This window comes from Labrus bergylta, chromosome 13, assembly GCF_963930695.1.
Source record: "Labrus bergylta chromosome 13, fLabBer1.1, whole genome shotgun sequence".
In the NCBI taxonomy this organism is placed as follows: Eukaryota; Metazoa; Chordata; class Actinopteri; order Labriformes; family Labridae; genus Labrus; species Labrus bergylta.
The window spans coordinates 10096864-10307952 of record NC_089207.1 but is presented as its reverse complement, the minus strand read 5'-3'; the positions used below and the strand labels follow the sequence as shown (position 1 = coordinate 10307952).

At 41.0% G+C, this 211089-nt stretch overlaps 11 protein-coding genes across 12 annotated transcripts; 9 read left to right on the top strand and 2 right to left on the bottom strand.

Moving 5' to 3' along the window:
• The first annotated feature begins 1691 nt into the window (after positions 1 to 1691).
• Positions 1692 to 10630, top strand: hcn5 (hyperpolarization activated cyclic nucleotide-gated potassium channel 5). The gene is made up of 10 exons (XM_020631932.2): positions 1692 to 2100; positions 3371 to 3557; positions 4195 to 4299; positions 4581 to 4718; positions 6371 to 6532; positions 7297 to 7390; positions 7519 to 7646; positions 8852 to 8998; positions 9126 to 9363; positions 10224 to 10630. Exons 1-10 carry the CDS (start codon positions 1916 to 1918, stop codon positions 10394 to 10396), a joined length of 1557 nt encoding a protein of 518 aa, XP_020487588.1. The 5' UTR covers positions 1692 to 1915; the 3' UTR covers positions 10397 to 10630.
• Positions 10631 to 20937: 10307 nt separating this feature from the next.
• ska3 (spindle and kinetochore associated complex subunit 3) lies at positions 20938 to 27481 on the top strand. Its single transcript, XM_020632027.3, has 11 exons — positions 20938 to 21170; positions 21254 to 21315; positions 22776 to 22947; positions 23150 to 23600; positions 23741 to 23802; positions 24878 to 25077; positions 25182 to 25364; positions 25564 to 25755; positions 25930 to 26003; positions 26813 to 26952; positions 27059 to 27481. Exons 1-11 carry the CDS (start codon positions 21053 to 21055, stop codon positions 27214 to 27216), a joined length of 1812 nt encoding a protein of 603 aa, XP_020487683.2. The 5' UTR covers positions 20938 to 21052; the 3' UTR covers positions 27217 to 27481.
• Positions 27482 to 28604: 1123 nt separating this feature from the next.
• Positions 28605 to 40924, top strand: LOC109982683 (uncharacterized). Its single transcript, XM_020632010.3, has 2 exons — positions 28605 to 28957; positions 34296 to 40924. The coding sequence occupies exons 1-2, from the start codon at positions 28651 to 28653 to the stop codon at positions 35612 to 35614; spliced, it is 1626 nt and encodes a 541-aa protein (XP_020487666.2). The 5' UTR covers positions 28605 to 28650; the 3' UTR covers positions 35615 to 40924.
• Positions 40925 to 42877: 1953 nt separating this feature from the next.
• Positions 42878 to 72376, top strand: lats2 (large tumor suppressor kinase 2). The gene is made up of 9 exons (XM_020631989.3): positions 42878 to 43062; positions 50695 to 51395; positions 61395 to 61527; positions 61627 to 63227; positions 64930 to 65157; positions 65286 to 65640; positions 66289 to 66471; positions 67010 to 67116; positions 67745 to 72376. The coding sequence occupies exons 2-9, from the start codon at positions 51030 to 51032 to the stop codon at positions 68300 to 68302; spliced, it is 3531 nt and encodes a 1176-aa protein (XP_020487645.1). The 5' UTR covers positions 42878 to 43062; positions 50695 to 51029; the 3' UTR covers positions 68303 to 72376.
• Positions 72377 to 74085: 1709 nt separating this feature from the next.
• Positions 74086 to 127789, top strand: xpo4 (exportin 4). Its single transcript, XM_020632029.3, has 24 exons — positions 74086 to 74214; positions 78660 to 78765; positions 79657 to 79798; positions 81141 to 81279; positions 82785 to 82901; positions 83064 to 83217; positions 95343 to 95455; positions 107934 to 108091; positions 115153 to 115327; positions 115777 to 115953; positions 116178 to 116320; positions 116465 to 116610; positions 117472 to 117649; positions 119255 to 119414; positions 119504 to 119673; positions 121203 to 121377; positions 122681 to 122887; positions 123164 to 123250; positions 123707 to 123887; positions 123979 to 124100; positions 124247 to 124377; positions 125048 to 125165; positions 125377 to 125469; positions 126659 to 127789. The coding sequence occupies exons 1-24, from the start codon at positions 74125 to 74127 to the stop codon at positions 126854 to 126856; spliced, it is 3480 nt and encodes a 1159-aa protein (XP_020487685.2). The 5' UTR covers positions 74086 to 74124; the 3' UTR covers positions 126857 to 127789.
• A 1921-nt stretch (positions 127790 to 129710) lies between these two features.
• Positions 129711 to 133835, top strand: eef1akmt1 (EEF1A lysine methyltransferase 1). Its single transcript, XM_020631928.2, has 5 exons — positions 129711 to 129786; positions 131719 to 131940; positions 132056 to 132138; positions 132262 to 132551; positions 132724 to 133835. Exons 2-5 carry the CDS (start codon positions 131791 to 131793, stop codon positions 132876 to 132878), a joined length of 678 nt encoding a protein of 225 aa, XP_020487584.1. The 5' UTR covers positions 129711 to 129786; positions 131719 to 131790; the 3' UTR covers positions 132879 to 133835.
• Positions 133489 to 137059, bottom strand: il17d (interleukin 17d). The gene is made up of 2 exons (XM_020631929.3): positions 136182 to 137059; positions 133489 to 134846 (listed from the first exon to the last, which is right to left on the bottom strand). The coding sequence occupies exons 1-2, from the start codon at positions 136496 to 136498 to the stop codon at positions 134519 to 134521; spliced, it is 645 nt and encodes a 214-aa protein (XP_020487585.1). The 5' UTR covers positions 136499 to 137059; the 3' UTR covers positions 133489 to 134518.
• Positions 137060 to 137720: 661 nt separating this feature from the next.
• Positions 137721 to 160881, bottom strand: ift88 (intraflagellar transport 88 homolog). The gene is made up of 27 exons (XM_065962152.1): positions 160660 to 160881; positions 159557 to 159619; positions 159387 to 159446; positions 159245 to 159298; positions 158877 to 158940; positions 158291 to 158360; positions 157929 to 158019; positions 157439 to 157543; positions 156374 to 156476; positions 155678 to 156024; positions 154650 to 154720; positions 154388 to 154474; positions 154138 to 154237; positions 150719 to 150805; positions 150263 to 150449; positions 149985 to 150100; positions 149696 to 149839; positions 149460 to 149575; positions 148640 to 148692; positions 147647 to 147712; positions 147442 to 147548; positions 146020 to 146092; positions 144611 to 144658; positions 143831 to 143848; positions 143566 to 143616; positions 139724 to 139831; positions 137721 to 138639 (listed from the first exon to the last, which is right to left on the bottom strand). Exons 1-27 carry the CDS (start codon positions 160738 to 160740, stop codon positions 138518 to 138520), a joined length of 2592 nt encoding a protein of 863 aa, XP_065818224.1. The 5' UTR covers positions 160741 to 160881; the 3' UTR covers positions 137721 to 138517.
• A 301-nt stretch (positions 160882 to 161182) lies between these two features.
• cryl1 (crystallin, lambda 1) lies at positions 161183 to 183717 on the top strand. The gene is made up of 9 exons (XM_020631987.3): positions 161183 to 161340; positions 162053 to 162160; positions 163872 to 163998; positions 167679 to 167840; positions 169212 to 169307; positions 170162 to 170260; positions 177281 to 177389; positions 181776 to 181882; positions 183026 to 183717. The coding sequence occupies exons 1-9, from the start codon at positions 161300 to 161302 to the stop codon at positions 183128 to 183130; spliced, it is 954 nt and encodes a 317-aa protein (XP_020487643.1). The 5' UTR covers positions 161183 to 161299; the 3' UTR covers positions 183131 to 183717.
• A 1725-nt stretch (positions 183718 to 185442) lies between these two features.
• Positions 185443 to 190774, top strand: gjb8 (gap junction protein beta 8). Its single transcript, XM_065962294.1, has 2 exons — positions 185443 to 185604; positions 187700 to 190774. The coding sequence occupies exon 2, from the start codon at positions 187733 to 187735 to the stop codon at positions 188531 to 188533; it is 801 nt and encodes a 266-aa protein (XP_065818366.1). The 5' UTR covers positions 185443 to 185604; positions 187700 to 187732; the 3' UTR covers positions 188534 to 190774.
• Positions 190775 to 195491: 4717 nt separating this feature from the next.
• On the top strand, positions 195492 to 202501 carry gja3 (gap junction protein, alpha 3). 2 transcript variants are annotated; one of them, XM_065962572.1, is made up of 3 exons: positions 195492 to 195863; positions 196518 to 196579; positions 197964 to 202501. In XM_065962572.1, exon 3 carries the CDS (start codon positions 197999 to 198001, stop codon positions 199415 to 199417), a length of 1419 nt encoding a protein of 472 aa, XP_065818644.1. In that variant the 5' UTR covers positions 195492 to 195863; positions 196518 to 196579; positions 197964 to 197998; the 3' UTR covers positions 199418 to 202501. The 2 variants fall into 2 exon arrangements, with proteins under 2 accessions (XP_065818644.1, XP_065818645.1); XM_065962573.1 differs by lacking the exon at positions 195492 to 195863 and having other exon boundaries at positions 195873 to 196579.
• The last annotated feature ends 8588 nt before the right edge of the window (positions 202502 to 211089 follow it).

Here is a 211089-nt window from a genome sequence, read left to right as displayed (position 1 = left end):
ATTGGCCAGCTCTGTTTGCGGTAGCAGGGCGTTATCTGAACAAACAGTTCTGGGGACTTTTTGAAGTGTGCACTAGGGAGTTCCCTGAGAACTACACAGACGGTAGACGGTGTGAAGGGATGACAGGTCAGGTGTTTATAGGTCACAGGTCAAAAGGAGGTTAGTTGACATAGATGGCGGGAATGCACTGTTCGTACTGCAAATGGTAACTCATTACTTCTAACATGCGTGCTCGGCAACAGCAGTTTAAGATCTGCACAGCTCACAGTTTTCATCTCATCATTACAGCAATCCGTCTGTCTCATCATTTTATAAGATTTATTTTTGGGTCTTTTTTTGGAAAGATAGGACAGTGGATAGAGTCGGAAATCAGGGAGAGAGAGAGTGGGGAATGACATACGGGAAAGGAGGCACAGGTCGGATTTGAACCTGGACCGCCCACCTGGAGGACTTTAGCCTCCGTACACGGGGCATGCTCACTATCCACTGCACCACCTTCATAATTTAGCGATAAATGGGAACGTCACCCACAGTTATTTCATTTGGGACGTTTGTTTTCCTCTGATACACGTCATGACTATTCCTTACACCTATGCAAGTGACTAAAAGTTTGCACATTGGGACATTAGATAGTCGCTATAATTATATCATTCTGAAGTGTTTCTTAGATTTCACTTTGAACAGTTGCAAAGAAAATAGCAGAAAAGACGTGACACCCAACTATTATATAAACTGCTTTATTCTGATAAGTCTGAGTCCCGGGGGGGATCGCACATTGAGCGAGAGAGTTTGCACCTGGAAAGGACTCACACGAAACACATAAACACGTCTTTGCCAAAAGCGAATCATTCGACCTCAATACATCATCCTGCTGGTGAAAATGAGCCAGAAATAAGTGGGGGGGGAGAAGTCGCTCCGAGCTGCATAATGTCTACCATGTAAACAATAACAATAATCTCATGAAATGTGCCTGACATTAGTAGACACATTGCATGCACTAAGCTGATGGTAATTCACCGTGCTCACTGACATGACCCCCCCTCAGTTAAGCCCAGAGAGCTGCTGCATCCTGTGATATCGTTTCTCTTGTTACGCATTATAAACTTTGTTGCAAACCCTAAGAAAAAAAAAGAAAAAGAAAAAAAACTAAATAGGCCAGTTGGATAAATCTCAATCTTCCACTCTGAAGCCTGTGAAGACAAATATTTCAGCTCCTGTGTTGTTTTGTTTTTGATGTTAAAATAGCAAAGAAATAGCACAGGAGCTGCCTCGGAGCTGAGAGCATACGTACAGCATCAGGTAACACGGCGCAGTGTTTAATTACATCCCTGATAGAAACAGCCCGGACTGAACTCATCGCTGCACACGCTGCCAGATGTCTGCTTCACAGGACAGTTATTGTGTTCCCCTTAACACGCACACACACGCACACACACACGCACACACACACACACACACACACACACACGCACACATGCCATTGTCTTCAGTATTAATGTGAGCCAGACCTTACCCTCTTTGACATGGCTTGATTCATGTGGGGATGAGACACAGATACTGAATAGTTGATGAGCTGCGAGAAAAAGAAAAGAAGTGAAGGGTTGGGGTGGGGGCAGAAATAGAGAGAGGCAGCCGGGGAGGAAGGGGAGGGGAGGGGAGGGGAGGAGAGGAGAGGAGAGGGGAGGGAGCAGGAAGGCGGGTATCCGCTCGCCTCGCTCCACTCAGCCTCAATAAGCCCTGAGGTTGGGAGCCTTGATGGAAAATTACCTTGTGACCACAAGGGGAGGTCAGGACGGGTAGAGTCAGCCTTCACTTGTCCTGGGAAGATAAAGCAGCAGCAGCAGCAGCAGCAGCAGCAGCAGCAGAGGGAGGATGGCTCGCGCGTTCGGCTGATCACTGGGGACGAGGTCGGGACATGGAGAAACTAAAAGGTCCCGTCGTGGGATGCAGCAAAGCCACCTGTGGATGGAGAGCCCTGCTTCTCCCGCAGCTGAACCGCCAGTCGCTGTACGTGTACGGCAGCGAGATGGCCGTGGAGAAGGAGTGCCTCCGACAGCTCCAGAGCGGAGTATTTGTCATCCACCCGTTCAGCCTCATGAGGTATTTTTAATATATCTGATAGATTCAGGCCAGTCCTGTGCCGCACCTTCACGTTGAGTCTGTGAATGTTTCTTCAAAAGTTTCTGTAAATTCTCTCAGGTGAGGATGTGCTCCAGGGATTCTCATCTTATTTTATATTCCACATTATACCTGACACGAGGAATGCTTCACTAGTACAGAAAAAGTAGAGTTACCTGCATCCCTTTCAATATCAGTGAATGAAAGGCTGAACATGTGCATATTTAAGCTTCTAAATCTTACAGAGTTGCACGTGTTATGTGTCGACCTGAGGTGTAGGAGTGAGCACTTCTTCTCGTTTTATTGACTAATCAATTAATGTAGCGGATACTCCAGAGATTCATTTAGTGTAGTTGTAAGGGTACAGTGCAATTAGTGTAAACACACGGTGAAAAATGCCAGAAATAACCAAAAAGCCTAATTTCCATGAGTAGTCCCTGGCCAAGGTGTTAAAAAAGGCTCCTTAAAATACTTCAAAGGAAAAAGCAGGTCATGAAGTTTAAAGACACAGGACGCACAAGTTATAACAGCATATTGTACAGAAGCAGGAAAGATAGAGAGGAAACTAACAATTAGCTGCAGCCCTCCTTCTTATTGGTTGCATATTGTATTGCTTTAGCATTAGTCAGCAAAAAACGTAATTGTGCATCGTTTGCATTTTTGTTGCAAACAAGAACAGAAGAATACATTATAAACACGTGTTTACATGCTAAATTCAAGAAACATTCAAGCAGAGAAGTGACCCCAAATGATAATATGATGTCGACAGTCAATTAAGGAGAGTGAATAAATATTGTGCAGCCTTGTGATGGGTTTTTTCTTTTTAGGATGCCACCGTGGGATTATGGGGATAAACGGGGATAACGTGACTGCCTCAAAGTAATGTTTCTGAGGATGGGCTGCTTGTCATCATCCATGCAGCGTCGATATTTATAGCCTGTAAGGTAATCACATGGAGTGAAAACGGAGAGGAGATGAAACAATCGGGAGCAGAGAGTTATTTGAGCCTGGCAATCGAAGCCTGTGCTGCGAACATGTGCCGTTACAGTAGCAGAGTATTTAGTGTGCATAAATAATCTTGCATTACTGGCTGCAGCATGACGGTCTAATGAGAGCTTCTGGCAAATAATCTGACACTTTGCTCTACATGGGAAACAAGATCTGAAGACAGTCGCACATGCTCACATATGTTTTTTTTTTGTCCCCCCCCCCCCCCCCCCCCCCCCTTCTTTTTCTCTCTCTCTTGCTGCAGGAGTTACTACATCATGTGCATGATGGCAATCACATTTCTGAACCTCATCGGGATTCCCATGGAAATAGCGTTTCTGGACGGGCACAGTGGGCTGGCATGGGAAGGCTTTAACGTGTTTTCAGACACTCTGTTCCTCATAGACGTGGCTTTGAATTTCCGCATGGGCATCATTACAGAGGACAGCGAGGTGAGAGTGGCTGCGCTCTATTTTCAGACACAATCTGATGGACTATAATCCCCGCACAGACAAGCACACACAATCCATCTCTGCCTCATCTGTAATCTACCAAATACACGAAAGGCTAGATTATCAAACTCCCCTCCTGCAGCGCCTGGACATGGTCATATTGGCACCTGCTGTTTGATTTTATAACAGGGATTATGCTGTATTAGATGAGTGAGGGGTATAACATTCCTGATAAAGTATTACGCAAAATATACCCTCTTTGTTTTCATCTGCTCATGCTTTGTGACTTCTATCTTGCCAATCACAAATAGCCCATCTGTGGTGTGCTTTCTGTTTCTGGTGTTTACTCTGGACTGCATCTGGTTTTGCCAGATTTATTTTCAGTCTGTTTTTGTGCTGCTCTGTTTGAAAAATTCATGCATGTGCTTTTGGCAACACTGTCAAATGAATTTGGAACTCCTTTGAAGGCACTGCTTATCTCATCTTAACAACACTGTCTCCCCCTAATTTCTGAACAAACTCCCGAAATATTGGTTCAGTTCAAGAGTTAAATTATACATGTGGTGGTGGTGGTGGCACGTGCAGCACTGCATCCTCATCCGTCTGCTAATTCTGCTTCTCTCCCTCTCTTTCGCAGGAAGCTATTCTGGACATCAAGCGGATCCGGGTCTGCTACCTGAGGACGTGGTTCATACCGGACGTTATTGCTGCTTTCCCAATCGGCTACATCCTGCTGTTTGCGGTAATAATTAGGAGGGAGTGTTGAAGCAGCAAAGAGCCACCAGTGCGCTGCGGAGTTTGCCAAAACAAATTATGCACTAAATTTGTTTTCGGGGGTTATTTTTAGAAACTTCTCCAACAGCTGCAGGGATTTGTTTTTAAGACAATTGCTTCTAGGGAAAAGGCAATGGAATCAATGCATACTGTTTTTAAAGGGTGAATTAAGTCATGATAAGATACACACTAATTGAATAAACCACATTTAGGCTGATAATTGAGCCTAAATGTCTTTTATTATTCCAGGACTTACACTACAACAACGATGACAACCCCTCCAAGACCAACAAGATGATGAGGATCCTGATGTTTGTGCGAATCCTCAGCCTGATCAGGCTCGCTCGGGTGTCCAGACTCGTCAGGTTCTTCAATGAGGTGGAGAAAGTACGTTCAACTGCCCGCGTAATTTAACCAAGCTTTCTCCTCCATGCAGATATTTTCTACAAGACCTGGCTCAGATGATGGAACTGATTTCCCCAGCGCACCTCATGAAGTGTTTTTAGGGTTACAAGGTTGTTGTTAAGTAAATCAGAAATTGATGACTCAGCACAGTATTTTACAAAGAATTCAATAAAACACTCTTTTAGCTTTGCACGTCACCAACCAATTACAGCGACCTTGAACGGGAAAAGCAGTACAGATAATGGATGGATGGATGCATGATAATGATTTGGTGGGCAGGGCTTACCGGAATAATAAGGGGTAGCAGATGGAGAGGGAGATTTATTGTATAGATTTGTTCATGTTGCTTACTGCCTCTTAAAAAAGAGGTTTTAGACACAGATCAAAAAGATGAAGAACAAAACACAAACTTTACTGTAAATGTGAACACAGAACTCAACCATAATCATTTAGTATAATACAAGACTCCATCTTTCAAACAATAAAACGACTTGAAACAAGAATCACAGCAGTATTCATGACTGAACCTTCTTTAAAAATTATTTTAATCTAAGTTTAAATAATCCCAGTCGGGATCCAGTTTAAAGTGGGAAGGCTTATTTTCCACATATTTATCTTTGTCCAAAGAAGGATTAACACAAGGTCACCTTTGCAATTCCAGTTAGATGCTCAGCGTGTTACTGAACTCGTTCCTGAACTCGTTCCTGTAATGGGTATCACAAGGTCATGGAATACCTGAGGGGCCTGATTATACACACGTTTTGCTGAAGTCGTCATTTCCTGCTGCCCTACCTTGTTTCAATTATGACATTATTTCTTTTGCTTTTCACAGAAATCATATTTCATTTTAAACTCTACTTTGCCCTTAGTTGACAGATTTGCATTTTCAAGGTCAATTTCTTCCTACTAGGAGAAATTATGACAAACTACATCTGTAGCCATGGAGAAAATATTTACTTTTTATCCGTTAGTATCTTGGAAGCAGTAATTCATGCATTTATTTCATCATGGTTAGAGTTCTGCAATTCACTTTACTCAGGTCTCACACAACATAACCTAAACAAACTCTAGCTGATCCAAAATGCCGCAGCCTGATTCATAACCAGGTCCAACAAGAGACAACACATCCCACCAGTTTTAAAATCCTGTCACTGGCTCCCAGTATGTTTAAAGTTTATAGACTGTCTGATCCAGATTACGTTGCTGACCTCCTGACCCCCCTATGAACCCCCATGCAACCTTAATACCTCTGGTGGGTCATTACTTACTATTCCAAGGACAAACATTAAAGCTGAAGGTGAGCGAGCCTTCTCTGTTCGGGCCCTTAGGCTGTGGAATAACAGAGATCAGAGAAGCAAACACACTGTCTTCTATTAAGTCACTTTTTTTTTTTTTAAAACTCACATTTTTAGACTTGCTTTTATTTGATTTTATGGTTTTATTGTTGTTTAATAACGATGTGTTATGATCTATCCTATGTTGCCTATTGGCTTTGAATTGTATTACAAAAGAGATACCTTGATTTCTTTGACATACGCTCCATGTCAGTAAAATAAATGACAAGGGAATGACTGGTTTTAATCCTTTAAGTATTTGTCATTAAGCATCTGTTTCCTTGTCTTTTCCTCTGACAGGTGTCTAATGCAAACTTGGAGGTGGTCCGCCTCTTCTTCCGCATCTTGTCTCTGTTCATGATGATTTTCCTGCTGTGTCATTGGAACGGCTGCATCCAGTACTTCGTCCCCATGCTGGAGGAGTTTCCGACCGACTGCTGGGTCCGGAAAGAAAACCTGATGGTGAGACCAACCTCTCAAAATCTTCCATCTCTAGCGCTGGACAATCATTCTAAATGATGTATTTTCATTATTTTAAAGGTTACATATTATGCAAAATACACTTCACTATGTTTTTCCAACACTAATATTTGTCCCTAGTCTGTCTACAAACCCCCCCAAGTATGAGAAAAGTAAATCCTCTACGTCTTTTGCCTGCTCCACTTTTTTAGAAAATGTGTGCTCAAACAGCCTGTCTGGAATTTTTCCCTTTGTGACATCACAATGGGCAGTAACCCCTCCCCCAGGTGGGTGACACTCCAACAGCTAGATGTTTGTTCTGCCCTCTGAGTCTGCCTTCTCACCGTAAACAATAGGACATGGAGCAAGAAAGCCCGAGTACACCCAAGCCCTTCCAGAGAGGGGGCGTGGTCAGACACAGCTCATTTACATTTAAAGGTACAGACACAGAAACATCCTGTTCGGAGCAGGGCTGATATAGAGGGGTTTGTAGGTATGTTTAAATACAGGATCAGAGTGGATTTAGAACAAGAAACTTTACAGACATGTTGTGGGGAGCTGTGTGGCTTATTTAAACGTATTGAAAAGGAGGATAATATGTGACCTTTAATTTAATACATTTCTCAAGCAAAATGACAGACTAGCTCCAGCTTCTACCACAGACTGTAAGCTGTTTTAAAATTGCCACTTAAGAAATCTGAAATTTTTGTTTTCAAGCTCCAGATCTACAAATAAAGTATTTCTAAAGATAACATAATCTCTTCCAGAATGCCACAGTGATCGTGAAGTACTCATGGGGAGTTTTCAGAGCTCTATCTCAGATGATCGCCCTCTCCTATGGCTCCATGGACGCTCCAACAAGTGAGACTTATAGATTTCCTTTATCCTTGGTTAAAAAAAAGCTCAGGCGTCTCGTGTTCTGTTTCAGATATAAATATACACATCCATCCACACTGGAGGAGGCACTGAGTCTGTGTATTATTCTACAGATTACGTCGAAATGTGGATCGTCATGGTCAGCATGGTGTCTGGGTGTCTGATGTACACCGTCCTCGTGGCAAATGCTACAACCATGATCGCTAACACCGACCCAGCTGCCAAGGAGTACAAGAGCAAGGTCATTATGACTGATGTTTTCCTTGATCCCCAAATATGCCTCAGTAGAAAACAAGTAACAGTCCTTAGAGAATCCGGAATAAGCGTTTCAGTTTTATTGTTTAAGCGTAAACTTTAATCGGATCTAGGTATAAAATTCTAAACTTATCAAATTAAATTGTATGCAAAACAAATTATCAATTATCTCTTTAAAGAAGTACATTGATGTTAAAACAATCAGAACAAAATGAGTCCCTTAGTGGCCTCTTAATCTCAGGAAACACATGGAAAGCAACATTTGACACAGTTGCCGTAACAATACATTTTATATATATATATTTTTTTTTACCCATGTTTCTGGCCTTAGACTTTATAAGAAGACGGACAGCCTAACATCTACCTCAAAGTGAAAACAAAAGATTTAGAGCCCCCCCCCTCTTTATTGACTGGCCGCAGTAGAGGTCATAGCTCCGCCCTCCTCTATGGTAGCAGATGGTACATGGGTCAAGCAGGAAAATCAAAATAAATCTCAATACATTTTTGTCAAACCCCATTTCTGTTGTGATGGGTTGTTATGATCAAGCTGATTTGTATTCAAGTCCTCTTCTTTCTGTTTTCTATTTGATGTTTTAAAAAGATGCCTGTAGCAGAGATATTTTGGCTTTGCTTCTTTACAACAGGAAGAGGTGGTGACGCCTGTCCATCTTCATATACGCTCAATGTAACTGACCCTTAAAGATCAGTTTTAACCCTTGTCAAAAAAAGGTGGTTCTCTTCAGCACAATGTCTCAGTTACACCATAATACATGTTTTTATAAATGTCCTATTATGGGAGCAATAAGTAACTCTGATACCAAGTGTTTAAAATTGGTACTGCAGTCAAATTCACAACATTAGAGAGAGCTTGGAAACACTAAGGGGCGTCCAAACTGCCATGTGGGGGTGCCTTAAAACCTTCTCTGGTCCAAAGAAATGCAGACCATTACCGCCGTTACTATCTAATGTATATACCTAATAAAACAAATGTATAAAAGGACTAAATTAAGACATTTTTTACACAAATAGTCAAGGATAAACTGCACTGTATTTCACTGTTAGATAAACACACATCTTTCCTTCATACCTAGTATTACCAGTTGCAGCTGAGCAGGTCCAGTCAGTGTAAGGCTGGGTGTCATGTATCAGGCAACGAGAGGTGGTTCATGAAGACATTGTGACTCTCCACAGATGAGTCGTTTGGAGCACTACATGGCCTTCATGAAGCTGCCACCTGAGCTGTGCCTTCGTATCAACAACTACTACCAGGCTCGCTACGGAGGGAAGTGGTTTCAAGAGAGGGATGTCATAGATACGGTGTCCTCAGCGCTCAAAGAGGTAAAGCTGTGCTTCATCATTCTTTACGGTTTATCTTGTTTTCTGGTTAATGATGATGAGTGGTGATCTCATTTGTTCTTCTTTCTAGTCACTTATTGTCACATATTTATTTTACTTTTATTTTCAGCAAATCCTGGTGGTGATGTGCAGCCGACTGCTAAGAAACGTGCCGATATTTCAGAGCAGAGATGAAAACTTTATCAACTCCGTCCTCACCAAGCTGGAGTACGAGGTTTTCCTGGAGGGAGACGTGATCGTACGACAGCACGTCCCGGGTGATCGCATGTTCTTCATCGACCACGGCCAGGTCCTCCTGGAGACGGATTCCGACGACAGGGAGCTGTGTGATGGAGACTACTTTGGTGGTGAGTTGGATTCACTTTTTGTTACTGAGTGCCTGAGTGGTGCGGCAGAAGCGTTATGTAGCAGGGCTTCTTGTTTGAAGAGTGAAAATCCTGCCAAACTCCATTTAATAAACTGTCTTTCTTTCCGTCTCACTAAAACCATTAACATTAACAAGCTGTGCTGTAACATGGAAGTGCTTTAGAAAAAAAGGGAGCAGCCTGTTCTGTGGATTATCTACAGTAACAGGGATCATGCTTCTAGGAAAAATGCTGCGGCTGTCATTCTTTTGGAGCTGTGAGCATCACTGAAACATACCACTGAAGTGAGATAAATTGGGTATTAAAAAGTTTACACAGTTTGTGTTAATGAGAGCAGTTTTTACAAGAGGAAGGGGCAGACAGAGCAGCAGAAAATACATGTTTAAGCCTCTGCCATTTGGACATAAAGTATAATAAGGAGTTACATGTTTGATTTACTGCTGTGAAATCAAAGAAACTGATCCATTGTGTTAGTTTGGATTTTCTTGGCAGGTCTGAAAGTTTCCAAAAGCTTTTTCTTCACTCAGCATTCAGTGCTTTTCCACGTAAAATGGACTGGGCTCATCAATTTCTTAGCATTTCAGAGCGAGAACCTTTTTTTTTTTTTTTTAAAGTGAAGGAGTTCCTCTGTTCTGTTTTGGGGGGGATTTATTTAATTCTCTGACTTTAAGTAAGAACAGGTCCTAATCTTTTTGGCAGCGAAACCCAGAAGCGTTAAGAGCTAAGCAGGCTTCCCGAAACAACTCAGCTGGGTCTGGTAAATTAATTTAGGATTAATTGTCAGAACTCATCCCCGTCGCTCATTAACCACGCCTTTGTGGTTCCCTCTGTGTGTACAACAGAGACATGCGTGCTGACCAAAGGCAAACATCTGGCCACTGCGAAGGCCCTGACGGACTGCCAGTGCTTCTCTCTGTCCTGGGCCGACCTTCGGGAGACGCTGGAGAGCTTCCCAGATGTCAGGAAGGACTTAGACAAGATGATTCAGCTCAACCCTGACGTTGGGCTTGTGTAAGACTGAAAACAGTACTTGGACCCTTTTTTTTTTATAGTGAAACGAAAAGAAGATGTGGACATGTCATGTGACGGACAGTAAAGCTGTGGCTGAATCCTCACGAGGACACGGATTGGACACCTCTCCTCGGATGAGATGTATAGTTTTGAAGAAATATTACTATATATATTTTACAGGCATAATTCTGTACTCTTATCCTTCATATATCCGCAATAAACAAAGACCTCAACTGAATCCAATTTGCATTTAGTCTTGGTGTTTCAGAAGTCAAACCTTGCATATCTTAATGACATAAAAAAACGCTTTGCGTCCTTAAAAATGACCCTCGTTTTTCTGCAATTTGTAATTCACTTGGAAGTAAAATAACACACTACATGTTACCTCCACTGTGAGAGTTACAAATAACTGAGCTTTAGTCTTGGTGTGTCAGAAGTCAAACCATGCATCTGAAGGTTTTTTTAACATATGCTGCATGCACTCCTGATTATTCCAAGAACATTTTGAGACAACCTGCCCCTGACATCTTCTTGAGTTGCTCTTTCACACATGTCCCTCAGAGTGGGACATTTTCCATGCTAGATGGGGGTGCAATGGGGGGGTCTGTGTAGTATTTACAATATATTCAAGATGGTGGACGAAGCAAAAGAGTCAGACGCTATGATGACATTTTTTGCCTTCATGTCAATCGTATGTGTAATTTGACAGAAAGTTGAAAGGAAATAGTGTAAAATACACAATGGTAGGCAGAAAATAGTATGAAGGAGCTATGAAGACCAAACCAGTTGCAGGATATAAAAAGTCATCACCCCCACCCGCTTGCTTGTCGCAAATTTTCCTGAATATTCACTGCTGCACTCACCCTGACTTCTTGCTTTACTACTAGGGTGAAAAATACATCTGTCTTCCTTCACACATGCAACTCACTCTGAAAATATGACCTTTTTCGTTTTAACAAAGAGAACATTTATTTAGACGATGATGATGTGTTTATTCCACCGTGAAAGCTAAAAAAAATCAAAGCTGATCCTCTAATATGCTTACGAAACAGCTGTGTGAGAGAACAGCAGGTTGTTTCCTTTCCCTTGCTCTCTCATCCAAGCACACACATGGTGCCAGCCGTTTTTTTTTTTTGCACTCATAGAGATAGTAGGAGGTTATGGGGGATGTTGCACTTCACTTCCATCCCGCCCATTATCACATGGACAACCTCACCTGCTCCCAGACCCTCTTGCAGCTTCCTCAGAAACACTTGAGGCCAGGTAGTGTCGCACCCTGACCCGAGTCTGGAAGCAAATAACTCAAGTGGCCGTTTTTTGCATCTTCTACTACAGGTCCACGATGTAAACTTCGTCCAGCCAAATTGGTAAGTCACCGTAGTGCCATTACGCTGGGGAATATAGCCCCTGATTCCTGTTCTTCCATTGTCTATTCATCCTTCTTGTACTCTAGAAGTGCCTGATTACAGGGAGAAGTATCAACAAACATTATAGTTCTTCTCCAGGGTCTAAATGCTCCTCGCCCAAGCCTCCTGTAAGCTGTAATCCTTTACAGCCTCATTAAGCTGCTGCCATAAATCCTCCTCTACAACAATAATTGTTGTTGCAAGATACAAATCAAACAAGTGTTCAAAGCACTGACTGCTTAAAGAGTAGGTTTAGCCACCTTGATATCCATTAGTCTTTTGGATTGCCACTATAAAACCCCAGCTGCCCCATGTTGGTGTTTTTGGTGACCACACTGGGAAGTGGTGGAGTTGAAGTTATGATCCTTTTTCCTTTCCAGACCTTATGGCTTAATCTACATTTTGTAGTCACTCTGTGGTACAATGCAGCAACTATCTGTTGAGTGTTTTTGCCTTGTTATGTTTTGCTTTACTCGTTAACAATGTTGAAACAATTGGCTATTCAACTTTTGTTAATTTCTACTTTTGCTCAGGCTTTTGTCTACAAATGGCGGTTTTGGACTGGCAGTGCTGTTTAGTGTTTTCAGCGCTAAGCGTCATTAGCTTAAAAACTTGGCGATGCAAACAGAAAATGCTCTTTCTAGACCTGAATGCCTCATTCCAGTTTTGCCTGAGCGGAATACGCAGCTTACAAAGGCTGGGTCTTTCGTAGGCTTGGTCCTTCAAAGGAAATTACCCCTATATTGGAGTAAAGCTTATCGTCACACGGGAACGCCAAAAAGCCAACGGGAGAGGAAACCCAAAATAAAAACAGGAAAGATGAGACAGAACCGTTGTGAGGGAGCGAAGACTGAGGCAATTTCCAAAAATTTGAAGAGGCTAAAGGGTCAAAACCAAGTAGGGTCAGCATCAGGTCGAGAATCAGTGTTGAAGAAGAGTGAGCATAAGAGGCTTATGTACTGGCTTGATTGGATATGTAGCAGTTGAGTACACAGGTGAGCAAGGTTAGCTGTCGAGAAGGGGTTGGGGGGGGTCAGGTAAAGTGGAAGTGATGCAGGGTAAGTGGAAAATTACAAAGAGAGAGAGAGAGAGCAGGTGGGCAGTGAAGCCAAACGGTGACACCGTTCTAAAAAACGAAATGGTGAAGTTTGTTGGAGAGACAGGAACAACCACCACTTCACCAGAACTGATGTGCAAGATCATTTCTGGGGTTGGCTTTCAGGTTTGAGTGCCTGAAAAAGTTCTTGAGGACAAATAGTGCCATCATGAATTTTGACTCAGGCAAGCAGCACGGTATTTAGCAACTAAACTTGTCTGATATGTAATTTGAAAAGCAAGGAGATAAAATCAGAAAAGTGCAGTTCTCTCTGGTCTGAACAACGATTCACTATTCTTCAAGAAAATTGTGCAAAATGTTTTGTATGTTTGTGTTACTAATCAGAATTTAACTGACAAAATACATGTATTTTATATTAATTTCACGTGTGTCTGCAGCTTTAATGAGTCACGGACAGTATCACATTGTATTGTCTCTAACAGCACAATCACCATTCTAGGATTATTGCAGGCCACACTGAACAAATGACTGTTTACAAACTCATCATTCCAGCAGAACAGAGGCTGGCTAAGACTGTTTTGGCTCATTCACTTAAACTGAAGTGAACACTTGGCCCTGTGGGACTGTCCGATTTCCTCTCTTTCCTCAAAATAAACCTCGCAGATGTCACAAACTCTCTGTAATGAAAAACAGCCATCGAAGGTTGTCCAAGGTTCTGCACACAGAGAGCCTGTGTGCTGTCTCTGTCTGCAGAACATTAGGTGACAATTTTCAGGAGATTCAGAAGTATGAAAATAATTGGATGCACTTCAGTTTTTCGTGTGTTTGTTGAATTTGTCAGATAAAAAACAAACAAAGGTTTGCACATGTTCGTGTGCCTAGTGGAGTAAGATAGTTTGTTTTGGTTTTTTGCATGTGCCTAAAATGGTCAGAACCTCCAGTCTGGACTATATAATGTTTAAAATTGTAGATGTAGACATTATTTAATCACACATATGTTTGTGAGACCCCCTCTTTGAAGTCTCAAGTTTGGCATTTTGGATCCAGCTTTTTTGTTTTGTTTTGATTTGTTTTCCTCAACCAGAAGTGACCATATTTGGATGACAGATTGGATGAACATTGTTATGTCTGCTGTCGTAGTGACTTGTTAATCTCAGATAGAAGTTTACTAATTGAAATCTAATTTTAGCAAACAAAAAAAAGAGGTATCACCAAAACATACACGGTAAACCATTAGTTTAGGATCCCCCTTTTTGAAGCCTCAAGCAGTTTGGGGCCATTTTGGTTTTTTTTGGTTTTCGCCGAATGCTAAAAGATACCTGGTGCTATCGTCGATTTTAGTTTCAATTTGACCAGCGTTAACGAATTGAACATCTTGCTGTATTGATGAAGACTTTTAATTAGCCATTTAGACCAAATACTCAAAATAAAAAAATTTATATGGTGATACATTGCGAGAGAAGTAGGATCATTTTAGCACAAGGTTTTAAAATCTGACATCTTTTTGCAACCAGTAGAGTTGCCCTCTTAGAGTTGCCATTAGAAAGAACGAAGGTTTAGAGCACTTTTGCATGGCCCATATTGACCAGGTGACCACCCTCAAACGCTGTCATAATGTACTACGTTTCCTGGGTTGGTAGCTGTATAGATTAGGGTTACTGACAATAGTTATCAGACCACTGCCTCCAGATTGATCAACACATTGGTTAACCCAATAGCTACGGTTAGCCAACAGGTAATGTCAGCATCCAGCCACTTATCAATCAAATTACTGGTACCTTAGTTGCTGAAAATAATGTTACCATTTGTAGGATTTGCACAATACAATAGGGCTGGCTTCAATTCCTCGCTAACTTGGTCTAAATCTCAAGTTTATGTACAAACTAGGAAAGGCATTGTTAGCTAACGTAATGTTATCTTGAAATTTCTTGAATGGTAGCATTAGCTGTTTTACAAAATACAGTGAGATTGGCTTGAATCCTGCAAATTCAAATGGGTTAGCTATCGGGATATTAGAGTAGGTAATGTTATACAGAAATGTCTTGAATGCTAGCACTAGCTGTTGTCCTTATGTAGCTAATGGGTTAACAAATCTGTCCTTTTACTTTAAGATATATGGACAGATTTCCCTGCGGATTTTCTCGATCAGTTTTATTTTCATTTTTGGAGAAGTACTGAGATGATAGACTGTTAGGTACACTTTATTTTTTATCATCACCCTGGAACTTGGTGGCACATTGTAACAGCATTTGCACTGCCAAATTTAAATTGTGAAACTGTTTATAGGATAATTTAATGATGGTTGGCTTTGACTTCACAGTAAGGGCAAATTAAGTAATTCCTTGTGCCTCAGTGGAAGCATTCAGCTTTTATACCTCTCAGTGCATTTATGCAAATCAGGTCGATGCAGGGCAAACAAGTCCTTGAAAGGAGCATTACACAAACAAACCACTCATTCAGCACCAATTTCAAGCTGAAATGGCTTCAGTATTAAGGCTAATCTACTGCGACTGGCTCCCTCACACCATAAAGCCCCTTTGAGAAGTAAACTCTCTGCATGATAACTCGGTCTGCACAGCAGCTGTGTTGCCATTTTTTTAAAATAATTGACACTGCCCCTAAGAGGACCCTATACATTTTAATAAGGGGTCAACCAAAGTTCATGTGCTGAAATATGTTTAAACGATAACTACACAATTTCTTCTTGGTCCATTTATCTTGGCAGTGGACGGTCATTATGGGTGTCTTGCTCAAGGACAACAGATGGACTACTTGACACATGACTTATCTTCTTTTTTTTTTTTTTTTTTTTTTGCTTCGGAAACAGGAAAGGCAGCTCTTTTGACCCCATGCATGAAGGGGAAATGTGCACTTATGCTGGCTTTTGTGTCACTAAAACTAATACTTAATACATAATTCCTTTCATAGAGAACAAAGCGCCATACCATACAACACAGTGCGGTATGATACGATATAATTGATTGTCCAATTAGGGACATTTGTCTTGGAGTTACAGGCTGTACACATTTGGCTGCATCAGTAAAAAAAAAACAAAAAAACAATCAACCATGCACATGTAAACAGAGAAGAACGTACAAATGAAAAGCACAAACACGGTATTTAATGCACATTAACTATTTTTCACATGTACCACAAACAACATAAATAAAGTATTCTGTTTAAGCACTCTTTTGCTGCTGCTTCTAGTGGATAAAAAGACGATTGTTCCCGTTTACCAACACTGTAGGCGAGAGGGAATTCGCCAACTCAGCTCACAAGGAAAAGACAGGAGAAGGTCACAGCTCTGCCAAATTAAATATTCAGTTTATTTTCGTAGCAGAAAGAGAGATGCAGCATGCATCAACCCCCCACGGGATCTCAGTGTTTTTCTGTATCTTTTTGGACTGGAAACTGAATTTTTAATCCCGTACAGCTGTGTTGCTCGGTTAGGAGATAAACTATTTTTGCATTATTTTAATGAATGGACTTCTTAATTAATTCCTCTTCATTCTTTTCTGTGGTGTAATGAACGAAGAATGCATAATGACACAGCAGCTGCACATCAATTTCAATTTTAAAAATGTTGCAAAAACGACATTTTCCTTTGTCATATTGTCTTCCTCTCACTGTGTATTTGTGTGTGTGTCTGTATGTTTGTGCGGAGGATACAGATCGCTGTGTCACCTCAGACCTCCTCCGGCTGCAGTTAAGTGCGTCTGTATAATGACTTGTAAAATAAGAGAGAATAAAACTTTAATGACGCCCTCGGGGAGTCGAGTTAAACACAAAGACCCGTCCTGCACCTTCTCCAACCTTGACACAAAACTCCTTCACCCCCCCTATGTTCGAGTAGCAGACGGTTGTAGAGATCTGTCAGCTTCCTCCTGTTCGTTCTTTTGCAACTTTTAGTTTGATGGGGCCCCTTTACCTTAAGCAGACAGGCTTGAGAGAATTTCCTCTGAAGTTAAAGGCGGCATGGGACGCTTAATGTGTCAGGCTCAAATTTAAAGTCCTAGTGTCTGCAACTGAACTTTTAAATGGTGACATTACTCATTCAGTGAGAAAAGTCTTCAATGCAATAATATCGATTAAAAGCTCATTTTTGTAAATTGCCTGCAGCTGTAAATATAATAATTTATATTTATATTATATTTATAATTTATATAATACAAAGAAGGACATCAAAACAAAAAGAGGCACCAACAATAATTAATATTTGACTCCTTCTTCACTCATTTTTGTATTTTTTTGTTGCTGTTTTTGTCTCTTTCTGACAGTTTTTTGTCTCCGTATTTTTGCCTCTTTCTGGTTATTTACTGCCACTCAGTTGTTGTTTTGTGTCTTTCCATTTTATGTACCATTTAAAGGTTTTTTATGTCTTCATATAGAGATAGGACAGTGGATAGAGTCAGGAATCCAGGAGAGAGAGAGAATGGGGAACAACATTCGGGAAAGGAGCCACAGGTCGGATTTGAACCCTTGCCGGCCACTTAGAGGACTAGAGCCTCTGTACATGGCGTGGTCGCACTTACCACTGGGCTACCGGTGTGGTAGTCTGTTTATGTTTTTTGATATTTCTGAGTTATCATTTTGTATCTCTCTCTAGACATTGTGTAACTCTTTGGAGTCATTAGGGCTCTTTGTTGTTTGTTATGCGTCACTTTCTGCTCATATTTTCTGTCTCTGTGTCTTCTCTTGGTGTTTTTTTTTTTTCATCTCAATTTTGTGTATCTGGTTCTTATAAAAGGACCTGAGATGTGGAACTAATGTGTTACATCAGTTCTGAAAAAAAGAGAAAACTTACAAATTACCCTTAACTGCCTAAATGTCCTGAACCAAAGCCAACACCCCATCCTGCTGTTCCACTTCTCCTCCGGAGTTCAGCTTTTTTTGTGCTTGAATGAAGCCATTTTATGCAGATAGAGAAAAAAAATCACATTTAACACTTGAATCAGCTTATCTACTCCAGTAAGGTTTTTTGTTTAATGAAAATGCCTGAAAACGGTACAGACGTTCATTCAGGATATCAGTTGCTACTTTAGCAAATTATAAAACAGCAAATAAAAGTTCATCATGCTAAGTCTGGTAGAAAAACACAGCTGCTCCAGTCACCCATTTGTTCATATCTAAATTTACGTAACATGCTTAGCATCGCGAGTTGAGCCACAGTCACGCATCCGTTTATGAAACCTGTGCAGAGCGCCTGTTATCAAGGTCGGCTCTGCCTCAAGAGCCCCAGACTGTGTTTATAAAAGTACCAAATGTAGTTCTGCGGTTAAATGTGATGCATTTCCTGTTAAGAAAATGTGTTAAATGTAGAGTTTTCCACTCACACTTGATGCTCCAAACAAACTAGCCTGGCATTAATTTTTAATCCAAACAGAATTCCTGCATCAGGAGAATGAATAAAAGATTCGACTGTTTGTAATCTTTGAGGCAAATGTAGTTAGAATAAGAGTAACAATATTATCACTGATATGTCTGAGCTTGGTTTTTCTAACTAAAACATTTCAATGAACATATGCAAGTCCATAAAATAATGTCCAAAAGCAAAATGTTAGATATGTTTTATAATTGAATATACCAGACAAAATGGTATAGGTGGTAAGATATATAAACAATCCCTGGTTGTCATCACTTTTACCTGTACTCTTTTCTCTTTATGGATAAGTTTCCAAACAAGTGTCAATGAACTTTATCTGTTTAAGCATTGGACTTCCTGAACATTATAAGACATGATAGTTTAAAACAAAAGGCATCAAACGTGATTCAGCAGAAACCAAGATGTTATTTTGCTTTATCCAAACATTCTCCTTCCTTTCTAAAAACCTGTCAACCACAAGAAATGCAAACCGACCACAGACAGTTTTGTTTGCTACAGGGTAAAATTTAAGCTGAGGTCACTATAAACTGACCTCTGCAGAATTGACAACAGCTCCATCTTCTGGCAAAGTGTCATTATTCGACATCCAACAGTTTCCTTGTCACTCTCTGGAGAAGAGAAGAATTATTTGAAAATGCAGGCAAAATTCTACCATGACTTGAGCATCTTGAGTCAGTTAAATAACATTTTTAGTAAACATAATTTTGAGCAGAATTCATCCAGATACATAAGTGGAGACAAAGTACTTTTTCTATTTATATCTGTAGAGCAATATTTCCCAGTAATGCAGTCCATTAAATCTCAGGCCCCATTAAACTCCACAAACACAGTAATTCTAATCCACTTTGAAGTTTTAATAGATAAATAATATTTAAAAAAACATCCAGAGTTTGAAATCTAGAGCAGACAATGTGGCTGTTGCCCACAAAGTATTATTAAAATTAATAATCACATAAAGGTCATGAGGTTAAATGTTAGAAAAAAAACCTTTTACATTTTACATGTTTTGTAGGGGAAAACTCCCAAGTGTTAAGATAGCGTGCGCAGATGTTTCCTGCTGCTATCTCCCCTGTGATAGGTGTGTTCCTTGGTAGCACATGTTTTGGGATTGCCTGCATTGTTACTTACTGGACTAAGATGCACACTTTATTTTACAGAAAAATGTATAAAGCAGACCCACTTCTAACTGTAAATATTGGGTGAGGCCAGTTGTTGTGGATCTCTCCATCATTTAAAATAATATGGTATGCTTTATGACACAGGTTCACATAGCTGAAATAAAACAGAAAAACCTGCCTGCTCACTTAACTTTATTCAGAGATGTAAAAGGGTACCTACAGAGAGGGACAGTTAATGTTTTTCACTTCATATGGCAACCTTTAATTGACAGTTTAAGCACAATAACATGGATAACAACAGAAACATCCTCCCTTTTCTTTTCTATTTTTATATAATTGTTTTCTTTCTCCTCTTTTGGTAATTACAACAGAATGTATTCATTTCATTCATTCATTTCATTTATTTTTTATTTCGAACATGTTTTTAAAATAAAATAAAATATACATTACAAACAAAGCAAACAGCAATCAAAGCATACTTTCTGTAGTGGCTCGATTATTTTTCCTTAACCAGTCCATGTTCGAAAAGGGTGTAGGATGAAGTTAAATAACTTATCCAGTCCTACCCCTTTTATCTTTTTAGCTTAATAAATGAATCCAAGGCTAAGCTTTCAAAAATAAAGTCGAATAGTACAGATAACGAAGTAACAAAAGCAACAGATATAATGTATTACACACATTAATTGGTAGACGGTACAGACCTTACAAATGATAGTGATTCAATTTTCCCCATTGACTGCTCAATTTTATATTTGTTAAATACGTTATTCTTGAAAATGTGTTTAAACTGTCCTAATGTTTTACATGTTTTCATTTCATCACTGCAGCTGTTCCATAAATTAACACCCTTCATTGTAATACAGTGTAGTTTCATGTTGGTCCTTACTGCTGTTTTTTTTAACATAAATATTCCTCTGAGATTGTGTTTACTGTCCCTCTGCTGAAAAAACTTTTGGCTACTGTTCGGTATCTGATCATTTTTAACTTTGTACACGATTTGAATGGTTTTGAAGTCGACCAAGTCCTTAAGTTGGAGTGTTTTCAGTTTGATGAAAAGTGGGTTGGTTGGTTCTCTGTAGTTGGCGTTAGTTATAATTCTTATGGCTCTTTTCTGGAGAATGAAGACATAATCATATGTATCTGTAGGGAAAATGATATCAAAATGTATATTATGGGGCACTGGTGGCGCAGTGGTTAGTGCGCGCGCCCCATGTATGGAGGCTGTAGTCTCAAGCGGGCGGCCCGGGTCCACATCCCACCTGTGGCTCCTTTCCCGCATGTCATTCCCCACTCTTTCTCCCTGATTTCTGACTCTATCCTCTGTCCTATCTCTCCATTAAAGGCATGAAAAGCCCCCCCCCCCCAAAAAAATGATATTATTATTATTATTATTATTATTATTAATAATAATAATAATAATAATAATAATAATAATAATAATAATGATTATATAAAATTATTACTCTAGAAAAGAAAAAAGAAAACTTAAAAAGAGAGGGGGCGCAAAACAAACATTTTTTTATGCCGAGCGCATTAATCCCATGTAGAAGAAGAAGACACTTTCCGGTTAAAGCCGGAAGAGGCGCCAAAATTGAAAAGTTTTGCCTACAGCGGATCAGAGGTAAACAAACCGCCTGTGTGGTGATTCAAGGTTTACTCATTGTACAGTTTCACAACGTGGACGTCGTACCTGAGAATGGACCCGACGGCTCGGTTCTTTACAAAGCTGAGGAAGCTGACGGTGACTCTGGAAACAGAAACTACGAAGCTCCAAGAGGACTTTGAAAACCGAAACAACGACGATGACGACAGAGGTGAGAGAATAAATACTTCTGTTCAGCGAACTTTACGTCTTGTGTTTAAACATTCAAGTGTTTAACTTTGTGTTTGATTGCAGAAAGCTCAGCCAGAGCGATGAGAGCTTATCACGGTCTGAACTGTGACGTCGGAAACCTGAAGGTACGAGATGAAAACTGTAAACCAAACTCCCGGTTCATGTTTCTGACGCGTTAAGGCAACTGGCGGCCCGCGGGCCACATGCGGCCCCCGTCAACCCCCAACGTGGCCCCTCAGGTCAATTTTTACATGTCAGTTAATTAAAAACAAGACAAAATCTGCCATGAAAACCAGAAATATGTCCATAATAATATTTGATCACTTGTTTATGTTGAGTTAAATTTGAGACATAATCGACTAATCATTTTTGGAAACTACAATTTGGCCCCTCTGGCAGTGAGAGTTAAATGAATGTGGCCCTTGCTTTGACCAAAGTTGCCCCATCCCTGCTTTAAGGTAACGTCTCTTAACAAAGAAAATGGGTCACATTTGACTTTTTTTGCAGTCCTCGTGAACTCAGTCAACACTGTGGCGTTCATAATGTTTAAGTTAGCTAAATTGTTTTGTTAGTTTAGTTAGTGTACGTTAAAATGAGGTGGGCTGGTGGATTCAAACCACACTTGACGCTAAAGCCGACATCTTTTATTACAATAATCTGGATAACCAGACTTTACCAGAATTCAATTGAACGCACCCCCAACCCCAAGGTCTCCAGCAGGATACTTTCTTTACTGTCGCCTCACAGTAGAAAAATATCAACAGAAAAATGTCATGTTTCTTAAATGGGGTTTGGGACAAGAAAGAACCACTATCAAAATTACTTCACACATCTGTGATTATCAAAGTGTCCACAAATACGCCATATTAGAGCTTCTTTCAGGAGCTTCAGCTGACACTGAAACCGACTGAAATGTATACTCCAGTCTTTGTATGATATGACCTTGATAAGAAAACCAGATCGTCATGGAGAAGATTTTTATTTTATTGACACAACCTGGAAGTTCCTAACAGTGTTAAATACTAAATAACAAAATTATTTTCTCATAAAAAAATTAGGATGTGATGGATATGCGATTTTTGTGGCCGATATCAATATTGGGAAGAGAAAAAAATCTGATACTGATATATTGGCCAATATCTTTCTTAGGTGTATCGTCAATCTGTAGAGATATTTAGATATAGATATACAAATGTGTATTGCATCGATCCCTCAAATGTAGTTATCAAACACTTGGATAAACATTTACAGTATAACGGTGGTGACAACCAGATAGAGAACTGCTAGTGTGATACGATAACAGTCGAATTAAATGCTATTTGACTGGTGAATAAATCCGGTAATATCTGTGATAAAATTAGCCGATACCGATAGTCACTTGATGAGCTTATATAGGCCGATATTATCGGCTGGTATAATCAGTCGGACTCTATTAAAAATTAACAAGAAATGTTGAAAAGTTTCTCTCTCTGTTCACAACACACTGCACTACGCTTATAATGCTTCACTTAAAGTAGATGGTGTCTTCAGATTTGAAAACCTGAGAGGACAGCGTGCTGATTTGATCCGCTCTGTCCTCGTACAGGGGCAGATCCAGGGACAGTTAGCTCAGCAGAAAGCTCGGGGGAACGAGGTGAGCAGCTTCATTAAGGCCTGCCGAGTGATGGAGCAGAGAGTCACTCAGGACATGCAGACGCTGAGGGGACACTGGGAAAAATACGGTTACCAAGCTCCACCAGACACCCAGAAACTAACCAGTAAGTACAGCAATGACTGCAGCTGTAACTGTGTGGGTCAAACAAAGTGAAACGGTTTGTGGAAGTAATAACGTCTGTAAAGTTAATGTACATTTTTATGATTACTGAAGAAGTACAGCGGTGCAAGAAAAGTTATTGAGTGTCGTGTTCTTAAATAATTAATAAATAGGTAACAAGATGCACTAAAATATCTCCTCCACAGAGGCTCAAAGTCAGGAATCAGAGGCTGAAGATGAAGACGCAAATGAGGACGAAGCTACCCCAGAAGGAGGAGAAGAGGACAGCCAGAGCGAGGCTGAAGGTTATCCCTCCACATCGCCTCCAAACCCAGGACCTCCTCCGTTCACTGATGTGTTGCGAACCCCTCAGCTCTCTGACTTCGGCCTGTCCGAGATGCAGCTGAAGAGAGCTATGGCTGGGGCGGAGTGGTGCTCTGAGGTGCCCCCTATGCCTGAGATGAGCCTCCCCCACCTTGCGCTCAGCACTCCCGCACTCCCACCCATGCCCTTGACTCCCAAATGTGCCCTGCGGATGGATGATGATGAGCTTCAGACGCCACAGATGCATGACTTTGGGATCTCAGAGCACACCATGTGTCTGAACAATGACTTCACCATGGATCTGTTCAAGAAGAATGTTACAAAGCCCCAAAGGTAGAGAGAGATAATGAACCTCATAAAATGAAACAGTGTTGACCTTTATTAACCTCTACTGGCAAAGTGCGTGATTTGCAGCGCCACTGCACTGTAATCTCTGCTTCTAACTGCTTTATGAATATCCTTCTCTCTAATAGACCATCAGCAGACATGCCTGCTCACCCAGGGGACTCTTTTATGAAGAGTTTTCAGACACAAGGTATTCAACTTTTACATCTTGCTTCTTCTGAACCACCTTACCAGACCTACATCTTAAACTCAGCTTTGCCTTTAAATTGCTCCTCCAGGACAAATAAAGTTTTTATTTTTATTTTTATTTTTTAATTGAATTTACCTCTCTGTATTTCCCTGTTGAGGGTGTCAGGGTAATATGATACGCTGAAATATATTCTCACTGTTATAAAAGAAGTATCTTGAGTTCTGATGAAATGATTCTTCAGTTTCACATTGTCCTTTACTTTGGTTTCTCTCTTCTGATTTGATCTATACATTTATTAACTAGTGCCAACAAATTAACTTCGGCTTCTGTTCCACAAATGCATACTGTACATATTTGTTTAAAGTTCTTAACATTGAAGACACAAGCAGGTCTGCAGGAACTTTTCATGTGTAAAATAGTTGCAATTACAAAATGATATTGAAATTTGGAACTTTAATTCATGGAAAATAAGTTCAGTGGGCATTTTATTATTAGACATTTGACACCAGCTTTCAGCAAATAGCACTTTTTCTGTATTAATTAATTGTATTTAGGTTAAAGCAACAATATCAGAATCAGAAATACTTTAGTAACCCCAGAGGGAAATTTGGTCGTTACAGTTTCTCTGAAACACAATAAAGCAGTCGCAATATAGTTATATACAATCAAATATTAATAAAGCAGGAATGTAGGTTGAATATCAAGCAATAAGTACAATAAATATAATCTTAATAATATCAGTTTGTGCTGTACAAAAGTGCAGAGAGTGAGGACAATATGGAATATATGTACACACTTTCAAGATTATTGCAGTTTGTTTCAATGGACAGATTTGTAACTTTCCCACCTCAAAATAGTCGATCCATGAGTACAACAACTTACAACAGAGGGAATGGTGTCCGTCCAATGTCCACAGATCGGCCGGGTTGTCTTCTAAGAGCGCTTTGAAAGTTTGGCCCTGTTGCCAAACTTACAAAGAGATACTGAAAATGTCCAGTTGCCTTTGGATTCAAAATTACTGTGACCTGGATGACTGAGAACTTACCTTTGTATCACACTGTTCTTATACTTACAGTCAATAAGTTTGAGTCTCCAGAGCCGCCTGTGTTTTGCACTCCGGGGCTGAAGATAAAAAAGGCAAACGGTACCTGTGCCACACCTGCACAAGGCAATAGAGACCAAGAATCCCCCATTCATCCTAATATTCTGCCTACAACCCCGGAGGTTCCTGCATTTCAAACCCCATACATGAACCACATTGTCAGCACCAAAAAGGTATAAAACCATGATTTAAAAATGATTCTTTGTTTTTGGCCCGTCATCTGTGGAGCTCAAGCTTGTTACGCATGTCCTCTTTGCGTCTTTCTTCGTCCTCTCAGAGTGCACGGCAGACGGAGCCCATCAAAATGCAAACTGATGACGACAACCCCAGCTTTGAACTCCTAACATCTCCTCAGAACGGAACAACCGGCTCAAAACGTACCTGGGAGTACAATGTGCCAGAGATGTCCATCATGGAGATGCCAGATCTGGAGTCTCTTCTGGGAAATACTTTGCAAAGTGTAAGACCAATTGAGATGTTTCATTTTAGCCACACATCAAACTTTATTTTACTAACATGTTTTCACAAACCTGGATAGTCATGGGTTCATGAATCAACTTGAACGTGTTGTATTTCTCTGACTTCTCTGCATTAAAACGAGTCTCTTTGTTTACATATGAATGGCCTTCTTATTTCACATGTCTCATCATTACATCCAGAGAAGTGCAAAAATGCTAAAGAAGACCAGTGAGCGTAATGAGGTGACCAAGGAGCCAACTGTCAAGAGTCTGGAGCTGGACGGACCCACCCAGGAGTTCAACCTGGGGACACCCCGCATCAGGATGGACTACCAAGAGCCCTGCACCCCAGAGATGCCGGACCTGAGCTCTGTGACACAGGACATCTGTAAGGTGAGTTAATTCCAAAATATGGAACATCTGTTTGCCAAACCTCTTTCTCTGTTAAGCTCATTATTGAGAGACGCTGTTTTTTTACTCTGACACCTAGTGTTTCAAGTACTGCAGTCCAAATTACAAACATTGGAGGGAGCTGTTCGACTGATGATTTCTTTTTGAATTTTGTAGCTGTTGTCAGAGGCTCAGAAGAAGAAGACTGTCATGGCGATTGTGAACCCAAATGTCAGGCCAGATAAAAACAGGTAACTCACAAAACCAGATGTTTGCATTGATGCACGGTGGAGACATACTTTTGTTTACAGGGTCAAAATAGTTTTTTTAAAAACCTCAAGACGAGGTAAGAGTATCTATATTTTTATTCTATAAGTGTCTTTTTGTATAAATATTTCTATAGATTATGAAGTTTCCTGTGGTACATTTGATTACATTTCCATTTACCTGTTTTAGGTGTATTTGTTGTTGCCCATCTAGAGACAGGTTTTACAAATCAGCTTAGGATACAAATGCTGTAGTGAGTGGCACCTGAGTGGTTACAAATAGACATGAATAAATAATTACCGCAATTATTTTTTTTTAAGGATCTTTTCATTTGTATTGTTTTAAGTGTGTACTTAATACTAGACTTATATAGATGATGAACAAAGGTGAAACAAAACAGTTTTGTATAATAAAGTTTCAAGTTTTTTAACAAAGTGTTGTAGGTGCGTAGGACGACAAACCATGCTAAGTATCACCAATTTAGAAAAAATCACAACTGTTCTGTCCGGAGTAGTTTTCAGGATTTTTTTTATAATATGATATAAAGACTAAGGATAACAAGGAAAAGCGATAGCGAGAAAGGAAAGAGGAGGAGTAAAGATAAGCATTGTTCGGCGGCCTGAGAGGGAGGAGAGGATTGAGAATGGTGTTTATGTGTGTGCATCTTCTTCCATGAATGTACTGATGTGTGTATTCATGTTGTGTGAAAGGTGAGGGTTTGAGTAGTGCTTAGATTGTGGGCTGAGGCAGTTCAATTAGGATTGTAACCCTAACATTTGTTTTCTGTATCCAGTCCTCTGCGCAGAGCTGCTAAGATATCCGCGGTGTCAGAGAGCGAGTTCCAGAGTTTACCCAGCTACCTGAGGCAGATGACTCTGAACAACCTCAACCAGGCCGTTCACAACATCAACAAATACTCAGAGGAGTATCAAGGTCTGTGATGTGATGTGCTACGCCCCTTTAATCAAAGTTAAAACATTTGACTAAGCCGCTGTCTGATGCATATTAAACATTCGCTGTGGTGTGGCGCCCTCTGCAGGTGAAAATACCGAGTTTCAGATGGAGGAGCTGAGGAGGATTACCAATGTTGGAACCAGGACCCCCGTGTACATCCTCTGTCTCACTGAGCTCAAGAGGCTGTCGCATGTCGGAGGTGCAAGGAACACATCTGTGTACAAACTGAGCACGCACAACTAAAGGTCGCTTTGATGCTCTCTTCCTGACTCACAGAAAAACCTGTAACAGAGATGATGGTCTCTGGTCCGGTGCTTTCATCCATATTCATCACAAAAAGAGGCGACACTTCAGAAGGGGAATCCTAACGTAGTGACTTACCCGGAGAGAGCAGCGTGGTCAGTTTGTTGTCTTTATATCTATGTTTGTAAATATGTCTATTATTAGTACCTCTGTGGATTTCTTCCTTAACTCACCTGTATATAATAAAACATTACTGTTCAAAGTATTGGGAAAACATCTCTTTAAAGACTTCTAACGTGTAGCATATTGAAACTTTAGATGTTACTGATGAAGGATAAAGGATGAAGTGCTGTGTGTTAGCTTTCAAGCTGAAATCCAGTTGACATCATGAATAAGGAAAGACAGTTTTTTTTTTTTTGTTTTGTTTTTTTTGTTTTTTTTTAATACACAGAATGAAATCCCTGAAACCGTTCCAAATTTTGTCTCAAATATGCACACAAGATTTGAATGCTGAGACATTTTTTCCTCTTAACTCACGCTCGATTAAGGGCGATTCCAGGCTTCCAAATCAGTCGACACACATCGCGTTCACTCCCAAGTGTAATGTAGTGTGTTTACAAAATGGAAATGTGTAGTTCATGACAAAAGGTGGAAATGCAAAAATTCAAAGGAAGATGAATGAATGACTCTTCATTTTCATGTCTGGCCCGCTCAACACTTACGGGATTATTCAGACACATTTAAAGACAACATTTCTTAATGCCATCCACACTCACACAAAACTAAACAAGTTCAAAAATTAAACATGGATACAGTTAACAATTCACCACTGGTATAGCACTAAAACCAGCTACCGTAAAACTTAAATTAATAATCCTGGCCTTTATTTACTTCAGTCTATGAAACGACCCTGCCTTATTTTGGGACAGGCGTTGATACGAGGAGAGCCTTTAATGATTTTTAAACAAAACGAATGCACAGCAAAGATGGAAAAGACTATGAAATATTACATTTACAACAAAGAATATTTAAATGTGCACAAAATCAAGATAAACAAATTCAATTATAAATCACTGACTTTGTAAGTTCATACCAATATGCTGCACTGTGTGGGAGAGGGGCAGACATTTTCGTTATTATATTATTGATCTGCAAACTAATAAACACAATGCAGAGGGGCCTCTCATTAAGACCTGCCTTTAGTTGTCAAAACGTAAAGTAACATCGGGTAAGTAAAAGAGACTGATGAGCGTTTATTTGAAGTTTTACGGTAAATTGTGTTTTTTTTTTTTTTTTTTTATGTTTAACTGAAAATATTTGGCTTGATTTGTTTTCATTTGGGACCATTAGCTCTGTCGAGGACCCACTTGCTCTGCAGCATCAAGGATCACATTTCAGTGACGTAGAGCACACATTGTCCAATCAGATCAGCGCATGCAAACGACAGTTGATGACATCGCAAACATTTTTTTTTTTTTTCATCCTCTGGTCGGCCACCATTTTGGGAGTCAAAACACCCAGCAAATAGTAGCGCACACCTCCACGCTTCTCCGTGGCCTTACTATGGTTCACACATGTGTGGTGGCAGGCTGTAGGAACAGAAGGACACCGGGCACCACGTTATCTTTCTACCGGTTTCCCCGGGACCCCGAGAGGAAGCAGCGCTGGATAGCTGCTGTGAACCGAGAGGGCTGGGTGCCTAACGACGGCAGTCGGCTGTGTAGTACTCACTTCATCTCAGGTACGACTGTACTCACTTCATCTCAGGTATGACTGTTCTCACTTCATCTCAGACTGTACTCACTTCATCTCAGGTACGACTGTTCTCACTTCATCTCAGGTACGACTGTACTCACTTCATCTCAGGTACGACTGTACTCACTTCATCTCAGGTACGACTGTACTCACTTCATCTCAGGTACGACTGTACTCACTTCATCTCAGGTACGACTGTTCTCACTTCATCTCAGGTACGACTGTTCTCACTTCATCTCAGGTACGACTGTACTCACTTCATCTCAGGTACGACTGTACTCACTTCATCTCAGGTACGACTGTTCTCACTTCATCTCAGGTACGACTGTACTCACTTCACTTCATCTCAGACTGTTCTCACTTCATCTCAGACTGTACTCACTTCATCTCAGACTGTACTCACTTCATCTCAGACTGTACTCACTTCATCTCAGGTACGACTGTTATCACTTCATCTCAGGTATGACTGTTCTCACTTCATCTCAGACTGTACTCACTTCATCTCAGGTATGACTGTTCTCACTTCGTCTCAGACTGTACTCACTTCATCTCAGGTATGACTGTTCTCACTTCATCTCAGGTATGACTGTTCTCACTTCATCTCAGACTGTACTCACTTCATCTCAGGTATGACTGTACTCACTTCATCTCAGGTATAACTGTTCTCACTTCATCTCAGGTACGACTGTTCTCACTTCATCTCAGACTGTACTCACTTCATCTCAGGTATGACTGTTCTCACTTCATCTCAGACTGTTCTCACTTCATCTCAGACTGTACTCACTTCATCTCAGACTGTACTCACTTCATCTCAGGTATGACTGTTCTCACTTCGTCTCAGACTGTACTCACTTCATCTCAGGTATGACTGTTCTCACTTCATCTCAGACTGTACTCACTTCATCTCAGGTATGACTGTTCTCACTTCATCTCAGACTGTACTCACTTCATCTCAGGTATGACTGTTCTCACTTCATCTCAGACTGTTCTCACTTCATCTCAGACTGTACTCACTTCATCTCAGACTGTACTCACTTCATCTCAGGTATGACTGTTCTCACTTCGTCTCAGACTGTACTCACTTCATCTCAGGTATGACTGTTCTCACTTCATCTCAGGTATGACTGTTCTCACTTCATCTCAGACTGTACTCACTTCATCTCAGGTATGACTGTACTCACTTCATCTCAGGTATAACTGTTCTCACTTCATCTCAGGTACGACTGTTCTCACTTCATCTCAGACTGTACTCACTTCATCTCAGGTATGACTGTTCTCACTTCATCTCAGACTGTTCTCACTTCATCTCAGACTGTACTCACTTCATCTCAGACTGTACTCACTTCATCTCAGACTGTACTCACTTCATCTCAGACTGTACTCACTTCATCTCAGGTATGACTGTTCTCACTTCATCTCAGACTGTACTCACTTCATCTCAGGTATGACTGTTCTCACTTCATCTCAGACTGTTCTCACTTCATCTCAGACTGTACTCACTTCATCTCAGACTGTACTCACTTCATCTCAGGTATGACTGTTCTCACTTCATCTCAGACTGTACTCACTTCATCTCAGGTATGACTGTTCTCACTTCGTCTCAGACTGTACTCACTTCATCTCAGGTATGACTGTTCTCACTTCATCTCAGGTATGACTGTTCTCACTTCATCTCAGGTATGACTGTACTCACTTCATCTCAGGTATAACTGTTCTCACTTCGTCTCAGACTGTACTCACTTCATCTCAGGTATGACTGTTCTCACTTCATCTCAGACTGTACTCACTTCATCTCAGACTGTACTCACTTCATCTCAGACTGTTCTCACTTCATCTCAGACTGTACTCACTTCATCTCAGGTACGACTGTTATCACTTCATCTCAGGTATGACTGTTCTCACTTCATCTCAGACTGTACTCACTTCATCTCAGACTGTACTCACTTCATCTCAGGTATGACTGTTCTCACTTCATCTCAGACTGTACTCACTTCATCTCAGGTACGACTGTACTCACTTCATCTCAGACTGTACTCACTTCATCTCAGGTACGACTGTTCTCACTTCATCTCAGACTGTACTCACTTCATCTCAGGTACGACTGTACTCACTTCATCTCAGACTGTACTCACTTCATCTCAGGTATGACTGTTCTCACTTCATCTCAGACTGTACTCACTTCATCTCAGGTACGACTGTACTCACTTCATCTCAGACTGTACTCACTTCATCTCAGGTACGACTGTACTCACTTCATCTCAGGTACCACTGTACTCACTTCATCTCAGACTGTTCTCACTTCATCTCAGACTGTACTCACTTCATCTCAGGTACGACTGTACTCACTTCATCTCAGGTATGACTGTTCTCACTTCATCTCAGGTATGACTGTACTCACTTCATCTCAGGTATGACTGTTCTCACTTCATCTCATCTCAGGTATGACTGTTCTCACTTCATCTCAGGTACGACTGTACTCACTTCATCTCAGGTATGACTGTTCTCACTTAATCTCATCTCAGGTATGACTGTTCTCACTTCATCTCATCTGAGGTACGACTGTTCTCACTTCATCTCAGGTATGACTGTTCTCACTTCATCTCAGGTACGACTGTACTCACTTCATCTCAGGTACGACTGTACTCACTTCATCTCAGGTATGACTGTACTCACTTCATCTCAGGTACGACGGTACTCACTTCATCTCAGGTATGACTGTACTCACTTCATCTCAGGTACGACGGTACTCACTTCATCTCAGGTACGACTGTACTCACTTCATCTCAGGTATGACTGTTCTCACTTCATCTCATCTCAGGTACGACTGTACTCACTTCATCTCAGGTATGACTGTACTCACTTCATCTCAGGTACGACGGTACTCACTTCATCTCAGGTACGACTGTACTCACTTCATCTCAGGTACGACGGTACTCACTTCATCTCAGGTACGACTGTACTCACTTCATCTCAGGTATGACTGTTCTCACTTCATCTCATCTCAGGTACGACTGTACTCACTTCATCTCAGGTACGACTGTACTCACTTCATCTCAGGTATGACTGTACTCACTTCATCTCAGGTATGACTGTTCTCACTTCATCTCATCTCAGGTATGACTGTTCTCACTTCATCTCAGACTATACTCACTTCATCTCAGGTACGACTGTTATCACTTCATCTCAGGTATGACTGTACTCACTTCATCTCAGGTATGACTGTACTCACTTCATCTCAGGTATGACTGTTCTCACTTCATCTCATCTCAGGTATGACTGTTCTCACTTTATCTCAGACTGTACTCACTTCATCTCAGGTACAACTGTTTTCACTTAATCTTAGGTATGACTGTACTCACTTCATCTCAGGTATGACTGTTCTCACTTCATCTCATCTCAGGTACGACTGTACTCACTTCATCTCAGGTATGACTGTACTCACTTCATCTCAGGTAAGACTGTACTCACTTCATCTCAGGTACGACTGTTCTCACTTCATCTCAGGTACGACTGTACTCACTTCATCTCATGTACGACTGTTCTCACTTCATCTCAGGTACGACTGTACTCACTTCATCTCAGGTATGACTGTTCTCACTTCATGACTGTTCTCACTTCATCTCAGGTACGACTGTATTCACTTCATCTCAGGTACGACTGTACTCACTTCATGACTGTTCTCACTTCATCTCAGGTACGACTGTTCTCACTTCATCTCAGGTACGACTGTTCTCACTTCATCTCAGGTACGACTGTTCTCACTTCATCTCAGGTACGACTGTTCTCACTTCATCTCAGGTACGACTGTACTCACTTCATCTCAGGTACGACTGTACTCACTTCATGACTGTTCTCACTTCATCTCAGGTATGACTGTATTTACTTCATCTCAGGTACGACTGTTCTCACTTCATCTCAGGTACGACTGTACTCACTTCATCTCAGGTACGACTGTTCTAACTTCATCTCAGGTACGACTGTTCTAACTTCATCTCAGGTACGACTGTTCTCACTTCATCTCAGGTACGACTGTTCTCACTTCATCTCAGGTACGACTGTTCTCACTTCATCTCAGGTACGACTGTTCTCACTCCATCTCAGGTACGACTGTACTCACTTCATCTCAGGTACGACTGTTCTCACTTCATCTCAGGTATGACTGTACTCACTTCATCTCAGGTACGACTGTTCTCACTTCATCTCAGGTATGACTGTTATCACTTCATCTCAGGTATGACTGCAGGACACGGACTGTACTTTCTGTTTTATATCGTATTGTTTTGTTTGATTTACAGACCGGTGGATATTTTAAGAGTAGGTATTTTTGATTATTGCTCTCTCTAAATACGGTTTGATTAAATGTATGAGCAAGTGTCGTAATTAACCAGGGTAACGTATGTAATGTTACAACAGTTTAATAAAATTGCCTGCACACAATGATAATCTAAATCATCAAGTTATAGTCATAATCGACATTAATTCAATATATTTAACTTGTAGTTATCAAAGTCACAGTGTACGTGAAGTTATTAGAAGTCACTTTTTTATATGCCAAAAGCTAAAAACCTGAAATTACAGCAGATTAATTCAAATCAAGACATCGAAACCCGGTACCAATAAATCTGCGTGTAGCTGCTAGCTAGCTGCTAGCTGACTATAAAAATAGCGTTAAAGAATGGTTAGTAAACCCTGGCTCCCACCTGGTGGGTAGAACCAAACTGTGGTAGAATGTTTCACTTGTTTCTGTAAAATAAATTATTTTGATTATCACACTAAATTCAGATTTTTGCGATGTGTTTTTTGCAAATTCTCATACTGCGATAATGATGAATTTGCGATTAATTGTGCAGCACTGAAGCCTGCTATTCATTAAGATGCACAAACTTGCATCCCAGTGACAGTTTAGTTTTTAATACATTTTAAAAATAGATACACATTTTAATGTAAACATATTGTTGGACAACAGTTCATGTCTTTGTTTTATTATTTAGCTTACTGGCTCTTGTGTTTTTCATGTCGTAATTTTCCATGGTGGTTTTTAATGGATGCATTAACTCAGTTGAGGAGAAGGATACAACTTTTTGTCTCAAACACAAGTGCCACACAAAGCTGCAATCATAATGGTAGAACAATGAAAAAATGAGACGTAGCCTACAGAGAAAAACAAGGCAGCCTTCACTGACACAAAAAGAGATAAATATAACCTTTATTAATCACTTGGGAAGGTTCCCTCAGTTATCTGGGGATATACAGTAATAAGCAATTCAAATTCTTAAAATGTTCACCACCTCCCCGCCAACCACATCTTCTTTCCCCACATGCAGGTAAACAGGTGAAGAATCCCCGTTCACCAGATTATGTTCCTTCTGTGTTCACATCAGTTCCCTTATCCCCAGAGATGAAGGAGCCGGGTGCCTTGGAGGTGCTGGACAAGCAGGAAGCTCGTGTAGAGGCGGCAAACGCTTTGTTGTTCCTGCAGGGTCAGGGCAGCTCTGTGTCAGGAGAGCAGGGCCAGGACAAGCATCCTGAAGAGAGGGAGCAACAGAGACATGTGGAGGAGAGTGCTTCCTCTTCTATCAGCACAGATGAAGACGATGAGGATTATGATGAGTCTATGAGTGACAGCAAGAAAGGAAAGTTTGCTCAGACGTCTGATGCACAAGGGAACTTTGACGACCTCCTGAAAGCCCTGAAGAAGGAGAACCAGGCCCTCAGGGAGTCTGTGGAGAGAATGTCGCTCTCTGAGAGCTCTTTAAGGAACGATGCAGAGAAAGTGAAGTTTTACACCGGTCTACCAAACTTCTTTGTCCTAGAGACAGTCATGTGGCTGCTGGCTCCTCATATGGATGGGATGAAGAACATGAAGCTCTCCAAGTTCCAGCAGCTGCTGCTTACCCTGATGCGACTCCGCCTGGACCTTCGCAACCAAGACCTGGCCTATCGCTTCGGTATTAAAGTCAGCATGGTAACCAGAACTGTTCACCAGATGGTGAACATCATGTCCTCCACTTTGGTGCCGACGGCTGTCTTTTGGCCCTCCAGAGCTGAGCTCAGGAAGAACCTCCCTGCGGCTCTCTGTGCCTCTCACCCCGACTGCGCTGTCATCATAGACTGTTTCACGGTACCCTTTGAGGAGCCAGTTTCCCGGGGAAACCAGCAGCAACTACAGCATGGGATGGGGATGAGCTATAATGTGTTAAAGTATCTAATTGGTGTGGCTCCTCAAGGCGTTGTCACCTTCGTCTCCAGGGGCGTTCTGGGAAACGTCAGTGATAAAGGCCTGGCTGAAGGCTGTGGCTTCTTGTGCAAGCTTCTTCCAGGAGATGTTGTGCTGGCAAACCGTGATCTTGACATTGCAGATTCTGTTGCCGCCAGGGGAGCAATATTTAAAATTGCCAGGAGCTACGGGAGCTCAGAGGGCTCAACCCTCACTGATTCTTCCTCTGGGACGCTGAGTGTGCAGAGGCACGTGGAGAGGGTGATCTCCATTGTGAAGCAGAGGTACGCCATGCTCACAGGCCCCGTCGAGAGCCCCTTCACCACGACCTCTGAGCGCACGTCAAACCTCTCAACCTTTGATAAGATTGTGCAAGTTGCCTGTGCCTTAAACAACCTGTGCATCTCTGCTGCTCCGCTAGAGTGACTTATTTAAAAAATCCTTAGTGCTGTCCGGGCACTGAGTTCCCTATACTGCTTTGGACCTTAACTCATGTTCTCACACTTCATCTTCCTTACTACAGAAATGAACGACATACTTATCTGCTCTTATTTTCACTCTCAGTGTATGTGACTTCCTGTTATGTTGGCTGGTCTGATATGAGATATGATGTCCTTACATTATGCAACGCAACTGAGAGAGAATGACAGGCTTGCAGAAGGTGTTATTTTTATTGAAGTGTGGAACAACAACAGTGTGGAAAATGTGCCCTTTAAATGCATTTTTGATTCCCCTTGACAGAGGTATATAAAGTGCCGTTTGTATCATGAAGGTCAGAAGGGACAACACTTTTAAAAAGAGTGGGATACACATTGCCACATCTCCAATCTCAGAACCCATCAGCTAGTGTGGTAGTATCTTGAGGCCACTTTTTGAAGGTCTCGTTTCGGAATCAAAAGCATTTTTACACTGTCTTATCTCGGTCTCGGACTGGGTGGACTCCAGATTTTAAATCAAGACCACCACTGATTGGCTATTCTTCAACGCCATTACTGTGATTGGAAGGAAAACACCCCAAACTAAGTGGATGATTTTTCATTGATATTTATTGTCTTGGTCTTGCCTCGGTCTCGCCCTGCCTTGGTCTCGGTCTCGGTCTTGACTTAGTCTGAGTCCCTAAATGTCTCGGTCTCGGAGCACTCTGGTCTCTGGTATGTCTTGGTCTCGGTTAGTGTGGCCTTGACTACAACACTACTATCAGCTGTCGTCTGAAGATAATATAACCATGACCAACTTAATGGGGTTTTCAGTTAGCTACAAAGGATTTCCGTCAAAACCTTTTGCAAGCATTGCAAGTCAAACTAGCCACTTGAGGATTTAGGAAACAGCATTTAAGAGAGAGTTGCTAGCTGCACTTGCATGAAGATATCTTAAAAAAAAATAACTTAATGAAAGCTAAATTGTCTTCAGATGGGTTTTAGGATTGCATTACAGCAGATTGGATTGGCTTCTGCCTCTTTTGTTCTTCACACAGACTGTTTTCCTGCAAGAAGTAGAATAACTTCCTTCACACTTCTTTTTGCATCCAGCAGAGTCGCCCCCCTGGTGGCCAAAAGGAATAATGTACTGTTAGTTAAGGTGTTTTCTTACTGGCCTCATGTTTAAAACAAAGCGGCTCCTTTAACTTCTCAAAGGTTCTAAAAGCGTACACTAACCTCTTCTGACATTTTCTCACATTCATACCGGTCATACAGACTTCAGAAGAACAGAATACAAACACTGCAGGAAGACTGGCTACCTGATAGCACAAACAAATGTACCACTTTTACTACTTGATTGTCAGAGGCTTGTGTGACTTAACTTCTGTACTTCCTGGCTTAGTAGAAACGCAGCTCATTTCCAGGAATTTTTAGTCATAGCTTCCTGAAGAACAAAAATCTTGGAATGGCAGATATTTTACTTTATCACGTCTTTCCTGGTATTGATGAATTTGTACAATTCTTAAACTCCCAGGTGACAGCTGTTAGGATTAACTACAATACAGCACTGTTGGAGAGTCAGAACTGGGGTCCACTCAGAGGTTTAAAGGATGTCAATATTTACAACACAACAAGTGTTAATAATCACGTGTTGGTTGGATTTTTTAAGTATTCCTACTCAGTGTTTCCCATTTAAATTGAAATGTATATGAAGCATGTTGGGAAGGAAATATTTGGGTTAATTCCCATGTTTACGTGTTCGCTTTCCATAGCGTAGCTTGAAATCCCACTGCAGGGAAGAGGACAAACTCATAACATTTTGCTGCTGGCAGTTCCCAAAGTACAACTCCTCATAAGTAGGCGTTTGTGTACTAAATTAAGCGCCTTTCTCCGCAACATGCTTCTGCGATTCTCTGTAGTCACACCAAATCAAAGTGTCATTACAAATGAGTGAAACACATGCTGTTCATAAACAGGAACGAATCCCCAAAGGCAACCAGCATGTTGGCGACTGTTTAATTAAAGCTTTGTGTAGTTTAGCACGTGTGCTTTGGCACTTGAAAAATGAACATCTCATCAGTCATAGTTTAAACTCTCATCGGCTTTGTTCACTGTTTTCTGTTCTAATTGATTGTAACTGTTTTGGAGCACGATTAGGCATCACAGAGATGTTTCTGTTGGTTCAAGAACAAACCTAAAGGCTGTTTTCAAAAAAATATACGCAACCATTTAAAGGTCACATATATTGCAAAATACATTTCCTGTTTTACTTCCACTAATTTGTGTCCCTAGTCTGTCTACAAAACCCCCAATGATGAGAAAAGTCCATCCTCTCCATCTTTTTCCTGCTCCACTTTTCAGAAAATGTGTGCTCAAACAGGCCGTTTGGAGATTTTCTCTTCCTGACATCACAAAGGGCAGTAACCCCTCCCCCAGGTGGGTGACACTCCCACAGCTAGGTGTTTGTTCTGCCCTCTTAGTCTGCTTTCTCACTGTAAACAATAGGACATGGTGCGAGAAAGCCAGAGTACACCCAAGCCCTTCCAAAGAGGGGGCGTGGTCAGTCACAGCTCATTTACATTTAAAGCTACAGACACAGAAACAGCCTGTTCTGAGCAGGGCTGAAATAGAGGGGTTTATAGGCATGATCAAGTACAGGATCAGAGTGGATTTAGAACAAGACAATATGTGGCCTTTAAATACATTTTTGTATGTTTTTGATAATTTGTCAAATGTAAGCTAAAGAATTGGCTGAGGTTGGGGTTCCCATTTTTAAAAGGGGGACCGGAGGGTGTGCTCTAACTATCTGGGCTATTCGGCCCTGGACCATTGGACAGTGGACCAGCTCTTTACCCTTGCAGGGCTTCTCTGGGGCAATGGGATTAGACTCATCCGGTCTACTTGTAGTTTGTAGCCCTGGAGAAGGCTTATGATTGTGTCCCTCGGGTGGGTCATGTGGGGTGTCCTGCAGGAGTATGGGGTCCTGGGGGCGTGGCTTCTAGCCATCATGTCCCTGTATGACCAAAGTGATAGTTGTGTCTGCATTCTCAGCACAAAACCAGTAAGCTTCCCTGAGCGTGTCGACCTCCACCAGGGCTGTCCTCTCGTCTCCGATTCTGTTTGTGGATTTATCGACATTAACTGGAAAATCGGCTACATCTTTAAGAAATCATCTCATTGAAATGAGTCTTTAGTTGTCCGGCTGGTGCCTTAGTTTGTAAAGCTTGTTCTGCTTTTACAAATCCGCCTGTGTTTTAAACTACTTCTGGCTTGGTGTCTAAGCTAAACATGCATAAACAGTCTGCGCTCAAATGTTAACAAAGCATCTCTTATGATTATTCACTTAGCGCGTGTGTACGGCGAGAAAAGTTCCCATCTTTCGTCATCTTTCCTAATATCCATCCTTTTACCATTTAATGCGTATAAACTCCAAATGATGTCAAGTAGTTATGGAAAATAACCTTCAGGGGTTCAAGTGTTACAAAAGTGGTTCAGTTAAGGGACGGGAGTCAACTGAGGAGAATATTTGAATATTTGATCAATACATGATGGGAAGGGTTAGGGTCTAGACTAGAGGCTGAAGTAGCTCAGTGCAGTTAAGGGCTTTAAAAGGTGTTGCTTAATAAGCAGTTGGTGTGCGGTTAGCGTAAGCATGCTATGGTAGCTCAAAGTGGAATGTGCCTTCTGTTTTCCACTCGATGTTCCTTTCCATGGGTGGCTGTGTATCTTTCCTGTTCTGTTATATGTTTCATGTGCTCATAACTTAAATCTTCAAGGCTCCTTTTACCAAACCAATCCTATGTGATGTCCTCTTTTTGTTGTTGTTTAGCTGGTACTGTTGTTGTTTTTTTTAACTCCATGATGGTTATGGATTGTGTGACACCTTGTCCACCTGTCTGTCTAAAAAAGGTTTATAGTTGGAAAATGCCTTTACATGTTGCCAGTGTTGGAGCCCTTCTGAAAAATGAGTTCACTGGACACTGGTTTCATCCTTTGACATAGTTGGAGGCCTGGAAAGCCATTGTTTATTCGGCCTACGTTTTAATTTCCACCTTTACTTTTATTGCAACCTTCCAGAAGCCCTAATCAGAGTTGATGGTTTTCAGTTGGAAGAGAATGTTTTGTAGGTAGTTTGTACAAAGCCGGACGTGCATACATACATTTTATTCAACTCTGTCTCCCTTGTAATGGCTTCGCTTTCTCAAGAATCTCAAGATCTAGGTTTCTTTATTAGTTCATAAAAAGGTCAATTTGCTGTGCAGACCGGACATTCAGCATGCCAAAGGTGAAACAACACATCACAGCAAAAAAAGATTCACAGTTCAAGGGACATCTCTGGAAATTAAAGGTACAGTACGTGAAATTTTCACAGTAAAATATCTTAAATAAAATGGACTAAACCTGTTATTATTTTTTTTAATACTTCCATTACCTCAAATATTTCCAACAGTTATTATGACAGACACGACATGTTTATCGTTGCCATGGAAATGCTACATCCCAGACCGCTGCATAAGGAAGCGTGAGCTGCTACTGAAAGCTGCTGTTGCTGTGTGTGCTGCTGTGATAAAAGCGTGATGTAAATTATACTCGGATACATTAGCTCTTCTGTAAACATATTCTCTTCCTCAGGTCGGTTTTGCCCGTTTTTCTTGACTACGATCGACTCAGTTTGTTTTCATTGGGGATGGGGAGGGGAGAGAGAATCAGCATGATTCCTTGCCAGCCTCTATTTCATCTTTTGTATTGTTTTGATTGAGAACTCCCCTGGCGGCGGAGTAAAGGTACTGTGTTTAACTCATTTTCTCGGGAAAATCAGCGTTGTTATCCAGAGATAATGAGATAAATAAATTGAGATCTCAAGAAAACAACCAAAATGCACCTTGTAGCACGGGAAAACTGTGTAAATTACAGTGTATGGATGTTTGTCCGCTCCAGGCTTCCATACAAAGTAGCTATAGAACTGTAATAAAACATTTTCCTTAATTCACCGTCAGAACTTATTATAAATCAGAATTAAACTTTTGCAGATACCTACATCTGCTGATCCTCCCGTTTCCTCCAAACAAAGCAGAAATAATTCAGCACTTACTCTGTAAAAATGTTGTGAAATGTTTGAGAATTTAGAAATATAATATCCTTAACACATTTGTACCTTCAGACATGCTTCCTTTCTAAAGATATTGAATTTACTCAGCACATGGTTGTCTGTAATCTGGTGAACTGAAGTGCTTGTTGTTTGGAGCAGCTAGATTCTTACTTAATTTATTTACTTCTGTGCCTGCTTTTCAAAGAATAAACTACACCACTGAAGGCATACAGGGCGTTGTCTTATGAGTTGAGAATTTGGAAATACAAGTTTTTAGAAATGTACATTCTTGTGAAAGGAATGATTGTAGGGTTTCCATTAATTTGGTTGATGGTTTACTATTTTTTTTTTTTACTTTTACATACTTTATTAATCTCCAAGGGGAAATTCTGATTTTACACTCTGTTATTGAGAGACATGCTTCTCACACACACAGGCCCGAATACACATTCACAAACATGACCTGTGGTCATGCATTAAAGGAGAGATGTCAGATTAGGGCTGCTACACACTGCTGTATGCAGGGAACGAACCAGAGCTGTTGGCGGTTCAGTGCCTTGCTCAAGGGCACCTCGGCAGTTCTCGGGATGTGACCTGCCACCTCTCCATATAGCCTACCTGACCAACTTCTATTTTTGATCCACACTGGGATTTGAACCAACAACCCTCTGGTTCCTAAGTCCCAGAGCTACTGCCGATTACTCCTTTAAAATAATCACAGAGCTTTTAGATCGATGCGATAAGAAAATCTGTTTTTCCTCTCATGTCAACAATTACTGCAGTTACTTTTATGGGTTCCAGACGTTTAACAATCTTTATTGTTCATTAATATTTATTTTCTACTCCTGTGATCAGAAAATTAAAGTTTGGGGAAATGCAGCAGCCTTTTGAATCTTGCTTAACTCGGGATTGCGTGTTTTTCTTTCCTTTTTAAAAAAAAAATCCTCCTCAATGATGAATAAGTTTCATATTGAATGGGCTGTCTGCTCGTTCGTTGGTTTGTTTTAGTCTTGTATTTGCGTTCATACAGCTTTACTCATCGGTAAAGACTCATTCCAAGGCCAGAGGGGAGTGACTGAGTAATGTCCTGATATTTTTTTTTTTTTTTTTTTGATGTATCAAAGGGAGAAATGTATTGGAGGAAGCCCCGCCTAGAATATGTGCGGTCAGAGACGAGCGAAAAAGAAAGACGTCTCACACTGTTACTTTTTACAGTCACTACGGGTAAGACTTAAGATTTTGGACACCCGATGGTCAGCAGACAGCAAAGCAAGAAGCGACATAAAAAATGTTCTCTCCAGATAGAGACTTATGCCATAGGAGTTATTTCAAATTCTATATATATAATATATATATAAATTTCTCTTCACAATTTGCACTTCGGATTATGTTATTATTTTCTTCTTTATCCACATGATATAATTACATGGGACACTTGTTGCTGATCTCTAGTAGGCCCACTGAGACCTTATTAACTGCAGTTTAAGAAGTTGCTGTCAGTGGTGTAGTCCAGGGTATTAGCAGGTATATGGGAGTATACCCACTTCTAAAAAAAAATAACAGATTACTTGTCTCACAAAAGCACTGCCTTATGTAACTTTTTTACAACAAAAAGCAACCAGCGTGTACACTACTGCAATGCTGTGTAACCCCAAAACACACAATAAGGAATGGTTCACTCAAAAAGCATAACTATGTAGTTGTTTCTCAGCCTTTAGTGTAGTGGCCACTTACAAAAAAAAAGTTAATTTCACAACAATCACTACTCCCTTAAGACAAGCTGCGGAAATTGAGTGTCCATGTACAAATATAGAAGAATAATGAACTAAATATGCACATGTCACTGTTTCTAATCCAATTCACTTCATCCAGAGAGATCACGCTTACATCAGAGAGTAATAGTAATAGAGGCCGTTTAACCTCTGCTGGACCGGCCACTTTTGGGGTAACATTTATAGTGCAGTAGGACCATCTTCGTGAAGCACAACTACACCACTGGCCGCTGCAACAACAACAACAACAACAACAACAACAACAAACAACCAGCTACTCCTCGCCGAAACAGAACAGAAAACCACTGAGCGAGTCTCGCCCTCAGTAGACGATCTTTGTAACGGTGCTGACGTGCGTCGGTCCGTCACGTGACCTGTGGAATGTTAACAATGCAGCGAGTGTCCAACTTTGTGCTGCATTTCTGATCCAGGCTGCAGTTTGGGGAGAAAATGGAGGCTCATTTCATCATATTTACCTCGCTCCTCCGTCTACAACGAGCCTTTCGACCGACGAACGGACTTTAAACGTTGCTATTTGACGGGATTTTACTCTCCAATCTGAAGTTATATTCTCGCTAGGTCTTCTATCACATGGTAAGTTGAGAGTTACTTTTTTTTTTTGGGGAGGGGAGTGGTGGTATAAAACTTATTTCCACGACTTTGTTTCTTGAGGGGGAAAAGTTCCGTCACGGGTATGCTGAAGTTATGGATACAGAAGTACATGCTTTTTTTTTTTTTTGTATTCTTCCCCTTTAACTTGAAGACTAGTTAGGGTTAACGGGACTCCCCCAGGGTTGCTTCTGCAGAGGACTGATCTGGTGTTGCGCCTCTCTCAGCCTCCCCCCCCCCCTCTCTCTCTCTCTCTCCAGCCGGGGATACAGTGGGGAAGGCCACGGGATGGTAAAACTGGGGTTTCCGTTGCGTTTAATGTCCAGGGGCCCCCCAGGCAAAGACTGTAAACTACTCAAAGACACCATTTTGTAACGGTATTTAAAGCTTTGGCACAAATATGCAGATTGAAAACCCGAAACAGGAGGGTATGGTTTGTGCTGGATCCTCTCGGGCTATTTAAAAAAATAAGCAAATCTTGTTTTGTTTAACCTCTAAGGGGCCCAGAACTTCATGTTGGGGGCCCTAGTGTGTATATATATAAGAAAAGGGCCCAAGAGTGACTGAGGTAGATTTGCTCCTTAAGATTTTCTATTTTAAATACCCTGTTGTTGTCATCATGTAAGTGATTTAGTTCATGCAAACCTCCTGTAATATGCTTCCCCATGTGGGCAAAACAATTTAAAGGCAAAGTGTGTCCAAATTAACATCAAGAAGATTGAGTTTCTTTTATTTGTCAGTTATGACACAGTGATGAGAAATTACCATAACCTGTTTGGATAATGTAATAGGGTGAAAAAAGTCCAGACAATTTGTTTTGAATTTCCTATTTTACACTCCCAAGCCTGAAGGCCTGCATAGTTTGGCACTGATGCAGCCATGTGTTTCATTCAGGTGTGCTACTACTACTACTACTACTACTACTATGCACTCACCTCACACACCTTTCTCCCTGTCTGTTTGACAAACTTTGATCACCAGTTGTTTTTGCTGCCTGTCAATTCAGGTGTTTGATTTGTTGTCAATTCACCTGAAGGAAGGTGCCTCCAATTCCAAGTCGAGTCCTCCGCATGCTGAGTTATGCAAACCAAGGATTAATTTAGAAATGTCACGCTCCTGATAGTGTTTCCTGAGGCGAGAGGTCACATTTTAGAAACAATCGGGCCTTTTGTAAACATGCAGTGATCGTGCAACAGTGTGGTCAAGTATCTAGACTGCACAGCTGGATTTAATCCTGCCTGGCCGTGCAGAGAAATCTGTCAGGGAAGAACCACAGGGATGACTGCAAGCCTATTGGACAGATGCAGGCAGATGTTGGCTGTGGCTATTTAAGCGTTGTTGTTTGTTCTATTGTCAACCAGCAGGTTAGAGAGAAACAAATCAGGTGACAAACTAGCAAAGATATTTGGGATGAGGCAGCTATTTTGGCTGCTACATGTAAACTCTGGCTCTGGTGTCTGTGCTGCTGCTGTGCCAGGGGAAGGCCTGGGTTTAATTCCATGTGCATGTGTGTCTGTTTCTGGAGATTATTGAGCTCCACAAACTGTAGAACAATGCTGGTATAGTGTCTGTGACGTCACCTGAAGATTTCACAAGAGATGTTTTGAATGCCTAATGGACTGTCTTTGCGGATTTCTCAGCTCATATTGCAGAGATTCTCAATTCCTCTTTCAAAATGTGATGAGTCAGGATGAGGAAAAATGTCACTTAATACATTTAGGAAATTAAAACATAATGTGTAACTATTATTAGGGCCGACCCATATGGGATTTTTTTTGGGCCGATACTGATATCAGAAAATCAGATTCCGATATATCAGTCGATATCTGAATTTGATCTATGAAATCTTTAGAGATAGATGGATACAGATAAACACATTCATTTTGATGCCTCAGATACACTTACCAAACACTTCTGGAAAACATTTAATGATGGAAAGTAAATGCGCGTACGTGCATCACTGCTTGACACTGACTCTGAAGAGTTATGATGCTAGTTATTATCCAGTTAGCGCCCTCTGCTGGTGAAAGATAACCACTGGTGTAATACAGTGAAACTCAAATGAAATGCTATTTGACTGGTGAATAAATCTAGTCATATTGGCGCATATCTGAGATAAAATTAGCCGATACTGATAGTCACTGGATATGCTAATATCGGCCGATATTATCTGCTGGCTGAATAATCGGTCGGGCTCTTTCTATTATATGATAACACAATCAAAGCATTCCCTTTTCCCCCACGTGCTAATCTTTTTCTGTCTTTATCAAACACAAAAACATGCAAACTCTCTCAACTTGGTTTGTAAACATAAGATATGGATTGGAAGATATGTAAGCAGAGCGAGTCGATCAGCCAACAAACCTACCGAGGGCTACACAAGCTTCAGAGTTGCTATTGAGGAAGTTTTAGTTTCCATAATATCTGCAAAGAGCAAAAACATTACCATCCAGATTCTCTAAAAAAGATCAAACAAGCTAGATATTATCAGGGCCGTAACCTGGAAGACTTGAACATAACTTTGAGGTTCTCATGAACTAAATCCTCTGCTGACGTTAGGTTCAGATGAAGATCTCTGGGCATATTTCATCTCTTTGAAACTTATTGCAAGACATGGAAAAATTTGGTCATTTTGGGGGAAAAGCAAACTTCAGAGTATTTTGGAAAATGTGAGGAAGCCTGAATGGAACTGAGGCAACAAGAGACCAAAAACTGCATCCCAAACAACTCTTAATAAGATTTCAAAAGCAAAAAACACAAGGGAACTGGATTTTTGTTTCTTTGAAAGATATATCTGGGGGGAGGGGGTTTAATTCTTTCCACTTAGTGCAGTTTTTTTATGAAGAAGGGCTTTTGTTGGACAGTCTGTTGAATGTTTTTTTTTTAATCTGAAAATCTATAAAAAATCTGTTAATGATGATTTTATTTTGCAAGACCACTTCATTTTTGAATTGAGTTTTGGAAGAAACTCCTTTGGGATATATGTTATTTGTTAAAACCACCTTTTCAGGAAAATATCAAGAAAGGTGGCCATATGTTGTAGATTTTTTTTTTTAATGAACTGATCCAACATAAAACAAGATTTGAAGACTGTGGGTGAGAATGCTTTCAGATGAGATTATTGTCCTAAAGGGCACATTTTCAAAATGGTTTTTTTTTTAACTTCCCACCTCAGCCCATTTTCACCGTGTGTGTGGTCTGATTATAAGTCAGAGGTCAGGTTTAGAGCCAGATAAAACAAGAGATAATCTGAGGTATGTATTGATGAAGGGCTAGGGTTAAGTATGGAAGTACGCCGCCGGGTGTTTGTAGCTCCTTGTTTCACAGTTTAAAATTTGAACAGAGCAGCGTCTCCTCACATTTTTTTTTCTGCTGGTAATTATTATTTTTAGGTTTGACCTGCTCCAACACCCTGTCCCAAGCCAGTTTCCAGACAGCCATCTTCAATAATTCTTGTTTTTTGGTTTATTTTGGTCAGCATAGACTGTCCCATGATTCAACGGTGGTATGAGCTTACTTGTAGTTACTTGTGGAATGGAATGCTCATCGGTCGGACGCGGCGCCTAAAGCATCGCAGGAATGGAGGCTAGAGATCCCAGAGATGTGGCAACATTTATGAAGCTTGGCAACCATCGCCCCGCCCACCCACCGGACCGACCTCAAACGTAAAAAAATAAATTATTTTAGGCATACAAACTTTCATGTGTACACACAGTGAGGGCTGTGTCCTTCTTAGAAATGGCCCAAAGGGATGAAATCTGCCAGGAAGGAGGCGGGTGGGGAGGTAGTTCAAGGCCTTCTTGTGTTTGGCTACTTCAGTGTGACCGCCTCGATCCCAGTGCTGCTCTGCATTTATAATGGACAGTCACTCCTGGGCAAATGGTTGAAGTCTTTGCCACCGTCTTAATAAAAGGACACATTAATTGGACATATTTATTTATCATTTTTAACCTGTATGATATATCTAAAATTGAAAAACAATAATGATAATTTTCAATGTAGTTAACTCTTTTTTCCCAATCCATTGTGTTATTTATCCCCACTTTAAATTCCAATTTAAAAGTGTTGTTTAAATCAGTGTTTCTCTGTGCGCTTGTGGCCTAGTGGTGAGTTTGAGTACCCTTGTACAGAAGATAAAGTCCTGGAAAGCAGATGGCCGGGGTTCAAATCTGACCTGTTGCTCCCATCCTGCATGTCATTCCCCACTCTCCCTCTCCCCGATTTCTGACTCCATATTCCTATCTCTCCAATAAAGTGTTTAAGTGTATAAAAAGCCCCCCGAACAAATAAAAAAATGTTAAACGTGATTGATATTTAAATTTTTAAATCGGGAAGCTTCTGACTCGATCGGGAGCCGCAAAATAATCGTATTGACAGCACTAACTTTTAGTACTATTTGGACAAATAATCGGTTACTACAAGCCTGAAATTGGGCCTTGTTTGGGGGGAGGGGCCTAAAATCGTTGAAAGTGTAGCCAGCTTAAGCTAACTTTTAGTGGGAAGACAATGCCATAGATTTAAGTGTCTTCAAGCAAGTTTAAAAACACTTCAACACAGTGTATAAAAAGTGTGAATAATGTTGCGTTTCTTCATGCCAGAGCTTCGTGGGCATGCGGAAATATGCCCTGACAGATAAAAATAACAGATTTGCAAACTCCTTCAATTTATAAATTATTTCCACGTGTGTCAGGGTTCTTGTGGCTGAAATGATTGGACGTTCTGAGTTTCTTTAACTTAATCTAGCTGCCTATCTCACTGTATGAAATAAAACCAAATCAATAAAAGGTTGATTGCTTAACAAATGGTTGGAATAGTAGACAAGATTGTAAAACCCCAGCCATGTCAGAACCTGCCAGAATGTGAGTGTGTCTGGCATTTAGTCAGTGTAGGAAACAAACCAGGTAGGTATGTGGAGCTCAGACATCACCTGCCAGACAAACAGAATCCGCTCGGCCTGAGAAAGATAATTGGACCGAAGAACAACCTGCTTTTCAATTCCTCAGGCTTCTGTCAAGGCCTTTGCCATGATAATAGAGATAGGCTCTAAATGTCATGTATAAAATGTAGGTTGAACAACAGCCAAACGATACATGTTGCACAATCTATGAAAAATGAAAATGTTCCTGGTTCTTTATTATGTGTGATGTTTCCCCACTTTGAGTTATGTCCTTCTCTTCATTACAACACAATGATAAAAGCTGGTGTAGGCAAGTTTTTAGATTATTTAGTTGTTTAATTTGTTTTAACGTTTTACATCCCAACAACAATATAAAAAAACCAAAATGCTCTGGCTCAAATAAAACTGTCTGTGACTATCCTAGATCTGTGTGAGCCTGTCCAAATCATTAGATGGCTAACCTGTACAAGAGCGGCAGACTGAACTAAACTGTTTGAGTTTGGATATGGTTAGCTTCAACAACAATACATCAAGAAGTAGTGCACGGCACGCACACTCATTTGAAGGACGTGGCGTTCACATGCTTTTAATTGGATCCTGTTAAAATCTTGCTTACCGTTGCTGGATCATCCTACCTTTCTGATTCCTGCTTTATTTACAACTTTGAAGTTTATATGGGCTATCATGATGACATGTAAGACTTTTTTAGAAAATGCAAAAATTAGCAGCTAATTCCATCAATTAGCTCCACTGAGCTGCTGGCATAACTTTTCATCTTCTAGACCCCCCGACTGAAGTGTGTCATCTGGGGCTTTATAGTCTCAGACCAGCGGATATTCTCTGTCAGAGACTTTTCAAGTTAGACTGAAGTGAATTCTTCGGGGACACAGCAAAGCGTTTCTTAGATTGTGAAGATAATACACTTTTGATGCTAAATATAGATGATCAGCAGCTCCTGCATTGGAACACTGGTGAACACATACGCTTTGTATTCACAGTTGTGATGAAATACTTTTTTTTTTCCATGTCCTCCCTCGAAGCGCCTCATATCTCATTGTGTCACCTTAAGATGCTAGTATTTGACATTGGACTGTGAGCGCTCACGTGAGGCTCCTGACAGAAACATGTGCATCGATTTCACACGTCATCCCATCTGCCCTGCAGGAGTAACACCAATGTGGCGTATGTTACTCCAAGATAAGGCGGTTAAACTGTGTTAAATGTCTGATCCCAGGGGAGCATCATAGGCAGAGAGGCTGAGGTATGGTTGGAGGCCCGCTGCTCTGTTTTGACCCCAAGTTTGAGCTCTGCGCTCTCACAGGGGTGTTTACCAATGACCACGTAGTTCAAGTATGCAGTGACAGGGGCTGATTTTGCAACCACAGCTATGAATTGGGGGGGCAGTTGGTGTGTAGTGACCCTAAGCATTCTTGAATGAGGCATTAGGTATGCATTAGTGCTACAAATGCTCTACTAATCTCTGGAATCTGACCTCCAGGTCATACCGGCCTCATTCTCGTTCCATGTGAAGTCTGGCTTATTTAGTTACAATTTCTAAAATCCATTTTGTAAGTTAAGCTTGAATTTATGATGTTTTTCCTCCAGTCTTGTTTGAGCCGCTATTGAATAAAGTGGGTGTCTTCTGTGTGGAAAAAAACTAAGTGAAAAATGGTTGTCAGTAGGTGCACATGAGTAAAAAATCTCCTAATTTTTCAAACATTAGAAAACTGTTCACTTCAAATACAGTATGTGGCTGTCAGTGGTAGCTCAGCTGGCAGTCCCTACCTGATCTCCTTTGTTTACTACATTGCATCCAAGAAACACTGATTTTTGAACTGCCTTTGAAGCCATTTTACTGCATTAGATTACTGGTTTTGGTTATTTCAAGGAGTGGGAGGAGACCTTTTTGGATAATTCAGCAGGTGAAAAGAAAACTGAAAGAAATCCTTACTTAAAAAATCAAGCTAATGCTGCAGCTCGATTTGCAGCCGCTGATATTTGCTGTTTGCGGTAGAAGATAGATCTTTTTTTTTATGTGCACCTTGTGAATTAAGATAATTCAGAAAAATGACTGAAATGCACTCATCTTCTAGACCCCCTGACTGAAATGCCGGATAGCCTGGGGGCTGTCATGCTCCATGTGCGAAGACTCTGGCCCTCTTCGGGGTGGCTGTGGGTTCGGGTCTGGCCTCGACACTTCATGCCCCGCTCTCTCCTTCCAGTGTTTCCTGTCTCTCCTCAGCTGTCCTGTCTAGTGAAGGCAAAAAAGCCCCAAAAAATAATTTACAAAAGAAGTTTTGAAAGTATATTTCAAAACGATCTATTTTTAATGAGTCTTTGTATGTCTGGAGGCATCCTTCATTATCATGATACTGGCAGCGTTCTCAGATTGTATGAAGTCATATCCATTTTAGTCATTATATTAACTAACATATTAATTCCATAAATAAGAGTGTCCTCTAATTAAAAACCTGTTTGACATGTTTTATGGGTCGTGTTTATAAATACTCTGATGCGATGCACTAGTAGACTTTGTGTGTGTTGCAGCTTATTGCTGTGTCACTTCTGCATATTTGGTATTTTTTCATTAAAGGCAGGTCTTTCTTGCTCTCAGGATGTAAGCCGCCCAGTGCTTGCTTTTAATTTTAGAAAATAAGAAAAACATGCGCACTATGCATGACCACAGTCTCCACGCTCTAACTCCATCCCTTCCTCCACAGGCGGAGATTGGCAGCATCATGGTTTGGCTCCGCGGTGCCCTCGTGACCGGTTGCATTTCCTGGAATAAGCTGGAACCTGAGCCTTGAAAGCCACACCATGGAATGAGTGTAGTACCACACCTCAGCTTCATCTGGCCCACCAGCATCAGCAGGAATCACAGACACAAAGAGAGACACAAACAAATACGGGACACGGAGGAGGAGGACTCTCTGCTCCTGCCCGCTTTTTTTTATCTATTTAGGTCAGCTAGCCAGAAAGAGATCATTTGGAGGGAGTGAGCGTCAGTGTGTGTGTTTCTCTTTTAGAGTAGGTGCCTGCCCTGGGCACTGAGGACATGAGGCCAAAAACTTTCCCAGCTGCCCCCTATGTGGGGAACACGCGCCAGAGGCTTCAGGAGATCAAGGAGGGTCTGAAGCAGCCGGCCAAGCTTGTGAGCCAGGCCCTGCACGGGGGCAGCTCCCGGACCGAGGGCGGCAGAGGGGCCGACTGCAAGAGCGGGAAAGACACGGCCAGCCGCCAGCAGCAGCTTCGACCGCCACAGAAGTTTAACAACTACCAGAATGCCCTTCGAGAAATCAGAAAGTCCCTCATGCCCTTTGCCAACGAGTCAGGCCCGTCTTCAGGGTCAGGACACCCTGCAGGAGCCGGGGAGGTGAACCGGCAGATGCTGCAGGATTTGGTCAATGCCGGCTGTGACCAGGTGAGTCTCACAGAGTGTTTGAGCATGCATGTGTGTGTGCGTTTATGTGCTTGGAATTGTTCACTTTTGTATAGCTATTCATCCCTTTTGATTTGGGTGGTTGTGCTCTTGGCTTCCAGGACGTGTTGTAAATCAGTGAGTGGTGTAATATTAGAAGATTTTTTTTAACCAGATTAGCCACAATTACAAAATCCAAAATAAACACTTTCTCAATAGTATTTCCAGAAATGTAATAATTAATTTGAAATTCACATTATGAAATCTTCAACAGTACGCCCCAGCTGTTCACCAGACATTTAAACATTTCCCGCTGAATCTTTTCTGGTTTCACATCAGTGTTGTTTTTCACTATATCATTTGACAGGATGAAAGATTTTTATACATTGGACGTCTTGGCCTTAATTTGTCAGAGGAACAAGCGCCGCAAACACAAGCAACAGCTCAGCCGGAAGCTCTGCAGAAAAGTGTTACAGAGACTATTGCACTTCATATTGTTCCTGTAATTCTGAACTATGTTATCGCACATTGAAGAGACTCTGAAGATGTTTTGTAGTTGGTATTAACACAGTGCATGGACATGTTGGTTGTCTTGGCAAGTGTTGCTCTGTTTCTGTAAACTTCACTGAGATGTCTGAAGTCGCTCTGCCTCCTTCAGTCAGGAATTCTTAATGAAAGCAGTCAGGAGTGCCACAGGCTCTTAGATGCAAAACAATACAAGCTTTCCCTGCACAGTGCACTTGGCTGTGGTTATGTAACGCAGGCCTGAGCCTAGGTCATGTTGAAATATCAGGTGGGTTTCCAGAGTGGACCGTTTGGAGTTTACTCCCTCCGTCCAGCTTGAGGAATGTGAGAGCGTCATCAGACGTCTCTGTAGAGAGTTGGGAGAGTGAGGGCCTCCTTCACATGTTAACCTTCAGCCTCAGAAATCACAGATTCACAGTGTCACATGGATGCTGTTAACCAGGGATCACTTCACTTTTATTTTTGAGTTGGAGGACAGTTAACGGAGCAATATGTAAGATATCTACTGAATAAAATGATAAGTGACCTTACTATATGATCAGACATTAAGGAAACATGCTATGTTGACGAGCTGGCTGCTTTGACAACAATGCAGCAGCCAGTATGTCCTCCTTCTAAGATTAGATTCTGGTCCTGTATGGTCTGTTTTTGTTTGGACCAGAGAAGGTAGGCAGTTTTAAGGCACCCCCACACGGCCGTTTTGGACGCCCCTCGGTTTGCCAGGCAAACAGCAAACCAACAGGTGAACTGATTCTACCCGTTTTAGTAAACTCCACGATCAGAAATGTGGTAAAAAATAGGATTAATATTGGAGATGCTTTTAAAACTGGAGAAAGGCTAGAATGCAGAAAGGTTTCAAGACCGATTCAGAGCTGGTTAAATACTGAAGCGACCTGGAAACCTGCGTGAGCATCAACTCTAGGAAGGACGGGGTGGAGGGAGACAACTCTCTCCATTGTTTTGAAATTGTGAACATAAAATTATTAGAACATTTAATAGGTTACTACCTTCACATTGCATAGCTGCATGGAGATCTATAGATAATAGGATGGATATTGTGGATAAATTGTTAGAATTGATACAGAGCGATATAGAAATAGAGCTATACAGGTATAGATATGGTTTTATATAGAGACACGTTTTAAGATAATTTGACAAATGAATTTGGATAGATAAAGAGAGATAGAATAAAAGTGTAGTGTTTAGAATCAACCAAGGCAAATAACTTAATCACAGCATGTCATCACAAAATGCAGCTGTTCCAGTGTAGATTTGGTAAATCGGTGGTTAAAGGTCTGGAGGACGGGCCCTGTGATGGAGCTCGGCATGTGAAGAATGCTCAACTCAAGCCCGTGCACAGATCTCTGAAGAAATCCTCCCACAGACACCGGAGTTATGAGGCTGCCGAGCCAAAGTTCTGACAACCAATAATATGAAGTTTGTTGGTGCTTCTTTTATACTAGGGCCATCGCTCTGTTAAGTGAAGCAATGAGAGCACTGCGACCTCGGCCACAATATTCCACCTGTGACTTTAGCAGTTTCACCAGGCAGCTGTTATTTGTATCTGTTATTTGCTGTTTTTGTAAATAGTCTTGAGATGCCACCTGTTATGAATTGCTGCTTTACAAATAATTAAATAAATAGTGATGAATCGATTGATTTTCATTCAACATACTATATTAAACTGCTCTTTAAAGTAGTCTGTAGCCAATTAGAGAAAAGCAAATATTAGCCCTGAGTCACGTTTCCAGTTCCTTGGTTTGTTTCCTAATTGCACGTCTGACATTTATCAACACTGGTTGCAAATAATGATATGCAGGTATTTTTTGACATTTGATAGTTTAAGAAGAAAGGGGTGGAATAAGACAGGTGAAAGAAAACACCTTTTCTGAACTCATTAAATGGATATTTGTTAGGTCAGTAACCCTAACCCTCATAATATTTGGTGTATAAGACGCTCATTTGAAAGTAGTACATTGGTATCAGGATGATGATATTTGATTGTTTTAATATTTGACCAATTATATTCCGGTCATGCTACCCTCATTCATGTGTGCACATCATTGCCACCGTTAGGGGCGAGGAAGTGTTGATATACGGTGAGTAAAATTGGCAGGGAAATCTGTGAAGAGCGCTGTATCATTTTTTCAAAATCCACATTTTCCACCAGCGATTCAATAACTGAATCCAATGAGTCTGGTCGATGATACATGATGATGCTGCGTCGATATTTTGGCCGACAACTTATTATTAAATATGTGAGTAGGAAACAAGCTGTCAACATGCTCAAATCATACATTACTTTTATACAGGCCTGCATGTATTTAAAGTCAAAATGAACTTTGGAAACTATCATATTGGTCGCCTCCAATCTTTATCTTCTGGGTTCTTACGCGTTCATTCAGTGTTTGTGTGAAGCCTTTACTCTTCCTTGGTTTCCGTGCCGGCTAGTCGACCTCCATTGCGGCCGCCATTGTGAGTGGACCAGAGCAGTGCGGGTCCTGTCAATACAAACAGGAAGAGAACATTCAATGGCAGCAGGGTGGACCAGTTCCTTCAGCTACAGTCAGGTCGCCACCAAGCATGTCGCCTCTCCTCCCCCCTCTGCGTCTGCTATCAGGGTGTTTGTCCCTCTTTGTCTCTGTCGATATGTGTTTATGTTTGCAAAGCTCATTTTGAGAGACTGTTTTATTCACTGACTTTAATTACAGTGAATGAATGAGTGGTCGATTTGAATGACGTCGTTGCAGGAAAGTAGTTAAAGCCGACCCGTGTGATTCCTGTCAATTGAGGCAGATGAGGAAGACTCATCCATGACTGAAGTTAAACAGCTAAAACTTTTTATACAGAGCACTTAATGCTTGTATATTGTGAGAGATGTGAGAGCGCTTCTGCCTCCCATAATCTCACGCTGTGAGGTGCATATGTAAAGGAATGTTTCTGAAAATATGAGGTCCTGATTGTCCTGAATGTATCCATAAAATGTTTGGATTTCATGTGTGAAAAATACTTGAACTGTTAACACATCTGCCAAAGAACTGCAGATGAAAATCAGCTTCAAGCTAACTCTGGTGCAATGCATCAAATGGTGACAATAATGTTAAACTTTGTAGACGGTCCCTTCACAAACAAGATATAAAAAAAAGCCTTGACTATTCAATGTCTGTTTGTCATCCACAACCCATTTGTGTTGTTGCTCTGGATGTCTTTCAGCTCTTGCTGAATTTGGACTCAAATTGTCAGCCTCCATTTTTAGGCTGCCAGTTTGGAGTATCCTTTGTTTCTATTCTAAAGTGGGTTAGGGGTTATCCTTAAACACCCCTCACATATGTTCTTTGTCCTCTTCTTCTGTTGTTGAGACAGCCCCAACTCTTATCAGCTAACTTCATCTCTCTGCTCCATTTAGTCTCTCCCATCTTTTCCAGCTGCAAATTACAGAGCAATGTGGCTTGTTACATAACTTTTCTTTTTCTTTTTTTAAAGGAGGAAATGTTTTTGAGGGGGAGCGAGGGTGGGGGTACATGCCACGCATGGAGATGACGGGGGAAGAAAGGAAATGAAGTGAAGGAGGGGTGTTTTCCTTCCCTGAGAATCTCAGCCATCTTCACAGGCCCCTTACTGTATATGTATGTATGTACAGTACAAACTGTGGCCAGTAAGGAATCTGATGCACGCTAAGCATATTAAAGCCTTTGACGTGTGAGCAGGAAAACACTGTGGTGTTTATGTAACGATAAAGCTAACAGGACGTGACTTTGAAGCAATGTGTGCATGTTTGCATTCCTGGTTTGTGTGTTGGGGTGGAGGACGTGGCTTTCCCCAGCTCACACTGTAAGAATTTGCAAGTTTTCGCCTTGAATGAGTAAAATAAGGAAGAGAGATATGTCTTATGGCCTCGCTCTTGGATGAACATCCCGCTCGGCCTGTTCATCCATCTGCACCCTGCTCCGAACATCCTCCATATGGCTTTGATTTTCAGAGTCCCACACTGGAATTTGTTTCCATCAGAATTGGGTCAGAATTTAAGAGACATTTCATATAAAAAAGACAGTGATGATAAAGTTGTTGACATCGTTGTGAAAAGAGAGTTTTTGTAAGGGTAACTCAGTTTGTGATTGTGTTTGTTATGTCAGTCTATCAGAGCACGTTTGGTGTTTGTGAGTTGGTGATTATGCATTATGGGATAACCCGGTTAGCGGCACGAAACCATCATGACAAGGGTGCCAATGTGGTGGAGACGAAAGAGAGTTTGGAGGGAAATTATCCAGAAATGCAAATAGCTTGAATTCCTGCTTCCTGGGCTGAGGAATTCGAGGGAAGAACATCTGTCGCCATGACAGCCGGGGTCACCAGACCAGCCTCCACCCAGCACATAAACACACACTGAGACACCAAACCATTTGTGGGACTATGCATGAACATCATGTCAGTAATTCTGATTTAATTCCATTGAAATATAACTTCAAAATACAAGAAGAAGAAAATGTTTTAGTCCAAAAAACAAGGAAGAGGAGTGGCGCATGGGAAGTTAAAACCCTGAGAGAGAGAGAGAGAGAGAGAGAGAGAGAGAGAGAGAGAGAGAGAGAGAGAGAGAGATCACAGATAGCCAGATCTCTCTCTCTCTCTCTCTCTCTCTCTTTCTCTCTACTGGTTACGCAGGAATGCAACAGACGCACACATATGCGTACACACAGGAAGCAGAGTATAAACAGTGGTGTGTTTGTGTGTGTGTGCCTGGTCTGTCCTAGGCTCAGGAACATAGTTATGTACGTGTACGTAAACATCCATGTGCAGCGGCAGGGGGTGAAGCAGTCCTGTGCACGCTGCATGCAGTTTTCTATTTACACCTTCAGACACACTGATTGATGCAACACACACGAACACACAATAGGGGACATCGAAAAGTGTGTGGCCTTGGCATTTCCTGGCTTTCAGAGTTGACTGTGCCCATGGTTTCTGTGTTCCTACTTTAAAACCATTAATGTTTGATTTGGTTCCCTCCCAGAAAACAAAGACTGTCGGCCTGTCTGACAATCTGCAGACAGAAGGGCCGAAAATGGCTGCTCAGGGATTTCAATTCTCTATATAAGGCTCATATTACTCACATCATGATGCTTACCAAACACATTCATGATATATTCCACTTTAAGGCCATAAATAAAGTTTGTAAATTCCCATTATACGAGGGGTTTCGTCCCTGATCCTGATCTAAGTAAATGGACTTGAGCTTGTATAGCACGTTTTTTTAAGTCTTCTGACTACTCAAAGTGCTTTTCCACCGCAGGTCACACCTACACATTCACACACTGATGGCAGAGGTTTTTATGTAAACTGACCATCAGTATTAGCTAATCCCATTCATACACATTTATACACTGCAGACGAAGCTGCAGGAGCAACTTGGTGTTAAGTGTCTTGCCAAAGGACACATCGGACATGTGGCCGCAAGAGCTGGGGATCAAACCTCCGACCTTTCGGTTGAGAGACGACCAACTGTACCAACAAAGAAAGTTGCCTTCCCCTTAAAAAGTTAAATTAGCACATGTCAGTGTTGCCCAACAAATTTTATTCAATAGACCCAGACAGGACATATTTAGCGTATATTTAGCACAGTTCCTGCTCGGTTAACCTCATAAACTGGCAGATAATGTGAATAGTTTCAGAGCAGTCCCTGTCACGTTTAAAGGTGGCCAAAACATAACAGATAAAAGTGCAACAGATGTGATAAATGGCAGAAAAACTGTAGAACAGGAGGAGCTGGGTTTTCAAACTGGAAAGCTACTTTGCAGAAAATCAGAGAATTGGTTCCGTCTGTAAGAGGAATATTTGTTAAATCCTTTTTTTTCTTCTGGTTTGAGGCCCCTCTATCTGACTTTTACGCTGCTGAGTGATTTATGAACCTAGGGCAGAGCTTTACAATCTTTAGAAATGATCCTGAAGCCATTGTAAAGATTTAAGAGTAGGAATAATGTGCTCAGTTCTCCTGGTTCTTGTTAGAGATCTGGCAGCAGGGGTCTGAATTGGCTGCAGGTTTAATAGTCCATGTAGGGAGGAGCAGCAGAGAGGAGAGACCATTGCATCCACTTGCTTTGGATACCCGGGCTTCATTTTTTCTAATGTGAAAAGACTTAAGTTACTGATTTTTTAAGACTAAAGTAAGTGTCTACTTGATTTTCTGTCCTGATTCCTGAACTCCTTGTGTACACCATGGCTGCAGTTCTGAATGTGTCCAGCAGAGGCACCTTGGTGTTGTTGGCTGAATGGCGGCTCTGCCAGAGCAGCAGGGCCGGCTGGGCAGAGGTCTGAGTTAAAATGTCTTTGCAGTGAGGTCATTTGCCATATGGGGGGATTTCCTCATGTAGGTGTGGGTCCCTCAGCCGGAGAGGGGAAGCCAGATTTTCAGTTTTGTTTATCTCACCACACAGCTTTGTTTGTTTGTTTACGTGTTTATTATCGTAAAAGAAGACGGAAAGTTCATGAAGATGAAGGCTGCACAACGTGGAGAATAAAACCTTGACTGACTTGAACAAATATCATGATTGTGAAATGATTCATGATAAGTGGGAATGTTTATCAAGTTTTAATTCAATTTAAAACTATAAAATAATGATAATGTGACACATGATGGGGTCTGTATATGACAAACATATTTTGTTACATTTGGAGAAGTAGGTCAGTTCATCTCTGCAGCACCACAAGTCTTTAATATAATGATATTTTGTTACAGATTTCACCTTGATAAAAAATGTGAATATTGCTTTATTAAAATGTTGAAAATATTAGTTCCTTAATCTAAGAAAAAAGTTTTATGAGAAGACATTTGGCTTATAAAGATCGATTTCAAAATGAGATGCAGAAAGACAGCTGTGAAACATTTTCTTGCAGGTATTGGAAAAACCTGACCGATCGGCCAGCTGAAAATATCGGCCGGTATCGGCTAATTTTATGTCTGATTTCACTAGATTTATTCACCAGTCAAAAAGCATTTCATTTCAGTTTCATTGTATTACACCAGCAGTTCTCTTTCTGGCTGCCACCATCAAACTGTACTATGTGGATTACAACGTGCATTATCAGTCCCTATAACAGGGTCGAGCCGTCATGCTCAGTGACGTTCCAGTTGAGAGACTGATCTTGTCTTCCTTTTACTGTGTATCTATTCCACAAGTGTTTGACAACTGCATTTGACGGATCAATGCCAAAAATGTGTATTTCTATACTTGTCTATCTCTACAGATCGAAGACAGATCTAAGAAAGATATCGGCCGATATATCCGCATCAGATTTATTCGCTTCCTGATATCGGCCCCCAAATATCTCATGTTGCTATTGGTTCACACTAAAGAATTGCTACCCAACGTTTCTCTGTCTCTGCTGCAACCTCACTACATATAACAGAGACTTCATGTGTGGTTAAATGGATTCTTTATTGGGGCAGATGAGATCTCCTGCACAAGAACCGGTGGAATGACCGGCCGCTCGCTAAAGTGTAAACCTAAAAAGAATGCGCTGAGTGTCCGCCTCCCCCCCCCTTCACATTTTTGCTGCTCGGTCTCGATCATAAATTACACGGCGGCCAATGAATAGAAAATGCCAGAGTGGTTAAGAAACATTTTTTACATCGGTGACCTAAATACCTCGGGGCTTTTACAGGGGGCCACCTGTTGGAGCCTGGGATGAGCTGCCCGTGCCCCACCTGTGTGTATCAGAGAGGAGGGAGAGTTAAGAGGCAGATTATGAAAGGTTACTACATTTTCCAGAAGGATGAAGAAGAATGGGACATTCAGGAGACATTATGGAAGCACCTCAGTCACAGAAACAAGCTTTTATTAAATGAGAATAAAATGTTTCTAGTATCTTATTATAAAATGGTGGGGAACTATTTATGAATGGAAAATCCCTTCTCCAACATTTGAGAATTGTTTGGCTCTTTATTTATGGGAATATATATTTATTAGCTAAAACTTGCAGAAACACCAGCATAGTGGGTTGAAGGGATCTCTTTCTGGTCACTCTTAATGCACACTAACACTAGGCTATCCATACTGTTCCTAAGCACTCTTCACCCTCAAAGTCAAGTTTGTTTGACTAGTGTGAATACTCCAAAGCACGGTACACTTCCTTGGCCCTGGCATGGTTTGAAAGATGTGCGCTTCCCCGCCTCCATTATCAAACGAAATCCCGGAGTGTTCTGGCTGTATCTGACTGAAATGACTCAAAATAAGCCACAAAGTCAGTAAAGTAGCCGTCATGTTCTCTGAGCTTTTCGCTGATGTGAAGGCGGGGACCGAACAGTGCGTCCGTTTTTATATTTGAGTCTGTAAGGTAAAGTCATGCATGTGTTGTATTACGACGTGATGTACTAGAGGTAACCGTGCTCAGGCCCAGTCCTGAATGCCAGCAGGGGGAATGGGAAGGGGGGGGTCATCGTGCTTCATCACAGTACTGCACAACTGGGCCTAGTGTGAGCTTACTAAAGCTTGTCTGTTTGTTCCCCTGGCTGCACACAGCACCACACCCTTTCTGCTACACTACAACTACTGACTCATTTACAGGAAAGAGTCGCACTCTTTACAAATGATCAAACGCTGGTATGATAATTACTTTGGCTCAGTTTTCTTTAATGCTTTCACGCTGACTAAGGATCTGTTTGCTCATCATTTTCCCACCATTTCCATTCCCATTTTCTTGAGCATTAGAATTTATTTGTCGGGTATGTTTTAACAGTACAAGTCTATTCCCCAACGAACACCAAACAGATATTTAAAAGGTTGTAATCTCCCTACTTTTAAAATATTCAGAAGAAAGTATTCACAGAAATTTAAGTAATTTGATCTCATTTTTGGTTTGTTTTTGTTTGTTGGAGGAGGCTCAGGAAGTCACTGGTATGTGACCTTGAGCGGAGAGGATGCAGGTGTTTGAGCACCTACTGGGCCACTTGTGTGACTTTGTGTTTTTGGCTCATTTAAAGCAATTTCATCCTCACTTTGGACGATGTCTGTCTGTGTTTGATTTTGTGTGATTGAGTGTAGATCCCTGCAGCTGTGTGTCTTGTAGATTATTTTCAAAGTGTTGTGTGTTTATCAGATCTTAAAGCAGGTTCTGAATGTTTGGCTGGATTTTTAGTTTTGTTTGCTTTTTTTTTGCTCAAACAGATCCAGATTTTGGGTTCCAGTTGTAGACTGTGAATTTAGACAAATTATTTAAGTTGCTTTTGTTTTGACAACCTTAAGTCTTTTGTTAAATTAAAATGGGCATATTACAGCTGGGAGGATTCTAACTTACCGGTAATGCATTTTAAATGCTGGCTAAATTTTTTATATATTTTTTTTTCGGTGCCATTTAGCAAGTTTATTAAAGTTTTCTAATTTATCTAAATTAATTCCATGCATTTAAAGTCCCTTAAAAACACACTGGTTGTAACAGCGGGGTATTTATGAGTTTCTAAACATGGCTTTTATTGTGTTTGCTTCCCAGGAGATGGCTGTGCGGGCGCTAAAGCAGACGGGGAGTAGGAATATCGAAGCCGCCTTAGAGTACATCAGCAAAATGGGTTACCTTGATCCCCGCAATGAGCTCATCGTCCGTGTCATCAAGCAGACTTCACCAGGTACAAATACAACCTTAAGTCCCTTTTTAGGACAACATTTAAGAGTAAGTTGCTAATATTCCTTAATGCTTTGTCTGATGTTATTCCTTGTACTTTCAGGTAAAGCTGGCATGCCAAACTCAATGGACCACCGCCCTGCATTAGAGGCTTCAGGGGAAGCGGGTGCCATGCCTCCGTACCACCAGATGGGGGCTCCAATGTATGACGGGGCAGCTGGTTACGGCCCTGAGGGGGAGATGTCCAGAGCCTACATGGGCGCTCCCCCTGTGATGAACTACATGATGCCTCCTTCTGGTGCAGCACAGGGTCCTGCCATGGGAAACCCGATGGGTCGACCTCCCAGTATGGGCAACTATCCAGCGGTGATGGCCCCCCAGGGCAACCAGCCCAACAACATGTACCCTTCAGGGGCGCCACAGAAAGGCTACACCGGTGGTATGGAACAGCATGGCCCAATGATGAGCTACAACGTCCCTGGTCAGCCTCTGCAGCTCCAGCCTCAGCCACCAGGGGGCCCTGTTCCTGGTCCACACTATGATTATGGCCATACCAGGCCACACATGATGGAGCCCGCAGGTTATGGAGTGAAGAGAACCGCCTCCTTTCAGAACAAGATGGCACCGCCTCAAATGGCGCCCCCTGATAACTACGTCAACATGCAAGGAAAGGGGGCCATGGTTCAGAATGGTCCTGGAGGAGGAGGCGGAGGTTACCCTGCAAACCTGTATCTGCCCCCTCATTCCCACCCACGCCAGGCCAGCCCCACGTCCCACCAGGTCCACATGATGTCCCGCTCCCCAGGTGGAGTCACAACCATGGGCCCAGACTTTTCCGACATGCCGCAGGGCTTGATGACCCCATCTAGGGCGAGCCTCAACCTGGACCTGTATGAGCACCACTGGGCCGGGCCTCCAGGTCCAGAAGGGGCCCCTCCAGCTAGGCAGCCCCAGCCTCAGGGCCCATTTAGGGGGGAGGTGCGGGTCCCCAGCAGAACCAACTCCTTCAACAATCGCTCTGCTGGTCCAAATGGTGTCCGACCAGCGATGGCTGCTCCACCTCCAGCAGGAAAACAGGACCCCTCTTTGGGCCCACCAAACACCATGACAGCTGTAACGTCCCCGCCCATCCAGCAGCCAGTGAAGAGCATCCGTGTGATGAGACCAGAGCCAAAGACTGCCGTGGGACCCTGTCACCCAGGGTGGATGACGGCTCAGACCCAGGAAGCAGCCGAGTCTCTGGGCTACATGCCCGAGGAGACCTACCCTCTGGAGCCTGCTCAGGAGCCACGCTGCCCACCACCACCTTACCCCAAAAACCTGCTCATGTCCGGGGCAGCTGGCGAGCCCGGAGCCCTGGAAGGAGCAGGAGACATGTGTGGAGCCCCGCACCTGAATAACCCTGCAGCCAGAAACACCCACGGCGGCAGTGGAGGGAGCGGAAAGGGCGAGGAGAGCCAGCAGTCGAAAGAGAAGACGAAGATGGGAAAGGGAGAAAAAGCAGTGAAAGACAAGAAGCAGATCCAGACGTCACCTGTGCCTGTGAGGAAGAACGGACGTGATGAGGAGAAGAGAGAGTCACGCATCAAGACCTACTCACCGTTTGCTTTCAAATTCTACATGGAGCAGCACATAGAGAACGTGATGAAGACGCACCAGCAGAAACTGAACCGCAGGCTTCAACTGGAGCAAGAGATGTCAAAGGTAAGACAGCCCTTTAGCGATCTCCCTGCAAGCTGCTGAATTATCCTTTTTTATAACCTTTATTTAACCGGGAGAAAGAGGCTGAAAAAACTGTTTTTGTAAAGAGTGTTCTATCCAAGACAGGCAGCAGCACTGATAACAAAGCAAGTAATGTGCAGTAATACATACAAATATCATATAAGACACATGAGTATATGATATAAATATATAAATATAAATATTTGTCAGTCAACCACATCCAAAAATATATTAGACAGAACATCAACAGCCAGATGTCCCTGCCTCCAAGTCATTTAAACTCACCTTAAAAACATTGAATGAGACCAGCTAATCAAGTGTCTGATCTTTATGTAATTAAAAACAGGGGGCAGCACATTTCAACGCCTTTTTCCCTCGTTCACATTGAATGAGAAAGCCACAGGAAAGTGTCAAACAATATTTAAGCACTGAACATAACCCCTGCATGTTTTTTTACAGCCTGATACATTTTCACTGCTTGTCTTCTAATTCAAATTATTGCGACATTTGTATAAAACTTTTTATAGAACAGCACACACAAGGAAATTAAGATGTTTTTTTTTACTTGAACCAAACGTCTACAAACCAAAGGCTTTGTCTTTTAATGTTATTTCAATTATAAAAGACGAGCAGAAACCTCTACATTCAGAGTTAGGGAAAGTCAAAACTTGGACATTTGTTGCTTGAAAAATGACTGAAAGGATAGCTCTATCAATACTCGATTCAGAACAAATGATTCTTGCTGCACTTTTTGCAATAAAAGTAAAATAAGAAATTAGATGTACTTCTTAATATTAGTTTGTTTTTAAAGTTAGTAAAATGGTACTTCAAGTTTCAGACTGACTTTAACAAATCCAGGCAGCTCTTTGATTTAGTGCATATAAGGCAATCTAACAAACGACTTCAAGGGCTTAGGAAATAGTTGAAAACAAGGCTGTTATGTTTACTTTGTCTCAAACTCTCATTATGTAACGTGGACTATTATGCAAGTAGTAACATACTTCTCAGAAAAAAAACAAAGTTGACACAAATTCTTCTCCTAAATTTCTAGATAAAACCAGTAGTTCTCCTGAGACTGAGGTCTTCTTTTCCAGGAAGGCCCGATCAAGATAGCACATCGGTTACATTTTTCAAAATATGACAAGTTTTCAGACTTCCTGGTTGGAACAAACGTCAGCAACATAATGCGATATAATGGCTTTCCTCGGATAGAAAATCAATAATTTGACTCGGCAACATGATTCACAAAATGATCCGGGATAAATTTCTTAGCACTGGTGATGTTCTTGTCTCCTGAGACAAGAATGATAATTGGTTGTAAGTGATGTCCAGGAGGTTGTCATGCAGAGAATTGTCCTTCAGGACTTTTATTTTAGACAGCAAGACCTTTGTGCAGGAATGGGAAGTCAGTGAGTTCACTCTTAATGTTTGCATGGGCTTGTCCTGAGTCATGACTTTGGCCCTTAGCCCTTTTGACCTACTTTGAAGTGGCTAAACGGCATTTTAACCACAAAAAAAAAACATACAAAAGCTTAACCCAGACAGTTTAGTGTCAAATAATCAGCTCAATTCAACAGGTCACTGGGTTCAAGTCGTGCCACATTAACTTGTTTTGCAGTTGTTTCTGAAAAGGTCTTGATAGTCATCTCACCATGTGTTCCACACCCCTGTCCTTCCCCCACAGGCCGGCCTATCAGAAGCAGAGCAGGAGCAGATGAGGAAGATGCTGAATCAGAAAGAGTCCAACTACAACAGGCTACGCCGAGCCAAAATGGACAAGTCAATGTTTATCAAAATCAAGACTCTTGGCATCGGTGCCTTTGGTGAAGTTTGTCTGACCCGAAAGGTGGACACTGGAGCACTTTATGCCATGAAGACACTGCGCAAGAAAGACGTCCTCAACCGCAACCAGGTAACTTTCTGCGACACAAATGTTTCAAAGTAGTCTTAAGTTAAACCAGTCACAAAGACAAATGTCATTGATTGTGATTTGCTGCATAGAAGCTTAAGCTGAAATTAGTATTTTTTTTCTCGGTGCAGGTTGCCCATGTGAAAGCAGAGCGGGACATCCTGGCTGAGGCAGACAACGAGTGGGTGGTGCGTCTCTACTACTCCTTCCAGGACCGCGACAGCCTCTACTTCGTCATGGACTACATCCCCGGAGGAGACATGATGAGTCTGCTCATCAGGATGGGCGTCTTCCCCGAACCACTGGCGCGTTTCTACATAGCCGAGCTGACGCTGGCCATCGAGAGCGTGCACAAGATGGGCTTCATCCACCGAGACATCAAGCCCGACAACATCCTCATCGACCTGGACGGACACATCAAACTTACCGACTTTGGTTTGTGCACAGGTTTCCGCTGGACGCACAACTCCAAGTACTACCAGAAAGGTGAGGCAGATAGTGATGATGTTCTAGTGCTGAACTCTGATGCAGCACGCCGCAAAAAAATATCCAAACAAACTCACACATGATCTGACAATTTCTTATCGAGGGATTCAGTGGTTTTTGTAAACATGTAGGCTGCACTAATGTATCGAAATACTGCAAAATATAGCTTTTTCTTAAAACTACATTTCGCTTTCCCTGATTTACAATGGCAAATAATTTATTTTCTTTTTTTTTAAAGATTTATTTTTGGGCTTTTTGTGTCTTTATTTGAGGGACAGGGAATTGGATAGAGTTGGAACTCAGGGAGAGAGAGAGAGTGGGTAATGACATGAAGAAAGGAACCACAGGTCGGATTCGAACCCAGGCCGCCTGCTTAGAGAACTATAGCCTCTGTAAATGGGGCACTCGCACTAACCCACAAATAATTTGATATAAATGCTATTTATTTTCTCTGACCCTGAGGCCCAGTCTTTATTTATTCTCAAAATGTTCTGAAGAAAAAAAGAGCTTGAGGGTTCCTTTTCAACTCTTTTCTTAAAGGACTTTTAAAGTGCTGTCAAAAAACCTGTTACTTTCCCATCCAGCTAATCCTTTGTTAATGTTTTCTGTGTGGAGTTCAACATCATCTTCCCCTCTTTCTGTCTCTAGGGAGCCACGTCAGACAGGACAGCATGGAGCCCAGTGACTTCTGGGACGACGTGTCAAACTGTCGCTGTGGTGACCGCCTGATGACACTGGAGCAGCGCGCCAACCGGCAGCATCAGCGCTGCCTTGCTCACTCCCTGGTGGGAACACCAAACTACATCGCACCAGAGGTGCTGCTGCGCAAAGGTGGGTGAGAATATGATGGATGGTTAAAGCAGAAACAGCAGCAGAGTTTCTGCCTGAGATTACAACCTGTATTTTAAATGAAGATGCTGCAGCAGCAACCACGAGAGGCCGTGGTTAAATAGTGTAACAGGTCAGTTCAGAGCTTTAAAAAAAAAGGTACAGTTATTTTCAGCAAGAATAAAGTGAAGGCAAACAAGACCAAGAGGCTGACCACTTCTGTTGGCACATTTAAAGGTTAGCAACTATAACGACAGCTGGCGTCAACTGAGTGGTCGACAACATGCAAATTGTTTGAAAAAAAATGGATTTGGCTGATCTCAACAAAATCCTTGTTCTTTTATAAAATTCATCGGCATTGAGGCGTCGCTCATTTCCGTGCCGTGGAGATAAGAAACACATTAAAACAATCAAAATGAAAAAACACATTTGAAATACAACGGCTCAGAATCATCAATTGCTAAACTCTGGATCAAAGGGAAAGAAACTTTAATCTTTAGAGTGATAGATTGATTTTTCTTTTTTTTCATCTTGCGTGCAGGCTACACGCAGCTGTGCGACTGGTGGAGCGTGGGAGTGATCCTGTTTGAGATGCTGGTGGGACAGCCGCCCTTCCTGGCCTCCACACCAACAGAGACTCAGATTAAGGTCAGTGTGAACTACTTTCAACTAGAAGGTGAATATATTTACCAGTGGTTGGTTCAATGCCTGCCTGACGTCCCTGTATCACCCCACACACAGTGCCACGTTATATCCCTCTGCCCACCTCTTTCTGTTCTAAGTCTGACTCAGACATCAGGTTTACAGCAGTTCACCAAAAATCTTTAAAGGGTTTTTTCCGTTATGTTCAGTATGTGTGGCCAGGTGAAGGCAGAGGCTTTTAGAATCAGTCGGCAACAGCTAGCTACAAAACAAAGGAAGCATGTGAATCTGAGTTAAAGAAGTGCTTTTTTGTTCTTAAGAAAACCAAATGTAAGAAAACACAACATCCAACAGGTTCAGAGTCAGACAACTTTAAAGATCCCAGAAGGGCAATTCAGTTTCACAGCCGACCGAGTTATTGAAAGAAGACAATAAGGGAAAACAATCAGAGTCACAGGAGCGTTTAGACAAATACAGTCACATCTCACTCTGAGCAGAGACATCTTAGAAAACAAACCTTCGAACTAAACTTCAAACTTTTGAATTCAACAAAAATGCTAATTATACATTTTTATCTTGCTTGGGTTTTCATATTGTTTTTCTCTGTTTCATGTATCGTGTCTCCTCTCTGCAGGTCATCAACTGGGAGAGTACTCTGCAGGTGCCGGCTCAGGTCAAACTGAGCCCTGAGGCGGTCGACATCATTGGTCGTCTCTGCTGCTCTGCGGAGGATCGCGTGGGTTCAAACGGTGCAGGTGAAATCAAGGCTCACCCTTTCTTCTCCCAGATGGACTTCTCCAGCAATCTGCGGCAGCAACCGGCGCCCTACAGACCCAAGATCGCCCATCCGATGGACACGTCTAACTTTGACCCTGTGGAGGAGGAGGGCGGCCCAGGGGCATGGAGCGACAGCGGGGACAGCACCAGGGCCTTGGACATGCTCTGCTCGCCACACGGGAAGCACCCAGAGCACGCTTTCTATGAGTTCACCTTCCGCAGGTTTTTCGACGACAATGGCTGCCCCTTCCGCTACCCTAAACCTCCCGAGAGCTGCGAGGGGCCGCAGAGTATCAGCGGAGCCGCCTGCATGGGGCCGGATGAGGATGACGAACAAGAAGAAGAGGAGGAGGACGATGAAGACATGGGGGAGGAGGGAGAGCAGGGGGAGGGGTGTGAGCCGGTTTACGTCTAGAACTATACCTGAGCGGCGTGTGTTTGTTACTGCCGACTAATGCTCATCCCCAGCCCATGACCTTCCCACCTGCTCTACTTTCTGTCTGTGTGTAAAGGCTGCACAGGTGTGTCTGTGTGAGTTAATGCAGATCTGGCGTGTGTGATTGTTGCAGGAGCAAGATTGACAAACATCGCCACCTTGTGGAATCTATAGTTTTTCCACAACGACTTCAAAAGCAAAACTCCCCTGATCCGGGACCAAGAAACAACACTGACTACACATCGGTGAAGCATTGGCGGATACAAGACTTTTAAGAAGAGGATGTCTGGATCAAAGATGTCTGATGTGAGGACTGCTTCCTTGTCCCATTCCTTCCACCCTTGTGTCTTACACCCAGTATTGGACATGGAAAAATGAGGAATGGAATCAGCTGATCGCGAGGGAAAGGGGGGGGGGGGGACTGAATAAGGAGCACGCCTCATTCACAGCTGCTGCAAAATAAGCTACAAAGACACATGCATGCACGTGCACACATTCACATACAGTTATCCTGTAAGGGTTAGGTGCAGGGTGGAAAAATAGTTGTGTTGCCACAACGATTGAAAGATTTCAGTGTTCATGTTAACGTTTCATGAAGTCAGAATACATGGAGAACGTATTCGAGCAAAGACGCATCACAGAGACATAGTTGTTCAGCAGAAAAGTTAGGCTCTGAGATGATATGCGTCCCTTTGGCAACATCAGGTTTTTTTTTTTTATTTCTGTGTCATTTGAATTGCTCAAATTTGATCAAATTGATCAAATGTTAAAGATCTACATCCATTTAGCGAAAAACATTGTTTTCATCTAATATATCCAAAGCTGCCTCATTATGTGACAATAAGGGTCGTCATGCTACCAGAATTTTAAAAACAGTTAGACTCTAGTAAAAATCAAACCATATTTTCTACCTGCTTCGATACCACAAATACATTTTAGCAAAACACCAGTTCTGTATTTGTGCACTCTCAACTGTGCTCTCTCTCTTTCTTTTGGTTCAATCTATAACTGAAGATCTGTAGTTTTTTAGTTTTTTTTTTTAATCTTCGGCCCTTTAAGCTTCTATCGATTAGTAAAAAAAACTAGATTTTACCTTTTTAATCACGTGGTATTGAAAAGTATTAAAGTATCAAACATTTTGACGACCTTAGTGCCAAATGTAGTTGATCCAGTTTCCTGTTTTAGATTCCTAATGGAGCCTGATTCTACTTCTCTCAGAGGTTACTGTTACAAAAACACTTGTTTTCCTGCAAGGCCTCCTGTTACTATTTATCTTACTCTGAGGTCTTGTACAGACAGCCAGCAATAATTCTTTTTTTTTTCCTGGCGTACACGAATGGTTTTAAGAAAGTCCGGACCCTAAAATGACCACAGAAAAAGCAGGTTTTGCAAATCGACTTTGGAGCTCTTTTGAAACGCTTCAGATGTCTCAGTCGGGATGCTATCCGATTGCTCGTGATCACGTTCTACTTCTTGTTTACCCAAGCTGCAGGTTGCTTCAATGCTTTGTTTTAGGTCAATAACGGATCTATAGACTGAAACTGCTTCAAGAAAACGTAAAGAAATCAGAGCCGGAGATGCTCATATGGGACTGAATCGCTTTCTGAGGATGAAAACTCTAACACACACTCACTATGACGTAACGTCACCAGCCTCCTCCGGTCTCCTGGAGGCCGTCATGACAACACAAAGCAACAACAACAAACGTGATAGAATGACTGAATGTGCAATACAAAAAATACATTATCTATAGTTTTCTAAACACTTAATATCTCTTTTTTTTTGTTTTTTTGTACTGAAACGTACAAATATATTGGTTTATTATATTTTCTTTTTTCAGTTACAACATGCTGCTTATTATTGTGGTTAATATTATTTACATTATTATTATTATTATTATTATTATAATTGTTACAGTTGTTTTTCTTTGGCTTGAAGAAGTGTTGGCTCGAGCTGCCATGTGTGCCTGGGTTTTTTTGAAAGTAATGAGCTGTGTGCCTTTCTAATTGAATGTCGGCGTGCGCGTCGCCCCTCCACGACGAAGGAGACGCTGGGGACTAACGATGACGAGCGGTGTGTTTTGCAGAAACATGGATGGTAGACTCCTTTCACCTCCTGCAGATGGGCTGGCCCCGACTGCGGGAGAGAAAGGATTCTAGTTCAGGGCGAGAGATGGATCAGAGGAGAGACAGAAGTTAAAATGACGACGAGGAGAGAGGCAGGTTGGCTTCAGGAATTGTAATCTGAAAAAAAGAATAAATAGCTTTGTGTATTTAACAAAAGCAGAACTTCATCAAAGAGTATCAGTTTGGTACATTTTCTTTATTTATCCGAAATGAGCACCAGTGTGAGTGTCCGTTCTTTACCACAGAGCTGTGCCATGTCCTAGTTTGACAACACTATCACCCCGTATCGTCTTGCTTATTGACAATCAAACACCATAACTGCTCTCGTTGAGTCGTGATGAACTGTTTGGTCATTTGATACCAAACTGTTCCAACAGTATTTAGTATTGGACCGGGGGTGCTTCAGGAGTCACAACCTGTTTGATTCTCTGATGTGTAACCGGCAGAATGAGTGAAAATGTGTGGATAAGATTTGTTACGACAGATTTTTTTTATTTTTTGTTTTATTTTGCTCGACAATGTATTGAAAGATTGTTTTTTTCTGTAAATGTGCCTTGTGTTCTTAATGAGCAGCACAATCTTAACAGATTGCTTTCTCTTTATAATCTCTCCTTCACAGACCTCTTTTGCCTGTTACTGCTCTTCTAGAGAAGTGGACAGAGCATGCTTCACACACACACAGGCTTTGATTACATGCAGAGCACATCCTTCTTAAGTAACAGGCGCACGGATCAGAAAAGGCAGAAGTCAGGAGGAGGGAATTAGAGAGAACGATGAACAACAGCTCAAGACGTTAAAGACAAACGTAAAGCTGCGACCGTGAGACTAAATAAACAAGAAATATAAATTGAAGATAAATGCATTATGAAAGTGGTTTTACTGGGGGCGACGGTAGCCTAGTGGTTATTGCGTGCCCCCAGTACAGAGGCTCATGTCCTTGTGAGCAGGTGGCCCGGGTTCGAATCTGACCTTTGGCACCTTAACCTGCATGCCGTTCTCCACTCTCTCCTGGGTTTCTGACTCTATCCCCCGTCCTATCTCTAAAATAAAACTCTCAAAAAGAAAGTGGTTGAACTGGTGTTTTGAACTAATGGTCGGGGTAAAAAAAAGCCCTTAAACAGACTTAAATATGCCGTTTAACTGAGAATTTTTCTTCAACTCATTGCAGAGGAAAGGGGTCTAAAACATTGGCTCTATAGACGCAGATTTCTATTTGTACCGTCGGTGGTGGTAAAGCAGGATGTTGCATGTAAACATTGCCAGTGTGGCCTGTAAGCAGTCCAAATCAATCAAACCAGTCTCTCTGAGAGTTCTGGATCTGGAGGTGCCTCTCTCACGGTCACCGTCCTGATCCTCAGATTGAGTCAGAGCTGGTTTGGTTCTTTCACTTTTCCCCGTACTTCCTCTTTCAGCTGGTCCAGACGTGCCTTCACTCCTCTGAACCTCTCAGTGACTTTGTTGTTTTTGTTGATATCAGGTCAGACTGCTTCATGGCTAAAAAGCTTTATCAAAGAGTGTGTGAGGGCTTTCCTGGATGTGTGTGTGTGTGTGTGTGTGTGTGTTTTCTGTTTCTAAGGTTTGAGAGTGATGACTGACAATCTTTTACTGACTTGATATCTTCACGAGACGTACCTGTGTATCTTTTCATTTTGTATTTTTACTCTAAGGAGGATTTTCCTTAATGTATGATACAATCCTGTTACTCTTGCCTTTATATTTATACAGATATACATATTTTTTGTATCTTTTTTTCCCCCTTGTGCTATTGTTAAATGTCTACGCAGTATTATCGATGATGTATTGTGACATCAGCATGATGTCGGCGATCTCTTTTTTTTACATTTATGTATCAAATGAGAATTTGTAAAAATGCTTTCACAGTCCTCGTGTGTAAAATGTATGTATAAATTAAATTAACCAACTTTGACGCCTCCTGCTTTACTTCCTCTTTTTTTCTATTTGAAAATGTTTTTTATTGGCCTGTCAGCTCGAAAAGTCACGAGTTCTGTTAAATAGATTTTTAATAATTTGATATAGAGTTTGATATTAAATTGAATGATGGAGGTAGTAGTACATATCTGTCGTCCTCCCTGTGGGATAAATCTGTCTGAACTCAAATTTCTAGCACTGCAGTTAAAGCCTCTCAGAGTAACCAACATTGAGGTCTGATTTATTCTAAGTTTATTTGAGGCTCTTTGGTCAGTCATGGAAGATGCCATGTTCAGCCATACTTGAATATTTACATATTCGATGGTTGGTTGCTGGTAGTTAAAAAATGTTCAAAGCACATACACTAAAGCAAATATCAAAAACTAATTATTTAACACCATCCATGGTGTTTGACATACCATTTGATGGTAGTTTTAGTGAAATTATATTACAAATAAAAAGGTGAGACAAAAATGAAACATTATCCTAGTTAATATTGCCTATTCGTATTAAAAAACAAGCTTCATTCCAACCAGCTGCAACAATACATTGATAATAAGTCATAATGAGCACTCTGTTGATGCTTACGTTTTTAAATAAGTATAAAAGATTTTAAGGGCATGTCAACTTCTTTAAAACTCCCCCAAACCCCTCCACTGATAATGACAGTTACATAGCTAAAAAGGAAATGAGCACAATGAGTATGAAAACAAACATGGGTTAAAGCACAATATATGTATCTTTTCATTAATACAAACTAACATTTAAGTAAACATAGAAAACGAAAGACAACGATATAACAAAAATAAGGATAAGTAAGATAAATGTAATTCATTCAAAGGTATTTCACAGGTCCCTTTAAGTTCACTCGTCAATAATCTTTGATTGGGGTTCCCATTCTATAGAAAATACATGAAAAAGTTTCCACATTTTCTAATACAAATTTAGTTTACCTCTGAGTGTAGCTTGTTATTAGCCTAATTCCTTAGCTTTTTATGTTTCCTTTCAGAAAAGCCATAAAAAAACAGGGCTGCAAAAAGCAGATATTAACAATGTAAGGTATATTATTCCTCTGTCCATGGGACATTAGAGGGAAAGAGCCCCCAAAATAATTGCTATAGGTTCCATAGGAAACTTCACAGACAGTATTTTATTGATTATAGATCTTATCTCACCCCTGAAAGTTTAGTTTGTATTTTCTGTTACTTTAGGTTTTTATCCTCCTGTCTTTGATTCTATAACTCGCTGCCTCCGCCACGCTGAAGTTGTCGGGGATTGAAACAGGTGTTACGCTGAGAAATGCATACCTTCCGATAATTGCATGCACCTCGCAGAACAATGCAAAAAATACGGCAGAAAACAATTTCTACACGGCCGAAATTTTGCATATACCCTTAAAATAACATGCTGCCGTATTTTTGCATCCACCTTTTAATTTAATCTACATACACGTCAAAGTCAAACACTGTCTGCAGGTCATTTTTTAACGCAGGCTAAAGAAAATGCGTCTTCTATCGAGTCTACAGACGATTAAGGAGACTCCCCTTGATTAGATATAAACTTGACATACTTTGTCATCACATATCTGCCCCCCCCCCCCCCAGAAATAACATTCATTCCGTTTCCTAACACTTCCGCGCGGTGCAATGCAATTATTGCTAGGGATGCATTTTTCGGCATAACACCGGTCTATGGTTTAACCCCTGCCGGGTACCAGGAGCGCTGTAATCCCACAATGCAGAGCGCATGGCGCGTCATTGGAGAGGGACGATGATGGCGGCGGTCGGTGCACCAGAAGTGATCACACAGCTGGAAAGCGCTGCCAAAGTTTTAATGGTATGAAATTTAACCTCTTTTTTTCCCCCCAGCCACGAGTAAGCGGAAGGTGCGTGTGTGTTGACTATGTGTCAGGCGGTGTTCGGCGCGGTTGTTAGCGTCTTCCTGGTTTTTTGTTGATAAATGTGTTGAGTTTTTTTTTTTTTTCTCCCCTCACCGTTGGAGCGATGCGTGGCGCCTTTCCTTTTGCCTCTCTCCATCCCGCGAACATATCACATCAGCTCTCCTTTATCCCCACCGTCTTTAAACATCGCCGACACTGTTTCCCTGGAAACTTTAACGGCTCGTGCCACTGTCCCTTCCAAGCCGTTGACGTTACGTTACGTTACGTTACGTCAAGTTTTTTGATTCCACCGTTTGTGTCGCCTTAGCTTTTCCTGTACCCAATAAAACACTTATTAAAAATCATTTTTAGTCTCATTTCCCACTATTTCCAACACCCCCTTTACTCTCTACGGGAGGAAACAACACTAAATACACACCAGCTAAGAGCAAGTGGCTAACCATGTGCATCCCATGAGTGTCTGATTTCTGCCATTTTGCTTTCCCATGTTGTGGTTTTTTTCCAACTAATAATGCTTTGTTTACTTTTTTTAAGATGTGGCATTAACCACCAGTGTTGGTTAAGTTGCTACATGTGAGCGCCCACAACCAGCTAAACAAGTACTGCACTCCCTCACATTGGAGTCAGCAGGTGTTTGCTGGCCTTGATTTAGGAATTTAAATGAACATTTTTTTTGTTTTATAAAACAATGTGGTTGTCTCGGTTGATCAGACGTGTTACTTACAGGTCACACTGTGTTTACCCACTCAGTGCAAAGCTCTTCACTTAATACAGACTGCAAATTCAACGGTGTAGTCAAATGAAGTGGAGCAGGATAATAGATTGGTTGAAGTAAGGACAGAAGACATTTAAACTTTAGCCTGAGTTGCATATATCATATATCAAACTGTATTGTGGGCTCATGTTTTTTTTTGTATGGGTGGGATATGTTTGTATATATGTGTTGTGTTGTGTGTTTGTATGTATGCTGGCTGCTGGAACACCTACATTTCCCTGCTGGGATGAATAAAGTTTATCTTATCTTATTTAGTGCATGGATGGGCTAACTTTGGTCACAGCAAGGGCCACATTCATTTAACTCTCACTGGGGCCAAATTGTAGTTTCCAAAAGCGATTACAGTCAATTATGTCTCAAATTTAACTCAACATGTACCAGTGATCATATATTATTATGGACATACTTCTGGTTGTCATGATTTCATGGCAGATTTTGTCATGTTCTCTTCATGATTCCAATTATTTGATATGTCAAAATTGAACTGAGGGCCACATTGATGGGGGGGGGGGGCATGTGGCCCCTGATTTAGTGTGTTTCAGGTTGTGTTTCTTACAGCGCAAAGTGCTGCTTTTGATTTATTCACTTTCAGGGTCTAACAGTTACCAGGTTGCAATTGGCAACAATTTGAGACACTGGCGACCAATCGGATGCCATCAATAGAAACTATTTATAATATATATAGAGAGGGCAAAGCTTCACCCCAAAAGAGATATAAACGATGTTGCATGTTAGCGATAGACACATGAAGTTGAAGGTGGGTGAAGAAGCAACTATGCTAGCTGGACTTATTTTGAAAGGGTTTGTGAAGAACATAATAGCAGTTGTTTGATCTGCTGATGCTTTATAAACCAGGGGGTAAGCCTGAAAATGTGAAACCACTACAATTATTATGTTTTAAATATGACTTGCCAAATGCATCAGAGTTTAACTGCATTTGAGGTTAAATCCTCTCTCTATAAGGGTTTAAAAAAATATCTGCTCAGCAGGACACATGGGTGAGTGTATATGTATATTAATAGTAACGGCAACGTGGAAACATCTGCAATACTTTAGTGAGCAGCTGGTGAAGCAGCTAACATCTAGTTGCTTGTTTTTAAAATGTATTTTTAAAGATACTTTTGACTTTATTTGATAGGACAGCTGAAGATATAGAGACAGGAAACGTTGGGAGGAGAGAGTAAGGAATGACATGCAGCAAAAAGCCGAGATCGGATTCGAATCCACGGCTGCTGCGGCAGGGACTAGCCTCTGTACATCTGGGCTACATCTAAATTGTCACAAAAAAAGTTGAAGAAATCATAAGGATCAGAACAAATGGTCCTCAAAATCTTCATAATGATGCGCTCTTTTTGTTAGGGGTGTACCTCGGTTTTGGGGTCACTGTTTGGTACAGGTTCGGCTCAACAGGGAAAAAAAGGCAACAAGAAGTCCAAGACCCGTATTTCTCCTCGTGTTCTCAAATTCATTTTGAACTGACAGAAGTGCAAGTTTGTTCAATCTTGTGCTAATTCGAAGTACCTGTGATAGTTGGTTTGGATTTTTTATGAAGTATGCGGTCACATAGTTGTTAGTGAGCAGCGGGTGCAGTGGTTATTGGTGCTTAATGACTGCTCGTGTATGCCAGTGAAGGATGACGGACTGGCTTATGTGCGTACAGGATAGTCCATTGTAACTAGGCTTGAGCACTTTTAATACACACTTGAAGCCAAGGCCCTCAGCGACTGCGTATGGGCACATAGCCTTAAAATGTATTCACTTCGGGTTACGTCTTTCGCCCTCTCTGCTTTCACGTCCAGACACTTTTTAAAAACAGCGGGGTTAAGTTGTTGGACACCTGTTTTCGTTTGCTTAGCTCCAGTGATTTGCACATCTGGTGGATGCCGTCTAATATTCATTAGCATGTTCGACATGTTTCCAATGATACACCGCACTGTGAACCCAAAGTCTCCCCAAGCAAATGATTTAATAAAGCAGACGAGTCTTCTTGCTCTGCTGTGTCATCTTGCTGTGTATCTTCCTCTTGTGGGTTTAAGTTGCGTGTGCTTCATCTACTTCATTTGTTGTTTGAAATTGGTTAGCCACCGGTCACAAGTTTTACCTCCACCTAGACTGGAGAGTGGATACTGCTATGTGTGACCGCCTGTTTTCTCTCATGTATTTGTTTTCTGACTGCGTGCAACAAACTGAGACTTCCAGCCTGGGATGCTTTGGGACGAATACAAATACTGTTAAACCACTAGTGTCTGAACATCATGGACGTCCCTTTAATGGTTCAGTATAATCTCTGTTGGCTAACATTAAAGTCTTCCTAAAAATATCTGGGCTACGCATTCTGTTTGCAACAGTTTTTTTTTTTTTTTTAACTCACATGGCTAACACAGAGAAAAATGATCATTCATCTGGAGTGTTGTCTCTGACCTCTTGACGTAATTTGGTCCAATAGACACTTTGTTTTATCTTCAGCTTTGGTCTCCACCAACTCCTGATTGATTTGTCCGTCTTTTAGCTGCCACACGTTTGACTCTTCTCACCAGCTAGGCTTTAAGTGTGTCTGCTTGTTTGTTGGTGCTGAATAAGTGATGTGCAGTGGGGTAACTCGACCACATTTGTTGGAAAAAAAGTGATGTGTTGGGGCTGAAAATGACACTGACTTAGAGGGATGAGATAAAGATTGAACAGTGGAGTTGTGGGCGATGAAATCATTAAAGTCAGCTAAAAGATGCGAAAACTCTTCACTCAGTACTTCTGAAACACACACAAAAGAAACACGTTTTTTTACACTTTTATTCAAAAATGAAAATGTTTCTTTTATGGAATTATGATATGAATGAAACTGAAAGTGTTTTTGTAATTCAGGTATTCTGCGGATGACACTGAGATTTTGTTTTATTGGGTTTTATCAGGATTCTTAATTTTGATTACTCCTGCCCTTTTGTGTATCTGCCATCTCTCACCATAGAATATTATGTGTCTTGAAGCTTGTGTGTGTCCATGTGTGTGTGTCTGTGTGTGAGTGGTGCTCTCAGATAAAAGGCTCTTTCTTTCCTCTGCTGCTTTCAGCCGCAGAGCTGCTTTTACTGCAATTAGGCCTGGAATGTGACTTTCCTGCAGAGCTGTATCATGGCGACACTCAATAAAAGTCTGTGTGTCTGAGTGTGTCTGTGTTTGTGTGTGCATTCGAGTTGTGCTCTCTTTGCATGTTTTTGATGCTCTAATGTCTTGTGTGTTTTTATGGTAGGCTTTCTGATATCGACTTTTGTTACGATGACTCGATTTATGTTGACTCTTGCACACTGTCTGAATTGCACAAAAACACTGGCAACATTTCTGGGGTTTTTTGAGTGTGCAATTTAGAAAACCTTAACCTCAACCTTTAACCTCCTCTGCTCTCTGCCTGTTTGTTAGAGATATCAGTATTTGACTATTTGCTGATCTGTGAATTTGAATGAACCTCCACTGCTCTCTCACGGTTGGTTAAAAAAAAATATTGAGCCTGTTTTAAATCTTCACTACTTTTTGATACCATTGATAGTAAAAGAAGGAAAATGTTGACAACCTTTCAGTAAACTAAGCCTTGTCTATAATGCTTGTTTGTGTTCCCAGGCACCGCCGTCCATGGTCAGCACAGAACAGAGGCAGCATGCTGAACACATATTCCTCTCCTTCAGGAAATCAAAATCCCCCTTCGCCATCTGCAAGCACATATTAGGTAACTCTTCACATCCATCATGATAATGCACATCTTGTTTTAGCCCAAATGATTTGTAGAAACAGGATTTAGTCCATAGAGGACTATGTTTTCATAGACTTTACATTTGCATAGGCATTACATGTATTACTCTAAGGAACATTTACAGTTGTTAAATGGAAGGAAGGCACTTTAATGGAAGACACAAATAGAGGTGGGAACAATTCGATCTTATGTCGGTATCGGGTCCGATATTGGCGTAAATTACGTATCGGACTGACAGCCCCAATCCATGCCACTAAACAAGAAAGATGGTTGGACACTTTAAACATTCTCAGCTCGCACAGTCTCACTTTGAAGACGTTCAGACTGAACTGTAAGAAGTACACTCAAATCATCTCCATGACGACGTTCAGAAGAGATGGAGCAGCAACTTCTATAAGATTGAAAGTACAATTCTTACACTTTAGTTTCAAACATTTCATTTGAAAAACCTGACAGCTGTTGCTGCTTCCTGTTTGTAAGTGAAGCCAATCCAATGTAATGCAATGCTGGGTTTACTACAGCTTTGTGTAGACTTACACACAAGACCAACAATAACACTATTACTCATGATCATAAAAATATCAGTATTGGTACATACACACACACATATATATATATATAAGGATCTGTTCGTCTCTAGACACAAACTTTCTATTGTAAGGTTTGCGTATGACCTCAACATTTATCTCATATTAACCCCCCAATACATATCAAAGATAGCTTCATTAATGTCCTTCACCACGCTTATGTCAGTGAAGGTTAACTCAATATTACAAATGTCCTCTCTGTAGTTCAACCGAACCTTTTTTATTATTTTTTCTCCATCCTCATTTTTCTTCACCATCTCCTCCTCCTCCCTCTCCACAGAGACCAGCAAGGTGGACTATGTGCTGTTCCAGGCAGCCACAGCTGTCATGGAGGCGGTGGTGCGGGAGTGGATCCTGTTGGAAAAGACCAGCATCGAGTCTCTCCGGGCATTCCTCCTCACCTACGTCTTACAGAGACCTAAGTAAGAGAGAAAGACGGAGACATGATAAACCTCATGTTACATGCGTCTTAAGCACAATACACTCTGACTCATTTCTGAGCAATTTTTATTCATCAAGAAGTTTTTTGATGTTCTTAATAGAAAAAGTGGATTTGTTTGGTAGATTATTCTGCAGCTGTAAGCTATATTGATGTAATTTAAAGTTTTTTTTTCTGCTAAACAACAGCATTAATTTTCAATCATCAGTCCTTTTCTTACTAGCTGTTATTTTCTGTATGCACAAAATAAGACACACAGTGGTTATCAAAAAAAAGTCTAATGCCACAGATCAGGAGTTTTCTCAGATCTTTATGGTATAAACGGCAGACAGAGGAAGAAGATAATCCTGCACACTCGCACAAATGCCGCAAAAAGTTTCAGTCATCATCACAACGTTTCAACCAGAGGTCTTCTTCAGTACATAACAATATGGATTTTGCCTTTGTATGTTTACCATGTAACTTTCCTGGTGTTATATTTGAAAGGTGATCATTATAGATGTGTTTCACCTCGACACATTTTGAATATTTGACCACACCTGGCATCATAGCACCTATCAGCCTATTGGTGTTGAAATCTACATATCTGGTTGTGACGCCCGTCCTTGTTAAAAAAAAAAAAGATCACCTGACAAAGACCTCCGGTTGAGACGTGGCATTAGAGCGAGTGTGCAGGCCTATCTTCTTCCTTAGTCTGCTGATTTGTCACTGCCCTGCACCGCGGTGATGTGCGTATAACTACCTCCTTTTTATAAATGGCAGACATGAAGACAGTTTGATGTATTTTTGCTAATGACCAGTTACAAAAACTGTTACAAAGTCTCTGAACTGATGCAGCAACAGGTTGCCAAATGTTGGTTCAAAAAACAAACTTGGAAAGTTTCTGCTCACCTGTTTGACTCAAAAGTTTGATTTTGAAAAAAGCCATACAATTTAATTTTACCTTGTCACAAAAAAAGAAAAAACTCTGCTGCGTCGTTGATGACGAAACGTTTCCATTGCCCGTTTCCTTTTACCATATCGTAAACTCCAGCCGATGTTGGTATTTATTCCGTTACTGACTGTAAGTGATGAGATGAGATTGAGATGAGATTCAACTTTATTGTCATTACACAGATACAAGTATAGAGTAACGAAATGAGGTTTGGCATCTCACCAGAAGTGCAAATAAGCAGAAAGTGCAAGAGTCTGTGCTATGTACAGTAATTACAAAATTTACAGATGTAGACTAAAAAAAGTGAATTATTAGGTATATATATATATAAGTCTTCCTGCATCAGAGAAATGTTATTATCAATAACCATCCACGCCCCTGTTTCCTCCAGCCTCCAGAAATACGTCCGTGAGCAGATCCTGTTGGCTGTGGCGGTCATCGTGAAGAGGGGCTCCCTCGACAAAAGCATCAACTGTAAAAGCGTCTTTCACGAGGTCGGACAGCTCATCAGCAGCGGGAACCCCAATGTGGTGAGAAACACATATAGACACAACAGCACATCAAACAATCATTGTTTACAGATTTAGAATAGATGACATAAAAGAGGATTTGAAGCTTTAAACAGAAGTATCATTTTGAGATTTCATGTCATGCTTGACCACATCCCACACTGTTTGCAGACTCTCTGCATGCAAACTCCACAACTCCAGGCGTGTTCTTGTGGTTACAAGAAAAGTTAGATATCTAGCCTGTTTGTTTATTTGCACTCAAATCTATCATTTTTAGTTAAATCATATTTTTGGTGATCTGAAAGGAGTCACAAATATGAGGGATGAATATATTCTACATGAAGGTACAGCTGTTTTGTAAGAACTATGTTGCTTTATTTCTATCAGTGCATGACTGTAAACATTGTAGTACTTCTCCTCATCCAGTAGGTGGCACTGTTTCATTTGTTCCCACAATCAAAAAATCTAAAGAATGAAGGGCAACTACTTTATGGAGTCTAGTGCCATGGAGGGCTGAACGTGCTGGTTTGATATGATTACAGACTTCAGTGAGTCATTTCGATGATATAGAGGAAGCGATAGTGTAGGTTTCGTTTCCTTGATAACGATACTACTCTTTTTAACTTCATGTTGATTATAACTCTTTGTATGTGTATACACATAAAGATGTTTAATGTAGTTTAAGCTCCATATTTTTTCCACTCACAGTCTGAAGGAATAGAAAAAATTGAGACACTCAGGAGGGGTGACGTAGTTTCTAAGAAAGATAAAATATACAGATGTTCACCAGCCTATTGAGATGCACCCCTTCTTCTCTAGGTACTAAATGCTTATACATTATGATCGCTCTGAATTTACTGGACTTGTAAGGGGAGACATTCAACCAACAACATCAAAACTCTGTGACAGTAAAAGAACCCAAACAAAAACCCGAAGCAGCAATCACTCATAATAACTCAGGCAACACAGGTTGAGACCAAGAGGACTGAGGATGTAAGACGATAAAAGAACAATTAAAAGAGAAACAATAAAAAGTAAGAGTATCAAGAAGAGATACAAACAAAAAAATGTGGCTAGAAATCAAAATCAGAGAAATATTAAAGAATAGAGAAAAGGTGAAAAATAAATAAATGAATAATAATAAAATAAGAGAGCTAAACAATAAGAAGGGGGTATAAGCTAACATGAAGTAAACAATAAAAACTGCTGACGCATAAAAAGATAAAAGTCAAATTTAAAAGCACTATAGAAGCAGTTAAAGTAACAGAGCTCAATAAAAATAGATAAATGCAATTAAACAACATGAATCAGAATAGTAAAAGAATAAGATAGGCTAAAGGATAAAATGAGGATTAACAGGAAATAATAATATATCATGTATGTTTGTCTGTAAGAATTTTCCACTTTGTCAAAAATCATCAATTTCTTCCATTTAGCTACAAATATATTTTCTCTCTAGCTAAGCTCTCCAACCTTTAAATAAAAAAGTTTCTATAACTGTATGACCTTTGACCTCTTTGCTGCAGCAAACACTGGCCTGCTCCATCCTCACCGCTCTGCTCAGCGAGTTCTCCAGCTCCAGTAAGACCAGCAGCATCGGCCTCAGCATGGAGTTTCACGGCAGCTGCAAGCGTCTGTTTCAGGTTTGATCCCCACCTCACTCTTTACTCGTATGTGGTTTTTTTTACCTGCCAGTGAGCAGTAGAGCTGCGTGAGGAAGAGTCAGTGATGCTATTCTTCTCTCTGATGTAGTCTTTCGTGCAGTCCCTTTTTGATACATCAGCTCTTCTGTCTGTCTCTTCCAGGAGGATGGCCTGCGTCAGATCTTCATGTTGACCATGGAGGTGCTGCAGGAGTTCAGCCGCAGAGAAAACCTGAACGCCCAGATGTCATTGGTCTTTCAGCGTTACCTGGCTCTTGCCAATCAGGTCCTCTGCTGGAATTTCCTTCCACCAAATCATATCCTTTCACGTGGGCTACTAACCCCTGAAGAGTTCAGAGTGTTACATTTAATCATCTTGAGGTCTTGACACAGGATCGGATAAATTCTGGAATATTACTTTCTATTTTATTATGTCATGTCATCTAGTTGGTCTCAGAATAAAATCTTAATATGCACACATCAAAGTGGTGTAAATGTTGGGGTTTTAGACAGAAATTTTACTAGTTTAAGTTGTTATTGAGAGTCTTAATCGCTGAAATCTGGCTCCATAAAATAGCTGCATCAAATTTTGCAACATAATTCAGTTTTGAAAGTAACTAAAGTGATCAGATAATTGGGTTAGTTTAACTTTTTCAACTCTCTAACATAATACAAGCTCAACAGTGGAGTCACTGAGTTCAGTGTTGGAACTCTGGTTGCAGCTTTTGAAGACTACCTTCATTGTAGAAGAATTAAACTTTTATAGAACATTTTTCTTACATGTAGCCCTCAAGTAAGTTTTAGAATATGACTGAATTTTGATTATTACATCATCTCTAATGCCAACCTTTTATTGCACTAATGGAAGTATGCAGGCTTGTAAACATCTCCCTCAATCATAACTAAATGTTCAAATGTAACACCCGATGTGTGTTGAGGTTGTAGCAGGAAACTGAAAACATTTATGTCGCAGAAGAAAGAGAAGAAGTACGTTTTCTTCAGATTTGTAAAAAAGTTGTGTTCTAAGGTTGAACGAAAGAAACTTTTGCTGGGGTTGAAAATGTGTTTCTATGACTGTGTATGTTTGTCTACTTGTCATATGCATGTGTATGAGTTTGTTTTTGTGGATAAATATGCAAAGGTGTGTGTGTGTGTGTGTGTGTGTGTGTGGGGCTCTACAAATATGTGATACTCAGGAATGCAGATCTGACCATCAGATTTGCTTTGTAGTTCATCTCATGTGCACACGTCCTTATTATCTTAGCAGTTGGCCACATTGTTGAGCAAACTTAGGCGCTAAGAGAGTGTGTGTGTGTGTGTGTGTGTGTGTGTGTGTGTGTGTGTGTGTGTGTGTGTGTGTGTGTGTGTACACACACAAGGCCAGGCTCATTACAGCCTAAATCCCATCCTGCCTGGCATCCTCTCTTGCCTGTCTGAGGGGATCTGCAGTGGCGCTCTGCTGCCAGCCATGTATCACTTTCAAAGAGGTGTCCAGTGTGTCCATCTCCGTATCATTCCAGAAGCCGGCCACCCCCGCCTTGGCTTGTTGAGGCTCCCCTTGGTATGCCTGGCACGCTCAGTTCGATATGTGTGTTCTCAAAGATGCGCTTTTAAAGGCCTCTGAGTGTGTCCTTGTGAGTGTTTTGGATGTTGCAGTCCATGTGTTGCAAAAGTATATTTTTGGTGCGTAATCTCACCTTTCCTATTTAATTTCCTATTTATTTACTTTGATTTTGAAGTGTGCCTCTCTGCAGCCGGACACCCTTAAAAAACTCATTTAGTGCGTTTTAAAGTCATGATAGGTCCATTAATCATAAATTAATTGAGGCATTCTTAAAGTAATAAAGCTGCAGCTCTCTGGTTTCTTGTTGTTGAGTTGTCTGAGACCACAGGAATAGCATATAAATTCTCTAATCATTCTCCTTGAAGTTCTGGCGTACATGTGAGAACACAAGTGTCGGGGCTTTTGTTGAAAAGCACGACAGATTAATGAAGACCGCTGGGAGGCCTGAATAAGCGTGGCTGCCTGTCTGAAGTGTCACAACATGCCCGTGCCCGTGGGATGCGACGCTAACGCGTGCCAGCATCTGTATCAGGGGGCCTCTCCTTGATTGCATAGCTGACAGCCGCCGCCTTTCAAAGACGGATACGCACACTCCTCAAGCGGCTCAAGGACCCTTTTTTTTAAAACGGCCTCCTTCCCTCAAAGAAGCGAGCGGCATGCGTGTCATCTGTCCTCGCCGCTGTCTGAACCCCCCCCCCCCCCCCCCCCCCCCCCCCCCCGGCTCTGGTGTCATCTGGTGGAGACACGCTCCCCGGGCGTCTGTATGACACCGTGTCACTCCACACTGCGCTTGACTCAAGTGGGGGTCGCGGTCAGGCCTGAAGGCAGTGGCAGCAGTCAGGTGCTGTAAATGGCTGCTTGAGCTGACAGATAGATGCCTGCCCTGCCGCCTCCATTCTGTTCCATCAGACCACATATCTAGATCCTCCATGTGTTTAGATCTTTATGGCATGTGGAGGAATGTGCATTTGCTACTAAATAAAGACAAATTATTCAAAGGCAATTTCACGTCTTTGACCTGATTGTTCAAAAGGAATCATCCAGATACTTGTATGGACAGGTATCGATATCCGGGTTTGAAAATCTGGTATGGTGACGACCCTGATATCAGCTGCCTGTTCTATAGTTTGGACATGGTAACAGTTCTCTGAATTTTTTCCTGTAATCCAGTCTGAATTCATCCCTCCGCTGGAATCAGGATAAACCTGATTTATCTGCATCAAAGTTCACAAAATCCTACTCAGTGGTTGAACAAGAGAAACGTCTATTCGTATAAACAAATTTGGGATTACCTGAGTGTACTCGATTATGTAATCCTTTTGAAAATCTTTTTAAATAACACTGATTTCAAGATTAAATCCCATCTGATTAAATCTTGTAAACCTGTTGGACTACTTTTGAACGTTCAGGCCCTGGCTTTCTCCCATCTGTTCTTTTCTTCACTAGTGAGGAATGTGTAGATTTCATGGTGTATCAGCTCACTAGAACTCAAGTTGTTTCAAATTAAAGCATGGCGTATCTCGCCTCCTCCAGTGAGGCATTTCTGTCTTAAATTCTGTCCCTTACTTGACTTGTACTGAGACACTGGATTGATACTTTAATAAAAGTAGAATGAACTTTCTGAGAAACCGTTTAACCCCCGAGCAGCCGCGTAGGTCAGTTATTTTTGTGCTGAGGAGCCCCACACTCTCCCTCAGCCTGGCTCAGTATTGTCATTAGCTGTTCAAAGGTCAATTTATAGGCATTTTGTCCCCGAGGTTAAGGTTAGGATTTGGAGTGCGTAAGCTGATGCTGCATGTTTTCCTTGGCCCTGACCTGTATGGAGAATCTTCAACTACTGCTGTCTAAACACATGTGGAAGAGTTAGTACAGACGGGTGACAGACTGATGGACAAACAGTTGGTGCATGGATAGTCTGAGTTTTGAGTGATTTATAAGATGCGTTACAAGAGACCTTCAAGTACTTAAGACCAGAGCTTCTCAACTCGTCTAGCCTCAGGACCCGCAGAAGAGATATGTTTCAACCAGTCAGAGTTATTAAATAAAAAAATGGTGCGGTTCAGTGCTCAGATGGTACAAAACATGTGACAAAGAAGTGGAACAACACAAACACAAAAGTGCTTCACAGACTTTTTTTTCTAGGCACACATTCGCAACATACTGAAAACCGCTCCATGCCCCACTTTTGGGTCACAACCCTCCAGCGTTAGACTGAACCTTTTTCTTCAAATGATTTGATTTGGGTTATTGATTGCCTTTATTAAAGAGACAGGACAGTGGATAGTGTTGGAAACTGGAGAGAGAGAGTGGGTAATGACATGCGGGAAAGGAGCCGCAGGTCAGATTTGACTCTGTACATGGGGCGCACAAATTAACAACTAGGTCACTGGTCCCCCAGGACTGCAACAACTACTGTATGTGTGTTTGACTGCCCAAATCAGCTCTTTGTGAGGAAAGCAATGTTTAGTCTCAGCAGGTAGATATGGGATGAACAGTGGGGTTGCTGCAAGTAGGTATGTGGAAGGAAAACTTACTTGTTCACCAACATCATCTCTGTAAGGTCTGAGTTGCCGTCTTCATCAATAACTTACTGAGTGGCATCATTGATTTGTGTTTTAATTAGAAGTGAGAGATCATTGACAACTGCTGTCCTAACAGATGGGTGTCCAAGCAGTAGAAGGAAATGGAAAAGGGAAGGGAGGGGGTGAGGCCGTTGAGGAGGTATTCCTGGACTGTTATTTCACATGGCGAGGCGGCAGGAGAGACTTAAGGCAGGATATATTGCTTAAACCCAACCACGCGCCTTAGCATAGCGCCGGCGGCTGGCAGACGCTCAGCCGGTCTTCCTGCAGCAGCAGGTCCATCCTCGCTCCGGATCAACAATAATGAATAGAGGATACAGGAGAAGCTTGCTAAGCCACAATCTTTGGGCAGGAAGGACGTTCAGGCTTGCAAAATTGTCAGATTGCTGAGATTATCTACTTAAAGTGGTTTATGAAGATACCATCGCATTGATCTGCAAAGTGTTCTGTGCTATGTCTGCAAATTTCTGGTGAGGAGGAGTTGGGAATGTGAAACGTGAAGCCTGATTAGTTCTGTTGTAGAGAGACTTGATAAAACAAACCAGGGGTGTTTAACAATGAGACGTCAACTACTAAGTGATCACATCATGTGTAAGACAAAACCATTAAAACATACAAAACCTGCTACAAGAGACTTTTTTTGAACAGACTAGCAATAATTAACTAGATTTAGTCGTGTAATTGCAGAGCGCATTAATGACTAACGAGGCAGGTTAACATAATAATGTCAGGGGTGGCCTAGTGGATAATGTGCGCCCCATGTAAGGAGGCTATAGTCCTCCAAGCGGGCGCCCAGGGTTAGAATGTCATTCACCACGCTGTCTCTCTCCAATATCTGACTCTATCCACTGTCCTGTCTCTAAATAAAGCACAAAGAGCCCAAAAATAAACCTTTAAGACATAAAATAGTTTCTTGTTCTGGAAATGTGAAAAAGGTAAATCAAAAGGATAATTCCTTGATTTTTCATCTGGCACCATAATCAGGGTGACAATGATGGTCACTTTCAGTGAGATAGCGTCACATTAAATTAATTAATCGGTCCAGAATTTGCTCACACGCATTTATCTCTCTTATCAAAGCCCGAAGTGGAGATACATACAAACATTTTATTTTACTCTGTTTGCCTGTACTTAGGGGATTTCAACTCTGGCTTTCCTATAATGAGTCAATGTCAGCTGTTTTCTTAAAATCGCTAAAAAAACAACATACATCTGTTATCTTGAGAAAGTTCAGCTCTTGAAGCAGCTGTGGCTCAGTTGATAGATTCGGTCGTCTCTCAACCAGAAGGTCGAGGGTTCAATCCCCAGGTCCTGCAGGGACAAGTCTGTTGTGTCCTTGGGCAAGACACTTAACCCCAAGTTGCTCCGTGTATGAATGGATTACTTGCTTCTGATGGACTCATTACACAGCAGCCTCTACCATCAGTGTGTGAATGTGTAGGTGTGACTTGCGGTGTAAAAACTTGTCTTCAGAAGACTAGAAAAGAACTAAACAAGATGAAGTCCATTTACCATCTCAAGAAAACAACTCCTCAATACTTCAATATTTCAATCCCACATGGGGTAAAATGATACAATGTTTATGTTAATCATAGATTGTATAAAAAGTATTAAAAAAAAGTACTCACGATGGGAAAACAGAGTAAAATAAAATGTATGGATGTAAGTCTGCTCATGGCTTGAACAGTCTTAGAATAAAGATTAATATCAACACAAATGCAGAATTCCAGGTTTAATTCTTTATATCACAATCAAAGACCTGCATAAACTATCAAATTATCTTCGAGCCTCAAGCGTGTTTTGTATAATGTGCTAATGTACAAATGCCTACAGAGCATGTTAAAGTCCAGGTTAGAAAAAAATAAAAAGCTGTTTTAATTTCCGTTGCAAACAGCTTCTTTAATTTTTCTTCTTACTTAAGCCTTTAGGGGCTGAGAAAATAATAGAATGCTATTAACATGCTGTACTTCCACTTGGCAAGTCTCCTACATGCTGGACACCTGCACATTCTAAGCATTATCATTGTGCGCACTTTAGGATGCTGACAGTAGCATGAAGCTCAGAGTAACACTTCCCAGAGCTTAAGCCTGTAAACTCTTTGTCAAGTTAATAAAAGGTTTGTGGCAAAGTGACTTTGAATCTGTGTGAATCCACTTGAACAAGATGTCTGCAAGTTTCAATAGTGTCATTTAAAGCTAGTCTATATTTTTGGCATGCAGTTACAAAATGAACAAACCCACAAAGATGACAAGATAAAAAATGAGGCATTGATGTGATATGTTGTTTGGTTTCACGACTCACATTGTTCAGACTCATTCAAGAAGACTCAGCAGCCATGTGGTGAGATTCTGCTTGGCAGCGTTTTCTGAATTTCAGCCCATGAAGGGAAGACAGATTTTTATTACAAGTTAGGCTTCTCCATGCTTTGAAGTGGACCACTAAGCTATGATGCTAACTACCTGTGACTGTGGCTCAGTTGGTAGAGTCGTCGTCTCTCAACTGGAAGGTCGAGGGTTCCTTGGGATTGACACTTAACCCCCGAATTGCTCCCGCTGCTTCATCGGTGTTTGAATGCTTTTGAATGTGATTAGTTACTTCTCACCGTCTCACTACATAACAAGCTCTGCCATCAGTGTGTGGATGTGTAGGTGTGACATGTGATGAAAAGCGCTTTGAGTAGTCAGAAGGCAAGAAAGGCGCTATACGAGCTCAAGTCCATTTACCGTTTACTTGGGCCACCTGCCCAATGCCTAAGTTGACGACCAGGTGCCTGTCAGTGAAAACGTGTTCAGCTTGTGTTGGTCAAATAGAAAAATGACATCAGGGCAGGGAATTAATCTTAAAATACTGTAATGGCTTCTCCTGGCAGTTATGACTGGCAGCATTTTATTGACATTCATCTGGCTGGTGTTAATTAAGTTTTTACATTGTGAGTTTATCCGTCTGTGTGGCTGCAAATTTGGCAACAGAATCCATGTGAATCTCTTCTCTGGTGTTGTGATTTACACTCGCGTGGTCAGTGGTTGTGTTGTCACTCAGTCTTATGTGTTTGTGTGCGCCTGTTTATCCGTCACTCCCTCTTATCTTTCCAGTGGAAAATTGACGTGTCACATTAGTTATTCTTGCAGCCTGCTGGAAGGGTTGAGATAGTAGCAGGTGAGGTCTTTTAAAAACCCAACCAAACCACAGCCACATGTCCAAGTCACTCCGTGAACATTACTCATCCTGGAGGCATGTGCGCTACACACACACACACACACACACACACACACACACTCACACACTCACACACTCACACACTCACACAAACACACATATGCAGTCTCTTTTTTTCCCTCTTTTTTTTTTTTTTTCAGGCAGTGTGGGTTGCATGGTCGAAGTCGTAAATCCGCTTGTCAACTCGGCAAGTAGATTTTTCTCAGAACTCAAGCGCTTGAAGTGAACTCTTAACAATTTGGAGAAGGACTTTAAACCTTTATTTAGGTGACAGGTTTTTCCGTTCACTACATTAATGTTTAATAAAAGTGGTACTTTCTGGATTTATTTGCTGCATTAACAATGCCTGAATGTTTAATCTGAACGAAGGGAATAAGAAGATTTACATGAGATTAATAACAACTAACAGTTAGAATTACAATGTGGTTACACATGCGTTTGAAATATCTTTAAATCAAGAAGCAACCTTCAGTGTTGAAACATAAAGTGCAAAAAACTGCAATTCCTCGAGTGTCCACTTGAGGCTGGCTGCAAAAGCCCCGAAAGTCACATACACAACCATTCTAAACTCCAGATTTTAACAGCAGGAATAAACATGTTTAAAGCTTGGTTAAAAACTTCTTTTCAAGGGCACACATAATACCGGGAGGTGATATGTTTCTTTATCACTCATCCGTTTTGAGTGTGATGACAGATACGAGGGACGTTGCAGATCATTGTGATAGGGGGGGGCTTGATGTAGCTGTTTGTCAGGAACACATTTTCACTGACAGACACCTGGTCGTCCCCTTGCTAATTTATCTTTGCGTGTGGCCCAGGTAGTTAGCATCAATGCTAAGCTGTCTTCTTCAAAACATGGAGATGAATAACTTACCTACTTGGTTGACGTTAAGTTCCTTTAAGACAGTTTTTCAAACATGGCCACCAACGATGGGCTTCAAAAGTTCAATGGGCTACATCACTGAGACTATGTCCATATGTATATACAGTCTATAATTAAAACCTTTATGTCTACTGTGAATATCTGTGAATGCTCAAATAGTTCCAGGTATTCCTTTATTCTGAGAAAGATAATACTACTCGAGTTGTTTACAAATGCAAATGCATGTTCCTCAAAGATTCATTGACATGCAGCAGCGTACTCTTCCTGCTATATGATGTCAGAACAAAACCTTTCTCTTTAAATAGTTCAACCACATTCTGAAGGAAGGACCACTATTGAACGTGTAGTATACTTATTGAGTCTATGCTTTCAAATGCTGACTGACCTCATGTTGTCCTCTTGTTTGTTTACGGTCTGCTGCTACGGCGTGCTTTGTAAACAACCAGAAAAAGCAGTTTGCATGGCTGGAGCTGCACCAGAGTTTTTGTAAACAAACATTGTGATTCGCTCCGTTAGGCCTTATCTGTAATATGCATAGAGAATACTGTGTTTAGAAGACCCCTATGATGATAGAAACGTAGAAGGAAACTCTGGTGCTTCAGCCGCTTCATAAATGGACGTCGCTGCTCTCAGAGAAGGACCTTAGACGTTCAAAATATAATTCAGTGGACTCCTGCTCTCAGACAGGATCCAAAGAACGCACTGGAGCTCACGCATCATTTAAGGAAAAATTATTTTGGTGCAAATGTGCTTTACTTTGCTGGACTTTCTTTGGATCCTGCCTCATTTTTACTGGCGATAGAAACATTGTGATACTCGGTGGAAATAGTGGAAAATTGCACACAAACATACCTCTTGTTTCTTATATACATAACTGACTGTCTTCTCTATTTATTTATTTTTTTCTACTGTTATGCAGCCTCCTGTTGCTCTTTCAAAGACAACCGCTGTTTATTCCCAGCAGGCCGCCTACAAATCTTTGAATTTTTCATATTTAGTAATCAAATTTAGTTGTTATCAAATTGAGCTTTAAGTACTAAAAGATGATGTGTACAAGGTGTTCTTGGTTTACTTCTGGACAAATAAGACCATTCAGCTACATTATAATATCTGGACTTAGGAAATTCCAATTTTTTCTCTTTTTATGTAAAACTGTGTGCATAAAAACCTGTAGCATCCTTTCTTTGTCTCTGTGAAGTTAAGCCAAACAGTCAAAGTAATCCTGTAGTTATCATTCCTGAGGTCTCTTGTTGTGAGTTTTGTGGAAGTCATATGATCTCTGAGAAGGGGTTTGTTCAGTCTCAGTCACCGAGGTGGTCCCTCCCTGCAGAGACGGCCTCTGTCATGGTCAGTCCCACTTTTTCCAGTCTTTTTTTCCCCCTGTCTTTTACTTAAGGGATGTGCAGGATAAGAGACAGTCTGGTTAAGTTTGTGAACTCAAAGACAGTTGATTCATTTTCGCAGGCCAAGAGTGCTTGAAGATGTCACAGAAGGAGCATTTTTTTTCATGTATAAAGATGAACATTGCCACATTGTAGCACCCTTCTTCCAATCCTTTTTCTTGTCCTCTCCCCTCAAAAAGGTTCAGGCAGAGGTCCTCACCACAACTATTTTTAACAAGGCCTGAAAGCCAAGCAGTGGACACACACACACACACACACACACACACACACACACACACACACACACACACACACACACACACACACACACACACACACACACACACACACACACACACACACACACACACACACACACACGTTCCCACAGACCCTTAGACAGGTGCCAACTTTTGTGCCGAAAAGTGTAGTGTGGTGTGTTGTGGTGGGGTGTGTGCTCGGGGAGTGACTGTAGGCTGGTGTCAGAGGAATGTCTGACCTCGCCGGCCTCTGCTGCTGTTTGGCTTTGATCGGACATTCCTCCAGAAGTTTCCACCTTCTGCTGTCACTGAGCCGCCGGCCACTCGTACGCTTTGAGTGTGGATGATGAAAGGAGTCAAATTAGATTTTTACTTTTCATTAACAATCAAACAGAATACAAGAAAACATTTGGAAAGTATAAAATATGAAATCATCAAGAAACGGGGTGATATGATAGATTTACTTGTTGTTTACAACTCTAGTAGATGTTTTACTTAGTAGTTATAAAAGTATTCTGTTGGCCAGGAACAATCCTACATTTGTAAAAAAAAATAAAAAACAGGTGACTCACCAATGGTCAGTCTTTCAGAAATACATTGAAGCCCATATTACGTCTTGAAATGTGCCCAAAAATCTGGTTAGAATTTTATTTAAAAAAAATATTTTTCATGTTAATAGGTGATACAAAATATCTAAAATATTTATCTTTCACTGTAAATCAGGTGAACAGGAATATTCATCTGCACATTTCCTTCAAATATTGTAGAGCCCAAAGGGTTTTAACAAAACAAGGTCAGAAAATATTTATTATTATAAAAAATATATTTATAAAAACCATTATTGTTGAGAATAACAGCAGAGGAATATTAAGGATCATACAACTTCAAACACTTCTATTCAGCTCCTCAGAGATCCTAGATGAGTTCCCTGATGATTCCCTGCTTCTCTTTGTAACTGGACTGTAAAGTAAATGCATTCTTTTTGGGACTGCTGTCAGACAAAGTTATATTAAGCAACATTATATTCAGTTTATATCCATTTAAAAAAAAATCTGATCAAATTAATGTGAACTAGTCTAACTAAAGTAGTGTCAAGTTATGATGTGATGTAAATAAATTAAACTACTTCATGAGGGGTGAAAGGAGTAGGATAAAAATGTGATTAAATGTCCTGAGAGCTTTGCTTTGATTAATCTTCTGATTGAGTATTTAAGAAGGAAACTAAGAAGAGTGTGAGAACGACCAATGAGAGATCGTATGTCAGAATTCCCCAAAACAAAGTCGGGAAAAGAGGCGACATTCCAGAGGACAAAATCAGTAAAACAATCCTCCTATGTGTTGGATTTCTTTGGTGAATTTGTTTGTTGTCAGTAATCTGAAAAATTAGCTGATTTAAGAAAACAAACTTAATTGGTGAAGAAAGAGCATGCCTTTAATGTTGATCAAGGGCTGCGGTGTGAGAAGAGAGAGTGTGTGTGTGTGTGCTTGTAAGACCCTCTGAAAGAGTGAGAGCATCTAAAGGGTGAGCAGTGAGTAAGGCGTCATCTTGAAGACGCTTTAACAGCACTGTTTCTGATGAGCAAGGGAAAAAAAAAACATGTTGCGGATGTGTTTTGAAAAAGGACAGGAAGTGTTGCGGCTGCGTGGGGAGAAAGTGTGGGTTTGTGGAAAAGCTTGTTGTGGGTGTGTGGAGACTCTTAAATAAAGAGACAGACGTGTGTGTGGAGGAAAGGGACTTTTGGAAAACCATTTAAGACGGGAAAGCTTTTGTTGCTTTTAGAACAGAGCGTGATGGTTTAGCTGAGAGACATTTGGAAATAGAGAGACAATGGAGGAAAGTTTCAAGTGAAGAGACGGTGTTATGAGTGCACACAGAGTGTCTTGCTCTGGTCTTAGAAAGCAGTCATGAGGAGAGACAAATTGATTGGCTGAGGAGGGAGAGGGAGGGTTACAGGGCAGCAAAAAGTCTCGAGGACATCTTGCAGAGGAGTGGACAAAGAGGCAGAGCAACACAGTGTCTACTGGCTGCAGGGAGAGAGAGAGAGTGAGTCTTGTGTGTTTTAAGATCTTGGGGAAGCAGAGGGGAGAAATCTGAGTGTGCAGGAGGAAGGAGTGCTGGTAAGGAAGAGAGGTGAAGAAGAGGACAAGGAGGGGAAGAGGGAGTCAGCCAGGCGAGTCAGAGGGTTAAGTTGTAAAAACAGGAGGAAGAGAAGAAGTGGACAAAGAGGGTGAGAGAGAGTTTCTCTGTGGTTGAAAACTGGCAGATGAAGAGCTGACTAAGGAGGAAGAGAGAAGGGAAAGAGGGCAAGAAAACAAAGAGGGGAGGGTGAGAAAATCAAGATTGATGGTGTTAATGAGAGGGAGAGTCAGAGAACAAGTGAGTAACAAGTCTCTGCTGCAAAACCAGAGACTGAAACACAGAGACCAAAATACCCATTGAGAGGGAGCTTAGTGACGGGAGCTGGTGTGTCTGAGTGTGCCACTCCTCCTCCTCCTCCTCCTTTTCTTCCTCCTTTTCTCCATGCTGTTGTTGGCCTTAACTTGCGGCGGGTCACTGGGGCGCCACTACATCGCCATGTTCGAGGCCACGCAGAACGTCCTGCTCAAGCCCACAGAGACCTGGAGGGAAGCGCTGCTGGACACCCGCGTCATGGACCTCTTCTTCACTGTGAGTGTCCCATCTTTCATTCATGTTTTTATCAGTTTCAGAGCTTCTGCGGGTTTCTGATTTTCAAAAGTGGCTCATTGTTGGAATTTTAGAGTCATCATTCTGTACTAAAACATGAAAGTAGTCACTTGAACTTTTGAGAGTTGCTCAATGTCACAGTTTAAATCTTACTGTAACATTCAGTGCACTCACACAGGTATACTGCATCACATCCTTTGTAGCACGGAGCATTCAGCTGCTCAACACGCTCTGATTGGACAGCATGATATTGACACTCTGCACTTTATTTCATTTAATTTCATACCTTTATTTATTAGTCCTTGCTTATTTGTTTATTATTGTGTTTATTGTTGATATTTAATGTCATACCTTTGTACAAAGAGAACACAGTTTTAAGCATACCTGGCCAATAAAGCTGATTCTGATTCTCAAAGTGACACTGAGGTTTCCCTCATTTCCAATGCCGTCGAGATTACAAGCACAGAAAAACAAGCAAAAACTTGCCAAGTGATATTCCTTACAAGTAATCATATAAATGCATATTTACTGATCTTCTTACATGTCATTATGTTCTCTCCTGTATGTTTGTTGTGGTCTTTGGTGATTGATGTTTTTAACGCTCTTGGTGCGAGGCAACAGAAGCTTTATTCCTCAATTGGCAGTTATGAAATATGTCAACTTGCGCTCTTTTATACAGGGCAGGAATAACAAACTGAGGTGTACACATGAAGACACATTGTAGTGGGACTCACACTAAATATGCTTAAAGTTTTGTCACTTATACTTACCTATATGCCAAAAGATTTGATATCTATCATGTCTTTGATTCTGTCTGTATCTTAAAGAACTGGCACTGTGGAAAGAAGAATTCTCCCTCCTGTCACATTTTTTCTTACTCTTTAATAAACACACTAAAAAATTCCAAAACAATACTTGACTTTAGTAGCAGCATGTCTTTAAATTAGTACACAGTTTTACATTGAGCTCAATGCTGCCGGTTAAGCTGCTTTATCTGAGAAACAAGCGGTGCACTGCCAAGACTTTCCGGGTAAAACTCGGCTCTAGAATTCCTGTTCCAGGCCAGGGAGAAGTTGATATAAATAGGCTATAATAAACCACGAACTGTATGAAATGATTGATTAAATAACTGACTAAATTGTCACACATCTTGTTGAAACCTGAATGTAAGTTTGACATTGACCTGGTCACACTGGTTTTAGACTGTTGTCTTTGTTTTACCTGCAAAATCAAACCTCCTTTACATCAAAGCTACATAACAATGAAGGAAAAGGATCAAATTAACTCGACTAAACCTGCAGATCATTTCATGCACTCTGATGAATGTTATTGTATGTTTCACTTTATCTGTTTTCTGCACTCTTGTGTCCGTGCGTTTGTTTCCATCCATGGAGGTTCTCCTGTCAGGGAGGTCGTCGTTCAGATCCAAAGTGATGGCCTTCTTGTCTCGTACATTTCCATTACAGTGCTCTTCTTACACCCTTTCCCTCCCGCGCTCTGCATGGTGGGTTATTTATGATAAACAAACAGACAGTTTGCCTTTTCATGTTGGCTCACTTGACCTCCTCGTTTTGGTACATGCAGAGTTTTTACTAGTTTAGTGGGTTTTTTGATGCACCATTAAGTAGATTTATTGGTGCTTTGCACTGAGGTTGTGTTATTGTGAAGCTGTCCACTGGACCGCCCTGTGAAATGAATGTGTATTGTTCGTGCAGTGACTTTGTGTGTTTTAAGAGACGGCCCACGCTGGGTAAGAAAACGAGAGAGAGAGAGAGGGACAAAAGTGTGGAACAAACCGGTCAGCTAGCTCCTCTTTCATCATCTGATACACTTCTCCATAAAGCTTTACATGTCTTAACAGTCCTGTCCTCTAAAGCTTTTGCCTGCTGCTACCTGTTTCTCTGCATTTTGTGTCTCCAGGAGATTTGTCAAAAGCTGCTCTGTTACTGCTGCTCTGACTCTTTCTGTCGGCTGCATGTTTCTGACTTGAACACAGCTTTACTTTTATAGCTCAATGCACGTACACAAATCCTCGTCTGCTCACTGACATGTATAGCTGCGGGACATTACACACAAACTTTAAGTTGGATACTGTTTAGCTTAGTGGGCTTGTTTGATGATTAAGCATATTTACAGCTCAGCTAAGAAAATCTGTGATGATAGTCATTATTATTATTTAAAAAGTCATATAAATAACTTATGTTCAGAGTAAATAATCAGACCAGATGCCATTTCTTTCCTGTAATGTTGCTGCAGAACTAATAATATATTTCCATTCTTAACAAAATGGTCCCATTTCATGATGTTGAGAAGCAGATCTTCCTAGTTAGGTGATTTTAAAGCTTTAAAACAAAATGTGGAAACAACATGGATATTTTGTTTAGTGCCCACTTACAAAGCTTATTTAAGAAATACGTTTATTGCTGTTTCCTGTATTTCCGTATCGTTAATATTGGAGCCCGACTGATTAATTCACCGGCTGATGATGTCAGCCGATAGCATATCATGTGACTATCGGTATCAGCAAATTTTATCTCCTATATTCTGCTATAACTAACTTTACTCAATTAAATTTTATTATTTATATTTATATAGTTTTATTCATAATTGTAAACTTGTAACTTTTAAAAAAGTTGAAGAGTTTCAGTGCACTCTTGTTATTCTGGCCAATAAAGACTTTTGTTCAACTGTAAAAAAAAAAAAAAAAAAAAAATATCTATATCTATCTTTTAATTTATCTATCCATCCACAAAGATCGAAGAGAGATATCGGCCGATATATCGACATCACAATTTTTTCTCTCCCTAAAGTATCGGCCTCAAAAATCTCATATCGGTCAGGCCTTGGTTAATAGCTTAGTATGATTTTGTGCCTCGTTGTTGCTGCAGCATTCGTCACTTAAACTTCTCAAATTCTGCTTTACCTTACTTATAATTAGTGTTAATGCTAATACTAAACATTTCTAACAAATCTTACTCAATGTGGACAACAGTCACGACTTAATACTGCATACTCATCATGAGCACAACAAACCATGGAATGCAATGAATGAATGATGAATGAATAACAAACCCTCAGGAGTCTCTTTCTGCGTTAACATCAAGGATATCTCAATCAATAAATCAAATGTATTTATAAAGCACTTTTAAAAATGGCAACAGCTACTGCGCCAGCTAGCCCGGCCTTATGTTGGCGCCTCATGTAAAGAGGCTATCATCCTCCAACAGGCGGTCGGGTTTGACTCCAGCGCTTGGCACTTTGCTGCATGTCATTCCCCTCTCTCTCATCCATTTTTCCTTCTCTATCCAGGCATCAAAGCCCCCAAAATAAAATGAAAATCCAGCAACAGCTGTTTAAAGTGCTGCTGTCCATGGGGCAGAACAATACAATTAAAAATACAGAAGGAGACAAAAACGACAGACACACACCAAAAAGAAAATGATGATGAAACAACAGAAGGTCAACACTTTTGACAGTTTCTTTGGTGGTTATAGTTTTTCTTTTAATGTAGCTGATGTGACTGCAGAAACAGACCAACATGAACCACTCTGAAGTTTTGAAGTCATTATTTAAATAAAAGTTGTTGTTATTAAATCTACCAATGCTCATTCTTACTTTTTCTGTGCCCCAGTAAAAGTCTGATAATCAGCATTCATTGACAGCCATTTGTATGCTTTTAGACTTCTTCTTAATTCACATGGCAATCACAAATAACTATAACCGTCTCCAAACAGCGCCCGTAATCAGAGGGTTGAAACACAAAGCGCACAGGCGTAATCAAGCCTTTGATTGGCCGGCAGCAGCAGCAGCACTTTGGCATGAATAAAAATATTTGTCATTTTTCGGTCGCTTGTCTTTGCTGCTGGAATCTGCAGGATGTGTTTTGTGTTGGTTTCAGTTTTCAGACGTCCAGTCTCATCTCCCGCTCTGGTATTTCTAGTAGCTCAACTGTTTGTTATTGTAGGGCTGCTGTGGCACCGTCAGCTGTCCGAGTGTGAGTGTATGTGTGTGTGTGTGTGTGTGTGTGTGTGTGTGTGTGTGTGTGTGTGTCTGTGTGTCTGTCTGTGTCTGTGTGTCTATGTTTGTGTAACAGCATCCCTCTGGTTGTGTTGCATGAATTTTTGTTTGTGTTGGGGGCATATCCGTCTCTGTGGGATAGTGTAAATATGAGATGTCAAGTTTGTTTGTGTGTTTTTAAGTAGTGTGTGTTTATATAAGTTGGTTTATGTGTGTTTGTGTGTGTGTGTGTGTGTGTGTGTGCCCGTGTGTATGAGTCTGTGTGTTTGTATATTTATTCAATTTAATGGGGTCCTTTGCTGTCTCAGCTGCCGCATCTCCTCAGCTGTGAGAGGTAACAGGCTGTGTGTGTGTGTGTGTGTGTGTGTGTGTGTGTGTGTGTGTGTGTGTGTGTGTGTGTGTGTGTGTGTGTGTGTGTGTGTGTGTGTGTGTGTGTGTGTGTGTGTGTGTGTGTGTGTGTGTGTGTGTGTGTGTGTGTGTGTGTGTGTGTGTGTGTGTGTGTGTGTGTGTGTGTGTGTGTGTGTGTGTGTGTGTGTGTGTGTGTGTGTGTCTGTCTGTCTGTCTGTCTGTCTGTCTGTCTGTCTGTCTGTCTGTCTGTCTGTCTGTCTGTCTGTAAAGAGGGGTACACAGAGACACGTGCCGTCAGGGTCACAGTCCACATCATACCAGTGGGGGGATTAGAGCCTGGCCCCAGGATTAGGGGCCCCCCCTGTTAACTACCGCAGTAACCCACCCATCACTCTTACACACAAACTCATCACCCTGTTTGAGGGGCTCCGTGGAGTCGTGGTCCCTCTGTGCGTGGGTGTCTGGCTCCGGGGCTCCTTCACTGGTCTGTGTTGTAAATGTCTGCTCTGACACAAGGAGGTCTGTCAGTCTCGGATTGGAGAGTTATCATCGACCATATTTTAGTTTCTTTTTTAGGATAGTTTAGGATAATAGGGTTTTATGACAAGGTGAAAGAGAAGTCTAAGGACGCAGCTAAGTCATTGATATTAATTCAGAAAGGGTCAGAGTTACAAGGCTAGTTAGCCCAGGATTTTAAACAAATGCACGTTTTGTATAGTTTAAAAAAAGAACCCCGATACCACTATGGCTTAAATCAAACTCGTTTCTTTGCAGATCATCGATCAGCTCTAACAGATGGATTACTGTGCTAAATTTGACCTTCAGTACTTTACATAGTAGTGCATGCACACTAAAGCTGCTTTCACATGTACACTCCTGGAAATCTTTTAGAGGATTTCAGGAGGACTGCTTTTGAAATCCTCCTGATCTGGTTGTTTGTTCACACATGAACCTCACAGCGGGAACAATCAGGGTCAGAGAGGAGGGAAGGCAAGACATGGTGTAAAAAGAACGACGCAGAACAGCAGTGGTGGACAAAGTAACACACTGCGCTATGTGTCCCTCAAATTAGAAAGATTGCTTTTATATCAATGCTAAGTGACGTTTGACAGAATCAGAATATCAACAAAAGAGTAGAGAAGAACATACCGGTGAAGAGAAAACATAATGCAGCAGTTTAATTACACGCACGGAGATGGTAACGATGGCGTGCAGACAGTCTAAGGTCAACTATTTGCTGTGCTTTTATTGAAGTAAACGTGTGACAGACACGACAATAAAACGGCTGAACCGAGGGCCTCGGCTCACAGGATGTCTACTAATCAGAAGATCGGCAGTTTGATCCTCGACTCCACCAGACCTCATGTGACAGTATCCTTCGGCGTATCCCATAATTCTCCCAAAGGCAGGGAACTTCACAAATAAATAGATGATATATCACTTACCCAGGTCATGACTCATTGGCCTGAGGGTCATGATCTCCCTTTAGACTGAGAGAAAAAGGACACATTGTCGTATCAGCTTAATAATTGTGAAGCGTTTAGCGGACATTTTACTGCTGAGAAGATGCTTATTCTGCCAGAGTGTCATTCTGTCCCCCAGGGTCTTTTACTGAAGTCTCTGTTCCATTCAGCTGGTGACAACCACGCCTCTGAGTTCCTGGGATTGAGGGATTGCGGGTGGCTTGTCGACAGAGTGGAAGAAATATTGCGGCAAAAAAAGAGTAATGGTATGAGGTGGTGAGGAAAAGGCTAACAAGAGAATCAGGGATAAAGGAGAGGCATATATGTTTTTTTTTTTACAGTGGAGACAAAGAAGAAGACAGAACAGAGAAAGACAATTTAGAGAAGGAGTGGATGTAATCTGCAGGAGAGAGAGAGAGAGGTCTCGGGATAAATGGGCCGTGCTAAATTGAAAACCTTGTGCGATTGTTGACCTCCTTCAGAAAGAAACCCTTCTACTTTTGTCCATGTTATACCTTTTGACCGGAGTGCACATTTCCACTCAAACAGAACGGAGAGTAAGGAGAAAAGAACAGTGCAAAAAAATTAAAAAAACACACACGCTCTGAAGCGACTGTAATTTTGACTCGAGCTGTGTTTTTGTGTGTTTTTGTTTCTCAGGGTTTTCAGTTTCTGTTTTGGCTCGGAGTGATTAGAGAGCGGCAGCAAATTGTGATTGAGTGTGTAGCCGCATGCAAACGCAAACACACACACACTCATCCAAGATCAGTGGATGCATCTGGTTTATTTCATCGCATCAAATGGATATCTACACAGACGCACTCCAGTAACACTGCAGGAACACAATAACCTACTTCACCTCTTCAGACACAATGGCAAACACACACACAGACACTTTAGTCCTCCAATACTTTAACCAACACATCTACGGGCAAAAAGCTGAATTCATGGTTGTTTATAGAGGGGTTACTCTGTAGCTACAGTACAGATGTTTTGTACAAACTGCGACTCGAAAATGTGGAAAATGTGCATCAGAATTTCCCAGATCTTTTCCAAAGTGACGTCATTAAATTGCCTGTTTTTGTCAAAGTAACAGTCTAAAACCCGAAGACCCTCAATGTACGACAATCCAAGACAAAGAAACGCATCAAAGGCAACAGGTTATCCACAATAGTGAGCAATTACTTCTGTGTTTGATGGATTCTAAAAAAAAAAAACAGTCTTGGTGTGTAATCAGCTGAGCTCATATTGCGAACACCACCACATCAGCAGCACCATTTTAGCATTTTTAGTCTTGATGCAAAATCATGATGAAATACTTCTCCACTATTCATTCACCAGATTAGATATAAATGGACAGTCTGGTCGCCGGTAGCCTAGTGGTTATGTTGCGCCCCCCCATGTACCGAGGCTGAAGTCCTCGTCGCAGCGACCGTGGGTTCGACTCCGACCATTTGCTGCATGTCATCCCTCCACTCTCTCCTCCCATAATATGTCATTCTGTCTCTCTTCAGTTGTCCTATCCAATAAAGTGAAGACCCAATAAAAATCTTAAATAAGGAAATAATGGACAATCCAATACCAAGCTGTTTTCTCAACATCTCATTCCCGTTATAACACATTTGTTTATCTCATTGCTTTGAAACGTGTTTTCTTGTGATATTGGGATACATTACTGGAGATCTAGACAATGAAACAATAGGCTGGTCAATGTGTGAGCCGGATCATGACATGCCGGCGTTTGCTACTCTGGGGATGCCTGACATATAAATTGTGATCCTGAGTAACTAACGAGAAAGCACTGACAAGGCGGTTAACAAACAGTGTGGATGCATATGCGCTTAAGGCTTCTGTATTTTTTCTATCATGTTATGAGGTTTAGACTGTGATAGCAGCGTCTTTAATGTCCTCACAGAGATATAAATACCAGAGCACATACAGTAAAGCATTTTGTGTTTTCCCAGTAAACACAATCAGTGTGGAGTGCAGGGACTGATGAGGCTGCAGCACAGGCTGATTCCCGTCTGACTCGGCCTGCAGGCAAACAGTAACCCAATCTGAGCGAGAGAGAGAGAGAGAGAGGGGGAGGGGAGGTGGAAAAGAGCGAGCAAAAGACAATAAGCTGGAAGCAGAGTGTTGATTTGAAAAAACAGAAAGATGAGCCTCTGAGCCCCCCTGAGGAAACAGACACCAGGCTTTGTCTCCTTCTATAAATATCATAACTCACTCCACTTCTCTTTTCTCTCTCTTCATTTATTCCCTCTTTTCCTCTCCTCCTCTGATTGTAAAGTTCCTCTCATATATCTTTCTTTATCTTATTTCCTTCACCCTCCTCGTCTGCCTTTTCTTTTCCTTTTTGTTAAAGCTATCGTATCTTCTCAGAGATACCTTATGTAGTAATAAACCGCTCCAAACCCAAAGTTAGCGCCGAACGTCGGCTGTGTCTGTTTAAAGGAAAGGGAAGGTTTAATCTTTTAAAATGAAATGTAAATGATGTGATTTTTTTTCCCCCCGGTTTGCTAGGGTATTCTGCTTGATTATGGCAACAATTATAATCACGATTATTTTTGATTGATATTGAGATCACAATTTCTGAGTACTCAAGAAATAAATAAAGTGTATAATCAAAATAAATAAACTATGTTTTTTTTGAGGTAGTGGTGAAGAACTCTTGGGGCAGAAATTTAACAACAAACGCTTTAACATAACCAAATGGAACAAAACCTACGGACGAAACAGACTACGTTAATCTTGATTCTCTTGTTTTCATGATTGTGAGAAGACAGAATGGTAATTGAAATGAATACTTGTTGAATTGTCCAGCTCTATAATGTGTCCATTTTAGGGTGACGAAATGATGATTAAAAAATAAAACGTTTTGCAGCAGCCCATTATAAAAATCATAAATTAGACTCTATAGTCTGTCTGATGTGGACGAGAAGATTCACAGACATCGTAAAGGCGAGACCACACATGTGCAGGTACATAGGCTGTGCTGCTCTGACCGGGGGCTGGCGGTAACACGCGTTGAGCTTACATGCAGGCAACCTGGGATCAAATCCAACCCTGCCCAATACATCTTTTTGTGGTTGGTGATGAACGAGATACGACTTGCAAATCTCTGCTAACATGTGCGTGAATGTGTGAGTGTAAGTTTTGATACTTGGTCGAAACATTGACATTTAATCAACATCTATAAATAGTTGGTGAAAAAAAAAAGACTTTTCAAGATCTTTAAAACAGCGGCCAAAGTCGTCTTTAAAGGTCTACAGAAAATAACCTGCGGGGAAGTCGTTCTATCGTAGAAGCTTGTTGTGCTACTGTATTTTTACTGGACACATTTTAGAATACTAATGCCTCCTACAGTATCAGACTTCACCAAGCCCTTCATTAGTTTTATGTCTGCTCTCTTCCTACTTGATGAAGCAAATTAAATACACACCACATTTTAATACACGCCACATTATCATCCATGTTGTTGTTGTTGTCATTCAGAACAGCTTCTCTGATCCTAAATCCATTGTTTAATCAGCATGCAAAATCTACTGTCATCTGATCTGCATGCACAAAATGTTTCCATATTGTTTTTTTTTTTGTTCCCTTTCCTTCAGTCAACCCACACACCCACACACACACACACACACACACACACACACACACACACACACACACACACACACACACACACACACACACACACACACTATGTATCTCTAACTATAGTCAGACTCAAGGCGACTGACATTACTGGCATCGCACGGATCATTCGCTGGTGCAGCTGCTTTTTCAGAGCTTGCTGCTCAATCCTCTGGCCTTGCGCTACCTCTCCCACCCCTCTCTCTCTCTCTCTCTCTCTCTCTTTCTGTCTCTCGCTCACTCACCCGGCACCCCACCTCCTCCTCCTCCTCCTCCTCCTCCTCCTCCTCTCACTGAGTTCTTCCAGAGGATGACTTCACGCTCTGGAAGAGGGAAGCAGCAGCAGTGCTGAAAACTACAGTGGCTACACTACGTTAGCATCTGAGATCTCCCAAGATTTCCAGCAAGCGTGGCTTACAACCAACCAGGAACCCCAGCTGTAGAGCACAGGGAGAGGGACGAGAGGGTAGGAGGAGAGGGGAGAGGCAGCAGGAAGGAATTTTTGGGGTTTGAGGGAGTGAGAAGGGGAAAGCACTGGAGAGGAGGAGGAGGAGGAGGAAGAAGAAGCAACAAGGAGAGGGAGGTTGAAAGTTTGATTGCTGCTGCGATGGAGTCATGCGCTGGCTTAGTGTGTGAAGCCGGTGAAGACACTCTGGATTTAAGAGGATGACAGTTCAAGAGACAGGAGAAGAAGAGGAAAGGAAAAAAAGGGCTCGGACTCGCAGAGGAGGGAGAGCTCACAGGAGGAACGCAGCTGAGCTCCAGACGTCCGCATTTTACCGTTATTGGAAACATGTTGCTGAGAGGCTGTGATGACTCGCTGCGCTGTTACTGCTGCTACCTTGCTGCGTGTGTATGTCTGTGTGCACAGTTGGCAAAAAAACAATGTCTCGTCTTCTGCTGGAGTGTGACAGCTCAGAACGAACAAACCTCCAAATCTCAAAACTGACCGAAAGCTCTGGACTGCTATGAGACTGAATCGAGTAGATCTTTTCCCAGATTTTTTTTCCACTCTGGGTTTGATTGAGGCTGTCTGTGGGCTCAGACGGGCTCAGTGAGTGTTTGCTTGAGACCGGGGTCACAGTGTCTGAAGACCGACTGTGCTAAAACAAATCCGTTCTTCGCTTCGTCTCTGCTTGCTGGGTTACACCAGTGAGTACAGTGTTCACCTTGCCTTGTATCTGCCGGTCTGTTTTTAAAAGTGTTGACAGGAGGATCACACAGGTTCACCTTTTCCTTCTGTGCCCGGGACTTTGATTTGAAAGCTGCATTCTCTTTACGATTGATCTGTAATGTAGTGCCAATAACAAGAAGCATGCAAGCATGTTATGGCATCAGCGCAAAATCAATGCTGTCTGTTTAGATGCCATTTTCCACAGTTTATTTTGGGGAATCCGACCAACGTCCCGTAATACATTTATTGGACAAATAGGAGACAAATCAGTCTTATCTCAGGGTTTCTTCAGTGGCAGAAAAAGTCTTCTGAGTCTCTGAGAAATATTATCTAACTATGTTCCCTAAAATAAAGCATTCTGTTGATTTAATTTTAATGAGCAAGGGTCTTGAATTTTGTCCTCATGTTTCATAGACTCATATTTGTAAGACATTTTTTCGCTGGCTTTCAGGAAACAGTATACACTTGAAATAAAAGGTGGCTGCAGTGATTTTGTATGCAGGAGACTGTTATCCATTCTACCTGTGGTGAAAACTACCGCTGGTTACTGTAAGCGGTTAGGAAGCTCAGCAACATGTAACGAGAATCCTTTTTTTTTATTTATTTTTTTATGCTTAAATGATCTTTTTTTTAAATGGGATAATCCTATAAATGTCTCGTTGCAGCTCGCATAAATCTGGTGACTGGTGTTCTGTATTTATTTAATTGGTAGGACTTTGTAAACTTTATAAAAATTACATTTAATTAGATATTTAAAAAATATTCAAAAGGAAGAATTTATTTTAAGAATGCAGAAATCTCTGGATTTTTTTTAACAATCTGTGCACACATGATATGAAACTTAAAGAAAAGACTTAAAGCTTGGTGTAAATAAATCAATAATCTGTGACACACTGAAGATAACTTTACCGTCACTTTGTTGTGATTTAACACCACGTAGCCGCCTGTAGCTTCCTCAGGTTCACCCGGCATGCTTTGTTTTGCTGCTAACAAGCGGCTCTTTAGACCGTAGGTTGGCTGTGCACGAGGTATCCTGTTGGTCATTTATATTAAGAAAGTACGCATGTATTAATTTACCCTCCTGTAATATTCAAATAAAACAAGAAGTTTAACACTTAAATTGAACTAATATCACAAATAATACTCCAAACTCCCAAGATAATTCTGACGTCCCTAAAAAGTGAAAACATAAAGAGAGAGTGAAATAAATCAAATCAAAGCTGAGAGATTTGAACAGAACATTTTTGTGAGAATTCACCTACATTTATATTTCTAACAAACAGAGGAGCCAAGGAGACGGCTTCGCTCAAACATTGATTTTCCTTTCTCTGTCTCCCCCTAACAGCTTCCTCTTTTATTTTTGTTGTTACTCTTGGACTTGTTTATTTCAAATTCATTTAATGCTTAATGTGAGGCATCTTATATTTCAAAAGGCACCTTTGAGAGCTACCTTCCTGTTGTGTGAGTAGTCTTAAAAAACAGGGAGACTTCAAGACACTTACTCAGATCAAACTAGATGCTCAACATAGATTTCCCATCTTTATTACAAAAAGGGAATAATCAAAAGGGAAACATGGGAGGCATCTCTTCTCTTAATGCAGGTGAACATTAAAAACAAAACTGAAAGGAGCTTTGCTTTTTTCAGTAAATAGTTAAAAGTGTGTTTATCCACATCACATGTATTCTTCTGTCCTTTTCTAGTACATGCTAAGTAACTGTTTGTTCACTGAGGCTGATTATTCCTTCTACTCGATGAGACTACTTTTTTTTTTTTTTCACATCTTGAAAAAAGAAGACTGACCTTCCTTCTCTTGTCTTTCAGGTGCACAGGAAGATTCGGGAGGACTCGGACATGGCACAGGACTCCCTGCAGTGCCTGGCCCAGCTGGCCTCCATGCATGGGCCCGTCTTCCCCGACGAGAGCGCCCAGGTCTCGTACCTCGCCCACCTGGTGGAGGGCCTGCTCAGCATGATTAACGGGTGAGTCCTTCACTTGTGCTGGAAAACTGGACAAATGCTCCACCTGTGGCTTATAAATAATCTCAGTTCCTTGCTCAGTACTTTGTTGCGTCTTATGAATGGTAACATTTGACCGTCTACATCCATGGTCTAGACTGAATTATCTCCACAACTGTCCTAATAGTTTTCAGATAGTCGTAGCTTCCAGAGGATGAACGCTAATAACTTTTATTAAAATACAATTTGTTCGGACGCATAGGTTCCTCTTTTGACATCAGCTACTCGTGTTGTTCAGTGCTTTGTTTAGCTAGTTGTCTGACATCCTTGCACGCTAAATGGTGATCATTAGTCCTGCTTGATGTTAGCATAATGGCGTTTCATTGTGAGCTCCTTAGAACGATGACGCTATTATGATAGAGCTCAAATCTGAATGTGTGTGAGTCTGCTGCGAGCCCGACTGTAGACTCCTGAGAGTCTACCATGAGATCTTCAGCTGTTGCATCCCTGTTTGTTTTTAATAAATTACTCTTTGTTGCATTGACCCTTTGGGGGGGGAAGCAAAAAGTGTGGCACAGAAGGATTTGTATAAAATAAAAAGAGATTAGATGAAAATGACATTTAATCTATGTGACAGTGCAGATGTGCATTCTGGATAAAGTGTAGATTATGTTTGTACCTTTAATGAAAATCTAATGCTTTTATTAAAATCTCAGCTGATCATTCCAACTTAAAATAGAGCGGCGCTCAGAAAGCAGGATGAGTAAACACGGTTACCTTCACATTACCTCGGCTACAGTCTCCGTACTTTATCTCCTTCCAGTCAAGGATTTCATGTTTGTTGAATTCAGAGACTCAACAAGTGCTGGAGGCCAACGTCAGCAGGAGTGTGTGACTCATACTGTGACATCTGCTTTTTGTAATTACTCCTTCAGTCTGTGTTTTTATGACCTCTGTTTTTAGCATCTACCTACTCTATGGCGTCGGTTCAAAACCTGAGGGGGAGGCTTGGCTTTGAGGGTCATGAAGCAGTGATGCAATGGGATGAGTCAAACTGGCAGAGAAATCTGGTTCGAGAGCTGTAAAAAAAAAAAGTTTTATTTTAATTCAATATTTGGCATCTTTTGATTTTATAATTGTATCTCACGAGACGAGCAAGATTTGTTGTATCCATATTTTATCTCCCCCCAATTGTAAATTATTGATCCCCTACTGCGTCCCTCTGTTGGATGAAAATATTTGTCGTATACAAGTAAGAAAATACAACAACAAGAATCCATTCATTTGAGAGCAAAAAAACTCACAATAATCAACACAAATAAAGTAAATGTTTGACAAAGTCTCTTCTGAGATTTTAGATAGATTCATAACTTTTTTTGGGCTAATCAGTCACTGCCTGCTAAGTGTTAAGGCCAGCTCTTTCACTCAGCAGAATACCAAATGGAGCAGCAAGAAATTCAGCCAGTCTCACAGATGACTGGAGTAGATCCTGAAGTATGTACTAATTCAAAAATAGACTTTAAATCATGAATCCAGAATCGTTTTGAATTCTGAATTGAATCCTGACCCCAAGAATCGAAATGGAATCGTGAGACACCCAAAGTTTCCCAGCCCTAATATCGAGTCCTTCCCCTTTCCCACTTCTGCGTCCTGCATTGATGTCATTTTGGATTTACGACTCAGGAGTCTGTAAACATGCATGGCTTCAAATCCGACATAACTGTCTCAGTCCGCCTAAAATAATCCAACACACAAGCTCCAATCAACAAATCCAGAACATGACACCAAAGTTATCCTCAGAAATGTTAAATAATTTAAGTTTAAGATGAATTAAGACCACATGAAGATCCTGTACATTAACCAGCGTATAACTCGTGGTGATTCACGACTGAGGCGGTTTAACCGGCTTTAGATTTGAGTCGTTGTGGGCAGGTGTGTGGCGTCGGAGAACCTGAGCCACCGGACCTTCCTCCGTTCAGCAGTGATTCTCGCTCCAGCGCGGCCCGCTTGTTCGAACAGGTCATGTGAAGAAATAGATTTTGTGCTGAGTAACAGTACGGGTTGTGTAAGCCCGTGGCGTTCCACACAGACAGGCGGCTGTTTGGAGCCTATTGATTGTTCCTGTGTGTGGTGTCCGTATTGAGTGTGTTTGGGGGGTCTTCGGGGGTGGGGATGCATTTAAAGTGGTTTGGGTTCTGTTTTTAGCCACTGGGTATCAGGTACAGCTACCTAAAGGTTTAAAGAGAAGCCGTATCTTTTTACGAGGGGAGTTACTGTTTTAATACCAGTTTAAAACCAGAACACTGTGAATGTGAAAACCTCAAACAGAGCCAAACATCCGTAAGTCAGACTGGATTCATGTTTTTTTATGAGCTAAGAAGAACATAAAAAAATCCAATAATTATAGACTCTCACTGACCTTGAGGCCGTCGTTCAGTCCTTTATTTCAACCTGTTTCTGCTGCTTCCATTATTTCTGCACTTTTTAAAAAAGGACTTCAGAGTGCAGGGGGGGGGGGAAGCTCTGTCATCTCATTGGCTTACATGTTTCTCTTTAAGTACCATGCATGGTTTTATTATTTAGTCATGAAGCCTTTAATGGATTTGACCTAATGTGTTTCTAAATGATCCTTTTAAAAACGCTGCCTTACATTTTCAGCTACTTGTTGAGATGTGTTTGATTCATTCAGTGAACTGTGATTGGCTGAAATTTGATCTCAATGGCGAGCAATTTAAAAAAAATTTAAAAAAAATTAAAAAAAGACAACATCATAGACACAAGTCAAACTAACAGAAAAAACTAGGACTGGGAATCACCAGAGGCTTTTAAGAGAGATTTTAAATATTTTCAGATATGCTGAGAATTGCGATACAATTTTATTGCAATTTAAGTTTTAAACTGCATATTATGTCCACAAAATTAAACTATATCAAGAACTGTTATGTCAAATAAGAAAACATTCTCAGTCTTTTCATCTCACTTCAGTCTTTTTATTTCTACACAATGTGAGTCGAGCCCACAGACTGATCAAGGTCAAACATGGTGAAAGGCTGCGTGCACCTCAAACAATAATCTATAAAACTTATAAAATACTAAACCATTCACTTGTGTAACGGTTCTGTTTGAAATATGAGAAGCTTTTCACAATAAAATAAACTCTTTATTTCTTTGAAAAGTGTTGTGAAACATCAGCAGCAATACAGGGTTCAACATAAATTAAATAGTTCAAACTGACACAACTTTAAATTAAATGAGAGCACGTCGTATTCTCTTCCAGCTGTGTGACGTCAAAGTTTTTACTACTTGGTGCTACAAACACATTTGAATCATAAATTAAAGTTTGATACCCAGAATTTGTTTTAATGTTTTGGATAAACCAATGAGTTAGAAAAGGTTTTAAACAGAAATCGTTGTGTTCATGGAAACGGTGTGTGTGATGAGCTGAAAGCATTAAGTACAGCTGAAGTGTTTTATGTTCATTTGTAGGCAAAGTGGTTCTGATGTGAAGTAGGGGGGCGCGCTCACATGTTTGAATAACTGAGACGTATTTTAATGTGCACATGAGCATGTTGTTGGAGCACATGATCCAGTGAGCAGGGGTCTCTCCCTCTCTCTCTCTCTGCCCTGCTCTCCCGCTCCGTCTGTAATCACCTATTCTTGGAGCTTTTTTCCAATTGCCTCATCGGAAAACCATGCGGCGAGGGATGGCAGATCTGCTGTGATTGAACAGTTCTGCTCGCAATTTAACTCCATCTGATAGAGGTTAGCTCGGCCTCTCACACACAACGCTTCTCTCTCTCACTGCGGAGAGGTGCATCAATTCAAATAAAGCTTCAGTATTAAGACTTCTTCCGATTTATGAGCAGCACAGGCCGCACAGAGAAGACTAACATACTCAGGAAACTTCAGTGCTGGGGCGGGGATGGTTTGTTATAGAGGGGTTAAAGAGGATTTCCCCCCTGAGCGTCTTTATGTGCTTTCATCTCTGCAGACGTGGAAAACCCTAAACATGAATATTTGAGGTGTGTGTTTGGTACAGGACTCTGTGGGTTAGCTCCCGGCTAATAGAGCTGCATGTTCTCATGATTCATAAGTAGAGCCTGCGACAGTAAAGCAGTATTAAGTTATCAATATATTATACATACGATATGTCAGCAAATGTAGGATTTAGGAACAGCCCTGTTTGTCCTCATTCAAGTGCTTTAATGTTTTATATGAAATGAAGATAGCGTTGTCTTTGCCTTGAGTTTGTCTCGTTTATTTTTATCTTCCCATATTTATCTTAGCGGTAAATATTGAGTTTTTACTGGGTTTAGTTTTGCTTCTGGTCTCTTAAGAGTGACCGTGGTTTTGGAGCGCTGGTGGTGCAGTGGTTAGTGTGCGTGCCCCATGTATGGAGACTATCGCCCTCCAAGTGGGTGGCCCAGGTTCAAATCCAACCTGTGGCTCCTTTCCCGCATGTCAATCCCCACTCTCCATCTCCCTGATTTCCAACTCTATCCACTGTGCTGTCTCTCCAATAAAGGCAGAAAATGCCCCCCCCCCCCCCAAAAAAAAAAGGAGTGACCGTGGTTTTGTTATGTTTACAACAGTCAGTATGGTGTCTGGATCTGGTGGTTCTGCTCTGCAGCTGAAACGCACACAAGATCCGTGTTTGTTTTGTCGTTTGCACCCTCAAAAAAATCAGAGCAAACTGGTTTTATTTTGGTGCATTTGGAAACTGTGTGTCCAGAGAGATAACTAATATGGTTAAATGTTCAGCTTTAAAATGCCCTGCTCAGTATTCTGAATACTATCTAATGTTGTGTTTCTACATGGTTTTTAGACAACATTCTGATGATTGTTTTTGTGGTTGTTTCTATTTTCTACAAAACAAAGGAAAAAATACAATTTTACAAATTATGACCTTGATAGCTCCCTTATAGGAGGATGTATGTTGTGATGTGTTTGCTTTGCTGCTCGTGTAACTTTCATTTGAAATGCATTGCTTGTAAAGTGTGTTTTGAAAGGAGAAGCTCGACACGTTTTTGGACAAATCTCCAGCTCCATGTCTTTGTTTGGGCGTTGTTTTGTTCCGCATGTTATTGTTGATTTGGAACATGAGCTTTCTCACACATTAAATTTAATTGTCTTATTTTTTTGCTCCATCTGCCCGCTCACAAGTTTTTTTTTTTTTAATGAGGTTTAACAGTTTTGTCATTCTGTGACGACTCTTTTCTGCGAATTTCAGTTAATGCAGTTCGTTTCACATTAAATGTTATTCTTAAGAACAAGATTTCAAGTACAAGTGGATTGAAGAAGGGCTTTTCGCAAAGTGAATCTGGCAGCTCTTGTTAAATCTTTTTAATGTTTCAAGAAACAAAATGTGTTGCATGTGAAAACAAAATGGTAAATGGACTTGAGCTTTTATAGTACTGTTCTAGTCTTCTGAATACTCAATAGTTTTACACATTCACACAGTGATGGCAGAGGCTGCTATTTAAAAAGTCCATCAGTGTTAACTAATCCCATTCATACACATTCACATGCGGCTGACGAAGCAGCGGGAGCAACTCTGGTTTAAGTGTCTTGCCCAAGGACACATCGGACATGTGGCTGCAGGAGCTGGGGATCGAACCCCTTACCTTCCGGTTGAGAGACGCCCGACTGTAGCACTGAGCCACATCCACAATCAATATGAATGACGAAAGTCCATTAGTGGATTTTTTTAAACAATCATGGACTCCTAGAATTAGTTCTGGTTTTGGTTTCGCTCTTGGTTTCAGTCTGTGACCTTAAACGCTGCACAGTTAATCACACATCCATCCGTCTGCTTGAGCAGGACTTCGTGTTGATATAAGTTATGGACGTTTTTGAAAGAGACAGACATAATTAAAGCTATTTCAGGAGCGTCCTTCACACACAGTGTTCTCGCGCTGTGCACGGACTCTGGGTGTCTGGAGGTGATGATAAGATGGACTGAGTGGTTTTTAAGACTCTCCTGATAGTGGCTGAGTGAGATACTGTTTGACGTCAACATGATGAGCAAAAGCTGTGAGAATGTTATATTTAGCTTCAGTAATATGACTGTGTATGTTTAATTTCTGTGCTGTGTTAACTCGTACATCCAAAAAAAGGACAACAGAGACTCTTCCTCTTTCAACCGTCGAAGTAAAGACGGACTTGACGTTCAGAATAGGGCTGTCTGCATGAACTTGTTAATCATGATTAATTAAGCTCTGAAAACAATGGGGCATTTATTTTTGTTGTGGCATCACACATGTAGCGATGTCGTTTGATTTTCACTAGTATCGTATCAGGACCAACATAAGTCTTGGTGCAGTCTCACAGAGTCTCTAACATGGCTGCAGAGTAGTTCTGTGTGTGAGTCTGTTCCAGAAACTTTGCTGCATTATATATGAGTGTGATCCTTCTCTTTACATGTGCTGTGCATGCACTGTGCTTATATTTGTCCAGATGCTCTAGTATTTAAATTAAAACTGACTTCATATGTTTTTTTAAAATACAACGTGTGTGTGTGAATTATGTTGAGCATGTCCAGGCCTGTCACGCCCGTCTTCATGGTATAATCTGATCATGAAATGTTCTCTTAAAAAGAGTAATTACAGTCTTTACAGTCGACAGTTAACTCTGTTTTTTTTACTGTGAGTACAGAACCGAGAGGCACATATATACCATAAACATCTCAGATGCAGCAGTGGAAAAGTGCTCAGCGGTCAAGTTTCCCACCAGTTTTGGTTAAGGATCAATTTTCATGCCTTTTTCCAAACCTCAGTCGTCTGTGAGTTAGATTGAAATTGACCCCAGTTTAGCCCCGGCATCACCCTGCAGAGTTGAAACCGTCCCTCCGCAGGCCAAAACACGGGTTTGAATCCTCGATCGAAGAGAAGCTGTATGGACTCCCTTCAGTTACATTTTTAAATTGATTTTCATCAGTCAATGTAACGCTGGCAGCAGATGTATCATAAAATGTAGAAATACATACTTCTGTACACGCTGTACTTGATTTTATGTTTCTCACTTCTGAGTCTCATGACATAATTAAACATTTAATTGACTCACACTTTTAATATCTGTGTTTCCAGGATTGAGATCGAGGACTCTGAGGCGGTGGGCATCTCCAACATCATCTCCAATCTGATCACCATGTTCCCTCGAAGTGTCTTAACCGCGCTGCCCAGCGAACTCTTCACCTCCTTCATTAACTGCCTCACATTGCTCACCTGCTCGTTCGGACGCAGCGCCGCCCTAGAGGAAGTGGTGAGTAGTTACACCGTCCTGTGCCTTACAAAATTTCCATCATTCTCAGTGAATTTTAAGGTTCATTTTTGGGCTGTTTGGGCCTTTGTTTTAGAGATAGGACAGCGGATTGAGTCAGAAATGTAGGGAGAGAGTGGGAAATTACTTGTATTTCTGAACAAGATTCATCATTTTTATAAAGGTTTTTTTTAAAACATTTGGTACCACTGCTGCTAGGTAGGTATCAGAGAGAATCACCCTTTAAAGATGTGTGTACATTTTCTGCAGTTAAGAGTCACAGTGAGCAAGACAATCAATTTAAAAGCAGGATGAGGTTCCTTATTCTGGAAACATCAGCAGATAAGACGCTTTGTCCACTGGGGGCGCCAAAATCAACTTAATCTGGAAGTTTCTCACGTGAGCTTTAAACAAGGTTTCCTCTTTTCATTTCTCCTTCTGTCCTTGCACAGCTGGATAAGGACGATATGGTTTACATGGAGGCCTACGACAAGCTGCTTGAGTCGTGGTTAACGCTGGTCCAAGACGATGAGCATTTTCCTCGCGGCTGCTTTGTCCAGCCGGCGATTCAAGTCTTCAACTCGTACATCCAGTGTCACCTGGCAGCTCCTGACGGCACCCGGAACCTGGTGAGACCCTGTGTGACTCGTCTTTAACGAGAAACAAAGTGTGTTTTAATGACATGAGACAAATCTAAAACAGTTAAATAAGGTTTTGGAAAAGAGTCTGCTCCTACTACAAGGTATTCATACATTGTGTATACATTATGCTGAATGAAGCACCTATCCTCTTCCTCCTGAAGAAGGTTTTTCTTTCTAAAAACATAAACCTTGATCAATTTCTAACCCCTCAGTCAGTAAACGGCATATCGTCTCATGAGGAGGAGGAGATAAACGAGCTGCAGGAAGACGACAGAGAGTTGTTCTCTGACCAGCTGTCAAGCATCGGCATGTTGGGCCGTGTGGCTGCTGACCACTGTATCCCTCTGCTCACCAGGTAAAACACGTCAGAACTTCTTATCATCTTCTGCTGAAACATGTTTAGAAGAATTTGTTTAATTCTTGTTTATATTCAGAACCAGGTCAGCCAGTATCTGTCTGTTTCACATGCTGACATGGTTCTTGTGTCATCATTCTGCAGCCTGTTAGAAGATCGAGTCACTCGACTGCATGGTCAACTCCAGAGGACCCAGCAGCACCTCATGGCGATGTCTGACCCCGGATCAATGGACCGCAAAGTCCTGGACGACCTCTATGAGGACATCCATTGGCTCATTCTGGTCTCAGGTCAGCAGATGGACGTAAAACTTTCTTAGTTTGAAACTTTCTGCAAAGACTTCAGAAATCGGTCTCATGTAGGAAGCAATATACCAACACATTTTTTCTCTCTCTGCTTTTGAATTAACAATTTGTTTTTATTCAGTAGTCATTGAGTTCAGAGCTTTCAAAGTGTATTCCTCTTTTGCTTTTCTTTGCTAAAATAACATCCTCAAGGACATGTTTTTTTTTGATGTTCTCAAACACCAAAATACAATGGGTTTTATAGTGTTCACTAATGACATTTCCAGCGCACTTAATTCCACTTTATTGGCTATAATTTTAAATCAGACAAAAGAGCAGAACTCCACCCAGTCCTGTGGCTGCTTGTTAATGAAATATTGTCTGACTCAGCATCTTTAAAGGCCATTCAAGCATTATTGTACATTCCCCACTAGTCACTCTAAATTTAGGATGGGTTGCCTGAAGGAAACGCCTTTCCAGATGACATCTGTATTTTTTCATAGTTTCTTTAATTTATTGTTCATTGTTTCGGATGTCTGGTGGAGTACACCAAAGACTTAAACTGGGACATATGTGGTTCTGAAAACAGACTTAACACCAAACCTCTAAGAAGTGTTCAAGGTTATTGAGTTCATGTTTAAAGGGGCTGATAATGCTGACAAATTAGAATACAAAGCTGGATCCTGGAGCTAAAGAGTCTTTTTATTTTCAGTATCATTCAGTCCTTGGTTTAGTTTTTGGTGCATGAGTTGTCTGAAAACCTCAGAGCTTTAATTTACATCTTTGGACTACTTAATTGTACTATACTAGTATTGTATACTATACAATACTCAAATGTTGTTTTTATCCGTCTGTGCATTTCTTCAGGGTATTTACTGGCAGACGACCCTCAGGGAGAGACGCCGCTGATCCCCTCGGAGGTGATGGAGTTTTCTATCAAACACTCAACAGAGGTGGACATCAACACGACGCTGCAGATCCTCGGGTCGCCAGGGGAGAAAGCGTCGTCCATACCAGGCTGCAACCGCACAGATTCAGTCATCAGGTACGGTTGTGCGTCAGAAGTTATGATGTACTTTGATCATTTACTGTGGAAATCAAAGAGGTTAAATTCTGCTGAGAGAGCAGTAATGTTGCTCTAACAAACACATGTGCTTTTTTATTTCGCTGAACTGTTTGGTACTGCACTTCGTGTGACTGAAGGAGCGGGGGGGGGTGTGCTGTCTGCTGGCTTGTTGTCTTGTAAGAGATGACACTTCATTGTGTCCAGCGATACATTTCATTACAGTTTGTCTCACTTTACGTGTGACATGCCACAGCTAATAAAACCCCCCAGAATAGACTTCCTCGATGTCCCAGCTTAGTTGAACCTCTAAGTTTTGTGATAGGTATTACCCTGCAAAGCTTTAGTCATCCTCACACTCAAACACCATCTGAAAGTCTGTTAAACAAACACCAAGGAGCTCCTGTTCATGCTCCTTCTCAGTCCTGCAAAGAAAATGTAGAAAACACTTCGCTGAGTTAGGATACATTTTATTTTTTTCAATTAACAGGGATATAATTAGCATGTCAAACCATCTCTCCAGTGTACACCATGATGAGAAGTGAAAGGGATGTGGCTTTGACCTGTGACCTCTGCAGCAGAAAAAAGTTTCCTTCAGTACCAGAGCTCAAAATGACAGGAACATATCTTCAGAGCGGTCATTTTTTTCTGAACTTAAAAACAGAAGCAGAAATGTTTGTGTCCTTATTTCAAACACAACCTCTCTTGTCCCTGTTTTACATGACCAGCTCTCTCTTCCAGTGTGTGGGATATTAAATCATTACCATGCACAATCAGGTTGCTCCCAGTTTGCTCGTTGATCATCATTTCTAAACAAAACGTCTCTATAATAAAGACGATATAACAGCAGATAATAAAATAGACTCGGGGATTCAAAGCGTCTCTGGCTGCTGTTATCAGTCGGGCTTTAGTTTTCAACAACAATTAAATGTGCAGTCCGACAGTAATGTGACTTGTGGTGTTTGAACCTCGTGTGGTTCAGGGGCAGCTGGCGGTCACACTGGATGCTCATCTATTAGAAGGCAATCAAGTATGTGAACTGGTGTGTGTGTGTGTGTGTCTGTGCAGATAATAACAATGACGACAATAGATAGTCACAGCAGCCAGCCAGATTGTTTGCTGAAGGTCGTTTAGCCCTTGTTCTTTCTAGATTGTTCATTAAGTAGGGGTGTGTGTGTGCGTGCGTGCGTGCGTGCGTGCGTGCGTGCGTGCGTGCGTGCGTGCGTGCGTGCGTGCGTGCGTGCGTGCGTGCGTGCGTGCGTGCGTGCGTGCGTGTGAAACAGCAATGACAGTGGATTGCAGAGATGAGTGGCCGCTGGCATCATGTTTCCTAACAGCCAGCGGACGACCCCGGTCCTATAAATGTCAACATGGTTTTGTTTTCTGCAAACAATGTGAAACTGTGCACTGTCCTCCATGGAAGCGGGGCGGAGCCATAATCTGCTTTAAGCCCTCTGTCTCTCTGTCCTCTATGAACTGTGTGTGTGCGTGTGTGTGTGTGTCTGTGTGTCTATTTCTTTCTCATCCTGTATCTTTGTCTAATTCAAACTTAAAATCCATCTTCTCTCTTTTATTCTTTTGTCTCAGGTTGCTGTCAGCGGTGTTGCGGACGTCAGAGGTCGAGTCCCGAGCGACAAGAGCGAGCCTGACGGAGCTGCTGAGCCCGCAGATGGGGAAGGACATCATGTGGTTCCTCCGGCGCTGGGCGAAGACGTACCTGTTGATGGACGAGAAGCTCTACGAACAGGTACCAGACTCTCTTCTCGTGTTCCCTCCTCAGCTGAGCACACATGTTCCTCCTTCAGCGGTCTCACCCTTCCTCCTGTCTCTCCGCAGATTAGCATCCCGTTCAGCACGGCGTTCAGCGCGGACACTGAGGGGGCCCAGTGGATTGTGGGATATCTTCTGGAGAAGGTGATCAACAACCTGTCCGTGTGGAGCTCGGAGGCTGAGCTGGCGAACGACACGGTGGAGCTGCTGGTGACGCTGGTGGAGAGGAGGGAGAGGTGAGGACAGCAGTGCATCAATCCACTGAGACAATAAGAATAGTCAACCATTGTGATAATCAGCTGTTTTTGTATCCAGCTTTAAGGAGTTCCAGCAGCTCAAATGTTTTTATTTTCTCTTTTTATATTGTATGTAAGTTAGAGAATGAGGTAACTGATGGGCTGTTTTCACATTTATCCAACATTTTATAGACTTTATATTAAAGCATGAGTATGAAAGTAGTACTTGCCAGCTTGCCAAAAACTTTATTTACAGTTCAGACCTTTATCGTTCCTGGAATTTGATTTACAGCAGTGGACAAAAACACAAGAAATAAAAAGACAGGACATTGCAACAAAACCTGATGAAATACAACAAAGAAAAAGAATAATGGTTAAAAATTCCACTGGAATGGTAGCAATATAAAATAAGTGCTCTAGTTCTGCTTGAAAGTGCAGTCAAGGTTTAAAGAAAATGTATGTATAAATATAGGGAAGCACAGGTGCATTAACAATGTTTGCATATCAGATTTAACAATACCTTCATTAGAAAACAGAAAGCAGCGATGTGAACACAGGCCGCCGCCTACAACACATTTAACATTAAACCCGATTAAACGTGTAATAGCACTGATTTGAAAATAAGAGTGCGCGTGAGCAGCATTGGACGGGGAAAACCAGGCCAACCTCTGCCCCGAGCAGAGAGCGAGGACAAGACGAGTGATGAGCGATATCTTTAGGATCATTTTTGGAAAAGGATGAACAACAGGGACTCTGACAGCCAATCACAGCCACTTTATGTAATCTAATTTATGGCACTTAGGAAACTTTATAACTTTCCTTCTCTAATCACTCAGTCTTGGCTATTGTTTTCTACAACTAATTAAATGCTTATGTAAGTTCGTTTTAGGCTGCACATCACACATGGTAACAGAGGGGTTACGGGGGCACATAAGTTTCCGCGCAGCCAGCGGGGGAACACAGCGCTTTGCACCCGCCGTTCCTTGCACTCGCGTGTGCTTCTGCAATGGGAATTCACAGACTGGGACAAGATGAACGTCTTAAGGCATCATGTAGGCGGAGCTTCGTTGCGGGTGTGAATGAAAAGAGCTATTTTCTGATTCTGTGTGTAACTTGAAGCGACATTTCATTAAAAAAAAAAATTTCTAAGCTGCCTTCACTTGAGCATTAAGGGCACAGTTTGTCTAACTGTGTACAGAACTGGATCATTGATCAGTGTGGATACCCACATTGTCTTTTTTAGTAAGAACATGTCTTATAACTCTGAAACTTTAGGTTTCATTTACTAAACTAAACAATCCTCATAGTTGTTTTTTCATTTGTTAAAATACTCAGAATGTTTTAAGAAGCATATTTTCTTTGAGTAAAAATTAAACCAGGACAACAGCAGCATGCAATCTGTTATCCCTGTGTTCACTTGTTCCCCTTTGGTTCTTTAAGTGCAGATGTTTTTGCACATTGCTGGAGGTAAAAATCAGACAGCCTGACAGCTTCTTAACAGCTGCTCTGCCTTCTTGTTTTGTGTCTAGGGCGAACATTGTGGTTCAGTGTGAGAGCTGGTGGAGCCTGGCGAAGCAGTTTGCCAGCCGCAGCCCGCCCCTCCACCTGCTGTCCAGCCCGGTGCAGAGGACTCTGATGAAAGCTCTGGTCCTCGGGGGCTTCGCACACATGGACGCCGACACCAAACAGCAATACTGGGCTGAGGTAATGTGTACTAGTAGTATGTTTTTACTCAGCCAGAATTAACTATTTCTACCAACTAAAAAAAACACAAAGAAGTTAAATATGATTTACAATTTATACATTGAGGGAATTTAAATATTTTGAACTAGAAATAAGACAAATACAGTTGAGGTTTTGTGCAGATTTCTTGATGAATAAAATACAAAAGAAGGAGAAAATAAATCAACAACAATTAATGATAATCAATTTCTCATTTGTTTGTAAGTCTTCAACCAAGAAAAAGAAGCCACTCTATCTCTCGTGTGAGCTTTGGTCCAGTCACCAAAGTATTTAAATTAGTAATTCATACAGAAGTAGGTGTTTGTTGCCTCTTCCTACACAGATGTGTTTTTGTACATGTATATTATTTTAGACATGGACTAAACACTTCATTTACCTATCATGAAAAACAAGCTGTAATGCATTCACTACTAGTTCTACAAACTGTTGCTCTCTCTCTCTCTCTCTCTCTCTCTCTCCCTCTCTCCCTTCCTCTTATGGTGAGAATATCTACAGCAGACAGTTGTGCCTTATGAATAAAGTGTTGTGCTTTAGTGAGTTATGTCTGATGTCTACAGACTCCAGGCAGATCTACAGACGAATTATAGATGTAGCCGATAATATTCCCCCGTCGAGTCTTCCTCCCGTGTGTATAACATGATCCTTTTAGTGATCCTGCAGGCCTGTCTCTTAATAAGCTGACAGTAGTAAGTCAACGGGGGTGCAAAGCCACAATGACTCCAGAGTAATTATTGGGGGTGGGGGGGCTACAAGTGAGACGGCAGCTGTTTGCTCCTGCAGCTGCTTTGGATCTCTCTGTGGGAGGAGGAAGAGGAGAGAGGGAGCCAACGACTGATCAAACACTCCTTTGTTACATCTCCACATTCGTCCTCTTCCCTTACATGCACCGAGAAATCGGATTTGTCCCGTCCAGTCAGATGGATGGATTTGGTTTGATGTGTATGTCATAACTGAGTTCAGAGATCCCAGTTTGACGAGGCAACAGTCAGGAGGTACCGTCTGTCTGCAGAGGAGCGCCACTCCCACTGAACATTGAGAAGAAATAAGTTGATAATAATAACTTCATTTATAAAGCGCCTTTCACTGAAAATCACAAGCAAGGCAGGCAACCAAAAAAAAACAACAACACAGCACATGTTGCAGCTAATCCTCTTCCTCTTGCTGATGTTATTTATCGCTCTGCCTCTACATGATGTGACCATAACCGCCCTCAATCTACTTCACCCCTGATTCAATCAAACCCCTTTTTTTTTTTCTCTGCTAGGTGCTCCACCCGCTCCAGCAGCGTTTCCTCAACCTCATCAACCAGGAGAACTTCGCTCAGATCAGCCAGCAGGAAGCCGTCAAACGGGAAATCGTCGCCACGTTAGAGGCGCTGTGCGGCATCGCTGAGGCGACGCAGATCGACAACGTGGCCTCGCTCTTCTCCTTTCTGATGGACTTTCTGTCCAGCTGCATCGGCCTCATGGAGGTAAAATTGGAGAGAGTTGTGGGGGTGACAGGAAAGCGGTTAAAGGTTGTTGATGCTGTGAAGCTTATAGGTCTGTAAAGCAAACGAGGATAAAGATAAAACGACACCGATTTGATTTGAAAACCAAGTGAACAAATCTGTCTGTACAGTTCAAAAGAGTCTCCACTTTTTTTTTTTATTATGCAGGTGAAAAGTTTATCTCTGTGAGTGTGATCCTTGAATCCTTGAAGGTCAGGATGAAAATAATTTCATCACTATGTCTTTTTTGTCTCTCAGGTCTACAGCAACACGCCCGAGACAATCAACCTCATCATTGAGGTTTTTGTGGAAGTCGCACACAAGCAGATCTGTTACCTGGGAGAGGTGAGTGACACGTGTTACAATACAGAAATGTAGTTAAAGAAGAGAGAAGAAAATGCTTAGGAATGGTAAAAAAAAAAAAAAAAGAAGAAGCTGCCATACTTAGAAATTACTATTTCGACGTTTTTGTTTTCTGTTCATGATTCAGTGTTTTTGTCAGCAAAGATTACACATTGATTACACAGTTTGTTCCACAAGTGAACTCCCTGATATTTAATCGAGAGATGTTTTATACAGCGGCAGGTTAAATATTTCTATATAATATACATTTATGTATTGCCTCCGAGGCTCCACCGTTTTCTCTTTTATGGCCCTTATAACAATCATAGATCTGTCAAGAATACATCACAGCATTTTCGCTCTAATAAAAGCAAGAGCTCCAAACTATTCTGGTCTTCAGGTCTGCGTTGCTCTTCTGAGATCTTACAGGTCCCTGATGTCTCCTCTCTCTTCCTCCAGGTGAAGTCCATGAAGCTGTACGAGGCGTGTCTGACGCTGCTGCAGGTTTACTCCAAAAACAATCAGAGCAGAAAGAGGAGCGACTCCGCAGCCGAGGAGGACCAGTACCAGGACCTGCTGCTCATCATGGAGCTGCTCACAAACCTGCTCTCCAAGGAGTTCATCGACTTCAGCGACACTGGTGAGCTCGCTGGATGTTTTCCGATGTTAAATTAGAGTAGAGTCCGAGTGGAAGATAGCGCCCTTACTCGTGTTCATGTTGTGTTGTATAGACGAGGTGTTTCGAAACCAGGACCAGGGAACGCCGGCGTCTAGTCGGACGGTATCAGCAGCAGATGTGGTTCTGTACGGTGTCAACATCGTTCTTCCTCTCATGTCTCAGGACCTGCTCAAGGTAAGACTACACAACACAGACATTTGATATCTAATCTGAAGCCAGACGTCTCCCTTCTGCTTCCTTATCAAACTGGATTTGTTACGATGAGGTGTAAGCCCTCTGTGAGTTCATTCTCTGGATCTTGTTCTTGTTTTTTCTTGTAGTTTCCATCTCTGTGTAACCAGTACTACAAGCTCATCACCTTCATCTGTGAGATCTTTCCAGAAAAAATCCCACAGCTGCCTGAAGACCTCTTCAAAAGCCTCATGTTCTCTCTGGAGCTGGGAATGACCTCGTATCCTTAGGATGCCTGTGTGTGTGTGTGTGTGTGTGTGTGTGTGTGTGTGTGTCTGCAGGAGTTTATTGTGTCTGTGCAGATTCAACGAGGCCAGTTTCTGTTCTTCTTTAGAAGCTTTGAGTACAAAAAGAAGCTTATTGCCCCAAAGTAAGGGCTTGTTGGTATTTGTCCCACAACTAACATATCAGCACAATCCATCCATCCATCCTTTATCTTTACCAAGGGGGGCTGGAGCCGATCCCAGCTGTCCATATCGGCACTAGTGTGTGACAAAAACAATAAAAAACATAAAACTCAACCCAATCCTAGCATCCTCTTTTAAAGTCACCATGTTCAATCAAGTTCTCAGATTATTTCTGGGATGATTTAACGCCGTAAAAATTAACTATCCTGCACTAAGTCGCAGGTGCTTGAACCAAAACCTGTTCAGTGGTTAGACATTTTTAAAGGTTGAATAACTAAATGTTCCTGCAGCACAGAATAGTATTCTCTATGGATGATATTTTACTAGATTTCTTGTCACTTGTTTTCAGATTTCTTCTTGCATTTTACACAGATCATGCCTCTGCAGCTGCTATGTTTCCTGCTGCCGCTGCCTAAGAGCCCCTCGACAGAGTTCAAGCTTACTGTTATGAAGTGTTTGTTTGCCCTTAACGTGTGTGTTCAGGATGAGTTCAGAGATCAGCCAGCTGTGTCTGGAGGCGTTGTCTCCTCTGGCCGAGCAGTGCGCTAAAAACCAGGAGAAGGACACGCCTCTCTTCATCGCCACTCGTCACTTCCTCAAGGTACAAACACACACTTTTCATCGTGCTTGGCAAACCAGTAACTGTCTGAAGCTTCTATTTACTGTTCAGACTTTAGAGTGTCATCCCATTAAGGTCAGGTGGATAATTAGCCTGTTTTTCAGAATATGGACCTGTTTGTTTTTTATAGAAACTGTTTATTAATGCCCACCCCCCCCCCCCCCCCCCCCCCCCCCCCCGCCCCTGTCTCCAGCTGGTGTTCGACATGCTGGTCCTGCAGAAACACAACACTGAGATGACGGTGGCAGCAGGAGAAGCTCTCTACACACTTGTATGCCTGCATCAGGTAAGAACATAAAACACAAATCGGTCATATCCAATGAGAAAACCCTCGAATGAAAAAATCCGATTATTATCTCTTAACAAGATCTGACAGTTAAGATATCTACTCACAGGACACCAGATGTGTGTAGCGGACATCTGCCGTCTTTCTTTACTGTTCTTTTGCTTTAATTTCAAATGCTGCCTAACTAATACGACCAAAAATACGATCACAAAAGACGAAGTTGGCCTTCACTTAAGCCTAAACCACCATGCCTAGATTTGTTTCTCATTTGATTTTAAACTAATGAATAAAGGGGATAATTGTGAGTATAGATAAGTAACATTAAGCTGCTCTGTAAAAGCAACAGGAGGCACTATTTTTTTTTTTTTTAAAGACTCCAAACGCCCCCTAGTGGTCTGTCTATGTCATAGCATGTAACATGTGCAGAATGGTGCAGAGTAAAATGCACATGGTTAAAAAAGTATGAGAAGAGAAGTAAAATATGAAACACAGATTTAATGAGAATGTTCTTTATGATGGAAATGTTACTGAAAATATCTGAGTGTATGCTCGTACTCTTCAGTGTGGGACGGGAACCATCAAGTCATCACGGATTAAAAATATGAAATACTAAATCTAACTCTGTGTGCTGCAGTCACATTTTGTTTTATTTTTTTCCATAGTGTATAAAACAAAAAAAACCTTTTAGTCTTTCTCTGTCATGTAAACTCATTGAAAGATTCATAAATCGTGGTGCAGATGGCCTAGCGGTTAGGTCACACCACATGTACGGAGGCCTCCAAGCGTGCGGCTTGGGTTTGAATCTGACCTGAGAAAAATCCTCTTTTTTTTTTTGTTTATCAATGAATTTTGACATCAAAAGAAGCCATGCAGGACGAACTGTAAATCTTCAAATGAAAGCCGAGCCCAATTTAAGGCCACAAGTTTAGAGCCTGCTGTAGCTGCACATTTTGCAAAATAGAGGCCGGTCTCAATTAGAGACCCCTAAGCATTTACTTTAGAAATTGTTTGCAGATTAAGGAGAAAAAACTGCAAGACACAGTAAAAATAATTATTGGTCAGTGCCCCCTAGTGGACAATTGGTGTCATTTCAACAGCTGTGATAAACATGTAGATGGTTTTGGTTCTGTTACGACCTCTGACCCTGAGTTGGTGGTCTTACGTTTGTTTTCCCCCCCTGTCCCATCAGGCGGAGTACTCTGAGCTGGTGGAGACTCTGCTCTCGTCACAGAGAGACGCTGTCATCTACCAGCGGCTGGCCGATGCCTTCAACAAGCTGACGGCAAGCAGCACGCCGCCCACCATGGACCGCAAGCAGAAGGTCGCCTTCCTCAAGAGCCTCGAGGAGTTTGTGGCCAATGTGGGCGGCCTGCTCTGCGTGAAATAACCACTGGAAACCGACGCCGCCTCAAATCATCGTTTTGAAACGCAACCAATCAAAGACGACCCCCGCTTCAGCCCCCGAGAACTCTCGGTAGAAGAAGATTGGGCTGGAAGCCTCGGAGGAACTCTTCGTCTATCTGCCTGCGCTGCGGGGGAATCATCTCATGCCTGAATGTTTTATCCTCCTCGGGTTTCTGTTTTTGTTTTTGCCCACCTGTTGGCCCGGCCCTCCAGCATGATTGACAGACTTAAAGATGATGATGATGATGATGTGGTTACCATGGCAATTGAACTGCATAGCAGACTGGATGACTGAATCAATGAAGCACTGACCATCATGACGAGTAAAGGGGCGGAGCAGCAGCTGATGTGTGGCAATGTTTCCTCCACACACACACCCACCCCTCTTTGCTGCTGCCCGGTTTACCTGGAGGCTGCCAGAGCGCGCGCACACACACACACACACACACACACACACACACACACACACACACACACACACACACACACACACACACACACACACACACACACACACACATACAGAGTGATGTGAGGTTAAACAGGATTTTTTTTTTTTTTTTAAATCAAAGGAAGTGTGAGAGTTTGAAGGTTTTAGAGTGGCGATTTGTTTCCTGAATTGAACACACACATTTCATTTTAACAGTTTCCACTCTCACACACACAAACACACACACACTGACACACACACATTCGCCCCAAATCCTTCCCAGAGTGCCTTTGTTTTGTTGATTGTTCAGTGTGTGTGTATGTGAAACATGCCATACATTAACTGACAACACACAACGACTGTGCCTGTTCTACGCCAAGAATAAAGTGCATACACACAAACACATTACATTAAAATGCACACACACACACACACACACACACACACACACACACACACACACACACACACACACACACACACACACACACACACTAAATTAAAATGCACACACACACACACACACATTAAATTAAAATGCAGACACACAAGAAACTTCTGGCTGTCTTTGGGGGTTGCTGATCCGCACAGTGCAGGAGGGCGATGATGACAGAAAACCAAAATCAGATTGTGTTTCATTAAAAGGATGTACATATATATAAATATAAAGTTTTCAAATCAGAAGCCAAGAGAAATGAATGTTCATAGAAACAGAAGCAACACAACAGAAATGTTTTTATATGCCTGTAGACAGCAGGAAGAGTTTAATGAGTTCACCATTGAATTAATTCAGATAAAGAGGGAGCAACTTTCTCTGTGTTGACTTTTTCTTTTTCTTGCGGTTTGATATTTTTGTTCTTTTTTTGGATTGTAGTATTATGTTGCCCCCCCCCCCAGGAGAATCGGGCCTCCTGAAGTTTAGCAGATTAATTTCAGTAGTATTTTTCTACAGCAGCACCTCCACCGTTTCTCTTTTCAACACACACTGGATTGAAGCAGAGACTGTCGGACAGCAATAACGAACCAAATAAAAAAGGAGCAGAGCCACTCGTAGAAGCGTTCTTCTGTTGGAGACAGATCCACATTCACAGCACTATCCTGGTCATTGTAGAAAGGCTGTTTTGTTAATGAAGTGTAAAAGTGTACATAAAGTTATTGTATAAAAAGTTCTGGCCTCAGAGTTTTCTTTTGTCCTGTTTGCTGAAATCTACTTTAGTAATGAATACAGGTTTTGGTTTTATCAGAGAACGTCAGACTTAATGAGGCATGAGTGAGACTTTCTGTTTACATTTAAGTCACCTAAGAAAACTAACTTAAAGTAAAATGAAAACAAGGCTTTACCAAAAAAATATGATTAACTGAACTTCTATTTTTTGTTTTAAAAAAATAAACAAAAAATACTAATACAATAAAGGGTCCTTAGTTTTCATATTTGACACAAACTAATTCAAACTAAATTGAAAACAAAAAGTCAAAATGAAATCCACTGAGAGTCCTCTGCACTGACAGTCGGTGTCTGTGGACAGCAAAGATGACCAACGCAGCTGCATTTGTATTTTCCATGTGGGCATTCACAAGTCGTGGAGAGAATCCCCTCTGCACCTGTAGAGACCTGCGTATCCGTGGATTTCATGTTAATAACTGCCAGTTTAGTTCATTTTAATAAACATATTTCATGGAAATGTGCGTCTAAGTGATTGGATTTTTTAAAAATACATTTAAAGATCTTAATTCTACATACAGTGGTGATTCTAGAGCCTGTTGGAGCCCTCGGCAACTATCAATTGGTGGGCCCTCTAACCAACAATCAGCAGGCCAATGAGAAAGAGTGCTGTCAGATGGGGCCCCCCTTTAGGGAGGTTTCCCACCGCCATTGCAAAATGTGCACATTGTAGGCCGCTGCTTTGGGGCCCCCTGCTGGTCTGGGGCTCCAATCTAATCATTTTAGATCAGATGATGTTCATGTTTAATCTTGACCTGAAAAGTAACTAGTAACTAAGACTGCCAGCTAAATGTAGTGAAGGAAAAAAGTATAATATTTGCCTCAAACATGCAGCGGAGTAGAAGTAGAAATACTCGAAGTACAAATACCACAAAATTGTACTTAGTTACAGTCCACCACTGCTAACACTGATGTGAATGAATCCATTACACTCCTCCCTATCTTGATAGACCCCTGTCCCTCATGTTGGCCCTGACAGCACCAGTAAGGAGACCAGCATGTAGGCTCCACATGAGGTCCTCCCCCCTTTCTACACTTTTCTGTTCGTCTTTGAGAAATGATGCGATGCTAGATACGGGCAAGTTAAGGGGGAAATTATTTTGTAGTGGTATATATCAATATATATATATATATCGATATCAAATAACCACTTACAAGCAATTTCTTTACTCTCTCTGTAATGACGTCATCAACGCGCGACTACTCACATGTTCACAACACAACAGCAGCAGCAGTGAAGTGCACACCGAGCCCTGGTCAGGTATGTCAACCTTTCCTCTCTTGTCGTTTATTGTATTTAATTCATTGGAGATTTATGCTCATATGTGTGTGTGTGTGTGTGTGTGTGTGTGTTTTCTACATAGTTGTTTGTAGTGAAAGCAGAACAGTCAAAGTGAGTTACTAATACAAACTAAAACAAAGTCTCTGTTTGGGAACAATGTTGTTTTATTTAAACAGGAATGTAAAAATGACACGTTTTACAAACAGGAGTGTATCGTAGGAATCTTTCAAAACACATGATTGATTAATAAATATGATGAACATTTGTGTTGGATCATCAGGTCGGACGAATCAACATTGGTGATTTCTGTCTTGACTTATTTCTGTTTTCTATTTATTTTTTCCTTATACATAAGAAAACACATAAATAATAGATCAATAACAAGGGAAACAGTACAAGCTCTACATAATGATTTGGAGGTTAAAAAAATAGGAACAGTGAAATATATAATCATAAATAAATATGTCATATAATGATTATGAGGGTGCAATGATTAACTAATAGGCTACAAATGTTTGGATGTATCTTGTATGAATTTAAGATGACTGTCAATTGTTTCAACAACGACTTCCTCGGGATCTGATGGAGAACAGAGAAAAAGTATTCCTGAAAATTGCTGCATTAAGATTATTCTGACGGATCTGGGAATTGAACTGGAGAAAACATTTTGAGACTGAGAGTAAGGTGTTTATGGATTGGGAAAGAGAAAAGAAACACACATACTTGAAGCTGGTTTGTTTCAAAGATGTGGAGAAGTCTTTCTTTCCCAGCCCGCCCCATCACTCCTCCATCGGGGGCTCTCGCTGGGGCTGCGGAGGGTCAATGCGATGGGGGGGCTTCTTGCCTAACTCTCCGAGGTCCCTGTGACCCCCTCTTCTCGACTCTGAACAATACCATAAACCAGATTTATGTTTGTATGTACGTCTATATAGGTGCACATTGTTCTTCTTCTTATTATTAATTATTATTATTATATTATTATTATCTCCCTGTTCTCTTCTTCTTTTCCTCCATCTTTTTATGATGGCCACATTAACACCAAACATTTTATTTTGTTAAAATTTAAAATGTTCTTCTTTCCTTTAATGTTGACACATATACATCTTTTTTCTTTCCTCCCCTCTTTTCTCTTCCTTTCAATTACCTTCAATTTTGTTGCTATTTATTTTCCTTCTACTTCCCACTCAGCCACTCACTTTAATGTATTTTATTTATTTATTTTATTTATTTTTCTTGCTACTTCCCATTCAGCCACTCACTTTAATGTATTTTATTTATTTATTTTATTTATTTTTCTTACTACTTCCCATTCAGCCACTCACTTTAATGTATTTTATTTATTTATTTTATTTATTTTTCTTGCTACTTCCCATTCAGCCACTCACTTTAATGTATTTTATTTATTTATTTTATTTATTTTTCTTGCTACTTCCCACTCAGTCACTCACTTTAATGTATTACACTGCCACACACACACATTCACACGTCTCTTATACACTACTTCAACTTACTACTTGACTTTTATTATATCTACTTGAATTGTATTTGTCTTTGCTAATGTTTGCGTGTTTTGATTTTGTTTTGTTTATTTCTGTTTATTTCTGTTTTTGTTTATTTGCCGTCGCTTTAATCGTCATGTTTATATGCACATTTTTGTTTTGTACTTGTTCACCTTATCACAATGGGAAAAAAAAGAAACACTGCTAGAAAAAAAAAAGATGTGGAGAAGTCGTAGATGTTGTAAAAAAACAAGTAGAACTGCTAAACCTGTTTGACAATGTTTCTAAAACTTTTACCGCAAGATCATGATGTTTGCACTTTTAATATGCGTCTACAGGTCTCATAAATCTATGTTTTTATTTCTACCCAGCTGTATAAAACCTCAATAACATTGTTTTTCTTTTGCTTTAGGTTTTCCTCCTGAAATAAATAATCTGCTCAAAAGCAGCTGCTCTCCTGTCAGCGTCCTCTGCTCCGTCAGCCATGAGTGACAGCGATGATGATGATGATGTCCCTGCTCTGTCCGCTCACACTCTGGCTGCCCTGCAGGAGTTTTACAACGAGACCACAGCTCAGGATGAGAGCTCGACACCGGGAGACCAGTTCGCTGTGGGAGCAGTGGAGGAGGACTGGGTGAGTTTACTGGGTTTTGATAACGACATGAGACAGACACACAGCACACTGTCGGCTTTAACTCACAAAACTTCACAGCATCACTGATATCTTTGTGCATCCGCCTTTCCACCAGCGGATGAGTCAGTTCTGGTACAGTGATGAGACAGCGACTCAGTTAGCCGAGGAGGTCGTACGTGAAGCCGGAGAGGGAGGCAGGTAAAAACACACACACACACACACACACAGTCACACACAGTCACACACAGAAAGACCCGATCGAACCCTCTTTTGAGAGCCCCCTGAAGCTTCATCTTCAGCATGCCATCTTTTTACCCTCAGGATCGCGTGCGTGAGCGCCCCCAGTGCGTACCAGAAGTTGAAGCAGGGCGTGGTGGACGGAGCGGACCGCGTGTCCGCCGTCGTGTTGGAGTACGACCGCCGCTTCGCCGCCTACGGAGACGACTTCATCTTCTACGACTACAACGAGCCGCTGTCTCTCCCAGCCCACGTGGCCCCTCAGAGCTTCGACATCGTCCTCGCCGACCCGCCGTACCTGTCCGAGGAGTGTCTGAGCAAAGTGGCCAAAACCATCCAATACCTGAGCAAAGGCAAAGTGCTGCTGTGCACGGGTGAGAGGGGGAGGAGGAGGGGGAGGGGCTGCTGATGATATTTACAGTCTATGGATATGATGATATAGTAAGGCCACTTTGTATTTTACATCAGTATATATCGTACATATCGGTCCTTTAAATGGTAAAATACGAATACTTTCTGTATATTTGATCCGTCTCTGTTCTGCAGGAGCGATCATGGAGAAATGTGCCAAGCAGCTCCTGGATGTCAGAATGTGCAGCTTCCTCCCCAAACACAACAGAAACTTGTCCAACGAGTTCCGCTGTTTCGTCAACTATCCGTCTCGCCTGCTGTCCTGCCGAGGAGCGTCAACCTCCGACTGACCAGAACCCGAGAGCCTGATGGAGTGAGGACGTGACAAAACGTGACTCCCTGATGATGTCATGGTGATGTCATCAGGTGTAAGTTTGGAGACTACGGAGTTTAACATTTATCTGCTTCCTTTAAGACTTCTGGCTGGAAGACGTCGGCTTGAACCAGAAACAAGAACTGACAAAAAAAAAAAAGACTCATGGAGTTGCATTATGGGAAATGTAGGATCCAGTGTGTTTGAGGCAATACCCATGCAACTCTGGCCTTATGTGGTGTTATGTGGTGTTATGTATAAGCTCTCTAACAAATCAGTCTTTTTTAGGAGTGCACCAACTTTAAGTGGCACTCAGGGAGTTTAATTTTCCCCTTTCATTGAGTAAAGTTTTTTCAGTTTTTCTGTTGGGTTGATCTTGTTCGATCTCAAACCCCGTATTTGCTGAAATTAAAACCCTGGTGGAGCAGTTCAAGACGTTTTTATAATTAGTCTACCAGCATACATTTTAGAGACGTGTATACCTCACCTTTGACCCAAATATTAAAATGATAGCCTCACAATCCAGATGTCTAAACGTACAACAGAGAGAACAGAAGAAAGTTTACACTTTAGTTTTACACTTTACACAAGGCACAAAATGAGAACTTTATTGTGAGTCTTGAAAACAGATGCACAGCTCCTCTAGTGGCAGACCACACCAGGGACCGGTTTGACTTTTTTTGCACGTTTTATTGATTCCTGATCAGACAGGACAGAAAAAAAAACCCATCAGTTCTGAGTTCAATGACGCAGATGAAAAGGAGCCAGATGAATGGGAGTCAGAACCTAGGGGTGCTGGTTCAGCTCAGATGATAGAGAAGGGGTCCCATGTAATGGGGCTGGAGTCCTCGTCGATGAACTGGTCGCAGGTTCAATATTTCCTGTCTCTATACCTGTCCTGTCAAATAAAGGCCAGAACGCCAAAAAAAAAGAACTTTTGTAGCTGGAGTGTTTATTGTATCCCTCTACATGATGTGATAATTACACCTTTTGAGAAACCTCCTGCATCCTGAAAATACAAAATGAGACTTATAATACACAAGTGATGCATTTCTTTGCTTGGAGAGGTGAGCATGCACTGCGCTGATCTCGTAAATCTCCCCCACATTTGTTCTTTAGACTGTTTTTTATTCTTTGCTGAGTTTTGACAGGTACAAACTTTATCAACAACTACATTAAGATGAGAAGTTGTCTTTAAAAAAATGTCACTGAAGACAAAACTAACAGGGAAAGTTGATCTTTCTGTCAGTAGGTGGCAGTGTTGATCATTTTTATGATTACGGATTATTATTCCACTTGTCTGTTTGCTTTAAATTTCAAAAGGGTATGTTTGTCCGCCAAATGACATAAGCATTTATGGAATGTACTCCTAGTGTTATTGTCCACACAGATGGCTGAGGTTGAATTTATTTAATATCAGTTTGTCAAAAATAGGACAGGTTGTAAATCAGTCTGCTCTACTCTTAAGTTTGAATCCTTTAAAATCAACTGAAGTTAAGACATTCTTCTAAAGAGGAGGACAAATATCTGCTGGAACTCAGTACAGGTAGAGAAGGATCCAACTAATGTGCATCTGTTGAAGAATAATTTATCTGGAGCACCACCGTCGGCTTTGCTTCACACTTTCTTCCTCACAGAGACGAGGCGCCTTCGGCCCGTTTTGTTCTCCACTCTGTCCAGACTCTGGTTGCTCTTGTGTCCGTCCCTCTCCTTCTCCAGCAGCGGCACACAGGTGCACCCCACAGCGATGGAGACGTAGATCTCTGTGTACGAGTGTCTTCCTCCCAGACAGGAGCCCGTCCTCTTCAGGATGACGGAGGGAGCGTAGACCGGAGTGCTGCGGTACTGCTCGCTCTCCTCGCCGTACGGCCCCATCAGGCAGCCCTTACACAGACAGTACGCCTCGGGGATGTAACGGGGATACCGGGATGGGTCGTAGGAGAGCCTGGGAGTAAAAGAAAAAGAAGTCAACAGAATTTGACTCTGCAGAATTAGACTTCGGTTATTGAAGGTGGTCGCTGCCTTCTGTGCCATCATCACACACTTTCTGTTTTAACTCAACCCACCTTCAGTTTGCACGCCCTTAACTTTAGACAATGATTAATTAGGACTCTGAGATACATTTTGTCCTCTTTTTCTGCAGCCCACTATCTGTGATTTCAAAGTAGAGGCAGTAGGAGGAGCTCTTGATGAGAGCAGGGATGTGCTGCAGGTCAAACAGAAGAATTGAACTGATGTGAAAGAGAGATATGTTTGACTGAACCCTGCCTGCCTGATGTGGATCTGCTGGGCTACCAACAGCCAAAACAAACCCACTAAGAGGTTTTACCAACCCACCTTTGTTTGACAAAGATCCTGATTCTCCTTTGCAATAATTCCCTAATTGATAAGAATTGAGAAAGCAAACGTAATAAATATAAAATATTATAAATATCAGAGTATATGATATAGCAGAGGCTTTGAAATGTACCAGAAGCCACCGAGCCACCGGGTCATGAATCCGGGCCCCCTAGCTACCTCTTCCCACTGGCTGACTTCTCCAGCCATGTGTGTGGAAAACCCTGTATCATAAGTACATTTATAATCCTGGAAAATGTACTCTATTTTATTATTTTACATTACGCTACCATGTTCTTAGTGCATTTTGTCACATCACAACATATTATTGAGATTTCACTGAATTTGTGATAGAAAGTTAGTAACACTGAAAGTTCATAATTGCAATATAACTTCAAAGGTCAAAGGTCAAAGGTATGTTTATTGTCCCCACATGGGAATTCGTTTGCAGCTGGAAACATACATAATAATAATACATAATACATAATACATAGACAACACTAAGAAATAATCCCACTAACATTCCTTAACTGATAAAAACTGAAATCATAACTTCTAAAGCCTTAGTATGACCGTTATCTAAAATAAGCAAATGTGAATTTTCTGTAAATGTTTAAAGTAAAAACATACAATAAAAAACATGACACATAACATAATACAAAAATATTTTACTGTAGCTATTTAAGACTTCTTTGTAAAGACAAACATGCCTGGTACAACTTATTCCCACTTTGTGATAGGCAGAAGTCCAGATGTTGATGTTTTTCAGTGGCAGTCATAAGACATGTTAAACCCTGTAATCATAGATGAAAAGTTCTGGAGATATAAATGTTTTAAGAGAACATGTGTTACACTTTTGCATTAAATGTAAGAGTATTGTAAAAGGAATTAAAATATCTGGCAAATGTAAAGGCCTGAGATTCCAAATTCCACCTGCGCTCACCTGTAGGCCCAGGGGGAGATGCTGAGCAGGTTGACCGGGAGGCGGGTCTTGCTGTTGTTTGGGGACCGCGCGGTGGTCGGGCACGTGAGGTTGAGTCTGTCCTGTGGCTCCAGCTGCAGCGCGTGGTGGAAAGCGCTCATCACTCCAATGGAGAGCCGGCCGAACATCTGCTCCAGGATCTCCTCCGGCAGGTCCAGGCAGGACCGGGTCCTGGTGGCCTTTTTGCGTATCCGCACAGCCCCGACAGGCCAGCCCAGCAGGAGCACGACCAGGTGCAGCAGCAGCAGCAGCATGACGCGGAGGCGACGTGGCTCCATCGCGCTTCTATGTACGGTGATGTGCCAGTAACGATATTCGCTCAAAACAACGCGCTACTTTCACGTCTTCAACGGAGATTATTATTGAGACAGTCCTTTACAATTAAAAGGCTACTCTCCTCTGTTAACATCCAGTGAAATGTTTGGGGCGTAGGAAAAGCAGAGGCAGGCGAACAGTCCACAGTCGTGGCTTTAAAACCGAATCACAGGCGCGCCGCCAACCAAGCTGCGGAAACATTTTGGCACAACACGTCCACAGCGTCGCCAGGAGCAATAATTGACTCAAAATCTGAAAATATTATCCAGTAGGGAGTTTAAAACAGCCGCCGAGTTCTGTTTAGGGCGAGAAAGTACAGAAAAATACAACCTTTCCTGTTGCTGTTCTCCAGCGACGTGTGCGTAAAATCCGCTGGAAATGTTTGTGCGTGCAGGAACGGCGTGATCCACCACTGAGAGCGGGTCTAAATCAAACTGAAGTACTGACAAATGAAGAGCGCGGTGTGCATGACAGCAGAGTGGGACGTCCAGACTATGTGCCTGCTGGATCCTGGCTGCACACCAGAGTCTACTTCACTAAAAGATAAACTGGAGCCAGCTTTGACAAACCTCTGAAGACTTCTCTGGTTTGAATGATAACTTTGAGGTCAAACCACCACAAACAGACGCAAATCATCGCTTTAAGTACATATTTGTGACTTCATTCCTTCCTCTTACTTGGTTATGTCATCAGGATTTATGCACCAGAGCTTTAGCTGTTATCATGCATATCAAAAGCCAGTTCAAAAGTAATTCAGTTTTCCTTCCAATAAATCTTCTCTTTTATCTGCTGCTTTGCCTCGAGAAACTTCATGTTCATAACTCAGATTGTCACTTTGTATACTCTCACATTGAAGGGAAAACATCCCACACATCCTCGGCATCACCAAATTATTAGAAAAAAAAACAAATTTCTTTCCCTGTGATCGTTTGTCGAGTGAGTTCTGCACATACATGAACACACTTGACAAAGGTTCGGGGGGGGACAGAAACGTGATTTCTTTTCCTAATAATTTGGTGAAGCCAAGCAGGAGAAGTGTGCAGGATTGCTTCTGTTAATTGTGATGGTTGTATATCCTACACACCTACTTCTTGAGATAGTTGTAAGTGCAAACCTCTTCTCCTTTAAAACTTGACTCTGAAGGTTAATTATCTCAGAATGACACAGCAGTTTGAGTTCAGCATGTAAAGTATTGAAATATTTTAATGATATAATGTACATCAACAAAGTAACAAACTAGAAAAATAAATATTACACTCCAACATTCTTTAGAATAAGTAGAAGATGTATAAAACTACAGGAACAGGGCGGCACATGGACGTATTTCTCTGGGTTTGGTATCTCCATGTTGATGCATTTTCCAGAAGGTTCCCACGCTCACACATGGAAACATACAGCGCAGTCCAAATGACCAGGACAGCGATATGTTTCTCATTGTTTTGGCTCTGCGCCCCATCGCTGGATTCAAGGGCTTTCAGGGTGTGTGAGGGCGTTCACGAGCGTATCGGGTGAGCGCTGAAGAAGTTGTACTCGTGGGAGGAAAAGTGTTCTCCAGAAAACTCAGGAATTTATAAACACTCCATCCAATATGTTTGTAATCACTGTTAGCTCAGAGTCGAATTTGAAAACTTGAATTTCTTTGTCAGTGGTTTTTAAATGTTTTCTGCAGGAGCTCAGAGCTGGAAGAAAACTGTCCTAATAGAAGACGATGGAAATGCAAACAGCTGTAGAGCTTTGCATGTATGCAGGAACTCTAAATAAATATTTATCTTCGAGAACTGAGCCTCAGATTTACAACTAAAGATATTCAGATTTAAGGCAAAGATGAGTTATTAAACATCACACTCCTACACTCAGAAGTCACAACAGCAGAGTGACTGGACTCCCTGAAATATAAAACATCCTGTAACGTTTGGGTGTCCTGCCTTTCAGAAGACTTAATAAAAATGTTCTGACAGTTTGGTCTGAAGGGGTCAGAGCATCTACTCGGGCAGCAGGTCGTCTCCGAGCTCTTCGTCTGCGAAGTCGTCGTCCTCCACGCGTCTCTTGGCGCCCGTCTTCGGCCTCTCCATATGAGGCCCCAGAGGGTCCACGTAAGATGCATCTGTACGAGGGAGAACAGGTTTTTTTTCTGGTTTTAAATTTTCCAGGTGAATTCTCCACATAGAGGTCGATCATTTAATTTTCTACAAGGGCCTGTCAAAGCAGCAAACACATGTTTAAAGATTGTTGACCCTGTGTGGCCGAGTGGTTAGGCGTGCGCCCCATGTACAGAGGCTATAGTCCTCGAAGCGGGTGGCCCGGGTTCAAATCTGACCTGTGGCTCCTTTCCCGCCTGCATGTCAGATTCAGACCGCTGCCACTCTCTCTACAGCTGTTGGTAGTGTCGGTCGTCTCTCAACCAAAACGTCTGGGGATTGATATTTGTATGTGTGCAAGTTTGTTTTTACGTCTCCCAATCAGGCCAAGAATTTACACAACTTTCACACTTTCATAACTTCTTCTTCTGTAAGCTCATTTCCTGTTGTGTTTGACTGGATGTGTCAATAGAAGATTACATGCAACATCTTAAAATATTTCTATGAACGATCTCTCGGCCACATAGATATTTAGAAACTGTGATAAAAAAAAAATCATCTATCAAATGTATTTTTATTTCTTAAAGGTTTATTCTGGGGCTTTTAATGTTTTATTTAGAGATAGGACTGAGGATAGAGTCAGGAATCAGGGAGAGAGAGAGAGAGGGAGAGAGAGAGAGAGAGAGAGTGGCGACTGCTAGCGGGAAAGGAGCCAAAGGTCGGACTCGTATCAGGGACGCCCGCTTGGAGGACCATAGCTTCCGTTTATGGGTTGCATGCAATAACCACTAGGCCACCGCCGCCCCAATCAAATTTAATTTAAAGCTTCTTATGTCAACATTGAAAATGACAACTTTAGGCTTCAGTGGAAGAAAAATGACAGTAGCACAGCAGCGTCACCATCAGAGTGGGCTGTGTGTGGTGCTTAACGTGATGCTGAATGGCACCTGGCACATTTAACCGCCTGTAAATAACTCACACTAATGATTGACAGCCTCTACAACATCAAGGGATCAAAGAGAAACGAGAACAAGGCAGGTATTATAACACAAACGATCATAGCGAGTAAGAGAGACACACAGAAAAGACAAATCTGTCTCCTTTTCTTACCGATCTCTTTCGGGCTGCTCGCCTCGTAGGGCTCATTCGAACCAGGAAGTGACCTCATCTTGGCGCTCAGACGCTCTCCTTTAGTGCTGTTGCTGCTGTGGCCGCTGTCTGTAGCAAAACACACAAACATACTCAGAATTAGAGAATGTGTTTGGACACGTTTAAAAAGGTGTTTACTTTCTCGTCAAAGCTGGAATGATTCATGTTTTGTTGAGTGTAGTGGTTTCTCATCTGGTGTTGAGATGAGTGTGAAACCGTGCAGCCCGTGTTTGAACATCTGGATTTCTAACTTTAGCTTTTTCAAGACCCAAATTTCTTCTCATCTTTCAAACAAATTTGAACTTTAAACTAAACCAGGAATACTTTTCATCCCCTTTTAAATGTGTATGAATGGAAGAACACTTTCCACAGCAGCCTCTCCCATCAGTGTGTGAATGTGAAGGTGTGAGCTGCGGTGTAAAAGCACTTTGAGTAGTCGCTATACAAGCTCAAGTCCAAACATTTGCTATAAACAGGTGTACACAGATAAAGAATGATTGATCGAACAGTATGAATAAAAATCAACATCAATGCGGCCCTTCAGTGTCCATTTCACAGTTGTTACATGACGATGTTGAATACGATGCAAGAAACCTCGCTGACTTTGTGCGTCTGTGTCAGTTTCACATCAAAGCAGATGAAATGCACAGAGGTCCAACTGGACGTCGCTCATTTTCCTCACAGTCTGAAAAGTCAACATGATGAGATGTGAGATTTTCATCCTACTGCGAGAGAAACTCGGGAATCCTCTGAGCGAAGCAGCAGCTCCCACACATTACAGTCAGATGGATATTTATTCAACACATTTCAATATATAAAGTTTATATTGGTGGAATAATCCTCTAAACAAGACAAAAAATGTCGGCGTTAACTTTTACTTTCAGATGGGCGCTTGTTAAAGAGGCTCTGATGGAACTTGCAGCACATTGTGAGGCTGCGTAAAGGAACCTTAATGATCAATTCAGATTTTTTTGCTTGGATCTGATTGTTTTTTTTTTTGGGCTGTTCATGTTATGTTTAAGATGTGGCCTGTATCAGACTCCTGTTGAGAATCTTTGTTAAAAAAAAAAGGCGGATTCTGAGTCAATCTGTAGCTCATCTCATCAACACGGCAACGGTCACAGGCATCAACAATGTCCATGCATAAAAAGTCAATCTTTGTTCTGATGGATAGTCGTTTGTTTTGAAGATCAAAATGAATATCAGGCCGTTTCATAACCAGCTGAACTCTCCTCACAGGAGCTTTGAGTTCTCTTAGAGATGGATTCATTTAGCCGGACGGTTTTTTTTGTTCGTTGCTATTTTAACAAGAAAGAAACATGCTTCTGATCAGCCTCACACATGACTTTTTTTAAAGACCATTTTTGATCTAATCACAAATATGTGGACATTTTTTCAACACTTTTTGAAAATCTTAAACTGGCCTGTGTACTGACATATGATTGGGTCGAAATGACGACTAGACACAAACGTTTTGGATTTCATCAGCAGTGAAAGAGGCTGTGTAACTCCTTCCACTAAATCTAGAAAGGGCTCCTTATTAAGAGAGTCCACTACAAACGCCTGTGTAAAAAAAGCTAGGTTTTAAAAAACACAAGAATTACCCTTTATAAGAAATCACTGGCCAAGCACTTAAAGGAGACCATCCATCAAAATCCAACAGGAAAATCCCTTTAACATCCCACAAGAGAGCAATTTACCGACGAGGCTGAACACTGGAGCCACCTTAGGCTCTAATCATTTTAGACAACGAGCCGGGACTCTTCACCAGATTTATGAATATGTTGAAAGTGTGTGTGTGTGTGTGTGTGTTCCAGGCTACGATGACATGGTGACAGAGCAGTCCAGTGAGCTGAAGCACAGACATGATTACAGACAGCAGCAGCACACATCTGGCTGCCAGGTAGCTTTTAACCCGTTGACAGAAGAACGCAGAGAGCTGAAAAAACAGGAAGGAGAGTGATATTCCACCTTTCCTCACCGTCTGAAACGTCTCACTCGAGGCCGCACAAACTGCTGGCAGACCTGAAACCTGTGCTGGGAAATGATTTTTTTTTTTTTCCCCCTTTTCTTTTCTTGGATGTCTCGGTGGATTTTCTATTTTACAATCCACAACTTGGAAAAAGAGGGATGATACAACAGGTTGGAAGCCAGACTGAAACTGAATGGAGAGTAACTGTTTCCACACGTAGAGTTATATAATTAAGCTTTAAACGCCCAAACAACAAAAATACAGCCCGAGCATTTCAGAGAGGTCAGACAGAGAAGTCGATCGATATTTACAACTGTTGTTCCAGCTAACAAAGTATTTGGAAACACTATGAAATCATAAACTTTCTGACAAGCAATGAATAAATGCATTTTTAATCACTAGCTGATATTTCTTAATTTGTTTATACATGAAGAAAACAAGAGGATTTGGTTACAAAAAGTTAAAACGCAAATATTATTCAAAAGAAAGATGAGTAATACTCGACATTTCTATCCTTTCTTTTACTTTTTGAGAGGAGAAGACGCAAAGAACGATGTATTAACTGCCCGTCAACACACAAACTCTCAACTGACAGAGCTGGAAATGTGCAGACTTTGCAGAAAATACGTTTTCTCAGATATCTGACGGAGGGTCTGGGGCGATTGCTTCCTCCTCCTCCAAAGTGAGAACTCCGAATGCAAACACCAAACCACCTGCAGTATCAACATCACAGCTGCCTGTCAGAAGATTTCTGGACCCTTTTCAGCTGTTTTGACTCGAATACTTTCTTGTTAACGTCTCTGAAAAGTGTTCTGACTGCTCTCTTAACCACACAAACAACCCTCAGATTGTGTTTTTTTTTTTAGTTAGAAGGATTTTCCATGATTTCTTAGCAAGCATGATAATAAATACGCATATTAAAACATCATACTTGGGTTAAATTACTACTATGAAACAACTGAAAGTGTAAGAACATGCTTTAAACTGTACATGAAGTTTGCTCCCCTGCAAAATCGGGAAAAAACAACTAAATGTTATTTTAAAAATGATTTGTAAAAAATACACTTTAAGATCTTCAAAGAGGAAAAGGAGATTTAAAAACAGAATTAGGATGTCATAGCTAGCTTCATAACACAAAGACATCCATTTATTTAGCTAATCTAGCTATGCTAACATCTGGCCCAGCAACAACAGTTAAAACGAAACTTTTGGAAACGATGTCAAAATGTTTCCTTCTTCAGTAAATGATCGTGGAGTAAAAGGAGCTCTAAAATTGTAAGAGATGTTCTGGGACTTCTGGGAACCTTCCTACTTGTATACCATCATGTAACTCATGTAACTTTCTTCTTCTTTCTCCGATGTCAAGCATCACACATGATGACCCTGCCCATCTGTCAAGGTCAAGGTCAACTTTTTTTTTTTTTTATCCCTGAGGGGCAATTTGCGAAACAGCCAGCAGTGAATAGAAACAACTGAAATGAACACATCAAGGGGGGAGGATTTACATGATGCTGTTAAGGAGACCAATGGTACCAGGGACACATTTTTAAATCTGTTCGTCCTGCACCTGAGCTTGTACGCTGTACAAAGGGGGAGAGTGCAGTCCCACAGGATAGCCTTTTGCTTTATTTTTTTTTGCTGTTGCTGTCTGAAAAAATAAAGTATACATAAAAAAAGAAACGTCCTCTCCCTGCCAAGGATGAGAGACAAGTCAAACTAAACAAGCAGATTCTGAAAAGAGCTTTAAAAACGAGGTGTTGCAATCCTAAAAAAAAAAAAAAAAAACAGATTGTATTTTGTTACAGTGATACAGTGAGTATCTTTTACATACCTCTCCCTGAGTCCAACAGTGGACTGAGTTGTTTAGGCTCAGATTGAGAAACTTTGCAGCAAAGAGGAAGCAGAGAGAGGTTGCAGATGAAGCCGCAGAAAACAGAGAAAAGAAAGAAACATTACAGAGTTAGACTGAAGTGACTGCAGAGAGAGAGAGAGAGAGAGAGAGAGAGAGAGAGAGAGAGAGAGAGAGAGAGAGATTTCACAAGCATGCGTAATGTCAGCTTTTGAGAACTGATTTGTTGGCAGCTTTGCACTCTCACCTGCTTTAACTTCCATGTCTGATGTGCAGAGGGAAAGTGAAGAAAAAGTGATTAGTTAAGGAACTTAGAAGTGTAAGAAGAAAACCAATATTCAAGGATAAAAGGGATCACACATAATGCAAAGCTTTTTCTAAGAAATGCAATCACAGCTGTGGTAGGAAGAAACAAAATGGGACAGCTAAAGAACGAGAGTTTTTCTAACCTAAATTTATCAGGACAAAGGAGAGTAATGGGAGTCTTGGCAGGGTGGAGTCCCACTCACTTTAACAGGTGCTTGATATATATATATTTGTGTTTAACTACACTATGGGTTAGATGCTGAGCTGCATGAGAGAGTGAAGCTGGGCCTCGTTACAGTTTTTTGGCAGCCGTCTGCAGTTTGTCTGGATTGAGTTTAAATTCTGCCCAGGAGCCAGCTTTCCAGAGCCGGAGCCAGTCTGGAGAATGTGTCTGTGTTTGTTGATCTGTAGTGTAGTGAGCTCAAACTGTGGAAGTTTATCATCTCATGTGTCTGCAGAGGATGTAGGCTCTTAGTATGTTATACGGTTTTATACTACAAAGATGATAGGCTGCGTCGTGAATCCACATGAGGGCTTGTTTACTCCAGAATGGATGATGCAGGAATTAAGTTAACCAATCAGGATCCACCCTGTAAGTGACCCATTTGGGGTCACAGGAACGCATTCAGACCATGTTAATTCTCCTTTTATGCACTTTAAAGTAATCAGGCTCGTTACAGATGATGACTGTAGTCTAGGCTCAGTGTGGTGTGAGATATACCCATAGTGCCGGTCTTCTTAGGGGGGGTGAGGACAGGTGTGGAGACGCCTGTTGCCCAGCATGCAGCGTGTGTGAACAACAGAAGGGAGAGGGGAGTGATGATGACACACATGATCCAGGGAATAAATCCCCTTACCCTGATGACAGGCAGGGCCTTTTACAATACTACTGCTAATATCATTAATCATTTGAGCACAGCTTGAAAACAGGAATTCCATTTTTAATACCTATACTGAGGAAAAGAAACCTTTTTTTTTGTTTTATTTTAGAGACAGGACAGTGGATAGAGTCTGTCATTTGGGAGAGAGAGAGAGAGTAGGGATTGACATGTAGGATGGGAGCCACACATTGGATTGGAACCCGGGCCGCCTCCTTGGACGATCACTTGTGCACCACCCACTAGGCTACCGTCGTTCCCATACACGTTTTGAATTTGATTTTATTTATTGGAAAAAAGCCACAATGCCAATGCTATAGATGGTTGCCTAGTTACCTATAATGTACATAATAACATCTGAGTTATTACCCTCCTAAACCAGGCAGATCTATGTGGTACTTAGCTGAACCGATCGGTAATAGTGGAGGTTTTTATTTGTTTATTTATTTTTGGGCTTTTCTTGCCTTTATTGTCGAGGCAGGACAGTTGATAGAGTGAGGAAATCAGTGAGAGAGACAGTGAGGAAACGACATGCAGGAACAGCCTCCGCACACAATACACACTAAGCACTATTTGTAATTCAGCTGTAGTTCCTTTTTAATACCTCCTTACTACCAGTGGTATTACCCCCATAATGCACCACAGTTACCATGTGATAAACACCTGTTAATTATGGGACGGTAAAAGGAAGGGTTACCCTAAAATCCAGATGAACTTTAATCACTCCGTGCACAATAGGCCCAATGTACATCATTTATTTTGAGTATGTATATTGCATTTTTGCAAGATAATTTAAACATCTGTTTGTTTTTTTTAAATCTGTTAAAAAAACGTTTTTACAACAAAACAAGTCATCAACGCAGGAGAGAAAACAATCAAGATCTGTCATAGGAACTGGATCATGCATCAAAGACTGAATTTGGGAAAGCACTGATATCTAGTTTCAGATGTTTAAATGTGTATGTATTTGTTTTATTTAGAACTGTACAAATTAAGCGTTGCGGTTGAAACACGGCCCTTCCCATGCTAAAAATACACAATGAGTCATGTTTGTGTTTAGTTGACAGAATTGTTACCGATTGTTATTTTCAGGATTTCTGCACACTTTGATGTTCAATCAAGTTCACACGATCCCTGAGATGTTTGGGTTTGTATTTAATCTTTAAACATTAAATGCAGGATTTAATCAGATATTGTATCTTCCACATCGCCGCAGTGGGAACCTTTAATGTTACTGTAACTTCTGACTCACCAGCACTCCCAGCGCTGCCCTCTCTGCCTTCTCTCCGACCTCTGGTGCTGCCCTCCCGCCCGGACTTCACCCTCTGCAGGAAGACACACAGTAGTGAGAGGAGAAGGGACATTTCGATGAGAAAGAACAAGGGAGGAAATAAAAATGCACTCCAGACCACAGAGCAGAAACTTTTAGTACTCGATTAATGGATTCTAATGACGTATCCTTGCCTCTTTCTTTTTCTTTCTCACTGTTTCATAGGAGAGGTCAATTTTCTAAACAACTTTGGATAAAAAACTAGAATATTTTATTTAAAGCAAAATAAAACTCACTGATGACTGATGAGTTTTATTTTGGTTGTAATGATGGTTTTATGGATGTTTTTATAAATTCTACAGATTCCTATTGTTACCTGATGAACTCTAGTATTTATGTATTTAATGTTGTTTCTATTGTCTGAGTCTATGTGCCTGAGTTTCTGTTTGTTTCTTGTTTTCACATGGCTGCATCAAGGAGTCTCTCTCTCTCTGCAGGATCGTTTCTGTGTTTCCAACAGCGTCTCTGAACTGATTTAAGAGCAGCTGCTTGTGATTTAACAACGTCCTTGTGCTCATCTGTTCCTGGCTATGAGAAATATCTCCCTAAGACCATGGCACACATCCCTGTTACTTTGAATCTTTCTCTTTCTACAAAGTGAACAGAACCGAGACCGCAACAAGTGTTGCTGATCACTGTTTTGGTTTTGGATCACTGTAGGTTATTGCATCGTTTAAGATGAGGATGCAATATATTAAAAGTATGATTTTGGAGCTTTTATTCAGAGTTAAAAGGAAGTTAAAATAGAAGAACAGAAAATAGATATTTTATTACATTGAAGATGCTTTCATAAATAAATGACGGGAAAAATATGTCTAAAATTCTCACAAAATTCTCAACAATATCCTTTTGATAGATTAATTTATTAACGAGCTCTGGAGGCGGTTGAAGCAGCTCTTCCATGATAATAATATGAGTGTTAAGTCTTAACCAACCAACTCTTAACCATTAAGATAACAAATCTATCAGCCAATCAGAAACAAACTAAAACTGGTCCAAAAAAAGAACTTTTAAAAAAAAAGAAAACTAATACACTGGTAAAAATCAAGCAATGTGGATAGCTGTTTCGACACCAAAATACAAAGTCCCTCAGAGATGTTAGTCGTCAAAGTTTTTTCAAACATGCTGCGAGAGAAATCCACGGCTTTCATGTACCATATTTACTTCCATGAGAGAGCTGTCAGACAACAAGTGATGACAGCTGTAAAGGCTTTTAGAAACTGTCAGCCGGGGTGAATAACTTCCAGGTTGTAGCAACAAGGTGACGAGGAACAGAAGAACAGATGTTTATTTCCCCCAACATGTTGATATCTTAGGTGTTAAAGAAGCCCAGAGACACCGTACCTGTTCTCTGATCTCCTTCATCTTCTCCACCTTCTTCAGCCTGGTGGCATATTCTTGGACTTCTTTGAGTCCCATATCGGTGCACAGCCTCACCAAGAAACGCAGGCCTGACGATAAACACACATTATGTTTTTATATTCTTTACACTCTGATGTTGCTGTTAGAGATCTGAATAAAAGAGAGTGGAACAAACGGGATGAATTACATTCGACGTTTTCTGGAAACTTGCAATGAATGTCTTTGTACGTTTCCAGAGCTTTCTGGTAGTTTCCTGTAAAGAGAAAAAGATCAAAGTGAGCCAATGGTTATGAAAGTGCACAAATCAGAACAAAATAAGCGATCAATAAGGGTCAGCACTTCATAAAACAAAGATATAACACAAAGCTTTTGCGCCTGACACCCAGCCTCCACCATCGGACTGTGTAGTCCCCACAACCACCGCCGTCTTCATTCATGCACGGCCTGCTCCGACCTCAGCGGCAAGAAAGTGTGGACAACAGGAACACAAGGAATACAAAGGAGAAATCCTTCCTGCATATTATCCCATATGCGCTTTTTAAAGCGTCTTGAGACAACATTTGTTATGAATTGATGCTATACAAATAATTATTGATTGATTTCCATAGACAGAAAATCAATCAAAGCAGCAGTACCCCCACTCCACATCCAACTTAAAATATGTTAAAGACAAAGGAGTCGATTAAAACACTGACAAACTGAAATAAATGGCCCATTACTGCTGGTCGTAGGTCATTAAATTTATCATCATAATACTTTATTGTCCAATCGAGTCTAAAATGTTCCATGTTTTCCCAAACATCTTTTGCAACAGAACAGAAGAGACAAAATTAAGACAAGAAACTGAGACAAATACGTTCAATATCACATAAAAATCATAACAGACGGTAATTAAGGACATTGAACCTCTATGTGATCTGGGATCAAGCTCATCTTTAGTTTACAGCATTATCAATATCTCTGGTTTGATTACAACAATTTAAATTCAGAGTTAATGTTTGTGTTCTGGGACAGTTGTTACTACATTAGTCTGAGCTTTCAAGGGGTTGGCCAACAATTTAATCTGGAAGAGCAAATCTGTTTTAAAGTCGTTTTAAAGGCAAGCAGACAAAATAGAAACAAAAGACAGAAACATGATGTATTTCATGACATGAAAGGTCAAGAACAGATTCATTCTCACCACTTCTCCTGTAGCAGCTTGCCACCATGAGCTGCCATTTCACCTGGGTGGGTCTGAGGAAGAAGACATAAAAAAAAAAAAATCCAGTCAGAATGAAGACACTACCCTGCACTGAACTTTTAAAAAACATCACAACAACTAATTGACAAAACGTGTTTAGTGATTTAAAAAAACAAAACAAAAAAAAAACAGATGAATGCTGGTTCATATTTCACACTAAACAGCATTTCCAGTCAGTGTATTCATTTTGTGTTTGTGTGTTATGTCTTGGGTATGTATAAAAGAAACTCATGACCCTCACTCTTGAAAAGTGTAATCTTCAGTGTGTATGCCTTAACCACCTACAGGGACAGTGGGGGCGCCCTGTCTCTGGCACTGTCATTTTGGTGGAGTGAGGCTCAGACCCGGGGTTGAATGAACCATCATATGAAAGAATTTGGTTCATAAAAAAATCCTAAATCAGCTTGGAGGCCGACAAAATCAAATCATGTGTCCTCTTTCTACGAATGACTTCCAGATGAGCGTAAGCTTCACGGTGAAAGATGACCGAGACAAAGATCAAAACAAGATGAAATAAGAGACACATCCCTTGATCGTGTCAGGACAGTGTCCAAGAAGTGTGAGGACATCATGGCACAAATATTTTTGAGGATGATACAACAACTCTCGGGACCTGACTCCACCAAAAAAATATTGTTCAAATTTAGACTTTAAGTCACATATGAACTGCCGGTTGATGACAAATTTATGAATTTAACAAATATGTATTGATTTGTTTTTACGTTCATGCTTTTGTCCGCCAACGTTTGTGAGTACTTACTGTATGAGTGTGGCTCTTTCAAAGTACTGAATGGCCTTTTCACAGAACTGCGTCTCGATGTAGTAAGCACCAAGCCACTCTATCACATCAATGTTGGAGGGAAAGTACCTGAAGGACTGAAGAGGATAAAAAACAAAACAGACAAAATCAGAGCACACACAGGGAATCAGAGCTGAGATGTTAAAATCAATCTATTAAATATTTGATTGAAAACTTTTAAATAATGCCTCTTGTACCTCGTAGTAGTACTGGAAAGCCTGGGATTTGTCCCCCTCCCCACTGTGCAGCTCTCCCAGTTTGGCCAGTGCCTGGGGGTCAGTGGGAGTTACGCTGATGACCTGCATTAACCACTCGATGGCCTGCTGAGTGTCTTCCAGAAGCTCATATATGTAGCCACTGAGTCAAGGTCGAACAGACGCTCATGTGGGAACAAAAAGATGCAGGTTTGGATCTCTAAATGAGCACCAACGCAAAATCAAGAGAGCTATAAAAGGGCCACAGACACAAATATAAACAACTGTTAACAGGATACAGGTTGGCCAGCTGGTACATGACCTGGGCGCTATTCCTCAGAATAGCATGGAGCTTCAGGAAGCAGTCCAGAGCCTCCTCCAGACGATTCAGTCTCTTATATGTTAGACCTGGTACAAAAGGACAGGAGCAAAGACCTATGATCAACTTGGTTTGGATCTCTTATCTAGATTTAATGTCAGGTGATGTCTGTGGGAAGGTCATTAGCACAAATTCATCTTTGTATGTTCCTAAAAGCATTCCAGTATTGTTCTTGAATTCTCCAGAGTTACCGAGGTTATAGAGGGCCTCCGTGCAGGACGAGTCGTTCCTCAGAGCTTCTTTGAAGAACTCTGCAGCCTTCTCGTGGTCTTGCTTGACGAACACCGTGTTGCCTTTGTTGATAAGTGCTGCGGGGTTGTAGCGATCAGCATTCATGGCGAGGTCGGCATATCGGTCAGCCTGGTCATAGTCCTTCTCCTGTGACAGGGAAAGGTCCGAGGAAAAGTAATGTCTGGTTACAGGTTGGTACAGACAATGAGGGTGTTTAGCTCTTCTTACAAACTAGTGTATTGAGGTATCCTTGAACGCTTGAATTTCCCGGAAAAACATTCAATCTTATTAATTTTTACAACCATTTAAATTTACAAATCAAAAATGTAGCTTCTAAAAAAAATTCAACCTCTCCTCCTTTTTCAAAATCATGTGTTGCCAAAGACTTTTTGGATTAATCTTTGAGACGATCTTACCAAAAAGTAGAGGAAAGAGAGGTTTGTGGCTGCAGCACTCTTCACTCTGCTGTCCTTCTTTTCAAACGTCTTCAGTGTCTCCACAGCCTGATGGTGATCATTCAAAAAAGATGTCAAGGTAACAAGTAAAAAGTCATACTGCATCATGGACTATACAAGCCATTTCCCCCAGTATGTAACAAACCTACAAACATAAAAACCAACCTACATACAATACATTTGGACTTGTCCACTCTAGTGTTGATTTTTTATTTACTGCCGAGCTATCTTGCTATAATGAAAAATGGAAAATGAAATCCACACAATAGAAATTAAAGGAGCAATCTGTAAGATATATCCTGAATGAAATGATAAAGTGACCTTACTATATGATCAGACATCAAGGAAACATGCTATGTTGAAGTGCTGGCTTCTCTGACAACAATGCAGCAGTTAAATGTATGCTAATTTAACCCGACCTAAAAAGCCTCTGCATGTTTCTAAAAAGCTCCACGAGCAGAAACGTGCTCAAACTAGGATCAATATTGGAGATGCTTTCGAAAAATGGAGAGAGGTTAGAACGCAGAAAGGTTTACAGACCGATGCAGAGCTGGCTAAACACTGAAGCTTCAGTGTCCAGCCAAGGCAACATGTGTGCAGATTGACTTGGGGAGGAGGAGGAGGGGGCGGGATGTGACAGCTCTCTCCAATGATTTGAATTTGGACTGCAGTAACTGTTTTAATCGCTACATGATAGAGTTACATATTGCTCCTTTGAAGAAAGTGAAAAGATGTTTGCATGATGAAACTATATTCATTCTGGTACACACAGTTAAGTCTCGGATGTAGTAATAAATTTAGATGCTTGAGATGAAATGTGTAGTTGGTATTTATGCAATGTAAGCGCTTACATACTTGAAATATTTTTCCAACGTTCTTTATGTGTTGACGTTTTTTGACAAACCACCAGCTAGACTACAGCTGCTCTAATGCTGCAGGTTACACAACCACCACCACCAGTGTCTAAAAATATACATATATATATAAAAGCACCACAACCATGCATCAGATTTATATGGAGCTCCAAAGTGTTCAATATTGAAGAATAAATAAATAAATCTCTATCTTTTAACAAACTTATTTCATTATGTCCGTTCTCAAAAGTTTGCATTCAGTTTAGATAACATCTTTGGTCTTAAGAATGAATGTTCAAAATTCAAACCACTTCTTATTTGTGACAGTGGTGAGGTCACTGCTCTCTAGTTATTATCCAATCACTCACCCCATGTTTTATGAGTAAAAGCTAAAAAGCTGCTGTAAGAATATGCCACCTGTTATCTTTTTAATTAATTATCAAGCTTCTATATTATTAAACTTGGCCGGAAGATTGTTGGTAATGACTTAAATGATTTTGGCCATGTTTTTCAAGTAAGAGCCAATTAGAAGGCAAAGGCCATCCTGGAAGACCCTCCTCCCCCTCTGCATGCAGAGTTTAGACTTCTGCTGACAGGGAGGAGGTTCACTTAAACTGGGAGGACCGAATCCAACAGATGTCTGAGGTCATTTGTCCCATCAGCAGGTAGGTTTTGGGATAAATTGTAGGCACTGTTTCCAGTACCCTTATACAGTTGGACTTTGTGTCTCATATTTTTTTTTGGGGGGGGGCTTTTTATGCTTTTCTCAGTGAGACAGGACAGTGTACAGTGTCAGAAATCAGGGAGGGAGAGAGTGGTGAACAACATGCTTTAAAGGACCCACAGGTCGGATTTGAACCCGGGCTATCAGCTTGGAGGACAACAGCCTCCGTACATGGAGGGTTCACACTAACCACTGCCCCACTCATTGTCTATCATGATGTCATGGGAGATATGTACTATATGTATGTATTTATGTCTTTATGACGTGTGCCCCTCAGGGACATTCTCTAATTACAATCCAATCCTGCAGTTAAAAAAACCCACTGTACATTTTGCTAAATGTAGGATTCTCTAAAGAACACCTCATGGGATTTCTTATTTCATATATGTTGTGAAATTTTGCATAAAATGAATTTAAATATTGAACATTTTGGGGTCCCATACATGTAAATCCTGTCAGTGATCAAACGTTGACAACTGCAGTTTTATGTTATTGGAAAAAACTTTGGAGCTGTTTAGTGTCTATTTATGTGTTATTGTTTTGTTAATGCTGCCACAGAGCAGCTCCACATGCCAAGCTGCAGCTCCCTGAGAACGCAGCGGTTTATAGTGAAAGAAGAAACCATGATTATAATTTCCTCCCTGGTTTGTGGCTTTCAAACCCATAACTGCTTCTCTAACTTTGTTTCTGCAGTGCTGTTATTTAAAGAGGCATGCTATGACAGAAAAAAAACAACAACATGATATAAATGTGAACATGGAACCAGAGGGCAAACATACCTCAACCTTAGGCATGCAGATGGGAAGGAAAAAAAAGACAAAAGCAAGAGAGAATGGAGGGGCATGAGAAGGGGGAAAATTTAGATCTGATGCAGATCACAGCTGGAACAACCACAGCAGGAGAAAACTGACATATAACAAACAACACTGTGGGGAAAAAACGGCATGGAAATACCATGTTGTAAGAACAAAAGGTGAAAAAACCGTCTGCAAACAAACAGATCTTCCACATTTAACAAACGTCATGTTTGACAGGAAATACCACTCACTCCATTATTTATAAATGTAACGGCTAAAAAGAGACAAATCATTTTTAATTTTCATAACTTTTAACAGATATGTATGCCAATTATTTTTGTCTCTCTCATCAGTATCTAATCTGTAATTAATATAACATGTTACTAACATGAAATGTGATTCTTCTAGCTTATAAATATCACAATGGGTTTTTTAATTTAAAGGGGACATATGAAAAATCCACTTTGACATCGTCTTGAACATATATTTGGGTAACCTGAGTCTACCGACCCACAAACTTTGAAATAAACCCATCCAGTCCGTTTCAAATTTGCTCTCCTTGTGATGTCACAGTGGGATTCTGGTAAACACAAATCCCCTCCCTTCCCCTGGTATCTCCACCCATGGACTCCACCCCCAGCCTAGAGCAATACTGTTGCCCAGGTCCGCCATTTTTATTCTCGCTTCAGAGGAGTGATGTCTACCCTGGTGCTTGATTCATGTTATATTTTGACCAAAGCACAGCACAGATGTTTCATTTAGACCACAGGGGACTGTTTGAATAGGTGGAAAAGGGAGGATAATATGTCCTCTTTAAAATAAAACTTGTTTTATAAGAAGAGACAAGTTAGTCTTCTATAAACAATCACTTTAGGTAAATACATCACTTATTGTCATGTCCTATTAACAGCGGGATGTCACTTTTGCAGCTGCTGCCATCATGGTTCAGCCGAGAGGAAATATTTGAGTGGTATTTCCCTTTATTCTGCATAAACAGAGGGTCACCTGGTTAAAGTCCTTCTGTCTCAGGTAGGTGATGGCTTTGTTTATCTCCAGATCGTTTGCAAGCTCGACATACTGAGAACTTTTCACCATTTCCACACACCTAAAGAAGACAAACAAAAAACATAAGATCTGAACACAACCCTTGAAAATCATGTTTTCTGAGTCCTTAAAGGACCTGTGATGGAGCTGGAGTCTGCTTGCACACTGTATGCCCTCTGGTGTTGAGATGTGAGAAACAGAAGTTACAAACCAGTCAAATCCAGTGACAAAAGATGTCTCGATGGCCGGAGCGATGAGCTTGGCTGCAGTCATGATGTACTTCTCAGCCAGGACTTTCCTAAGTACAGAAAACAGGACAGAAATCCGGGGAATGAATAGTATACGTTGGGGGTTTTGTTTTTGAAGTGCAGTTTGTTTCTGCTGTGGTAAATAAAAAAATCAACACGCAAGTGTCGTCACGACAACAAAAGGATCATGTTCGCTTGAGGCCAGAGTGTGTTTGTGTTTCTTACAGATCTCTTTCCATCTGATGAAGTTTGTCGTTCTTAATGGCTTCAATGACCATGTTTGAGCTGGTGTCGTCCTGGTGGAGAAAACAGGATCAGGTTCACATTCAGGTGTGTCAGGCAAGTTTTAGTATTCTCTTTAACGTCTACACATCCTACAACTGAGAGACGAGTCATTTCGACAGTTTGATGAACTCATATTTGGTTATTCTAAATGTACAAATAAAAAGTAGACTAACGATGGAGAAAACTGTTAAACATGGCTGGATTGAAAAATTAGATGAGCACCTTCTTGTTCTTAGTTCTTGTTTTCATGCTACTGTCAATGTTACTGGTTGTTAATGTAAAAATAAAACCTTATTGAATACTGAAGAACTGATAAAGATAGTTGTTAAATGTTGACATTTTAAACTCTTTAGTGAGGACAGGGAAGGAACATTTATGTTTAGCTTAAACAGACAAGTAGTTGAAAATTAAAGCCAGACCGATAAATCGGCCAGCCAAAAATATTGCCCAATATTACCATACCATGTGACTATCGGTATCAGAACATATATGAGCACTTTGTGACCGCCAGCTTTAATTCAGATTTGTCGATATAACTAAGTTTATTGAATTTAAGTGTAGTATTATTTTTGAAATAGTTTTTATTTATAATTGTTCATTTCTAAGTTCAATGAGTGTTTCAGTGAACTCTTGTTATATTGTTCAACTGTAAAAAAAAATCTTCATTATTAGTCTTTTTAGGAAGTGTTTCATAACAGCATTTAAGGGATCAGTGCAATAAAGGTGTGTGTGTATATATCCATCTATCTATCTATCCCTAAAGATTGAAGATAGATCTCAGAAAGATATCAATATCGGACATTTTTTTCTCCCTAAAATCGATATTGACCCCAAAGATTCTATCTCGGTCGCGCCCTAGTAAAAATGTTGCAAAACAGAAATAGCAAAGGAACAACACTTTCCAAGAACAACAAAATTAGGCAAAGCATACAGAGCATACAGTGATACCACAGATCACTGGTACCCACATTAGTCGGGATGTACTTGTCTTCATCATCAATGCCCAGAGGAACAGAGATGAGCTTCTGGAAGGCCTTCTTCATCCTCTCTCTATCCCCGATGGCGAAGTAGCACAGGATGAGGTTGAAGCCGGTTTTGATGTTTGGACTCTCGCTCATGATGTGCTCAAAAGACGTTATGGCGTCTGAGTACTGACCCATGCGGACAAAGACCACTCCAATATTCTGCATGATCTTGATCCTCATTTCCTTGTGAGCGTTGGAGATCTGATCCAGCGCCATGCGGTAGAACTTGATGGCTTTAGGGTAGTTCTTCTGTTTGACGTAAATGTTGGCCATGTTGACTTTCAGACGGCCTGAGGGAGAAAAGCGGCACAAAAACAACTGATTCAACAAATAATAGAAGACAAATCATTTATCAAGTACCGGTACATCTCATAAAAAAAAAAGGGATTGTCTGAGTGTTTCCAAGCAGAGGAAAGTATTTCAATCATCTCAATGTCATCTCATCCCAAAAAAAGAGGAAGTTGTTGCCATGGTTTTTGCAGGCTAATGCTGCTGCTGTGTAAAACCAGGAACACAGTAGTTTGTTATTTTGTTGCAGAATTAAACAAGTGATTTCTCTCCGGCCTGTACTATGTGTGGATTCACAAGAAAAACATCTATTATGAGTCCTGTGTGTTTTAAACTGAGAGGTCTGCTCACCTGCATTACTGAACATCTTGTTTTTCACGATGACCTGGTAGCTGTTCAGGGCTTCTGGGTACATTTCATTGTTTGCATACTGGTTGGCAAGGTTAAGCAAAACCTGAAAAAGTGACAGAAACATGTTACAATTTTTCGATAGAGTAACAAAAATAAGGCATCGAAGCAAACTAAGCAGATGTAATTTGTCTCCTGTGAGCCGAGTCCACATAGCTGAGAGGTCATGTCCACTAAATGCAGAACCAAACATGTCTCCTGTCTCCTGCCTGATATGTCTCTTTCTGTGTCTCCCACTGATGTGAATACAAATCCATTCATGTTTGAACAAATAGCATCCAAACTTTCCTCTTATATAGTACATTAAACAAAGAATATAACAACTACATGTGACATCACAGCTGAGGGGCAATGGAAAGAAGAACACATCCCAACATATAAAGCAGCTGTTGGTGACGTACTCTGCTTTCCTAAGAGCATTTAAGCAGCCATACACTTTAATAACTCAAACTGTTTTGCATTAAAGCTTCATGGAATTTCATTCACATAGGGTCAGAAAACATTTCTTAGACAAAAAACATCAACAATTTAAAATTAAACAACTTTTTGGAAGTCGCAGTCGCAAAATTAACAGCTTCACTTCACAGAAATAATACAGGAACAAATGAAAAAGCTCCTGCTCCGCTTACTGTTACTGCTTTGTCATTTTACTTCATCTATCAGTATCTTTAGTCACTAAAGTTAGAAACATAACAGAAAAGCAACATTAACAGTAATAGTTATAAATAATAATCGTATGTAAACAAAGGGAAGCTCTGTATATGTTCGCACTCTTTCTCCAGTTGAAGAGAGAAGCTGGTTAAGGGTGAGTGAGTCTGCTAAATAAATGAGAAGAAAAGAGGACAACACTTCACCACAGAAGTTACTAATGAAGTCACAGACAAAGAGTGGGGGTTTTAAGAAGTGGTGGTTTATATGGAAGGCCATTTCAGAGTGTAGGAAGTGAATGCTAAAACATTTCCTGTAGAGACACTAAAATAAGAAGTAGATCTATAGCAGCAGTCTTACAGAGTAGGTGAGGTCTAAACTGATGTGCTCAGCATTCCCAGACTGTTCCCTCTGTCTCACGAGGGCCCTCTCCTTCCTCCCAGCCTCTTTGCCTTTTTCAAGAGCCTGTTGAAAAAAACACATCACATAAGTTTCATTAAGGAGACATGCACATGCTCACACAATGTCAACAAACAAGACTGAGGTAGTGACACCAATATCCAAGTCTGAAATGAACAATGAATGTGCCCACTGCTATACTGTTCACCTAACTAGAACAATAGTTCACTGTTTGAGAACAAATATGAATGCAACTAATTCACACTTTTGGCAAATAAATCAAGAGCTTTATCATAGTGTTATCTTCAGTATAAACTGTGAGGGGCATCTGATACATTTTAAATAGACACTGAGTCCTCTGAGCTGGACCATAGAGCTCACACGATCAAAAATACGCCACTCCAAATCCATAGCAGTCATTATTATCAAACAGTTTGTTAAAGAATCCAACCAGTTGTAAGGCTCCGATGCTGTGTGCCATGCAGCTCTCCTCGATCAGGTCGTTCACTTTCTTCTCCAGGATCTTGATCTTCTCCTCGGGCCTGCAGGACCACACACACAGATATACAGTGAGCAGTAATGCTGCCTGAAGGCAAAAGCTTTTCTCTACCAACTTGACAAAACTCTCCACTGTGAGACAGTTCAATGTTTATTAAAGTACTGGAAAAGGGATCGAATCCCTAATCACCTCTCTAATTTAAATCTAAAGTGGAGAAATTAAAGTTTGTGCTTTGTTTTGTAAGACAACTTTTAAATAGATATTGTCCTTACACACTGCTTGAGTAGAACTAACATCTTCATCTATCAACTCACGTGTCCTCATTCTTTGCTTCAAGTGGAGGAGCAGGGCCCTTGGACTGGCCCAGAGGATCAAAGGCAGGGCCTGAAAACACAGATCATGCTCATAACAATAACTATCTACTTTACAGATTAGAACTTTACAAATAGAGATAAATATTACTACAAGTAGTTAATTTTAACTCAAAAATGAACTTTCTAGCCAGAACTGTAACTTTTCACTGTGAGGTTTTTAATGATACTGTACAACAATGCTTTCTTGCCAAACCGGTTGCTGCAAAGCATGTTGCTGCAAAGCATGTTTTATATTAGAAAATAAGTTTAAACATAAAAATTACATTTTTGGGTCTTGTTATACCGTTACAAAAAGGCATACTTGTCACAATGACAGTGTAACACCGTCTGGTTTAGATAATCACAATCTGATTTATTATCTTATGTAGATGTTTGTTTTAGAATTCCTTCTGCTTTAGACAGATAGAACAAATCAAACTGACAAATGATATTCATGCTTCTTGTTGTTGTGTCATGACATTATATCTCACGTCTATGTATATTTAATGAGTCGCTAAACATCGCTATGTGACTTCCTTAAACTCACCGCGGACCATGGAGGACGTGTAACCTGCTGCTCTGACAGCAGTCATTGGTCGAGCTGCTCCATCCTATCATATTTTTAAAAAGTAGGGAAACAACATGATATACATATTCCTTACTTTTTTTTTTTTCAATTTTCTTCACAAAACTTTCTATTACATTAAAGAACTGTATAAAGCTTAGATCGAACACATGATATTGGTCAGATGTGTACACACTGAAATTTGTAAAGCTGCCAGTGAAACCCAAAATACAACAAATACAATCACTACACATGATGGACTGAGTAAGTGTGATTAAATGTTGTCAACTCATGTCTAATGAAATCCTGCCAGACTCCAGTTGCACACTTTATTGGTCAGTGTCGCTCACCTGCACAGCTCCAGTCATGGGTCTTCCCATTGAAGAGACCAGAGGGACTCGAGACTTCATGAAACAATAAAATAGGTGAGGATAATTAACACCAGAACCTAACAGATATTTTGTCTGTCCAACAGAGTCTGTCCATACTTACCCCAAAGGAGGTTCCTAAGGCCCGAGATCCAATGGCAGTGCCAGGAAATTTAGCAGTCATCTGGATAGATAAAGACATGCCATTCAGAATGTATTACAATAACAAAAAATGTGCAATAAGACTTCCAGTTGATCCTTTCACTCAGACACAGTTCTATAGGAAGTGCTCACCGGTGGTCTTCTTCCATGACTTGTCCTTACAGCTTGCTGGAAGTCCACATCATTCTCCAACTCCTTAAAATTGGTCAATGATTAGTCTTTCTTCTAAACATTTTCATTGTTCAGTGTTAAAGCCCGCTCAAGCAAAGTTATTTAAAACAATTTGTGTTCAGAATCAGAAATACTAATACTATGAGTAGACCTACTTAAATTTCATGAAGATGAAAATACAGACAGCTTAATAACAACACAAAATGAATAGTAAAGGCAGTACTTGGGGGTGCACATGAACAATCAACTGGACTGGAAGCACCACACAGAGACTGTCTACAAGAAGGGTCAGAGCAGACTCTACTTCTTGAGGAAGCTTAGGTCTTTCAATGTGTGTAGCAAAATGTTATCCATGTTTTATCAGACATTTTCTTTGCAGCCGTGTGTTGGGGGCAGCAGCATCAGGGGCTTGTGACTCTAAAAAGCTTCACAAGCTGATTAGGAGGGCTGGCTCTGTGCTGGGGGACTGCTGTGGAGCCCCCGGAGGTGATGATGGGGAGAGGAGGATGATACGGAAACTGTTGAACATTATGGACAATAACATGCATCCCTTACACTATCTAAAGTGTGAACAAGAGTGTTTTTAGTGGGAGGCTACGGCATCTAAGCTGCAAAAAGGACAGATTTAAAAATGCTTTTTTTACCTACTGCAATTGCACTTTATAACGACTCCCCTTTAAGACATTTGAACTTTTAAACTTTAGCCTGAGTTGCATATATAATATATCAAACTGTATTGTGGGCTCATGTGTTTTTTGTATGGGAGGGATATGTATGTATATATGTGTTGTGTTGTGTGTTTGTATGTATGCTGGCTGCAGGAACACCTACATTTCCCTGCTGGGATGAATAAAGTTTATCTTATCTTATCTTATTTTAATGCCAGTATTAATGCCAGATTAGTTATGGGGTAATGTGGTGAAGTTATTGTCTTGTTGTCCGTCTTCATCCCCCCCCCCCTCATTTCGTATGTATCTTAAATAATAATTTTATATGAGTACTATATGAGTTAGCTGCTGATTTCAGACCTAGATTACAACGTTAATATGAAGTGGCTAACTCACCTCGGAGTCAAAAGTTGGATTATAATCGTTATAGCCCGAGTAAAGATCATCCTCCTCCATTGCCAGATGCACATTTTCCATTTCCTTTTCCCCCCACCCCCCCGGAGAGCTGGCGTAACCAAAAAACACTTCACAAATGTGGAGGAGAAAAGAAGTAATCGTGAGAGTTGTAAGGAGCAGATAGTTTGTTGTCGTTCCAGGTTTTCAATCCCACAATTCAACGCGGCGAGGGCGGGACACTTTCAATCTGCAAACCTCTGATTGGTTACATGCTTGTAACTCACGTAATAAGCATTAACGTAATTGGCTGAGGCCCGTTTCATGCGTTGCTAGGATACATGTGTACGCTACCCGTTCGATCCTTTTCTTTTGTAGCAATACAATTTCTTACACATATTATTATTATTTTTTTTACTAAAATAGATAGTTAAAGGTGAATATGTTTCTTTACTATATTCAAAACGTGTGAAATGTAATTTTTTTTTTTTAATTATTATTTTGGGTTTTTTGGACCTTCCAGGCTACCTTACCATGTGACTCCAAAGGGGTGGGGCAAGAGGTCCCATGAAAATATTAGTTTGCCTGAACCGAACCGGTCTGAAGTCTGAACCATAGACTGTAAAAACAGGACAGAAACAAAATGAGCTCCTCTAACATGAAGATTATTACTGTAGTCGGCAGGTGAGCAAAGAAAAAACATGTTAAAGATTATAATCCTAGTTGCAGATTGTACGTTAATGCATGGAGCTGACTTGAAACGTACTCAGTTAAACTAATCAATACTGAATATGGAGTTTTTAAAATGACGTTAGTTATTTGCATAGGATTTAAGTTGAGGGGTTAAGCTGCACAATTTCATGTTTTAACTACATATACCTGCGTGCATATAAGGAATGCATGCTTACAGCACAGTTGTTGTGCTTTATAAAGATAACTCTGACCACTGTTTTAATTCTTGTACTCTGTATCAAAGGCTCAGCCATTATAATGTGTTTTGTGGAGGCTTAATCTTTAACCTGTTTTCGTATCCTGCTCATGGTCATTTCTACAAACGTCCACTACTTTGCAGTTCCCTCTAGTGACCTCTCACCTGGAAAGCAAATACTAAACTTACACAGTAGTACTCCAGAATATGCAGGTTAAAATGTAAAGACTTTTAAAACCTAACATAACAGAGCCAATACTTGTTTGTTTAATGTGCTGTGGAGGAAGGGATGTTGTAGACACACCACAAAAGGCACAAAAAGAGGCACCAAAAACACTTCCACTTCTGATGCTCGGATGGTTAAAGTGATAAATTGTGTATCAAGTTTTCCTCCCTTTGCAGAAATTAATGAATGTCTGTCGTGTTTGTTTGCTTGTGTGTGTGTGTGTGTGTGTGTGTTTCTTTCAGCGGGCTGATTGGCCGCTCCTGGTCCATGGTGTTTATCAGTGGAGGTTACAGCGTGAAGATCTATGACAATCAACCGGGGCAATCTGCTAATGCTATTAAAGAGATCAGGTCAGCACTCCTACACAATGCTGCCACTGTTTTCCAACATAAACCAACATTTGATGCAGTATAAAGGAAAATTTAAAAAAATCACCCACATTATATTGTTATCGATGCCCTCTTTGTGTTTCCCCCTCAGGTGGGATAAGTTTGGTCTAGGAACCGTTGATAAGACTAATACAGCTATGCACATGATACTGGGTTGTACAAATAGACTGAAACTTTTTTTTTGTCTGAAAGTCCTCTGAGTAGACTTTGAGATGCCTGAATTAAAGTTGGGTTAACTTATCTTTGTCTGTTGTTTTTGATGCTTAGAAGAAGGGTACTGTCATTACTGTCTTCAGTTTGATTCAGTTTGTACTGTTTCTTTATTATACAAATAATTATAATAAGGCTAATGAGAAATGTTCATGATGCTATGATCACAGTAGTTTGTTAATGTGTAATATGACTTTAGTTACCCCAAAATTTGTGCTGACAAGGGTTTTCAGTAGAGAAAATCATGACACTTCAGTTCAGGGGCGTGTCCAGACTGTGGCGGCCCAACTGGGGCACAGACTTATGCAGGGGTGGCATAATGTAAAAACACACACACACACACACACACAAAAGAATAGCTATTTCTTACCCTTTCTAACGTCAACAATCATATCTACTTTATAACACAAGATAATGCATTCTAGAATTTTTGTGGTGGCACCTTGGGTGACCAATCAGATTTCAAAGGTGGCCCATGCCACCCCTGGACACCCCTCTGAACACGCCTCTGCCTCAGAATAAAGTTAATTCCAATACACAATGTGACATATTCTACTTGCAACAGAAGAGCAAACGTTTGAATGCCTTTTGCCAAGGAAATGTTGGACCATGTTTTATCTTTAGTCCTAAACCTTGTGGATTAATATAAGTAACCATGTAATAATATTTTTTTTTTAAATGGAGCACAAACTAAGCATCAATGTTCCAAAGTCTTGGTATATTATATAAAAGCTATATAAATAAGGGTTTGGGGATGCTTTTAGGGTCTCTTAAGTACATAACATTCCTTATTTTATGTTGTGTCATATAAAAAAGCATGCCCTTATTACTGGGTGCTGCCACTGGATGCTCTCACATCACTAACCTTGAGGGAATGAACATCATTAAGTCTGTCTATCGAACACATGTCTTTGGTCGCTAAGCATGAAGGGAACATTAACCAGATGTGTCATGTAGACTTCCTCTCATGCACTTTGCAGGGCCCTGTCCAAAATGTAACCTCCTCTTCCCTTTTAGGGCCTCATGGAGAAAACACATGGTCAATGTATGATCAGTGACTTCCTCCCACTGTAAGAACACTTGGACAAACATGTTCGGGTTGAATGACTCTTTTAATAGCAAAGTCAGCACAAGTTAATCATCACTGTCGAGTGACAAAGTGATTTTTGTGGAAATCACTTTCTGACAAAAAATATCTTGAAGATCTCCAGCCTTGGATAAAAACAAGATCACATTGCTGAACCCAGATATCACCACAGACAAACATGACTTAAAAATGTACCCGAGGGATTCTGGCCTGACTCTAGTGCTTTTATTGAACCATTCTGATATATTTAAGTAATATTTACCTCACCAGAAAGAGCAATGTGGCATGCACACAAGACAGTTGTTGAATGTAAAGTCTTGGGGGGGAGTTTTTGGATGAGTGTTAACAACTTCTTTGACTTTGTGTCGTTGACAGGAAGCAGCTGGAGGAGCTGGAGGGAGCCCACATGCTGAGAGGAGAGCTGACGGCCACGCAGCAGCTCGCTCTGCTCAGCAGCTACGATGACATGGCTCAGGCGCTGGAGGGAGCCTTCTTTGTGCAGGTGACACACTGGACTACACCCAGAGCCAGAGCAGTGGTGTAGTGGTGCCTGAGGAAGTGGGGATGATTTCATCTTGGTTGTTATCCGAAATTATTTTACTTTTTTAAAGATTTATTTTGAGGCTTTTTATGCCTTTATTCTAGAGATAGGACAGTTGCAAGAGTCAGAAATCGAGGAGAGAGAGACCGGGGAATGACATGAAGAAGCCACAGGTGGTTACTCGAAGATGGGGCTGCTTGCTTAGAGGACTTTAGCCTCCGTACATTGGATTTGCAAACTAACTACTAGGCTACCGGCGCCCCCAAATGTTTTTTTTAAGTGGCCTATCGAGCAGAGGATTGACAGCCTCTGTTATAAACACTGACTACTCTTATGTAGTTAATCAGTGTGTACCAGCCAATTCGAGACAGAGTAAGGAGGGTCATCCTTTCACCATCCTAAAAAAATGTGCAGCATATTACTGAATTTTGTCCATCAAAGTGGTGTTAATCAGAGCAGATTTAGAAGTTGTACCCTATAGAGGCTGAAAAATAAGTGGGTATATTCCTACACCTGTGTATACCCTGCACCACACCACTGACCAAGAGACACAAGCAAACACCATTCTGTCTATATGTCTCCCATTGTCGTCTCTTCATTTGTTTTTTATTATCATTTAAAGTTGCATTAATCACATATTTAACTGGACTAATGTATCCCCAGATGTGTTCAGATTTTGTTAACAACACTTCAGAACTGGGTGCTTCCTAACGCTGCAGTGTCTGTACTTTTAAACATGTTTCTTGTAATTGTTTTATTGTTGGTTGATCTTTTGATTCATCCATGCAGTATATTCATTAACTCTTGATCACATTTTGGAGTGAATGGCATAAAATGTTCAATAGCATCTTCCAAATTTCACTGATACTCCTTAAGAGGGCGCCACATCACAAGGTTCATCTAGCGAGGCAGTACTGAGAAAAATACCGTTTAGAAAGACGTCCCCCAAAGTGGTCAGTGTGTGAGTAGGTAACCAGGGAGACAGATCTGGGAATGACATGCTGGAAAGGAGCCTTGGGTTGTATTTGTTTATTTGTTAGGATCCTCATTAGCTGTACCCAGAGCTCAGCTATTCTCCCCGGGTTTCACGTTGAAGAACTTTAACAGGAATATAAAATATACATTGAAAACATAACACAGCCCTACAGTCCACACAAACCATTAGATTTAGAAGAGGGCATTAGAAATATAGTTTACAATAGAGGTGGGAAATTCATAAATAGACTTTGAATCCATGGATCCATGAATCCACAATCGTTTTGAATCAAAAATCGATTCTGAATCGAATCGTGAGACACCCAAAGCACCCAGCCCTAGTTTACAATACATTTTAGAATATGCATTAAACTTTACAATCACTTCTGTCAAACACAAGATGTGTATTTAGATAAGGTTTAAGATAAACAAAAACTACCAACAACCTCTGTGCATATCTTACAAATATGATGTCCCAAGGTGTTTCTTCATTTGCTTTTTAAAAATAGATATTTTTTGTGGATTTGAACCCGGGCCCAGATCCTGGATATAAAATCTTCCCAGAGATATCATCACGTTCATGACCTCCTTTGTGGGCTGTCTGTTATCAATCAATCAATCAATCAATCTTTATTTACTTTACAAAAGAGCAGGTCAAAAGACCAGATATGTTAACAAAAAGCAGGTAAAAGACCTTACATATTGCTGTATTACAAAGACCCAGCTTAATCCATCATGAGCACCGTGAATCCAGGCTGATGACAAAACAGCCATCTACCGAAACTGCGGCGTTATTTATAGTAACCGCCAAAAGAAGGGCTTCAGTCTGTCAATGGTTCAGCAGGGTTACTGCTCTTGAAATCCCACCGTGACATGTTAACACTGCATCACTCAACTTGTCTTGTCATGCTGAGAACACAAAACAAGCACACACTCAACAATCTGCCCGTTTATCCCAACTCAGTCGTCACGTGTGACTCAGCCCCTTTGAATGAAAGAGAAAGTTACTGGCTCTACAGACAGTGCTCTTCATTCCAGAGAATCAGGTCGGGTAGGAATGAATAAATCAATACTTTGTGCTGAGTTCACCCTAACAAGGAAGAAGTGTTATTAGGAAGAGAGAAATTTCAAGGTGGAGAATGAAGTGTTTCTGCTCCACGTTTCCTGATGATGCATGAAGCCGTCACTTATTGATCTTCTTGAGAAGTGGTGATAGTTTCCTTCTGTAAGAACCATACCATGCTGGCCGCGTTCTTTGGTGGGGCGAATACCAAGACATACCATAAGATACTATAATGTACATAGAGGGCTGCTCCTTACATTCCTCACTTCTGTTTCCAGTTTTCTCATATATCAACACAATGCTTCAAGGTGCACTCTGGAGATTTGGTGGTGACATTTGAAAGTTGGAAAAGTGAAACAATTCTATGCTTTATTTTCTGATTAAATACACAAACTTACTCAAAGTATTTACTCAAATTGCTCCCTGAACACTGTTTGGAGCTAAAAAGCTACCAGGAGAGTTACAGAGTCACTGTTGCAGATCCACCATCGTAACTTCTCGCGTAGCATTTTATCTTCAAACAGTGATACAGGGACAGAATGTTCCTCTGAGGACAGTTTGTGTACAGAGTTATGAACATTTACCACAGAATCTGTTAATGTCTCCAACTTTCAAATTTATCTACCAAAACTCCTTAGTGGGGGTGCTGGTGGCGCAGTGGTTAGTGCGCGCGCCCCATGTATGGAGGCTGTGGTCCTCCAAGCGGGCGGCCAAGGTTGGAATCCCACCTGTGGCTCCTTTCCCGCATGTCATTCCCTACTCTCTCTCCCTGGTTTCTGGCTCTATCCACTGTCCTGTCTCTCCATTAAATGCACAAAAAGCCAATAAAAAAAATCTTTTAAAAAAACAAACTCCGTAGTGCACCTTCAAATCAGAAAAATATCTGTTTTGTTTTTTTTTCAGATGAATGAGGGAAGATATGATCTGCTGCGATTCAAAATGTCATAAACTTCTTTTTTATAATTAATTCTAGTACTAATTATTACTAATTACTAGACTCCTACGTACTCGCATCGTTAATGAGGGGAGCATCATGTCATTAGGCGTGCGTTCAGCAGGTACGCTGCTTGCTCAGCCAGTTGTTGCAGGTGAACTTTGCCTTACCTGCAAAACAAAATGTGTCTGTTTCTCGTTGTGAGGAGTTAAGTGTGTTTCATGGCTTCAATGTGTTGTCGACTGAAATTGTCCTAAAAAGTCTTAAAGGAAGAATGTCCAACCTTTTTGACATACATACAGCAGAATCCAGTCTATCCTGTGTAAATGTGTCTCTGAGTTATGACTGTCTACAATGAGGGAGAAGCTCGAGTCCCGCTGGCTGTGTTGTTGTCAGAGCCGTGTTTAACATTAACATTAGCATGCTAACACAACAATGCAGGACACAGGCAACTGCAGCTCGAGCCAAGGACAATTATGTCCGCCGCTTGCGCGTAATGGTTCTTAATTATGGTGTGTCTCATTCATAACTCCGTCGTGCAAACCTGAGTGATTGATGTGTAACATTCCTCTCAGATATTTCATGGTCCATTTTGTGTGTAAGAGAATCTGTGCACCTTGACGTTTGCCCTGTCTGAATGTGCGTACTTGTGTTTTTTTTTTTTTCCAGGAGTGTGTATTTGAGCAGCTGGAGGTCAAGCAGAGCGTCTTCCAGGACTTGGAGCGTCTTGTTGGAACAGACGTCATCCTGAGCAGCTCCACTTCCTGTCTGGTGCCGAGCGACGTCTTCTCTAAAGTGCAGAACAGGAGCCGCTGCCTCGTCTCACACCCGGTTAGTATCAGCCCTGATACCTGTGGGTAGTGAACATTGATCTAAGCTATAAAGTATAAACTACAAACCAGGGTCAATAATGATGATTGTCATTTGAGTGTTTGGAAGAGTCAAACTTTCCATCCACTGCTGTAAATAGAAAAGTCTATAAATGTGTATTGTTAAGTAAAGTATTGCTTTAACAGCCTTTTTCTTCTGTCGTCGTTGGGCTAAAGCTCTGTAAGCGCATTTTGTTTCATATATCTATAAACTATCATTCTTAATCAGCATCCCAAGTTGTTCATGAATTCTTTATTGTGTCCTTTTTTTAAATTTTTATTAAAATGTTTCAGCCCTTATCTGCTGACCCTGAAGGCTAACTATTAAAAAATACAAATATTAACACAAATATCTGACCTTTAGTTTGCAGTAACAGAGCTACAAGGAAGAAGTAGACTATGATCATGTGTAGGAAAAATGAATAATTACATTTTAGAAGATTACAGTTCTCAATCACATGAAAGAATCCCGGTGACTTTTGATCCTCATTGTGTTGGCGTACAACTTGAACCATCCATCAAAGTCAAAAACAGGTTTACATGAAGTGTCTAAATGAATGAAACAGGATTAGTCATTAGATTAGAGAAATAGCGTAAAGTGCAACCGGAAAGAAATACTGTTATCCATTGTGTTTAATGTTGTTGCCTTTAGGGTTGTTTCATAATTTGATTGTACTTAGCCACACCCTGACCAGTCTAGCTGATTTGTTGATCTTTGATTAATTATTTTATTGAAGTATTCTGTGCGTGTGTGTTCAGGCCTAAACTGATTCTCAGCAATAACTCAACAGTTGAAGGAGAGCTTTTTCTTTGTCAAAGACAAGTGCCCTTTGATTTTATTAGATTTATCATCTATACAAAGAAAAATTAAAAAGATGATTGCACCAGATTTAGCGAGTCACTAATTTCCATCTGTACTCCCTTAATTAAGTGACGCAAGACAAACAGTCAGACTCCACTCACCAAAGGACAACAAAGAAACACACTTGACAACATGATACAATGCTATAAACACTGTGGAGCAATGAACGTCCTGCTCGGTATCAAGTATAAAAACAAAATCATACAATAAATATGTTTTTAAAATGATCGATTGCCTTACAATCAATAACAGAAGGGCAATAATACACACTGCATGATATAAGGGGCAATAGATTACGCAATTGCTACATTTTAAAGTGACCAAGATACCAATGCAGGTTCCCCTACTCAATAAAAATCTTGATGGAAAAAAACTATGACGCTCTAACAAGCTCCTTACATTCCTCAGGTCAGATCATCTTTGTCATTGAGGTACGCACTTTGTGACGTGTGATTGTTCTGTCATCATCAGGTGAACCCACCCTACTATGTCAAACTGGTGGAGCTGGTGCCTCACCCAGAGACAGCAGCGTCCATTATGGACATCACCCACGCCTTAATGACCAAGGTAAGGATCCTAGATGTCATACTGAGGAATGTTGGGTCCTTGTTTTCACAAACATGGGGGAGAGATGCTAAAACAATAACTAAAATAAAAGTGATTGAAAGTAGTCCAGGACTTAAGTTATATGATATCTTTACTGTAGGTAAGAATCCTATGTGATACTGTCAAACCTTTTTTTACAGTTATTTTGAGTTTTGATTCTCCAGTAACAGGTTTCTCAGATTCAGATTTGCTTCACTAGTTCCTGTTACACCTGTATTACTGCTCACCGATGACAAACATCAGCCGGATGCAAATCCTTTCATGTGCATGCAAGACTTTGGTAACATGCCTGAATTCATTTGAAAACAATGGAAAAAACGAAATCGGATTAACTCCCTGGGTGTGCTCAAATTAGCAGTGATGTAAATTATGTAAAATATTTCCTTAAAGCTCCTGTGAGGTGTTTTTTTTTTTAGCTTGAATTGAAAACAACTGAACTTAATATTGATGATTCTCTATGAGCCGCAAAGTGTGACCGGACAAAAGATTTATTATTTCTTTATACTTATTTTTAATCTCTGAAAGCTCTGCTGCAAGGTAGGTGTAAAAAGATGTCATTAACAGCACAGTGCTGAAACAGCCCTTGATGACATTCACCAATTTGTTATAAGTTTGACTTTTAAATAGATTTTTGTTACACAGGACAAAAACACAAAAGTGATTAAAGGTCCACTTTGTCCATAGGGGTGCAGGAATCATAACAAACCGAAAATCACTCATAGGAGTTTAAAATGTCTTAAAAAAGCAGATCCCAATTATTACCTTTAACAAGATACAACTATTCTTGATATACTATAACTATTCTTTTGCTACAGGTCGGCCAGGCTCCTGTCCGTCTGAGGAAAGAGATTGACGGCTTCGCTCTCAACAGAGTCCAGGCGGCTATTATCGCCGAGTCCTGGAGGCTGGTCCAGGTGAGTGCCTAGGGCGGGATTTCTGGATGATTCAGTTACATGCCTCCCAATGTTAGACAAAGAACTGCACTCCTTCTATTCTGATGCAAGTAAAAACTTCAGCAAGAATGCAATTTTTTTTTCCGGCTCAAGTCGCTATGAAAGTAATTCTGTTGTGGTTCTTAGCCAAGTGTTTTTAGGATGAACTACGAAGCAGAGGCAAAGAGAACAAACAGGATGTTGATAACGAAGAAAAAAAGGGGAGAGTTGCCAGAAAAGAGTCGTTCACCTGTTGAAAGCTACTCCAGGAAGTCTTTGCTCTCAGAACCTGTAGATGGAAAATTAAACATCTGTTTTCCCTACAACTCGGGGGGGACGGAGGGGGACTATTTATTCCCATCAAAACATTTCGATTCGTCATTACAGCCTTGTTAGGGGAAGGTAACCCGGCCCTTATGTTGGATACACAAGAGTGAGGCTTTGTGTTTCTGCGCCGTGCTGCTGATGGTTTTGTAATAGATGCAGGCAGAGAAGAGGAAGCCCCTTGTCAGCTCTGCTCTGCTCTCCGTCCAAACAGGAACACAATGAGGGTAAATGAGCTTTAGCCTCTGATGACAGATTCCATTACCTGATCACTCATGGCAGAAATGCTTAGAATGATAATAAGGACGATGAGCGTGATGACAATAGAAAGTTGGTTTTGCTTCCTCATTGTCATTAATTCATTATTATAATTGGTAGTTTAACAGTAACTATTTGAGCTCCTGATTTCTCAATCAATCAATCAATCTTTATTTCTATAGCTCATTTAAAACAACCTTGATTGACCAAAGTGCTGTACAATCGTAAAAAAAACACAATGTAAAAACAACAAATAAAATAACATATAGAATGAATCACAATAAAAACACAATAAATAGGAGCATGACATTTCAAAATGTCAAGCTCAAATTGTATTAATTGGCTTTTCTAAAAGTAATAAAAAGTCCTGTGAATGATAGACTCTCCTACCCTCTTAAAAAAAATCTAAATGTAGGGAGCACCGATAGCTTAGCGATAATGCTGGCGTCCGTGTACAGAGGCTATAGTCCCAGAGCTGGCTAAACACTGAAGCTTCAGTGTCCACAACATAGCAACCAACGTGCGCATCGACTCTTGGGAGGAGGGGGCAAGGAGACAGTTCTCCAATGTTTTGAATTTGGACCGCAGTACCCGTTTTGAACACTAGGTCTCAGAGTTACAAATGATCAGTTAGATGACATGATAATAATTAGACCACAACAAGTGACATACAAAACAGAAACACTCATTGCATTTTTATAGACATATTAAATAATATGCATACTCTGGATGAATCATTGTCGTTGATAACTCGTCGCATTATTGTGTACCATTTAAAATATAAGTAATAAACTGGCAGAAGACCTCGTTTTGTAACTGAGAACTGTTTGTAGTTGAGAAAAAAAAAATCATTTAAATAATCATATTTGACTTCACAAATGTGGAAAGAAGGATTTCCTTATAGCGCTATGGACATCTAAACAGCATAAATCAGTGATAAGTTATCCATGTGACTCCATACTCAAAGGATCTGTTACACTTATGGAAGAATTCTCTACAGCACTAACGCAGGATGAATGCATGAAGGGAAACGTCTTCTTAGCAGGATAAGGCGTAAAGTTAAGTGAGCGGGTTGGCTATCACAGAGGAACCCATTCAAGGTGAGCGAGACGTTCCAACAACCCGCTCACTTTACATACCCACTTATAGCACGGCTACTTACTTAGGAAATATTGATTCAGTAGTATTTTATTTTGTAAAAATGATGAATCTACAGTGAGAGCTGTGTCCATGGCGACTATTAACTCTGTAGCCATCATAATCATCGATTCATCTGTCATAGTGTACGTCTGTTATCCCATTTACATCTGTTGTTATCTTCTACTTTCATATTTTCCCACGGTAAACAGGCCGACCTCAAATTAAACAAACTTTTTTCCGCTGATAGAGAAGAACACAATTATTCCTCCAGAGTCAGTGACATGAGCCGTGTCCCTATCTGCTGTTCTTAGTTAGGGTTTGTTCTTCTTAACAACGGTGATCTATCGAGGGATAGCAGGGGAGGCCGTGGAACAGTGGAGAGAGTCTGTTGTCTCATTACCCAGAAGGTTGGGGCCCGGGGGTTCGATCCCCAGCTCCCGCAGTCACAACCCGATGTGTCCTTGGCAAGACACTTAAGCCCAAACTGCTCCAGCGGCTTGTGAATGTGTATGAATGGATTAGTTCAGACTGATGGATACTTTACATAGCAGCCTCTGCCATCAGTGTGAGAATGTGATGTGTAGGGCAGGTGTGTACCATTTCTGTGTGTGTGATTGGTCGGTTCAATAGAGTGTACACATTTAGGAAATATGTTCTTGGATTCTTTCTTCTTTCTTCTTGCATTCCTTACAACATAATAGATGACATACCTGCGCTTGTTTATTTTTAATTACACCATTCTACGCTTCATTCCACATCATTGACCGATTATTTCCCCGCCATTTAAGCTAACAAAGCATCGAGTCAGTCTGACATGGTGTCACTTTTAATTAGGTGTGTTCAAGCTTAAGTTCCTGCTTTTAGATTTTTAAATGCCAGTCAGGCAGTCGTTTTGAATCAACATCTTTTTTGACGTCTTAAAAAAAAATGTTTACAAGTTGCTGATATATTGCACACTTCATTTTAACATCCTCTAGAATCATTTAAAATCTCAGAAACTGTGTTTTACTGCTGTTATCAGGAAGCTTGGGGTTCACTGACATGCACAGAGATGAGAGCAGCCCGGAGCAGGAGGAGAGTCTCTGGTTGAGCATTTTAAAGGGGCTATATGTAACTTTTTACATGTATAAATCGTTTTTTATCGCCCATTAATAAGCGAACGGTTGGCTGTCGTCTCAAGCAGGCAGCCCGGGTTCACTTCCCACCTGTGGCTTCTTTCCTGCATGTCATTCCCCACTCTCTCTCCCTGATTTCCAAATCTATCTATCCATTAAAGGCACAAAAAGCCCAAAAAATAAATCTTTAATAAGCGAACGGTTAAATGATGTGGAAAAAGTAGATGTTCACTGTCTATCTGTGTTGCCTGTATAAAAAGTTTCCCCGGGTCGTATTTTCCGCAAAAGCGCCAGGAAGTGACATTTTATGCACGTTCTCAACGTCCTCCTCACTCTGCTCCACTTACAGAGATCAACAGTACAAACTCCGTCTTCCACACACTTCTGTCCGCCCTAGAAGCTCTCAAAGGTGGACAAACTCATCACACACTCCCGCTCTCAGCCAGTGCCTGCAGAGACTGTCGTTTGTAGGATGGAGAATGAATACAGACACACAGACTCCTTCACATACTTTCACATGTGTATGACCACTTACCTCCTCTGTAAACATTATGCCGGTAAATATTCAGTGTTTCGCGGTGATGATGCTCGTTTGTGTACGTACGAGCACGTATGACGAGCACGCGAGGGAGAGCGATGTGCAGTGTCACGACAAACGCAGTATTTTAAGTTACATACAGCCCCTTTAAACAAAGTCTTGTGTTCGAGTTTGTTAAATACCAAATTCTAAATTTTGACAGAAAGATTTTCATATTTACTGTGCATGCATATCGGTTCCAAATACAAGTTACCGGTCTCATGAACTATTAATAATCAGTATCGGTATCTGCACTGCAAAACCAATATCGGTCGACCCCCTGTGTTTACTAAATCATCATTTTCTAGTAGTACCCCGGCTCTATGAATGACATATTGGTCTGTTCGTTGGTAGGCCCAACTCTTTCTTTCTGGACTGTAGTATCTCATTAGCTGTGAGATCCTCTCTAAAGAACATTTTCTTTTTCAAGTACAAATATTGACTTTTCCAAGCGACATCAATGATGCACACATTCCAGGTCGATGAGCCAGTTCCAGAGTATGCCACTTTCTCACTCACATGACTCTCTGGTGCACTCAACGGTAATGAGCCTCCTTTAATGTAATTAGTTACACACCTGTACTATGTTCTGCTTTTACACACGGAAATGTTTAAGCATTGTGAGGATGGTTTTCATGCATGCATTTCTCTGTAAATTCATTATTTTGCTACACAAAATCACACTCTGTCTGTGTACACAACTGTGCTCAAACAATCTCTCACACTTCTGAAGATATATTTGTCTTTCATGTCAGACAACAACCGGAAACTTTGGGGAACCACTCTCAAAAAAGACCAATTATATTGGAAGGTATCTTTTAAAGACTTGTGTTGGATGCATTTGTCATTTCCAACAAGGAGAGAGAGAGAGAGAGAGAGCTTTCTGGACAGAATGTGGTGGATCACTCTCAACAAAGCCTCTGGGTTTGTCGCAGTTTTGACTTTTTAAGATCAACGGAATTTCTCCTCTCTCCTCAAATGACTACGTGTGTTTTTTTAGTTTCAAGAAGAGCTTCTCAGTTCAGTGATAAACTTAGTGGACCTGCAGTCAGTTGAAACCCCCTTGTAAGTTTGTTCAATGTAAAGCATAAGGAACAAGTGCTGGTACTAACATCGCACTGGCTTTTTGCTTCTGAGAATTAAAGTGGTCAGCGTACTTCGAGGAAAAGGAGCAGATAAAAGCGTGTCCCTCTCCCTCATGACTCCGTACTGGCCTGGCTGGACCATGACTTCCATGCATCCACTTGTGTGATATTTGTGTCTTCACACGGTCCTGTTGAAGCGCAGACTCATATCTGCATGACATTCCAGATCATGTGTGGATCGCTCATTTGTGAGCCTCCTGTTGAGGAGAATTAACCCTTAGGTCCTAGCTGACAAAAATGCCACGTTGCTGTTAAAGTGTCCGACTCTGGCCTGGAATCAGCTCTGCATCATTAAGCATCCTCCAAACTGCTGCAAGTAACATAGATGTGAAAATGAGAGGCTAAATGGCAACAGTTAAAATAAGAAACAGTTTTATGTCAACTGTATGGCATGTACAGAAGAAGAACTGCTTGGGCGTGTCTATTGGGAGAACTGAATTACTGCAATTATGTTTGGAAAAGTCGTAGAAATGGTATGTTTTGCAGTGTTTAGGATCTTTGTCTGCTGTTTAAAGACCTTTTGGGCAAATCATTTATCATGAGTTTGTCATGGAAAGAAACGACAACCACTGCAGCTTCAGCCATGAACGATGTTTCCGATTTAAACTTTCAGAGAAGTCTTTGGTGACACATGGGGCAAATCTTTTCCTCTCCTAATCTCCTACTAACGTCAGTGATTTTGCTTTCATGTATCGAGCAGATGTTTGTTAATTCAGAAAAGAACAAAAATAAGTCATTGTTATGTAAATTTTGTGGCTTGCTTACCCAATGGACAAGGTACAACATGGACAAACCTGTCGGACAGGAATTACCTTTAAATCTTTTTGACAACAGGTAAATCCTGAATATTCAGCAGTCTCAGCTGTCATAACTCAGCACTCGCTGCCTCTAAATAAGTCACATAGGTTGACTAAGACATTACTCAGCCTGACTGTGTCTCTGGAATAAAACTTCACTGGAGAAAGAGATCAACAGAGAATCTGTCTTTCTTTATGAGGATCCCCGTTAGCACCAGCATACGCATTGGCTATTCTTATCTCATATTTGCATTTTAACAGTAACTCTTGGAGCTCCTGGTTTCTGACAAAGTCTCCTTTTATTTTACCAATTGGATTACAGAGACTATGTTAAAACATCAAATTGACCATGCTACACCAAATTGACCATGCTCCACCAAATGTGTCACAATTGTAAATGGGCTCTACTCTTCATGTCCTTTTTTACTAAAACTCTATTCAGCCACATCCAGTAGAAAAGCGTCATGTGACGTCATTATTGATCTTCAGGAGTGACCTGTTTCATAAGGAGGCAACAATAAGTTTAACTGTGCTGTTTTCTGTTGTGACTTCACACTAATTTGAAAATTCAGCTCAGATAAAAAAAAAAAAAAACCTTATCTACTGGAAAAATCTGCATCATTTCACCAGCCCTTTCTTCAGAGACAATATGTGTCCAAACCTAGCCTGTTCAAATATACTATAGGAATGTGGCTGTATACTTACAATGCTTGTAAAGTAAACACCACTTTCAATAACACCCCAACCACCATGAAGTAAAGCCAAATACAACAAATGTGACCACACGTTCCAGCATCAAGGCCTGAAGTCTGAGAGCGGCCTTGTGATCACTTTTACATAACAGGGACCCTCCTTCACCCCCTTATCAAAACAGAAAATGGTTCTTGAGTCAGGGCCAGCATTGGAAAGCAGAGCAGCTGAGAAAGCGCCTGGTTACCCCCTGTGATTACTGTGGAGAAAGGACCCCACCCACTGTCCCGCTTTGCTTAGATAACAGGCCCGTTGTTGGGCGCAAGGGCCCAAACAAAGACGACCCTGTCCCTCTCGTCTTGTTCACCCTATTCCCTGTCTCTGTATCCAAGATTTGATTTCCTCAGTGGTTGGCCAACAGGTATCTCTAACCCAAAGTTACCTGAACCACTCCCTCTCCATCCTCTCTGTCGTGGAACTGGCTGCATAATCCTGAGGACACAGAACTAGCTGATCGGGGAAACTTTATATGTTGGGAGTAGTTTGACATGATCAAAGACAGTGTGGTTAGTCCAAAACCTTGGGGGAAAAAGCCATGACCTTGTTGAACTGCATTAGAAAGTAGTCTGTTTTCATCCGAAGAAAAAAGAAAATGCACCGCCGTTTGATTTGAAACAGGAGTTAGTTAATTAGTAGCACCATTAATTTTAAAACCTCAGCTAAGGAACCAGGCAATACATTAAAAAACACTTCTAGATGTCTCAGGGCTCTTCACTCTTTAAATGGTTCTTACAGAGAAAGTAAACATTTGTCTTTAAAGAGGCTCTATGAAGTTGTAGTCACATTTACTGACTGGCCAGATTTCTATTTTTGAAAGTATACCAAAGCAGATTAAGCTAAAACAAGTCAATGAAACATGCTAAACTAGTATATATTGTTCTCTCTTACTCCATCAGGATGGCATTATCTCTGTCAAGGACATCGACCTGGTGATGTCAGAGGGGCTAGGAATGCGTTACGCCTTCATTGGTCCAATGGAAACCATTCACCTCAACGCACCTGAAGGTAATGTTCCCTTTCTGGACTCTAAAAACAGAAGCTCCCTGCCCTTACCCATACCTCTCGAAGCTTTTGTTTTAAGAAACTCTACTTGAGACACTTCAACATACAACGGGCAACAGAAGTCTGAGCTTGAACACCGAATGCATGGTAAAAAAAAAATGGGAAAGAGGCGCAATTTAAATGCAGTTTATCAATTTTTTGATCAATTAGAATTAGATCTATTACAAATAAAGTTTAGGAACAGTCTTCTGACTTTATCATTTGCTATTGTTAAGATCCAAAAGAGACCCTATATCCAGTGTATATAGTATATAAGTAAGCACTGTCACAACACAGTAAGAAGGTTCTTGGTTTGAATCCCCAGCCAGACTTGGACCTTTCTGTGTGGAGTTTGCATGTCTTCCCCTTGCTCTTATGTGTGAGTGAGTCGTTGCTTGGTCTAAATGTCAGTCTTGTAATCGACTGGTGACCAGTCCAGGGTGTACCCTGCCTCTCGCTCAGTGACAACTGGGATTGGCTCAGATAAGTGATACAGATGATGAATAGACGGGGGCATAGATTTTTAGAAATTTGTTGTCAGGGTAGACCTCGCCACTCGCACAATGACAGTTGGGATTGGCTCACAATAAGCGGTACAGATGATGGGTGGATGGATGGATAGTTATGATGGCATTCATCTGTAGAAAAAAACAGTGGCTCTATTTTTATAATACATACACCAAGGAAGAACCAGCTCAAATTTGGAACAGACTGGATACATGTCTGACTCAGACAAACAATTACGGTAATAACTGCTAGGACATGCAAACCACTGGCCTTGAAGTTGACCTCGTAGATACTCTTTTAGATTTTAGTTTTCACTGAAATTAATTTATTTTAAAGAAATATATTTAATATATATATTTAATACAAACAAAACAAGAACAGATACTACGAATAGCCAAGAAATGCAGAAGAAATAAAATTATATCGGTGTGTATTTAACACAGTTACAACTTCCCAGTAACTTTTTTAACAGTCCAGCAAGGACAACTGAAAGATGTGATTAATATTAAGATCCAGTGTGGAACTTTCTGTTTAGCGCCCCCTGTGGACAAAACCATATCTCTTTGCTGATTTTTTTTTCCTATGCATGTGTAACTTATTTCTCATAACAGAAAAAAATCATCCTGCTGTCTTAAAAAGTGAAATGTCTCACTTTTGGTGACTCTTTGCCTTGTAAAGTGTAGATAAAGGCTGTTTTGGCGGTTTTATTTATCACTTTGACACCTACCCCCTTGCTGTGGATACAGACATTAACTATAGAATTTATTAATCTTGTGCCCAATGGTCTTGTATGCTATCGTAGCTTATACAGAGGCATCAGTATTACATTCTGTCTGTTTTTTATTCAATTAAAAAACACAGGAGCTTTAATGAAAGGACTCAAACATACTAATGTCCAGTGATTGTCAAAAGCTGATATGATGACAGTAACTCACTGAGGGTGAGTTACTGTCATCATATCAACTAGGCCCTCCTTCATCAGCAATGGGACATAGTCCACATGGATAGCTCAAATGTTTAAGCACAACATACATGTACTGTACCATACTGTGGCGTTCCTGTGTGTCAGAGAGAGAGAGAGAGAGAGAGGGAGAGTGAAACCTCAGGGAGATGGAGAATATCAAAGGGGAGTGTGAAACCCAGAGGGTAACCCTGACTGTGTACACACACCGAAAAGGGGACGCTTTGGCAGAACAAAGCAGGCTTTTGATGGGAAGCGATGAATGCACTCCCTCACACCAGTAATCCAAAACTCACAGAGCCAACATCTCTGCCTGCAGACCAGGTGCCAACTCTACCTGCAGTTACAGTCCTGAAGCTTTCTACTGATGTGTTGTTTTTTTCTACCCAGGAAACAGTAGTATGATCATGTTCTCAAAAGATTGCTAAGACCCACTCCCGGTGTATCTTACTGTCCTTAAATCATTCCAATCAGATACGGTAGCACTCAGGCTCTCTGTCTCTCTCTCGCTCTCTGCTCTGCATGAGTTGCTTGGCTTTGTAGACCATGTACCTGTACAGGAGACCATTATCCTATTTTTTTAAGGAATAAAACACTGGAAACTGTAGACTGTAGTCTTGAAGGAGGCTCTGAACTGTTTGTCTGTATCTTTCTTCTTCTTGCAAAGAGATTGGTTTCAAAAAAGTTCAAGAGATTTCCAAAGTTGATCCAGTTAACCTCTGGGGAACACATTGTAAATGGATCCAATCATTAACTCCTCTTAGCTACATTCAGGATATTAGAATCGATAACTGTTTTTGCATGAGACAACGGTTCAGGAAAACACTAGCAGCAAGTGTGCATGCACAAAGTTGTTGTAAATATCTTGATCCTTTCTTTGGGGTAAAACTGGGTCGCCTTTGGAAACAATTTACTGTAACACCAAGCTGATGTCAGGTATTGTATTTAACAAATAAGCAAACTTCAAACTTTCAACAGCAATCATTCAAGGCTACAGTCTACAGTCATGCAATGTTACTTCCATCGTTAATTCAAGTATAATTCAAGTTGTTAGTTTGGATGTCAGATCAAATTAATGAGGATGCTGTACAGAACAAAGCTGGTTGATTAATTTGGTCTCTCAGAGCCAACTAAGGTTGCTTTTTGAAAGTCTTGTGTGAGGACACGTGGTGGAAGATTTTAAAAGCCAATGACAACAGCCATTGTCCTTGATTCTTGATTTGGATGCATGGACTGTTACTGTTATTGTTTACGGTAAGAAAGCAGACTCAGAGGGCAGAACAAACACCTAGCTGTGGGAGTGTCACCCACCTGGGGGAGGGGTTACTGCCCTTTGTGATGTCATGAAGGGAAAATCTCCAAACGGCCTGTTTGAGCACACATTTTCTGAAAAGTGGAGCAGGCTAAAGACAGAGAGGATGGACTTTTCTCATATTATGGAGGGTTTGTAGACGGGCTAGAGATGCATGAAATACAAATATTTATCAAAATAAAAGTGAGAAAATGGTTGCAAAACTGGAACTGCTTGGCAGATATAAAAAAAAAAGCAGATCTTGAAATATCTCTTGTATCTTCCACCCACACAAAGTCTGTGTTTGGTAGAACATAGATGGTACTTGTCACACTGTTGTGTCATATATATATAGAGCATCCCACTAAGATTCATGTAAACAGTCAACGTTTAGCTTCAGGAAAAAAACCTGAGATTGTAAATGGAGTTGGAACAAGAACATTACAGTAAGAAAATAAAAAGTAAGAACATTTAAAATACTTATTTCAGTTTGTTTGATGAACTAATGAGTCACACTTTAAATCCTTGGTGTGAAACTTCATATGAATTTGAGAGGACTGTTCGAATTGGGCACCTTCTGACCTGCTGTAATTAAAGAGCTGCTGTGAACATCTTTTTTTACTTTTTTTTAACAGTTTGTTCCAGACTCACCTTAACGCTCCAAAGATCGAATTCTTTGTCCCTCAGTGTTTCTTATCATAGGAAAAGTCAACAAACCAAACCTCTTGGTCCTCTTTATGATGAGTTTGGTCCAGTCTTTGTTGTTGGGAGGACCTGTTGTAACTGGTAAATAGTTAGCTCTTTGTAATTATTTCTTATTAGCCGTATTTCCCTGAGTTTTCATATACAGACATGTGTTCATTGACATTTGCAACTGATTTGAAATTCATTTGCAGCTGAGTCAATACAGCAAAACAACCAGAGAGCCCTCTTTATTAATCTTTAACAGTTTGTTTGAGGAGCGCAGCAGTCATTTATCAGACACAGGGACTGTTGCTTACGTTTATAATGAATCATTAAAGACCAATCAATGGAGGTAATGAGAGAATAACTCGGAGGAATCACCCTGAAAGTCAAACTAAGACAAGCTCCCAAGAAGAACCTGAGAGTTACTCTGAAAAAAGTTCACATTTCAGGGTGAATGGCGTTATTGTAGCTCGATATTCAGACACCTGTAAAATATGTTCAGAGAAAGGTGTAACAGGGATTCATAGAGCACAATACATGTGTTCCAATTTTTGTTCATGTCAGAGAGACCTTCCCATAAACATTTTTTTCTAAACACGTGCCCTTTGACTTCAATGTAGACCAGAGAAGCTTGTTCTACTCTTAACTACTTAACTCAAAGTTTAAATTCCAGTAATGTCTTTGAAGACAACTTGTTTGCAGCTGCTTCAACTACGTTCAACCCACTTCTCACAGACATTCACATTCTTATGTTTTGCTCGAAGCACTGTGACAGCTTTCTCCTGGACTGAAACAGAATTTTCACAAGTTCTGCCAAAGTTTGGACCTTCTGAGACGTATTTCATGATGCATATGTGAAACAAATGAGTGCTTCTTTCCAATGTTTTCATTTCTGGTCTCACAGGTATAGAAGACTATATGAAACGTTATGGAGTGGGCATTACTCGAGTCCTGAACTCCTTTGGACCTGTACCAGACTTCTGCGGTGAGGGATCCAAAAGCATCGTTAATGTAAGTGTGTTGGTAGCACTAGAGAACTATTTAAACTGATCCGTTTTAAAGATGCTAATCTAAACATGTGCACTTATTCTGGTCATTTCAACTGTTATTGCATTACATGATTCAGGCCTCAGGTCATTAATTGCACATATTTTGATTTCCTCTTCTTATTGAGTGCATGTTTTGTGTTGAATGGTGGCTGGTTCTGCATGATTGGAAGTCAAGAGTTCCTTCTAAACCTGCACTAAATAGCTCTCTCCTTGGTACACATCACATGGTCACATGCTATCACAGGCTGTTAAATTGTCAGCCACAGAAGGTCATTATGTGAAGAAACCCTGAGCCACTGCAATAAATAGTTGAAGGTCAACTAGTTAAGAGAGCAGCGGCAGTAGATCTAGTTTTTCCTCACTTAGGAACCAGAACACAGGTTTGACGTTATAAAAGTCACATTCTTAGAGAAGATATCTTCTTTGAATGTTGACTTTGTAAGGGTACTGATTCATTAACTCTTAGGTTCTAATTCTCAACTAAACATCAGTGTTTCAAACACACATTTTTACTTTACACTGGGCATTTACACTGCAAAAACTAACATTTTAGCAAGTGTACTTTTTCTGATTCCCAGGCAAAAATATCTCATTGCTTAATTTAAGACACATTTACCTGACAGGTCCAGATAATCATCTTATTTCAAGAACAATCCAGGCATACATTGAGGCCTGAATTTCTTGCAATTAGAAAAAATAGCTTCCAACGCAGCAAGTAAATTTACTTTTTAAGTTTCTTTAAATTAGAACTTTGTCTTAATTAAAGAATCTTAACATTTACATTTTCTTGCTACATCAGATATTTTTACTCATTACAAGCAATTCAGGTTTTTGTAAAACTTGTAATATCTTGAAGTTTGATGTTTATCTGGACTTTTCAGGGGACTGTGACTTGTATTAGGGGTGATGAGATTTTTCGACTACATCACTTGCTAAGATTGGAGTTTTGCAGTGTATTCGTTTGATGCTTAGTCCGCAGTAAAAGAGTCAGAACCGTTAAGCAACATAAAATAACAGATTCACAGGGTTTGTAATCACCTAAAGCCTTCTTTTCTTTGCTCTGACAGTCTCCTTTTTGACATGTTTCCTTCCCTGCCGCCCACAGGAGATGTGTGAGCTGATTCCAAATGACCGGCAGAATCTGTCGGCCCGCACTGAGAGGAGGGACCAGCTCCTCATGGCTCTGGCCAAGCTGAAGAAGGACCACTAAGAAAGACATGAGACAAAGTCACAAAAACGTCTTAACTTCTGAAAATCAATTACAATAATTTGCGTGATTTTTCTGTTAACTATGACTTCTTCAAGAGGATTTTTAACCCCTCTAAGTTTATTAATGGTAAGTCAGCACATAGTTTTGAACAAAATCTTTGAAATGAGGCTGATAAATTGTTGAATTAGACATCTGTGCTACGTCAGCAGTAAGACTTATATCTTGAGAATGGCCAGAAAGAGATGTTCTCAAAGTGCCTGTTATGGAAGATCCTGTGACACGACTGTCAATCTTGCAGAAGAACTGAGGCAGAGAATCAATTTCAAACATTTATTTTTTTAAATGACTAAACATTGGATATCTTTGTCTGTGCCTTGATATTAAGACTCATTGTGATAAAGACATTTTCAGAAGCAGTCATCTCCCCCGGTGCATCACATTGCAAAATGGTCACTGTGGTCAACCAATTCTCCCAAAAATTTGAGGCCGAGTCTGTAATAATTACATTTTTATAATTTTTTATATTGACAGATCGCAGCATGTTTGATTCTGACCATGTGAGAAAATAAAAACAATGAAGTCATGCATTAGGTCTTTCTGGAGTTGTCTCTATCCGCTCCAGCAAAACAAATCGATGATGAGTGCAGCATTCCATGGTTTCTGATAATGAGTCTCGAGTGCTACAGAGAAACATTTCTGCTCCGCTCTTGTCGCAGATTTCATCTCACAGGGAAATCACCTGATCATACATGTGTGGACAACCTGTATCCAAGGAGACAAATTGCACAAAAAACACACCCAAAACAAAAACTATGTTTATACTGTAAGATATATACTGTATACTAGAGCTGAGTAAAAACATTGATTCATCAATGCATTTCAATATGTCAATTCAATTTCGATTCAGAGCATCCTGAAATCTATTATTCCCGTTGTAACGAAGCCCCACTCCTGTAGGACCGCCATAATATGATTCATGTTGTACAGCGGCCTCACAGGAGTGAGCAACGTCTGTGACACATTTTAGAGTCAGTTTATTAACCAATACAAATAATGCACACATTATGATTTAACAAATATCAGAAAATACAGTCATTATTCGATTCGATTTGATAATGATTAATATACTTGTATGTATTATATATATATACAAGTATATTAATCATTATCAAATCGAATCGTGACCCAAAGAATCCAAATCAAATTGAATTGAGAGATTCTCAACAATACCCAGCCCTACTGTACAGGTTCAGATATTAGGCTAAAGTTAGGAATCATAAAAGTGTCTATATACAGATTTATTAGATGTGCATACTGCATACAGTATACCAGTGGTTATTCCCAACTCGTCTAGCCTCAGGAGCCTCCACCAATCTCGGCACAAAGTTCAGATATTTTTCGACCAATCAGATTTATTTACTGGAAAATGGTGCTGTTTGGACCTCAGGCGGTACAAAACATGTGACACAAGAAAGAAACTGATCAAACAAACATGTTTAAAAAAAACGCTTCACAGACTTTTTAACAGGTTTTTTTTAGGCGCACACCACCTCTGGGCCCCCGACCCACCCGTTGAGAACCACTGAAGTATACTGAATATTTGGGTAAAACAGTGAAACAAGTGTTCCAATGGTACAAACATTTTATTTTTACATTTTAGACAAACATGACCCTGATCTATACGACTACCGAATTTAGGTTACTATTAACACATTTTTTTAAGCATAGGTCAAATTTTCATTATCACTGAACTAATGCGGCTTTTCGTTTTACTCAAAGGCAGGTACTATCTGCTGAAATTCAGTTCAAAATACTTACTTGCAAAATAACCAGAAAAGCGTTGTAAACAGTTTTACTAAGTTGTTGATAGGCTTTATTCTAAGCTGTTCCTCTTGTCAGAATGATGAGGCTTGCAGAGGAGCATAATACATTTTTTAAATTGTGTTGTTAAAGACAAACATTCATGTAAAACCATAATGTAGACGAATGAATATTCTACTCTTGAATTATTCTACTTCACACAAAGCCCTCATTTATTGTTTTTGCATGTACATTTTAGCAAGAGTTTAATAATTGCCCTTTACCTAACGTGCCATTACAACCTGTTGACCTAATGCTCCATCATTGAGGTTTAACTTTAAAGTTTATACCTCGTCCTGGAATTCCGTCTGCTGATGATGATTATAGTCATCAGTCATACAGCGAGAGGAGTAGTGAGACAGAGTCAACCTCAGTAAACCTGGTGCCCAGCTTGGCCCCACCTTGAGCCTGGCCCCGCCCCCTTTCACTAAGATGAAAAACCTTTGAAGACTTCTCACACGCACCTTAAACACGGGGAAAGTCAGATATCATCCCCAGCGACCTGACTTCTGACCCAGAGCGGGACTCAGTGATACTCTGTTAAAAAAGGATTTATTGTTTTTTACCTTCATGGAAAGTTAAAGAACATATTTGGATTATCTCTACAGAGTCAGGTAAGTCTCAGCTCTTCTACCTGCAATTTAAATGAACTGGTTGCATATCGCCCTTTTTTTTTTCTTTTTTTTTAATTAAGATGGATTTAAACTAAGGCAGTCAGCTTTCATTATTAAAACATATCGATTATATTATTATAATCGACAGTAATAAGATTGTTTAGGCTTGTCTGAATCACAATTAATATACACGTGACACATCATCTAAACGAGCAGTTTAATGTCGTGTAAGCGAAAATAAAAATGTATATTGGGAATGAATTACATTTTTCAATTAAAGACAAAATCCCATTGAATAATTTGTGTAAGAAAAATCTCATATTCCCTCTGATAGCCAACATCAAATGTGCAGACTACATCAAGTCAGATGCTGAAAATCGTGTTTCTTTCCAAGGATAGCAAGAATGAAGATAAACATAAAAGATTATAAACCAAGATGGAAAAAAAAAAAAAAGTGGGTTTTAGTGGAAATATGTGACGCGAAATAGCTCCTTCTTTAAAGTAATGACGCGATTGGGTCTTTCCTGATCAGGCTGTTTGATCGTCTTCATCACCAAATCACAAATCAGACTGCATGCTAAAATCATCATTCAAGTACATACTGTACATTAAAAAGTTACTTTATATAATAATACTGCATCATTGTCTAATGTTTTCTAAAGTAATTGTATAATAATCAACATAAAGATTTCATTAAGATCATTTTGATGAACCTACGTTATTGTCCCCAAAAAGGAAATTAGTGTTGGACTCCATCCTGCAGTTGCGAGAGAATTTAAAAAAATAGGTAAATAGAGATTATACAAAAACATGTTCCACATAAACGTAAAAAACATCTTCCTACAGCAGTGACATGTTGACATATTGCACGGCCCCTTGGCACTTCATCCTACACTACCTCTTATTCAGAATATTAATGGACATCGGCACAAATGAATGTTTACAGCGGTTCAGCCGGGTCTGAGGGACCCTGAATCTTCTCCCAGAGGGTAAAAGCTGAAACTCAGAGTGAAGAATGTGGGGTCGGGTCAGACACTATTTTTCTTTGCCTGTCTAACAACAGACTGTTCATAAGAGTGTTTGGAGAGATGGATGTTTATTTAACATAAGAAAGTGTAATAAAGAGTCAAATGTGATGAGTATCTGTTTTAAGACACAACAGAAATACTGACATCAAACAAAGTTTTGGTGACTAATTGACCCAGAAACAAGTAAACACACCTATTTCATGAGTCAAGTGGAAAGTAAAGGAGAGAGTGGCTCAGAAGTTGCGAAAAAGTGGAATTAGGGGGAACAAAAACCAAACAAACCTGTGCAGTCAGAGGTGCTGCTTGTCAACAGGTAAGGCAGGCAACTGCTTGGGGCTCTCATACCAGTAGGGGGCCCAACCAAGGACTGACAAACTTTAAACCATCCCTAAGGGGGTCCCATCTGACAGTATACTCACTGTTGTTGCACCGATGGTTGTCGATGGATGTCGGATTATTTTGTAACGTAACGGTGATGAAGGCTAGTTGGAGGGGCCTCCAGTGAATTTTGGTCAGGGCCCCAAACGGACTCTAGAATCGCCCCTGTGTGCAATAATATCTTTTACATGTCGCCAGTATCATTGTTTTGCTGCAACAAAAAATAAAACCGATGCTGCAATCAGCATGAAAACTATTTGACAAAAAAGGTTCCTCTGGAAAAAGGTTCCACTGGGGCGCTGGTATCCGTGCAGAGGCCGTACTCCTCCAAGCGGGCAGCCCGGGTTCGAGTCCGACCTGTGGCTCCTTTCCTGCACCTCATTCCCAACTCTATCTCCCCGTTTTCTGACGCTATCCACTGTCCTGTCTCTAAAATAAAGACATTAAAAGCCCCAAAATAAACCTTTAAAGCCTCGGAAAGTGATTCAAAGTCCTATTAAATTCCATGTAATACCTTTTTTATCCAGGATATTTTCAGTCACTACAACACATTTTAAAAACTGCAGCATGCAATGTGCTAAGAAAGGGACAGGATGTGAACAGAAGGTTTGTAACGTCAGACAGTTGAGAGATGTGGATGCACCTTCATTGGCACAATTAACACTCTGCCTTGTGCCTTCTTTCCACAGGTTGTCTGAGAATCCAGAGTTCTCTTTGCCACAATGAGTTGGGGGGCGCTCTATGCCCAGCTGGGCGGCGTCAACAAGCACTCCACCAGTCTGGGAAAGATCTGGCTTTCTGTCCTTTTCATCTTCCGCATCACTATCCTGGTTCTGGCTGCCGAGAGCGTCTGGGGCGATGAGCAGTCAGACTTCACGTGCAACACACAGACGCCTGGCTGCAAAAACGTCTGCTACGACCACTTCTTCCCTGTGTCACATATCCGCTTGTGGTGCCTGCAGCTGATCTTTGTATCCACACCTGCCCTGCTGGTGGCTATGCACGTCGCCTACAGGAAACGCGGGGATAGGAGAACCATGCTGGCCAATGGCAACGAGAAGGCGACAGATTCGGACCTGGAGATGCTTAAGAGGAGACGTCTGCCGATCACAGGCCCCCTGTGGTGGACCTACACGTGCAGCTTGTTCTTCAGGCTCATCTTTGAGGGAGGGTTCATGTATGCTCTGTACTTTGTCTACGACGGTTTCCAGATGCCCCGGCTGCTAAAGTGCGAGCAGTGGCCTTGCCCCAACAAGGTGGACTGCTTCATCTCACGGCCAACTGAGAAGACCATCTTCACCATCTTCATGGTGTCCTCGTCTGCCATCTGCATGGTGCTGAACGTGGCTGAGCTGTGCTACCTCATCGCCAAGGCGCTCATGAGATGCTCCTCCAGGGCAAACCGGAGGAAACACAACTACACCAACACAGACAGCATGTCTCGAGACAATGCCCTGAACAAGAAGAACGAGACGCTGTTGTCGTCCCCTGCAGACTCTTCCACCAATAAGACGATGTGTTGAAGGACCGCCATCAGTGGTGGAGTTGCCAGAGAAGAAAAAGCACAAACAGTAGATCCAACCTTCCTAAAGTGTCAAAGTTTGTGTCTTTAGTTTAGGCTCTCAGTGTAAGAATTGTGTCATGGAAAGGGGACGATTCTGAAGTCAATTGTGAGACTGTGAGAACTTAAAATCAGCACAAAAGAGAGAAGTGAAACATGATGGGTGGCCAACCATCAGTAGGGAAATCAAAAATCACCCTTTTATTCCTACATATGGCCTCAGACTTAGAAGATTCTCTGATGCAAAAATATCCAAAACTTACTTAGCGTCTGACAGCAACATTATAAATGTGGTAGTTTTCCCCCATAATAAGTGTTGCTTTGAGCGCCTGTTTCTGATCTTGTCCCAAAAAGCCGCCCGCTTGCAAAGAATGGTGTTCACACAGCGAAGCATCTTCCACACAAGTGTCACCTTACTTTTCATACGGTCGTCATTCGATAGTGTTTTGAAGTCTTAATTTATTCATCATTTGTTTGATGTTTGCTTGACTGTGTTGACCAGTCGGGTCTCGGAATGAGTCTACACTGACATCTAGTGGTCACAGAAGGAAAACCCTCTACGAGCACAAACGCCTTCCTCGAAGCCTGAAGGAGTTCTGAAGAGTTGGAGACGAGGAAAGGGGAACAAATGAAGTCATGAAAAGTGAAGCAGAAAAAACAAAAAAAGTGCCTTTTGTGATTACATTTTAGTATTTAGTTTACAACAGCGGACTTTTAATTGAAGTTTGGTTGATTTTAAAACGTTTATTGATAAAAGCAGATGAGTTTGTACGACCCTGATGTCATGATAGAGGTGACTCGCATGAAGTTGAGTTAGAGAAAATGACCCTTTGAATATCGCTAGAGTTTTTCATTTGTGTGTGTGTGTGTGTGTGTGTGTGTGTGTGTGTGTGTGTGTTTAATAACAGTACTGAGTGTTGCACAGGATGAGATAATGCTGATGAAGAAAATAACAGAACAAGTGGAATCACACCCCCAGAAGGTTTTACAGATGTCATGCCTTTAATCAAATTAGAATGTCTTTTGTATTTTACTTGAACTGAGAGTATTTGAATCATAGTGTTTTGTGTTTTTAAATCAAATGCATGAACACAGTGACAAGGTGTTGCATTATTTCACACATGCATGCTCGGTGAAGAAGAATATTGAAATGTTTGGACTTCACTTTTTATTCTTGAATCAGCAAGTGCTTTAGAAACATCCTCAATGGATGCTGTTGAATCATTGTGCATTTTCGGCTTTGATGAGTTGATCTGGATATCAACATCTTAAAAAAAGAAGCCAAATCTAATGCCTTAAGAATATTCGTAGGTCCATCTTTTTGCATTTTGTGTTGTTTTCTGCCTTTTTTTTTTTAGCCGCCTGATGCCGTTGCCAAAAGGCTGCTCTGAACCTCGTTTCAGAAACAGAATTCTAAAGGAGTACCGATCAGCCTCAGACCTGCTCTTGCTCTTGTGTTGCTGTTGCAGTGTCTGCTCAACTGGTTATATCAGCTTTTAAACAAGTGCCTTATTTTAGCCTCAACAGCAATAACACCTCTCTGAGCTGTGACTGGAAATGTCTTTGTCCTCCACACCTGCAATAAAAAGACGAGTCAGAGCAGTTACTTCTGTGTCAGTCAAATAAAACTCGACTCGTGTGAGCAGGAAATTGTGTTTAAGTGATTAGAAAACAATGTTAGAAAAGTTTGACAATCGATGAGAAGTCAACATTTAAAATTTCACAAAGAAAATCTGCACGAGTTGAGCGTTAAATTCACATTACTGCCGCAGATCTGTTGCAGTTTGAAGCGTTTGGTGACATCCTTCAGTTGGCAATAACATGAAACCATGCAACGTCACAGGCAGTCTCTGTATAAAGGTTTAGAAAAATCTGTCTTTTGTTTTTCTGTCTTTTGCTTCCTGTAACAGCCAAGTAACATTTTGATACTACCTTTGTGATAGCAATGATGTGAAATTGTTTTTTTGAAGGGACCTGCCTGATCATTCCAGTCCCTAACATGTCTCTGATTTTCTTCAACAATCTCTTAGACCGCTTTTAACAGCTAACGATTTAGTAATGAGCAGAGAGTTTGCTCAGCAAGAAATGAAGAGATGAAATGTTTTGATAATTATGTTTTGTACTGATATTTTATTACACTGGCACTTTGATCCTTGAAGTAATAATGGTCTTTGAAATTGTGTTTCATAAATCAGTAAAACGAGACGCTGTGTGGTTCATTGTTTTCTGTTCATGTGTTTGTCTTTGACTCATGATGTAAAGCTTTCCTTCAGCGTTTGGTCTGGGCAAGCAGATGGGGGAGCTCTTTTCTACTTTTTGAAGGGTCTAGAAGGTGATGCCATGAAATGAAAGTGCGATCAGAGAGCTCAGGATTATGCTAACTTTGTATTTTATAGAAATCTGTTCCTTCATAACCATGTACAGGTTTTCAAAACTCTTTCCTAGTAATGTTATCTGAGCAGAGAGTACATTTAACCTTTAGATTTAATAACCTTATAGGGTTGCAGATGGATATGGGTTATAGGTCGTGGGCCATGTACGGAGGCTGTAGTCCTCCAAGCGGGCATCCCCGGGTTCGAGTCCGACCTGAGGCTCATTTCCCGCATATCATTCCCCCTCTCTCGCGCCCTGATTTCCTTCTGTATCTGCTGTCCTATCAAATAAAGGCAAAAAGCTCAAAAAGAAATCTTAAAAAATGATGATGATCTATACATTAGAGTTGCTCACCAGTGTTTTTTCCTTCCTATACACGAAAGAATAAAACGATCTTCTCTCCACACCGCTCGGCACACAGGCACACCTAGTGCTCGGTGGTATAACATGACTGTTTTATACTAGGCATCATGTAAAATAGTGTTATTCTGGAAATTGATGGTTTAGTATAATCACAATGATTCATTCAGTAAAATACATGCACACATATGAATCATAGGTTGAAAAATTGCTGAGTTTGGCTGATTTAATTTAACCAAAATGGTACCAAATGGACCAGTCGACTCTTATGACTAATCTGAGTAAAATGATCCGGATCACTTACAAGAGACGGAAGTCCCATCACTACTGGAAATGTCTCTGGTGCAGCCTAAGAAGAGTATCAGATATAAGCAACTATTCTTAGTCCACATCAAAAAAATAACTTGTTTCACCTGAAATAAATTCCTCTTCAATGTTGAAAAACAGTAGCACACAAAGAAAGTTTGGTTGTCCTGCCAACCCTGGAGAAAAGAGTGAGTTGTTACTGACATCTAGTGGTTTCTGAGAGTAACCATCAGAGAAAACCAGCGCACACTGCTCACACTTGAAGAGGGAGTCCAAGCACAACCAAAAGTTCCAAAAGACAAGTTTATCTCCAGTGGGAACAAAGTTGTAATGCAGAGGTATGAATTTAACTATCTTCAATTATAAATAAAAGTACAAACAATAGTGTTCCAAAGGTGAAAAACCTAAGAAAGACAAACTAAACTCCTACAGCTCCTTGCCTGCATGCATCCACCTGCAGCTTTGAAGGCCCTCCAACCCATCAAGCTAAAACAGGTGCAGAGGAAATCCAGGCCTTGACCTCTTCAAATGCACGTGTACACAGCGGTGACAACTCAAAATTGACTTTTGAACTGGGAGAGTTTGTAAGATCTCTCATGCATGAATTTTTGATGGCTGGAGGGGGTAACTGATCAAAAGCAAGGACCTCAGATCTCACAGGATCGACTTACTTATCCAACTTAGCCACACTTATCTATGTGAACCCGATGGAAGTATCGGGATGTGATGAGGAGTGGACTTACGGAGAAGCTGACAGCGAAAGAGAGGAGATCAAATTTGAAATGTGACACCAGCAGAATGATTGGTCGATAAAAGGATGTGGTCGAATCTGGTTGGTCAAGTACTTAAAGAGTAAACGACCCCAAACAGCTGATGACTTGAGCAGGAAGACAGAGGGAGAGACATGAATGAATGAATGAGTGTGGAACAGTCTTCCTGCTTGAACTTATATGCTGGGCTTCATTCATCATTTTGTATAAATAAAGGTCTGAAGGTGTTAGGAATGAGGCAACTGCCTGAGCACACGAGGATACTTTCAAAGGACCCATCAGAAGAACACATTCATGTAAAAGATTTGGCTACCTTTAGATTGATCCTTACACAAAATCGTCAACCAAATGTTGACTAGGTCGAGCTTCTGCCACGTCAAGGTCATGATGAATAAAGAGAGCGTAAGAGGAGTGTCTGAAAACAAGCACGAGAAAGGAAGTATCAGTTTACTGAGCTGCGTCTTCCTCGACTCGGCACATGACCGAGCAACAGGTCAAATATACCGACACACGAGGAGTTATAAAGGGGCAGCCCCGTCCTCTGTTACCTCTTCAGCAGGAAATGATGAAGGGTATCAGTCTTCCACAGGAGGCTAACCCTGCCAATGGCCGACCCTCCCCAGTGGAGTTAAGCGTTTCTGTGGATTGAAATAGCACAGTTGTGACTTTCTTACGGTCAGGGGGAAGTGAAAACCGAAATTACAAAGTGAAAAAAAAAAAAAAAAAAAGTCAGACAAATGTACTTTTTTGAAAGCCGTTTTTAAATGGTATAAAACAAAATAACAAAAGCAAAACTATTTTACCGAGGACAAAACAAATGTACAATTTAAGAAAACAAATTCATAGATGGGGAAACACTTTTGCGAGTCGCTGAGACGAAATTTAAAAGTGGCAGAACACTTTTACCAGTCCCAAATGAAGTATGCAAACAACAGAATCTTGCTGGAAAGGGGAAAATGCTGATAGTGATCTGGCAGTGATTGAGCGAGTGGTCGACTAGTTTGTTTCGGCGGAGAGACTGCCGTAACTGTCTCAGGATGGGTTCTATAAAACAGACTCAACATCATTCTGTCACCATGAACTATAACACATTTCACAGAGTCTTTCCACCAAAACAAACTCATTTGTAAATTTGTCTCAAGCTTTGCAAAAGTGTTTCACTCTTTGTCCTTTTGTTTTGCACTTCCCAGCCACCGTACTTTCTTCTTCAATCAGGAGTACAAATACTTAAACTCTTGTTACCTGCCAAAGAACACACTTCACTCCACTGTAATCAAACAGTTTAAAGATTTTTGCAGGTTTTTTCACAGACTTACATGCTTCTTACAATTGGCTAAAATGAATATATAATAAATCTTAACGCAGATATATCTTCACATTTTGCATTGAACCGCTTTTTGCTGCCTGGTGTCGTCGTGTTTACCTTCCAAGAGATCATTTCAAAAAGCAGGATTGTCAAGTCAGACGGACAGAGATTCAAATGAGTCTCCTCGCAGGAACCATCTGACTTGTTCTCCGACAAAGTCAAGAAAAGAAAAAAAAAAAAGGATTTGTGTTGAACCCTCTTCAACTTGTGCTGTTGTTGCAGTGTGTGCTGACCCCAGCTGGTTGTATCAGCTTTCAGCATGTGCCTTATTTTAGCCAGCACACTAATCACGACTCGCCCTCTCAATGTAAGGAACCACGGACTATCTCTGTGTGAAAATGTCTTTGTCCTCCCTCCCTCCCTCCAGGAATAGCCGAGTTGGATTAGTCACATACTGTATGTGTTGTAAAATTAAACTCACCTAATGTGAACATGCTGGCACAGCGATGTGGTGATCACAACAGAGAGGAAAAAGGGGGGGGGGGGATGTGTTACAGGTTGGACAATCATGTAGATGTGTTCAAATCTGGATTAGTGGTTTGCTGGACATGACATAACTGATTCATCTGCTGCAGTTCTGTCACAGCAAGAAGTGTAACGATGACACTCCTCAGTTTGACTAAAAATTAAATCACCCATTCTCACAAACATAGAAGTGTGCACCTCTCCGTCTGAAGATTTAACAAGCACATATTAATGACTTTTCTTTTCTGTTGTGTTTCTGCTTTGCATTAACACTTTATATTTGCTTTCTACAACAGCTGAATGACATGTTAATGCTGTATTTCCGATAGCAGCACTTTACAATGGACACCACTTTTGTCAAATCATAACTCCCATCCTGAAATGTTTTGTTTTTAAGCATCTTTCTTTGCAGACTTTATCTTTCATCTTTCTTTACATGAAAAAAAAAAAACCCTGATCCCCACAGGACTAACCTGGCTAAATAAAGGTTTTATTTTTTGTATTTAACCAGGTAATTAACCTATTGAGATCAATATCTCTTTCACAAGGGTGACCTGGCCAAGACGGCAGCAGCATTAAAGGCTAAATAAATCAAATAAATACAAAAATTAAATTAAAAAAATCATACAGAAGTCTGCTTTTAATAGCAAAAAAGAATCAAGAATTGAACAGTGGTGGTTGTGTTTTGTGCCTCGGAAGTTGTTTCTACACTTGTACTTTGACCCCTTAAGCCTTTTTGTTCCCTGGGACTTTTTCCATAAATCAGTAGGCTAATAATCCCTTTTAATTTCTAGATGATGCCCTCATTTCTGCAAGTCTGCTCAGAAGTATGCTCATTTATTTATTTTTCCTTGATTTTATTCCACCTGGTCTCAGAATGAGTCACTCATCTGGTTTGAACAGAGAGGTGTTTATGGCGTCACGTCATAATGGAGCCCTATAATTTTAAAGAAAAGCTATTTCTGTTTCTGTCTAACTTTTTGTTCGTGAATTCTTCAGGATTTTGTGTTTGGAAATTAGTTCAGCTGGGTTTTTTTTATGTCACACACTGGAGGACACCTCACCTCACGTTCAGGTTCTGGATTTAAAAAAAAAAAAACATCTCCGGAAGTTTTGGAAACACTTCTGGACACATTCTCATCAACTTTTTTTTTGTTGCGCACAGTTTGGACAGTTTTTTTTTTTTTTTTTTTTGGGGGAGGTTGGCAGGGGCGTGGTGTGACTGCGGACAGCCTGATGACTCTGTGGATTCACTCATGCATGGTCACACAATGTGACAGTCCAGACATGGCTGTAAACGGGAGGCAGCTCCGTTTGACCGAGCCTCATCTCCGACTCCAAGCCGCCTCCACAAACTAACAACAACAAAGGAAAACTTTTCCTTGCACAAATAGGTTAACGGGCCCGGCACAGCAGGACAGACCACAGGCCCGGGGACGTTTGTGCATAATTTATGAGTTTATGGTTAAAAAAGAAAAGTTTGTTGATCTGTCATAGAGGCGACAGGTTGCGAGTTTTACATCAGGGAGACAGAAGGGAGGGTCGCTGCAGCCTGCGGGAGGTCTACACGCTTTCAACGCACTCTGATGATGGCAACAAGGAGGGCTGATGGATTTACTTTTCGTGTTTAAGTATTAGTCTCTGGAGTAAAGGTATGACGGATGGTCTTAACACTGCTGTGAATATGTCCTATTCCTTAAATCAGATCAGAGAAATAACAAATGAAACCATGAATGACGTATAATCAGGTAATTAAGAGGTGTTTTATTTGAACTTTACAAGAGTGAAACAAAAGCCTGACAAAGCTTGTGGCGCTTAAAGGGAGTCTGCGGACTCTGGCACAGTCTGTATTGTCACCTCTGAAGTAATGGCTTTGTATTTCAACCTGGCTCTGTCTGTTACTCTCGACATAAATGCCACAAATACCTGTGAAGCTGAGGGACTTTCTTTTTTTTTTTTTTTTAAATTTGCCACCAACATTACGTCATTCCACTACAGATAAAGTGAAACAGAAGCCTTTCATTGGTTTTACGTTTTAATATCATATTTGTTATATCAGGAATTTCACATGCAAAGTTTATCAAATCAAACTGTTTGAGATTTCAGACTTATATATCCTCAGTTATCAGCAGTCAAAATATTTAAATGTTATACCTGTGCAATCTGAACGGACTATTCAGATGTTAACTGGTTAAAATATGCACAGATGTTTCTGTTTGATTCCCAGTTTTGATCTGCTAACTGTTTGATTTATAGTCTTAAAATCAGACAAGAGTTTTTACTTGACTTGTGTTTTTCTTTTCCAGGTGTCATACATATTGTGAACCCTAGTCGATGGATTTATTACCTTTAATACAAGAATATTTTAGTAAGTTGCCCCCCACCCCTACTGTGTGTTTGTGTTAAATTTGTGAAGCTTGTTGGGCATTTTAAACATTAAAATAAAGTCTAAAAGTTGTAAAGGGCAACAACAGCTATAACTTTATGACATTCCTCTAATCATCCATGTCATTCGAGGACAGAGGCATCAGAACTCAGTCTAACAATAGAAACTTTTGCTTAAACCTGAAGTGAGCTGTTAATATGGCACGTCCAAACGCAGTGTTGAAATGTTGCATTGTGCAGATCCCTTTGGTTTCAGCTATTCAAGTGTGGAAATGTGCCCGTTTTCTTTTTAACGTCTACAGATTTTTTTAGAATATATTTGGGATTTCAACCATTTTTTTGGACAATTATTATTGGATGAGCCCTGCAGAGTTTTAAACGTTATTTCAAATAGACCTAATGGTTAATTATGAGACAAACATGTGAATCAATCAGAGGAAAAAAATTAAGCATAAATGAAAATTGAGTATTACATTCTATTTTATCTTTTCAACTAGAAACTTAAAAGCAGCCTAATCCTTAAATGACACGTTTTTTTCCCCCACATTTATTACATTACTGTAACATTTTTCAATTAGATTCCTGTGGGGCGTTTTAATTTTACAGTTGACAGAGAGAGCGAAAGATAAAGAGAGAGAGAGAGAGAGAAAGGGAGAGAGAGAACAGTGGGGTGGCGTGTATGTGTGTATGTCAGTATTTTGTTCCCTGTGTGTGTGTGTGTGTGTGTGTGTGTGTGTGTGTGTGTGTGTGTGTGTGTGTGTGTGTGTATGTGTGTGTCTGTGTGTGTCTGTGTGTGTGTGTGCATGTGCCACACCAGAGCCCCATCTCTGCTAAATGCTGTTTTGAACATTATATTGTTGATCTCAGCAAATGCCTGCTGGGCAGTGGAGCGAGCAGGTGAGAGCGAGAGACAGGCCTAACACAGAGAGAGAGAGAGAGAGAGAGAGAGAAAGGGAATGTGAACCAGGGTTCAGTGAAACAGGTGGTGTATACTGTATACAAAAAAAAGCAAGTGTCTGTGTTTAGAGCGAATTCTGTGTTGCGATTTGGAATCGAAATCCGATCCAATGAAAGTGCTTGTTTTCTGTAAAGTTTTGTTAAGCGGTTTTATGTAAAAGAGAAATGCGAATCCGAAACTAGTCCGCATGTGTTTTAGCGTCCGTGTCTGTGCGTCTCATTGTGTGTCGTTATGATTCAAATGTTTAACCCAGACTAAGGCCTCTGATAGGCTTTGCAATGAAAATGTCCGACCAGTTTTTAAGTATGTCTTTACAGCTCCATGAAAATTTCAATTTGATTGACTTTCTCTCACTTGTGTTTCTCCTCTTTTTCTTTTCCCCCAATCCTCATTCCTGCGTCACCTCTAGCCTGTACTTTCTCCATAGGCTAGAAATCTTGAAGCATGGGCGACTGGAGCTTTCTGGGGCGGCTGTTGGAGAACGCTCAGGAGCACTCAACAGTCATCGGCAAAGTCTGGCTGACTGTCCTCTTCATCTTCAGGATACTGGTGCTGGGGGCCGCGGCTGAGGAGGTCTGGGGAGATGAGCAGTCTGACTTCACCTGTAATACCCAGCAGCCTGGTTGTGAGAATGTCTGCTACGACGAGGCCTTCCCCATCTCGCACATCCGTTTTTGGGTGCTGCAGATCATCTTCGTGTCCACGCCGACCCTCATCTACCTGGGCCATGTGCTACACATTGTCCGCATGGAGGAGAAGCGGAAAGAAAAGGAGGAGGAATTGCGAAAAGCAAACAGGCTCCAAGAGGAGAAAGAACTCCTTTATAGAAATGGTGGAGGAGGAGGCAAGAAGGAGAAGCCGCCTATCAGGGACGAGCATGGCAAAATCCGTATCAGAGGCGCATTGCTGCGTACTTATGTGTTCAACATTATTTTCAAGACCCTGTTTGAAGTGGGATTCATTTTGGGCCAGTATTTCCTTTATGGCTTCCAGCTGAGGCCCCTGTACAAGTGTGCACGTTGGCCATGCCCCAACACTGTTGACTGCTTCATATCGAGGCCCACTGAAAAGACTATTTTTATCATATTTATGCTTGTGGTGGCTTGCGTGTCTCTTTTGCTGAATTTGTTAGAGATCTATCACCTTGGATGGAAGAAAGTTAAACAGGGCATGACGAATGAGTTTGCCCCAGAACGCGGGTCGCTACGCCGCGTCGACATTGCAGAACCTGAGTGTTTGGCCCCAGCTTCCAGAACTGCCCCATCCAGCCTTAGCTACCCTCCCAACTACACAGACGTGACGGCGGGCAGCAGAGCATTCCTGCCGCCGATTGGGCCAGCGGCTGTGCCCTCAGCAGCAGAGTTTAAGATGGAGGACCTCCAGCAGGAGCAGTCCCTCCATCAGCCCTCTCCCTCTTCCCACTATTACATCAGCAACAACAACAACCACAGGCTGGCCACACAGCAGAACTGGGCTAACCTGGCTACCGAGCAGCAGACTCGTGAGATGAAGGCCACCTCTCCATCTCCATCATCCTCTTCCACAACCAGCACCAACAAAGAGCAGCAGCAGCAGCAGCAGCAGCAGCAACAGCAGCCTGTCGATGCTGAACTTCTACTTCCAACCACCAACAGTCATACCAACACAACCGCCACTGCCGCATCCAGCAGCAGCAGCCCTGGCACAGCCTCCAACAGAGGCAGCTGGAATGGGGGGAAGAGTGAGCAAGAGGAAGGTAATGTCACCACCACCACAGTGGAGATGCACGTGCCGCCGGTAACGGTCAGCACAGACCCTCGACGGCTCAGTCGGGCCAGCAAGAGCAGCAGCATCAGGGCAAGGCCGACTGACCTGGCGGTCTAAATCCCTTCAGCCCTGTAATGTCCCCTAATCCCTCCCTGACCACCAAACCGCCTTACCTAAACCCACCCACCAAACAAAGTGATTCTCAGACAAAAAAATCACAAACTTGCATAATGCAACAAAAAACATTAAAAAAAATTAACAAAATGAAAAAAAAAGAAAAAAAAGAAAAAGAAAGAAGGCAAGTACACAGTAGACAGGAAATCTAAATCGAAGAAAACACTAAGGGAAACGTGAAATGACTTCATCAGCAGCTGCTGTTGATTTGGTGCAATCGGTGAGTTGAAAAGTAGTCGAAGCATGGTTGTTGTTTTCTTTTCGGATGGTCTTAATCTATGCAAACAAAATGTGATCATGCAGAGCTGTAAAGTCAGGAGGCTCTGGAAAAATGATGGACAAAGCAAAGAACATTGCGACGCCATGTTTCTGCATAAAAAAGGACACATTTCACCGACATGTTTGGTTTACAGGAGGATCTCACGGTGTTTCTCTACTTTTTTTTTTCTTCTTTGTGTTAAAACCAAAGGACTTACTTTTGTGAATATTTATGCTACTTTTGTCAAAACTCACAGTTAGCTTGAATTGATAGACAGATTAATTATTTGACGTGTAGGCAGAAATTTCACTCACATTTCTTGTTTATCATTCACACACAGCGTTTAACTCCACATGTCTGAAACCTGTTTCATGGTATGTCTTTTTAACCTGGAACTTTTTTTTTTTTTTTTTTTGCTGCAGCACTTCCTGAACAATCTCCCGTATATTATCCAGGAAGTCATCTGTTTTGTGTCTCTTGTACAGTAGTTGAAGTATTCGAAGCCCTACAACTCACTGATTGACTGATACATTTGCACGGCAGAAGTTGACTACCTTGTTTCCTCTAAGATCCCTGCAGCGCTTTCTAAAAAGACAGAAAATAATTAAATTGAGATGGAATGATTTGATATCCCTAGAGTCCTCGGAAAAGCAAACAAACATGGATGCAGTCAGCACAGGAGAGGGGTCAAAGCTGCTGGTGAAAGTCATCCATCCCTATGTTGCGCAGAACCCGTCTGGGATGTCAAAAACATAGAAAGCAAAGCATTCCTGTTACGCTGGAGGACACAAAAAGCCCTTATCCCTGCCTGTGTTCGCGTTGCCTTCAGTTAGCACGTCTGAAAAAAGGAAATGCTCTCCGCTAACTTCAGCATCAACGCTTTCAAAAAGCTTCAAAAAATTACACAAATACAACCACCATCGGAGATAAAGAATAACAACGTTCTGCTCATCTTCAAACTAAAAAAACTACCAATGCTCTTTGGTTAGTCTTGAAATTTCTTCTCTTTTTTTTTTTTTTTAGGTAGATAGTTGGCAGATGTTTTTTGCCCTCGAACCCCCGACCCCCTTTTTATTTCTTAACACCTAGTGATTGAGAGCGACTTTGGGAGTTAGATGAATTTCACTGTTACACACTTCATGTGCTTCTTCATTGGTTTTATTCTGAAAAGTGCTATTTTTTTAAAAACTGAATTGAATTTTTCTCATAAATTGCATATTTGTAGTCAGTTTGTGATTGCGAGAAACGGCGACATTAGAAAATGACTGGCGTTCCTAAGTATATATATATAAAAAAAAAGAAAACGCCATGGTGCGGTCGAACCCTTGACGGCTTCCATTTTGTTGTGTACATCTTGATTCTTAGAGATCTATAGAAACCCAAACTTTGAACTGAATTCATCAGCAACTGCGTTCCTCTGTCTCTGTTGTGTTCCTGTGCGGTTTGGTTCATTCACAACCAGGCACTTAATCTTTATTTTTTTAATTTCTTTTCTTTTGATCTTCAACCTTAATCCAATGTATTCTCCTGTCAACTCACCCCTGGAGTAGAGTTTCAACCTCGACAGTAACTGTGTGAGAGCTCAAAAATCTGCTTTGTGTCTTTAACCCTCGCCGGCCATCCCAACAAGACTAGATGCCATTATTTTTGTGAACAGTATTTTGTAGTAAGAAGACTTTTTCCAGCAGATGACACACAGGCCAATACACTGGAGTAAGAGCATTGTAAAGTGGTATCAGCTTTTTTTTTTTTTTGTTCTTTTATTTATTTTTTATTTTTTTTTGGTGGGCTTACAAAATAATGGTACTGTAAAAATGTAAGAGTATCTACACCCATAATGGTTGGAACGTTTCATACTGTAGCCCATTTCAGTTGCATTGACACGTTTAGTGCTACAAGACGGAGAGGAGAACAGACATCTTCACAATGCATGGGTTAAAGCAGCCTTCCCTACTCCACGTCTTCTTGTTCAAAAAGACAAAGAAATCTTTGTTTTCTGCATTTGTTTTTGATCCCTAAAGTTTACATTTTGGTAGTTGATAAAGATTTGCACATTAAGGAAAGAAAATTGCTGTTTTACGATGCTAATATTGGTAGTAATAGAGAGAAAGCGAGAGAGAAAGTGTGAGAGAGAGAGAGAGCAAGAGAGTGAGTGAGATGTTAAAACTGCCAATCTTTATGATCCTCAAAGGAAAAAAAAAATGTCTTAAAAGTAAAATCTCAGTGGCTCTTCCAAAAATGAAATAAAAGGCAGTATTATTATATATCAAAAAGCTTATGTTGATTTCAAGCTCAGATAACGATGAGTTTGAGGATTTAAAAAAACAGCTAAAGAGAGAGAGAGAGAGAAAAAAAACAGTTGCGGTACTTTTTTTCTGTGTGTTTACTCGGTATGTTCTCACAGACTGGTCCGGACTCTGGTCAGACTCATATCAGACGAGTCCACTGTTGAGAGAATGTAAGCTGGGTAGCTGGCCCTTCCCTAACCCAATACAAAGCCCTGACAGGATGTTGTGTTCAAAGCCCGTCATTCCTGTGACTCCTCCGATCTCTCTCCTCTTACGTTTCATGCAGAGCATGAATTCTCTGGCTTGTCAGGGAGTAGGAACCATCTCACAATGCTCAGAACAGCAACCTGTCTTCAATGCTGTCTTAAACAAGAGAAGTGCCTTGTGTATGAATGATTCTTTTGTAAAAACAAGTTGATGTAAATGTTCATTTACCTCAAATGTTTACAAAACTGTTACTAAATAAATTTTTGTACCATATCCCTGCTATTTCTTTTGTTCATTTTCATCCATGAAATCAGTGAAATGCATCAATTCTACATACAGTACATCAACATGTAGAGCTTCAGACTCAAGACGACTTTGCTTGACCTTGTTCTCGACCTTAGTCCTAGATGCACTACTCTTAGTGTTTATAGAAAAAAAATAGGCTTTTAGAAATAACAGATAGAAATAAGAGATAATAAGATGATTTAATTTATTTCAGCCTAAATAACATCTACTGTACGTCTTGACCTGGAAACCTCAACATTAGCTAATAAATATTATTTGGGCTATCTTGAAGGACATACAGCTTCAGTTTCTTTTTGCATATGATAGCTTTTTAACATTCCCTCGGACCCGAGTTGAAATAGGCTCCTCCTCATACCAAGTAGTTAAAAGGACATGTATTTGCTGTTAGCTGAAAAGTTTGAAAAGATCTCAGGGAGTTCCTCACTCCCTTCACTCAGAGATCTACACGTCTTCTTTTAGAGTTTCCTACTATATTTGGACATACCGATCTATATATCTCATCCCAACATCTTAATACGGTCTTAAACACAACCATAGCCTAGCGGTTATGCTGCGCCACGCCCCAATGTACAGAGGCTATAGTCCCCATGGGTTCAAATCCAACCTCAGCCCTTTGCTGCTCTCAGCCCCCAATCTCTCCTCCCAACATGCCCTGTCTCTCTTCAGCTGTCCTGTCCAATAGAGGCAAAAATGTCACCAAAAAAAATCTTTAAAAACACAACCATCAGCCAACAAGGCAACCTCTGCGATATGCCGGTTTCACTCAAGCCAACTTGGAAAGAGGACGTTCATTTGCATAAAAAAAACAATCATTTGAGGCATGGAAGAGGGATTTAACCCCTCGACCTTTGGTTTCCAAGACCAACACGTCACACCACACGACCACTCCAACATGTCTTTCAGTCGGACTTATTTATTTGATAAGTCCAGCTGAGTTATTTTTTAAACTAATGAGATTCTGGGATGATCTAACATCTAAATTGTCTTGGAGATAACGTTGTTCTTTTTAATCGTACAAACGGTTTGAGATCAAGTGTTTGTCTGACTCCACTACTGAAGATGTATAATCACATGGTTCTTTTATCGGCTGGTTAGCTTCCAGGATCTTTGCCCATCCTCGGAGGTACATTATTAATTTGACTTTTTAATTCAAACACTAAACACTCAGACTTAACATCTTATGTATGAGCCTACTTAAGTTACTTATTGACTCTGTTAACGGTTCTCTCCCATGTCTTTGTCTTTTTCATTAGAGGATGTGTTTGTTGTATTTGTCAGCATGTATCTCTTGTTACTGCCGGCTTCCTGTGTGTACTTGAGGCCGTGCGCCACCCACATCAGGATCAGGAGAGCTAATAAGTGTCTTTTGCATCGCTCTCTTTGTAGACTCTCTGACCTCCAACCTCACACACTCACTCCCTCACTCTGCCGCATTCCAACACTGAATGTCAGAATGTGACGCCAAGTCAGACACAACCCACACACACACACACACACACACACACACACACACACACACACACACACACACACACACACACACACACACACACACACACACACACACACACACACACACACACACACACACACACACACACACACACACACACACACAGGGAGAACCCCTTCAAAACTACATCAAAAAGTAATTAAAATAAGAGTGGCATGTCAGTGGTGTGACAGTGTTGCACCTGAGAGTCAAACATTTATCACTCAGGCTGCTCCAGTGCAAGATTGAGGCAATATTTTGGTCAAAACACAACGTTTACAGCTACCGGGAAGATTTGTTGAGATCTTTGGGCAGAGTGGGCATCAATATATGAATAAGTGTACTACTTATACGTTTTTGACCCATTGTAAATGAATATTTATTTTACTAAATACGCTGATTGGATTTCTTTGCGATAAGAAAATTGTTGTCAATTTTTTAGGATTATGCTTAAATTAGGTAAGTATTATTTAAATGTTTTGTACTGAGGTTAAGTGCATTTTAGCTAAACATGATCAAACCAGGAGCTACGCAGTGGATATCACTTGTATGTATAAAATAATGTAGTCTTTTTCGCTGTTACCTCTTCCTTTGGACCAAACAACAGAAAGGTTTTTGAAGCAACAACGGAGCACAGTACATGAGTGCGGGGCTCTTGGGTCCAGTGGCTGAGGAGTGATGGGAGATAGTTGATCTGTTGGCATGCCGGACTGGAGGCCTCGGCCGTGTCACTCAGTCAGTAGCCCTGTTTCCACTGCAAGGCCACACAAGACTGAACTGAGCTCAGGGCTTTTCAGGGGAACATTTCCCAAGCATTATAATATTTTCAGTATTTACAGTTTTCAATTTTTGTAATTTTATTTCAAACCTGTACAGTTAAACACATTGATTCTTTAAACTTTACTTTAGCATTAAAAAAAAAGGACAATGTGAGTTTGAATCTGCGGTAAACTTTAATCTGAGAGCTGTAATTTAGGTTGACAGCTTAGTTTATTAACATTTCTATTGTTATCCTTGAAGACATTTTCGCCCTGTGTGAAACCATTTATCCATCTGTATGTAATAAACAAAGTTTTAAGGTCATGTTTGTGGTTTCTTATCTGTTCTGAAGCCCCACTCGGCCCTGTGGTGGAAAAGTTACTACTACAGTGAGAGAGAATTGAGTCACCAGTCTACAGCTCAAAGCAGACAGGAGGCTATATTTAGCCTTTAATCACCTAACAAATTCACACTCAGCCCACAGCACAAATACCTCAGGCCCTCTTTATGTATTTCAGGAGTGTGATGAATTTGTTTCTAGGAGGCCTGACCGCTGGCTCATGGGCAGGGGGTTGGTCTGTTTGACAGAGAGCCCTTTAGGTTGGCAACAAACTGTTAAACCTTCTGAGTGCACCAGAAAGTACGAGTTAAAGGTTCTTTATGAAACTGGTTTTGAAGGAACCATTAGACACACATTGTAAAAGATAAGTCATTGGAAACTTCATCAGTCTTTGACTTTGCATTGTCTTAAGCCGTTTTCACACATGCGCTCCTGAAAATATCTAGATCATTTCAGGAGGAATCACTATAGCAACAAAAGAGCGGAGAACAACAAACTGACTTACAGAAAACATAATGCAGTTGTTTAATTTTGTGCACAGAGGTCGTGGTGGTCGCGTGCAGACACTCTATGCCCTGTGCAGCAGTCACAGGATATGAACATCACTCCCCCCTCCTATTGGCTCGAGCTGAATTCTCCTGAAAATATCCTGCTGTGTTCACACACACACAGCTCTGGCAAATATCAGGAGTTTTTAACGAGTTTGTGCTTATCATCAAATATTTGATACAGAGGACTTAGGTAGCACCACAGAGCCCTGCTTGATCTCTGTATGTTTCGTTTGGTTTTTAGAGAATATGCACCTGTTACCAAAACTTTAGAAAGCAGCAAGTCAAACAAGATCTTAGATATGTTGTGTGTATTGAGGGTCATGGGTATGCACTCTGGGAGGTTTTTGCTTTCCCATGACTTGACAATAAAAACACCTTCAAATTAAAAAAAAAAAGGAGAAATAAAATCTTGCAGTCACTTGACCCTGACACATTTTGTATTTAGCTCATTCTTAAAAAAAAACAGCTTTTTAACAGAAAATAACGCTTTGTGGTCGTTACAAGTATGAATGATGTAATGTTGCAGCATCTGTACAGTGTGCAGTCATGTAGAGCGGCTTGTTTTGACTGTCTGTCCATAGAAAGAGGGGAGGGGCTGCACAGGGAGAAAGAGCATTGTGTGGACAGAGGTCAGCTCTGCGGGGACACCTACAGGTTAGGGAAGGGTATGGACGCAGCGCCCAGGATGCACCTGGCTGATTTCACCAGGGTTCATCACAACTCTCTGAAAGTGTCCCCTTATGATGAAGAAAAATGACCCAAAAATAAACAAAACATTTGAAATGCTTTCTCCGCTTGTCTCTGCAGAAGTCAGCCAAAGCTTCTTGTCAAATTGGATGTTGAGTGCAGCGTCTCCTCACTTTGACCTGATGTGACCGGTCAGGTGTTCACAAACTCACAGCAGAGCTCGAAACAGATCAAGTTGGCTCCAGTTTGCATGCTTTAACAGGCTATAAATGATCTAAAGTTTTATTTGGAGCTAGGAGAACCTGAAGTGTGAGTATTCTTCACATAGCTATGTTTTTTTTATGCTTCGGATCCTGCAGTGGTTTAAGGGATTCTGGAGGTCATCTCTAATCTGTTTCTTGTGTATTCTAACAGTGTTGATCTCATAACCAGTTTCTATTTCATTCTGTGTTTCACAAATATATGTTTTATGATAGTAGCTTTGACAAAGGTCTTCGACCCTGCTTGTAGTAAACATGAATGTTTTCTATTTCTGTTTTCTGAACCCATTTCATTCATCCTTAAATCACAGTGAAGACAGACAGAAGAGATCACTAACATCCATTAACTTTGATGCGTTTAGGTGTTTCTGGCATCCTCAGACTGGTGGACTCTCTACTTTAATTATATATATTATTATCTAATTATAAGTAAGGAGCAGTGTGCAGGATTTCTACCTGTCATGCAAGGCTCCCAGCCCTTTCAATGTGACCAGTCACCGTTTAATGCAATTTTTGATACTCCATCGTAAAAAGGAACAGACCATCCTGCAGTTTCAATGAGAGAAAATAACATGTCTATTCTGACCATTTATGTTGAAGAGGGTGAAGGTTAAGACTACCTTTTTTAGGCAAGTAAGACCTTTATAAGAGACTAGGATCAGTTACTAGTTTTTAAAAATAAAACTGAAGTAGAGGGGAGTAGATAAGTTAAGAGATAAGGTAGAGGGGAGTGTGACTCTGACTTCAAAGTGGAACACAGGGAGTGTTTGTGTCATGCAGTGTGGGTTTGGTGGTTTCACTGTTACTCTCCAAATAGTGTACTTTAACCCAATCCAAGCCCCCTACTCTCCTTCAATGCCTGCCAAAGGTTACAACTGTGCATGTCTGCAGGGAAATGTCTCAGTTTGCAAGAAGCCATAACTTCTACAACAATGTGGAAACAAAGGATCAATGAACATATTTAGTGGGTTAGATTTTAAGAAATATGTCAGAAGAAGTATCAAAGAGGATAAAGTAAAGAAAATGGGGGAAATTGTTTTGCACGTTCACACACATCCCAGCTAAACTCTTTCCCATCCTTCAGCCGGTCCTGCACCCGGCGTTGAGGCACACAACCTGAGAAATGCAGTTGTCATCCATTCCTGCCCTCTTGTCCTCTGTGCAGCTGTACACTGCATCTACACACACACCAAACACACACACCGAGCACACACACACACACACACACACACACACACACACACACACACACACACACACACACACACACACACACACACACACACACACACACACACACACACACACTGGCTCTCCCTCCCAGTCGCTGTTGTTTTATCATTAAATGGCGACATTAGTTCATATCATGTGATTCGAAGAGGATTCATTGCACATTAGAGGCCCTAATCGCCACCTATAGTCTGCCCCCCGGGCCTCGCCCACATGACCCTGCTGAGCACAGCGCTTTCTTTATGCCCCCTGAAAGAGCTGGGGATTGAGCCCAAACAAAAAAAACCCCATGAGGGTGAAAAAATGTTTTTACACCCACCCCGCTCCCTCGCAGGCCTGGCTGTGTGGGCGCACACGGCCGTTTTAGCTTTAGATCAATGGGACAAGTTACTGGAGTCTGGCCAACTCTGACAGATAGCACAGAAAGAAAAAAGCTTGCCTCTTCAAAAAATTAGGTTTTGTCACCGTGTTTTGTAACTCCACCGGTGCATGTTCCCAACAAAAATGTGAGGTGGAACGGGGGAATGTTTTTTTTTCCTTTTTTTTCCTCAAAGCTCCCCAAAAGATTTTAGTTTTCTTGTGTGTATGAAGAGCAAGAGGATGAGGGTGGAGGGTGGAGGGTAGGGGAGGAGGTGGGGTGTGTGCACAGGCTTATGGGAGGAGAGGGGAGGCCGCCTCACTTCAGCCAACTGCAGATGAAACCTCTTGACAGGCTGACATGAAAGCTCAACAAAGCTGCCGACGGTCCTGCAGCTACTGATGGGTGTTAGATTTTTACAGCACATCTCGTGATGATGATGGAGGTGCCAATAAAGGAGCAATCGCCATCTCCCCCCCGGGCGGGGTTCACAGCGAGGGCGTAGCGCCACCCATTGGTGGGGACGCGACAGTGCCCTTTTTTTCACACTCACACAAAGACGAGGTGTTTCGAACTTGGAGGTCTTTTGGTACATTTTGAAGCTGAGATATTGAATTTATCAGCAGGTGTTCCTCTTTGCCACAGAGCTCTATGTTGTCCAGAAACTATTCAAACATCAACCACACTATGCCATGATGCTCGAGTACCATGGTAACACAAAATATCATTTATCATGCCTAAATCCCATTGACTCACCCACTACTGGAAGTGGTGAGCATTAAACCAAAACAACAAAAAGTCCCCAACAAATGTTCTTCTCTTGTAAGATTACCCAAAAACTGAAAAAAAAAAAAACATTTATTATGTCTGTGACCATTGTTAAAGACAGATTAGAGAAGTTTGTAAGAGTTGAGGAAGGTTTAATGAAATATTTGTTGAGGTCTGTAAAAGAGATAGACAATAAAGATACAGAACTATAACAGCTGCAGCTCTGAACCTGCATGTATTTATGCATTCCCACATAAAAAAAAAAAAGCTTTCAAACTAGGGTTGGGTAGGGCTACATCGCAGAGGGCGGGGCTACGCTATACAGACAGATATCTACATATGGACCAAGCAGCGACCTCTGTTGAGGAAGAAGGCCAATATGGAAATGCAAAAGCAGAAAGAAGCATGTTTACAAAGATATTTGGTCTCTATAACTCCATTCTTTAGTCCTAAAAAATGTACAGAGGATGATTTGTTTGAAATTACTCATCCAGTTTTATTATTTTATTTAGCTTTTATGAAGTCATTCAAAAATCTTCATAATTAGAGGCTCGACAGAGTTGACTGACAGGGGTAACAGTTGTAGCTGTTTGCGAGGAAGCTCCTTATTTTTGCCTTTTTCTAGATTTTGGGCTCCATACTATGCCCTGTTTCCCATACCGATTGTCTCACCTTCCCAGTCCCCTGACCCAACCTGAACATGGTTACCTCTTGCTCATACATCATCATCATCATCATCATCATACGTGTAGTGCTGCAGGAGCACAACAGAACGGTGCAGAGAAATATGATTGTGACTTTTTGTGGCTTACGTTGAGTCGTTTTGGTCAGTTTCGGCCTTTTAACACTCATAATGCAGGGTTATACCTAATGTGTCCACATTGCCTTCCTGTGCTCATGCATTTGCAACTGTACCATGCCGACGCCCACCTCTTCCAAGTGTACCAGGGCCAATGGGTACGGAGCACTCACACTAGTCATACGAACTGGACTTTGGGGTCAAGCGTTCTTGGGGCATGGTACGGATTGTCTAGTGTGAATGCAGCGTAGTTGAAGGTTCAGTTAAAACAGCATGTCCAATATGGCGACCACTATCGTTGGGCCTTATAACGCCTCTTTAGAAAGCAATGGGTGATGAGGCTCAGACTACGTCCATGTTTAATGCAGTCTATGGTATAAACCAAGAATATATTTGGTCTGATTTCTGCTTATCATTGATTTAGTGGTGGCAAATCTGTCTTAACTGCTGGACTGGAATTCACAGAACTTAAAGGCAACTATATGAACAACATGAGTCCAAGTCTCTGCTGAGTGCTTCCCCTGCATACTTAAGCAACACCTCCTTACCTCTTTAGTTTATCCAAGGTGACGTCCTCTCACTGAGACCCTGAGCCTCGTCTCCCAGGCTGTAGCACTGACCCCTGAGTGTCGACAGACCACGCCGCCTCCCGCCCAGCTGTCAGTCATCTCCCAGACAACACTCCCTGCCTCAGTGTCATGTCGGCCTGGCACCTTGCAGAAAAGAAAAGGACATGATAGCGTGGAAGGTCAGAACACACTGAGGAGGCCCCCCATGTTGAGCCAACTTTCACACGCTGTAGAAAACATCTCATTCCATCAGTTTTATGTCAGTTATCTAAACTGAAAGAATTAGAAGACGTTTAGGAGCAGGAGTGTGTCCAGGTCTGGCTGAACCCTACCCAGGATCATTTTCATAACAGGAACCTTTATTTTAAGCCAAATCATGCCACCAATCACCGGTACTGGACCTCACCAATTTCCCTTTGCCTTGAAGGACGCAGACTTCTGCATCCAGAGTCCTTCTAAAGTCTGAAAACAAAAGAAAATTAATTTGGGTTTGTAATGAGTGTAAAGTAAAGGTGTCAACATACCTGTTGCACAGTGGTGGGTTTAACAATCGTCAACTGATCCATTATTTCTGTTTCCTCTAACCATTTGGCACCATCAAATGTAGACACACAAGCCTGTTTTTGAAGGGCCAGTTAACCAAAAATCATAGAAGCAAGTTCTCTTCTTGTTCCTTGTGGTAAAGTGTTTTGAATTCAGGATTTCTTTTTTGAATCTTCATTAAGATAATTTAATGGATAGG

Coding starts and splice junctions, on each gene's coding strand:
- gja3 (XM_065962572.1), top strand. CDS start 197,999: ATGGGCGACTGGAGCTTTCTGGGGCGGCTGTTGGAGAACGCTCAGGAG.
- cryl1 (XM_020631987.3), top strand. CDS start 161,300: ATGAGCTCCTCTAACATGAAGATTATTACTGTAGTCGGCAG. Junction 161,341..162,052: donor ATTATTACTGTAGTCGGCAG/GTGAGCAAAGAA, acceptor TGTTTCTTTCAG/CGGGCTGATTGGCCGCTCCT. Junction 167,841..169,211: donor GCTGCCTCGTCTCACACCCG/GTTAGTATCAGC, acceptor TGTCATCATCAG/GTGAACCCACCCTACTATGT.
- lats2 (XM_020631989.3), top strand. CDS start 51,030: ATGAGGCCAAAAACTTTCCCAGCTGCCCCCTATGTGGGGAACACGCGC. Junction 51,396..61,394: donor TCAATGCCGGCTGTGACCAG/GTGAGTCTCACA, acceptor TTTGCTTCCCAG/GAGATGGCTGTGCGGGCGCT. Junction 61,528..61,626: donor CATCAAGCAGACTTCACCAG/GTACAAATACAA, acceptor TTGTACTTTCAG/GTAAAGCTGGCATGCCAAAC.
- LOC109982683 (XM_020632010.3), top strand. CDS start 28,651: ATGCAAACGACAGTTGATGACATCGCAAACATTTTTTTTTTTTTTCAT. Junction 28,958..34,295: donor TAGTACTCACTTCATCTCAG/GTACGACTGTAC, acceptor CCCCACATGCAG/GTAAACAGGTGAAGAATCCC.
- eef1akmt1 (XM_020631928.2), top strand. CDS start 131,791: ATGAGTGACAGCGATGATGATGATGATGTCCCTGCTCTGTCCGCTCAC. Junction 132,139..132,261: donor GAAGCCGGAGAGGGAGGCAG/GTAAAAACACAC, acceptor TTTTACCCTCAG/GATCGCGTGCGTGAGCGCCC. Junction 132,552..132,723: donor CAAAGTGCTGCTGTGCACGG/GTGAGAGGGGGA, acceptor TCTGTTCTGCAG/GAGCGATCATGGAGAAATGT.
- ift88 (XM_065962152.1), bottom strand. CDS start 160,740: ATGGAAAATGTGCATCTGGCAATGGAGGAGGATGATCTTTACTCGGGC. Junction 157,544..157,928: donor GCATCGGAGCCTTACAACTG/GTTGGATTCTTT, acceptor TTTTTTCAACAG/GCTCTTGAAAAAGGCAAAGA. Junction 138,640..139,723: donor GAGCAGCCCGAAAGAGATCG/GTAAGAAAAGGA, acceptor TCCCTCGTACAG/ATGCATCTTACGTGGACCCT.
- gjb8 (XM_065962294.1), top strand. CDS start 187,733: ATGAGTTGGGGGGCGCTCTATGCCCAGCTGGGCGGCGTCAACAAGCAC.
- hcn5 (XM_020631932.2), top strand. CDS start 1,916: ATGGAGAAACTAAAAGGTCCCGTCGTGGGATGCAGCAAAGCCACCTGT. Junction 2,101..3,370: donor CACCCGTTCAGCCTCATGAG/GTATTTTTAATA, acceptor CTCTTGCTGCAG/GAGTTACTACATCATGTGCA. Junction 4,719..6,370: donor TCTTCAATGAGGTGGAGAAA/GTACGTTCAACT, acceptor TTCCTCTGACAG/GTGTCTAATGCAAACTTGGA.
- xpo4 (XM_020632029.3), top strand. CDS start 74,125: ATGGCGCGTCATTGGAGAGGGACGATGATGGCGGCGGTCGGTGCACCA. Junction 115,328..115,776: donor GCGCCGCCCTAGAGGAAGTG/GTGAGTAGTTAC, acceptor GTCCTTGCACAG/CTGGATAAGGACGATATGGT. Junction 117,650..119,254: donor CGCACAGATTCAGTCATCAG/GTACGGTTGTGC, acceptor CTTTTGTCTCAG/GTTGCTGTCAGCGGTGTTGC.
- il17d (XM_020631929.3), bottom strand. CDS start 136,498: ATGGAGCCACGTCGCCTCCGCGTCATGCTGCTGCTGCTGCTGCACCTG. Junction 134,847..136,181: donor ATCTCCCCCTGGGCCTACAG/GTGAGCGCAGGT, acceptor TTTTACTCCCAG/GCTCTCCTACGACCCATCCC.
- ska3 (XM_020632027.3), top strand. CDS start 21,053: ATGGACCCGACGGCTCGGTTCTTTACAAAGCTGAGGAAGCTGACGGTG. Junction 23,803..24,877: donor GAAGAGTTTTCAGACACAAG/GTATTCAACTTT, acceptor TTATACTTACAG/TCAATAAGTTTGAGTCTCCA. Junction 26,004..26,812: donor GTCAGGCCAGATAAAAACAG/GTAACTCACAAA, acceptor TTCTGTATCCAG/TCCTCTGCGCAGAGCTGCTA.